This window comes from Nomascus leucogenys, chromosome 1a, assembly GCF_006542625.1.
Source record: "Nomascus leucogenys isolate Asia chromosome 1a, Asia_NLE_v1, whole genome shotgun sequence".
NCBI classification, from domain to species: domain Eukaryota; kingdom Metazoa; phylum Chordata; class Mammalia; order Primates; family Hylobatidae; genus Nomascus; species Nomascus leucogenys.
In genome coordinates this window covers 75236049-75524406 of record NC_044381.1, presented here as the reverse complement: position 1 = coordinate 75524406, position 288358 = coordinate 75236049, and the positions used below count along the sequence as shown (strand labels likewise).

At 40.0% G+C, this 288358-nt stretch overlaps 4 protein-coding genes and 3 pseudogenes across 13 annotated transcripts; 1 reads left to right on the top strand and 6 right to left on the bottom strand.

Moving 5' to 3' along the window:
• Positions 1-14483: 14483 nt before the first annotated feature.
• DACT1 (dishevelled binding antagonist of beta catenin 1) lies at positions 14484-25925 on the bottom strand. Of its 2 annotated transcripts, none has more exons than XM_003267748.4 (4): positions 25245-25925; positions 22935-23067; positions 22044-22199; positions 14484-17551 (listed from the first exon to the last, which is right to left on the bottom strand). In XM_003267748.4, the coding sequence occupies exons 1-4, from the start codon at positions 25587-25589 to the stop codon at positions 15672-15674; spliced, it is 2514 nt and encodes an 837-aa protein (XP_003267796.2). In that variant the 5' UTR covers positions 25590-25925; the 3' UTR covers positions 14484-15671. The 2 variants fall into 2 exon arrangements, with proteins under 2 accessions (XP_003267796.2, XP_003267795.2); XM_003267747.4 differs by having other exon boundaries at positions 14484-17440.
• Positions 25926-94931: 69006 nt separating this feature from the next.
• On the bottom strand, positions 94932-99698 carry LOC100585264 (annotated as a pseudogene).
• Positions 99699-111902: 12204 nt separating this feature from the next.
• KIAA0586 (KIAA0586 ortholog) lies at positions 111903-234096 on the bottom strand. Of its 7 annotated transcripts, XM_030811348.1 has the most exons (32): positions 233357-234096; positions 232388-232458; positions 231108-231177; positions 229371-229440; positions 218505-218679; positions 217201-217422; positions 212964-213117; positions 210601-210768; positions 207558-207681; positions 204607-204739; positions 203420-203640; positions 202854-202926; positions 201331-201558; positions 198905-199079; positions 194018-194212; positions 192129-192316; positions 189348-189458; positions 187785-187865; positions 185274-185464; positions 182820-182938; positions 177081-177280; positions 172620-172779; positions 171654-171876; positions 170896-171149; positions 169526-169596; positions 167488-167619; positions 160809-160986; positions 151206-151342; positions 147235-147340; positions 119867-119932; positions 116070-116154; positions 112043-112238 (listed from the first exon to the last, which is right to left on the bottom strand). In XM_030811348.1, the coding sequence occupies exons 1-32, from the start codon at positions 233553-233555 to the stop codon at positions 112043-112045; spliced, it is 4776 nt and encodes a 1591-aa protein (XP_030667208.1). In that variant the 5' UTR covers positions 233556-234096. The 7 variants fall into 7 exon arrangements, 6 of the variants coding, with proteins under 6 accessions (XP_030667171.1, XP_030667178.1, XP_030667186.1 ...); XM_030811311.1 differs by lacking the exon at positions 116070-116154 and having other exon boundaries at positions 111903-112238; XM_030811318.1 differs by lacking the exons at positions 116070-116154; positions 119867-119932 and having other exon boundaries at positions 111903-112238.
• LOC101178483 lies at positions 137436-138714 on the bottom strand (annotated as a pseudogene).
• On the bottom strand, positions 195886-196116 carry LOC100605227 (annotated as a pseudogene).
• Positions 234097-234325: 229 nt separating the features above from the next.
• On the top strand, positions 234326-254361 carry TIMM9 (translocase of inner mitochondrial membrane 9). 3 transcript variants are annotated; one of them, XM_003267745.4, is made up of 6 exons: positions 234326-234465; positions 234615-234803; positions 237843-237930; positions 249984-250048; positions 251047-251142; positions 252828-253501. In XM_003267745.4, the coding sequence occupies exons 4-6, from the start codon at positions 250010-250012 to the stop codon at positions 252960-252962; spliced, it is 270 nt and encodes an 89-aa protein (XP_003267793.1). In that variant the 5' UTR covers positions 234326-234465; positions 234615-234803; positions 237843-237930; positions 249984-250009; the 3' UTR covers positions 252963-253501. The 3 variants fall into 3 exon arrangements, with proteins under 3 accessions (XP_003267793.1, XP_004087195.1, XP_030667158.1); XM_004087147.3 differs by lacking the exons at positions 234326-234465; positions 237843-237930 and having other exon boundaries at positions 234620-234803; positions 252828-254361; XM_030811298.1 differs by lacking the exons at positions 234326-234465; positions 234615-234803; positions 237843-237930 and adding an exon at positions 240103-241019 and having other exon boundaries at positions 252828-254361.
• Positions 253414-266301, bottom strand: TOMM20L (translocase of outer mitochondrial membrane 20 like). Its single transcript, XM_003267742.4, is given in 6 exon segments — positions 253414-253467; positions 254528-254670; positions 258893-258922; positions 258925-258973; positions 265921-265964; positions 266166-266301. Coding segments are annotated over 6 exon segments (456 nt in total).
• Between the last annotated feature and the right edge of the window lie 22057 nt (positions 266302-288358).

The following is a 288358-nucleotide window of genomic DNA, read 5'->3' as shown; positions in this document are numbered from 1 at the left end:
TGAGACGTAAGTAAAAGAGTTGTGTGCAACCTCCAGGAAGTGCTGTGAAAAACAGGATGCATGCTCTTCTTCTTTTCCTTGGAAATGTTGACGTGATGGCTGGAGCTCACACAGAAAGCTGAGACCCTGAAGTAAAAATTATATGCCAAGAAATCCAGGGCAATAAGACAGGAGGAAACTGGGCCCTGGTGGTATCAGGAACCTTCCTTGGCAGTCAGGACTGCTTTTTTCTAGATTTATTTCATGTGAAAAACAAACTTACATCCAGTTTAAGCCATCGTAATTTAGGGGTTTCTGTCACCCACAGCTGAACTCACTGTAACTGGTAAAAACAGTGCATGACCATATTTTCATTCATTCTGAAATGATTCCCTGAATATTCACTGCGTGCCAAGCACTATCCTGGCTCTGGAAATGCAGCACTGAACAAAGCAGAGCCTCTCCCCTTGTAAAGCTTTGTTCTAGTGCAGTATCCACACAGCTCCTAACACAGTGCTACACAGTAGCACCGAACAGGTAGGTGCTGAAATATTGGATGAATGAGTCCACAATGAGCCCTACTGTTTATCCTTTAGTATTAAACTGATTTTGTTTATGAATCTGAAATTCGGCCGGGCGTGGTGGTTCACACCTATAATCCCAGCACTTTGGGAGACCGAGGCAAGAGGATCACAAGGTCAGGAATTTGAGACCAGCCTAGCCACATAGCGAAACCCCGTCTCTATTAAAAATACAAAAATCGGCTGGGCTCAGTGGCTCATGCCTGTAATCCCAGCACTTTGGGAGGCCAAGGTGGGAGGATCACAAGGTTAGGAGTTCGAGACCAGCCTGGCCAATATGGTGAAACCCCGTCTCTACTAAAAATACAAAAAAATTAGCCAGGCGTGGTGGCACATTCCTGTAATCCCAGCTACTCGGGAGGCTGAGGCAGGAGAATTGCTTGAACCTGGGAGGTGGAGGTTGCAGTGAGCCAAGATTACGCCACTACACTCCAGCCTGGGCAACAGAGGGAGACTCTATCTCAAAAAAAAATAAATAGATAAAATTTAAATAAATAAATAAATAAATAAAAATACAAAAATTAGCCAGGCATAGTGGCGCGCACCTGTAGTCCCTGTAGTACTTGGGAAGCTGAGGCAGGAGAATCGCTTGACCGTAGGAGGCGGAGGTTGTGGTGAGCCAAGATCGCACCACTGCACTGCTGCCTGGGCAACAGAGCGAGACTCCGTCTCAAAAAAAAAAAAAAATCTGAAAATCTTTGTATGACTAATGCTCAAAAAAAGAATCACAACTATCTTTTAAAAGAAAGAAAATTGGCTGGGTGTGGTGGCTCACGCTTGTAATCCCAGCATTTTGGGAGGCCAAGGTGGGCGGATCACGAGGTCAGGAGATCGAGACCAAGGTGAAACCCCATCTCTACTAAAAATACAAAAAATTAGCCAGGCGTGGTGGCGGGCGCCTGTAGTCCCAGCTACTCAGAGAGGCTGAGGCAGGAGAATGGCGTGAACCCGGGAGGCGGAGCTTGCAGTGAGCCGAGATTGCGCCACTGCACTCCAGCCTGGGCAACAGAGCGAGACTCCGTCTCAAAAAAAAAAAAAAAAAAAAAGAAAGAAAATTATTTAACCAAACTTCCCTGTTACCATACTCTCTGCTCCCCCAAAAATAAACACATTAACAAAGTTCTATTGATACCTTTTAAAATATAATGAAAAATGATGACAGCCCAAAAAAATGAATTGCAGTGTTACACAAACCCCCATTTTTCTTTTTCTTTTTTTTTTTTTTGAGACAGGATCCCACTCTGTCACCTAGGTTGAAGTGCAGTGACATGATCATGGCTCACTGCAGCCTTGACCTCCTGGGCCCAAGCAATCCTTCCACCTCAGCCTCCTCGGTTGCCAGGACCACAGGTTTGCACCATCACACCTGGCTAATTTTTTATTTGTTTATTTATGTCTTTTTATGTTGCCCAGACTGGTGTCTTGAACTCCTGGACTCAAGCAATCCTCCCATCTTTGCCTCCCAAAGTGCTGGGATTACACACGTTAGCTACCATGTCCAGCCCTCTATTTCCTTATCCATAATAGGAACATGTATAGGACTGTTGTGAGAATTAAATGAGATAATGTCTCAGAAAAGGTTAATAAATATTAGCTACATTCATTCAACAATAAATATTAACAGTCTTAAAAATAATCACATTCAGTAGTTCCATTTCTCGGATTCTATTCTAAGAAAATAATCCTTAATATGGGGGGGAAATCTTATCCAAAAAAGTTCATCCCAGTGTTATTTATAGGCAGAAACTAGAGATTTAGTGACCTTTTCCTTGCATCCAATGGTGAGCTAAGGCCTAGCACTCTGGCTCAAGCACAGATCTATAAACCCAGGACTAGCCGGGAAGAGGCAGACAGGATTGGAAAGAAGCAGAGAAGAAAGGAGATTTTAAGTCCAAATTCCTGGCAAGGCAGACTTACAAGAAGAAAAAGTTCAAGATGTCAAGTACATCGGGGTAGGGCCAAGCAAGAGAGCCAAAACAAAGCTTGACCCCTGAGATCAGGCCCCTCAAGGGAATGTTCCAGAATGTGGATCCTGGAGATATGCCCTGAGAATGGGTGGGGAAGAGAAGGAAGAAGCCTCCACGGAGCATCTCAGTCCCAGTCAGTGGGTGGGCCAGTAGACACTGGGTCCTAAATAGAAACGAGAAAAATTTCTATCGAGAGAGGAATGGATAAATCATTGAATACTGCAATAAAATAGGATGTAACAACTACAAAATACTGATTAGAAAGACTATAGTAATCTGAGAAAATCCTTGACTAATGCAAGCATATACGTTTATGTACATACAGTACATGTGGCATATATAAGGAATTATACGTGTGTATGTATAAGTAAGTGTACATATATGCTTACATATATGTACATACATATGGACATATGGTATGTACTTATGTGTAAGCATATATATATAAATATTTAAATCTCATATATATATATGAGATAGTAACTATGGCATATGCATAGAAAAAATACTTAGAGAAACCAGAGCAAAATGCTAATGATTGTTTGATTAGGAAAGTAAATGGTGATTTGCATTTTCTGTATATTTGTTAAATTTTATGTAATGTATAGGTTTAGATTACTTTTATATTTAAAAACTTAAGTAGGGAGGCAAAAGGAAAATTAGGTACATTTATCTGAATCTAATAGTTCTTCCAGAAATTTGTTTCTTAACAGTGAAATTTGTGTGTCTTAGGCAATGAGCCATATTTTTAGCCTCCTAAATCCTTTCCTCTAAATGTCAATTGATGAGTTACTGGAAAAAGAATCTTTCTCTCTTGAACTAGTTGTGGCTCTTTTGGAAGAACTGTAACTCTTGGCTAACATGGGATATTATTTGGAGGACAAAACTCAAAACTCATTTATGGGATCCACTCTAATGGCCAGCAATTACCTAGGCCCTTTCCAAAGGTCCTAACTTGCTCCCAAGGTGAACCCTATTCACATGTTGCATGAGGTATTCGAAAGAAAGTAAAATGCTACAAATACAAATGTTGTTACCTTCCTCTCATTATATATTTTTTCATTTCTATTAGAAACTTACGGACAGAATGGCTCCTTTCAGTCCCTGGATTCACCAGAACCCAAGCAGTTCATTTGTGATTTTGGTAACTCTATAGCCATGATCAGAATCAATCTATGTGACAGATTGACCATGTGATTATCAATACTAACTTTTAGGCCTGCCAAAGACCTCCCATGAAATAAATCCCCAAATCAAATCAAATGAATATTTAAAATAACATCCTTAGTTATCAAAGCTTGATATTTAATTTTTGGATGAATTTTTTTTAATTTAGAATTTTAAATTTGTTTCTAAAAGCTCCTCTAAACAATTGGGAGAAAATGTGATCATAGACTGGATATTAGTTAAGACAGAAATGCATTTAAATAGCAGATATTCTTAACTTTAAAAATCAAGCGGGAAAATTCGGGCACGGTGGCTCACACCTGTAATCCCAGCACTTTGGGAGGCCGAGGTGGGTGGATCATTTGAGGTCAGGAGTTCAAGACCAGCCTGGCCAACATGGTGAAACCCCGTCTCCACTAAAAATACATAAATTAGCTGGATGTGTTGTTGTACACCTGTAGTCCCAGCTACTCCGGAGGCAGAGGCAGGAGAATCGCTTGAACCCCAGGAGGTGGAGGTTGCAGTAAGCCAAGATCGCACCACTGTACTCCAGCCTGGGGGACAGAGCAAGGCTCTGTCTCCAAAAAAAAAAAAAAAAAAAAAAGCAAGTAGCAAAATAGCTAGTGAAGTGTGACCTTATTCTCAGAAAAAATACATATATGCATAATTGGAAAGGGATGGCCGGGCGCGGTGGCTCATGCTTGCAATCCCAGCACTTTGGGAGGCCGAGGCGGGCGGATCACGAGGTCAGGAGATCGAGACCACAGTGAAACCCCGTCTCTACTAAAAATACAAAAAGTTAGCCAGGCGTGGTGGCGGGCGCCTGTAGTCCCAGCTACTCGGAGAGGCTGAGGCAGGAGAATGGTGTGAACCCGGGAGGCGGAGCTTGAAGTGAGCCAAGATTGCACCACTGCACTCCAGCCTGGGCAACAAAGCGAGACTCCATCTCAAAAAAAAAAAAAAAAAGGAAAGGGATATGGGAGAACAGACAGTAAAGAGGTGGCAGGAATCATCCCTGGAAAATAAAAAGGAGTTTATATTCTTGCTTACATATATGTATGTATGTATAAGCTTACATATATATACATAGCTTATGTTATTTGTACTTTCTACAATACACATATAATGTGTTTGTAATAACAAAAGGTTATTTTCAATTGAAAAATAAAAGTTCCCCTTAGTCTTAAAAATTTAGATCTTTGCATTTCCTGGTTCTGTCTAGGTACCATGTTCAAAATAAAATGCCAGAACCTACTACAATGCCAACAATGTGGGAACAACCTCTTCTTAAGTAAAGAATATAAATTTTAAAAGAAAATCTCATGGGAAAAAGTTGCTCTTGCAAGACTCCCTGCCCAAGTTCAAAGGCATAATACATTTTGCATAAGATTTTGATAAATAAATATATTTTAGGGCTGTTTACAAAACTAAATTCATATTCTGATCATTTTGATTTTGCCCACCGTTAATCAATGTCTCCCAAAGAAACTCTGCAACTTTATATCCTAGTATCTATTTATAGTATTCCCTTTAAAATATAACAGCAAGATAAACTAGTGATAAGAAATACTTCCTACTTTGGTATCCCTGAAATATTCATCTGTTATAGTTAAATATAAAAGTAAATTATTCATTGACCACTTCAGCTGTAATGATTCCAAAGCAGCTGTTTTTACCTGGGCAACCGTCTTCAAATTAAAATAATTCTCTGAATCAACTTTGGGTTCCACGCTGCTAGTCCTTATGTTTAACAGATAGGCTATAATAGCTCCAGAATAACCACTGTGGGCCAAGAAGTAAAAAACCCTTTTCAAAAGCATAATTATATATTGTATTTATATTATAGTCAGAGATATTATGGTAAGGTAAATAACTAAAAGTGACAGTTCTGAAACCCAACAAAATGACTCACAAGGAAACAAAAGGCACTTTTACACTACCTTTCAGGCAATATACATATGTATAGAGAATGTTATTTTCTTAGCCACAAAGAAAGAATTGTATAGGAATAAATGGTTATATAGTTCTCCTCTACCCTCCAAATTAAAGGTTCGCACCTAGAAAAAAGTAAAATAAAACTTAATGTTCCAATCTTTGTCATTGATAAAGGATTTCCTTGCTTTTAATGACTTGCTTGCTATTACATCGTATTTTAAAACCAGAATACAGAAAGCCTACATATGTTTTTCAGAGTAGGGTATGGAATCTGGGTGAAGTACATGGCTGGCTCTCCTGCAGGACTCTGCTGGGTCTTTGAATTGCATCTATATGAAAAATAAATGGGTCAGTAGAGTTCTGGTTCTGCCAGGGCAGTGTGAGCCCAAAATATCCTATCCCTCCTGCTGATTACAACTAAAGACTTGGACAAAAACATGGGAGGAAAAAACTACTTGAGGACTGTAAAAGTAAATAAAAGCAGGTGTATTGGGGGAGATTGGTGAGTTTCTCCCATTTTTTTTTTCTGATGCAGCTTTATCCTGAGGGCAGGCCCCAGTGGCCTATTCATAGCTAAAATTCCAATAGAAACATGTCTTTCTGGCCAGAACTGGGAAATGTTAACCAGATGGGGCAGGTGAGTGAGAGAAATTCCAAAGGGGAAAGAACTAGACAAAGTAGTCCCCTAATTCTGTGTATGAACCCTAGGCTCAGTCTATCATCTGAGTCAAGAATGCACAGAACAGACACAAACCAGTATAGCAAAGACCTTCAAAATTTAACTGAGATATGAACCACCTGCATAAGTCTCAGACTAACCCCTGAACTATGCATGTGCAGGACAGACCCAAAGCAGCACAGCACAGACATATAATTTAATATAAAATTTAAACCAGTGCCCACAGAAGATCATCAGAACTTAGTCACAGCCTAACTGCACTGATTGCCTGCTAAAGCAAAAACGTCAACATTCTTCTAAGGATTATAAAAGGACTTAGAAACTATGCACTATAACATTGACAATGTTCAGGATGCAATCCAAAATTACTTGACAACCAAAGAAACAGGAAAATGTGACCAATTTCTTTTTTTTTTTTTTTTTTTTGAGACGGAGTCTCGCTCTGTCGCACAGGCTGGAGTGCAGTGGCACAATCTCGGCTCACTGCAAGCTCCACCTCCTGGGTTCACACCATTCTCCTGCCTCAGCCTCCCGAGTAGCTGGGACTACAGGCACCTGCCACCATGCCCGGCTAATTTTGTTTTTGTATTTTTAGTAGAGACGGGGTTTCACCATGTTAGCCAGGCTGTTCTCCATCTCCTGACCTCATGATCCACCCATCTTGGCCTCCCAAAGTGCTGGGATTACAGGTGTGAGCCACCACACCCAGCCAAATGTGACCAATTCTTAAGGTAGAAATAATCAACACATGCCAACCCCAAAATAACCTCAATGTTGAAACTGTCAAAGACCTTAAAGGAGCTATTATAACTATGTTCCATGAGATAAAGGAAAATACATTTGAAATGAATAAAAAGACAAAAATTCTTGGTACAGAAATAGAAACTATTAAAAAAAAGGAACCGTTTGGAAACTTTAGAATGAAAAAATTCAATATCTGAAATTAAAAAAAAAAAACTCATTGGAGGCACTCAATAGCAGAATGGAGATAACAAAGGAAAGATTAAATGAAGGTGAAGATAGATCAATAGAAACTATTCAAATTATAAGACCAGGCATGGTGGCTCACACCCGTAATCCTAGCACTTTGGGAGGCCAAGGCTGGCAGATCACTTGAGCTCAGGAGTTCAAGACCAGCCTGGGGAACATGGAGAAAACTTGTCTCTACAAAGAAATGAAAAAATTAGCTGGGTGTGGTGCCACAAGCCTGTACCAGCTACTTGGGAGGCTGAGGTGGGAGGACCACTTGAGCCCAGGAGGTTAAGTCTGCAGTGAACCATGATCATGTCACTGCACTCAGCCTGAGTGGGACACTGTCTCAAAAAAAAAAAAAGATGATCAAGACCTCCACATTAAAAACTACAAAACATTGCTGAAGAAAACTAAAGACCAGCCAGGCATGTTGGCTCATACCTGTAAAGCCAGCACTTTGGGAGGCCAAATCAGGAGGATCACTTGAGCCCAGGAGTTCAAGACCAGCCTGAGCAACATAGTCAGACCTCATCTCTACTAAAAATCAAAAATAGTAGCCAGGCGTGGTGGCATGCCTGTAGTCCCACCTACTTGGAAGGCTGAGGCAGGAGGATCACTTGAGCCCAGGAGATCCAGAAAAAGAACCAAATAAATGGAAAGGTATCACATACTTAAAATGAAAGACTCATTGTTAAGGTAGCCCTTTTTTTTTTTTTTTTTTTTTTGAGACAAGTTCTCACTCTGTCACCCAGGCTGGAATGCAGTGGCACAATCACAGTTCACTGCAACCTTGGACTCCTGGGATCAAGTGATCCTCCTACCTCAGCCTCCAAAGTAGCTGGGACTACAGGTGCACACCACCACACCCAGCTAATTTTTCTTTTTCTTTATAATAGAGTCGAGGTCTACGTTGCCCAGGCTGGCAATATCCTCATAGTAATGCATACTCTATGTGATACCAATAAAAAGTTTAGCAGGCCTTTATTTTTTGTAGAAATTGACAACCTAATTCTAAAATGTATATGATAATGCAAAGGATCTAGAGTAATCAGAGGAATTAAGAAAAAGGAGGAGTAGGAGGAAAAGGAGAATGAGAAAGGCAAAATCAGAGGACTTACCCTAACTGATTTCAAGACTTACTACTATAAAGCTACAGAAATCAAGACAATTTGGTATTGGTGATACATAAACCAAAAATCACAGAACTTCTGAAAGAAAGCATAGCAGAAGAATCTTTGCTAACTTTGATTAGGCAAAGGTTTCCTAGATAGGACACCAAACTAATAAACCATGTAAAAAGAAATAGAAAATAGGACTTGATCAAAATTTAAAACTTTTGTTCTTCATGAGGCACCATTAAGAAAGTAAAATGCAAGCCACAGACTGGGAGAAAATATTTGCAACATATATGCAAGGACTTTTTCCAGAGAACTTATAAAGGACTCTTATAGCTCAATAATAAGAAACCAAACAATCTAATTTTTAAAATGGACAAAATATTAAACGGATGCTTCAGCAAAGAAGATATACAGATGGCCAATAAGACTGTGAAAAGATGCTCATCATTAGGCATCAGGGAATGCAAGTGAAAGCCACAATTATATACCACTAATCATCCATTAGATTAGCTACAAGTAAAAAGAATGAGCATGCCAAGTGCTGACAGGGATATAGAGCAACTGAAACTCTCACAAACTGCTAGTAGAAATATAAAATGATAGAACCAGTTTGGAAGGTATTTTGTAGTTTCTCAAAAAGTTAGACACACACCTATGATAACATCCAAGCATTCCACTCTGAAGTATTTATGCAAGAGAAACAAAGATGCCCGACCACACAAAGACCTTGCATGAATGTTCATCACAGCTTTATTTGTAACAATCCCAAACTGGAAATAATCCAAACATCCAACAAGAAGTAAATGGATAATCAAATTTTTGTATATCCATAGAAAAGAACATAACTCAGCAATTAAAAGGAATGAACCACCGATATGTGAAACAACACGAATAGATCTAAAATATTATGCTGAATGACAATTCAGGAAAAATGTATACACTGTTTATTTCAATTTATATAGAATTCTAGAAAAGACAAAGTAATCTATAATGATAGAAAGCACAGCAGTGGTTGCCTAGGGAATGGAGTAAAAGAAGAGATGGATTACAAAGTTCTCAAGGAAACTATTGAGAATGATGGAAATGCTTGCTATGTTGATTGTGATAGTTACATAGGTGTGTACGTGTGAAAAGTGATCAAATTGTACACTTCCAAAATGTGCATTTTATTGTACTTCAATTTTACATCAATAAAGTTGTACCAAAAAAGTGGAGGGAGGCCAGGCATGGTGGCTCGTGCCTGTAATCCCAGCATTTTGGGAGGCCAAGGCAGGCGGATCACGAGGTCAAGAGGTGGAGACCATCCTGGCCAACACGGTGAAACCCTGTCTCTACTAAAAATACAAAAATTAGCTGGGCGTGGTGGCGGGTGCCTGTAGTCCCAGCTACTCGGGAGGCTGAGGCAGGAGAATAGCTTGAATCCAGGAGGCAGAGGTTGCAGTGAGCCAAGATTGCGACACTGCAGTCCAGCCTGTGCGACAGAGTGAGACTCTGTCAAAAAAAAAAAAAAAAGAAGAAGAGAGAGAAAGAGAGAAAGAAAGAGAAACGGAAGGAAGGAAGGGAGGGAGGGAGGGAGGGAGGGAGGAAGGAAGGAAGGAAGGAAGGAAGGAAGGAAGGAAGGAAGGAAGGAGAGAGACAGAGAGAGAGAGAAAGAAAGAAAGAGTGAGTGAGTGGAGGGAGGAGGACCCAATTTATTGACAAAAGCAATGGGTAGCTCTATGGTTTCTGTTTCCAGCCACACCGTGGACTAGAAAACCTGGTATTTTCACTGCTAAACATTTAGAAATGATTAATAAACTATTACAAACACCTCTTAAGTGTATATTTTGGGCTTCCCTTGAAGAGTTGGGAGAGAGGTTGCTGGTCCCTTAAGCAAGGAGCCTTGGTTTTGATAGCACTCAGGGACAAAAACTTGGCCCTTACAGGGTAGGATTCAGGAATGAGACTGCCCTATATTCCTGAGATCACTGAAGGGCTACACCCTTAGTGAAAGACTGGACTAGAAAAAAAAATCACTCGCTGGTCGAGGATGAAAATAACGAAGCTAGGCTGAGCACGGTGGCTCACGCCTGTAATCCCAGCACTTTGGAAGGCCGAGGTGGGTGATCACTTGAGACCAGGAGTTCGAGTCCAGCCTGAGCAACATAGCGAAACCCTGTCCCCACTAAAAAGACAAAAAATTAGTCGAGCGTGGTGGCATGTGCCTGTAGTCCCAGCTACTGGGGAGGCTGAGGTGGGAGGATTGCTTGATCTCAGGAGGCGAAGGTTGCAGTGAGCCGAGATCTCGCCACTGCAACTCCAGGCTGGGCAACAGAGTGAGACTCTGTCTCAAAAAAATAAAAAAGAAAAGAAGGAAGATTATGGGCCTTGTTTGCCTCTGAGAACATGTAACCACAACCTATCCCTCATATGCACTTAGGATTTGAATTTATACTACCTCTGTAGTCAGAGAAACCCACCACGGATAAATTAACTTACAAAGTAGTCCAGCTTGGAAATATCCATGAGGCACCTGGCAGAAAAAACACAAAATTTCTCCATATGGCAAAATCTTTAACCACGCCTCACCAGATTCCTTCAATAATACCTCACTAAAAGCAAGTTCACAATACAAAATAACCAAATATATAAGAAAACCAGAAAGGCAATAATGTGTATCTAACAAATGTATAACATTTGGGTAGCACTTTGTTGCTAAATACTAGAATGTTTCTAAGCAGGGCAATTTCAAGTAACCTACAAAATCTGGTATCTTTTCCTCAGTGAGGAAATATTTGGAACCCCATTAAAAAGAATTGGGAATGATATTCTGCCATACAGGTCCAAGAAATGGAGAATGCAAGTTATAAAATAATAAACATAGCTTGAAACTTCATTTTGAAGAAAAACTACAGAGGTTATGTATTCGTATGTACATATAACAGAGTATACAAATGTATACATTAAACTTACCAAAAAGTAGGATTTGGGGAGGATTGAGGGAGAAGAGTTTTTAAAATTGACATACTGTTCAGATATAGTTTTTCTTTTGACAATGAGCATTTTTAATTTTTTTTAAATAAAGGAAAATATTTTTGGGAGCTCTTTTGCTTGTAACAACAATAGCAACTATTTTGTCATTGAAAATAACGGACAAAACCCAGTTTTCTGAGTGCAGTACAACTGCGAGCTACAGGAAAGTCAAGCAATGGACTAGGAGGACAAACCCAAGATTCTTTGAAAATCCTGTTTTTCACACTTCTCTTAATTTGGCATTCTGTCACCTACAATGTAATTACTCAGGTGATTCTTAGAAAGTGTCCCCTTCTGAGAATAATGCTTATTGAGAACAACTTGGAAATGATCAAGAACTGACTGCAGGTCACAATTGCCTTACACAATAAACTTTATAGCTGTGCCCCCAAAGAGATCAGATCACAGCATTAGAAAAGATGGTGAGATCATCCCTTCACTTGGGGTTGGCCTAGATCTAGTCAAGTAATCAAAGAAATTCTGAATACTAAAAGACGAGTAACTCTACATTTTGAAGAATTGAGATGCCTTAAAACAAACAAAAAAAAGATGTCTTGCTAAAAGATGTGACCAAAAGCCTTGCTAGAGGTAAGAAATATATAAAGTATAGAAAAAAAGGAACATTTCCAAGACAAAATTTAAAAAATGAATAGTAAGGGATTTTTGTTGCATTAAAACTTAGCATCTGAAATTCAGCATTTGAAGAGTTCATTTTAATTGGATATATTTCATAATAAGCATCTGAATTATGAGAGACTGAGCTGATTCTGTAATTTCCTTTTAACAAAATTTATCCTCTCATTGGCCAAATTTGGGACATGCTGAACGTCAAAAAGAACAGAGACTGTAAAATGATTGTAAAACATCAGATAAATAAAACTCCATGTGTCCGTAATAATATTCAAAAAGAAAAAATAAGGAAGGCTCTTTTTTAAGAATGTCAACTAATAAAAGTAGAAGGAAGGATATTTAGAAAACTATCACTTTGCATCCCCAAAGCAATCACTGATTCAAGCAAAGATCAGCCATGGCCAGGCGCGGTGGCTCACGCCTGTAATCCTAGCACTTTGGGAGGCCAAGACAGGCGGATCACCTGAGGTCAGGAGTTCAAGACCAGCCCGGCCAACATGGTGAAACCCTGTCTCTACTAAAATACAAAAATTAGCTGGGCATGATGGCGGGTGCCTGTAATCCCAGCTACTCAGGAGGCTGAGGCAGCAGAATCACATGAACCCAGGAGATGGTGGTTGCAGTGAGCTGAGATCGCGCCACTACAACTCCAGCCTGGGTGGCTGAGCGAGACTCTGTCTCCAAAAAAAAAAAAAAAAAAAAAAAAAAAAAAAAAAAAAAAAAGAATCAGCCATGTAAGCTAAAGCCATTAAGTGGAATTTGTTGAGGGATAGGATAGCCACAGTACTAAAGAATCCATCCTCAAATATTATTTGCATAAGAAGACTTTCATCATGAAGAAATTTATGTTCACCAATTTAATCAAGGTATCAAATAGTGGGACAGCCTGCTGTTGTTTCTTGATGTGAAAGAGTTAAGAGTATACAACATCATTAGTGAAATATTCTTGCCAAGAATGTTTAACCTGAATTCAATCAAGTCTCACCCAGTTTATAGGAAATAAAGGGCCTGGATTCTAAGACAACATAAGGAAACAACCAAATCCAACATGTTGGCCTTTCTACAAGAAAACTGTCCTTACTCTTTAAAAAGCCAATTATCTGGCCAGGCGTGGTGGCTCACGCCTGTAATCCCAGCACTTTGGGAGATGGAGGCAGGTGGATCACTTGAGGCCAGGAGTTCAAGACCAGCCTGACCAACATAGTGAAAACTCATCTCTACTAAAAATACAAACTAGCCGGTCACACTGGCGCAGGCCTGTATTCCCAGCTACTCGTGAGGCTGAGGTGGAAGGATCGCTTGAACCTGTGAGGCGGACATTGCAGTGAGCCAATATCATGCCATTGCACTTCAGCCTGACGGACAGAGCCAGACTCCACCTCAAAAATAAATATATAGGTCAGGCGCGGTGTCTCACACCTGTAATCCCAGCACTTTGGGAGGCCGAGGCGGGTGGATCACAAGGTCAGGAGTTCAAGACCAGCCTGACCAACATGGTGAAACCCTGTCTCTACTAAATATACAAAAAAATTAGCCAGGCATGGCGACGCACACCTGTAATCCCAGCTACTCAGGAGGCTGAGGCAGGAGAATTGCTTGAACCTGGGAGGTGGAGGTTGCAGTGAGCCAAGATCAAGCCACTGCATTCCAGCCTGGGCAACAGAGTGAGACTCTGTCTCAATAAATAAATAAATAAAAACCTAGCATCTTTTGTTTAATGTGGGAACGTTCTAGACTAAAAAGAAACCTACAACCTACAATCAAATGAAATGCATGACGTTGACTGAATCCTGCTTTGTAGGGGAGGTAGGAGGGCAAAAATCTGCTATTAAGAAGTTCTTGAAACACATTGGGAAATTTTCTATATAAATATTTGATATTATGAACTACTACTGATTTTCCTTAAGTGTGATCATGATATTGTGGGTATACAGGGGAATCTCCTTGTTCTTGGGTAATGTACGCTTTTTAAAGACAGAATATGATACCTGAAATTTACTTTAAAATATTTTATCAGTGTGGGGTAGGGAGAGGGGAGGATTGCTATTATAATCTGTTTTTGACCTGAAAAGTCAGTAATATAGTTAAACCGAATACATATATACAGTTACAGCAAGCATGGCAAAATGTTGGCAACTGTTGAATCTAGGTGGCATATAGTTGTTTATTATATTATCCTTTCAACTTTTCCATGTTTGAGATTTTTTGTAATATAAAGTTAGGAGAGGGTATTCTTTTCAGAAATATTTTCCTTAGATGACACCTATAAAATTTACCCTAAATTTTAAAGTACCTTAACTAGAAGTTGTCTGCTTTCCTTCATTTGCTTGCTCATCGTCCATTCTAATACTAAAACCTATCTATATTGCAAATGATATTCTTATGCTAGAATAGGTCTAACATAAATCTCACAAATAACACCAACAACCAGCACAAGATTTATAGGTGTAATCATCTGGTTTTATACCCAAATAACAAACTTAACAGCAGTAAAACAAACCGTTTATTACTGCATATGTGTTATATTAAATTTACACAATGATATATAAAAACACATACTGTTTATATTATATAGTAATTTAACATCAACAGGAATATCAACACAAGCACTACTCATGCACAAAACATGCATATATTGGTATACAAAGAGCAATTTTACACAATACTGTTTACCAAAAATTTTTTCTTAAAAAAACAGCCCTTCCACATAGGATCAGCGGTCCAATCTGGACTGGATTGCACTAATATGTTCAGGTCAATGCTTCGGTGGCATAGCACTCAGTGAGCAATTCTGGGATTGGAGTCATGCCCAAGGGTTACTTCATTAATAGCGAATGTCTCTGTGCCCAAGGACCAAAATTTTATCCCAAAACTAAATCCTCCAAGCAATGAAAGGTTGGACTGGCTACAAATTAGGGAGGGAAAAGAAGGCATCAAAATATTGGATAAACGGCCCTAGAAGGGGTTATTAGGAACAGGGCCTAGGCACCAAGTGTGGCAAAAGTTTTTGTGAATCCTTTTAAGGTCCCTATCCAGGCTGCTATCTCTGGATTTAAGGTCTGGCCTCCAAGTCATGAGTCTAGTAAAAAGAACAGTTCTGAGAATAAAACCGAATGGGGATACATCTGAGAAATGTAGACTACATAAAAAACTATAGAATACAATGACTGCCCCTCATACCTACTTCACACTATTGTATGTGGTGCCCCTCAACAGGAAAACCCTCATGGAGACACTGCCCTGAAGACTCAAGGAGCAAATATAAATCCAAAAATTCCATCCACCTGACCTTGGGATCAAAAGATCTTATCCCAATAAAACTTGAACATCAAAACCTGTACCTTGCCGGATGCTCAGAAAGTTTAAAATAAAAAACAGCTGGTACCACAAAACTCACTATCACCACCATTAAAACCTCAATATTTACTTCTAACTAGCAAAACATTCTTTACCTTCCATTAAAGGCACTAGCGTCCATACGTGAAGATGAAACAATAATTTACCTTGGTTTTATATTTTTAAAAAAAGCATTCCATTAAAATATTATACAAAAATGAAAGCACCACCTTTTTTATTTTGGCAACTAGGGAGAAGAAAAAAAAAAAAACGCTTTCTACACCAATGATGTCACTCAAACCGTCGTCATCAGTTTCAAAGAGCCAGACCGAAAGCGGAGGATCTTCTTCTTGAGGTTATGCGAGGCCTTAATTTTGACAAAGGTTTTTGAGGGGTGGTTGTGAAGGTCTGGGGCCGTTACCGTTTGAATGGGCAGAGTCTGGACAAACTGGGACCAAATCAAGCCCCCGCTTTCTTCAGAGTCGCTGGTGGTTGTACTCTCCCCCACGAACTCGCCCTCGCTCACACTCGACTCGCTGTCCCCGAAGCAGTTGGTGGTGTAATTGCTCTGCTCGTCCTCACTGGTGTCCACCACGGTGGAGTGGAACAGGGACTCGCACTCGGCCGAGTACTCGGAGTCGCTAGCCACGTAGGCGTAGGGGCTGGCGTAGGGCAGCGGCACGGGGCCGGGGTACAGCCCCACATTCTCCCGGCGACCCCGCCGGGCCCTCCTCAGTGCTTCTTCGTAGGAAATCTCGGCCGAGGACTTCCACCGCCGGTAGTCAGTTCGCTTGTGCTTAGGTTTGGCCACCACCGCCTCCCGTCCGTGGCCATGCGCCCTGCTCCCCGCCCTGTGGCCCCCACCCGCGGGCCTGCCGGGAAGACCAGCCTCGGGCCCGCCCCCGCTCTTCCTCCCCTTGGAGGAGGCTTTCTTGGGTTTCTTATTTGTATCCAAGTCATCCGGGAAGCGACACTTCTTGCTCCCGGCCCGCGTTTTCTCCCTGACGGTGGGCAAGCCGTTCTCCAGCCCCTGGAGGGCTGGGCCGCGGTGCTTCAGGCTGGAGCTCTTCGCGACGCCCACGTTCCTGTGGCCCCGGTGGAGCCTGACACTGGGCTGCTGCCCCGGGATGAACTGGGCCTTGACCAGGTGCGCTTCCTCCAGGCTTTGGGAAGAAGAGCCCTCGCTCTTGAAATCCAAGGCAGGCCTCTCTTCCACGGGGAAAGCTGGAGACAGCAGGGGAGGGGCGGCCACGGGGACGCCCTGCAGGCTGTTTTTCTGTAACGTCTTTTTCAGGGGCTGGACAACTTTGTTCTCCTGCGGCGGGGCAGGGCCTCTGCCAGGACTCTCTTTTGGAGAGGCCCCTGAGAGCTGAGCGCTTTCTTTAGGGGACTCCCCTGTCCCAATGGCGGAACACCGAGCATGTTCTTGCAAGGCTGGCTTGGCCGTTTTCGGCAGGTGCTTACTCTGAAGGTCGGAGGCAGCGCCTGAGGGGCAGCCCTCTGGCAGGGGCAACCTCTTGCTTTCGGCTTGTTCGGCCTTTGGTTCTTTTGACCACTGCTTCGGTGGGGAGAATGTCCCATTGTCCAGAGAAGGTATCCCGCCAGAGGGCAGACACGCCTGTTTCGAATTCTTAAGGTTCACACTGTTGCCCTGTGAGACACCGGCCGGGGCTCTGACACAAACGCTCCCGTTCCTCAGAAGCCCTTTCGTGGGGTCAGCGTTCACGCTGGTTCTTGGTTTGTTGGTCCTTACAGGGTGTGTTTTTTTCTGGACCAGGCTCAGAATGTAGCCATCCATTTTCTTGCTGGATGAAGGATGGGAAGCAGACCACAGACTGCTTGGGGACGGTAAGGAACTGTCTGTTTTGACGGCATCTAGCTCAGATCCACCGCAAATGTCACTGGCATGGTTTCCAAGCCTGTCCTCTTCCCTCAGAGGGTTGCCCGTCAGACAAAGGAGAAACATTGGGCTCTGCACAGCCACAGCATGAAGTGGACTGGGATAGCGATATACATCATTCCCGTTTTTAGACACCAGATCACACTGGTACTTGGGATTCACATCTGCAATGACATCAAGGGAATTAAATTGTGGTGTGGAGAGGGAACGGCAAACTGCCCCTGAGGCCTGGTCTTCACAGTGGCCTTCTTTATATTCCAACAATCCTATGAGATCTGAAAAACATTTAAAGGTACACTCTGAAGAAATGAATTGGTCAGCACCAGCTTGACTCTTTGGCCAATTTTTATGAAAAATCCATGGGTAGAAAGAGATTGCCAAAGGTTAAAAAATGCTGCCCTACCATTTCACATGTAGTTACTGCTACTGGATGAGGGGGAAATATTTAACAAAAATTTTTGACAGCATATGATATATCCTCTGAAGGAAAAATATTCAGCCATTAAGAATGTTTTCAAACTACTGCATAATAGAGGGAAAACACTTTAAAGTTTAGTGAAAATCATGATATAATACTAGAATATGATTATAATCTTATTAGGATCACATGTATGCAAAGAAAAAACATCTGAGATGAAACACACCAAGATTCTAGTAGTAGTATTTCAGTATGATCAGAAGTAAGTGATATTTAGTTTCTTCTTTATTTTCTGTTTTCTGAATTTTCAATCATAACTGTCTGTACTGCGTTTACAACTGGGAAAAATAAAATTTTTTGAATCACTGTTTCTCTAGGCTGCTCTCCCCTCTGTTCTATTCCTGGCTTTCTTTAGGATAAACTGTATGTTCAGTAGGCTTTCTCCTCATTTTGTGTTTTTTTAAACCTAATTCTTAATGACATCCATTCAAATATAACTGTCAATTGAAAGGTGATGGAAACTGATCAAACTTCAGCAAAAACTGATCAGATTTAAATAATAATCACCTTATATTTTCAATAGTGATGCTAAAAAAATAAAACGGGCCAGGTATGATGACTCACGCCTGCAATCCTAACACCAAAAAGCTGAGGCCAGAGGATCGCTTAGGCCCAGGAGTTCGAGACCAGCCTGAGTAACATAGTGAGTGAGACCCCATCTCTCTAAAACAAAATTTTTAATTTAAAAAAACTTTTTTAATATGATAAAGAATTCTTTTTTTTTTTTTTTTTTGTTTTTTTTTTTTTTTTTGAGACGGAGTCTCGCTCTGTCACCCAGGCTGGAGTGCAGTGGTGCGATCTTGGCTCACTGCAAGCTCTGCCTCCCGGGTTCACGCCATTCTCCTGCCTCAGCCTCTCCGAGTAGCTGGGACTACAGGCGCCCGCCACCACGCCCAGCTAATTTTTTTTTTTTTGTATTTTTAGTAGAGACGGGGTTTCACCGTGGTCTCGATCTCCTGACCTCGTGATCCGCCCGCCTCGGCCCCCCAAAGTGCTGGGATTACAAGCGTGAGCCACCGCGCCCGGCCGATAAAGAATTATTGATAAGATTTTAAAAGATTGGCCGGGCGCCGTGGCTCACGCTTGTAATCCCAGCACTTTGGGAGGCCGAGGCGGGCGGATCACGAGGTCAGGAGATAGAGATGGTGAAACCCCGTCCCTACTAAAAATACAAAAAATTAGCCGGGCGTGGTGGCGGGCGCCTGTAGTCCCAGCTACTCGGAGAGGCTGAGGCAGGAGAATGGCGTGAACCCGGGAGGCGGAGCTTGCAGTGAGCCAAGATCGCGCCACTGCACTCCAGCCTGGGCCACAGAGCAAGACTCCATCTCAAAAAAAAAAAAAAAAAAAAGAGATTTTAAAAGATTGAGTGGTAGTATTAATGGATAAATTTCCCACTTGTCAAAAATGGTTTTTTTAATAGGATAAAGAATTCTTGGTAAGATTTTAAAAGATCATGTGGTAATATTAATGGATAAATTTCCCATATCTTGAAAATGTAGATGCCAAAGTACAACAAAATCAAGCTTGCTGTCTTAAAGGATTTTGATCTCTTAAGTTGGTGATTATAAATAACAAATCCATTTAATGACCTATTATCAGAGAAAATTAAAGTTGAGTTTATCAGTAATAATTTGTCCTCCATTGTATTTATTCATTCAAATACTGAGAACCTATATGTGCCTGATTCTATGTTGAGAAAGCGCCATGAACTTCAATGATAATTAGCAGTCTCAGGGAAAAAATAGTCTAGACCCAGAAATGATATGTAAAGAAAATATAATAAAACAAAAGTGCCATGTCCCCACCCACATGACCCCCCCCCCACCATAAAGAGCTTGTTCTAGGCCGGGCGCAGTGGCTCATGCCTGTAATCCCAGCACTTTGGGAGGCCGAGACGGGCGGATCATGAGGTCAGGAGATCGAGACCATCTTGGCTAACTCAATGAAATCCCGTTTCTACTAAAAATACAAAAAATTAGCGGGGCGTGTTGGCGGGCGCCTGTAGTCCCATCTACTCGGGAGGCTGAGGCAGGAGAATGGCGTGAACCCGGGAGGCGGAGCTTGCAGTGAGCTAAGACCGCACCACTGCACTCCAACCTGGGGGACACAGCGAGACTCCGTCTTTAAAAAAAAAGAGCTTGTTCTAAAAGCAAACCTCTCTAGCTAACATCCTTCCCCATCCTTCCTCTCTCAGCAACCTAAGCCCTATCTTTGCCTTACTTAAAGCCACACTGACAAACACTTCACTATTCATCCCTTTTCCCTCTTTAGAGTTGAACAAAACAGATATCCTAGCCCCCAAGGCCTGGTGCAACTGTCTCAATTATGTGAGGAAGTGGCATTTGGAAGAGCACGGGTCTGTCTTGAAGGAAAACCTAAACCAAAGTGCCTTTAATGGGTTTATAAAGTTTCCCTCTGAAACCAGATCTGTGGAATGAAGGGGAGCAATTACCAATGAACTTGAGGCCCAGACCCTCTAGATAACACAGTTCTGTGCTTCCCCAAATGATTGCTGCTGACAACACACAGATATGAAGACACCAGCCAATTAGCTCCCTCGGCTGCTCAGTGTTGTTTGCCTTGCCTGGACTCAAAAATTCAGGCTTATACCCAAGTGGAGAACACAGACAAACCAGGATTGTGATGACTTGTGCCAGCACCCAGAGCAATTCTAATTTTCATATTTTCTCTACTCTTACAAGAATTCACAATATAAGAGGACTAAGGAAGGAGTCTTGAGTTCCAGCAGCAACCCTGCCATTCAGCAGATGGAGAACCTCTGACAAATGGCTTATAAGCCAAGATTCCTCTTCTGTTAGATGAGAAGGTTGAAAACAACAATTTCTGAATTCCCTTGGGATGATGAAAAACATGGACCTGGCAGTTAGGCCTAAGCTTAACTTCTGCCTCTGCCACTCACTATCTATAGAGCCTTAAATAACATATCTAACCTTACTAGGCCTCATTTTTTTAATACATAAAATGGAGCTAATAAGACCTGTACTGTGCAGAACTATTGGGAGGATTCATTGGAGATAAATGTATACAGAGCATCCAGTACAGTGTGTGACACATACTGGAAATGCAGAAACTCTTCTAGTACAATAGCATGATTCCTTCTGGGGGTCATTGCAAAGATATCCCAAAATAAGGAATAATGGCACGTGGGCACCCACTTAATAAAAGAAAAAACAAGCTGCCATCATGCAGAACATTCTGGAGAACATGAAAGGGCCACTGCTCTCTGAAGTGCCAACCAGTTCTTGGCCAGGCTGACGGACATGTTTAACTTAATGTGAGTGTTAGATTGATTGATTGAGATGGAGCCTCACTCTGTTGCCCAGGCTGGAGTGCAGTGGCACAGTCTCGGCTCACTGCAACCTCTGCCTCTGGCGTTCAAGCGATTCTATTGCCTCAGCCTCTTAAGTAGCTGGGATTACAGGCACATGCTGCCACACCCAGCTGATTTTTGTATTTTTAGTAGAGCCAGGGTTTCACCATGTTGCCCAGGCTGGTCTTTTTTTTTTTTTGTTGTTGTTGTTGGTTTTTCCTGAGACGGAGTCTCTCTGCTGCCCAGGCTGGAGTGCAGTGGTGCGATCTCGGCACACTACAACCTCTGCCTCCTGGGTTCAAGCAATTCTCCTCCCTCAGCCTCCCAAGTAGCTGCGACTATAGGTGTGTGCCACCATGCCCGGCTAATTTTTGTATTTTTAGTAGAGATGGGGTTTCACCATGTTGGCCAGGCAGGTCTTGAACTCCTAACCTCAAGTGATCCACCCACCTTGGCCTCCCAAAGTGCTAGGATTATAGGCGTGAGTCACTGCACCAGGCCAACCCAGGCTGGTCTTGAACTCCTGACCTCAGGTGATCCAGCTGCCTTAGCCTCCCAAAGTGCTGAGATTATAGGTGTGAGCCACTGCACCCGTCTGAGTTTTAGCTTTACATAATTCAAAGAAGAAAACAGTTCCAGAATGAAAGAAAATACAGACAACCTAATAGCAAAGGCTCAGAAACAGAGCTTAAAACCTACAATATTGGGACAGGATTTCTAGAGATAAACTGTCTTGCTGCTATCAGAATATATAACCAAGTAGCACCCAAAGGGTACTGGAATAGTTCTAGATACTCACCTAGATGAAACTGAGTTCTAGATGTTAAGTATGGCACTAAATGCCGCAAAGTGATGAACCTTCGTTTTTCCACCAGTGAAAGGTGCTGGAGCCAAATAACCTTTTAAGGGCCCTTGATGCCTTCCAATTAAAATTTCTATCAGTGCTAAAAATTCTTACCTGCAGATTTGGGGCAACCATCTGAGAGAGTCAAGGTCGCCTCCAAGGGGCTGCAAAAGCAGGTGCTGGAATGACAACTGGATAAACACTCACTGAACACCGAGTTAGAGGAATTGGAAAGGGATCCTGAAGCCCCATCACTCAGCTCATAAAACCCTACAAATAAAAACACCATTGGAATTAAGATCATATCAAGAAATAATGCATATTCATGCTTAACAGGAAAATGAATAATCATTTACGAAAAGGAGATTTTTCGTTTGTTTGTTTTTTGGCCAATTTTGGTTCATTGGACTTTGGTGTCCTAATCTTGTGGTCTTATTTCAAACAATCCTTAGGAAAAGGCAAAGAGCCCATAACTAGGGGTACATTTCAGAGTTACCCTCACCCTCAAACTGACCTTACTCCTTGACCCCGCCTTTGAACATGTCCAAGGAAAGAAACTTAGATCTGTCAAGCCTCATCTTTATCATGGTTGTTTCAGAAAAATAAGAGAAAAATCTATTTAAGGAGCCAAATGGTTTAAAAGAAAAAAAAAATAAAAAAACTTTTGAAGTGGTCTCAGGAAGTTGAAGTGTGACTAATTTTCTAGCCCAGTTCTGACTTACTCAAGTTTCAAAGGAAGGCAGCTCTTGCAAAAATTTGAATAGCTTTTATTTTTAAACTTGGGGGACTCCAGTCACATTGATCTCATTATTAAAAATTTTGTTGTCTGAGTTTATTTGCCTCTTATTCCGATGAAACTGAATGGCAGACTTCTTTTTTGTTTATCCTCTCTCTCTGCACTGGAAACAAACTCCATTGCCATTTGCAGGTCTGGGAATGTTAACCACAAGGGGCTGAGATATAACTCAAGAGTGCAGAATTCTGTCCTTGTGCTCAGTCACTCACCTGAGCTAGGCCGACTGTCTGTCTCCAGGTGCTCTTCAGATGTCTTTTCTACATCCAGTCTCAAGTCACTTATCTGCTTGTCAAGCTCTTGCAACTGATTCAACAAACCAGCATCTCTTCGCCTCAAACAATTCTGATTAGGAAGAAACAAAAGAAACATGAACATACAGGGGTGACAAAAGAACCAGAAAGTCTACTCTAAGGATTCAAATTACCCATCTGAAGAGTTCACTAAAACTTAGAAAACCAAAATTTTACTGGGTGACCTGAAGTAAACAAAAACTTCGAGAATTCAAGCATATGTCCTATGTTTAATTCCACTTTCTCACATTTTATGGTGATATAAAGTTTCTTCATAAAAATAAGACTTGTTTTTAGTTTCAACTAATATATACAAACTGACTTTTCACAGATAGGGACAAGAAAAATGGACTGAGACTTTAAATCATCTGGTGTATAACCAGTCTTTTAAAAAACAATACTTCACAGTAGACCCTTTAATTTGAAGTGAGAATAAGAGATTTCCTATAATATGCTATAATCTTAGGTGAGATTTTCTGGCCAAACGTCTTGGCCTGCAGAGTTTTGTTTTCTATTAGTTGCTTTGTGGGGTTTAATCAGTCTTAGGGCCTTTGAAAGTGAGAAACTAATACTAATAGCCAGTGCCAAGTATAATGTGAGCTGGCAGAATCCAAAACCCTCATGGGAAGGCCCATCGAGATTTGAACGCGTCTGGGTTTCCAAAGGTGACAGCTGGATTGTGCTAACTCACACTGCCACCTAGTGCTTCCTAATGCTGGAAAAACGGGAGAACTCAAAAAGCATCTGGTTCAAATCATGAATGCCAAGTCTACAAATGAAAATAGTACCATAAATACTGACTGGACTGGAATTCTCTTGACATACTGCTTTGCTCCCCTCAAGCGAACAATAGGAATGCGCCACTTACAATCTTGAGATTCATGCAGACTTTAAAAAGGTGCAATTGCACAAAACAATAAAATGTAAAAGTCACCAGCCATAACCTGTGAGAACTGGCTCAAATCAATGTTACATAGGAATCTGGTCTGTGACCAAAGAAGCACAGTAAAATGCCAAAACAGAGATATTACACAAACCACAGTGTACATCCTTACAAAACACATGCATATGAATATCTACGCCTCTTGTCTTTTGACTTAAAAAGCTTGGAGACACAAACCATATGTTTGTTTGCTACAATTAATTTCTTCAGGAAAAATGAACCTATCAAGTAAAAGCACTTTGGTGCTTTAAAACACACACACACAGAAAAGGAATGATCTGAAAAGAGATAATAGAAGAAAACATATGACAACCGCACAGCATCACCACTTTATTGTGGGAGGGCCACTACCTGGCATGTGACTAGTTTAGATAGTATCACTTGGTCAGGTGAGGACGTTTGCTGTTTCCAAAACTACATTTTAAGGTCACTGAAAACAAAGCTGTCGCCATTATTCTGAGGCGGGGTCAAAAGCTGTCCAATACATTAAGCTACAAAGTTCTTTTTCTTCGCCATTAATGAAGACTGCATAGAATGACTGAGACACTGAGAAATCCAGTAAGATAAATGCTTCCCGAGAGCAGGTTCTCTTTTCTCCCACCTCCACCACCAATCACAGCTGGCAGAACGTATAAAATATGAGAGGAGGGGACACAGTCTGCAGCCAAATTTCCATCATTTCCATCTAGTTTGAGCTGCCTTATACAAAGGGCTTCTATTTGAAATTAAGCACCAGTCTGGGTGAAAGCTGGCATGCTGGGGAGAGCTCTTGGAGAGGCACGGCTCCCTAAAGGCGCTCCAGTGTAATCGTAAAACTCGGCCTTGGACAGTTAAGCACGCCACAAACCCCCTCCTTGGCTTTTGGCCTCTCTCGGCGGGAGGAGATGAAGCCAAGAAAACCTCCAAATAAAATGGTATTTTAAGTGGGAGTTTGCAAACCTCTGGGGAGGGGGCATATACTCATCTAAGGAGACCGAACGTTAGAACTAGGCGACTCCAAGAATCCCGAAGGCAGAGGAGGAGGGAAGAGGGGCCACCCCCTTCCCGCAATCCGCGCGGGGTCGCCAGACACAAAGCGGGCACACGCCAGAAACGCGTGGGCGTCAGCAGCCCATACGCCGCGGGCACTCAGGAAGGGGATCAGGGAGGTATGGGGCGGACGGAGGCGTCCCATAACAGCGAGCATCTCCCCAGCCAGTTAACCTCGCGCCCGCCCCAGGCCACCTGCCCGAGACCTCCAGCCCCTGGGCAGGGACAGCCGTACTCCACCTTTGGGCACGACCTACCAATTGCTTTCTTAGCAGCAAGATGTTCTCCTCCAAGAACTTCTCCTCCAAGCGACTGCGCTGCGCCGCCTCCCCCAGGAGCTCCCCGGCGCGGGGCGCAGCGGCTCCCGCACCCCCGGCGCCGCGCAGGGCGCCCCGGACCAGCAGCTCCTGGCGCTGGCGCAGGTACTCCAGCTCCGCCAGCCCGGCCAGCGTGGCCTCCTGCCGCTCCCGGGTGCGCTGCCGCTCGGTGTCTGCCTCGCCCTTCTCCCTCCAGCGCCCCTCGGGCTCCGCCGTGCGCTGCTCGCCTCGGGCCGGCGCCGGAGGCTCCAGCTCCTTCGCCGTCCCGACCGGACTCGGCTTCATGTCCCCAGTCGGGCAGCGAGCGCCGTCACCGCAGCCTGGCCGCCCAGGCGGAGGAGCAGGGCGCTAGGGCTGCGGCCGCGGGTGGGCTCATGCCGCCCTGTGGCGGGGCGCGGCGCTGGCGGGGGCGGTGGCCAGAAGCCCTCGGGTCCTGCGCGCGGCCGCCGGCTGCTGCTGTCCCGGCCCGGGCGGCGCCGTCCGCTGTCGCCGCGCGTCCCGCGCCGCGGCCCGGCAGCTGATAACGCCCTGCCCGGCGCTACGTCACGCGCGGCGGCCCTGCAAACCCCCGCCTGGCGCCCGCCTCCCCGCGCCGGCCCCTCGGCTGCGACGCTTGCGCCCCCAGGCTTCCCCTCTTCTGTCAGGCGCGCCGCCCGGCCCTCAGAGCCGCCTCCTCCTCGCTCGGCCCTCCCCTCGCCTCCCCTCCCCGCCTCCTCCCCCACTCTCCTCGCGGGCCTCCTCGTCCCCTTTTCGGGTTTACTGCACCCGATTTTGCCCTCGCTCCTCACTGGCTCTTTCCCGTCGCCTAAAGCTCGGGGCGAGCGCCTGGAGCCCCAGCATCCTGTTACAGTCGGGCGCGCAGGCAGGGGCCGCGACGGGACGCGGCAGTTGGGCTCTGCGGAGAACTTTCTGAAACTCGACCAAGTTGCAGTACAGTCTTAACCCTTTCCCCACACGGCCACTCCTCATTTCCACTCACACCGACTTAGGTTTCTTTCACTTCCCAAGCAAGGTATTCCAAGTGTATTCACAGACACTGTGGGGTTGGTTCCTTAACTCCACTTTGTAAAGGCAAGCAATACAGAGCACAATGCAGTGTTGTTCTAAAACTGTTAAGGTTTGTCGTCGTTTTAATTTTTTAACGTCGGTCTTACGATGGACAGCATTTAAAATTAGGCAGGAGGATGTCGCTGTATAGCGAGAGGCTGCATCAATTCTTTTACAAGCCTACGATTTGAGTGCGCGCGCGTGCGCGCTTTGGTTTTTGTTTGAGCTTTTATTATTACTTAGTCTGCGTTCACAATAAGAGCTCTGACTCAGAAATCAGACTGTCTGGATTTGTATCCCAGTTTCACCCCTAAATAGCTGTGCGGGCAACTTATTCCCTTCTCTGTGTACGTTCCCCCCACTGTAAAAGGGAGCAGCTGCTATGGGAACCTGCTGTTGAAGAATTATAATAGTATGCAGCATATGATATATATTGTGGGGGCTGTGCACTTACAACGTGGCTAGCACATAGATAGTAAAGGTGATGTGAGCTGTAGCTTTTCTCCAGAGGGATTTATAAATCTTCCCTCTTGAAGTATCGTGTATTGGTCATCTCTGCTTGGAACACACTACTCCAGACCCCTATCCCACTGAAATTTCCGGTGGGATAGGGGTCTGGAAATTCCGCTAGCTGGCTTATCTGTGGAAAAGTACCACATATATCTTTAAAAGCAGTACATCCAAGAACCTCGGAAATTCAATCCAGCAAGTCACAATTGCTGAAGTTCAGGCAAAGTGTTGTGTGAAGGAGTGCATCCTATATCACTATTTCAGACACTTGCACTTTTGCCCATCTGCTTACCCGTGCTAGGAATTCCTCCTTTCCTCCCTTCTCTGTGTGGTCTAACCACCCTTCCAATCTTTGAGCTCCAGTTAACTATATAAATATCTGATTCTGATCCCATGCTACCTGTATGGTTATTTATGTGGGTGTGCACACGCATGTCTATCTACGTAGGTGTTCATGTGTATCTCTTCTCTCTATCTACATTATGAAAGCTTCCTGAAGGCAGGGACTGTTTTAATACCCTCTTAGTATTGCTGATTTCAGCACATTACCTTGCAAGCATTCACCTGACAATTGCTAGAGAGAGACTCGAGAATATAGATTGGTTGTAAATTGTTTTTCATTAACATACTTTTAAACTTAATAGTACCCATTTAGTCTCTACTACAAATAGAATTAAGTTGACATTTACCAAAAAACAAAAACAAAAGAACTCCCTTGCCACCTTTCACTTTCCTCCCCATTGCTGCCTCCCACAGACATGAAAGAACTACAAACTTAATTCATAATTAACAAGGTTGTATATTAGCTCTAAAAATGGAATTATGGTCAGGTGTTCACAAGCATACAAAATCGATTCTCTTCAGGTTATCTATTCTTTATGCCTGCTGTTGCCAAACACTACTTTATAATATAGGAACTAATTTTCCTCCCTAATTTTAGTAAGGCACGAAAGAATAGTGACTTATCCTGCTTGCCAAATGCCACTCACCCATGTCCTCTGTCATTGTTTCATTCTGCTCATTTCTAAACAAGCTTCTTGCTTTCTAGCTCTGAATTAGGTTCCTCTGGCTGGGTGGAGTCTATTATTGGTGGCCTGTGTTATGTCACGCTTCGACAACTATATTTGTATAGTTGAGGGAGAGAAAAAAGCTGAAACACATTTTTAAACACTACTAATAAATCTTAAGGCAGGCAGACAAGTCGCTATGTCTCCAAACCTCCCCACCCTCCCAACCCCCCTCCTCACCAAATGCCACTTTGAGCTGGCTCATTAGTCCAAAGCAAGCCATTTGCCATAACAGCTTGTATATCTCCATGAAAAAGTGTTCTTAGCAAGTTTAAATATTAAAACTAATATATTCAGATGGTTCCGCCAATAAAATGGTCACGAATAGGAAAAAAGGTTATGCTTTCCAAAGTATCCATTACACATTAATAAATAATGCTGTTCATTCACATGCCAATTAAAACAAACTTGGGCTGTCAAATGAAGTTAGAAGCAAGGAGCTCAATGCTGTAATTGTTTTTCCAGGAAAACACCCAATGTTATCAGATTAAGTGAGACAGCCTGGGTTGCCCCTATTCTCTTTTTAAGCAAGCAGCCAAATTTTCTCCCCTCCAGTCTAGTTCTCTGGATGTTCTTTCCTCTTTGATTCTTTGTTTTTGTTGCAGGTATTCCGGAAGCAGTTGAAACTGATCGCCTACTGCTCCCTTCTGTTGCCAACAGAATCTCACTTCCCCCTACTGTTTTGATTTTTCTTTCCCTTTCTTTTTAAAGCAGGTGCTGGTACTTCTTCCTCCACTAGTGGTATTTCATTATCTCCTTTCTAATGTTGTTCAGCCCTAGTTAGTTCTTTTGCTTTCCCTGGACACGCCTGTCTTCTCAGAAAGACTGTTAATTGACACTCAGAAAGTGTACCACTAACGATGGGGTGGACCTGCTGCCTGGATGATCTGGAGAGTAAGATAAAGTTGCCAGCATGAAAAAGAGTCTTGGCTGAATATATTACAGTGGCGTTAACTTACGCTTGAAGATCTTTCCTGGGCAGAGCCAGAGCATGTCCCTCATATCACACAGTCTGATGCTTTGTCCTTAGGCAGAACAGCTCCTAACAGCACCCCCACCAAAGTCTGAGCATCTTTCTACAAATGCCTTGTCCAGAGGTGAACATTCTATTGCAGCCAAGCAAAGTAAGGAGCATCAGTTGCACATTTTGCCATCAAGCAAAGCAACAAAATGATGCCTTGCAGCTTTTATGGCCAAACAAACACAAATGATGTAATTGGGAAAAGCTGTCTCCGAATAGGAGGAAAAGAGTAAAGGGCAATCCTTTGAGCTAGAGTGATGACCACCATTCGAGGGTCTGGGATCAAAGCCCCAGCCAGACATCAAAGCCCATTTGAGTCTAATGCCAAAAAAGCCACAGTGAATTAAACTTCATATATAAACTAATTATAGCTTGACCCCACAACCAGGCTTCAGTGAGCACACAGGGGAAAGAAAGCAGACATTGAAACAAAAGATCAAGAAAAAAGAAACTTGGTACCAAAGCGGGGCAACATCATGGCCCTGAAAATTTTAAACATCTTTTGAGGGCAGAAGGGAATAGGGGAATAGCAGAAGAAACAGCAAATGTTTGACAATGCTGGTCTTGTTTGAAACGCTATGAAACAACTCCTTCCATCCTCTCTGGTGCACAACCAAACACTACCAAATAAACCATCCTACATGAAAAGGTTACCTTTTAGCTGTGTTTTAGTGCTGTTAAAGAGGTTTTTGTTGAAGAAGGCCAGGGTGATTCCATGAAGCGTGGTGGTAAGTTCTTCAGGAGGCTCCTGCTTCCTCGTGCAGAGCACTGTGGATTCCAAAGATTCTAGAATGTCAGGAAGTGAGTTGCATTCCCCACCGTCATAATCACTGATTAAGGTGATTAAGTCTTCACCAGCCTCAGACTTTTGTTCCTTAGCTCTGCCATTTCTACCGGTCATCTTTACAGATGGAAGGTGCAGAGTTCCACGTGTGCAAATACCTAGAGCCACATACTGTGGTACTAATACAATGAAAGGATTTCATTTCAAAGCAAAATTTAAAAGTGTTTCAGAGACAAGTGGCTTTTTTTGTGAGACACGGTTTTACTGTGTCACGCAGGCTGGAGTGCAGTGGCACGATCTCAGATCACTGCAGCCATGACTTCCCGGGTTCAAGTGATCCTCCTTCCTCAGCCTCTCAAGTTGCTAGGACTACAGGCTAATTTTTATGTTTTTTGTAGAGATGAGTTTTGCCATGTTGGCCAGGCTGGTCTTGAACTCCTGAGCTCAGGCAGTCCACCCACCTTGGCTTCCCAAAGTACTAGGATTACAAAAGTGGCTTCTTTAACCAATTATATTAGGTGGATTTTGCTCTTACTCTGCTTTATTGGGACCATTTCTCCAATTATTTAAAATTTTAATTTCAGGCCAGGCGTGGTGGCTCATGCCTGTAATCCCAGCACTTTGGGATGCTGAGATGGGCAGATTACTTGAGTCCGGAAGTTCGAGACCAGGCTGGCCAACGTGGCAAAACCCCGTCTCTACTAAAAAATACAAAAATTTCCCGGGCGTGGTGGTACGCACCTGTAATCCCAACTACTGAGGAGGCTGAGGCAGGAGAATCGCTTGAACCCAGGAGGTGGAGGTTGCAGTGAGCCGAGATCGCGCCACTGCACTCCAGCCTGGGCGACAAAGTGAGACTGTCTCAAAAAAATAAATAAATAAGATTTAATTTCACAACCTGGCAAACAGTTGCATATATGATTTCATAATTCATAGAATCTTTTCAATCACATTTTTGTATATAGACATTAGTGCTTTCTTAAAACAACATCTAAATTTATAACCTGAATACTTAATAACTGAAATATTAATTTTCTTAAAAAAGGTATTTTCCTGGGATAAAAACAAATATGTACCATCATAATTACATTGCACCTCTTTGAATATTCACTCACAGATATTTATTGAGTACCTAATATCAGGCACTGGGGATACAGTGGTGAACAAGTCAGATATAGTCCCTACGTTCATGGAGCTTATGGTCTAGAAGGTAAACTGGCACTAATTATGTAACCACATACATAAGTGTGTATGTGTGCATTTACAAATTGTGAAACTATTACAATTTGCAAAATAATATATATATATATATTTTTTTTGAGACGGAGTCTCGCTCTCTTGCCCAGGCTGGAGTGCAGTGGCGCAATCTCGGCTCACTGCAAGCTCCGCCTCCTGGGCTCACGCCATTCTCCTGCCTCAGCCTCTCCGGGTAGCTGGGACTACAGGCGCCCGCCACCACGCCCGGCTAATTTTTTGTATTTTTTGGTAGAGACGGGGTTTCACCATGGTCTCAATCTCCTGACCTCGTGATCCGCCCACCTCGGCCTCCCAAAGTGCTGGGATTACAAGCGTGAGCCACCGCGCCCGGCCAAAAATAATATTTTAAAAGCAGATATATTCTATGATTGTATCCAAAAAGTCATACTCAAATGAAATCACAAAAATATATTACTGACCTTTATAATCCTTAAGTTTTTTCTGGGGAAGGAGATCTTATATTTTACTTTGTATTATCTTTTTTAAAAAAAAAAATTTATCCTCCTTAAAGCCACATTTGAAATTTCTTTAGGAAGATACTTGCTGTATAGCAAAACAGTTCAATATTTCATCTGAATATCTTCCACTGAAAGGGAGTAACTAGTACATGTAAATAAGTTTTAAGATAACTTACTACCGCACTGATCTAGTACTACCTTTTCCTCAGCATAATCCCAGAAAGCCGAAAGAGAAAGCATCACTCCAACCCATGGTACTATGAGCAATTTCCAGTATGGTTTTCTGGCCGTTTCTACATAGCATACAGAAATGATCAATGAAGTGACATTTTGTGGGAGATCCCTACATTATTAACATGAAAGTGGAGGCTTTTGATTTAGGATATAGACATTTGGTCCAACTTTTCCATCTCCTTTGCTCCTGTGAACCCAGCCTCTCTGAGGCCAGGCGAGAACTCTCAACAAGCTCCCGTACTGATTTCCTGGCCAGTGTTTGCCTCCAAGACCCGCACAGCCTCTTTAATTAAGACCTCTCAGGGGCTTAGGGATCCCTGTGGAAAAGCCTAGAATGCCATTATCACCCCGGGAGAGGCTGAAAGCGCACACTTCTGGCCCGGCTCGGGTCGCCTTGCCCCACGGGGCGCCGCCTCCTCTAATCCCGTGGCACCTCCGCAGGGCGCAGTGTGAAGAGTAGCACATCCACTTCAAACAGAAGTCGGGCCCAGAGTGTATGTTTGGGCTAAGGGAAAGGATGGGGGTCGTGAAGAGCCTCAGATTCAAAGAGAAGTTGGCTGGGATGACAGTCAGTGGCTGCGTGCGGCTCAGAGACCTGAAGGGACCGATAGGAAGCCTAGGGGCTCCATTTCCATCTCCCTCTGGCCGCCCCCGCCCAGGGACTTCTCCCTCCTGAGCCGAGATGCTTTGAAGTCCGGGAGGGTGGTTTTTGACAACAGATGGGACAATTCGCTTCTGTTCAGTTTGGTCCTATAGAGGAATTTGGTTTACCCACTCTTGGCTTTAATAGAAGCTGTCTTCTTAGAAGAAAGAATCCGATTCTAACATGGCACTTACTGAGGTGGTGGAAAGACAGAGATTTTGGAATCCCGCCAGTTTGGATTAACTCCTAATGCACCACATTCTGCCACTCCATTATGTTCACCATACACTGGTTTTGCCAACTTTGCCCTCTCTCAGCCTTGTTTTTCTCATCAATAAAATGGTGCCTAAATCACCACCAACCTAAGAGGGAGGTGGCCCCCAAAGTTCCAAATGTTATACACACATGTGCACAAACACACTCACACATAGAATATACAATCAAGGACATTCTTATGAGATAAAAATTATCATTAGCCACCATAATTGCCTTGACAGTTTTCATAAGGCATATACATTACATTTAAAAAAATAAAAAACAACCTTTATTTTGAGCTATAAGTACATCCACTCACTCAAGGACAGAAATCTGGGTACTGCAGTGCTGCCAAGATAAAACACAGGAGTCCTGTTCTTTAAACCGTATGGCCCAGTAGAACAGCAGCAGGGTATATGGGGAAGAATATAAATTTTGGCCAGGGTTCAACTCTTTCAACAAGTAATTTAACCTGAACCTCAGCTGCCTCATTTGTAAAATGGGCTTGCTCTTAATTCACAGACAGCTAATGTGAAGGGTTTGGTACACAGTAGATCCTGGAATATGGTTTATGAAGCTTAGCCTCTTCCTTTTTTGCCTAGCCTCTTATTAGGGAAAATTTCAAAGCACCAAAGTAGGGAAAATGGTATAATTAATCACCATGATCCCATCACCCAAATTAACAATTGCAGATTATAAACAGGCCCCATTTAGAAATGAATATTTTGACAATTTTGGGACTACCAGATATAAGATAGTTACAGATTAGAGATGTATTTTCATCATTAGTTTAGTGCCAGACATATAATAAGCACTCAATGAATGCTAGATGGTATTATTGTCATCATTATCTTTTTTTCTATAATTTATCCAAAACCTTTTTATGGACCTAATATAACACACTTTCATCCAAAGAGCACAAGAAGATTTCCCACAATCTTTGCAATGTATCATGGTGTGGGAAGACAAAGATACCCTAAAGTATAACGCAGTGAAGTTATTCTGTCAGCCACTCAGGACAAGACTCCAGTTACTGCCCCTCGGAGGGCTTTTCATTGTTCTGTAGACAGTGAGCTCTTGAGAGCTGGATCCACTGCTAATGCAGCTTTACTCTCCAAGGTGAGTGGCAAGACTGGGTGAATGCTTTATGTCTAAAGCCATAGAGTCTGGGCCGGGCGCAGTGACTCATGTCTGTAATCCCAGCACTTTGGGAGGCCGAGGTGGGCAGATTGCTTGAGGCCAGGAGTTCGAGACCAGCCTGGCGAACATGGTGAAACCTCATCTCTAGTAAAAATACAAAAATTAGCTGTGCGTGATAGCCCACGCCTGTAATCCCAGCTACTTGGGAGGCTGAGGCAGAAGAATCACTTGAACCCGGGAGGTGGATGTTTCAGTGAGCTACTGAGATTGCACCACTGCACTCCAGCCTAGGTGACAGGGAGAAACTCTGTAAACAAAGTACTCGGCAAAGAACTCATTAAGCCAAATTAGCTTGCCTGTTAGTTAAAGCATCCCTAATGTCTAGATTCTGTTTCCTTTATTTGGGTGTTTCAGAGCCATTTTTCATGAACAACTAAATTTACTATTGTTAAAAGAAAAACTTTGGACAAATTAAATTTAACAGAGTTTTTCTGGGGGGGAACGGGGGTGGAGTCTTGCTCAGCCTCTGGGTAGCTGGGACTACAGGCATGCGCCACCACGCCCAGCTAATTTTTGTATTTTTAGTGGAGACTGGGTTTCACCATGTTGGCCAGGCTGGTCTCAAACTCCTGACCTCAGGTGATCCACCCACTTGGGCCTCCCAAAGTGCTAGGATTACAGGCATGAGTGACTGAGCCCAGCCTAACAGAGTTTTATTGAGCAAAGAACAATCTTGAATCAGGCAGCGCCCCGCCCCACTTGATCAACACTGCCCTAACAAGAATAGGTTTAGAGGGACTCCTGGGGCTACCACATGGTCAGATAACATTTATGGACAGAAAAAGGAAAGTGCCATACAGATAAGAGAAACAGAGGTACAGAGGTACAGAAACAGGGGGATTGGTTACAGCTTTGCTTTTGCCTTTTTGAACAGGATTTAAACAGTTGGCTGCCTGTGGTTGACTAAAACTGATCTGCTGTGATTTACAAGTCTGCTTGGACATCCAGTTAGGTTAAGATTCACTATATATGGAGAAACCTTTAGGCTGAACTTAAAATACGTAAGGAGGTTAAAACTGTGGTGCTGTTCAGAAGTGAGATTGTACCTGTGAGTAGCCACTACACTGCAGCCTAGGCAACATAGTGAGACTCCATCTCTATTTATTTAAAAATGCAAGGAGGCAGCTTTAGGCTAAAGTTAATGTAACACTATGTTACATAAATTAAAATTACGGCCATTATACATAGAAACACTGAAGCCAAGAATGTGACTTCAAAAACTCAGAAGTGAATTCTTAGCTTAATTAATGTGGCCTCTCTTGTTCAATTAAACTCCCCAAGGGCAGGGATAAATTCTGTATCATCTCTAACTCTCTCAGAATGAAGCCCAATACAAAGCAGATACTCAACAAAAACTTATTTAATGTAATCACCTTCAAAGTAGATTGAGATCGAATCCCCTGTCTGTGACACACCAGAAGGACTGACCTTGGAAAATTCTAGAAATAGACGTTTAGAAACAAACCAAAATGGGTGCTTTTCCTGTCTGCTCCACTTTCAGACATGTCTCTTGTGAGTTTGTGCCTCATAGGAAAATGTGAGGAAGCAGGAAAGAGAGAAACACTTCCATTTCTGAAAAGATAAGAATAAAGTCTGATAAAGACAAAAGGCATTTGGGCTCAGTGGAGTTAAAACAAACTCAGACCGCTCAGCCCGTTTGAAGTTGAGGAGAAACGGAGAACGACCCATCAGTCCATTGTGGAGCACAAAGCAGCTTAATCAGCATTTCATCATGGGTCGCCCAGGCAAGGCCTACGGGCACTGTGCAAAATCCCTGCCTAGTTTTACCTAGAGGGCTTTTCTACCTGAACACGTGTGTGTGTTGCGTGTGTGTGTGAGGATGAGGAGTGACTTTCTTACTGCTCCCAGTAATGGAATTAATTCCTAAGAAGATTCTTGAACAATTGGTTCACTTTGGTTTGTAGTTAATTCAAGTTTACCTCTTTGTTATAATTCCAAGCACCTCACAGAGTCCTAAGCACCTCCAAGAAGTTTAATAAATGTTTGTTGAATTGGAGGAAGGGGTAGAAATCACTAGCATTAAAATATGAAACAAATACCATGTCCACTAGGGTGAGGGCTTTTCTAACTGTGCAAGCCCACCTGTCTGAGCACAGAAATATTTACGTTAAAAAGTGTTCAAACTCCAAGCCCTTCTGTCCTGCTGAACATGTACCCAGCAGACCCAAATATATTCTGACTGATACTGGGCTCTTCCCAGGAAGGCTGGATCATACCTTCCCAACTGCCAGCAGCTTCTTCGGTCAGAACAGAGGGAGGAAAACTTGGTTCTGCTGCACCAAGGGGGGTGTCCCTGTATGCATCACGCTGCACCGTGCACCTGGGGGATGTCACTGGCTTAGAAAAACCAACACAGAAAAAGAGCCCCGAGCTTCCATGCACACCTTTTCCTTCCCTTTTTAGCTCATTTCTACATGAAGGAATTCAGTTTCTGTTTTTGGATTTTTTCTTTTTTGAGAAGGAGTCTCACTTTGTCACCCAGGCTGGAGTGCAATGGCTCAATTTCGGCTCACTGCAACCTCCGCCTCCTGGGTTTAAGCGATTCTCCTGCCTCAGGCTCCCCAGTAGCTGGGATTACAGGCACATGCCACCATGCCTGGCTAATTTTTTCTATTTTAGTAGAGATGGAGTTTCACCATGTTGGCTGGAATGGTCTCGATCTCCTGACCTCGTGATCCGCCCGCCTCGGCCTCCCAAAGGTGTGGGCCACCGCACCGAGCCTCAGTTTCTGTTTTTAATAGAGCTGAGCCCAATTTAGAATTACAGCACATACCACTCTTGTATCTATACCAGTTGTGTCTTCTGACATCCAAATGACGTCACCCAACCCGTTCCACCCTCCTTCCCTTTGGAATATCCCCACTCCTTTGAAGACCCCCAATAAGCATCTTGGCTATGGAAGGCAATAGAAATGAAAGAGGATCCTTGGCACACTAGCTCCTGTAGAAGAAACACAGAAAACCGAGAGCAGTTTAGCATGTGACCCACGCAAGGACTTATTTGTTAATAACTCAAGCAGGGAAGAATACAGATACATACAGTGTTTGTTCCTGTATATCACCAGGTAATCGCCCAAGGTTTTGGTCTTTACCAAAAGTCGTCATCCTGTCCAATTTATCTTCCAAAAGAACATAAAATAAGCTTTTTTTTTTTTTTGAGACAGTTTTGGTCTTGTTGCCCAGGCTTGAGTACAATGGCGCCATCTCGGCTCGCTGCAACCTCCGCCTCCTGGGTTCAAGTGATTCTCCTGCCTCAGCCTCCCAAGTTGCTGGGACTACAAGCACCTGCCATCACGCCCGGCTAATTTTGGTATTTTTAGTAGAGACAGGGTTTCACCATGTTGGTCAGGCTGGTCTTGAACTCCTGACCTCAGGTGATCCACCCACCCCGGCCTCCCAAAGTGCTGGAATTACAGGCGTTGAGTCCCGGCGCCCAGCCTCTAAAAATAGCTCTTTTACCTTTCCCCCAGGTCATCAGAAAGAACAAAAGTCCAAAGCCATGTGACGATGTTTCAGTCTTTTATGCATCCCTTCTACTCTGCGTTCAGACTGGAATCCTGTTAGAAGAATGTGAGTAATGAGGCTACATTTCCTATTGACCCAGCTGTTTATAAACAAAGCTCTTCCTTCTAGGAAAGGCAGTGACATTTAAATTGCTGCAAATTATCAGCCTCGACTCATCTGAATTTCTCTCATCTGAATTTCATCTGAGCACTGTGCTACTCATTCAGGAAATGGGAACCACAAGAAGTTTCCTTTTTTTTCAAATTGCCTCCAGATGTGGCATACAGAGGAATCTTTATTAAAATATCACACAGTAGCCAGGGCTCCATAATTTCTTCTGTCACCTTGGTCAGAAGATAAATAACAAACCAGTGATTGTAGAAAAAAGCTCTGGGTGTTGTCTGCAAAGGCCTCACCCAGCTTCCATAGGCTCCGGCCACCTTACCTCAACTTGTCTTTTTTCCATAGTGCCTTATTACACCATATCATTTATTTATTATATTCGTTGTTAATTGCCTGTCTCATCTGCTAGAATGCAAACTCCCCAAAGGCAGGGATCTTGTTTTGTTCACTAATATACCTCAAGGGCCTAGAACAGTGCCTCGCACACTGCACTTGCTCAAATAAGTGTTTATTGAGTGAATGGATTAAAAAGCCAGTCTCATTAGAGCAAGATCTCTAGCCCTGACCTCAAAATTGACACGAATGCCTCATGTCCTATTCTATATAGGCTCCTAAAGTGTCATAGGATAGTCCCAATACTATTTCCAAATACCCTTCACTTTCTCTCACCCCCTATCCTGCTTCTCTTCCCAAAGCACCTATTTTTATCAATGATAACACAATCTGTTAGTCCTTACACTAAAATTCTTGTTCTTCCTGTTCCTTTTACCTCTTTTTTAATCCCCCAGGTCACTAATTTATCAAATTCCTGAAGATGCTTCCTTTCAAATATCTCCAATTTGTCCCTTCCTCTCTATTCTCATTGCCCTTGTCTACACAATTATCACCTCAAATAGACTCTTAATTGGCCTCCTAGCTCCTAGTCTCTCCCTCCTACAGGTTCTTTTGCATATCATAAGCATTGTTTTGATCACAGCTGTTCTCTTCCAAAGCCGTCTGTGATCCGGCCCACCTAGCAAACCCTACCTCCCTGAGTGGTCAAATGGTCAGGAGTTAAGTCTTGAAAAAATAGAAAGTGTTGCTTAGGCAAATGAGTTCCTGTGTGTAGGGTGAAGAAAAGGGGCCAGAGACAAGACCATAACTGCCAGGCAAAAGCATTATTTGAACTCCGTCCTGGGAGACATGAAGGACAAACTGTTGGAAGAGGTCTAGATCAAGGGAACAACGGACGGAAAGGGTGATTTACGGAGCATAATCCGGTGAATGGGTTAGAGGTGCCATTTGAGGGAAGACTGACTGGAGGCAGAATTCATAGACAAATAATCAAAAATCAAAGATATTTGATTATTAATTCAACAGTTACCTACTGAGTGCCCATGATATCGCAGGCAGTGTTCAAGGTCCTGGGGATGCAGCAGGGAACAGTAATTTCTTGGGAGTCCAGGAAGAGATAGCGAGACAGCGCTGAAGAAGCCACCCACAGCCCTCTCTCCTTGTGATCGCCTGGCTACTTTTCCTGGCCCCAGACAATCTCTCAGATTTAAAATAAGCTGCTAGCCAGGCTAGTCATCACTACATCAATTCTCTTGCTCAAAGATGTTGCTCTTGAAGAACTGGACCACAGGTTAGCTAGGAAAAATGAAGGAAATGTTTCCTCTCAGTCAAGAGTCAACAAACTTTTACTGTAAATGGCCAAATAGTAAATATTTTAGGCTTGCGTACCCTACAGTCTTGGTCACAACTACTCAACTCTGTCATTGTAGCACAAAAGTAGCTACAGACAAGTAACAAGAGAACATGGGTATGTTCCAATAAAAGTTTATTTATAAAAAGAGGTAGAAGGGGCCAAGCGCGGTGGCTCACACCTGTAATCCTAGCACTTTGGGAGGCCAAGGCGGGCAGATCATGAGGTCAGGAGTTCGAGACCAGCCTGACCAACATGGTGATACCCTGTCTCTACTAAAAATACAAAAATTAGCCAGGCGTGGTGGCGTGCACCTATAATCCCAGCTACTCAGGAGTCTGAGGCAGGGGAATCACTTGATCACGGGAGGCAGAGGTTTCAGTGAGCCGAGATCACACCACTGCCCTCCAGCCTGGGCAACAGAGTGAGACTCCATCTCAAAAAATAAAAAAATTAAAAAAAATAAGTAGACGGCAATTCACTGACTTCTGCCCTAAGATACCATGATATTTTTAAATTGAATGCTCAGTTATAATTAAAAGAGGCAGCACTAGGAAGGATATAAAAAGAATCAGTTTGGGAGTGCAGAAAGCTGGAATAGAATCCTAACTTTACAACACACTATGAGGCATTAGGAAACTAAACCTGTATCTTAATGCCTAAAATGAGAAATAGCACAGCAAAGTGGCCTACACAGTCAGAGAGCTTGGGTTCAAATTCCGGCTCTGCCACTTTCTACCTTTGTAATACTGGGGTTCAGAAAACAATGCCCCAAAATGAAGGCCTCAGCAGCAGCTTCAGAAGCAAAGGGTTTTTTTCTGACCACCTTCTCCCGTTCTCCTGTCTCTTAGTCCCATTCTCCCCCAGGCCAGCCATAGAAACCAGAATCTTTTTTCCCCAAGGTGGGTCATACAAAACAAAACAGCTTTTCCCCAAAACTAGTCATAAAACCTAAAAAGATTTTATGTAAAAACTAGCCATAAAGAAATTATCTGACCAACTTTGTTGGATTGTAGGTCATAAGACCCCTATTCCGGCCGGGCGCGGTGGCTCACGCCTGTAATCCCAGCACTTTGGGAGACAGAGGCGGGCGGATCACGAGGTCAGGAGATCGAGACCATCCTGGCTAACACAGTGAAACCCCGTCTCTACTAAAAATACAAAAAATTAGCCGGGCGTGGTGGTGGGCACCTGTAGTCCCAGCTACTCAGGAGGCTGAGGCAGGAGAATGGCGTGAACCCGGGAGGCGGAGCTTGCAGTGAGCTGAGATCACGCCACTGCACTCCAGCCTGGGGGACAGAGCGAGACTCCATCTCAAAAAAAAAAAAAAAAAAAGACCCCCCATTCCAGGGAGGGCCCTACCCACACCCAGAAAGAAGGAATACTTGCTCAGAGGGGCCAAGATGAATCTCAACAGAGAAGCCTTGCTGGGTTTCCCTATGCATTTTATTAGCATTAGATCATACACTTTATTTTTTTATTTATTTGTTTATTTATTTTTTGAGATAGGGTCTCACTCTGTGGCCCCGGCTGGAGTGCAGGGGTGTAATTTCAGCTCACTGCAGCCTCGACCTCCTGGGCTCAGGTGATCCTCCCCCATGCACCTCCCAAGTAGGTGAGACTACAGGCATGCACCACTGTTCCCAGCTAAATTTTTTTGTATTTGTAGAGATGGGGTTTCTCCATGTTACCCAGGCTGGTCTCAAACTCCTGAGCTCAAGTGATCCACCTGCCTCAGCCTCCCAAAGTGTTGGGATTTACAGATGTGTGCCATCATGTCCAGCTTGTCCGATCATATTAGATATTTCTACACAGCTATCCATACTTTGTTAAACCTAAGCACAAAAATGGACAATTGCTTTTGTATCTTGGGGTCTTCAGTCTTTCTGTTTGTTTTTGTCTGTTTTTAAGACAGGGTCTTGCTCTGTTGCCCGGGCTGGAGTGCTGTGGTGGTCATAGCCTACTACAGCCTCAAACTCCTGAGTTCAAATGATCCCCCCCTCTTCAGTCCCACATGTAGCTGGGGTCACAGGTGCACACCACCATGCCAGGCTAATTTTTCTTCTTTTTTTTTTTTGAGACGGAGTCTTGCTCTGTCCCCCAGGCTGGAGTGCAGTGGCGCGATCTCGGCTCACTGCAAGCTCCGCCTCCCGGGTTCACGCCATTCTCCTGCCTCAGCCTCCTGAGTAACTGGGACTACAGGCACCCACCAACACGCCCGGCTAATTTTTTTTTGTATTTTTAGTAGAGACGGGGTTTCACCGTGTTAGCCAGGATGGTCTCGATCTCCTGACCTCGTGATCCGCCCACCTCGGCCTCCCAAAGTGCTGGGATTACAGGCTTGAGCCACCGCGCCCGGCTAATTTTTCTTCTTTTTAGTAAAGACAAGGTCTTACCATGTTGCCCAGACTGGTCTCGAACTCCTTGGCCTCAAATGATCCTCCCACCTCAGCCTCCCAAAGTGCTAGAATTGCAGGCGTGAGCCACAGCACCTGGCTAGATCTTCATCCTGAAGGCTCCCATGTAAACACATTAAATAAATTTGTATGTCTTTTCTCCAATTAATCAATCTGCCTCATGTCAGTGATTTTTCAGTGAACCCTTAAGGGGCTAAAGGCCATGTCCCCCTCTGTGGTCTTGGGCAGGCTTCTTAGTCTCTCTGAGCTCTTCTATTGTTCTTCATGGGCATAAAAAATATCACCTTCCTCGCTGAGAGGATTAAATGAGATCGTGTATATCAAGTGCCTGGCACAAGGTAAGCACTCGATCATTGTTATGTATCATCATTATTATATTACCATGAAATTTCCCAAGGAGTGGTTATTGAGACAGTATGTGAAAGTATTCATTTTGTTATTTCAGAGATTAGAAACAGAGAGGACTTGCTCTGTTTTTACACTCCTATACTTCCTAAATATTTTTCACACAACCACAGGAAGCTGAAAAGTCACCTTGTAAGCCAGCCACTGCTTTTTCAGATGATTGCCTTTAAGTGGCTTTCAAATTCTGAAGATTATCATGCATAATGTATTATGCTTATGTCAGGATTAAATTTTTTCCATTGATTTTCTTCCTGCTTCCATCAAGGATTTTGTTGGACGGAACTTCATCTCAGGAGGAGGCTGCTTTTGCTTCTCCACATTGTGAGTACAAAGAGTTTATTTTAGGGTTAGTGTCCTTAAATCAATTAATGTGATTTTTTGGTCTCCAATTACAGACAAGTTAAAATTCTCCAGTACACCCTAGACTTCCCCAGCATCACAATCAGTCCAACAGCTCTAGGAGGAAACTGAGGACTGGGTTATAGGTAGTTCCTTTTAGCATACCCTGTCCTCCCAGGGAATTGGTGCCAGGTCTTAAGAAAGCAAGCAGGTTCATGACCCTTAGGAAATTCTTCCCATCTAAGGCACTGTGGCGCGTTTAATTTGAATGCATACATAACTTTTCAAAGTATAAATATATGCATATATGTTGTTGTTGTTGTCTTGCACATATCAAGAATAATACTGCTCCCTCCAAAGTACCCTAAAGCAAAGGTGGTCTTCTTGGAGTGAGAATCTCTAGGACTGTCTTTGTTGTCTGTTGTACTTTATTCAAATGTGTGGCAGAAATCTTCATGGTTATTCACGTAGTGATCTTTTGAGCTGTGGGCATAGACTGTTTCCTCTGGTCAGGTAATCAGTAGTCAGCACAGCGGCCTTCTCATTGCCAGCTCAGAGAGTAGCAGGCTGCATTACAGGTTGTCTCCTTCTACCAGACAATCGGAGCCCCTGTATAAGTTGTACTCTTTGATAGTTATGCTCTTAATCAGCCGCAGGGGCAAAGGCAGTAAACAGTAATTAATATGCAAATTTGCAAGTAACCTGCCTCTCTGTGCTGAGGCTTCTTTGTTTGTTTGTACAGTCTTGGACAAACTGGGGTTTGTCTTATTCGTAATTAGCAGGATAAATATAAAATTATGACATTAATTGTTAGCTAGCTTTTTAAAAATGGTAGTATACCCCTGCTGTGCCTGAGATGCTGCAGCTCAGTAGGGGGTTCCTTCAGAAATGAATTTTAAAATGCCGAAATACCCATTTTAATTAAAAGGCAAACACTGAAATGAGTTTGGCACTTCAGAAATCATAGTTACCGGGCAACAAATCATCGATGCATATATTAACAATTAGTATTTCTACATTAGTTGACCTTATCCCAGTGCAAAAAGAGATGATCACTCTTTCTAATAATAGTAACGAAGAGTAATATTTATTAAGTGCTCTGCACCAGTTACTGTGCTAAGCACTTTTCTTGCATTATTTCAGTGAATCTTCACAACAGCTAAGCTAGGTGGTGCTATTAATATCCACATACAGATGTGGAAGTTGAAGTTTTAGATAGGTTTTCTAAAGATAAGCTTTTCTGGTTCTATTCTCTAATTGTGGTATCCTCATGACTACCTACAGCTCCCATTTCTTTTCTAGTTCTCCTTTCTCTGAGAAGTTTACCATTTAGCTACTTTCAACTAATTCTTCATCAGCAAGCTGATGACAACCCAAACCATATCTCTAGCTCTGACCTGTCTGTTAAATTCTAGTCCACAAAAGATGGTCACTTCTGCTACCGACTAAAGCCCAGATTTCGTAGCCTGACATTGAAGACTCTCCACGGTCTGGCCCAGCTACTTTCTAACTTTTATTTCCCATTTTACCCTTTCATTATTCAATTCAGCTCCCAAGGCACTATATTTGTCCCTGTGGGTGAGGTGGGGTAGCAAAAAGGGGAAAGTGAAATTTTAAAAAGCACTGATTGTCAAGGAGTTTCGTGGTGGGGGGTTAGGGGAGAGAATTTGAAGGAAGCGAAGATCAAATTCCAAACTACAGATTTTTGATTGCCCTGTAGGTAGAAAAGTAGAAATAGGAAACCAGGGCCTCTCTCTTTGTAACACGGCCCAGTGCCTTAAATATCGCATAATGCCCACAAAACGCTTGATAAGGGTTTTCTTCCAACCCGATCTATATATCCCTAGAAGCAATTTCTTTCCTTCCAAGTCCTAGCTCGACGTTGCCTCACCCAGAAAGCCTTCCCCTGCTTCTCCAGAGCAGACTCAGGCATCCTTCTGCTCCACTAGTACCCTACAGCCATCCTTTGCCAATTACAGGACGATATCACACCTTGGTGTAACAATGTGTTTGTCGAGACTGCCTCCCTACTAGACAACAGTGAGCACTCTGAGGTTAGAAAGAGGGTCATTTGCCTTTGTGTCTCATGCCTAGCACAGGGCTTGGCACCCAGTTGGCACTCAGGAACTGCTGCTCTTTGCAAGCAGCCAGTGTCAGACCTGCTAACAAAGTTAAAATGCACCTTCAGAGAGGAAATTAACAATGCAAAGCAGAGGACAGTGAAAAGAGACCTGGGGGAGTAGCTGAGTAAAATCGGCCCCTAGACTGGCCTTGAGCAAGTGATCTCTAAAACACTAGCTGACTGGTGAGGGCTAGGAATTAGAGGGGTTGCAAGATGAAGTGAAATGACTTCAGGAACCGCTCCACTCCAGGACTCTGAAACAAAACACTCTGGGCACTGATCTGGAGGCCTAGCCTTTGAATCTGGCCACTTTGGACAGGTTTTTGGGGGAGAGGAGGAGGTGTATAATTTACTCTGGTCTTTTAGGAGACAGTGAAATAATGGCTGCACTAGAAAGCAATTTCCCCACTGCTGCCTTAGTAGTCATTAGAAATCTGTGGGACCTTAACTTCATTGGATGCTCAAATGGATGGATACATACCATCAGCCTGAGAGCTGTGAGGTTTCTCTCTGGTATTGTCTGTGGCTCCAAATAGTGTGGTCAAGGCAGGAGGCAGGAGGAAGAAGTATGGGGAGATGCAAAGCATCTCCATGTTTTCTTTCTTTCTTTTTTTTTTTTTTTAAGACGGAGTCTCACTCTGTCCCAGGCTGGAGTGCGGTGGCACAGTCTCAGCTCACTGCAACCTCCGCCTCCCAGGCTCAAGCTATTCTCCTGCCTCAGCATCCCAAGTAACTGGGATTACAAGTGCGCGCCACCACGCCCAGCTTTTTTATTTTTAGTAGAGATGGGGTTTCACCACACTGGCCAGGCTGGTCTTGAATTCCTGACCTCGTGATCCACCCGCCTCGGCCTCCCAAAGTGCTGGGATTACAGGCATGAGCCACTGCGCCCAGCCTTTTGTTTCTCTGTTTGTTTGTTTTTGTTTTTGTTTGTTGTTGTTGTTGTTGTTGTTGTTTTAAGACAGAGTCTCTCTCTGTCGCCCAGGCTGCAGTGCAATGGCGCGATCTCGGCTCACTGCAACCTCCTCCACCTCCAGGGTTCAAGAGATTCTCATTCCTCAGCCTCCCGAGTAGCTGGGACTACAGGTGCGTGCCACCACACCCAGCTAATTTTTGTATTATTAGTAGAGCTGATCTCGAACTCCTGACCTCAGGTGATCCGCCTGCCTCAGCCTCCCAAAGTGCTGGGATTATAGGCGTGAGCCACCACACCCAGCCGCATCTCCATGTTTTCAATATGCCTTCAACCTCCCCCTCCTCCCTCCATAAGACTCTCCCCGATTAGCCACAGAAGATTGCCACAGCATCAGTTATCAGTTATCAAAGGGTAGGAGATTGTCCCAAAACACACACTTTGGGGCTATAGCTTGAAAGAGTCCTGGGCCATTCTCCTAGGACTCAGCCCTCCTCCCTAGTGCTGACCTAGCCACTTTGTTCTCTAGTTTTCCAGGCTTCTACCCCAGCTCTTTCTAGAGCCTTTGCACAGAGTGCAAGGCACAATGCAGTGGGAACTGAGGAGAAGAAGCCAGAGGGTGTTTGGGAGCAAGGATCTATTGATTCAACTTCTGCCACCTACAGCAGCGACAGTCTGAATTCTCATTCTTCTGCCCTGTCCCCATAATCTTCATCCAGAACAGGTCCGCTTTTATTATTTTTATTTTTCGGTGTTCCACATAAAAGTTTATTTTTAAAAAGGAGAGTTCTTCTGTTTAAAAAGAGAGAGAGCAGAAAACAAAAACAAAAACAAACAAAAAAAAAACCTATGACTCTAACATCACTCATGAATCAGGCAATCAGGCCGGGTGCCGTGGCTCACACCTATAATCCCAGCACTTTGGGAGGCCAAGGTGGATGGATCACTTGAGGTCAGGAGTTCGAGACCAGCATGGGCAACACAGTGAAACCCCATCTCTACAAATACAAAAATTTGCTGGGTGTGGTGGTGTATGCCTGCAGTCTCAGCTACTCGGGAGGTTGAGGCACGAGAATTGCTTGAACCCAAAAGGTGGAGGTTGCAGTGAGCTGAGATCACATCAGTGCACTCAAGCCTGGGCAACAGAGCAGGACTCTGTCTCTAAATAAATAAATATAAAAAATAACAAAATTAAAATATATATAAAAAATCAGACAATCACGTGTAGTAGATAAGAGGAGGGATTGAAGGCCAAATAGCCAGCCAGGGCTAGATCCTGGCTTTGTCATTTACTTGCTGTATAACTTTGTGCAAGTTACTTCATTTTTAGTCCCTGTTCCTTATTTTATTTTATTTTATTTATTTATTTATTTTGAGACGGAATCTCACTCTGTCACCCAGGCTGGAGTGCAGTGGCGCAATCTGGGCTCACTGCAAGCTCCGCCTCCTGGGTTCACGCCATTCTCCTGCCTCAGCCTCTCCGAGTAGCTGGGACTACAGGCGCCCGCCACCACGCCCGGCTAATTTTTTTGTATTTTTAGTAGAGACGGGGTTTCACCGTGGTCTCGATCTCCTGACCTCGTGATCCGCCTGCCTCGGCCTCCCAAAGTGCTGGGATTACAAGCGTGAGCCACCGCACCCGGCCTATTTTTCACTTTTTTAGATGAAGTCTCACTCTGTTGCCCACGCTGGAGTGCAGTGAGACGATCTCAGCTCACTGCAACCTCCACTTCCCAGGTTCAAGTGATTCTCCTGCCTCAGCCTCCCAAGTAGCTGGGATTACAGGCGTGTGCCACCAGGCCCAGCTAATTTTTGTATTTTTAGTAGAGACGGGGTTTTGCCATGTTGGCCAGGCTGGTCTTGAACTCCTGGCCTCAAGTGATCCACCCACCTCGGCCTCCCAAAGTGCTGGGATTACAGGCATGACCCCCCGTGCCCAGCTTGAAATATTTACTTTAAATAGAGACAAAAATATGGCACTTGTGAAAATATTTGTGGTGAAGTATTCAATTTGAAAATTAAATATTTCATTTGTGAAAATTCAAATAAAACATTAAATTGAAAATGCGTATTTTTTTAGCAGAATTTGTTCTGAGTTTACCAAGTGCTTCAGCACCTGTACAGAGTTATTTTCTCAGACAAGAATCAACTAAAGGTGATAACAATTTCAAAATGTATTATAACCCTAAAATGCAATCTTTAAAATGAGTTGAGCAATTATATGTAAAAAATTAATTTATAGCCTGGGCAACACAGCAAAACCTTGTCTCTACAAAAAAGGCAAAAAGTTAGCCCGGTGTGGGGTCATGCATCTGTAGTCCCAGCTACTTAGGAGGCTGAAGTGGGAGGATCACTGAGCCTGGGAGGTCAAGGCTTCAGTGCGTCAAGATCATGCCACTGTACTCCAGCTTGGAAACCCTGTCTCAAAAAAAAATTTAATTTAATAAGACCATATTGAAAAAATTTATTTATCAGAAAAATACCAGTAAGGCCAGGCACTTGGCTCACACCTATAATCCCAGCTCTTTGGGGGGCTGGGGTGGGCCAATTGCTTGAGCCCAGGTGATATGGTTCGGCTGTGTACCCATCCAAATCTCATCTTGAATTACAGCTCCCATAATTCCCATGTGTTGCGTAAGGGGCCTGGTGGGAGATAATTGAATCATGGGGGCGGCTCCCCCCGTATTGTTCTCGTGGTAGTGAATAAGTCTCTTAAGAGCTGATCGTTTTATAAGGGGAAACCCCTTTTGCTTGATTCTTATTCTCTCTTTGATGGCTGCCATGTAAGATGTTTCTTTGCTCTTCCTTTGTGTTCTGCCATGACTGTGAGGCCTCCCCAGCCTTGTGGAACTGTGAGTAAATTAAACCTCTTTCCTTTATAAATTGCCCAGTTTCAGGTACGTCTTTATCAGCAGTGTGAAATGGACTAATACACCAGAAGTTCAAGACCAGCTTGGGCAACACAGTAAAACCCTGTCTGTATAAAGAAAAAGAAAAAGAAAAATATCAGTGGCATAATATTAGACAGAATACTAGAAAACTGATTAAGGCACATTAATATAGCCAGAATAATTATTCTGATTATATCATTTTGAAAGACCAGATAACCAGTATAACTGATTTTTATCGCAAGTAGCTTGGACTGCAAGCATGTACTACCACACTTGGCTAATTTTTAAAAATTATTTGTAGAGATGCCCGGGTGCAGTGGCTCACACCTGTAATCCCAGCACTTTGGGAGGCCGAGGTGGGCAGATCACAAGGTCAAAAGATTGAGACCATCCTGGCCAACATGGTGAAACCCCATCTCTACTAAAAATACAAAAATTAGCTGGGTGTGGCAGCATGCACCTATAGTCCCAGATACTCGGGAGGCTGGGGCAGGAGAATCGCTTGAACCTGGGAGGTGGAGGTTGCAGTGAGCCAAGATCGCGTCACTGCATTCCAGCCTGGCAACAGAGTGAGACTTCATCTCAAAAAAAAAAAAAGAAAAATTATTTGTAGAGGTCTTACTATATTGCCCAAGCTGGTCTCAAAATCCTGGACTCAAACACTCTGCCTGCCTCAGCCTCCCAAAGTGCTGGGATTGTAGATGTGAGCCATCATGCCTGACCATTCTACTCTCTACCTCCATGAGATTCACTTTTTAGCTCCCACGTGAGTGAGAACAGGTGATAGTTGTCTTTCTGTGCCTGGATTACTTCACTTAACATAATAGCCTCCAGTTTCATCCATGTTGCTGCAAATGACAGGATTTCATACTTTTTTATGGCTGAGTAATATTTCATTGTCTATATATACCACACTTTCTTTATCCATTCAACCATGGAGGACACTTAGGTTGATTCCATATCTTGGCTATTGTGAATAGTGCTACAATAAACATGGGAGTGCAGATATCCCTTCTAACTAGTAGAATACAGCAAAGGTGATGGGGCATCACTCTCATGAGTATGTTATATTATATTGCAATGAAGGGATTTTCCCAATGTAATTAAGGTCCTTAGTCAGTTGAGTTTAAATTAATCTAAGAGAGATTATTTTGGGTGGACCTGACCCAATCTGACAAGCCCTTTAAAAGGAGTCTAAAGTTCAGAGACACTGGATTTGCAGTAGCAAACTGCCATGAATTCTATAGCTGCCAAAAAATGAATCCTGCCAACCGCTACATGAAATTGAAGAGGATCTTGAGCCTCAGGTGATACTCTGGCCCCAGCTGACTCTGTGATTTCAACCTTGTGAGACTCTGAGCAGAGAGGCCAGCTAAGCAGTGCCCAGATTTCTGACCCATGGAACTGTAAGATCATAAGTGTATGCTATCTTAAGGCACTGTGTTCCTGGTAATTTGCTACAAGCAATAGAAGACTTAATAAAAGGGCTTGAAAATTAGGGGTGAAGGCCAAATAGGGAACCTACCAACCTACCAAAGACATGATGAGCTTGATGATAATTAAAGCTAACTGGAAATGCACAGCTGCTAAGAGCCCCAGCATGGCACTGCCACTTGATGGGGAGACAGAAGTGAGAAAAGCAGTAACAGATTCCTTTTCAGTTCTGAAATAAAAACTATCACTCATTCGATTATTATCTGAAGCACATCCCTAATCATAGCTGGTTTGCTATTTAATTCAGACTTCTTGGCCGGGCACAGTGGCTCATGCCTGTAATCCCAGCACTTTGGGAGGCTGAAGTGGGTGGATCACGAGGTCAGGAGATCGAGACCATCCTGGCTAACACGATGAAACCCCATCTCTACTAAAAATACAAAAAATTGGGCGTGGTGGTGGGCGCCTGTAGTCCCAGCTACTCGGGAGGCTGAGGCAGGAGAATGGTGTGAACCCAGGAGGCAGAGCTTGCAGTGAGCTGAGATCGCGCCACTGCACTCCAGCCTGAGCGACAGAGCGAGACTCTGTCTCAAAAAAAAAAAAAAAAAAATTCAGACTTCTTTTTGCAAAACAAAGAGAAAAAACTTAATCTTAAGGTTACTGATTATCTTCCAAAGTGTCTACATGCATTAGTCAGCAATGCTGCCTCCTTTGCAATGTCTTTGAAAGATAATAGTATTTACACCCTCTGTACTGCTCCCACCCAACTCTCCAACCAGCTAGAAAATGTAAAGATCTTTCAAATAGTTAAAGAAAGCAGTGTGTTAGCCCTGGGGTCACTGAAAAGCATTACTCGATTGCTGATTTTTCTATCATTCTGATACTCCATTTTGAAATGGAATGAAAGGGAAGGGGAAAGAATTGGGCTCCACTGATGTGTGGAAGCCTTGAAAAATCTCTAGTAATTTTTAGTATTGGAGATCCTAGGTCATAGGAAATATATGAATATATTTAAACATTTACTTAAAGCAGGCTGTTTATGTTATGCTTTAGCTCTTAAAAGCTGTGAATAAATTTTGTCATCAATTGAACGTCACTCTAAATGCATCAGGGAGCTCGGCATTTGAAGAAACTCTGCAGTAAATCAAAGTAACGCAAATTAGCTTTTTGTAGTGTGTATAATTAGGCAACCTAAAGCTTCTGTTGTACCAATATGGATTTTTTAATATCAGGATTTCTTAAACTGGAGAACTGGTAACAAAAAACTACTTTGGATTCATTTTCACGAAGTGCAGTTGTCCATAGAAACCTCAGCTGATGTGGGTTAGTCCCAGATGATCTTTGCTGGAAGATAGCAGTATGAACACAGATTGATCTGGGACACCGAAAAAGGGAGGCTGAGGGTCCTCTAGAAAGCTATGTCCACCAGGAGGGCTATAGACCCCAGAGGCTTCTGAATACGATACAGGCCTACCTTCGAGCCAGGATGTTAAGGAAAGAGAGCTCAAGGTCTTATGAGACAGTATCTTACATTTTGCAATCAGACTTTAATGGGTTGAAGTTCTGGAACCTTGGCATACTACCTGTGTTCACCAGGGAGAGCTCTTAACCACTCTGTGCCCACCTCTTATCTGTAAAATTGGAATAATAAAATCCCAGTTTTGTAGGGTTAGTGTGAAGATTAAATGCAAGACTTTGATAAAGTATGCCCATACTTAGCTTGTTTTTAATCATTGCTAGCTATTACCATCTAGCACAAGAGAGTTGTAGAGGCTCCAATTAGTCATGTACCGCATTATGATGCTTTCCTTGATGACAGATTGTGCATATACAACAATGTTCCCATAAGATAGTACCATATTTTTACTGTACCTTTTTCTATGTTTAGACACACAAATACTTACCATTGTGTCACAGTTGCCTACAGTATTCAATACAGTAACACGCTGTACAGGTTTGTAGCCTAGGAGCAAAGGCTATACCATATAGTCTAGGTATTTAGTAGGCTGTATCATTTAGGTCTGTGTAAGTACACTCTCTGATGTTTGCATAAAGATGAAATTTCCTAACAACACATCTCTCAGAATGCATCCCCATCATTAAGGAATACATGACTGTATTAAAAAGATTGACTCAACCTCGGAGGAAAAAAAAAAAGGATTTAAGGAAATAAGCATGTCATAGGGAAAGTGCTAGTTACTCCAGCAGCAAATGCCTTGGGCATTTTTAGTTCAATGACTGTGTACCATTTCTAATCATTATCTCATTTAGAATTATAATGAAGAATGTTGGGAATAATTAACCCTGTGCTATAGTCCCAGGAGCCTGTCACTGCAGTAGGAAGGATTAGGTACCAGCTCTGTGTGTCCTCTACTGAGCAGACGCACAGGATTTCTGTCAGTCTTGGGCACACAGGCACATTCCCCCAGTGATACGATGTCAGCCAGACTCTCTTTTCAGGCAGTTGTAATAAATTCCCCACCCAATGCATAGCAGCAAAGATAATATCTTGCATTCATCTCATGCCTTGACAACATTTTTACTGGCGTAGAACAGCACCAGCTCCTAAAAACACCTAGCCCTTTAAAAAGCCTGGAAACTACAACGGCAATGAGTTGAGTGTCCCTTTAGAGCCCGATGTGGTAAATCCTCTCTCTGCTGAGCTACCAGCTTAGAAGCCCACTCCCTCCTTTGTTAGGAATTCTAGTCACAAAAACCTACAATAAAATGCTGCAGGCACATCAATAAAGGATATAATGAAATCAAATGAGTCTTGTTCCTCACATTTACATGCAAAGTATATCAAAGGAGCATCCAGTGTGTTCCTGAGATCCACACAATGGATTCTTTTGTGTGAGGGGAGAGAAGATATATGAAGCTGAATTAGGAAGCAATTCCAATTAAAAGGGCTGTGTTTAAGGCTGCAAAGACAATGCAGCCTTTGCTAGACAGTTAGCTATTAGCAGCGTCTGGCTGCTGAGGTGGTTTTATGGTAATTGTCCTAAAGCTGTGTGGAAGGGGACGCAGCAGCATGACCCCCAGTCCCAGGCTCCGGGGTCACACTGCCTTACTCCCGTGTGACCTTGTGGATGCTAACAGTACCTGCTAATAGGGTTGTTATGGGAATGATAAGAACTAAAGTAGATAAATGACTTTGGACAGTGCCAGGCACATGTTAAGCGCTCTAGCTAGCTATTATATTTGTGACCTTCTTGACTGGCCCCCACACCAGTGCTGGCACCTTGCATACGTGCATGGGCCAGAATCACCCAGACAACAAGGAAATGGGTTCCTGGAAGCGTTTCTGGGAGGCCACCTGTTATGTGGTGAAGGGAAACTTGTCCTTGGGCACAAAGGCCCAATTTAAACAAACAGAAGTTCCAAGATGAAGGGGCCCTGCCCTGAACTTCCCAGCAGCCGCTCAACACTGAGTTCACTTTTTGTTTCTTGTGATGTCAGTGACATAGTGAAAGTTGAGTCCAGCTTTCTGTCCTACAGAAATGGAGTTCCTTTTGCCAATTTTGGATGCCTGGGACATGTATCACTTGAATGAGCTCTTCTGTTTCCTCCACGCTTCTCACATTGTGTTGCTTGCGAATCAGAGTTGGTAAACTGCACCTCAGAGATAAGTTCTTCCCTGTGGCAGGTGGTTTGCAATTCATTCATTTTTTTTTTTTTTTTTTTGAGACAGAGCCTTGTGCTCTTGCTTTGTCGCCCAGGCTGGAGTGCAGTGGTGCGATCTTGGCTCACTGCAACCTCCGCCTCCTGGGTTCAAGCGATTCTCCTGCCTCAGCCCCCCGAGTAGCTGGGATTACAGGCGTGCACCACCACACCCAGCTATTTTTTGTATTTTTAGTAGAGACAGGGTTTCACCATGTTGGCCAGTCTGGTCTCAAACTCCTGACCTCAGGTGATCCACCTGCCTTGGCCTCCCAAAGTACTATGATTACAGACGTAAGCCACCACGCCCGGCCGTCTTCATTCATCTTAAATGAGATTCGCCTTCTTGAAACTGACCGTGAGGGCTGCCTGGTGTCAGCCCAGATCTGTAGCTGAGACACGGCAGAGGGTCTGTCTATGTGGAGAATCACACTTCTCAGGGAGTAAGGAGATGGGGCATTTGACTGTTTCTCCCTCACCCAGATCACCAAAGGGCCTCTGGAGTTTCCTCTAGCACAGGCATATTGAAAATTCTTGGCTTTGTAACTTTTGTGTCACTCTTCATTTACCTTACTAGAAGTGTAATAATTTGCAATGGGGAACACGAGTCGGGGGAAGTTTGAAGCGTAAATGGAACATGGATGAAATTACGGAATACATGAGAAATTGAGAACCACGGAAACCATAAAGGCTCTGACAGACATGAGGTGCCTGAAGACACTGGAAACAAAAAGAAGAGCACAGTCCCACGACAATTAGTCCATCTGTAGGAAGTTGCAGTTGTCACTCTGCAAAGCATAGGCTATGTACCTGGATGCTCATTTCAAAAGTGGCTTTTATGATCGTGGAGATGTAAATGGGCCTAAATCATAGTGCCTCAGATGTGAGAAAGCCCTGAGGAATAATGACATGAAGCCGTCACTCTTGTGGTGACATCTTAAAACCAGTCATGAGGAAGGGAGAGGAATAGGAAAGGGGAGGCTACAAAAGGGGCTTTATTTCCATCTGTAATATTGGGTTTCCTTAAGAAGGACCTAAAGCCTTTATGGCCAAATGTAAATATTTGTTAAACCTGGGTGGTAAGTCGTAGGTGTTGGTTATGTTGCTCTCTGCACTTGGCTAAAGGCTTGAAAGTATTTAAAAATTTTTTTTAACAATTATGTAGATTTTGAAGGAAAAGCAACATAGTTTTTGGCAACATAAAAGGGAGAAGTCTTGGCTAAGAACAGCACAATTAAGAGCAAATACAATCAGCATGCAAAGCTCCCTTCAAGGTAAGTTTCAGAATGACCTGGAAGCTGCCATTCAACAGTTCATGTCAAAACCCTTCTCTCTGATGCAGAAAGATCTGTTTTATTTATTTATTTTTTATTTTTATTTTTCAACAAAAGCAAGTTTGGTTTATTTGAATGATTTCATTAAATAAGTCTACAAAGGTAACAAACTGAAGCACAAAGCACGATCTTACAAGAAACGCAACACCCAGAGTTAGTGCAAAATGTACAATTACAATTAATGGCTGCTGAGAAACCCCTGAAGTTTGAATTTTTATATTTTTTAAACAGTGTACATTGTTAAATAATGTAAGGAAAACACTTATAATTCAGAAAGTTTGTAACGTGGAAAAAGATATTCAAAGTGCACTATTAACACAAAAATAATTTAAATAAACAGTTCAGTAGCACTAGTTCATTCCTCTAGGCTTCAGTTATTTCATCCACAGGAGGATGTCTTTTAAGTCTATGGTCAGGGAATAAGCTCAGCACGGGCAAAGTGTGCAGCAGAAAAAGGCACCAGATGCTTTTTACCCTTAGGCTTCGTGGTTATGCCACCAAGAAACTCTGCAGATGAGCCTGATGACTGGAGGGTTTGCCTCCCTTTTAATCTGTGGGCCACCAACTAACTGCTAAAGTTGCCAGGGCTCACCCTAGAGCCAGATGTTCTTCACAGATGTGCAAAGGAAGCAGTTTCCTTATTACATCTCTTTAAGTTGTTTGATGCTATAAGATGCCTTTTTTAGTCTAATGGCGGGGGTAGGGGGCAGGGTTCGGACACCCCTGGCAAAGCAACTGTGGCCATTTCCTCCATTTCAGTGCACATAAAATAACCAGCCATGATCTCCAACCCCTTTTCTTCTTAACTAATTGGGTGGCCTTCCGCAGATGGGCTATGAAAACCAAAGGGAAGTTTCAAATTGAATATGTACATATATATTTTGTTATTGTTAAGTAATGTAAGTTCTGAAATGTATTCCCCCTACCCTGCTGCATTTCACTATTCCTGTCATTAATGTAAGACTTACTTATTTGGCATAAGAAAGCAAGTAGGAGAATAACTCACCATCTGTAATTGCAAGTACATTATATTAACCTCTTTATACGTATTAATCAGGCATCAACTCTCCCTGAACTTTATACCTGAAGGATTTCAGGAAAAGTAGAGTACAGTTGCCGTTTAGCTACACAATATCACCAAATACCACATATTCAGTCTACCCCTTCCTCTCCTTTCCTCTGATCTGGTCTGTCTGCAGTTGTGCTGTCTGTGAAATGAGTTGTCACCACATCAAACCAAGGAGAAGTGGGAGGAAGCTGCACACCCACAAAATAAGTGTTCCTGGTGAAAATAGGATTTCTTTCCTCCACAGAGAGAGAGCTATCTAACTGCACATAAACAAGCTCCTTTTGTTATTCAACTTAAACATAACATTTCCCCATGTGTTAGAGATGTATTTAGCTACAGTGCCCACTAACATCTGCTAAAATGAGAAAGTTCTCTCACCCATTCCCATTTCTCCTCCCACCCTCACCCCCAACCTCCAAAATTACAATGTGCAGTCAAGGTTACAAAGACCTAAGCCTGAAATCAGGTATGTTTAGGAGAAGAAATACTTATGAAAGCACATGGAACTACAGTCAAATATTTCTAAGGAACTAGAGCTTTTCCACATAGCATTTGTCGGGGACCCAGCCTGTTCCAAGCACTGTGCTGAGGCAGTTCTACGGGACAGAGTTGACTCAATCCACAACACAACTCTACGGTGTGCCCGTGTGCAGGCCTTAGGGGCCATAAGAAATAAAACATGGAACTAACTAGGTTTTGTGACCCTGACACAAGAACTAGTTTCCAGGAAACAATGTAGCCCCTGAGTGCCATGCATCCCCACACTCTCCCTCTACACCTCCAGCCTTAGAAGATGCAAAAGGCAACAACCCAGGGCTCTGGGCTCTTCTGACCTGGTGAGTTCCTCCTCCGTATAAGCTGGTGAACCCACTGAACTCATCTCCACTGAATCCATTAGAAACAAACAGCCACCAGGCAGCCAGATCTGCTTGCATCTGTAACCATGTGTGATGGTTAATTTTATGTCAGCTTGGCTAGGCCGTGGTACCCAGTCAAACACCAGTCTGGATGTTATTGTGAAGCCATTTTTATTTTTTATTTTATTTTTACTTTTTATTTATTTATTTTTTTGAGACAGAATCTCGCTCTGTCACCCAGGCTCGAGTGCAGTGGCACCATCTCGGCTCACTGCAAGCTCCGCCTCCCAGGTTCATGCCATTCTCCTGCCTCAGCCTCCCGAGTAGCTGGGACTACAGGCACCCACCACCTTGCCTGGCTAATTTTTTTGTATTTTTAGTAGAGTCGGGGTTTTACCATGTTAGATGGTCTCGATCTCCTGACCTCGTGATCCGCCCACCTCGGCCTCCCAAAGTGCTGGGATTACAGGCGTGAGCCACCACACCTGGCCTGTGAAGCCATTTTTAAATATGATTAGCATGTAAATCTGTAGACTGAGTTAAGCAGATTACCCTCCATAATGTGGGCCTCATCCAATCTGTTGAATGCTTTAAGAGAAAAGACTGAGGTCCTCCAAGGAAGAAGGATTCTGTCCCCTGACTAACTTCAGATTTGAGCTGCAAACATCAGTTCTTCCCTGGGTCTCCAGCCTGCCAGCCTGTGCTGCAGATTTTGGACTTGTTAGCCAATCACATGAGCCAATTCCTTAAAATCTCTCTCTCTCTCTCGATATAGACATAGATATAAATATATAGATATATAGATCTCTCTCTATATATGTGTATATATAAAAAGAGAGACGTACATAGCAAAGATGTATGTATGTAGATAGATAGATAGATAGATGGAAAGAGAGAGAGACATCTTTGCTATGTTGTGCGTCTATATACAAGATAGATAGGTAGATAGATAGATACAACATAGCAAAGATGTCTATAAACTTGGTACTGCTTATTTGCTGATTCAGTCATGTGGTGGGGACTGCAGTTTGCCTGCTCAATATCCACTCCTTTCTTCCTTCTTGGCATCAGAATCCTAACCTTATCTGGGATGGTAATGTTCTAGCTAAAAGACTGTATTTCCCAGCCTGCCTTATAGCCAAGAATGGCCATGTGGCTCAGCTCTGTCCAGTGACTCGTGAGTGTACATTGTTACATGGGATTGTTACTCACATAACAGATGGATTCAATAGCTTCACAGGTGACAGTCCAATGACCATAACCAAGGAGAATTAAACGAGGGGATTTTATTACTTAGAACAAGTAAGGAGGATACCGGGGATAGTCCTACAAAACAGCGCCTTCCCAAACACTGGTGAAAATAGGGCTTTTCTTGGACTGGTTAGCTGAGTTTTTGTATGTAGAGGTAGAGTAAAGACAACACAGTCACCGATCATGCTTCTACGCTCATCATTCATATAGAAAATGGTGATAAGCTCCTCCCTGGGCAGGGTTTTTGGTATGGTAATGAGGAGACTTCACTAAAGTTCATCTCCAACTCAGGCATCTCTAGATCCAACCAGTTTTTGTTTTTCTGGGGCTGAGCTTCTTCCGGGAACTTCTTGAAACAACAAGAACTCAAGATGCAACAGTTACAAGCAGGTACTTTTTCACAGTACATACCCAAAAAACTGAGGACCTTGGGTTACAAGATTTGTAAGAAAGCCACTTGAACGGAAGACAGGATCTAGCATGCACTCTTTCTGTCCTTTCTCCTTCAGTTTCCTGTCAAGAACGCTGAAGTGGTGGCTCAGTAGCCGTCCTGGGCCACAGAAACCAGGGCCTAAAACCGGTGGAGCAGAAAAATACCATCTCTGGACAGCCTACTTCCCTTTCCCTAGAAAAAAAAAAATATATCCTAGAGCTGCACACTGGTGTGCATGCACCTGTAGTCCCAGCTACTCCAGAGGCTAAAGCAGGAGGGTCGCTGGAGCCCAGGAGTTCAAGAGCAGCCTGGACAAAAAGGACAAAAAATGAGACTGCATCTCTAAAAACTAAACCAAAACAAACAAAAAACCCCTAAACCTCTATCTTTTATTAGTCATTGTATTTTTCAGTTTCTGTAAATTACAACTGACCACGTTCCTGATTCAGACAATACACAAAAGCTATTTTCTTTCTTTTTTTTCTTTTTAGAGATGTGTTCTCACTATATTGCCCAAGCTGGTCTAGAACTCCTGACCTCAAGTGATTCTTCTGTCTCAGCCTCCTAAATAGCTGGAACTACAGGCTCAGGCCACCGCTCCCCCAGAGAAAGCTAAAGTAACTCAAGCCAAATCCAAGTCTTCATTCTCACCAATCCTCAAACCCAGACCAGCACGTGTGGTCTGGTCTCGCTTGCCCTACATATTATTATTCTTCCCATTTTATAGAAGATGAAACTGAGGTAAAAAGAAGTTAGTTAAGTAATTTGTCCAAGATCACAGTAAGTAAGCGAGCTGAGATTTCAACTCAGATCTACTCCACTGCAGAGCCTGCATCTGAGCCACAGTCTCTCAAACGTAAAGCTAAGAATAATGGGTGGAAGTTTCAGGATGCAAATTTCAGTTCAACATAGGGAAGACCATTCTAAAGATAGTGGCTGTCTAATAATGGCATCACCTGCATTATGATGTAGTGAATATCCTGTCATTGGAAGTGTTTAATTAAAAACTAGACAGCCATCTATGAGGGATACTTGTTTATGGTCTATTTACTGTCTATTTCAATCAATCCAAGTCTATAGATATACTTTGACTGAACTAATTCTCCACACTAGAAATTTTAAAAAAAGAAAGAAAAAGGGTAAATGTCCTACTATTGGTAATTTTTTATTTATTTTTATTTTTATTTTATTTATTTATTTATTTATTTATTTATTTATTTATGTATTTTTGAGACGGAGTTTTGCTTTTGTTGCCCAGGCTGGAGTGCAATGGCTCGATCTTGGCTCAACCTCCGCCTCCCAGGTTCAAGCGATTCCCCTGCCTCAGCCTCCTGAGTAGCTGGGATTACAGGCATGCACCACTATGCCCAGCTAATTTTGCATTTTTAGTAGATATGGGGTTTCTCCATGTTGGTCAGGCTGGTGTCGAACTCCCGACCTCAGGTGATCTGCTCACCTCGGCCTCCCAAAGTGCTGGGATTATAGGCATGAGCTACCACGCCCGGCCTTGCTACTGATAATTTTCTAGGTCTTAGTTTGGGTCATAGGATGGCAGGTGTCTGTTTTGTCACTGTACTACCTCACTTACATATATGTTCCACATGTCTTTTAGTATATAGTAAATATTACACAATAACTTTTTTTTTTTTTGAGACTGAGTTTCACTCTATCGCCCAGGTTAGAATGCAGTGGCATGATCTAAGCTCAATGCAACCTCCTCCTCCCGGGTTCAAGCGATTCTCGTGCCTCAGCCTCCCAAGTAGCTGGGATTACAGGCACCCACCACCACACCTGGATAATTTTTGTATTTTTAGTAGAGACGGGGTGTCACAACGTTGGCCAGGTGGGCCTCAAACTTCTGACCTCAGGTGACCTGCCTGTCTTGGCCTGCCAAAGTGGACTACAGGCATAAGCCACCATGCCTGACCACAATAACTTTCTTTTGAGCAAAGTTAAGGAGGTAAATTTGTTTGGATGTTGTAAACAGAGGAAGCTGTAGCTGGTGCTCATTCCCACACTTCTGGACCAAGGGTAGAGACTTTGCGGTCTGGGTGGATATGATGACAGCATATCAGTTTTGACTCCTGGACCACAAGGAACTGAACTGTCCACCTGCGACTCATCTGTTTCTTGTAGAGGTGGGTCTCATGCATATGATGGGGTCAGAGGCAGTGTAGCCCTATCCAGAGTGCATATCTTTCACAGCAACCCTCCCGTCCCCAACCTTTTTGGCACCAAGGACCGGTTTCATGGTAGACAATTTTTCTACAGCTGGGGTTGGGGAAATGGTTTGGGGATGAAACTGTTCCACCTCAGATCATCAGGCATTGGTTAGATTCTCATAAGGAGCTTGCAACCTAGATCCCTCACATGTGCAGTTCATAATAGGGTCTGCAGTCCTATGAGAATCTAATGCTGCACAGATCTGACAGGAGGCAGAGCTCAGGCAGTAATGCTCACTCATCTGCAGCTCACCTCCTGCTGGGTGGCCCAGTTCCTAACAGGCCACAGACCAGTATGGTTTTGTGGCCCAGGGGCTGGAAACCACTGTTTTATAGCACTCCCTATCTTCTCTTCACTCCTGCCATGGCATCCTCTTCTGTCCTATTAAACCTCACTTTTTGTTGTTGTTGTTATTATTATTATTATACTTTAAGTTCTAGGGTACATGTGCACAACATGCAGGTTTGTTACATGTGTATACACGTGCCATGTTGGTGTGCTGCACCCATTAACTCATCATTTACATTAGGTATATCTGCTAATGCTATCCCTCCCCCTTCCCCCCACCCCACAACAGACCCCGGTGTGTGATGTTCCCTTTCCTGTGTCCAAGTGTTCTCATTGTTCAATTCCCACCTATGAGTGAGAACATGAGGTATTTGGTTTTTTTGTCCTTGCGATAGTTTGCTGAGAATGATGGTTTCCAGCTTCATCCATGTCACTACAAAGGACATGAACTCATCCTTTTTTATGGCTGCATAGTATTCCATGCTGTGTATGTGCCACATTTTCTTAATCCAGTCTATCATTGATGGACATTTGGGTTGGTTCTGTGAATAATGCTGCAATAAACATATGTGGGCATGTGTCTTTATAGCAGCATGATTTATAATCCTTTGGGTATATACCCAGTAATGGGATGGCTGGGTCAAATGGTATTTCTAGTTCTAGATCCCTGAGGAATCACCACACTGACTTCCACAATGGTTGAACTAGTTTACAGTCCCACCAACAGTGTAAAAGTGTTCCTATTTCTCCACATCCTCTCCAGCACCTGTTGTTTCCTGACTTTTTAACGATCGCCATTCTAACTGGTGTGAGATGGTGTCTCATTGTGGTTTTGATTTGCATTTCTCTGATGGCCAGTGATGATGAGCATTTTTTCATGTGTCTTTTGGCTGCATAAATGTCTTCTTTTGAGAAGTGTCTGTTTATATCCTTTGCCAATTTTTGATGGGGTTGTTTGTTTTTTTCTTGTAAATTTGTTTGAGTTCATTATAGATTCTGGGTATTAGCCCTTTGTCAGATGAGTAGATTGCAAAAATTTTCTCCCATTCTGTAGGTTGCCTGTTCACTCTGATGATAGTTTTTTTTTTTTTTTTTTTTTTTTTGAGACGGAGTCTTGCTCCGTCACCCAGGCTGGAGTGCAGTGGCGCAATTTTGGCTCACTGCAAGCTCCGCCTCCCGGGTTCACGCATTCTCCTGCCTCAGCCACTACGAGTAGCTGGACTACAGGTGCCCGCCACCACGCCCAGCTAATTTTTTGTATTTTAAGTAGAGACAGGGTTTCACCGTGGTCTCAATCTCCTGACCTCGTGATCCGCCCGCCTTGGCCTCCCAAAGTGCTGGGATTACAAGCGTGAGCCACCGCACCTGGCCAATGATAGTTTCTTTTGCTGTGCAGAAGCTCTTTAGCTTAATTAGATCCCATTTGTCAATTTTGGCTTTTGTTGCCATTGCTTTTGGTGTTTTAGACATGAAGTCCTTGCCCATGCCTATGTCCTGAATGGTATTGCCTAGGTTTTCTTCTAGGGTTTTTATGGTTTAGGTCTAACATTTAAGTTTTTAATCCATCTTGAATTAATTTTTGTATGAGGCATAAGGAAGGGATCCAGTTTCAGCTTTCTACATATGGCTAGCCAGTTTCCCCAGCACCATTTATTAAATAGGGAATCCTTTCCCCATTTCTTGTTTTTGTCAGGTTTGTCAAAGATCAGATGGTTGTAGATATGCTGCATTATTTCTGAGGGCTCTGTTCTGTTCCATTGGTCTACATCTCTGTTTTGGTACCAGTACCATGTTGTTTTGGCTACTGTAGGCTTGTAGTATAGTTTGAAGTCAGGTAGCATGATGCCTCCAGCTTTGTTCTTTTGGCTTAGGATTGTCTTGGCAATGCGGGCTCTTTTTTGGTTCCATGTGAACTTTAAAGTAGTTTTTTCCAATTCTGTGAAGAAAGTCATTGGTAGCTTGATGGGAATGGCATTGAATCTATAAATTACCTTGGGCAGTATGGCCATTTTCACAATATTGATTCTTCCTACCCATGAGCATGGAATGTTCTTCCATTTGTTTGTGTCCTCTTGTATTTCATTGAGCAGTGGTTTGTAGTTCTCCTTGAAGAGGTCCTTCACATCCCTTGTAAGTTCGATTCCTAGGTATTTTATTCTCTTTGAAGCAATTATAAATGGGAGTTCACTCATGATTTGGCTCTCTGTTTGTCTGTGATTGGTGTATAAGAATGCTTGTGATTTTTGCACATTGATTTTGTATCTGAGACTTTGCTGAAGTTGCTTATCAGCTTAAGGAGATTTTGGGCTGAGATGATGGGGTTTTCTAGATATACATTTTTTTTTTTTTTTTTTTTTTTTTTTTTTTTTTTTTTTTTTTTTTTTTTTTTTTTTTTTTTTTTTTTTTCTAGATATCAATCATGTCATCTGAAAACAAGGACAATTTGACTTCCTCTTTTCCTAATTGAATACCCTTTATTTCAGGGATGAAGCCCACTTGATCATAGTGGATAAGCTTTTTGATGTACTGCTGGATTCGGTTTGCCAGTATTTTATTGAGGATATTTGCATCGATGTTCATCAGGGATATTGGTCTAAAATTCTCTTTTTTGGTTGTGTCTCTGCCAGGCTTTGGTATCAGGATGATGCCGGCCTCATAAAATGAGTTACAGAGGATTCCCTCTTTTTCTATTGATTGGAATAGTTCCAGAAGGAATGGTACCAGCTCCTTCTTGTACCTCTGGTAGAATTCAGCTGTGAATCCATTACCTGAACTTTTTTTGGTTGGTAAGCTATTAGTTATTGCCTCAATTTCAGAGCCTGTTATTGGTCTATTCAGAGATTCCACTTCTTCCTGGTTTAGTCTTGGGAGGGTGTACACACATAACAATATTAATCTTAAATGTAAATGGGCTAAATTCTTCAATTAAAAAGACACAGACTGGCAAATTGGATAAAGAGTCAAGACCCATCAGTGTGCTGTATTCAGGAGACCCGTCTCACGTGCAGAGACACACATAGGCTCAAAATAAAGGGATAGAGGAAGATCTACCAAGCAAATGGAAAACAAAAAAAAGCAGGGGGTACATTCCTAGTCTCTGATAAAACAGACTTTAAACCAACAAAGATCAAAAGAGACAAAGAAGGCTATTACATAATGGTAAAGGGATCAATTCAACAAGAAGAGCTAACTATCCTAAATATATATGCACCCAATACAGGAGTACTCAGATTCATAAAGCAAGTCCTTAGAGACCTACAAAGAGACTTAGACTCCCACACAATAATAATGGGAGACTTTAACACCCCACTGTCAACATTAGACAGATCAACGAGACAGAAAGTTAACAAGGATACCCAGGAATTGAACTCAGCTCTGCACCAAGCAGACCTAATAGACATCTACAGAACTCTCCACCCCAAATCAACAGAATATACATTCTTCTCAGCACCACATCGCACTTATTCCAAAATTGACCACATAGTTGGAAGTAAAGCCCTCCTCAGCAAACGTGAAAGAACAGAAATTATAACAAACTGTCTCTCAGACCACAGTGCAATCAAACTAGAACTCAGGATTAAGAAACTCACTCAAAACAGATCAACTACATGGAAACTGAACAACCTGCTCCTGAATGACTACTGGGTGCATAACAAAATGAAGGCAGAAATAAAGATGTTCTTTGAAACCGATGAGAACAAAGACACAACATACCAGAATCTCTGGGACACATTCAAAGCAGTGTGTAGAGGGAAATTTATAGCACTAAATGCCCACAAGAGAAAGCAGGAAAGATCTAAAATTGATACCCTAACATCACAATTAAAAGAACTAGAGAAGCAAGAGCAAACACATTCAAAAGCTAGCAGAAGGCAAGATATAACCAAGATCAGAGCAGAACTGAAGGAGATAGAGACACAAAAAACCCTTCAAAAAAATCAATGAATCCAGGAGCTGGTTTTTTGAAAAGATCAACAAAATTGAAAGACCGCTAGCAAGACTAAACCTGACTTTTTAATCATTTCTTTTTCTCTGGAATCAGGAGGCTTATCTCTCATTGACTATTTTTTTTTTGGGGGGGGGGATGGAGTTTCGCTCTTGTCACCCAGGCAGGAGTGCAATGGCGCAATCTTGGGTCACTGCAACCTCTACCTCCCAGGTTCAAGCATTCTCCTGTCTCAGCCTCCCGAGTAGCTGGGATTACCAGCATGCACCACCACACCCAGCTAATTGTATTTCTAGTAGAGACGGGGTTTCACCATGTTGGCCAAGCTGGTCTCGAACTCCTGACCTCAAGTGATCTGCCCACTTCAGCCTTCCAAAGTGCTGGGATTACAGGTGTGAGCCACTGCACCCAGCCTTACTGACTTCTTTATATGATTCAGTCAGAGTTTGAGGGGCCCGTTACTGATCTTCAGCTGCTGCATCTTATTCTGGAAACATAAACAGAAATTAATAAGTAAGGCACTTAAATCAAGCCAGATAGTTTTGACCAAAATAAGAGGTTTTAAAACACATTATTAGCCAAAAATATACTTTCTACTTGAATAATAAAGATATCAGAATAACTTCTGTTTTTCTTTTCCAAAGTGCAAAAAATCAACAGTATTAAATAGACAAAATTCCTGTACACCAGCTGACACCTATGCATGCTTCTTCATTCTGGTTCTTTGGTTAGATAACACAAAAAGAACATTAAGAAAGGTCTTATAAAAAGACAAATTCCTAGCTGGGAAGGAAGTCGCGCATGTGACCTTCTCTTGCTAATATTCCAGAAGGTTTTTTGTTAAATGAGTGAGGGTTCTTAGTTGCAAACTGCAGAAAGTGATTCCAGAATAAGAACTTGTTGGAAAACTACCAGGTGACTCAAAGAATAATCTGGAGGGCTGGAGAACCAGGCTGGGAAAATGGCCAGAAGTCAAGGATAGATATCAGGAACCACAGCCAAAGACATATCATCTCTGGAGCAGATAGTGAAGACATCCTGCTGCTCTGCAGCCTCAGTCTCCAAATGCCACCACCATGAACAAATCCTAAACAGTCTTAGATGTTTACATCACCAGCTCAGGATTCAAAGCCTTGAGAAAGCATATCTGATTGCTAAGCCTTGACTATGTGTCTGCACCCTAGCCTCTAGAGGACTGGAAGGGGAAAATACGACCTTTTTTCAGCTTCCATACCGGCAAGCAAGACTCAATACAATGGGATGATTTGTCAAACAGTAAGGAGTTTTACATGCTGGACGACCAAAAGAATGACAATTATGCATTCCTATATTGCTGCTTTGCACGAAGGCACTGAAATGAGAAAAAAAAAAAAACTTTTTGAAAGAGTCATGCCCAATTCTAGGTTGCTCCCCATCAAATTCTGTTGTACCTTTTAAAAATATTTCCAGTTTATCTTACCTGCGATCTTCCTACCCTTACTCTGTCTTTATTCTGCTCCCCTCCATGACCATACCCAAACATATACACTTCTGCAACATGTTTAGATTTGACTGTGGCAGGGGAGTTTGGAGGGTGGGAGGTGTCCAGGCTATAACATCTTCAGCATGGCTTCTAGATTTCATTCAGATCTGGTCAGATTTAAAATTATTACACATGGCCGGGCGCAGTGGCTCATGCCTGTAATCCCAGCACTTTGGGAGGCCGAGGCGGGTGGATCACAAGGTCAGGAGATCAAGACCATCCTGGCTAACACGGTGAAACCCCGTCTCTACTAAAAACACAAAAAATTAGCCAGGTATGGTGGCGGGTGCCTGTAGTCCCAGCTACTTGGGAGGCTGAGGCAGGAGAATGGCGTGAACCCGGGAGGCAGAGCTTGCAGTGAGCCGAGATCACACCACTGCACTCCAGCCTGGGCGACAGAGCAAGACTCCGTCTCAAAAAAAAAAAAGAAATTACACACACAGTACTCATCATTTTGCCACATACACCCCCCCATTCTCAAGAACCTTACCCACCTGTGACCACAGCTAAATCTCCAGGCGTTGTTCAGCCTTGTCAGGCTCCTTCCAACATCCTGATGTTCACATCCCCCTTGTCTCCATGCTGACCTGTTCTGAACCTCTGGGCTTGGATTCCTGCTCCTGTCCACTATGCATACATCACAGACTCTTCATAAGGGAGGAATAGTTACATTCCAGTATGAGGTGAAGGGAGCCTGCAGGCAGAGCCACGCATGTGGTTGCTGAGGGAATGGGCACATAAAAAGAAGCCCCTCTTCAACAATCTTCTTCAAATAGTTCACAGTCTCACCACTGGCAATCCAAAAGCACATTTAGCATTGGCGTCTTCAACTTTCTTTCTATCATGCCCTTAACAAGCATACTGTTGGCCAGGCAGGGTCGTTCATGCCTGTGATTCCAGCACTTTGGGAGACCAAGGTGGGCAGGTTGCTTGAGCTCAGGAGTTCGAGACCACCCTGGGCAACATGGAGAAACCCCGTCTCCACAAAAAAAATACAAAAAAGTTAGTCAGGTGTGGTGGACGTGTCTTTAGTCCCAGCTACTTGGGAGGCTGAAGCATAAGAATCGCTTGAACCCAGGAGGCAGAGGTTGCAGTGAGCTGAGATCATGCCACTGCACTCCAGGCTGCATGACAGAGCGAGACCCTGTCTCCAAAAAAAAAAAAGAAAAAAAAACAAAACCACAGAAAATAAACAAGTGTACTGTCAACTCACTGTTAAAAATCTGTAAAAAGGCCACACGAAAAAAAGTTTCAGAAAATATGTTTCATCCACCCCTTTGCACATCTACCAAATTCTATTCTTTTTCTGAATTCCTTCCTTCCTGTTTCCCTAGCCTTTTTATTTCTTATTCTTTTCAAGTCTTTCTAACCTACTGCCCTGGGTGCCATTCCTGAGACCTCTGCCCAGATTTCATCTCCCTTGACCTACTTTTTTCTTACAACTTTATTAATACATAGTTGAAGTATAATAATCTGCACATATTTGAAGTATGTAATTTGATCTGTTTTGATATATGTGTTATATTGATTTTCCATTGCCTTATAACAATTTACCACAAACATTGTGGCGTAAATTATCTTACTTCAAAGTTTTGTGGTCAGGAATCCAGGCATGGCCTGACTGGAGCTTCTGTTCAGAATCTCACGAGGCAGCAATCAAGATGTTTGCTGGGCTGCACTCTCATCTGGTGGCTGGGTGAAGAAGAATATGCTTCCAAACTCATTGAAGTTGGCAGAAAGCATTTCCTTGTGGATGTATGATTGAAGGCCCTGACTTCTTTTTTTTTTTTTTTTTGAGATGGAGTCTCGCTCTGTCACCTAGGCTGGAGTGCTGTGGCATGACCTCGGCTCACTGCAGGCTCCCCCTCCCTGGTTCACGCCATTCTCCTGCATCAGCCTCTCGAGTAGCTGGGACTACAGGCGCCTGCCAACATACCCAGCTAATTTTTGTATTTTTAGTAAAGACAGGGTTTCACCATGTTAGCCAGGATGGCCTCGATCTCCTGACCTCATGATCCACCCGCCTTGGCCTCCCAAAGTGCTGGGATTACAGGCGTGAGCCACTGCGCCCGGCCTTGAAGTCCATGACTTCTTGCCAGCTGTTGGCTGGAGGTCACTCTTAGGTTTTAGAGGCCACCCACAGTTCTTAGAGGGCATCCTCCTTACTTTCCGGGTTTTCCAACATGGTCACTTCATCAGACACACAAGGAAAGTCTCTAAATGCAGTCCACTAAGATGGAGTTTTAAATACTGTAATATAATTACAATAGTAACAGTTGATCACTTTTGCTATATGCTATATCGTATTGGTTAGAAGCCAATCACAGTTCCCATACACAAAGAGAGGGGATTATCCAAAGGGATGAACACCAGGAGGCAGAGATCATTGTGTCATTATAGGTTTTGTCTGCCACATATATACACCATGAAACCATCGCTACAATAAAGATAAAAATTTAAATTACCTCCAAAAGTTTTCTTGTGCCCTTTGGCAATCCACCCTTCCTCCACCCTGTCCCTAGGCAACCACTGACCTATTTTTCTATCACCATAGATTATTTTTCATTCTCTAGAATTGTATACAAATAGAGTTATACAGTATGTACTCTTTTTGTCTGGCTTCTTTCACTCAGCATAATTATTCTGAGATTCAACCATGTTGTTGTGTGTATCCATAGTTCATTCCTTTCTGTTGCTGAGCAGCATTCCATTGTATGAATATATCACAGTTGTTTATCCATTCATCTGCTGTTGGACATTGGAGTTGTTTCAACTTTGGGGTATCACAAGTCAAGCTGCTATGAATATTTATGTGCAAGTTTTCACATGAACGTATGTTTTCATTTCTTTTGAATAAATACCTAGGAGTAAAGTGGCTGGTTCCTCTGGTAGGTGTATATTTAATTTTTAAGTAAACTGCCAGAGTCTCGTATCATTTTACATTCCCATCAGTAGGGTATGGGAGTTCTGTGTTTTTGCCAGCATTGGTATGATCAGCCTTTATAATTTTAACTCATGAAATAAGTATAAAGTGGTATGTCTTTGTGGTTTTAATTTGCATTTCTGTTATGACTAATGATGCTGAGCATTTTTTCATGTATTTATTGCCCATTAATATATCTTTTCTGAACTGTCTGTTCAATGCTTTTGTCATTTTAAATTGGATTTTGTCTTATTAATATTGAGCTGTAAGAATTCCTTACACATATTGGGTATAAGTCCTTTGTCTGAAATGTGATACAATATCAAAGATGGCTCTTCACAAGTCATATGTGCTAAAACTGGACCATCCAAGGTTGCTTCATTTACAGGTCTGGAATCCAACCTGAGTGGGTTGTAGGAGCTAAGCCTGGACAGGCATCTTTCTCTTCACAGCTTCTGAATTGCAGCTAGCATAGACTTTCTCACTGCATGGTGATCTAAGAGTACTTGGTCTTTTCACACAGTTGTTGAATTCACCTTGAGCAAGTTTTCAAGAGACCAAGACAGAAGCTCTAGGCTTTTTATGATCTAGCTTTGAGAGTCCCAGACATCACCACTGTTTCATTCTATTGGTTAAAAGTCAAGGTGAGTGCTGCTGGCAAGATGGCCGAATAGGAGCAGCTCTGGTCTGCAGCTCCCAGCGAGATCAACACAGAAGGCAGGTGATTTCTGCATTTCCAACTGAGGTACTCATCTCATCTCATTGGGACTGGTTAGGAAGTGGGTGTAGCCTACAGAGGGCGAGCTGAAGCAGCATAGGGTGTTGCCTCATCTGGGAAGCGCAAGGGGTCTGGGAACTCCCTCTCTTAGCCAAGGGAAGCCCTGAGGGACTGTGCCTTGAGGAATAGTGCATTTTGGCCCAGATATTACACTTTTCCTAATAGACCTATTAGCGGACCAAATAGACATCTACAGAACTCTCCACCCCAAATCAAGAGAATATACATTGTTCTCAGCACCACACCACACTTATTCTAAAATTGACCACATAATTGGAAGTAAAACACTCCTCAGCAAATGCAAAATAACAGAAATCATAATGAACGGTTTCTCAGACCACAGTGCAATCAAATTAGAACTCAGAATTAAGAAACTCACTGAAAACCTCACAACTGCATGGAAACTGTACAATCTGCTCCTGAATGACTACTGAGTAAATAATGAAATCAAGGCAGAAATAATTAAGTTCTTTGAAACCAATGAGAAAAAAGACACAATGTACTAGAATCTCTGGGACACAGCTAAAGCAGTGTTTAGAGGGAAATTTTAGCATTAAATGCCCACAGGAAAAAGCAGGAAAGATCAAAATTGATACCCTAACTTCACAATGAAAAGAACTAGAGAAGCAAGAGCAAACAAATTCAAAAGCTAGCAGAAGACAAGAAATAACTAAGATCAGAGCAGAACTGAAAGAGATGGAGACATGAAAAACCCTTCAAAAAAACCAGGAAGAAGTCAAATCCCTGAATAGACCAATAACAAGTTCTGAAATTGAGGCTGTAATTAATAGCCTACCAACCAAAAAAAGCCCAGGAACAGATGGATTCACAGCCGAATTCTACCAGAGGTATAAAGGTACCAGAGGTACCAAGAGGAGCTGGTACCACTCCTTCTGAAACTATTCCAAACAATGGAAAAAGAGGGACTCTTTCCTAACTCATTTTATGAGGCCAGCATCATCCTAATACCAAAAATTGGCAGAGAAACAACAAAAAAAGGAAATTTCAGGCCAATATCCGTGATGAACATTGATGTGAAAATCCTCAATAAAATACTGGCAAACAGAATCCAGCAGCACATCAAAAAGCTTATCCACCAGGATCAAGTCAGCTTCATCCCTGGCATGCAAGGCTGGTTCAACATACACAAGTCGATAAACGTAATCCATCACATAAACAGAACCAATGACAAAAAAAAACACATGATCATCTCAATAGATGCAGAAGAAGCCTTTGATAAAATTCAACACCCTTCATGCTAAAAACTCTCAATAAACTAGGTATTGATGGAACGTACCTGAAAATAATAAGAGCTATTTATGACAAACCCACAGCCAATATCATAGTGAATAGGCAAAAGCTGGAAGCATTCCCTTTGAAAACTGGCACAAGACAAGGATGCCCTCTCTCACCACTCCTATTCAACATACTATGGGAAGTTCTGGCCAAGGCAATCAGGCTAGAGAAAGAAATAAAGGGTATTCCGATAGGAAGAGAGAAAGTCAAATTATCTCTGTTTGCAGATGACATGATTGTATATTTAGAAAACTCCATCATCTCAGCCCAACATCTCCTTAAGCTGATAAGCAACTTCAGCAAAGTCTCAGGATACAAAATCAATATGAAAAATCGCAAGCATTCCTACACACCAATAATAGACAAACAGAAAGCCAAATCATGAGTGAACTCCCATTCACAATTGCTTCAAAGAGAATAAAATACCTAGGAATACAACTTATAAGGGATGTGAGGGACCCCTTCAAGGAGAACTATGAACCACTGCTCAAGGAAATAAGAGAGGACACAAACAAATGGCAAAATATTCCATGTTCATGGATAGGAAGAATCAATATCATGAAAATGGCCTTACTGCCCAAAGTAATTTATAGATTCAATGCTATCCCCATCAAGCTGTCATTGACTTTCTTCACAGAATTAGAAAAAAACTACTTTAAATTTCATATGGAACCAAAAAAGAGCCTGCATAGCCAAGACATTCCTAATCAAAAAGAACAAAGCTGGAGGCATCATGCTGTGTGACTTCAAAATATACTACAGGGATACAGTAACCAAAACAGCATGGTACTGGTACTAAAACAGATATATAGACCAATGGAACAGAACGGAGGCTTCAGAAATAACACCACACATCTACAACCATCTGATCTTTGACAAACCTGACAAAAACAAGCAATGGGGAAAGGATTCCCTATTTAAAAAACGGTGTTAGGAAAACTGGCTAGCCATATGCAGAAAACTGAAACTAGGTCCCTTCCTTACACCTTATACAAAAATTAACTCAAGGTGAATTAAAGACTTAAACATAAGACCTAAAACCATAAAAACCCTAGAAGAAAACCTAGGCAATACCATTCAGGACACAGGCATGGGCAAAGACTTAATGACTAAAACACCAAAAGCAATGGCAACAAAAGCCAAAATTGACAAATGGGATCTAATTAAACTAAAGAGCTTCTGCACAGGAAAAGAAACTATCATCAGAATGAACAGGCAACCTACAGAATGGGAGAAAATTTTTGCAATCTATCCATCTGACAAAGGCTAATATCCAAAATCTACAAAGAACTCAAACAAATTTACAAGAAAAAAACAACCCCATCAAAAAGTGGGCAAAGGATATGAACAGACACTTCTCAAAAGAAGACATTTATGCGGCCACCAAACATATGAAAAAAGGCTCATTATCACTGGTCATTACAGAAGTGATCAAATCAAAACCACAATGAGATACCACTCACGCCAGTTAGAATGGCAATCATTAAAAAGTCAGGAAACAACAGATGCTGGAGAGGATGTGGAGAAATATGAATTCTTTTACATTGTTGGTGGGAGCGTAAATTAGTTCAACCATCGTGGAAGACAGTGTGGGGATACGCCAAGGATCTAGAACCAGAAATACCATTTGACCTAGCAATCCCATTACTGGGTGTATACCCAAAGGATTATAAATCATTCTACTATAAATACAATGCACATGTATGTTTATTGTGGCACTATTCACAATAGCAAATACTTGGAATCAACCCAAATGCCCATCAATGATAGACTGGATAAAGAAAATGTGGCACATATAGTGCTATGGAATACTATGCAGCCATAAAAAAGGATGAGTTCATGTCCTTTGCAGGGACCTGGAAGAAGCTGGAAACCATCATTCTCAGCAAACTAACACAAGAACAGAAAACCAAACACCTCATGTTCTCACTCATAAATGGGAGCTGAAAAATGAGAACACTTGGACATAGGGAAGGGAACATCACACACCGGGTCCTGTCAGTGGATGGGGGGCTGGGGAGATATAGCATTAAGAGAAATACCTAATGTAGATGGCGGGTTGATGGGTGCAGCAAACCACCATGGCACGCATATGTAACAAACCTGCATGCACATGTATCTCAGAACATTAAAGTATTACAAAAAAAAAGTCAAGGTGAAAGGAATTATACATCATCCATCATCTCTCAATCGGAAGTATAACAAAGAACTTAATGGCCATTAAATCTCCTACATCTAGTATAATCAGAGACCTCTACATTAGTGCAAGCTGCCAACTTATTCCGAATTCCTCAATCAAACTCATTGACATATTTAAATGACACTTATTTGCAGAACTGATAGTTTTCAAAGTATCGTATGTAACTCTCAAAATAATGTTTGATTTAGGCAGGCAGATATTAATATCCCCACCTTAAAGAAGTTGCTGAGGCCCAGTGACACTGGTCATTTGTCCAAGAAAAAGACTCTAGAACTCAAGATCTTTTGCATCTAGTGCAGTACTTTCTCCACGATGTCATGCTGTTTTCACTTTAGCACACAAATCCTTCTAATTAAATAAGCACTTCCTTTCTGAGAAGTATACTAGAATCAAAAGTTCTGTGGTTGGAAGGAATGAAAATGAATGAATGAACTTCAAATTTCGCCTCTGTTCAATGGCATTATTATTTAGTTGATTAAAATTTTATTTATGGACACAAAAATGACAGTCCACTCTTAATAAGAAAATCTTTACAGAACCGTAAGTATGTGAATACACACACATACACAAACGTATATATTTTTCATACATACAATTGTTAGTGTATGCATAAAAAGATCATCTGGAGGCTATATTACTGTTAAGTGTTATATCTTAAAGATTCTGGGCCGGGCGCGGTGGCTCATGCCTATAATCCTAGCACTTTGGGAGGCTGAGGCAGGTGGATCATTTGAGGTGAGGAGTTCAACACCAGCCTCGCCAACATGGTGAAACCCCATCTCACAAAAATTAGCCAGGCGGTAGTGGTTGTGCCTGTAATCCCAGCTACTAGGGAGGCTGAGGCAGGAGAATCGCTTGAGCCCAGGAGTCGGAAGTTGCAGTGAGCCGAGATCATGCCACTGCACTCCAGCCTGGGTGACAGAGTAAGACCCTGTCTCAAACAGATTCTGTATTGTTTCAATTTGAGTATATATTATTCTTGAAATAATAATAAAAAAGATTTAAAAACTCTTCAGTCCTTTCAGAAATACATGATAATAATCAGACTTGAAGCATTGTCACAATTTTTTAGTTCTGAGTAGAGTATAAGTACCATTGTCCCTTGGTAATGCAGGAGACTCGTTCCAAGACCCCCAGGGATACCCACACCCATGCATACTCAAGTCCTGCAGTCCACCATTTGGAACTCACAGACACAAAAAGTCGATCCTCTGCATAAGTGGGTTTCACATCCCATGAATATTGTATTGTTGATGTGTTTGATTGAAAAAAATCCATATATAAGTGAACCTGTGCAGATCAAAACTGTATTGTTCAAGGGTCAACTGTATAAACAAATGAACAAACAGAACTTCAGATAGTATCACAATAAGGACTCGGGTGGAGCCAAGATGGCCGAATAGGAACAGCTCCGGTCTCCAGCTCCCAGCCCCAGCGACACAGAAGACTGGTGATTTCTGCATTTCTGCTTGAGGTACCGGTTTCATCTCACTAGGGAGTGCCTAACAGTGGGTGCAGGACAGTCGGTGAAGCGCACTGTGCGCGAGCCAAAGCAGGGCAAGGCATTGCCTCACTCGGGAAGCGCAAGGGGTCAGGGAAGTTCCCTTTCCTAGTCAAAGAAAGGGGTAACAGACGGCACCTGGATAATCGGGTCAGTCCCACCCTCATACTGCGCTTTCCCAACGGGCCTGGAAAACGGCACACTAGGAGATTGTGTCCCGCACCTGGCTCGGAGGGTCCTATGCCCATGGAGTCTCGCTGATTGCTAGCACAGCAGTCTGAGATCAAGCTGCGAGGCGGCAGCGAGGCTGGGGGAGGGGCGCCCGCCATTGCCCAGGCTTGCTTAGGTAAACAAAGCAGCCAGGAAGCTCGAACTGGGTGGAGCCCACCACAGCTCAAGGAGGCCTGCCTGCCTCTGTAGGCTCCACCTCTGGGGGCAGGGCACAGACAAACAAAAACTCAGCAAGAACCTCCACAGACTTAAATGTCCCTGTCTGACTGACAGCTTTGAAGAGAGTAGTGGTTCTCCCAGCACACAGCTGGAGATCTGAGAACGGACAGACTGCCTCCTAAAGTGGGTCCCTCACCCCTGAGCAGCCTAACTGGGAGGCACCCCCCCAGTAGGGACAGACTGACACCTCATTCATCCGGGTACTCCTCTGAGACAAAACTTTCAGGGGAACTATCAGACAGCTGAATTTGTGGTCTCACGAAAATCCGCTGTTCTGCAGCCACTGCTGCTGACACCCAGCCAAACAGGGTCTGGAGTGGACCTCTAGTAAACTCCAACAGACCTGCAGCTGAGGGTCCTGTCTGGTAGAAGGAAAACTAACAAACAGAAAGGACATCCACACCAAAAACCCATCTGTACATCACCATCATCAAAAACAAAAAGTAGATAAAACCACAAAGATGGGGAAAAAACAGAGCACAAAAACTGGAAACTCTAAAAAACAGAGCACCTCTCCTCCTCCAAAGGAACGCAGTTCCTCACCAGCAACGGAACAAAGCTGGATGGAGGATGACTTTGATGAGTTGAGAGAAGAAGGCTTCAGACGATCAAACTACTCTGAGCTACGAGAGGAAATTCAAAACAATAGCAAAGAAGTTAAAAACTTTGAAAAAAAAATTAGAAGAATGGATAACTAGAATAACCAATGGAGAGAAGGGCTTAAAGGAGCTGATGGAGCTGAAAGCCAAGTTTCGAGAACTACGCGAAGATTGCAGAAGCCTCAGTAGCAGATGCGATCAACTGGAAGAAAGGGTATCGCTGATGGAAGATGAAATGAATGAAATGAAGAGAGAAGGGAAGTTTAGAGAAAAAAGAATAAAAAGAAATGAACAAAGCCTCCAAGAAATTTGGGACTATGTGAAAAGACCAAACCTACGTCTGATTGGTGTACCTGAAAATGATGGGGAGAATGGAACCAAGTTGGAAAACACTCTGCAAGATATTATCCAGGAGAACTTCCCCAATCTAGCAAGGCAGGCCAGCATTCAGATTCAGGAAATACGGAGAATGCCACAAAGATACTCCTCGAGAAGGGCAACTCCAAGACACATAATTGTCAGATTCACCAAAGTTTAAATGAAGGAAAAAATGTTAAGGGCAGCCAGAGAGAAAGGTCGGGTTACCCACAAAGGGAAGCCCATCAGACTAACAGCTGATCTCTCAGCAGAAACTCTACAAGCCAGAAGAGAGTGGGGGCCAATATTCACCATTCTTAAAGAAAAGAATTTTCAACCAAGAATTTCCTATCCCGCCAAACTAAGCTTCATAAGTGAAGGAGAAATAAAATACTTTACAGATAAGCAAACGCTGAGTGATTTTGTCACCACCAGGCCTGCCCTAAAAAAGCTCCTGAAGGAAGCACTGAACATGGAAAGGAACGACCGGCACCACCCACCGCAAAAACATGCCAAACTGTAAAGACCATCGAGGCTAGGAAGAAACTATAGCAACTAACGAGCAAAATAACCAACTAACATCACAATGACAGGATCAGATTCACACATAACAATATTAACGTTAAATGTAAATGGGCTAAATGCTCCAACCAAAAGACACAGACTGGCAAACTGGATAAGGAGTCAGGACCCATCAGTGTGCTGTATTCAGGAAACCCATCTCACGTGCAGAGACACACATAGACTCAAAATAAAGGGATGGAGGAAGATCTATCAAGCAACTGGAAATCAAAAAAAGGCAGGGGTTGCAATCCTAGTCTCTGATAACATAGACTTTAAACCAACAAAGATCAAAAGAGACAAAGAAGGCCATTACATAATGGTAAAGGGATCAATTCAACAAGAAGAGCTAACTATCCTAAATATATATGCACCCAACACAGGAGCACCCAGATTCATAAAGCAAGTCCTCAGTGACCTACAAAGGGACTTAAACTCCCACACAATAATAATGGGAGATTTTAACACCCCACTGTCAGCATTAGACAGATCAACGAGACAGAAAGTTAGCAAGGATATTCAGGAATTGAACTCAGCTCTACATAAAGTGGACCTAATAGACATCTACAGAACTCTCCACCCCAAGTCAACAGAATATACATTTTTTTCAGCACCACACCACACCTATTCCAAAATTGACCACATAGTTGGAAGTAAAGCTCTCCTCAGCAAATGTAAAAGAACAGAAATTATAACAAACTGTCTCTCAGACCACAGTGCAATCAAACTAGAACTCAGGATTAAGAAACTCACTCAAAACCGCTCAACTACATGGAAACTGAACAACCTGCTCCTGAATGACTATTGGGTACATAATGAAATGAAGGCAGAAATAAAGATGTTCTTTGAAACCAACAAGAACAAAGACACAACATACCAGAATCTCTGGGACACATTCAAAGCAGTGTGTAGAGGGAAATTTATAGCACTAAATGCCCACAAGAGAAAGCAGGAAAGATCCAAAATTGACACCCTAACATCACAATTAAAAGAACTAGAAAAGCAAGAGCAAACACATTCAAAAGCTAGCAGAAGGCTAGAAATAACTAAAATCAGAGCAGAACTGAAGGAAATAGAGACACAAAAAACCCTTCAAAAAATTAATGAATCCAGGAGCTGGTTATTTGAAAAGATCAACAAAATTGATGGACCGCTAGCAAGACTAATAAAGAAGAAAAGAGAGAAGAATCAAATAGATGCAATAAAAAACGAAAAAGGGGATATCACCACCGATCCCACAGAAATACAATCTACCATCAGAGAATACTACAAACACCTCTATGCAAATAAACTAGAAAATCTAGAAGAAATGGATAAATTCCTCGACAAATACACCCTCCCAAGACTAAACCAGGAAGAAGTTGAATCTCTGAATAGACCAATAACAGGTTCTGAAATTGTGGCAATAATCAATAGCTTACCAACCAAAAAGAGTCCAGGACCTGATGGATTCACAGCTGAATTCTACCAGAGGTACAAGGAGGAACTGGTACCATTCCTTCTGAAACTATTCCAATCGATAGAAAAAGAGGGAATCCTCCCTAACACATTTTACGAAGCCAGCATCGTCCTGATACCAAAACCTGGCAGAGACTTAAACAAAAAAGAGAATTTCAAACCAATATCCTTGATGAACATTGATGCAAAAATCCTCAATAAAATACTGGCAAACCGAATCCAGCAGCACATCAAAAAGCTTATCCACCATGACCAAGTGGGCTTCATCCCTGGGATGCAAGGCTGGTTCAACATACGCAAATCAATAAATGTAATCCAGCATATAAACAGAACCAAAGACAAAAACCACATGATTATCTCAATAGATGCAGAAAAGGCCTTTGACAAAATTCAACAACCCTTCATGCTAAAAACTCTCAATAAATTAGGTATTGATGGGACGTATCTCAAAATAATAAGAGCTATCTATGACAAACCCACAGCCAATATCATACTGAATGGGCAAAAACTGGAAGCATTCCCTCTGAAAACTGGCACAAGACAGGGATGCCCTCTCTCACCGCTCCTATTCAACATAGTGCTGGAAGTTCTGGCCAGAGCAATCAGGCAGGAGAAGGAAATAAAGGGTATTCAATTAGGAAAAGAGGAAGTCAAATTGTCCCTGTTTGCAGATGACATGATTGTATATCTAGAAAACCCCATTGTCTCAGCCCAAAATCTCCTTAAGCTGATTAGCAACTTCAGCAAAGTCTCAGGATACAAAATTAATGTACAAAAATCACAAGCATTCTTGTACACCAATCACAGACAAACAGAGAGCCAAATCATGAGTGAACTCCCATTCACAATTGCTTCAAAGAGAATAAAATACCTAGGAATCCAACTTACAAGGGATGTGAAGGACCTCTTCAAGGAGAACTACAAACCACTGCTCAATGAAATAAAAGAGGATACAAACAAATGGAAGAACATTCCATGCTCATGGGTTGGAAGAATCAATATCGTGAAAATGGCCATACTGCCCAAGGTAATTTATAGATTCAATGCCATCCCCATCAAGCTACCAATGACTTTCTTCACAGAATTGGAAAAAACTACTTCAAAGTTCATATGGAACCAAAAAAGAGCCCGCATCGCCAAGTCAATCCTAAGCCAAAAGAACAAAGCTGGAGGTATCATGCTACCTGACTTTAAACTATACTACAAGGCTACAGTAACCAAAACAGCATGGTACTGGTACCACAACAGAGACATAGATCAATGGAACAGAACAGAGCCCTCAGAAATGATGCCGCATAGCTACAACTATCTGATCTTTGACAAACCTGACAAAAACAAGAAATGGGGAAAGGATTCCCTATTTAATAAATGGTGCTGGGAAAACTGGCTAGCCATATGTAGAAAGCTGAAACTGGATCCCTTCCTTACACCTTATACAAAAATTAATTCAAGATGGATTAAAGACTTAAATGTTAGACCTAAAAACATTAAAATCCTACAAGAAAACCTAGGCAATACCATTCAGGACATAGGCGTGGGCAAGGACTTCATGTCTAAAACACCAAAAGCAATGGCAACAAAAGCCAAAATCGACAAATGGGATCTCATTAAACTAAAGAGCTTCTGCACAGCAAAAGAAACTATCATCAGAGTGAACAGGCAACCTACAGAATGGGAGAAAATTTTTGCAACCTACTCATCTGACAAAGGGCTAATATCCAGAATCTACAATGAACTCAAACAAATTTACAAGAAAAAAACAAACAACCCCATCAAAAAGTGGGCAGAGGACATGAACAGACACTTCTCAAAAGAAGACATTTATGCAGCCAGAAAACACATGAAGAAATGCTCATCATCACTGGCCATCAGAGAAATGCAAATCAAAACCACAGTGAGATACCATCTCACACCAGTTAGAATGGCCATCATTAAAAAATCAGGAAACAACAGGTGCTGGAGAGGATGTGGAGAAATAGGAACACTTTTACACTGTTGGTGGGACTGTAAACTAGTTCAACCATTGTGGAAGTCAGTGTGGTGATTCCTCAGGGATCTCGAACTAGAAATACCATTTGACCCAGCCATCCCATTACTGGGTATATACCCAAAGGACTATAAATCATGCTGCTATAAAGACACATGCACACGTATGTTTATTGCGGCACTATTCACAATAGCAAAGAGTTGGAACCAACCCAAATGTCCAACAACGATAGACTGGATTAAGAAAATGTGGCACATATAAACCATGGAATACTATGCAGCCATAAAAAATGATGAGTTCGTGTCCTTTGTAGGGACATGGATGAAACTGGAAAACATCATTCTCAGTAAACTATCGCAAGGACAAAAAACCAAACACCGCATGTTCTCACTCATAGGTGGGAATTGAACAATGAGAACTCATGGACACAGGAAGGGGATCATCACACTCCGGGGACTGTTGTGGGGTGGGGGGAGGGGGGAGGGACAGCATTAGGAGATACACCTAATGCTAAATGACGAGTTAATGGGTGCAGGAAATCAACATGGCACATGGATACATATGTAACAAACCTGCACATTGTGCACATGTACCCTAAAACCCTAAAGTATAATAAAAAAAAAAAAAAAAAGAAAAAAAAAAAAAAGAAAAGGCACACTCAAGTAGATGCAATAGTATCATATTAGTTATGTTCAAATTCTTAAACAGTCTGGGGATAGGCTCATGGTTTTTCATTTCATCGTAGTATTTCATAATTTATATTCATGTTACTTTTTTGTATGCATGCATGAACTATCACATTATAAAAATAAAAGTGTGAGAGAGCTTAACAACAACAACAAAAAAAAGTATCACAATAACGACAGAAACTCTACATTGGATTTGTTCCCCAAAGAGAGGCTACTGTGAAACTACGTTTTCAGTAATCAGCATTGAGAAATTTATTTATTTATTTATTTTTTCAAGGCAGCAATATTTGTAATAGTGAGAAACTTAAAACAACTTTCTAGCCAGCAGGCAATAAATAACTATTATCCCATGATTTATAAGACTAATTAGATCTATATTAACCATCACAGATAAATCTTTAAAACATGCTAAATGAATAAAGCAAGTTCAAAAAGTATAAAACAGAATACTATAACAAATACATTTTTACATAATCTAAAACTAAAATACATATTATAATAAGTCATACATGTAAGTATTAAAAGTAAAGTAGAAAAACATTCACAAAAATGACAAATATCAACTTCAGGATAATGTTAATGGGATTAAGAGATGGGGAAAGCATAGAATATAAAGCTTTATTTTATTTCTTTAAAAAAAAGTTCAAGATCTCAAATAAATACAGCAAGATGTTAACATCTATTATCTCCATGGTGTATATAGAACTATCTTTTACTTTGTGTTTGAAATGTTTCATAGTTTTAATGTTTAAATTTTTTAAAAAGTTGATCCTGCCAATTTGTCTTCCATGAATAGACATTTTTAAACATGAAAGAAGACAGAATACGCAGCACCCGTGTGTCCTTGAAAAAGCAACTACCCCATGATGAAAACAAGACAACTAAAAACTCAGTCAGAACAAAAACCACAGAAATAGAAAAGCCATGGAAAAGATATGACGGTAAGCACTGAATCCATTTAAATATAGAACTAAGGCTAAACACAGAGCTAGACTAACTTCTGCTAAACAGAAAGCAAGTATTATATGCCCTGAAAAAGCAAAAATACAAACAACATGAAATTCAGAACTGAAGAAAGAGATGACAGAACATATGAATAGCACTCAACTTCATCTTTCACAGTAGGGATTTCATATCTAATATCTAAATTTTAAACAAGCAGTTTTAAAAAATACTCTGATTTCTTACTGTTTTTTATATTTTCCTAATTTTAGTGAAATCTTACAGAATCTAAGAGTTCTGTGGCAAAGAACCCTTTACCTAGAGTTCAGCATTTACCTGGAGTTTAAGATATTTTTCCCTTGTTATTAAATTCAAACAAAATCATAATTTAAATTTTTTTTAAAAAATAGCATACTCCCATAATTATGAAATTATTCCTGTCTTGTCTATATACAAGCATGAATAAGATGATGTTGACCAAATGTTAACATAGGTGATTACTGGTTGGTAGATAAATTTATTTTTAAATAAAACAATAGGCCAGGCGCGGTGGCTCACGCCTGTAATGCCAGCACTTTGGAAGGCCGAGGCGCGTGGATCACTTAAGGTCAGGAGTTTGAGACCAGTCTGGCCAACATGGCGAAATCCCACCTCTACTCAAAAATACAAAAATCAGCCGGGCATGGTAGCACATGTCTGTAATCCAGCTACCAGAGAGGCTGAGGCAGGAGAATTGCTGGAACCCGGGGGGCGGAGGTTGCAGTGAGCCAAGATCGTGTCTCTATACTCCAGCCTGGGCGACAGCGGGACATCATCTCAAAAAATAATAATAAAATAAAATAATAAATAAGTAAACAAAACAATACAAAATATTCTTTGAGTTAAACATAAATGACTTTCAGAAGCTTACTTGTTTGGAACTCAAAAGAGATAGGCAATTCTTTCCAAAACAAGAAGTGACAGTTTCTCACAGATCTCAAAAGGCCAATAAACAGTCAAGAAAAAAGTGAACCAACTTGAATGAATATTACATGCACACATATAAATATCACTTAAAAGGAAAGCATTCCAGATTGCAATTAAGTTACTTAAAAATTCTAAACCAAAAAGGTGGCCTCACTAGGTCCTAAACTAGTCACAGGAGGATCTGGGGGACTGGCAAAGCTATGAGGTTGAACCAGTGTGAAAAATGCTTTTCAGTATGTGTTCATTTTGAGAATAGAATAAAGACCAAAGAGCAAAATGCTAGGGTCTGAATAAGAATGCCATTTGTAGGACAGGTGCTCCAGATAGGAGCATCTTGGATCCAGCCAGGAGCAGTGTTACCCAAATGTCAATATTTGAAATGTCAATGGCCAGGACTGAGAACTAGTCATTGTGGGGAGGCACCAAAGACAAACTGGAAAGAAGGGCAGAAGACCAAAAATAATGACAACAGCTGCCATTTGTCAAGTGCTAGCCATGCTGGACCCTTTTCATGCAATATCTCACTCACAGCCCATAGTCTACTTGCAAACAGGATATAATATATTTTTCAGATGACAACACAGACTCAGAAGGTTTACATGGCATGCCCAAAGCCACAATGCTAGGAAGTAACAGAACTACAATTCAAGTCCAGATCCTTCTCGCCACAAAGTCTATGCTCTTTGCAGCATGCCAAGCTGTAAAATCCAAAGGAGTAAACAGAAATATATAAGAATACTAAAGTCAGGGGCCAGGAGACTCAAGAGATGTGAGCCAAGGTGTCAGGTCAGTCATCTCTACGTGTTGTGGACTTCTACCAACAGAGGCTCTCTCCTGGTGTGTCCCTTTAGTGTGCTATCTGGCGAGTGCTGCAAGGTGGCAGCTTCTTCACAGAGTCAGGGGGCAGATCAAATAAAATTAAAATGAACATAATAACTGTTTTAAAGGCAGTCAGGTCAGCTTTGCCAAGTGTCGTGTTTGATGTAAGCAGCAGAGGGAAATGGAAGAGAGAGGGTGACAGAGTCAATGATGAGTAATCAAACATTAGCCCAGGCTCTGTCTGCATGCTCCTGAGAGCCTCTTTCCCAAGAGGCGGATCACTCAGAAAGACATGATGAGAACCCATGGATGTAGCACCCACCACCGAGCAGGAAGCAAAGTAAGAAATGCCTTTCAAGAAGGATGTCATCAGTGGTGTCAAGTGTGAAAAAAAGAATCAGCTAGAGGAAGACTGAGATAAGGCCTGGATGTGGCCTTGAGGAGGACACAGTTGGCTTTTGAGAGGGTAGATCTGGGGCCTTAGAGGAGTGTGAATCAAATGACAGTGTCCTGAGGCAAGAGTGGAAAGTGCTGAAATAGAAGCAGCATGCGGTTTGACTTTGTCAAGAAGCATGGTGGCCAGAAGTAGATGGTGAGCAAGTCAGAGACAGGTGGTCAGTTTAGAGAAATTGCAAGGGGAATCACAGGTTAGGGAGGAAGTGCTAGTCACAGATTAGAGAGGGGTGATTCTAGGATACAAGAGGGAGAAGTTGATTTGTGGAGTAAGGACCCAGATGGGTGAAGAGGGACAGGATTCTGCCCATTGACGGAATCTTTTCTTAAAAGGGAAAGAGGAGAAAAGGAAGACTGATGATAATACAGACATTAGAAGGGAGTTTTAGGCATTTCTTCTTGGTGGTTTGCAGATTTAGTTTTTTACTATTCCACATGGCATGAAGGATAGACTTACTTCAGCAAGAAAAAGCATGCAATAGCAGGTATAAGTTCAAGTTCCTAGATTTGCCTCTTACTAACTCTGTGGCCTTGGACAAAATTTCTGAGCTTCACTTTCCTTGCCTTCAAATCAGGATGATTATACCTGTCCTGCCTCCAAGGGTGTGCTGGAGTCTGCTCGCACCAGCTCCCCTGAGCCAATTGTTAAATATCTAGAAATTCAGAGTTGTTAAAGCATTGGTAGTATGAAACTGGCACAAACCAGGGATTCCCTCTCCATTTTGAGTGCTTACCTCATCACTGCCTGCTTCCCTTACAAGGCACTGTCAGGCTGAAACGAGAGGCTGGTTGTGAAAACACTTTGCAAAGAATCAAGCCCCGGATAAAGGTAAGGGATTTTTATTATTAATATTAACAAGTGTGACGGCATGGTTTCCTATGTATTAACTTGAGTTTTATTTTCTATTCCCCACTGCCCACCTTTCCCAACAGGTAACTTTAGTATTTCCTTGTCTCAGCAGCTTTTGCAGGGCAGAAGGCAAAGAAACTTGAAGGCGATGGCTCCTCTAGTCTTATTGAAGGACTATACTCACCATACAGATCGTGTTAAGAGCAGGAGGGAAAATGGGATTATCAAAAAGGCTTCAAGAAGACATTCAGAGGAAGAGATTCCCTATACACCAGGAAGGGGAGAGATTTGTGGGTTCTACAAGAAAGAAAATGGGTCCATGTCCGGCTCCTGACAAGCCTCTGGAAGGGACATTTCTTAGGAAATGGCTGCAGAGTGGATTTGCAAAACCCATTGAGGGGCTTCTTAGACTCAACTACATATTCAGATGTACAAGACTACAGTCAACCACACTTGGTATCAGGATATAAGCCAGGATATTCTATTTACTAGCAGTGAAGCATCAGCGCTTGTTTTCCTCGGAAGTAATCTATGCAGCAATCCATACCGCAAGAGATGGCCTCCTTGGCTTCCCAGGGTTCTAGTACAAGAAAATGAGACCACAAGAAGCACAGGTAGAATCCTCCCTAGCTCCGGAGCCTCATGCCCCACAGGAGCCAATATGTCTTGTAACAACTCCACAACAGCTGTCAGCATCACCTCAAGGGACATACCCTGTGTCAAGAGTCACTGCTGTCAGGCAAGCCCAAAGCTATGGCTTCCTCTTAGGCATTTAGTTCTCCCAGTCCAGGTGCAATTTACCAGTAAGGAGTCATTTTTGACATCAGTTACTATACCTAATAACACAGTTGACATGCTACCTTTGTCATGTTTCTGGGGGAAACAGAGAAAGAAATTATTCGAAGGTAAAATTCTCAGGTAGAAGGGGAAAGGGTTTTGTGACAGCCTTTACCCCCCGTGGACTCAGTAGCCAGGACTCCCTACTCTCAGCGCCCCCACACAGGGACTCCCCAGCTTCACCGAAGATATGCATGCCCCACACATGACCTAGAAGTGGAGTTCTTGAACTCAAAGCATAAAGGACATCATGCTGATGATGGAACAGAATTTCTTGTCTTCCAGTCCCTCCCTATTTTACCAACTGCTAAATCAACCCACACAGAACTCACAGTGAAAAAACCCCCTTGGCCAGGCACAGTGGCTCATGCCTGTAATCCCAGCACTTTGGGAGGCTGAGGCAGGAGAATTGCTTGAACCCGGGAGGTAGAGTTTGCAGTGAGCTGAGATCACACCACTGTACTTCAGCCTGGGCGACAGAGCGAGACTCTGTCTCAAAAAACAAAAAAAAAAAGGAAAAGAAAAGAAAAAAAAAGCACCCTTAACCTCTGTATATTCCTCAGGTTCCAACTGCAGCAAAGAACTTCTTCATACCGCTTGAGGGTGAACCAGTAAACATTTGTAGAGCAGGCAAAGATGACAGATATATTAATAACAGTACCAGGCACGCACCAGGGGCTGCTTGGTCTCTGGGCACTTAGCAGTCACAAATCATTCCACCACTGTTTGTGAAGTATTATGGGTCCATTCGCAGTGCAAACAACCTCTGGAGAAGGGAATTCCAATCCCAAACTATCTTGTCATTTGAAACATTTATTTTCAAGACATGACATTATGTTTAGTTGTTCTTTTAAAAAGAGTAATGAGATTCCCATAATTGGAAATAATTGAACTCAAGAACCACTTTTAATACATATTATGGAAAGGATTTTTTTCTTTCTAGAAACATTCAACAAATATTGATGTTGTAGAAGTAACACATTAGTACAGATTCATTATGAAGAGCAATTTGAACAATACACTTAAAGTAAAGGTCTTCCTGGCCCCCTTCTCACCCAGCCTCCCTCATTGGAAGTGATGAGGATGTTGATTTGCGGTGCTTCTTTCCTGCCCTCTTGCTCTATATTTACAATTAATGTATTTCCTTTGGCTTCCAGTAAAATCATTATATATATTCTATATTTCCTTAGAAATCATTAGATACATAGAGAGTCTTTCGGAAACCTTAACACCAGGAAATGTTAATCATTTCAAAATTAGCTACCCACAGGTTAGAGGAACAAAGATGTTGTCACTTTTCCCTTAAGTCACAGGATATGTCTCCAGTATCTGAAAGGAACGTGATCCAGACCCAGTGGCTTCACTCTATAAACATCTTGGAATCCCTGAGCAATTCCAGCAACCCAGGTATCCCCCTGTGACTCATCTAAAGAGAGATGGCATTTCAAAGTAGTGCAGTTCAAGCTCCAGAATATACAGAGTAAGACATTCAGCTAAGTAGGCTCTGTAGGCCGCGAGGCATGCCACCACCCTCTCTACCCCGAGGTTTCCATTACCCACAGGCTTTGATCTGGTAAACAAATCTGCCTCCAATCATGTGGCAAAGGTTGCCGTTCTCTCACTCTCCTCCCTGTGCTAGGGAAAACTGAACAATTAACAACTAGAAAGTGTTCTGTGTCAGTTCATTATTTTGTGCCTGATTTGGAAAGACTGAAAAACAGCCTTTTCAAGCAGTATCTTTTGCCAATTTCCTCTCTTCCCTTCCCCCAGAACCTAAACCCTGGGGTTCTCCCTAGGAATTTTATAGAAACCAGCCCATCTGGAATGAAAGTCAGGAATTGATGCCAGCCGGAGAAAACACAACTTCTGCCACCTCTGTAATTCCAGAAAAGCCTTGCCTTCCCTGCAGCATTCACCATAGCCAGGCCTTGCCTCATTTGGCTTTGTAGCCTCAGCACCTAAGTATCTGGAACACAGTGCCCAATACATGCTTGTCAAATTGAATTAATTGTAATAAAGTCAGTTGATCTCTCTTAATCTCATTTAGAGATGGGAATTGCCACACATCCCACCAAGGGGGAGGGAAAGGTACAAGGATAAGTGAGCATTTTCTCTTGGACCAGAAGTGGGCAATGTGGGAGAGAGCCCTGCCAGAGACATTTAAAATTGGCCCAGTGGCCGGTTGCAGTGGCTCACGCTTATAATTCCTAGCACTTTGGGAGGCCGAGGTTGGAGGATCGCCTGAGGTCAGGAGTTCCAGACCAGCCTGGGCAACATAGGGAGACCCCTGTCTCTACAAAAAAGTTTTAAAGCATTATCTAGGTATGGTAGCACATACCTGTGGTCCCAGTTACTCGGGAGGGTGAGGTGGGAGGATTGCGTGAGTCCGGGGTGGGGGTTGAGGCTGCAGTGAGCTGTGATTACACCACTGCACTCTAGCCTAAGCAACAGAGTGAGATTCTGTCTAAAAAAGAAAATAAAGAAAGAAAAAGAAAATGGCAATAACTACATCTAATTCACAGTGCGATTATAAAGATGGAATTTGATCTTTCTAAAAAAAAAAAAACCCAAAGAAAAAATTATATGGGTTCCTATGTCCTAAAGGATAAATAAAGTGAAATTTCTTGCAGTTAAGTGTCAGAGAGGCTTTGGAGCTTATTACTTGGGCTGTTGAGTGGGTTATTTCATCTGAGTTTCACTTTCTTCATTTGTAAAATTAGGAAAATAATATCTACTTTGGAGGGTTGTGGTGAATACAAAATGAAAAGACATGTAAAGTTCTCGGCATAAGCATTGTATGTAACAAGTATTCCATAAATGCTAGCTATTAGTGTTATGAACATAGCCTGTACATTGCAGGCACATGACTAAAACTAAATAACTGTTTGGTGAGTAAATAAATGAATGAATGAGCATAGCTGTGTCAGTTGGGAGTGTATGTGGCTACATGTAATAGAAACCCTACTACGGTGACCAAACCAAAAGCTGGTTTTGTTTGTCATGTAATAAGAAGTCCAGGTTTGGGCAACCCAGGGCTGGCACACTCCTCAAGGAAGTCATCGGGTACCCAAGCTCCTTCTTACATGTGGTCCTCATCCTCAGGTCTGCAAGTCGTTCTGCTTCTTGTGCTCCATTTAGGAGCTTCGGTTACCTCATCTGTAAAATGGGAATAGGCTGAAACCCTTTTCAGTGAACCATTCTATGATTCTCCAATAAACTCAGTACCAAATAAGCACTGCTCATTTGGGATCATGCCTTTTGGAGATAGCTTATTTTATATCCAATAAATAAGCCACCAAGTCTCAATCCCACTCACGCCCATCATTCAAAAAAATTATAAAAATATTTGGCAACATGAAGAAATACTTATAAAAATATTAAATGAAGGCTGGGTGCAGTGGCTCACGTCTGCAATCCCAGCATTTTGGGAGGCCGAGGCGGGAGGATCATGAGGTCATGAGATCGAGACCATCTTGGCTAACATGGTGAAACCCCGTCTCTACTAAAAATACAAAAAATTGGCCGGGCGTGGTGGCGGGTGCCTGTAGTCCTAGCTACTTGGGAAGCTGAGGCAGGAGAATGGCGTGAACCCGGGAGGTGGAGCTTGCGGTGAGTGGAGATCGCGCCACTGCATTCCAGCCTGGGCAACAGAGCCAGACTCTATCTCAAAAAAAAAAAAAAAAATTAAATGATAAAAAGCAGACTATAACATTTGGTCTAGGTACTGACAAGGAATGTTCTAAGACATGTTAAGTGAATAAAAGGAAGTCACAGACAACACTTACAGGTGATTTCACTTTTGAAAAAAACAAAATGATAACAAAACTAAAACCGATTTGGATGAAGTAATGAAGACTTTCACTTTTAGCTCTATAGATTTCTATTGTTTTGAATTTTTACAGGACATATATATTCATGCATTGCTTATCTAATAAAATCAATCTAAATGTTATACCTATGTAATAATGTAATTATATAAAACCGTGCACAGCATAAATCTTGGGGAGGATTATAGGCCAATGAAACTGTGTGTGTCAGGCTGCTGAAATTACAGAAAAATTCCTTATTTGTGCTATTGTTATATTATATGTGTAAGAAATATAATTTTTCCCCACAAGTTGTTCACATGAGGCACAGGTAGATTTCTAAAACAATACGAGTGGGACAATTTTTAAAAGGTAACCATGGGTTTTGCTGATTGAGAGATCAGACCAGTAGAGGCTCAGTTGGGACCAACGTTTGGCAGAGATGATCTGGGATGCTTGAAGCCAGATTATTTCAGCTAAGCTTGGTGGAAAGGGCTATCTCTCCAGTTTCATGTTTTTCTTTCACCTCCAGCACTGAGGGCCAAAATCATGGGGCAAGAACCAAAATGATCAGTTTTTTCTCTTTCTCTGCAATCCCATCCACATGGCTCCACAGAGTATTCTATGCTCAAATCACATCACTAAGCTGGTCATTACTGACAGGCAAGGAGCTGGCTCAAGTAGGACAGGGCCTGATGGGCCAGCTACTTAGCACTGCCCTGCAGCTCTGCTTTATGATTTCCAATTAGGAGGACATTATCTGGATCATCAACCATGACTCCTATATAAACCTAGTTACTCAAAGCAGCTCAAAGTAATTATTTTGGGAAGATTCCAAGTTGGGTGTAGAAATGTTGGTCAGGAGTTCCCTGTTGGAACATTTGTAACTAGCTACCATTTATTGGCTCATTAGGGAACAAGGACTAAGTAGTCTACTTTATATGTTCAATTCCAGGTCATCCTTTACAGAAAATTGTAGATATCACATACACAAATACTTCCCACTTCACCAAAAGTCTAAATGACTGACTTGCTTAAGACCACATAACCCATCAGGCAAGAGAGCTGGCATTCAAACCCAGGTGTCACTCCAAAACCCATGCTTTTAACCTGTGTTCAACATTTTTCACATGCATTTGCACTTATGGAGAGTTTTGGTCCTTTGGAACAAAAGAATCATGCAAATTTGAGAAGTATTTCACTGGTGTTGGGGGGAAAAAAAAAAACAAAAGTTCTCTGACCACTCTCAAAGTTGCAAACAGATTCCATGGAAAAGTAGCCAGGCTTAATTCTACCCAAGTGCACACAGTATGGCCTTTGGGTAGTTGGGTATGTTTTTCCCCCAAGTAATATATCACCTGAGCCACAGTAGCCTGTAATGAATGTCTTTGATATACTACTACGGGGAAGTGTTCTGATGATTTACTGGGGTACACATCATTGGCATTATGAGGCAGCATTAATCAAAGCTGTGGGATTGGCTTCTGAAAACCATTAGGTAAATCTGAAGCTCTACTAATGTATTCACCTTGGACCACAGTCCGGAAGGAATGAAAAGATTTCATTGCCTTTGCTTTAAAGCTGCCTTTCCACTAGTGTGTGTGTGTGTGTGTGTGTCTGTACACGCAAGTTACTTGAAATTTTTAAAGTGCGTGTTAGAGAACTTTTTTGTTAACAAGTTTTCTTAATCAAGTGTCTCTCTGAAGGAAGAAAGGCCCTAGTTATACGTTCCAAGGAGGAGAGCTGTCCTGGCTTTCTAGTTTAGTTGCCAATCATAAGAACCAATGCATAAAACCAGAAGCCATTCACTTTTCAAGAATAGCTTGAAATCACTTGTTGGAGAGAGAATTGATGAGTACAAATTTGCTGAAAACAAATAGAGGACAGAGGAAGCTATAAAATGGGAATCCACAGACAACTGGATTAAGAAACAGGATCTTGGACTAGGTTCTCTGCTTCTTTAGGAATTCTGTCTCCTTATTGCCTGCTCCCTCCTTAAAAGGAAAAACATAGTCTGCTTACTCTTTTTTTGTTTTTTGAAACAGGGTCTTGCTCTGTCACCCAAGCTAGAGTGCAGCGGTTCAGTCACAGCTCACTGCAGCCTCTGCCTCCTGGGCTCAAGTGATTCTCCCACCTCAGTCTCCTAAGTAGCTGGGACTATAGGCATGCACCTCCATGCCCAGCTAATTTTACTTTATTTTGTAGAGGCGGGGTCTCACTGTGTTGCCCAGGCTGTTCTCAAACTCCTGGCCTCAAGTGATCCTCCCGCCTCAGCCTCCCAAAGTGCTGGAACTACAGGTGTGAGCCACCACTCCTGGCCTTGTTTACTCTTTTTCGAACAGAAGGAAGCCTGGCAGAGTTGTCAGTGCTAACAAAAAGGAGAAGAGCCTCCAGAATAAAGACCAAATGCTGGTGCTCATTTCTGCATTTGATTTTTTCAAATATACCTATCAGCCCTTGTACAATGCAAGTGCTATATTTGAACGTCCCCTCCAAAACTCACGTTGCAAGTCAATTCTCAAATGTGGCAGTATTAAGATCTGAGTGCTCAAGAGGTGATTGGATTAATCCATTTATAGATTAATGGATTAATGGGTTAATGGATTAACGGGTTATTTTAGGAGGGGAACTGGTGGCTTTATAAGCAGAGGAAGAGAAACCTGAGCTAGCACTTTTGCACACTCAGTCCCCTGGCAATGTGCTACCATGTGCCACCTTGGGCCTCTGTAGAGAGTCCCCACCAACCAGAAGGCTCTCACCAGATGTGTCCCCTCCATCTCGGATTTTCCAACCTCCAAAACTGTAGAAATTCTGTTTCTTTTTTTGAGATGGGGTTTTACTCTTGTTGCCCAGGCTGGAGTGCAATGACACCATCTTGGCTCAATGCAACCTCTGCCTCCCAGGTTCGAGCGATTCTCCTGCCTCAGCCTCCTGAGCAGCTGGGATTACAGGCATGAGTCACCACACCTGGCTAATTTTGTATTTTTAGTAGAGACGGGCTTTTGTCATGTTGGTCAGGCTGGTCTTGAACTCCTGACCTCAGGTGATCTGCCCACCTCGGCCTCCCAAAGCACTGGGATTACAGGCGTGAGCCACTGTGCCCGGCCTCCGTTTCTTATAAATTATCCAATTTCGTGTATTCTCTTATAAGCAACAGAAAACAGACTAAGTAAGAATGTTTACATTTGTTTTTAATCTCAAGTATGCTTTTACCAGTAAACATTTATCAACCAAAATTAAAGAGCTATTCACTGAAGTCCAGTTACCACTTCTGGATTTGCTCAGAGAAGCTAGGCTTTTCCCTCGGCTTGAGGAGACACAGGACCTCCAAGGCTCAAAAGGACCAGTATTTCCTGACCTCGCTCATCCTGCAGCATGCCTGTATATGCCTAAGCAAGCCTCACTCCCTATGTCCTGAGATAGAAGCTGGCAATGTGGGGAGTCTGGGTGGCCAAATGGGAGAAGTTGTTGATGACAGGGAGAAACAGAGAGACAACAGGCAATATTATTTTCAAGGAAATACGTTTGATAATGAAGGGAAAAGAAAGAAAAGAAATCAAAGGATTGTAGACTTGGGCAGCGTTTAAAACCTAATAGACAGTGGGTCCTTGCTCTCATGAAGCTGAGTAGATGAGCAGGCATTAATTAAATAAAAACACAAATAAAAATGTTAATTATCAGACACCCTGCAGCTTTTGTGCTAACCACCATTTCCTTAAGGGGACTCCCTAAACTTCAGAGAAATGATGCTTTTCAAGAGCTTCGCAGAGGTTTGTTAACTCCTTCCCCCTCCTGCATGAACAACTTTATCTTTACTTACAATTTATTTTACTAGTTTACATTCTTCAAGAACAGATGGTCCACCTGACCTGAGATAGCTCCACTCGCCAGCAGAGTGTCGCTGTTCTGAACTGATTACCTTGTCATGTTCTAAGGAAAACTACTTCAGAAACAGGTTACTAACGGGATGTTTTAGAACTTAACACATCATTAAAAAAAAAAAAAAAAAACTACAAGCGATCTCATAAAGTGTTGGGAAATGTTTGAAATGAGACTTTATTAAAGTAGCAGTATGCCTGCCATCAAGAGCTCTACATATAATGTCTCTTCTACTGCATAAAAATAGTAATATTAATTTTTACTTCTAGATTCCTGCCCACTGGTAGGATGATTGCTAAGAAACATAACTCCATCCTGGGCAAAGCAACATTTAACATATAGTCTGTGAATCTTAAATAGGCTGCATTGTTTCCCTTCATTTTTGTGTGTGCTACATTCTCTAATTACATTCTCAGCTGTTCCAGAAATCATTTATTCGATCATTTATTTACCCAAATTCACTTCAGGAGCAGCAAACAGGTATGTCAGGTGTGGGAAGAGAGACGTCCAATGTCTTTTACAAAATAATTTCTTAAGTCTCCCTGGTACATTGACTGAGCAGAATTGACTCAAGGACTGCTACAATCAGAAAAAAACTTTATTCCTGTCCAACCCACTGCCCATCCAAGCCCACTGTCTGAGGCTAATTTTCCCTTGACCCCTGGATGAAATCTAAAGCTGATAGCTTATTCACTCCTCTTAGGTAGTAGGTAATATCATAATGACATTACTAATTATTCGATTAATTCTTAGATGATAGGCAAAATCATAAGCACTGTAGGAAGACCCCACAGGAATCCACTGATTCCTAGTTAACAAAAAGCCCTCTGATCACTTACAATCACACAAAAAACAAATCACAAAAACAGAAATGTCCACTTTTACCTAATAGTGAGAATCCGAGCTGCATTTAAGAGAACTTTCTCCTCGTGGAGAGATCAGGGTTCTGCAGCAGGAAGACCTGCAGTGGAGAAAATCCTTCTCCATTTCTCTGTCTTCTTCTCCTGCTTCTGCTCTCCCCGACTCACTAGTCTGGCTCTGGCTCCCAAAAGGTTGTAAGCTAAGAGAAGTGAAAGAAAAAGGCCATGGAAGATCTTCCTTGACTATCATCAATTTCATCTGGGGTTGATTTCCTCAGGCTGGATAGGTACTTTAAGCTGATCCTCCCTAAACTAGGTGAATGGTTAAAGGTGACCACTTTTCTTAGGGTGCATCTTTGGGCTCTTCAGAGATCATGGTAGGAAGATCAGACTATAATTCTCTTTTATTTTTCCAATAAAGGTCTTTTACTGCATCATTAAAATATCACAAATAGGTTTTAGGAATCATCTGGCATCTAGTTTCTGCAGGTAGACAACTCTTGGGTCTTATTCATCAGCCTGCTGAACTGTTTGTTTTTCAGAAATACAGATACAATCCAAAAATGTTCTGAAATCTTTGTTTTTAACTGTTGTGGCTTGCCGAATCAAAGCAGCTGAATTTGAGACAAGCTCAATGTTATTTCCTTCAAGGATTAACTCACCTTTCTGGGCCTGAGATACTGAACAAGCAACACCTGGCCTCATCCAAACCTGTTGGATGTATTTTTCACCCAAGAAATTTTGGATGTCAATAAGAGACCCATTCTCCTGATAACAACGTTGTTGGGGAAGTGAGCATACACAGAGCTGGCTTTGTAACGGAAACCCAGTGTAACACCCTTGATCATGTTCTGTGCGTGACTACAAAGAGTGTGAATGACAGCCAGTTCCTATTTTCCTGCCATTTGTCAACCCAGAGCCTCTTCTTTTTCTTTCCAAGAAGACTGAGTTCTACAGTCAGATTGTGATTGAAGTCCCTCTGCAGGGTTCCTCTGGAGCTCTTCACAATAACTGTTCATCCCTTTCAGAGTGATGTCAACATTCATTACTGAGAATGGCCTTCATTCTTGCTATAGACGTGGCAAAAAAAAAAAAAATCATACCATGATTCTCTTAACATGAGTAATGCATTTCCCTCTGGCTGTTTTATTTCTTTCTTCAGCCCCAGGGAATTTAGCGGTCCAACCCCCGGTTGGGTTCACGTCACCCCTCTAGGCAGTCCTCTTGGGCTGATTTTATTTGTTTATTTAGACCAGATCTTGATCCGTTACCCAAGCTGGAGGGCAGTGGCATGATCACAGCTCACTGCAGCCTCGACCTCCCAGGCTCAGGCAATCCTCCTGCCTCAGCATCCAGAGTAGCGGGGACCACAGGCACACACTGCCAAACCCAGTTAATTTTTAAATCATTTTGTAGAGACGGGGTGGGGGTTGGAGGGGGAGGGTCTCCCTATGTTGCCTAAGCTGGTCTCGAACTCCTGGCCTCAAACGATCCCCCTACCTTGGCCTCCTAAAGTGCTGAGATTACAGGCGTGAGCCACTGTGCCAGGCCAGATTTTAAATGTCTCTAGCAGGGCTGCCTCTCACATTACCCACTTTTGGTCCAAGAAAAACACTCGCACTTATTCTTGCATCTTCCTCTCCCCCTCGGTGGGATATGTGGCAAATTCCTAAGCTGCAAAGATGCTGTCACTCTCTCTACCCTGCTGCTTCAGGGGAATAGCCATAGCATCTCATCTTTAGATTCCTGAGACAACAGTCCAGTGGGTCCTCAAACTCCTGGGCGCAAGCTCTCCAAGTGGTCTTCTTGCTGCTCCTTCCACTGGACTCCACCAAACTGGCCACCACAAGCCAACCCTCCTCCAAGAAATTCTCTCTACTATCCAGCAGCAGCCTTTTCTGTGTTTGAGGTGGGTGTCGGGCTTCTGGTCATCATCATGCCCTTTGTAGGCCCCTATTAGTTTTCTAGCAACTCACTTTGGAATGGAGGCATACCTACCATCTATTGCCTGGGATTTGGACTGGAAAAGAGTTCATCTTATTTACTGGTGACGGAAAGATTCATTTATTCCACAGTAAGCACCTGGGCCCTCCTAGCCATTATCAGTGCAGCTGCCATACCCAACCTGAGTCCCAGAATGCCTTGCTGCACTGCCTGCACCCTGTGGGCTGAATGTTGGGAATTCACTTGGACCAAAGTAAACAAGAAAAAAATCACAGCGAAATTAATTTTCTTTGGGAACGAAGTTCACTTTCTTGGCCTTTCTCAAACAGACTCCAAGAGATACCTGAGTTGCCTTAAGAGGCTCACAAACCCAACATTCACACAAGCCGACCCTTATCTCATCCCTGAAATAGACACATAAAAGGGCTCCCCCAGCTGCTCCTCTCTGAGGCGTCCACCACTTGTTTTAATGACTTTTATTTTGAACTAGTCTGTACCAATTGAAAGTCACAGCCAATAACTCGGGCCAATCTTGGCCACTGAGTGCCAGCCATTATGGTTTAACTTTTATGGAAAGAAGACCTCTGAGTCCAGGTGAGCTTTAATTACACCTCTTTTGTTAGTTCAGAGTTTCATGTTATGCCAAGAAAGCATTAGCCTCATACCTTGTTTATACTAGAGAGGAATAAGGGGGCAAAATTGCTCCTTTTCCTTTATTTCCAAATCACTCTTTTTTTAATAGGTTAAAGTTAACTTCTTATAAAACCTTCACAATAAAACATCATGCTTAAAAAAAGAGAGTCTCAGGTTCTTGGCACCGAGCACTGCCAGTACTTCACGGTTAGATTTTTCCTCTTAGCTAGCTGTTCTTTTCCTTTCAGCAGGAATGCTTTCTGGTTTTTATAGCTAAATGGGATGAGAGAAGCAAAACAGCAAGAGGTATTCATGTAGTCATGTTACATTAAATTTCTCTAACATAGAGTTCCATTAGAGTTTCTTTCTTACTTACAGAATACCATTGTGTATACATTAGGATTTCAGTCCCCCAAAGCAGGCCTGCTTACAAGAAATAGGAGATTAAAGAACTGATGTCTCTATAGAAAAAGAAATAACATGTCAATTGTGTTTATTTGTTGGGTTACATGATTTATGCTTTCTCATGTGAAGATGGAACAGAGAAAAGGAGACATGTGACTTTGTTTAGATAATTCCCAAGGAAAGTTGGAGTCCCTCCTTCATGAAAAGTGTTGCCTTTCATTTAAAATATAAATGGTACTGACAGCTTATGGGGAAGAAAAAGATTTCTTGTGTAAGAAATGAATTCAAGATGCATCTAATTTAGTCTCCAGAGGAGGAGAATATTTAGCATTCTAAGTGAAAAGAAAAAAAAAGTGAAATGAAGGAAGACTCCCATGAAACAGGAAATTTAAGGGCCCTTTCATGAAACTTTATGTTCATATAGATGTGAAAAGGAACAATGCAATTTGAGTTTAAAGTATCCATTTAAAATTCTTTGGTTACCCAGGACACATTTCAGCCTCACTCCACTTCTCTATATCTTAATTAATTCTCATCCTAGGTGGATAATTAAATAAAATAATAATACTGGGCAAAAGCTTTAGAAAACTCTAACATGAAAAAAGAAAATATGTTAATAAAGTTTCCAAATAGATGTTCTCTTATCTTGCTTTTCTATTGGAAAAATAGGTGGCAAAGAAGCGCCAATTCTAACTCTACTTATATAATTTGTGATTTCACAAGGCTACAAATTAGTGCATGCAATTAGAATTAATGAGTATCCAAAAAAACCCTTCTGTGTATTAACAGACTATGGTCTTGCACTAGACGTTCATTTTTTCTTTAAAATCTTCATCGCTGCTTCAGAGGAACTTATATTTTAAAAGAGAAAATCCAGATGTAAATGTGTAGCAAGAAAAAGAAAAACCAACTAAAACCAAAACTATGTTTATTGACTGCTTCAGAAGAGAAAAATCTCAACACACACACACACGCTTTCTCTGTGGATAAATGTGACTGCAATAATCATGCAGTGAAAGTGACAATATAATGATGTACTTTCTAAAAATCTATTGGGGATAACTTGTCATCTTTAGCACTTGGAAAATGGGAACCACATTCCATCACCCCTATATAAGCCCTTCTGTGGACAGTCTCCCTGCCCTAACCCACAGGCCTTTAATTCAGCCACAGAATGAGGCTATTAATTCATTGGGAACTATATGCCCCTTTTCTTATTGGGAAGTTTAAAGTCCCTGAAACTTGTCGTACATTCATCTTACAAGCAAGAGCTTTGTTTACAACATATAATGATAAAAGAATCTTAGTTTAATGCCAAGAACCAGATTATTGCCTCAAAAAATTACCTCCCAAAGGAGGAAGATTCTTATTAAAAGGGGAGGATTTCAGAGTCACTTTAGAATGGTACCTCTGGGTGTTATTTTTCAGGTATCATAAAGCATTTGAATTCAGCTGCTTTTTGATCCAAGTAAAACACTTCTAAAGATAAGTGAGGTTTGTTTCCTGAGTTAAGGACATCTTTAAGTGACAGATGCAAGACAATAAAAGGCCTTTTTCAGGCTCTTTTATATAACTGGAACAACGACAAACAAATTTCAAGACTGCTGAGAGATTGAGAAACCTCACAGGACACCTCGCATTTAACACATTCTCAATGGACTTCGGACTTCCTGGCTGTTCCTGAACTATTTCCTGTAAAGTAAGACATCATATATCAGTGTCAAAATGCACTTCAGCTGATACTTTCCACAGCTCTCAGACAAGTCCTCAACAATCCGGCATACATGAGAACCAGCCTGTGAAAGAGGAGGCAATTTTACCATGTGAATGATCTCACCATTGCTCAGTTGTGTATATGCATTCATTCATTTGTTCCCTCAAGAAACATGTGAGGCTTCCTGTCCTCTAGTAATGGTTCCCAATCCCAGCTAACCATCAGAATCACCTAGGCCCTCCCACCAGCTGTTGGTTTGGTGGGTATGGAGTGGGGCCTGTGCATCTTTTTTTTTTTTTGAGATGGAGTCTTGCTGTGTTGCCCAGGCTGGAGTACAGTGGCACAATCTCAGCTCACTGCAAACTCGTTCAAGCGTTTCTCCTGCCTCAGCCTCCCAAGTAGCTGGGATTACGTGCCATCATGCTCAGCTAATTTTTGTATTTTTAGTAGAGATGGGGTTTCACCATGTTGGTCAGGCTGGTGTCAAACTCCTGACCTCATGATCTGCCCGCCCCAGCCTCCCAAAGTGCTGGAATTACAGGCATGAGCCACGGCGCCTGGCTGCAGCCCGTGCATCTTAGTTTTTAAATGGTCCACAGCCAGATTTGGAACCACTCCTTTTGTATTTCATGATCTCATTGATGAGAGGTTTACACGCAGCGGGAAACCATCTTTATTCTCTAAATTCTTGAGCTGCCTCTTCATCCTGACATCCTATTCTGCTCCTCTCTTGTTACTGAGTTCCCAAGGCTTCTCAGGCTGGGGCCAGTGGTGGAAAGATTGGTGATGGACAGACGAAAGAGAAAGAAGGAGAATTTAAAAATGAAAATGTGATTCTCTTTCCCTTACCATTTTACTGCTGCTTCTATTCCAGCTGCCAGGAATGGTGAAATTCCTTTTGCCAGACTATCCCTCCTGCCAGTAACAATTATAAGCTCTGGACAAAATATAAAAACCAGTTGTTTGAAGGCACTGGAGAATGACCAAAAGCAAGCAGAAACTGAGAATATTTATACTTTGAAAGGAGGAACACAGTTGGTGAGATCCACATTTATCCATGGCACTTCCCATTGCCCGTGTGCATGGAGGACACACTTATGCAGTAGTGACAGTGTTGCTGGGCTTGGAGGTCAGAACAAGTATCCAGAGCTCCCAGAAAGGCTGAAAATTGAGCAGGAAAATCGCATAAAGAAGAGAGCTACAGATGGGGGGATCCCCAATATCTGCATACAGACTCTCTCAAATTCTTAGCTAATAGGTGAACTGCACATGTGCTGGGTGAAAATCCAAGGAACCCAGTGGAAAGCAACACCTGGAAGCCTGAAAGAGATGTCAACAGTTGCCTGATACTGGAAGGACAGAGTTTAGGATTCATGGCCTTCCAATCTAGAGGGGCTTGGTAAACAACTTGAATATTCCACTGAAACCTTGGGACTATAGCTTAAGAATAAGGACCACATCCAAAGGCTAAGAACTGTGCTTATTTATGCTGACCTACTAAGATTCAGATTGATCCTTATAAACTCCTGTCTAAATTACCTAAGACTTACTCAAACCTGAAGAGATATCAGGGGCCAGTCCATTCTGTTGGTGGTGTTGTTGCTGTTAAGAACAAGGACTGCTTCTACTTGTACCAGTCCTTGCAATGCTCAGATTTCTGATTAATAAACCTAACGGGAAAGACTATAGATTTGTTTAAAAACTCAGAGCAATCAATAGAATTATGATTCTTAGATTTCCAGTGTTTCCTACCCAAATACTATCTTGTCTTCCATTCCCTCCATGAGTCAATGTTTTATGGCAGTGCACAAACATGCAGCTTTATTTTAGTAACCAGTAGTTAAAGAGATTCAGTGCTTGCTTGTTTCATATGCAAAAATCATCAGACTTGAGGACCTATGAAATCACCTTCATATTTTTCTCAATGTCTAAGTAAATGATCTTAAGGATCTAAGTATTCCATGAAGATCCACCCTTATACAACAATTTATTGTTGTGTTCTCCTGCTATAAGACTTCAATTATTTCTTAATGAAATTGGCAGAAAAGGGACATAAAATGTCAACTGAAAAGTTACAACTCTATCTGAAAATTTCTAACTACATCATTTCAAAAGATTACAGAATTTGAAATGACATGATTTTGGTTATGATCGGTCTGTAGGCAGATACTCTCTGTTATCCTCCAGAATGAAAACTATTTCATTTTACCTAAGCTCCCAAAATCAAAGGCAATTAAGATTTTCAGGGCCTGGCGCCGTGGCTTGCCACTGTAATCTCAGCACTTTGGGAGGCCAAGGCAGGCGGGTCACTTGAGGCCACGAATTTGAGACCAGCCTGGCCAACATGGTGAAACCCTGTCTCTACTAAAAATACAAAAAATTAGCTGGGCATCGTGGCATGCACCTGTAGTCCCAGCTCCTCAGGAGGCTGAGGTGGGAGAATTGCTTGAACCCGATAGGTGGAGGTTTTAGTGAGCCGAGATCACACCACTGCACTCCAGCCTGGGCAACAGAGCAAACCCTGTCTCAAAAAAAAAAAAAAAAAAAAAAAAAGATTTCTCAGGATTGCCCTTATAAGAGCTTCCTAAGACATGATTACAGACCCCCGATGAAAAGGCAGAAAAAGTCTTCCCCTCTCTGAAGGTCTCCCCCAGCAACTCTATACTTGTATATCCCTAACTGTGCCAAACAGAGGAAAGACAAAGCTACCTAATAGGAGCATTAATTCGGCTGAGAGAAGCTTCACACCAGTAGTGTATTGGCTCTCTGAACAAATCTCTCGGTCTGGTGGCTACAGTGTACTCTCCCTGCCTACATGGGTGGGGGGCAGCAGCTCAGTGGTCAGAGCTCCTGCAGCAGGCTGACTAGCGCTTACTGCTGCACCAGCCTCTTGCATTCCACATGCTTGTGCAGTCTCTGTTACTTCTAGGCAGCACTCGGCATTTCTCTGTCAGCTGCCTCACTGATGATGAAATCCTTCTACTGTCCACCTCACAACTGCACATCATTAAGATTTTAATCCCACCATTGACTCCCTCTTCTATGTAAGGAGGAATCCATGACTGTTTGTGGTACCTGGGGGATTAAGAATGCCCAGCTCCTACTAAACACATGCCTACCCTATTACCCAGAAATGCATCCAAGACAAATCAGTCTATCTGTCTACTAAAATAAATGCACAACAATATTCACAGCAGCTTTATTCATAACAGAAAGTGGTAACACCCCAAATGTCCATCAACAGTAGAATGAATTAATGAATTGTGGTATAGTCACACAATGGAATACCACACAGCCATAAAAAACAATGAACTGGCTGAGTGTGGTGGCTCATGCCTGTAATCCCAGAACTTTGGGAGGCCAAGGTGGGCGGATCACCTGAGGTCAGGAGTTTGAGACCAGCTTGACCAACATGGAGAAATCCTGTCTCTACTAAAAATACAAAATTAGCCGGGTGTGGTGGCACATGCCTGTAATCCCAGCTACTCAGGAGGCTGAGGCAGGAGAATCGCCTGAACCCAGGAGGTGGAGGTTGCAGTGAGCCAAGATCGAGCCATTGCACTCCAGCCTGGACAACAAGAGCCAAACTCCGTCTCAAAAACCAACAAACAAACAAAAACTACAAAAATATATATGAATATCACAGATATTATACTTATAAAAGAAACTAGAAGAAAGAGTACATACTCTGTAATTCTACCTACATGAAATTCAAAAATAAACAAAACTGATGGTGATAGAGGTCAGAATGGTGGTTACTTCTGGGGGAAGAGGGGTGTGTATTGACTAGGAAAGGGGCGCAAGGGAACCTTCTGGGCTGCTAGGAAGTGTTCTAGTTCTACTTGGGAGATATTACACAGGTATGTACAGACAAAAGTAGAAATTCATTGAGCTCTCCACTTGATTAGTACTTTACTATATAAATTATATTTTCAGTAGAAAGTAAAAACTAAACACACAAGAATGCCCAGATCAAATCTTAGTCAATTCTGACTTAATACTGTTTGTAGATGACTTACCTTAAAATAACAAAGGCATTTTCTGTACAGAATACTCTGTCGCCACCTAACATGCAGCTATCAAAGCTGCTTCATGGGCTAATGTTCAGCCTGCCCAAGTGGATGAATGAATTCCTCTGACTTGGTCTTGCACTTTGGCAAAGAAGAAATTGTAAACACTAAACAGATAGTAGATATGCATTTGGAATTGCTCATAACTGTGGCATGCTAAAGAAACAAAGTGGATATTTTTACTTTTGAAGTTACTCTGATCGAAAATGGTAAAGACACTAAAACTGGCAAAAATGGTAAAGACATTGAAAATTCATTATAAGCTATTCAATATGAAAAATATGTGTCAGTTAAGTTAGAAACTCACAAACTACTACACTGAAAACCAGTGACAATGCCTTTGCTAGCTCAAATGCTAAACAAGTAGCTTTTATTACCCCAACTACAAAGAGTTCCATCAAATTGACATCTATCCCTACTTGGAAGGAAAATTGGCTCAATTTAGACAAGCTATAATTGGCTCATAACAATCAATCCAGCCTTCTGAGAAACAATATTGGCAATTACAGAGACATTTTCTTCATAAAGCTGGGTGCTGGCAGTCTCTGACAGTGGCCTGGGAGTGCCATGATCCATCAAATGGATGCTAACTTGACCCATGATTTTTTGCATCATGAAAAAATCAAATTAAGCTCCATGGTAAATAAATAATGAAAAAAATCAAAATTCGATCAGGAAGTGGTAGAATAATGTCTCATCTATAACTAACATAACCCAGTTATAACCGAAAAGGTAAAACAAAATACAGAAACTCCTCAAAGCCTTTTCAGAATTTGCAAATGGGTTTTATACAACTATCCAGGTCATTAAGCTATAAATATGTATTAGTAGTAGTCTGTTATCAGTATGGATAGAACCTGTTCCTTGATGAAAAGCTACAGATGGGCCAGGTGCAGTGGCTCACACCTGTAATCCCAGCACTTTGGGAGGCTGAGGCAGGTAGATCACTTGAGGTCAGGAGTTTGAGACTAGCCTGACCAACATGGTGAAACCCTGTCTCTACTGAAAATACAAAAATTAGCCAGGTGTGGTGGTGGGCGCCTGTAATTCCAGTTACTTGGGAGGCTGAGGCAGGAGAATTGCTTGAGACTGGGAGGTGGAGGTTGAAGTGAGCCGAGATTGTGCCACTGCACTCTGGCCTGGGTGACAGAGCAAGACTCTGTCTCAAAAAAAAAAAAAAAGAAAGAAAAAAAATCTACAGATGTTTCAGAAAGAAAACATTGCTAGACTTTGTGTTCCCAATACAGGGAATTCCTACTTCTATTCAGTGACTGTGGAACTCATTTCACCATAACAGTCCTATAGGATTCTGCAGAATTTCTCTCCTAACACAAAAACTACTCTCCATTCAGGAAAGGTAAAAAAGAACAAATGGAGGCACTGAAACAAAAGCTGTCCCAATCGGGGCTGGCACACTACAGCCCATGGGCCAAATCTGGCCTGAAGTCTTTTCATACGGTCCATGAGCTAAAAAATTTTTCTTGCCGGGCGCGGTGGCTCACGCTTGTAATCCCAGCACTTTGGGAGGCCGAGGCGGGCGGATCACGAGGTCAGGAGATCAAGACCACGGTGAAACCCCATCTCTACTAAAAATACAAAAAATTAGCTGGGCGTGGTGGCGGGCGCCTGTAGTCCCAGCTACTCGGAGAGGCTGAGGCAGGAGAATGGCGTGAACCCGGGAGGCGGAGCTTGCAGTGAGCCGAGATTGCGCCACTGCACTCCAGCCTGGGCGACAGAGCAGGACTCCGTCTCAAAAAAAAAAAAAAAAAATTTTTTCTTACATATTTTAAAATTTTATAGAAAAAACAAAGAGGGATATGGACTATGTGACAGAGACCACATGAGGCCTTCAAAGCCAAGAATATTTACTATCTGGCCTTTTACTGAGAAAATGTGCTAACTCCAGGTCTAAAGTATCAAAAATCCCTAATCTGCCTTAGCCTAATGTTTTGCCACCAGTGTTAATGGCCACAAGACTGCCTCCTCAGAGCTCATACAGATTTTCTCTCTAGGACATCATTTATAGCATGCCCTATGTGGTTAGGAATAACTCTACCAAGAACTATTTTTTGTCACATGCAGATTTAGCTAAATACTGTCAGAAGCTCATTAGTATATGGTTTTGTGCCCAGTAGGTATAAGCCGCCTTCCCAAAGGAGACATCACTCAAATCTTTATATGAATTCTAGTTCAGTGACCAGTTCCATTAGAAGAGAAATCAATGTTTGCTAAGTTTCAAAAGTGGCCACAAATTCTTCCCATTCCATATGCATGCTCCCTAGTATGTGACTTTACAAATCTGCCCACCAAGAAATAGAGTCTAATTATCTACTCTTTGATTCTGGGCTTGGACATATGACTTAGTTTGGGCAACGAGGCATTAGCAATATGACACAAGCAGAGGCTTGAACGCTGCTTGCATACTGAAGCTCGCCCTCTCTTACTGCTCATAGGCACTCTCAGATCAACATCACATCAATGCACTTAGGCTAGCCTCTTGGATAATGAGAGACACATGACCCAGTTACTTCCATTTCCCTGCCAACAGCCAGCAACCACCAGATATGTGAGGCCATCAACTATCAGTTGAGTATAAATTCATGTGTGAGGGTCAGACAACATCATGTGGAGCAAAGCAAAGTTGTCCTAGTTGAGCCCAGCCCAAATTGCTCATCCCCAAAATCATGAGTAAATAAATGATTGTTTTAAGCTACTTAGTTTGGGGTGGTTTGTCCTACAGAAAATGCTAATTGACACAGACACAAAAAGGCATTAGAATGTTATTGGAAGGAGCCACTTCAGGTCCTCTTGACAACAGCTACAACAGACCCACAGTTACATCATGTGTCATAATGAAAATGTTCTTTTTTTTTTTGAGACGGAGTCTTGCTCTGTCCCCCAGGCTGGAGTGCAATGGCGCAATCTCAGCTCACTGCAAGCTCCGCCTCCCGGGTTCACGCCATTCTCCTGCCTCAGCCTCTCCGAGTAGCTGGAACTACAGATGCCTGCCAACACGTCCGGCTAATTTTTTGTATTTTTAGTAGAGACAGGGTTTCACCATGTTAGCCAGGATGGTCTCGATCTCCTGACCTCGTGATCCGCCCGCCTCGGCCTCCCAAAGTGCTGGGATTACAGGCTTGAGCCACCGCGCCCGGCCTGAAAATGAACTTTCAACTAAAACCAACAGACTTCTACATCCATGAGTGACTACAAGTTGAGGCTAACCAACAAGCCTCCAGAAGCTGGTTTCAAGGCACAAACAGCTTACCTGAGATCTTCAGGTCAAGCAGACAACTTTGTAAGTGCAAATTCCACCCAAGACAATGAAAAAAAAAAAAAACCCAGATCTTTTTGTTATGCCCAATCAAATGAACTGACTCCCGTGTAAAATTGCTGTGTAACTAAAAGCTATTGCTTTCCTTTTCTATGACTCTACTTTTCTTCATTTTTTTTGCCCTCCCTTTTTTGAAGCAAAATACGTTTCCACTACCTTGTTTTTAAGAATGAGAGACCATAGCCTCATCTGCTAACCTGTCTCTTGCTGGACCTGTTACCCATTTCTAGCTCCAGGCAACACTCAAATCATAGGAATACCTCTGCTTAATGCTAGCAAACAAATCCACCAAGTTTAAGATCTGAACATCTTCTATATACTTTAGAGCATACCACAAATATCTCTAGACTCAGCTACTCAGGCTGTTGTTGTAATTACATAGAACTACACACAGTCAATATTTTATCTGGAGAGAAAAGTCAACCCAATCACATTTTAAATTATCTCGAGTGTCCATGGTACTTTTATAACCCGTCCGACTATTGGGGAATGTGACCAAAGGAAATAAAAATACTTACCAAGCTTGAAAAGCAATCCTATACAGCTGTCCTGATGACAGAAATACCTCTTAAATTACAATTTACATATTTACTTATAATGTAGCACCTTGTAAAAAATAGAAAAATGTTCACGTTCAGGAAAAGTAGGATACAAGATGCCAACTCAAATAGTTTATCATCATAATTCTGGGAAAAAGACATACACTTTCAACTCTTTACATATATATTAATTATGGGGCCAGTGGGCCTGTTCTTTATCTGTGACCTCTATGTATACTGAGAACTACTCCTGGGGTGCACGTATTCCTAGTACATAGACTCCTTACCAGCTCCTTTGAAGATTTTAAGTCCTGTTCAGTCTCATCATTTGGGTCTCTTCAGAAGTCTCGTAGCAGTGACCTCTCAGGAGATGGTAGGAATGTACTGAACTGCTTGAGGGTTTTAACTTTGGTTAGGGGTCCCTGAATTCCAGAGATGTATCAATAACTTATTCCTCACTATGGCTGAAATTATAAATGTCACCATTCATACTATAAAGACCCAGAAAAAGGGCTCTGATTTGCTTGCTGTCTTGGTAATTAGAGGACCATCAAATAGCTTTACAATATTTACAGGCCTCGTAAGGGGGCATCTGTACTCTGGCTAATATTTCCTATTGTTTCTAGGTAAACATTTCAGGACAAGAAGAAAAAATTATTTTAAAAAGAATACAGACACAGGCTGATGATTCTCAAAGGTTTGACAGTCTGACACTTGAAATCTACCCCTCATTCTCCTACCTAGGTCAAATAAAAACACTGCCTTCATGAAATTCCCTAAACTATAATGATCAGATTTCTCATTAGAAAATTTGCTTTTCTCTAGTGCATTTCTAATAGAATCTTCAAAAACTACTGTGCAACTGATGTTTAATGATCAAATGATGATTCCATATTAGGGAGAGACAGAATTTCTTGTGGTTAATCTCTGTCCTCCAAGAGAGGCATATGACCAAAAGCAGGAATGACAAATCCTGAGGTGACTGCCCAGCCTCCCCCTGAGGATCCACGCCACATTGTACACCCATGTCCTTCATACTTCATGTTTGTTAAACAGATGCACATACAGATGTATGATAGAAAAGAATGCTTCAGTGAGTCTTCTCTTAGTAACATCACAGAAATATTAAGGACTGTATTCTCCATTATTGTTCAAGTTACTCATATATAAGGAAATACCACAGCATCAGGACATCTTTTAAAAGATATTTCAATTATATAATAATAATTCTTTTTTTTTTTTTTTTTTTTTTGAGACAGAGTCTCACTCTGTCACCCTGGCTGGAGTGCAGTGGCACAATCTCAGCTCACTGCAACCTCCGCCTCCTGGGTTCAAGCAATTCTCCTGTCTCAGCCTCCCAAGTAGCTGGGACTACAGGCACACGCCACCACACCTGGCTAATTTTTGTATTTTTGGTAGAGACGGGGTTTCACCATGTTGGCCAGGCTGGTCTGGAACTCCTGACTTCAGGTGACCCACCCGCCTCGGCCTCCCCCAAAGTGCTGGGATTACAGGCATGAACCACTGCGCCCAGTCAGTTATAGAATTATTTTTTGATTGGGGGTGGTAATACACTATAAACTTAAAAATGCTACTTTACTTGTTTTTAAAATGTTTTGAGTTAATAGAAAAACAACAAAAGATCTAAAGATATATGTTTAGCATTTTAAAGAGTTATTAAGGAACCAGAAATCTGTAAGTAATAAGAAACATATTGAAATAATCTTCTAAGAATAAAAATATTTATTCAAGATTCTATTAAAGTATACAAAGAATGAATTTAGGATTTAAAACAAAGGAACATTTGATTTATTTATTTATTTTTTGAGACAGAGTCTTACTCTGTTGCCCAGGCTGGAGTTAAGTGGTGCAGTCTCGGCTCATTGCCACCTCTGCCTCCTGGGTTGAAGCGATTCTCCTGCCTCAGCCTCCCAAGTAGCTGGGATTATAGGCACGCACCACCGTGCCTGGCTAATTTTTGTATTTTTAGTAGAGACGGGGGTTTCACCATGTTGGCCAGACTGGTCTCTAACTCCTGATCTTGGGTGATCTGCCTGCCTCAGCCTCCCAAAGTGCTGGGATTACAGGTGTGAGCCACCCGCACCCAGCAGAAAGGAACATTTTAAACATGTTACTTAGTGTTAAGGCATGTTAGCTCAGCAATCTTTTTTTTTTTTTTGAGACACGGTCTCATTCTGTCACCCAGGCTGGAGTGCAGTGGCACAACCACGGCTCACTGCAGTCTTGACATCCTGGGCTCAAGCGATCCTCTCACCTCACCCTCTTGAGTAGCTGGGGCTACAGGTCTGTGCAACCATGCCCAGCTAATTCTTTGTACTGGTCTCAAACTCCTGAGCTCAAGTGATCCGCCCTCGGCCTCCCAAAGTCTTGGGATTACAGGCATGAGCCACCATGCCCAGTCACAGCCCAGCAATAGTAACAGCCTTGATCTTGATAGTCTACCTCTTAATAACATGTCTCATAAATAGTTTATTCCAGAAGTTGGAAATTGTAAAATTTAATATAAAATAAAAATTTTAAAGCTTATAAAATCAAAAATTCCATTTAGTTTGTTTTTACATACATAGTCTTATTCCAAAAGGATTTGAAGTAGTTGGCAGAGGAATGCGTACAGGAGTAAACGTGAACAGAAATAATCCTATAAAACAAAATACTGATGAATGCCGGGCGTGGTGGCTGACGCCTATAATCCCAGCACTTTGGGAGGCTGAGGCAGGCAGATCACCTGAGGTTGGGAGTTCAAGACTAGCCTGACCAACACGGAGAAACCCCATCTCTACTAAAAATACAAAATTTGCTGGGCGCGGTGGTGCACGCCTGTAATCCCAGCTACTCAGGAGGCTGAGGCAGGACAATCGCTTGAAACCAGGAGGCAGAGGTTGCGGTGAGCCGAGATTGCGCCATTGCGCTCCAGCCTGGGCAACAAGAGCAAAATTCCATCTCAAAAAAAAAAAAACCATCGAATGGACACTAATTTTTTTTAAAAGAAAAGCTCACATGCACAGTAGAATAAATCCAAGATTACACTTCTACCCTAAAGTTAGAAAAGGCAGGCTTTCTATGGTTAGGGGGAAAAAATCTACCAATACCTTTAAATAAAAAATGCTTTAACTAAAACAAGATTTTGCTAAAATCCTTCCAAGGCAGAAAAAACTATGAAAACCAGAAACCAAAGTTGGGGGGTGGGGTGTCATGTTTAAAATGAAGCAGCACTAAGCAACATTTCTCCAGCTTTCACCTTGCCCAGAGTCTTGTGGATGAATATCAAAAACAAATTAAAATCCACAGAGCAGCATTTTTCTTCCACTTGTTTAAAGGAAACTGTTATAAGCAGAACTGTCCAAAGGGCCATATCAAAGAAAATGGGTTCTAAAGTGAAACCTAAAACATTCCAGTAACCAAATACCTGAGAGAAGCTGTGAGGAAGTGCATGTGGAAGGCTGACACATTTCTGAGTTTCCATAGATTCTTGCAGCTTCTATGTTCAGTGAGAAAAAAATCCCCAGGCAATGGCCCCTACTAGAATTTTAAGGAATTCTAAATTGCTCTTCAGTAATTCTCAGCCTTGAGTGCCCATTAAAATTACCTGAAAAGGTCTTTTTTTTTTTTTAATACCAATGCCTGGACCCCATCCAAGATCAATTAAATTGAAATGCCTTGGTACAAGGCCCAGGCATTAGTATTTTTTAAAGCTCCCAGAGGTTCTAATGTGCTGCCAGTGCTGAGATCCACTTAGCAACCTACAAAAATGCTGAAAAAGTCAAGGATGACTTTAATTACTGTGTGTTTGAAATTCAGTTGTGACATAAAATGATTTTTCTGGGAGGTAAATTTTTTTCACTAGTGCTAGGCTGCCTTTCTTTTCATGTGCTTATACCCTCTACTATACAGTACTGAAATCCTTCAAGATAATAAGACCACCACCATTTATTGAGCACTTACATGGTATCAAGCACTATGCTGGGCACTACCCACCCCCATTCTCCACACACAATCACTAATGCCCATTATTCTGCAAAAATAAGTATTAAACCCATTAATCTGAAACAGCTGATAAGAAGGGGTTTCATTGGCCCCTATCACAGAGCAAGAAGTTATAGAAATTGGGATTAGAACCTACATGTATCTGATTACAAAGCAATGCTTTTTATTTTCCTTTAATTTTATGTATTTATGTTGCAAAAGGTAATAGAGTTACATGTTTCACAGGTTTATAAAGGTTTATATGGTATACATAAGGCATATAAAAATCTCACTGATAATTTTTTTCTATCACAACTGAAGTTCAAATACATAGTAACCACGATTATCCTTGATTCCTATCACTTAGCCTCTCCTATCACCCAGCCAATAATTCTCCCTGGAGACAAACTTAGCAGTTTCTTGTTTATATAATATATTTACAAGCAAATACATGTAAGAATATGTGACGTACCATACATTTGAATTCCTCCCCACCCCATTTTAAATAATTTCAACAACTGCATAGTTCACACACTATTTTGCACATGGCTTTTTTCACTTTAACAGTGCATCTCAGAGATTATTCCATATCAATAAACTTTTTAAATTCTTTTTTTGTAATACATAGTATTCCATTGTACTGATGTACCATCACTTTAAAACCAGTCTATTATTGATAGACATTTGATTTTTTCTATTTGCTGTTATAAAAATGTTAGAATAACCTTGAGTTACATAATTTTATAAATACATACAGATAATTACACCTATGGATTAAATGCCCAGATGTCAAAAGCCATGCCCTTTCACTACTCTATGCTATCTCAGGATTCTAAGAAACAACTCACAATCAGACTTATGATGACTTATTTTATTTAAAAACTTTAAATACCCAAATTATGCTTTTCATGTAAAAAATTGGAAATTTTTTTTCAGAATATGCTCAAAAACCGAACAGTCTGAGAGAGGGTTTTAAGCCAAGGTAAAATGACTTTAAAACCAGTGGCATAAACACTGTGCTGGCTGTCTCTTCCTGTTCAGAAGGTATCTGCCCCCGAAGACTCCATGTCCTCCTGCATTGTGCTGAGACTCACAGACTGAGAGCAATCCTCGAGGTTCACTGAGGGCAGCGTCACCAACATCTTGGCAGGGGGCATCTGTGAAGCGGAGAGTGGCACTGCTTTCCCACCTGCACAAAAGAGAAGCTCATTCAGCTCAACATGCATATCCTGAGTATTTACATGCTGTATACTTTGCGAAATAATATGAGGTGGGGGGGCGGGAGCGTGGATTCCAAATAAGGATTGCATATGAGGGAATCTCTTGTCCCAAGGTGCTCAGAACTTGTCAGAGAGGTAAAATACACCATCCTCCTTTCTACCCTCGCTCCTAATCAGTCAGAGACAACATTAGTACACAAGCTAAAAGTTGTGATACAGATGATAAATGCAAAGTAAGATCAAATGGGGTTAAGGGCCTAGTCTCTGAAATCCAGACTTCTTGCTGGCTGTGTGACTGTCAGCAAGTTACTTTACCACTCAAAAGTTCAGTTTCCCGTATGTTAAATGGGATAATAGTACCTACTTTGCACAATATAGTGAGGATAAAATATTGTCAGTGAAGAGCTCAACAACAGAGCTTAGCACTCAGTAAGTGGTCAAAAACTAAGCGCTCCCATTACCATTAAAAGATAGCCATTATTACTACTGTTACCATTACGTAAATAGCTAGCAGAGCAATAAAACACTATAATAGCCAGAAATTAAAGGTTTGTGGTTAGAGCAAGACCTTTTTTTTTTTTTTTAAGAGGTAAGATATAAGCCATGTAAAAGGCATTTGAAGTCAAAGGTTGCCAAGGCACTTTGCTCTTCCTCCTATTCCTAAAAAATGGACTCTTAAACTCAAGAGCATGTCATTAATAATGATTTACTGAGTGCCTAAGGGTGCTATGCTATTAGTCAACAGAAGTGATATAAAGTTAGCAATGTCAGAGGAAAAACATACTGCAGTGGTCATCCAAGTATTACTGACACTAACTTTGGAAAGCATTTTTCTCTGTAAAATAGACTTTTCTCTCTACTGTAAAGTAGACATTATCTCTACATTTAATGAAATATGAAAAAATATTCCCACTTCATGGATTGAGAGCAATATTATAATGTCTAATATGAAAGCTGGCTGGTGGCAGAGGGCAGGCAGTTTGGGATAAATAATTCATTAATATGTAAAAAATTCAAAGTTGACTACGTAAGTGTATGTATCTGCCTATACCCGAATTCACCCCTGTAAGTTTAAAGCACAATGCCTAAGAATATAAAGACTGTCAACCTGGTATTATTTAAAACAAACAAACAAAAATCCTCATTTAAAATTTCATGGAATTACCATAGACATAAGAATAATAAATATGTTAAAAATAAATTACCTTAAACAATCTTAAAGACATATTTCAGACAAGAGTCACAGTAATTTTTCTAAAATCCCTTTATGTTTTTCAAGTAGTTTCTACAGTAATAACATAGAATTTTTCATTAAATTTTTATAGGGGCCACAGTACAATTAAGACAGTTCTGGAGATTTTAATGACTCAATCACAGCTGTCCAAGAACAGAATACTTGTAAAAGGAAAATTCCTTTCATATAAGGAAATTTAACAAAGACTATTTTAAATACTGTATCACTCCTTTTTGTTACTATTTCTTTTTTTATAAAAAGAGAGAGGAAGATAAGATTTGGTATCATTACAGCAATATCACAAACTATAATACCATAGTATTTAAAAAGAAAACAAGTTTTATGTGAATTTAAATAGAATAAATATTTCAAATAGGAAAAGATTTTAGTCTTTTCAGTTTGTCAGGATGTAATAAAAATGCAATGAATAGATACTAAAAACTATATTTTTTAATCTTTTTTTTGAGACAGGGTCTTGCTCTGTCACCTAGGCTGGAGTGCAGTGGCACGATCATGGCTCACTGCAGCCTCAACCTCACAGGCTCAAGCGATCCTTCCACCTCAGCCTCCCAAGTAGTGAAGACCACAGGTATGTACCACCATGCCTGGCTAATTTTTAAAAATTTTTTGTAGAGGGAGGGTCTCCCTATGATGCTTGGGCTGGTCTCAAACTCCTTTGTCTCAGACTCCTTGGTCTCAAGTGATCCTCCTTCTTCAGCCTCCCAAAGTGCTGACGTTACAGATGTGAGCCACCATGCCTGGCCTTAAAAATGTGTATAGGACATAAGCATTAATAATATATAATATTTAAATATTCTTATATTTTACAAAGCCATGATGCAGAATACACAAAATAACTGAGGGAAGCAGCCAATATCAGAGCTCGCCTCATCAATAAAGTAAAAACTAACACTGCATATAACTTAAGTCCTAGAGCAAATTAATTTTCCACTCATATAAACAACTTAATGTTACCTTCTAATTATTCTTCAGAAAAACTCCATTCCTTGAGTTACACATCTGCCAAAAACAACAGTGATACCAAATACTCTTCTTTTCTCTGTTATTTAATTTCACAAAACCACTTTGTATATACCTTCGTTTTCTACTTTGTGCATAAAATTGCAGATTAAATTGCTCAATGTTGTAACAAGAGCTATAACATTTTAGGGTGGGGGGATCTCCTAGAAGTTTCCAAGTCTCAAGGAACATACTGAATTCAATCACTATAAGCATTTCTTGCAGTTATTGCCTTATATTTGTATAACAATTCAAATTTTGTAAATACATTTTCACCATCATATTATCTGATCCTAACAGTAATTCTCGGAAACAGACAAGGCAACTGAGGCCCAGAGACATTAAAGTAGGCTTCTCCAAAAGCATATATGCACTAACTAAACATCTATATGAATCTTCTGCATGTATGGAGCTAAGAGCATACGCAGATGAAGAAGACAGAGTCCTCATCCTCAAGAAGTTCATCACATGTATCAGGAGATAAACATGTATAGGAATACTTAAATGAGGTGGAAGGTAGCCATTGAGTTGGGACTGAAAAGATGGTGGGAAGGCAATGAAGGAAAAGGGAATAACAAAATAAAGTCAAGATAAAGTTAATGTGTTAAGGGAACTCTGAGTATTCTGATATCAAATATTGTTTGGATAGGAGGAATGGTGAGATAAGGCTATAAAGCAAGGCCAGGGCCAAGTCCTGTAAAAGCAGTAAGGAGTCACAAAAAATTTTGACCACAGGAACAATTTGAGCAAATGTATGGTCTAATATCCGGCATCTATAAGGAACTTAAAACAAATTTATACGAGAAAAACAACCCCAAAGGACATGAACACTTTTCAAAAGAAGACATACATGAGGCCAGCAAGTATATGAATAAAAGCTCAATATCACTGCTCATTAGAGAAATGCAAATCAAAACCACAATGAGATACCATCTCACACCAGTCAGAATGGCTATTATTACAAGGTCAAAAAATAACAGATGCTGGTGAGGTTGCAGAGAAAAGGGAACACTTATTCACTTGGTAGGAGGGTAAATTAGTTCAACCATTATGGAAAGTAATATGATGACTCCTCAAAGAGCTAAAAGCAGAACTACCATTCGACCCAGCAATTCCATTACTGGGTTTATACCCAGAGGAATATAAATCAGTCTACCATAAAGACACATATACACAAATGTTCACTGCAGCACTATTCACAACAAGAAAGGTATGGAATCAACCTAAATGCCCATGAATGACAAATTGGATAAAGAAACTGTGGTACATGTATACCACGGAATACCATGACCATGCAGCCATAAAAAAGAACAAGATCAAGGTCTTTTGCAGGAACATGGATGAAACTGGAAGCTATCATCCTTAGCAAACTAATGCAGGAACAGAAAACCAAATACTCCATGTTCTCACTTATAAGTGGGAGCTAAATGATGAGAACTCATGAACACAAAGAAGGAAACAACAAACACTGGGATCTACTTGAGGTTGGAGGGTGAGAAGAAGAAGAGGAGCAGAAAAAATAACTATTGGGTACTATGCTTAATACCTGGGTGATGAAATAATCTGTATGACAAACCCCCATGGCCCGAGTTTACCTATACAGGAAACCTTCTTCACATGTACCCCCAAACCTAAAATAAAAGTTAAAAAAAAAAGGTAAAAATCATCCTAATAGCTGTGTGGAAAATAGAGAGAGAGGAGAGGGATCTATAAATATAGTCCATGGAAGAACTAATGATCCTTGGCAGTGGAAATAGGGTCAAGATATTTTGGATGGGGACTTAGTACTTATAAAGAACCAAGTTTCACTCTGAAATGACAGATTTGGTTGACTGACTAGGCAGTAATAAGAACACCAACAAACTTGGGAGCGGTGATGAAGTTTTAAGCACAAGTCTCTTCATGATAGGTCGAGTAGGGTCCAAATCAGGTCACTTAGGAATGGCCCCACCCAGACTGCTGGTGTGAGGATTCTGTATGAGGAGTAAAAGGCAGAGGGGATAAGAGAATGGATTCTGGAACAGGGCGGAGCTGAGCTCATCCATCCATCCAACAGATATCAACTGTGCACCTACTATGTGCCTGGCACTGTTCTGGACTGGAGAATACAGCAGTGAAGAAAACAAAGGGTCCAACCTCACTGGCCGCACATTCTGTTGGGTTTAGGGGATGAATGACAGGTAAGGAAATAAACTTCTAATATAACAGGAAGTGCTAAGTACTATAAAGAAAAATACGTAAAAGGTAAGAGGGATAGAAAATAATCAGAGACTGAAAAAGTTACGTAACTTCTCTGAACCCCAGTTTTCTCAACTATAAAAAAAATATGAGTACCGGCTTCAGAGGTGTTTTTTTTTTTTGAGATGGAGTTTCGCTTTGTCACCCAGGCTGGAGTGCAGTGGCACGATCTTGGCTCACAGCAAGCTCCGCCTCCTGGGTTCACGCCATTCTCCTGCATTCACGCCATTCTCCTGCCTCAGCCTCCCAAGTAGCTGGGAGGGACTAAAGGCGCCCGCCACCACTCCCGGCTAATTTTTGTATTTTTAGTAGAGACGGGGTTTCACCATGGTCTCAATCTCCTGATTTTGTGATCCGCCGGCCTTGGCCTCCCAAAGTGCTAGGATTACAGGTGTGAGCCACCACGCCCAGCTGACTTCAGAGGTTTTTATGAGGATTCAGCGAGATAATACATACAAAGTGTTTTGTATAGTGCTGGAACATAGAAGGCACACAAACATATCAGCTCTTACTTTTATGTAATTGGAAAGCCACTATCAAAGAGGCAATGAGGCTCAGGGTGGGCTGCAAAAGGTACTCTGCTTTAGAAGGAGGAATAAGAATGTTTCACTGAAATACGATTAAAAAAAGAGGGAGTGGGGAAAGAGAGTACACTCTGGAAGGCCTCCAAATAGTTATGCTAGTTTAAACTCTAGTTAACTGTGTTTTAATCAAGAAGTTATAGCAATAAAATGTACCATCTTATCTAAAGGTATTTGTTAATGTACATTTTTGGAATTTTTTTTTTTTTTTTTTTTTTGAGATGGAGTATCACTCTGTCACCCAGGCTGGAGTGCAATGGCATGATCTTGGCTCAATGCAACCTCCGCCTCCCGGGATCAAGCGATTCTCCTGCCTCAGCCTCCTGAGTAGCTTGGATTACTGGCGTGCGCCACCGTACCTGGCTAATTATTGTATTTTTAGTAGAGACGGGGTTTCACCATGTTGGTCAGGCTGATGTCAAACTCCTGACCCCGTGATCCGCCCACCTCGGCCTCTCAAAGTGCTGGGATTACAGGTGTGAGCCACTGCGCCCGGCTGAAAACTTTTTATTTATTCATTTACACGAGCTAAATCACGGTTTTAGAACTTTGTAAGAGAGCTCTTTAGACTGGGAACATTAAAAAAAGCATCACTTAGATTACTGTGAACAGGCGAAGCATTCATAAAAAAATTAATTTTTTTAAAGAAAAGACATAACATTTTAATAAATCACCATGAAAGCAAATATAAATCTTCTACCTCTATTAAATATAGTTTGATGCTTTTAAAGTTTGACTTCTTAAATTTGCACAGTCAAGTCATTACTCTATGATGTAATTGTTTCAACAGCTGTTTTCAGGTCTATAAAAAAGACTATTCCTTGATTCATGGGTTTGCAGTGTGTCATTTAACCTGGCATGCATTTAAGCGGGGCATGCCATGGAGTCAGAATTAGAAGCTTCCTGAGACATAATTTAATACACGTTTTTGACATTTGAAATTCCAATTTTTTTGCTTTAAAAATATTTAAAATTCATCAAGAAATTTTATGTTTTCTGTTTTTGGATGTCAGATTTATAAAACTAAGAAAAATTATAATTTATTCTGAGTAATAAGTTATGTAATGAATGGTAGGATTCAATTCTCTGGTTTTTCCAGTGATAGTGGTGAAATATTAGTTCCTCTCCTGTTAATTGTGGCTGTCTTATTCTGATTGCAGCACTTACCAGACTGTACTGTAATTATTTATGTATCTGTCATTTCTACCAGACAATGCATTCCTTAAGAGAATGGACAGTCTTTGGAACTGACAGTCTTTGTGTTCTGAGTGACTAGTATAGCAGGTACACAGTAAGTATGTGTGAACTTATCACCTTGTATTATTGTTACTAACTTGTAAGTCTGTTGTTTCCATTAAAGATGTGCTCCACTAGGACAGTGACTGTGTCTTATTTACCTCTGCATTCTACAAAGCCTCAGCATGATGCTGGCCAAACAGTGGACCTTGAAATGACTGCTGAACCAAATTGATTTGTTTCTACCTAAAGAGTCTGTGGTTTCTCTTTGCTAACAGCTTGCTTAGATTCACGCTGACCAGATCTTGTCTTTAAAATCAGCCCTGAGTTCCAGCAATGCAGTTGCTTCCCAGCTGTCTGTGAAAATGTTACAGTATTTAAGCTGTGTTTTACTGAGTTCTTGAAGCATTTTTCCTGTCCACCCTGGGCTCATCCACTTTTGCTCCAATTCTTGTGTAAGCAGCTGCTAAACTATCCTGCTGCATTCAATTCTCCTCACATACTTAACCCAGTCCTACAGATTTGCAACATCATAGCCACAGTGTTTGAGAATAAATGAAAGTCTTGATGAAGAAGGTGCCTCATCATTTGATGTTAAGTATATTATGCAATATTTTATTTACTTTTGCTTTCCAAAATTAGTCACTATTAAACATTTCTTTCCTTACTCATGTTTTAGAAAGGGTAACTTAAAATGTTACAATGATCTTATCCCAAAATATCTTTTAGGCATATGAATCCTATTACTTTTTTTATTTTTCAAATGAGTTGACAAATGCTTATTTTAAAATTTATAATTTAAGGTAAAAACAAAGCAGTTCTTATAGGAAGAATAAATGTTCCGACACCTGTAAAAACAACTCCAATTCTTTTTCCTCTAAAAAGCAATCGTTAATGTGAAAGATCTGTTTCTTCTTATGCCAGGTTCCAGCTGCTTCACTTTGTTTAAAATGACTTCAAAGTTTAAACACCGTCCTGTCCCAACAAATAACCTCCCCCAGATGGAATTATCTCGAGTCCTATCCTTAGTGCTCTGAATACCACACCTGCAGCCTTTTAATTCATCATTTTATAAACTTTCCAAAGCAAAACGATAGGTTTTCTTTCCTGTTCCCTAACTTACGCCTTTTGGAGAGCTGAGTTTATAACCTGGGGTGAATTTACAGATATTACAGAAGAATTAAAAATTGCTATTAGTATTTCTACTGTGTTGATTATTATGAATCATAAGGAAATGAAAAAATCTGAACAACTCCAAGTTCAAGAACTTTTAAAGTAAAAATCTTACCTGAAAATACACATGTGAGGTACGGATTAAGCTCAATTTGTGTCCAATCCATATCACCTGGTGAAACTACATAAAAATTTATTTTTTCAGAAGAAAATCAGTTAAGCATAGAAATAATCAAGATTCATTCCTATTCACTAAAAGAACACAAACCAAATGCACTCCCACCATTACTCTCATAAAACCAGGTAAACAGAAGTTTGATCTAGTGGCCTTAATGTAAAGAAGGAAGTTGAACAGCTGAATTTTAATGACTATCAATAGAAAATACTTTAACGGATTATTATCTTTATGCATCACAGATGAGAGGGGGGGAAGCAAAGGGTCATGAGAAAATCTGAAGTTTGTATTGATGGGCCATTTCTTCCAAGGTAAAAAGTTTTCACAGATTCTCTTACCTAAGAATTTAATAATTACAAAAAGAGGTTTAGAATCTCCCTTCTTCCTAGGCCAGCCTGGAGCATATTACTCAATACAATCCGTAAGAAACAACCTGTAAAGCTGGCAGGGAGCACAGAAGAGCAATACACTATTATAGCAAAGCAAATTTTTAGTACTGAAATAAAATAGGCTGAGGAAAAATCTTTTTTTATGGCCAGAGAATCGGAAAGTTAACTGAGAGAAACCTATAGCACATATAGGTCTCAGGCCAACAAGATACCCTGGATACTAAGGGCATGGCTCCGTTATGATGCTGTTAATCTGTGCTGTGAAGTACAGTCAATTAACAACCTTCTATAACTTATTTCAAACAAATTCTTGGGGTAGGGTGATATGAAAAAAATTATAATGTTGTATAATCAGTATTTCTTTTCTAATTTTCTTTAAGATAAAAATTAGTTATCTCTTAAGCTTCATTTATTTCACAAAAATTTCAGGTAGTACATGTACACAATGGAGTGTTATTCAGCCATAAAAAAGGATGCGATCCTGTCTTATGCAACAATATGGATAGAACTGGAGGTCATTATGTTAAGTGAAATAAGCCAGACACAGAAAGACAAACTTTGAAAGTTCTCATTTATTTGTGGAACTAAAAAATAAAAACAGGCCGGGTGAGGTGGCTCATGCCTGTAATCCAAGCACTTTGGGAGTTTGAGACAGGTGGATCACTTGAGCTTAGGAGTTCAAGACCAGCCTGGGCAACATGGCTAGACCTAGTCTCTACAAAAAATACAAAAAGTAGCCAGGTGGGGTGGCTCACGCCTGTAGACCCAGCTACTTGGGAGGCTCAGGTGGGAGGACGGCTTGAGTCCAGGAGGCAGAGGTTGCATGAGCCAAGATGGTGCTACTGCACACCAGCCTGGATGACAGAGCCAGGCTGGAAAAAGAAAAAACAACTGAACTCATGGAGATAGGCAGTAGAAGGATGGTTACCACAGGATGGGAATGGTAGTGAGAGTGGAAGGGAAGTGGGAATGGTTAATGGGTTAAAACAAAAAATAGAAAGAATGAATTAGGCCCAGTAATTTGCTAGCACAACAGGGTGGCTATAGTAAAAAATAATTTAATTGCACATTTTAAAATAACTGAGTATAACTGGATTGTTTGTAACACAAAGGAGATGCATACTCCATTTACCCTGATGTGATTATTACACACTGCATGCCTGTATCAAAATATCTCATGTAACCCATAAATACATATACCTACTGTGTACTCACAAAAATTAAAAATTAAAAAAAATTTACACAAAATTAAAAAAATTTTTGGGTGGATTTTTAGAAGAAGATATTTAAATGAGCAAGTTTATAAGCATTCCATATTTCATTATGCTGGGCAATACATTCTCACTGGAGATAAACATTCATGTTAAACTATTATTGTTATACTGTAGAAAATTTAATGTTTTATCAGGACAAGAGTGTGGACAAATACAAGTTACATATATTTGATATCCACAAATAGACCAAAATTGAACATACAACTGTGATATAGGTTTTGTTTGTTTTTTAAAGAAACGGGGTCTCATTCTGTCACCCAGGCTGGAGTGCAGTGGTACAATCATAGCTCACTGCAGCCTCGACCTTCTGGGCTTAAGGGATCCTGCCATCCTGCCACCTCAGCCTTCCTAGTAGCTAGAACTACAGGTGTCTGTCACCAAGCCCAGCTCAACTGTGATACAATTTTTAAAAATCTTTAAATGTATTAAAAGTGCTTACTATGGGCCGGGCACGGTGGCTCATGCCTGTAATTCCAGCACTTTGGGAGGCCAAGGTGGGTGGATCAGGAGGTCAGGAGATCAAGACCATCCTGGCTAATACGGTGAAACCCCGTCTCTCTAAATATACAAAAAATTAGCCGGGCGTGGTGGCAGGCACCTGTAGTCCCAGCTACTCGGGAGGCTGAGGCAGGAGAATGGCGTGAACCCGGGAGGCTGAGCTTGCAGTGAGCCAAGATCGCGCCACTGCACTCCAGCGTGGGCGATAGAGTGAGACTCCGTCTCAAAAAAAAAAAAGTGCTTACTATGATGTTAACGTTTAAATGCTATCTGTGTTCACTTCTCGCTCTGTTTCTAAATTTCCAAGAGTTAGAGAGGGACAGAAATTATTACTGCTTGGTCCCTCCAGTTTAATAGAGCTCCCTTTCAAATTCTACAAAGAACATAGAGTATAAACATGAAAACAAAGGTATCAATACCACCTCAGAGATCCCTTCCATTGAAGAACCACTTATTTATAGCAAGTAATGAGAATATTACCTCCCTAATTAAGTTGATCAAGGATCTTAGCAGAGTATGCCACATAAAGGAAGGGTACATAAATGGTAACTATGACATATTGTTGTTGCTGTTATTGTAAACATAAAACTCTCCTCAGTCAAAATTGGGGGAGGATCTTGACTTCTGCAGTGATACCTCTTAACAGTTAAAAAAAACAAGCCACTATCACAATATCAGAGTTGACCACTTTTATTCTTATAACAAGTAGTGGCTTCATAATTCTCACTTGTTGATTTATGGGGTTTACTGGAAGGGTGAGCATTGTGCTCTGCAGTTGATGATTAGAACAGCAAACATGGCCTACAACTAGGTCAACGCAACTTGAAAACTGCTTCTCAAGTTTGTTGGTTCTTACAATTCTTTATCCTGCTGATCAAAACTGAAAAAAAACCATAATACTGGTATTGAAGTCAAAAGATGAGAAGGAAAATTTTGGAATTATTTGATCTATAAATTTCTATTAACATTTCTATGGAAATTTTGAATGAGCAATGTTGACTAGAAATTGAGTTATATATTAACTATAAATATAATTTATATTTTTATCTTTACTACAAAAAGCTGACTTGTTAGCTTTTACTTAAATGTTTGAAGATACTACAAAATAAAGAAAAAGTGAGCTTAGATTTGGAAATAGAATTCCAGCCTGGAAAAGCAAGGATACTGGCTGAAAAAGCTTTAATTGAAGGCACACAGGGAGTACTGGGATTGCACTACTTGTACACACTGTGCCTTTTCCAAATATCCCCCTTATTTCAATATTTTAGCTTTTCATTTCAAATAATCATTCAAAATATTGTTGCTATCTCTGGTGCCAATTGAAAGTAAACCATGTTATAGTTAGTGTACACGCTTTTCAAAAATTGGTATTTTCAAGGAATACTACACAGCCATGAAAAAGAATGAAATCATGTCCTTTCCAGCAACATAGATGGAGCTCGTAGGCCACTAACCTAAGTGAACTAACTCAGAAGCAGAAAATTCATTACCACATATTCTCACTTGTAAGTGGGAGCTAAACAATGAAAACACACGGACATACAGATGGAAATAATAGACGATGAAAACTCTAAAAGCCGGGGAAGCGGGGACAGGGTTGAAAAATAACCTATCAAGTACAATGTTAACTATTTGGGTAATGGGTACATTAGAAGCCCAATTCCCACAATTAAGCAATATACCAATATATCCATGCAATAAACATGCACATGTACCTCCGAATCTAAAATAAAATGACATTTATAAAAATTGGTATTTTTAAAAAATTGAAATTTGGGCTTTATAATAGTTATACTCTTATATTTAAAAAAATTTATTTTGGGCTTGAAAGCTTACCTTCTGATTCTTCAATGCTATTTTCAGTAAGAGTCACTGGTATAGCAATATTTACATCTGTAAATCTTTATAGTAGTATTTTAAATAAATTCTTTATGGATTATCTAAGAAAACAGCATAAAACTATAAGACTGTTAACTGCGAAATAAGGATATAAAGATGAAGCCCCCCAAAATGTGAATTTTTTAACCCACAAAACAACATAAATTTTTAAAGGAATGATGTACAGAATTTAAAACAAAACTCAATAAGGAGACATCTAAAATTAGTAACAGGATAGCTACATTTTTATACTAATTTGAGTTCACTAAAAAAAAAATCCAATAAATTATTAGGGTACTTAAAAATATATAAAAAGAAGTTAGTACTTGTTAAATAACCTGGCCAGATCCTCCATATTAAGTTACTCATTGGCTCTAATAGGTATACCAACTCTCTTAAATAATAGCATTTTCAGAAACAGGATCCTGGCGGCATAAAAGTATATATCCCACTGCCAAGAAGTTGATAGTTAATTCAGAAAATAGATGACCCACCTATCCTGAATGCAAATCACAATTAACTTGAGTAATGTACATTCAATTATTAAAGCTTATTAAAAAGCATTTAAGTACTTGACTGTATTCCTGTTGGTGTTATGACAGAGAGAGTGCCTGCCTTTTAGGGGCAAGAATGTCTAGACGGACATTCCAGCATTAAAATTTGGTTGAGAACTGAGAGACTCTATGTTTTAATAGACAACTTTATCTACAACTCACTTCCTGTTAGTTGAACAGCCTGTGAAACAGCTACTAAAACAAATTCCTCTCAGATCATTCTTTATAAAAGCATGCCATAATAGTTTAAAAACTAAAAGAATCTTAAAAACTACAATAGGTTTGCCTGGTGGAAGAAGCCATACATACCGTATGATTTCATTTATGTGAAGTGCAAACAAGGAAACTAATCTAGGTTGTTAGAAGTCAGAACAGTGGCTTTATGCTTGTGGGAGTAGAGACTGTGGCTGAAAGGGAGCATGAGGGCCTTTGGGGGTCTGGCAGTGTTCAATTTCTTGAGCTGGATACTGCTAGCACAAATGTACTGTATTTGTGAAAATTCTTTGAGCTGTATACTTACGATATGTGTACTTTTCTGAATATATATTATTCTTCCATCAAAAAGTTAAAATGGAAAAAACCAATAGGGTAGTTTCAGCAATTAAAAGATGATACCTTTGTAGTTTTAAACTTTTTTCCAATGATAAAATTAAGCCAAATTACTGACATTACCAGGTAACATTTAATATCAAATAAATAGTTACACTAAGTCATAGGCCGTACTGCTGACTACAAAGGTGAATTCCTTTCTATTTTTTTTCCTGAAACCTTGGAATACCAGTGCACTGAAATTATTCAGAAGCAGAAGGTGAGATTTTGTTGTTGCTGTAGTTTAACTCTCACAGGGCTTATTATCTAGGATACTTCATGCTTTACGACAATCAGCCACTTGATTTAATTGAAAAGCACAAACTATAATCCAGTTTTAACTAATCTTCAGCATTTAAAAAATCTTAATACATTGTAAATTCACATTTAATTCCTTTCTCTGGTACAAAAGAAGTTTGCTGTTTCAGTTTATGCCTATTAAGCAATAATATCATAACTACACTTAAACTCAACCATATCTTTGTCAATAATAACACCCATAATTCTAATACACCTATATTATACCAGGCCACAGACTGTTAGAGAAGGTCACTATTATAACATTCTTATAAATGACATTTGTTAATTACCAAAGCGGATGGCAAAGTAACTCCCTAATATTTACTAAGCAGTTTGAAGCTAAGTGCCTCTATATCTATACACAGAAAATCTATTTTCTGAGATGGAAACCCTTCCTAAATATGAAGACTTCTCTCAAATTATGGCTTGTGGTTATCACTAAAAATATACTGTATTATCTGTGTAGCCTTGACAGTGGGTTTTGACATCTCTAGCCATTCCTAACTAAATATGGAAACAAAAATTAAATGTGACATAGTGACCAGTTCACTTCCCTAAGGCCAGACCTGGTAACTTTTGAAAGAGTGAAAGAATGAAAAATGAGCTTTCAAATACAGGAAGCCACTAGAAAATAAGAACACCACCATTCCACATCCTAAAATAAGAGCTTTAAAGATTTTCTGTTGAATAGCAAGTTTCGGGGCAACGGGGAGAGAGGGAGAGGGTGGGTTTCTGCTCACTGTACACACGACACCAGTGGGAATAAGGGCCAGTCCAAGTTCTATGTTACCATTACTCTGGGTAATAGTTCCAAGCTGTGAGACACAGCTGTATAGGCCCTGCCAGCAAGGCCATCGCAGCAGTGCTTTGATAGCGTGGGGCCCCGAAGTGTCAGGATATAGAGAAGGCAGCAGTTGTTGGCTGTGAAAACAGTCTGATATAAACCAGATGGGAACTTACTAGATGGGCAACACAAAGGAAAACAATTGGCTCATTCAACAAAGTCAGGCCCCTGCTCCAGAGAATTCACAGAAGACAATAACAGTCACCCAGAGTTGATGCAAACAAGAAACAGCCATGTGGTTACAGTTTAAAGAACTGTTTTTCCTTAGACTAAACAAAGTTTTGATTTCTAATTCTTGTACTCATTAATTGAAGTCTGGTGTACAGGTCTTTTTGCCAAAGATAAATATTTCATTTCTTTTGTGACACCAATAGAAACTAATTTTGTGCTGCTTCCTCTAAAGTGCTATGAACATAAGCTAAGCTATTTCAGGAAACTGGCAAATTTAGAAAATGATTGATCATGCTGACACAGTAATTAGAAAATATCCAACATATTATTTCCAGGACTTCCTAAGTCCTACTTTGTGTAATGTAGGCAGAATGACACAAAAGGCAATAATCGCAAGGCTCTCAGAACTATATTTCTACATAAATTGTTTTTTCTGACTTCATTAGGTGGTACAGTATTACTGCAATTATATTCCCAAGAAAAAAGTGCTCCTGTTTTCCATAGCCTCTGTGAGGCTTATCACAAAAAAAGGTTCCCGACCATTCTGAGCTGACAAGTGTAACAAAGACTAACAATTAGATTTTAAGATACATTTTAGCAATAACATTTTACTGAAAGATTTTTGTGGGTATATATTCCATAACGAGTAATTTGTTTTACCATTTTAACAGAGAGCAAATAGCATTCGAGCTTAAAATAATTCACAAGTAATTGCATTTCTTCTTACTAGAAACCCAAGAGTAATTTTGACTTCTGTATTTACTCCAATTAAAAAATATACCCAAGAAAGTCTTCAATTTGGAATCACCATTTTTAGGTCAAGGATAAGGAGCCCATCAGGGACACTCTGAAAATAATGAGGTGTATTACACAGCATTTGTCATGCACATATTTAAAAATATTTTGTAATTATATAAAAGAGTGATCCTGTTTTATTTTGCTTTTATAATAATAATAAAAAAATAGATTTCTTAAAAGACATCTTTTCTGAAAATGATGGAGTTGGTTTCATTTCATTTTCATCTGTGGAACTATAAAAATTACTATGGTATATGAGATACAAGACTTGGGTTTCCCAGTCTGCACGTGCAGGATTGCCCAGATTATACCCATTGGCTACTCCCGTCCTAAAAGCTGAGGCTGAACACAAATACCCTTTCCTGTTCCATTAAATCTTTCATCCTATGCAAGGTAATTCTGAAGTAATCCAGAGAAACAGAAGTGAAGTAACAATTTGGTATGTAGTTTGATGCCGTCTTATCAGCCATAGGTATTTACCTCCTCTTGTCTGCTGCATACACATACATGTTCAGGCATACTTTTTTTTTTTTAATTACACATTAAGTTCTGGGATACATATGCAGAACGTGCAGGTTTGTTACATAGGTATACATATGCCATGGTGGTTTGCTGCACCCATCAACCCGTCATCTACATTAGGTATTTCTCCTAATGCTATCCCTCCCCTATCCCCCACCCCAACAGGCCCCGGTGTGTGATGTTCCCCTCCCTGTGGCCAAGTGTTCTCATTGTTCAACTCCCACTTAAGAGTGAGAACATGAGGTGTTTGATTTCCTGTTGCTGTGTTAGTTTGCGGAGAATGATGGTTTCTAGCTTCATCCATGTCCCTGCAAAGGACATGAACTAGTCATAACACGCATGGCTGCATATTATTCCATGGTGTGTATGTACCACATTTTCTTTATCCAGTCAATCACTGATGGGCATTTGGGTTGGTTCCAAGTCTTTACTATTGTGAATAGTGCTGCAATAAACATATGTGTGCATGTGCCTTTATAGCAGAATGATTTATAATCCTTTGGGTATACACCCAGTAATGGGATTGCTGGTTCAAATGGTATTTCTGGTTCTAGATACTTGAGGAATCACCACAATGTCTTCTACAATGGTTGATTTACATTCCCACCAACAGTGTAAAAGCATTCCTATATCTCTACATCCTCTTCAGCATCTGTTGTTTCCTGACTTTTTAATGGTCGCCATTCTAACTGGCATGAGATGGTATCTCATTGTGGTTTTGATTTGTATTTCTCTAATGAGCAGTGATGATGAGCCTTTTTTCAGATCTTTGTTGGCCACATAAATGTCTTCTTTTGAGAAGTGTCTGTTGCCCATTTTTATTTTATTTTATTTTATTTTGAGACGGAGTCTCGGTCTGTCCCCCAGGCTGGAGTGCAGTGGCGCAATCTCGGCTCATTGCAAGCCCCGCCTTCTGGGTTCAGGCCATTCTCCTGCCTCAGCCTCCCAAGTAGCTGGGACTACAGGCGACCACCACCATGCCTGGCTAATTTATTATTTTTTTTATATATTTTAGTAGAGACGTGGTTTCACCGTGTTAGCCAGGACGCTCTCCATCTCCTGACCTTGTGATCCACCTGCCTCGGCCTCCCAAAGTGCTGGTATTACAGGGGTGAGCCACTGCATCTGGCCCCTTTGCCTACTTTTTGATGGGGTTATTTTTTTTCCTGTAAATTTGTTTAAGTTCCTCACAGATTCTAGATATTAGCCCTTTGTCAGATGGATAGATTGCAAAAATTTTCTCCCGTTCTGTAGGTTGCCTGTTCACCCTGATGATAGTTTCTTTTGCTATGCAGAAGCTCTTTAATTAGATCCCATTTGTCTATTTTGGCTTTTGTTGCCATTGCTTTTGGTGTTTTAGTCATGAAGTCTTTGCCCATGCCTATGTCCTGAATGGTATTGCCTAGGTTTTCTTCTAGGGTTTTTATGGTTTTAGGTCTTATGTTTAAGTCTTTAATCCATCTTGAATTAATTTTTGCATAAGGTGTTAAGGAAGGGGTCCAGTTTCAGTTTTCTGCATATGGCTAGCCAGTTTTCCCAACACCATTTATTAAATAGGGAATCCTTTCCCCATTGCTTGTTTTTGTCAGGTTTGTCAAAGATCAGATGGTTGTAGATGTGTGGTGTTATTTATGAGGCCTCTGTTCTGTTCCATTGGTCTATATACCTGTTTTGGTACCAGTACCATGCTGTTTTGGTTACTGTAGCCTTGTAATATAGTTTGAAGTCAGGTAGCGTGATGCCTCCAGCTTTGTTCTTTTTGCTTAGGACTGTCTTGGCTATACGGGCTCTTTTTAGGTTCCATACGAAATTTAAAGCAGTTTTTTCTAATTCTGTGAAGAAAGTCATTGGTAGCTTGATGGGGATAGCATTTTACTTTGGGTAGTATGGTCTTTTTCACAATATTGATTCTTCCTATCCATGAGCACGGAATGTTTTGCCATTTGTTTGTGTCCTCTCATTTCCTTGAGCAGTGGTTTGTAGTTCTCTTTGAAAAGGTCCTTCGAATCCCTTGTAAGTTGTATTCCTCAGTATCTTTTTCTCTTTATAGCAATTGTGAATGTGAGTTCACTCATGATTTGGCTATTATTGGCATATAGGAATGCTTGTGATTTTTGCACATTGATTTTGTATCCTGAGACTTTGCTGAAGTTGCTTATCAGCTTAAGGAGATTTTGGGCTGAGATGATGGAGTTTTCTAAATATACAATCATGTCATCTGCAAACAGAGACAATTTGACTTCCTCCCTTCCTATTTGAATACCCTTTATTTCTCTCTCTTGCCTGATTGCCCTGGCCAGAACTTCCAGTAGTTGAATCGGAGTGGTGAAAGATGGCATCCTTGTCTTGTGCTGGTTTACAAAGGGAATGCTTCCAGCTTTTGCCCATACAGTATGATATTGGCTGTGGGTTTGGGGTTTGTCATAAATAGCCCTTACTATTTTGAGATATGTTTCATCAATAGCTAGTTTATTGAGAGTTTTTAGCATGAAGGGGTGTTGAATTTTACTGAAGGCCTTTTCTGCATCTATTGAGATAACCACATGGTTTTTGTTATTGGTTCTGTTTATGTGATGGATTATGTTTACTGATTTGCATATGTTGAACCAGCCTTGCACCCCAGGGATGAAGCTGACTTGATTGTGGTAGATGAGCTTTTTGATGTGCTGCTGGATTTGGTTTGCCAGTATTTTATTGAGGATTTTTACACTGATGTTCATCAGAGATACTGGCATGAAATTTTCTTTTTTTTGTTGCGTCTCTGCCAGGTTTTCATATCAGGATGATGCTGGCTTCATAAAATGAGTTAGGGAGCAGTCTCTCTTTTTCTATTCTTTGGAATAGTTTCAGAAGGAATAGCAGCAGCTCCTCTTTGTACTTCTGGTAGAATTCGCCTGTGAATCTGTCTGGTCCCGGGCTTTTTTTGGTTGGTAGGCTATTAATTACTGCCTCAATTTCAGAACTTGTTATTGATCTATTCAGGGATTCGACCTCTTCCTGGTTTAGTCTTGGGAGGGTGTATGTGTTCAGGAATTTATCCATTTCTTCTAGATTTTGTAGTTAATTTGTGTAGAGGTGTTTATAGTATTCTCTGATGGTGGTTTGTATTTTTGTGAAATCAGTGGTGATATCCCCTTTAACATTTTTTATTATGTCTATTTGATTCTTCTCTCTTTTCTTCTTTATTAGTCTAGCTAGTGGTCTACCCATTTTGTTGATCTTTTCAGAAAACCAGCTCCTGCATTCATTGATTTTTTTAAGGGTTTTGTCTGTCTCTATCTCCTTCAGTTCTGCTCTGATCTTAGTTATTTCTTGTCTTCTGCTAGCTTTTGAATCTGTTTACTCTTGCTTCTCTAGTTCTTTTAACTGAGATGTTAGGAAGTCAATTTTAGATCTTTCCTGTTTTCTCCTGTGGGCATTTAGTGTTAGAAATTTCCCTCTACACACTGCTTTAGATGTGTCCCAGAGATTCTGGTATGTTGTGTCTTTGTTCTCACTGGTTTCAAAGCACTTACTTATGTCTGCCTTAATTTCATTATTTACCCAGTAGTCACTCAGGAGCAGGTTGTTCAGTTTCCATGTAGTCGTGCTGTTTTGAGTGAGTTTGTTAATCCTGAGTTCTAGTTTGATTGCACTGTGGTCTGAGAGACTGTTTGTTATGATTTCTGTTCTTTTGCATTTGCTGAGGAGTGTTTTACTTCCAATTATGTGGTCAATTTTAGAATAAGTGTGATGTGGTGCTAAGAAGAATGTATATTCTGTTGATTTGGTGTGGAGAGTTCTGTAGATGTGTATTAGGCCTGCTTGGTCCACAGCTGAGTTCAAGTCCTGATTATCCTTGTTAATTTTCTGTCTTGTTGTTCTAATATTGGTGGGGAGTTAAAGTCTCCCACTATTATTGTGTGGGAGTCTAAGTCTCTTTGTAGGTCTCTAAGGACTTGCTTTATGAATCTGGGCACTCCTGTATTGGGTGCATATATATTTCTGATAGTTAGCTCTTCTTGTTGCATTGATCCCTTTACCATCATGTAATGACCTTCTTTGTCTTTTTTTTATCTTTGTTGGTTTAGTCTGTTTTATCAGAGACTAGGATTGCATCCCCTGCTTTTTTTGCTTTCCATTTGCATGGTAAACATTCCTCCATCCCTTTATTTTGAGCCTATGTGTGTCTTTGCATGTGAGATGGGTCTCCTGAATACAGCACACTGATGGGTCTTGACTCATTATCCTATTTGCCAGTCTGTGTCTTTTAATTGGGGCATTTAACCCATGTACATTTAAGGTTAATATTGTTATGTGTGAATTTGATCCTGTCATTAGGATGCTAGCTGGTTATTTTGCCCATTAGTTGATGCAGTTTCTTCAGTGTCAATGGTCTTTACAATTTGGTATGTTTTTGCAGTGGCCGGTACCGGTTTTTCCTTTCCATGTTTAGTGCTTCCTTCAGGAGTTCTTGTAAGGCAGGCCTGGTGGTGACAAAATCTTTTAGCATTGGCTTGTCCCTAAAGGATTTTATTTTTCCTTCATGTATGAAGCTTAGTTTGGCTGTATATAAAATTCTGGGTTGAAAATTCTTTTCTTTAAGACTGCTGAATATTGGCCCCCCATTCTCTTCTGGCTTGTAGGGTTTCCGCAGAGTGAGCCACTGTTAGTCTTATGGGCTTTCTTTTGTGGGTAACCCAACCTTTCTCTCTGGCTGCCCTTAACATTTTTTCCTTCATTTCAACCTTGTTGAATCTGATGATTATGTGTCTTGAGGTTGCTCTTCTCAAGGAATATCTTGGTGGTATGCTCTATATTTCCTGAATTTGAATGTTGGCCTGTCTTGCTAGGTTGGGGAAGTTCTCCTGGATAATATCCTGAAGAGTGTTTTCCAACTTGGTTCCATTCTCCCCATCACTTTCAGGTACACCAATCAAACGTAGGTTTGGTCTTTTCACATAGCCCCATATTTCTTGGAGGCACTGTTCATTCCTTTTCATTCTTTTTTCTCTATTCTTGTCTTCACACTATTTCATTAAGTTGATCTTCAATCTCTGATATCCTTCCTTCCGCTTGATCAGTCTGGCTACTGATACTTGTGCATGCTTCACAAAGTTCTCGAGCTGTGTTTTTCAGCTCCATCAGGTCATTTATGTTCTTCTCTAAACTGGTGATTCCAGTTAGCAATTCGTCTAACCTTTTTTCAACGTTCTTAGCTTCCTTTATTATGGGGGAAGGAATTAAAGAGGAGAAAACGTGATTTTGATTAAGGCAATATACTCAGACTATTTAGGTTTAGATGAACTGAGTAAGCAAAGGGAAATTACAGCCCAGCTTTCTGTAGTCCTTTCCAGAGCTAATTTGAAGAAACAGAAAGGGTTAGAACATGCTCCTTTAGCTCGGAGGAGTTTGTTATTACCCATCTTCTGAAGCCTACTTCTGTCAATTCATCAAATTCATTCTCCATCCAGTTTTGTTCCCTTGCTGGCGAGGAGTTGTGATCCTTTGAAGAAGAGGCGTTCTGGTTTTGGGAATTTTCAGCCATTTTGCACTGGTTTTTCCTCATCTTTGTGGATTTATCTACCTTTGGTCTTTGATGTTGGTGACCTTCAGATGGGGTTTCTGCGTGGATGTCCTTTTATGTTGATGTTGATGCTATTCCTTTCTGTTAATTTTCCTTCTACCATTCACGTGCCTCTGCTGCAGGTCTGCTGGGGTTTGCTGGAGGTCCACTCCAGACCCTGTTTGCTTGGATATTACCAGCAGAGTCTGCCAAACAGCAAAGATTGCTGCCTGTTCCTTCCTCTGGAAGCTTTGCCCCAGAGGGGCACCCGCCAGATGCCAGTCAGAGATCTCCTGTATGAGGTGTCTGTCAACCCCTGCTGGGAGGTGTCTCCCAGTCAGGAGGCACGGGGGTCAGGGACCCCCTTGAAGAGGCAGTCTGTCCCTTAGCAAAGCTCGAGCACTATGCTGGGAGATTTGCTGCTCTTCAGAGCTGGCAGGCAGGAACATTTGTCTGCTGAAGCTGCACCCACAGCCGCCCCTTCCCACAGGTGCTCTGTCCCAGGGAGATGGGAGTTTTATCTATAAGCTCCTGACTGGGGCTGCTGCCTTTCTTTCAGAGATGCCCTGCCCAGAGAAGAGGAATCTAGAGATGCAGCCTGGCTACAGCTGCTTTGCTGAGATATGGTGGGTTCCACCCAGTTCCAACTTCCTGGCATCTTTGTTTACACTGAGGGAAAAACCGCCTACTCAAGCTTCAGTAATGGCGGACGCCCCTCCCCCGACCAAGCTTGAGAATCCCAGGTCGACTTCAGACTGCTGTGCTGGCAGCGAGAATCTGAAGCCAGTGGATCTTTACCTTGCTGGGTTCCATGGCAGTGGAATCTGCTGAGGTAGACCACTTGGCTCCCTGGCTTCAGCCCCATTTTGAGGGGAGTGAATGGTTCTGTCTTGCTGGCGTTCCAGGCGCCACGAAGTATGAAAAAAAACTCCTGCAGCTAGCTTGGTGTCTGCCCAAATGGCCGCCCAGTTTTGTGCTTGAAACCCAGGGTCCTCGTGGTGTAGGCACCTGAGGGAATCTCCTGGTCTGCAGGTTGCGAAGACCATGGCAAAAGCATAGTATCTGGGCTGGAAAGCACCGTTTCTCACGGCACAGTCCCTCATGGATTCAACTGGCTACAGGAGGGAGTTCCCTGACCCCTTGTGCTTCGTGGGTGAGGCAACGCCCCACCCTGCTTCTGCTTGCTCTCCGTGGGCTGCACCCACTGTCTAACCAGTCCCAGTGAGATGAGCTGGGTACCTCAGTTGGAAATGCAGAAATCACCCACCTTCTGCATTGATCTCGCTGGGAGCTGCACACTGGAATTGTTCCTATTCAGCCATCTTGTTCAGGTCCCTAAGATATATCTTATACATATAATCTTAAATATATTCACTGAAGAGAAACAATTTTGTTGAAAGTTAATTTATCTCCCTAACACTATACTGAACATGTACCATCTTTAGCATTTCCTCACCAGCATCCTTTAAAGCTTAGGACAAATATAGGTTCATTTCCTATCTGTTAAAGGAGAGCTGATTATAACATGAGTATTCAAAAAGGAGAGATTTCCTAGAAACAGTCATGCTAATAAAAGCTAACACTTTCAGGGCTGGGCATGGTGGCTCATGCCTATAATCCTAGCACGTTGGGAGGCCAAGGCAGGCAGATCACAAGGTCAAGAGATCGAGACCATCCTGGCCAACAGGGTGAAAACCCGTCTCTACTAAAAATACAAAAATTAGCTGGGTGTGGTGGCACGCACCTGCAGTCCCAGCTACTTGGGAGGCTGAGGCAAGAGAATCACTTGAACCCGGGAGGCAGAGGTTGCAATGAGCAAAGCTAACACTTTAATAGCTCTTAATATATGTCAGGTTCTAGTAAAAGTGTATTTTATGTCTTTAATTACCATGAAATATCTATACTATATTACAGATAAGAAAAGCACAGAGAGGTTAAGTATTTTGCCCAGGGTCACCAGCTAGTAAATAGAGGAGCTAGGATTTGAACTCATGCAATTTGTCTCCAAAGTGCCTCTAATTCTAAATAGAACAGAATCATCAAAAACAACTGGAGTCCTTAATCAGTGTTTCTCAAAGGGTGGTCCTCCCTCTTCTACATCCGAATAACCAGGAGTACTAGTTTAATGTTTACATTTCCAGGCCCCATCTCAGGCAAACAATCACTTTAGGATCTACATTTTATTAATAAATACTCCTGGAGAATTCTATGTCTGTTAAAGTTTGAGTAATACTGTATTAGAGACTAACAATCTACTAGTGGTTCATCCTATATGTATAATAAGACTATATCACTTCTCTGTTCAAATTTATTAATTTATTTTAGTTTTCAGTCAAGCTTTTAGTAAAAAGATCATAAAATAACAGTTTCTCACAGCCATACATTAAGACTGCACACTTCTGAATGGAGAGATCACTCACCGGTGAATTGCTTTTTTATGACACTGGACAGCTGCGTAGCTGCATCTCTGGCCTGAATTTATTTGAGGGTAATGTATCCTGAACTGAAATAATCAAGCTTCTCTTTTTATTTTCATTATATGAACAAAAAGGGTAGAACTGGTTTAGTGGAATAATCCACTATTATCTGGTTGAAATAGTCTGCCTAATTTATATAAAATTAAAATCACTAAAAAATTTTTAGTAAATGATTACTAGGTTGATTAGAAGAATAGCATTTGTAATACATCAACTTGCAGTTAATTTGGAGGGCATTGTGGTATAATAAAAGTAATACCGAGGCCAGGAGTGGTGGCTCATGCCTGTAATCCCAGCACTTTGGGAGGCCAAGGTGGGAGGATCACTTGAGCCCAAGAGCTCAAGACCAGCTTAGGGAATATAGCAAGACCCCATCTCAATAATAATATTCAACTAGAAGTAAGATCAGATGTTACTCCTAATCGTAATCACAACCTTTGGTTCTGTTGAACTGGAGATGGTTTCTCTGCTCCCAAGTCTTAAGTATTTACCTCATTAATATCAAAATGTAAAGATTTTTATCAAATCTGTATTTACCTCTGTGATTATAAGGTTAAATTATTTGTAATAGCTGTTGAATAAAAAGGCTACTAATTGATCTAATAGCTTAAATTATATTTTATATCAATTTGATATCTATTTAAAAAATCGTAATAAAAACTTTAAAGTCAAGTTTCAGGAAATCTGGTTAAGAACAATGAAGGGGTTGAAGAGGTTTTTTGAATGTTGGCAAGTCTTCAAAACAATCCTCGTGTGTGGTTTTGGTGCGATGTGTTTAATGTCAAAAAGATGAGAAAAACCCAAGCTCTCCATACACCGTGTATAATTAATTCCACAAAAAGGAAATTAAATAATTTCCACAATTAAAATGCTTCTATATTGAAAAGGAAATTACTTTTAGTACCAACAAGTAAAAATGTTATAGAAATCCTTGCATAATATTCAATGTCTTATTTAACAGATTTTCCATGTCAATCCTTTATGCATTTTGCTCATTCTGAGGGATCACCCTTAGTTACGCACATTTGTCTGTTAGATTATATATATATGACATAGATATAGATATGCATATATATATTCTATCTCTTAAATAAAAAGTATAAATCCTTTCACATTGGAACAGTTAAAATAATCACCTATGTTTAAAAATCCATTATTGTGCCAGAGAAATATTTTTTCTCATATGGATTATGCCTCTCTCATCCAAACATCCTCACATAAAATGTAAGAAATGTATATACATAAAAACAATCTGCAAGTTGACCTAACACACTTGTTGCCACGCTTATTTTTCAGCACTATAAGAAAACAGTGACAAGTTGACAGTTTAATTATAGAAAGATGTTTGCCTTTTCATATTTAATAGTATTCTAACAAATTATTTCTGAGATGCAGTGTTTTAAAGAAATTATTCTTCTCAACTACCCCTTTCTTCTTTTTTTGTTTTTTTTTCCTGGTTTAATAAGGACTTGTTTATTTTGAGGAAAAAAGGTCCCAAACATCAGGCTGTTCACAAAAATAACCCACAGTATCAACTTTAGAAGCAAATCTTAAGACTACAACACTAATTATTTTTCTAGAGGACGCATTTGACATGCCAGCTCTCATTCACAAAACTATGTTGTTGCATTTGTGTTGAACTGCCTCACACAGCACACTAATGTGGGGGTGTAATACACATACTTCTAACTCAAAGTTGCTTTCAGGAGCTACTCAACTAAAGGAGATTGCCTTTGCAGTTAGGGAAGCAACTACTGAACTTACGTATGAAGGAAAAGAACTGTACTCCCTGCATAACAAGAGATTATTTTGGAGACAGTTGATAAAAACCACATATCCTTTTTATTAAGTCATAAAGAAGTATCAAAATTAAAAGCAAAAATTACAGGGTAAGACTTAACAAAACTACTAGGGCATCAAAGGAGGTGAAAATGGAACTAGGTGCAGGGCAATATGAATTAATGAACATGGGAAGGACAAGGATTGGGAGAACAGTGAGCATGTGCTGAAGATACCGTGGGAGAGGATCTGGTGAAAAATTTGATCTTAGACAAGCACCTATGTAAAAAAATAATGGGATAAGATTTCTAAACCCCACTATGTGCTTAAGAGTCATCTTCGCCATTGGCGCTGTCTCTGTCATCCTCTCCTTCTTCAGCCTCTTTTTCATTATCCTTGATCAACTCCAGCTGGTCATCCCCCATCTTCATTGTCATCATCATCCAGTAGGTCCTCCTCAGCAAAGTCATCTGCACCCCCCTCAGACTCCACCTTCACATTAGTCTCATCTTTCTTCACGGAACTGCTGCTCTGCTCCTCTTCCGACTTATCATCCTTCATCTCTACTGCTTGTTTCCCCTGTTCCTTTTCAATTTTCTTCTAGGTTTTCTAAGAGAGAATCCACTTTTTGTTCTATCTGGGTCAATTCCTTCTTAATGGCCTGAAGGTCATCTCCTTTCAACTTTCCAGACTTGGAAGATCCCCGCTGTCCCCTCTTAGAATTGAAGCCACTTTATCCCTTTCATGAGGTGTTTCCTGACACATGCTGACATTTCGAGGGCACTACAGCCCGAGCAATAGGAGGAAGAGGAACATGTGCTGGGTAACTGTACATCCTATCATAATAATCCCATTGAAAGTCATGGTCCAAGTCAAAAGAGGAGCTGTACATCTCCACCTACAGCGGCCCGGGCATTTCTCTTATTAACATATTAAACAAAGGCAAAGCCCTTATGAACAGAGCAACCCACAATTTTGCCATACTTTGAAAAGATTGCCTCCACATCAGATTTCTTGAGCACAAGAGTGTTGAGATTCCCAGTGAACACATGGGAGTTCATGGAGTGAGGATCTGTCTTGTCGGTAACGTTGCTGGCCACTGTGCTGGATGACGAAGCTTCTCACAAAGCCGAAAATGTAGCTGAAGATCAAAAAAATCTCACAGAAGTGGGGAGGCAGAAGAGATTAGATTCTGAGACTCCTACTCCCTGGTACTATGTGGAGAAGCCAACTGCTGCTCAAGGTCGGCAAGGCAGGCACAACTGCTCAGTCTTCATCTCTTCACAAAATGGCCTTTCTTCTTTTTATCCCCGGAGAGCAGATGCTTTGTTTTATCCACCTCTCTAGGGCCACAGCACTTTCTATGGGACTTTATGTAAAGGGATGCTAAAAAAGATTAACCTAAGAATGAATGCACAATGGAATATTATTCAGCTATAAAAAAGAATAAGGTAATGATACCTGCTACAACATGAATGAACCTTGAAAACATTATGTTGCCAGGTGTGGTGGCTCACACTTGTAATCCCTGCACTTTGGGAGGCTGAGGTGGGCAGATTGCTTGAACCCAGGAGTTCAAGACCAGCTTGGACAACAGAGTGAGACCTTGTCTCTACAAAAAATGAAAACGAAATTAGCCAGGCATGATGGCACACGCCTGCCATCCCAGCTACTCAGGAGGCTGAGGTGGGAAAATTTCTTGAGCCCAGGAGGTCAAAGGCTGCAGTGAGCCATGATCACGCCACTGCACTCCAGCCTGGGTGACAGAGCAAAATTCTGTCTCAACAACAACAACAACAACAAAAAGACCCGAAAACTAAAAGAAAACATTATGTTAAATGAAAGAAGCCAAAAAGAAAACCACATCTTGTATGATTCCACTTATATGAAATGTCCAGAATAGGGAAATCCAGAGAGACAGAAAGTAGATTAGTGGTTGGCAGGGATAGGGTTGGGGAGGGTAGAATGGAAAATAATTACTAATAGATATGGAGTTTCTTTTTAGGGTGAAGAAAATGTTCTGGAATTAGAAAGGGATGGTAATTCAGCAACTTTTTGCATATACTAAAAACCACTGAGAATTTAACAGGGAGAATTTTATGGTATGTGAATTATATCTCAATTTAAAAAGAGTGAATGAATGTCCACACGATTTTTCTTTCTCATCTAAAGTTCAAAAAGATTGCCCATGAACTAATATCTAAGCTGATTTAATTTTCCCCACCCTTGGGCATATTCTCGGCTGCCCCTACCCTCTGTTCAACTATTTTGTCCTCAAAGAATAAAAATCTATGTTAATACTATAAAATAAATCAATCTTTTGGAAAAGCAAATAAAAATCACCTTAGATTAGTCAGTCCACTGTGGCTGTTTGCATGACTGTCTACATTAAAAAGAGACAGTAATGGAAAAATGATTGTAATGAAATATTCTCATTTTTCTCTTCCCTTCCTTCTTCCGTCTTATTACTAAATAACAGAATTAAATGTTGTTTGGGGTTAATAGCAAATGATGTAATCATCAAACTCAATTCCATGAACATTTACTGATCACCACAGTGCTACAGTGGGAAACAAGCTCTCTTAAATAAGAAACTGATAACATATCTTAAAAACAAATCACAACACTATCCCATATATCACTTTCTTTGGAATATTAAATAATCAGTCCAGGGAATACAGAGATAATAAAAGCAGCTCTTGTCAACAAGCTGTTAAGTCACACGATAAATATTTATTAAATGCTTATTCAATAAATAGTATTACACAAGGAAAGGAGCATCAGCTTTGCAATCAAGTTGATCTGGGCTGGAATTCCAGATCTTCATTTTCTAAATTGTGTGCTTTGGGAAAATTAGTTAACCTTCATGAATCTTATCATTCTCTCTTGTAAAACAGGAATAAAACTACCTGAGTCAGGCATGATGGCACACACCTGTAGTCCTAGCTACTTGGAAGCTGAGGCAGGAAGACTGCCTGAGCCCAGGAGGTTGAGGATGCAATGAACTATCACACCCCTGCTCTCCAGCCTGGGTGACAGTGAGACTCTATGTCTATAAAACAAACAAACAAAACTACCTGCATGGCATGGTATTGTGATGAATAAATGAAATTAACATAGAACACACCTAGCAAACCTCTGGTAAATGTATTCCCATTTTTTGTTTTGTTTTGGTTTTGAGATAGAGTCTCACTCTGTCGCCCAAGCTGGAGTGTAGTGGTGTGATCTCAGCTCACTGCAACCTCCGCCTCCTAGGCTTAAGCAATTCTCATGTCTCAGCCTCCCAAGTAGCTGGGACTACAGGCATGTGCTACCACGTCCGGCTAATTTTTGTATTTTTAGTAGAGATGGGGTTTCGCCATGTTGGCCAGGCTGGTCTCGAACTCCTGACCTCAAGTGATCCACCCGCCTGGGCCTCTCAAAGTGTTGGGATTATAGGTGTGGGCCACTGTGCCCAGCAAAAAACTGTTGTTAAGATGATCATTATGTTCAAGGCAGAAAAGAGCTAGGGGAAGAGAGTGGGTTAAAATGAATACGACGTTTTCAATCGGAGGTTCAGTAAGAACTCAGAAAGATGGAGCTGAATGTTGAAGATTAAGTAATTTGTAGGCATATAAAAGTGGGGAGAGAAGGAAACTCTGGGTGGAAAGAAGATAATGCAGAAAGGCATTGAAGCTTAGTAGTACAGAGTGTGGAGGGCCCTCAATTAATGTTTACTGAGTTAAACTGTGTTGATTACACATTATATTGGATGTGCCAGTAAAAAACACAAGTTTTTGAGCTGACAGTTCTTCCCTTTCTGAAATCTAAAAAACAAAATTTTAAACAAGAGTATTTCCACTGTAGATTTATTAGCATGTACAATTTTTCTTTGTTTCCAGTTAGTCACTATTAATTATAAAACATAAATGTTTCAGATTTCTAGTCTAAATGGAATGTATTTTTAAATGAACACCTAAAAATCCAATTTACATTGTATTGAAAATATACTGTATTATAAATATGTCAAACTATCTCCTCCTAAAGTGTTAATATAAGAAAAAGATGTAAGAGTAAATAAATGTAATACAGTATCACATTTACACACCTTTTAACAACAAAACCTTTTATACCTTCCCAAGTGATAAGCTTTTAGTACAAGCTAATTAAGAAAATTCATAATAAGCAAAAGAAGTGCCATAAACTCAGTAATATATACATGATTTTATTGAAGTATAATTTATAACCAGTAAAACTAACCATTGAAAAATACTTAGTTATATAGACACTACCCCAATCAAGATATATAATATTTCCATCCAAATGGAAAAAAGTTCCCTCCTGCCATTTGTTGTCAAACTCTTCTTCGAGGCAACCACTGACCTGTTCTCTGTATCTATAGTTTTGCCTTTTCCAATAAATTTTGCCTTTTCCATATAAATGGAATCATACAGTATGTAGCCTTTTAACTGCTTGCACTACATTTAATGCAACTGAGATTCATCTGTGCTGTTGTGTGTGTATCAGTAGTTCACGTCTTTTCATTGCTGAGTACTATTCCATTGTATGGATGTACCACACAGATTGTTTATCCATTTACTTGTTGAAGGACATTTTGGTTGATTCCAGTTTTGGGTAATTATAAAAGAAACTGCTAAAAAAGTTTTGAGTACAGGTTTTGTGTGAAAATAAGTCTTCATTTATCTTGAATGAATACATAGGAAATGGACTGCTGAGTCATATGGTAAATTTACGTTTAATTTTATAAGAAACTGTCAAACAGTTTTCCAAGGTGCAAGTTGCATTCTGCATTCCCACCAGCAATGTATAAGAATTAGAATTGATCTATATCCTCACCAACACATGGTAGTATCAGTTTCCTTGATTTTAGTCAACCTAATGGGTATTCAGTGGTATTTAATTTTTAATTTGCATCTTCCCAATTACTAATGATGTTGAACAATTTTCCATGTGCTTATTTGCCATCCAAATATCTTTTTTGGTGAAGTATCTGTTCAAGTCTTTTATCCATTTTAAAAATTGTGTTGTTTGTTTTCCTAGTGCTGAGTTTTGTAAGGTTTAAAAATATATTCTGGACATAACTGCTTCATCAGAAAGCAAATTTGCAAATATTTTCTTCCAGTCTGTGATTTGTCCTTTTTCATTCTCTTAACACTGTCTTTTGAAGAATAGAAATTTTTATTTTGATTAAGTCCAATTATCAATAGTTTCTGCAATATCTTAGAAATCTTTGCCCAACCAAAGGTCACAAAGAAACATTTTCTCCTATATTTTCTTCTAGAAGTTTTGTAGTTTTAGGCTTTACATTTAGATCTATGATCCATTTTTTAGCTCATTTTTGTGTGTTTGTGAAATATAGATTGAGGTTCATTTTTTTTGTATATAGATGAGCTCTGTCCAAACACCATTTGTTGAAAAGATTATCCTTTCTCCATTGAATTGTCTTTCCCGTTTGTAAAAATCAATTGATCAACTGATCATAAATGTGTGGACTTTTTTTCTTAATTCTCTATTCTATCCCATTGATATTTATGCCAATATCCCACTGTCTTGATTACTGTAGCTTTATAATAAGTCTTAGAGTTATATAGTATAATCTTCCAACTTTATTTTTCTTTTTAAAAGTCATTTTGGCTATTCTAGGTCCTCTGCATTTTCTTATGAGTTTTAGATTCAGCTTGTCAACTTCTACCCAGAAATCCCTGCTGGAATGTTTTTGAGATTGCACTGAATCTATAGATCAATTTGGAGGGAACTGACATTTTAAATTCTGCCCTGTCCCTTTGGCAAATTTTGTGCAGGACAGTTTCCAACCACTCTCCCAACAATAAGAAACTTCTAATCGTGCTAATAAAAGAATGTGGGACCAAGACTATTTCCTTCTTCTCCACCAGGAGTGGATTCTTTTTTTTCTTTACCCTTCCCCCAGCCACAATAGGTTTTCACCTATACCCTGGAAATAACAGATGTGTTGCCCCTTCCTCAGTGGCTTAGGGCTTTTGTTCTTAAAGGAGAAGGGTCAAAGTGGGGCATCCTGTCTTTCTGGCAGTAACAGCCACTCCCCTCATTCAGGCCTGCACCAGTGAGAGAGACTCTCTGCCTTTCCCCACAATCTTTCTCTAGAGGTCTGTGCAGAAGATGCCTACAAGTGGGTGTGAACTCCACTTGTATCTCTGACTACCAATGGTTCTACACTTGGCCTTTAGAAATCCACTTAAAAAGTTTAACTAAATACTTCTTATCTGCTTGATTGGTGCCTGGTGTCTCTTCCTGTAACCATGCTCTGTCACAAGTGAGACAGTGCTTGTGTCTCATCTCTTTTTGGAGGAGTCTGTCTTTCCTTGGACTTTAGGCTACGTAGTTGCTCTGCATCAGAAGCTCTCTGATGGGTTCAAGAAATGTTAATGATTTTGTAGTTTATCTGACATTTTATAACAGTTAGGGTGAAAGTGACAAGTTTTCCAATTTCCTCATCCTAGGTGGAAACAAAACTCCCAAATTCAGCAACATTTCAAAGTGAATTTATTTTTTGTTAATCAATAATAGCGTGGATTTGTGGACATTTATTCAGACAATGCTTGTTACACATTTGGATTCACAGATTTTTGGCACACTTATTAGTCTGTGCCCCAACCCCTCCCTATCAGAAATCCACACACATAGTTCTGAAATCCCTATCATATCTTAAGATTATTAAAAATCAACTTAAGACCCTTTTAACTATGGTTTTGAAATTACTAAGGTCAATTGTAGTTCTGATAGCTATTGTAATTTAGCTAAATTTCAAATACAAAGGCAAAAAATGCACCATTCTACTAAAAAAGAAAAATAATTTGCGCACGTGGTCAAAATTAGCTTCTAGGAATATATAAGCTTTGAATTTCCTAATGCTCACATATTTAAAGTCATCATCACAGCTATATGAGTATAAAAGGTGCTAAATTTTCTAGAATTTAACTCAGGACATAATGCCAGAAAGAAATATTAGTGATTCTGTATTTCCCACAAAAATGTAAACTGATTTTGACAAATAACAGCAATTACACCTATTACTTCTAGCACTTTGATACTTATTTTCTGAGTAACATGTGTAATCTACAAATAAGAAAAACTGAAAACTGCTGATTTTTTTCAAGCAAATTTGACAATCCAATCTATCATAGCATTTTACCATAAAACATATGACTTATTTTTTCCCTATTGACTGATAGTAGTACATAGTATGTTTGACTTTGTAATGATAATTTATTATGGTGGTCTTAAAATGTAAAGAGAAAAACAGAAGGAAAATAATTTTTAAAGTGTCCCGTTTTAATACATTACTTTATAGAATTTAATTGTTCCTGGGCTCATAACAAATAAATTGACTTAAAACTAGCCTCTCATTTGTACTGATGAAAGTTAACTTGTATAGCAAAAGATGAGTAAAAATTAACTTGCACAGCAAAGGGGGAAAAATAGAAATGACCATTCAAATACCTTTTTAAAAAGTACTTTCACTATAAAACTGTTAGATACATTAATCAGTACATAGAATCAGATAAGTGGTATCACATGGTCAAAGATAGACCCAATAAATTCAATACCAAATAAAAAGGTTTTACTCTTAAAGGCTCCAAAGATACCATTTGACAGAACAATGAATTCCTCTCTTTTATATTAAAATCTGAAAGTAATAATCAAGGGGGAAAAAAACTAAGTACTAAGTTCCTAGCAATACAGTGCTGGAATCTGTGTCCTACCATTCTTCAGTTAATTTTTAATGGATGATCATTAAAACAGCTGTTACTGCTTCTTTCTTTATAGCCATATATTAAACTACTACACATTTCAAGTGAAATACATGATACTTCCCCCTGAAATAGCCAAAATTTGGGGTTCTAGTATTCTTGGAAGCATTTATCTGCTAGAAAAGATGTGGTTTTAATTCCTTTGTGATAAGGTGAATTTCCTTCATTATCTTCAAGGTTTCTATGTACGAGAGGATTGAATTCCTTCAAGGTCACCCAAAGTCCTGAGAGCTCCAGAGAATTATTTTGGCACTCTGACTTCTATTTTCTGGAACATTTGGAAATGTCTCAGAGTTTCATCAGAGAAAAATAATAATAAAACCCACAAAATCTATGGGGAAAAAAGTCATAACTGACTATATTTGCCAAGGCAATCATATTCATTCAAGAAATTTTCTAGTATAAAGATATGTACCAATTATAGAGTGAAAGACTTCACCTGTATTTAAAATGTTCTCTTTATAGCCCACTGGTATTTATTTGTCTTAGTCAAGGCTGGTATAGGTCTGCTCTCCTACCTTTTGTATTAGATGTAAAATTAAATGTAAAACATTTCAAATGTATTAAATCCAACTGTTGTAAACCCTTTCCACATAAAACTTCCTTCTACCAGCTAACATCTTACCAGACATATTTTCCTATCAGCTGAGAAAAATAATTATTTCATTACATACAACATCCCCAAGAAAATGAAATTCATTTATAATGTCAAAAATGATTGATTTTTAAAAACATTAAAGAAACTATCATTGACTGTGAAGGACAGTTCACAAATGAGAACTCAGTAGAAGAACATGAAGTAAATTGTGACATTATCTTAGAAACATTTATCTGCCCATATCGATATACTATCATGATTAATTCTTAAATCACCAGAAGAAGAGTTTTATAGGCATTTTCCATAGTACATTAATATTAACGTACTATGGTGAGGTTAAAGAAAAAGAAGGGTCAGGAGGACAAAGTTCTGAAAACTTGGAGCAAGAGGGGAACAGACAACAAATGGAAGAGTGAAAACCTAAACCTTAAGTGGCATAATCTTACTATCTTGAGTACTTCCTCATTTAGGTCCTTCCCAAAACACCAAATGCATAGTTACATTTGCAATTATACCGGCATTCAATAATATGCATTTGCTCAATTAAATATTATTTGAAAATTAAATAAAAATCACAGTTACAAAAGCAAAAAGAAAAATTCCACTTCTCAAAATATTTCTAATACTTCTTCCAGGATTGTGGGCAGAAAGTTTTTAAACAGAAGAGATCTTAACTTCTACTGCCAAATTTCAGATTTTAGGTTATATAAAATGTAAATGACTAAGAAGCAAGATGGCAAACAAAGCACAAGGCCAACAGCCTTGTAGAAACATAGAGACAACATCAAAATGCTTGAATGCTGACTGTGGAATTAAAGGTAACCACACAAGTTTGATAAAGAACTATGATATGGTCATCCATAGCATAGTATGTAATATGACAGGCAATTGCTTTTAAGTTATACTTGGCCAACATCACCATGCACTAAATAATGTGCTTTACAAAGCATATTACCAGCCATAATTCCTGCCTTTAACATATTATAACTTCAAACAGACCTATATACAGATAAAAAGACCTTGGTATTCAATTGAACAAGAACTAAAAGGCAAGGGTAAAGGAAAGACACCAGCTAAGAGTTTTAAAAATCCACTAGAAATAGTGTTTACTGGTAAAAAGAACAAACTAACATAGTCAAATACAATACCGATTCTTCATGTAAATGGACTAAATGAGTCCATTTAGTGGAAAACAAAAACCTAGAGAGCAGTGGGATGTATACAAAAGTAAAGAATTCTTATATTTGTTCAATATTCAGACAAGTATCAAACTATTGTATTATTACATAAAAACAAGTCTTACCTTGTTGCTGTGAAGATGCAATATCAGATTTATTTCTAACACGTAGGTAACTTGGTGATGATTTGTGTTCAACTTGCTTAACATCCTGATTTTGCTTTTGTTGGTACTAAATAATTTAAGATATGAAGTCATAATATTATTTTTTAGTTACTTAAAAAAATCTGAGAAGTCAAATTATTCAAGTGTTTATAAAATTTTAATAATATGCTTGCTTTCTAGTTGCTTTTTATTGCCTTTTATTTATTAGCACTTCTACCAATAAATAGGTGATGAGGTACATATTACAAAAGAAAAGACGCTGCAAAAAAAAAACCTTTAAAAAGATTTGGATCATATATACAGATTTCAAATATTCAAGTCATTTCTGTCTATTTTTATTAGAGAATTCAGAGCTACTTATGAATCAAACTACTTTATATACATATAATGGATTTAAGACAGGATAAGAACTTAATTTGGCAGCAAACTCTTCCATATAACCACTTTTTGCATAAAATGAAAATCTGCATAATGCACTGTAATTTTCGAAGAGCTTTTATATATAGTAACATCATTTAATTCTCAGAAGTGTGAGTAGGTATTGTTATCTTCCATTTGCCATTCAAGAAACATACGCTCCATCATAAGCACTATCATCTCTCTCCCTTACCTATAACATAACCAAATTTGAAATTTACAGTAGTCACAAATCTCTTCATAATCACACATCACAAATTGTTGATTTTCTTCCTTCTCTTTCCTATTTTATGTGCTTAATTATAAATGAGCCCCTGAAAACAACTATTACAGGAGCCCCTGAAAACAGCTCTAACAGGAACTTAAAAAGAAATCCCTGGACCCTTATCAATAAACACAACCATAGAAGAATCTGAAACATCTGTCCACATGGACACAATGTAATCACTGCACCTTTGACAGGCATCCTCTTTATCTAGGGGTAAAAATTAGTAGCTCTAAGCTGCAGTAATAATAACTAGCCTTAACTCTGGTCTTCCAAGTTTAGAGCCGTTAGTCATGTATGTTTCTGCCTTGAAGGAAGTATTATCTTGGTGTGTATTTCTAAGATGGGTACTAGGACTACCTCTGGCTCTGGCTGCTGAGACTTTGAACGTTTCTGTTGGTTTCCTTACTTACTCACAGCGAATAAGAGCTGTGACCACAGGAGCTAAACTGCCCGTGTTCAAATCTCGGTAAGGCATTTTCTAGCTTTGACCTTGGGCAAGTTATTTAACTGCTCAATACCTCAATTTCCTCATTCATGAAATGGGGATAATAGTAACAACTACCTCATTAGGCTGTTATAAGGATTAAATAAGTTAAAATACGTAAACAACTTAGAACAACATCTAGCACTATAAATGTGTGCTATTATTACTAACCATACGTCCCTGCTAGCTAAAGAAATCTAACAACGGAATTTTTTGAGGCCCATTTCTTCTGGTAACACATTCTAGTTTTATTCTAAAACAAGCCATCAATTAAAAGGAAGTAATCTTTCTTTTATTTTTAAAGTTTAATTGAGATATATGTAACAGACAATAAACTGCATATATTTAAAGTTTTCAATTTGCTGTTTTGACCTACCTATAAACCATGAAACCATCACCACAATCACGATAATACCATAAACATATCCATCAATCTCAAAAGTTTTCTCACACCCTTTTATCTTCTCCTTCTTGCCCTTTCCACCTCTACCTCCTACTGTCCTCAAAAAAGAACTGAAACGCTATTACTATAAATTAGTTTACATTTTCTAAAATTTTATATAAATAAAATCAGTATTTTTTTTTTTTTTGGTATGGCTTCTTTACTCAACATAACTTTTGTAAGAACCATCCATGTTATTGTTTGTATTCATAGTTCATGCCTTTTGGTTGCTAAGTATTCCACTGTACAGGATACACCACAATTTGTCCATTTACCAGTTGATGGACATTTGTGTTGTTTTCAGTTTTTGATTACTACAAATATAAGGTTGTATGAACATTCATGTACATGTCTTTGTGTAAATATATGTTTTAGTTTCTCTTGAGAAACTAGGAGTGAAATGCATGGTTCATATGGTGGGTGTATATTTTTAAATGGCAAAGCTCTTTTCCATAGGGGTTGGATCGTTTTACATTCCCAATCAACAAAGTATGAGAGTTCAGTTGCTCCACATCCTTGCCGACACTTGGCATGACAGTCTTTTAGATTTTAGATATTCTAACGGATGCGTGGTGGTAGCTCATTGTGATTTTATTTTGCATTTTCCTAATGACTAACTCTGCTGAGAATCTTTTTTTTTTTTTTTTTTTTTTTTTTTTTTTGAGAAGGAGTTTTGCTCTGTCACCAGGGTGGAATGCAGTGGCACGATCTCGGCTCACTGCAACCTCCACCTTCCGGGTTCAAGTGATTCTCCTGCCTCAGCCTCCTGAGTAGCTGGGACTACAGGTGCACACCACCACACCCAGCTAATTTTTGTATTTTTAGTAGAGACGGGGTTTCACCACGTTGGCCAAGATGGTCTCGATCTCTTGACCTTGTGATCCACCTGCCTCAGCCTCCCAAAGTGCTGGGATTACAGGCGTGAGCCACCACGCCCAGCTGAGAATCTTTTTATGTGCTTATTTGCCATTTAAATATCTTCTCTGGGTAAAGGACTGGTCCAAATCCATTGTTCATTTTTAAACTGGATTGTTGTTTTCTTAATATTGAGTTATGTGAGCTCCTTATATATTCTGAACACAAGTCTTTGATCAGATAAGTGATTTGTAAATATTTTCTCCCAGTCAGTGGCTTGCCTTTTAATTCTCCTAACTGTGTTTTGAAGAACAGAAGTTCTTATTTTTGATAATAAGAACTTAAAAAATTATTATTCATAGATAGTACCTTTGGTATCATATCCAAGAAATGTTTGTCTAATCATGGTCACAAAAATTTTTTTTATACAGAAGTTATTAACAGATACTTTATCATTATTAACTAGTTTTTCCTGATCATTGCTTGGTCACAGGTTGGTAATACTGAACCCCACATAATCATGTGTTCCATAAACAATCTTTATCTTACATATTTTTTGGTTTCATCCTTAACACATGTCCTGCTGCACAATACCATGAATACTTATTCATAAATTAGTTCAAAATGGGTAATTTTGAACGAATTGCCAATACACAAATAAAAAACTACTTAATATTGAATTTTTTTAGATTAACATCTTGGTGAGTAATTAACCTATTTTTTCGGCACACAAGATTGCATGGGCCATTGGCTTACCTCAGTATTAAATTTCTTATGCAATACATTTCTTATGAAACACTTTTTACAAATTTCAATGTAATAAACACTTATCAAGCACCTACTATATGCAAATTACTGAGCTAGGTATTGCATGCAGATACAGAGATGTAAATGAAATAGCTACCTTACTTTTATATATATTATTTTTATGTTTTATTTACTTATTCATTTTTTTTGAGACAAAAGTCTCACTCTGTCACCAGCTGGAGTGCAGTGGTGTAATCTGGGCTCACTGCAACATCTGCCTCCCGGGCACAAGCAATCTGCCGCCCATGTCGGCCTCCCAAGTAGCTGGAACTACAGGAGCCCAGCTAATTTTTGTATTTTTTGTAGAGATGGTGTTTTGCCACATTGCCCAGGCTGGTCTCAAACTCCTGGACTCAAGCGATCCGCTGTCTCAACCTCCCAGAGTGCTGGGATTACAGGTGTGAGCCATTGCACCTGGCCATTACTTTTATTCTTTAATTTAAAGAGAGGGAATTAAGGCTTAAAAAAGGCTAAGTAATGTGTTCTAGGGCACAGCTTGGGTGAACTAGATTTATATTCAGGCTTGAGTCAGGAAATAAAGGAGGCAGGATTTGAAGCTATCTGACTCCAGAGGCTTGGCTCTTGACGGGGTACCATGCTAAGGCAACATTGTTTCAATTCTCATTTTAAGTAAAATACAAGTGCTATTAATTTGGTACCTGGGAAAAATCTTCAGCGGCTACTGGTAAATTAACATCATTTTCTTGTGCTGTCAGAAGTGTTGTGGGAAGAACCAGGTTAGAATTTGACTCCAACTCCAATTCTCCCCTAGCACATGAATCTTCATAAATATTATCTGTTATCAAAAATGTAAACAAAAAGTTAAAATAAATTGTTAAACTTATCTTCAAAAATGAACAAGTAGTTGACTAAAACCACCAATATTTCTCACCTGCTGAATTAGAACTAGCAGTGTACTTCAAACAAACACCTGGACCAAGCCTTTACTGCAATTAAAACCAAAACTCAGAGAGAATGCAAAAAGTACCTATGTTCAAATAAATCCATGGAATATTCTATGTAAAGTTCCAATCAACAAGTTGCCCATACAGTTCATCTGCAGCCTCCTTCCCACATATGAACTCTTAATACTCCTGCTCACCTTTCCTATCTCTAAGAGTCAATAGAATACTTTCTATCTGAAACGTAATCTTAAAGCAAAGGGCAATTTCCTGCCTGGAAAATGTTGGTATTGGCTAGCTCTATTCTGTGGATTTTTTTCTTCAAGTGATCAAGCTCTTATTTTCTTATCTAACTGGCACCTCTGGCTGAGTGCAGTAGCTCATGTCTGTAATCCAGCACTTTGGGAAGCTGAGGCGGGTGGATCGCCTGAGGTCAGGAGTTTGAGACCAGCCTGGCCAACATGGTGAAACCTGTCGCTACTAAAAATACAAAAATTAGCTGGGTGTGGTGGCATGGCACCTGTAATCCCAGCTACTCAGGAAGCTGAGGCAGGAGAATCGCTTGAACCCGGGAGGTGGAGGTTGCACTGAGCTGAGATCGCGCCACTGCACTCCAGTCTGGGTAACAAAGTGAGACCTCGTCTCTAAATAAATAAATAAATAAATGGCACCTCAGTCAAATCAGTAAAAGGAGGAGCAGAGATATCTATGTATCTAACCACTGTACCTTTGTATTGCACTATATACTCCAAGCACTTTCATATATGAGTACATTATCTTATTACATTTGAACTTTACAATCATTCTGTAAGACAGGTTAGATAGCATTGTAACTGTCTCTCACTGACATTACTAAGGTTCAGAGAAGTTAACTAACTGTCCAAAATCAAAGAGCTAGTAAGAAGTACAGAGGAATTAAGTCACTGCTCTCTGTTTCACAGTCTTGCTAGACAACCTTTTAAAATATAATCTATAGAAATAGACCTGAAGTTATATGCAAATTAAGTTTTAAATATATATATTTTAAATTTATATATATATTCTATATATAATTTATATGTATACATATAAATTATCTATATATACATATAAATTATCTATATATACACATATAAATTATCTATCTATCTATCTATCTATATATATATATACATACAAACTTTTTTTTTTTTAAAGACAGAGTCTCACTCCTGTTGCCCAGGCTGGAGTGCAATGGCATGATCATGGCTCCCTGCATCCTTGACTTCCCAGGCTCAGGTGATTCTTTCACCTCAGTGTCCTGAGTAGCTGGGACTACAGGTGTGTGCTACCACACTTGGATAATTTTTTGTATTTTTAGTAGAGACAGGGTTTTGCCACGTTGCCAAGGCTGGTCTGAAACCCCTGGGCTAAAGTGATCTTCCTGCCTCAGCCTCCCAAAGTGCTGGGATTACAGGCATGAGCCACTGCACTGCACCCAGCCTGAAAAAATATTTTAAAGACGCCATAGATATTTTCCATTTAAAGGCATTCTGTTGACAATTTCCTAGATATAGCAAATAATCACTCTGATTGATCTTTTATGTTAATCTAGGTTTTCAATGGGCTTTTACATAAAGCGAAATACATCTATTGAGTTTTAATTTTTTTTTTTTTTTTTTCAGATGGACACTCACTCACCCAGGCTGGAGTGCAGTGGTGCAAGCTCGGCTCACTGCAACCTCCACCTCCCGGGTTCAAGCGATTCTCCTGCCTCTGCCTCCCTAGGAGCTGAGACTACAGGCATGCGCCACCATACTGACTAATTTTTGTATTTTTAGTAGAGGCAGGGTTTCACCATATTGGCCAGGCTGGTCTTGAACTCCTGACCTCAAGGTCTCAAGTGATCTGCTCGCCTCGTTCTCCCAAAGTGCTGGGATTACAGGCATGAGCCACCATGCCCAGCTGCATTGAGTTTTGATTTTTACTATTATGGTATTAAATCTGTATAAAACAATTTATCAAAATTATTACCTGATTCTCACTTAATTATCTAACAGAAGATTAATTTAAATAATGGTAATAATACCTATAATTTAGAGTCACTAATGTTTCAGGCTTTATTTGCCTCTTTCTATTCTGATATGCCTTTTTCTATTCCTATGTGACTTGTTCAACATTTTTCTAAGAGTGGCAAATGAATTAAGAGAAAAGAATTATATATAATGTTAAAAAAGAAGATACTGAAAACTCTTTTGCAGATGTATGGTATATGCCTAGAAAACCCAAGAGACTTTAATGAAAACAAAAGAACTCTATTAGAACTATAAGAGAATTGGTAGTGTGACTGGATATCAGATAAATAGATAAAAATGATTAGCTTTTTTCTACAGTATAGCAACATAATCAAGCCATGAAAGCACAGAAAGCATAAAAGATAGAAATATCTACATATAAATTTTTAAATTATATGGCAAAAAAAGATCATCAACAATGTCAATGAGCAAAATATAAATTTGGATAAAGATATTTGCAATACAAATAGCAGAAAACATCTAAACTATAGAAACAGCTTTAAAACTAACAAGAAAAACTGAGAACCTCCCAGATGGGAAAAGAACTTTATAGGAGCACATACAAATGGCCAACAAACATATGAATAAAAAGACATATAAACTCACCAGGAGTCAGAAACGTATCTTCATATTTCTACTGAGGCATGTAAAAAAACTAATCAACACAATTTCAGGAGCAAATGTAAGGAAAGGGCACTAATAAATTGCTGATAAAAATAAACTGGTTTAAACTTTCAAGAAAGCAACTTGGCATTATCTATTTCTAAACTAAAGATACATTTGCTCGTGTATAGAAGAGCTTCCCAGGAGTACATACACTGGAGTAAGGAGGAGTATGTACAACACAACAATCTGGTAGGATATGTGTGTGGATACTTACTCTAGCATTGTTTATAGTGCAGGGACATGTTAATAAACATCCATCAATAGAGAAACAACTAAATAAATTATTGGAAATCAACACTATGAAGTTTTACGTAATCATTAAAATGAATAAATTTAAGTAATACCAGTTGACCTGGAATAATCTAAGGGTTTACTGGGTAAAACACAAAATGCAGGCACGTGTGCAAGATATGATCTCAAGTTGTAAAATAATGGCAATCACACACACCATATATATAGTACATGCATGTGTGCATATAATTATATGTGTGAGGTAAAAAACAGGAGGGTTATATGCCAGAATCTTAACATGGGTTACTTGGGATAAGGCATACATGGGACAGGAAAAAAGCGGTGGTGGGGAGCACTCAAAAAGTGCATAATAGCTTTCACATAATACATCATCCTATAATTTAACAGATATTTACTATGTTCTGTATACTACATAACCTGCTAGGTGACAGCGATATGACAGTAAACAAGATAAAGTCCGTACCCTCACATGAGATTACAAATCAGTGTGATAAGAGAAACATTAGGCAGGTGACATTAGAGAATTATACAGAGTACATATGACAGGTATTTAACCCAGTGATAAGGGTCAGGAAAGGATTCCATGACAGCAATCATAACAGTGCTGAATTTGCTGTGTCTTCTAACAAGCAGGCTCACTGACTGTGGGTGTCTTACCTGTATAATGCAAGTTAGACCTTTAAAAGAGGGATATTTAAAATATTATTTCATTCAAGTCAAATTTAATTTATCATAACTAAAAATCCCTAATTTTACTTTCCTAGAATTTTGTTACAGTGGAAAGCAACCATGGCAGACTTTTAGAGAAGACTAAGTTTGCCTAAAATTACCAGTCCAGCAAGAGTTTTTGGTCTGGCATATCTAATGGATTTTTTTCATTTGTATGAAAGTCAAAGGCATCACAAATTCAGTATGTATAAACCCCACTCAATCTCTTTCCTCCTAATTCTGTCCTTCCTCCATATTCGCTCTCTCTCAGTGACTGACATGACCATCTATCCAATAATTCTAGACAGAAACCTAGGGATTTCTTCGACTTTCTGCTTCTTTTGTACTGCTCACATTCAAATGAATTCCTGTCCATCTCCTTAATTCTCTCTCAAATCTCCCTTTTTATATATCCTCACTACTGAATAATGTCTCATCAGGTCAACTTTAATGGTCGTAATCAGGCTCCTTGCCTCCAGTCTTAACTCTTCCAATCTATCCATCACATTGCACCTCAGATGATCTTGCTAAATAAAAGGTAAATACGATCATATCACTCATTTACTTATAATCTTTAACAGACTGATGAATATCACACAACATTCAGAATTGACAGAAACAAGGCTGAATTGTTCATGGGAATAAGTATAAAGTAAGACTGTTATTATTTCCCATTTTGTATACAAAGCGATCCTTACTGTACTCCTTAATAGATCATCCAGGGCTTTTCATGACCTGGTTTCTGCTCCCTGCTGCAATTTCACTACATCTTAAGCTCTAATTCTTTGACGAAAACACTGCATTTCCGTGATTAACCCTTGCTTTTTTTTTTTTTTTTTTTTTTTTGCCTTTGTCCCCTGTCTCATTTCATATTCTGCCTGAAAGGTCCCTCCTCACTCACCACATGGCAAGCATTTATTCATCTTTGAGGAGTCACTTCAAGCAAGACTTCCCTCATCTATGAAGTCTTTCCTGAATCCCTTCAACTACAATTGACCTGTACCTCCATCCTATACGGGCTTCTTCACAATAACTACCGTAATTTATTGCATGTTTTTGCTTTCTTATCTACTATGTCTACTAGAGAAAAAAAATCATTGTGAACAGGGCCTTACCAAGTTTCATATTTCTAGCACCTAGCACATGCTCAGCACATAGCAGGCACTCAAAAATGTCTTCTGAATAAGTAAATGAACAAATTGGAATATTCTTATCATAATTTACCATCTGGCTAATTCCCTTAAGATTCAATTTCACGTTGGATCTTGCAGAAAACCTTTTCTAAGCCCTCACAAATGAGTTAAGTTCCTCCTCTGCACTCCCACAGCCGTCTGTGTTGTACTAGTCACACAATATTATAATTGTTATTTATTTCTCCCACACTAGTTAGTAAACATCTTGAGAGCAGATATCTATCATCTTTGAATCTTGAGTGCTTAATGTAGTACTTACACAGTTCTAGGTATACAGTGGGTATTTAATACAGGTTTTCTGAGTAAATAAAAAGCTGTAGTTGGTAGTATATCCCAGGGTCCACAAATAATTCACTCCAATTATAGGTTACATTTTAGGTTTCCCAAGACAACTCCTCAAAGCCAATTTTGCAACTTTCAAGTTACTCAACCCAACCTGAGAGCCTCAGGAATGGAGACAGTGATAGAGGACTACAGAAAATAGGACACTTCCTGAAAATTAGCAGGGGTGGGGAGGCGCAAAGTAAGAATAGATGACCCTCTGTAAGCAAAGTTATTAAAAATCAAGATGAAAAGCAATACCAATCACTAGCATATATAGTTGATTCTCATCTATGGACCACAGTTACAGTCTGTGGTGACCAGGAGAAAATCTTGAAACAAGAGGAACAAATTAGTTTTCTATAGGCAAAGTCCTTTTAGTCAACTGTTGATAGTTTCTGATTCTATTAAGTACATATTAGATAGTACTTTTCATACTCCAAGCATTATTAAAGAGAACACCACCATGTGCCAAGCACTGTGCTTACTACTTTACATGCATTGTCAAATACATGTACCTAAGAACCGTAATGAGATACACATTATTACCTCCAAGACAGCCCCCAGTGATCCCTGCCCTCCTGGTATCTACACCTTTTAAAAGTCACCTCTTAAGTTGTTCCATGATTGGCCTGTGTTATCAATGGAATATGACAGAAGTGATGGCATGTCACTTTGGAGATTAGGTTATAAAAGACATTATCAGTTGGGCGCAGTGGCTCACACGTGTAATCCCAGCACTTTGGGAGGCTGTGGCGGGTGGATCACTTGAGGTCAGAAGTTTGAGACCTGCCTGGCCAACATGGCAAAACCCTGTCTCTACAAAAACATACAAAAATCAGCCAGGCATGGTGGTGTGCATCTGTAGTCCCAGCTGCTCAGGAGGCCGAGGTAGGAGAATCACTTGAACCCAGGAGGCAGAGCCACTGCACTCCAGCCTGGGCAACAGAGCGAGACTCTGTCTCAAAAGAAAAGAAAAAAAAAGACATTATGGTTTCCATCTTGATTGCTTACTTTCTCTTGGGAGATGTCTGCTACCACACATCATTCACGGCCCTATGGACTGGTTAACATGGTGAGGAAGTGAAGCCTCTTGCTAAATCCATGTGAGTGAGCTTGGAAAGTGGATCCTTCAACCCTAGTCAAGCCTTCAGATGACCTCAGTCCAAGCCATCATCTTGACTGCCACATCAGGAGAGATCCTGAAAACCACCCAGGTAAGCCACTACCGGATTTGTGACTTTCAGAGTTCTGTGAAATAATAAATGTTTGCTGCCTTCAGCTGTTAAATGTGGGGTAATTTTGTACACAGCAATATTATCCCCACTTGACACATAAAGAAATTTGGGTTCAGGAACATTAAGTTACTTGACCAAAGATACACAGAGCTGGAATTCAAACCCATTTCTGAAACTCTCAAAGCCTAAACTCTTAGCCATTCTGCTATACGGCCTTACATATGTGCTCAATCTTATGTTATACCATATTACTTATTTTTCCCAATTAAACAAATACCTACATTGTACCTAAGATTAAAAATGCACTGTACTATAGGTAATCTGCTAGGGTTACCAGAGATTTAAAAAGGACTGGAGAGGCTATCTCCTCAGGGAGTTTATTCCGTAACATTTCAACTAAGTACCTAGTTGCTCTCAGGTACCTAGTAGCTCTTAAGTACCTAGCAGTTCAAGTGATCTGCGAGAGCCACCTAGTGTTAACTCTGTTTAATTGCATTCTGCACATTTAGCTGGACATAAATGTAAGTCACATTTCATGCCATTTGAATCCTACAAATTTTAAAGAATGTAAAACATTTAATACTCTCATTATGTGTACAAAATGAGAAATAAGGCCAATCTTTACATTTATTCACATGGGAAATTCAGTCTCGAACTTCTCCCAATTCTGAATGATACAAGGTGTTCACTCAATATGAAACTAAATACTCTAACTTCAGGCTTTTCCTTTTCTGATTTCTGGCAAATCTGCGTGCCTCCGGAAGTTTCTTTTCACTTAAGAGAAAGAAACAATGGGCATTTAAAAATCAATAATAAGAATACAGCAGATCCTCATTTAGTTGTAAATTACATATTTGCAAATTTATCTACTCACTAAAATGTATTTATAACCCCCAAATCAATACTTGCAGCACCTTTGTGGTCATTTCTGGACATGTACAGAGTGGTGAAAAACTTAAATTACCTAACATGCATTTTTCCAGTTGATGCTGAACAATGATACATTCCACTTTATTCCAGCTCTCATACTATAAACAAGTGACCTTTACACAGTATAGGTAAAGCTGTGTTTTTCACATTTCATCCTTTTTTTTTTTTTTTTTTTTTGGTGATTTCACTGTTTAAAATGGCCCCTTAGTGCTGAAGTACTGTCTAGTGTTTCTTTTCTTTTCTTTATCTTTTTTTTTTTTTTGAGACACAGACTCGCTCTTGTTGCCCAGGCTGGAGTGCAGTGGCGCGATTTCGGCTCACTGCAACCTCTGCCCTCTGCCCTCTGAGCCTCCCGGGTTCAAGCAATTCTCCTGCCTCAGCTTCCCAAGTAGCTGAGATTACAGGCATCTGCCACTGTGCCCGGCTAATTTTTGCATTTTCAGTAGAGATGAGGCTTCACCGTGTTGGCCAGGCTGGTCTTAAACTCCTGACCTCCGATGATCTGCTCACCTTGGCCTCCCAAAGTGCTGGATTACAGGCGTGAGCCACCGCACCTGGCCTGTCTAGTGTTTCTAAGCACAAAAAGCCTCCGTTGTGTCTTATGGAGAAAATATATGTGTTAGATAGGCTTCCTTTAGGCACAAGTTATACTGCTGGATAGTTCAATGGCTGTGAGTTCAATATTAATGAATCCAAAATATATATTAAATAAGATTTCTTTAAACAGAAACATAAATAAAACCAGGTTATGTATTGATCAGTTGATAAAAATGTTATGACCAGAGGCTCACAGAAACCTAATCCTGTATTTCCCCTAGGAGCAATGGTTCAATATTTGTTAATATGTTTGTGGTGACCACAGAATATAACAATGGTCCATAGATGAGAGTCAACTATATATGCTAGTGATTGGTATTCTCTATTCTATCCTTATTTCCAATGTGTCACAGCAGAAAGTTTATTTAAATTCTAAAATAGTCCTGAATGCACTGAATGCTACTGAAATTCATATAGTATAAAGAATAAATGTCTATAGTATTATCTAATTTAACCTTGTCCTAAAGATGTTATGTCAATTTTCATGGATTCGTTATATTTTTCCAGTACATATTACAATAAATGCATCGGCTGGGCATGGTGGCTCACGCCTGTAATCCCAGCACTTTGGGAGGCCAAGGTGGGCAGATCACCTGAGCTTAGGAGTTCGAGACCAGCCTGGCCAACATAGTGAAACCCTGTCTCTAATAAAAATACAAAAATTAGCTGGGCATGGTGGCGCATGCCTGTAATCCCAGCTACTCGGGAGGCTGAGGCAGGAGAATAGCTTGAACCCAGGAGGCAGGGGTTGCAGTGAGCCGAGATCGTGCCACTGCATTCCACCCTGGGTGACAGAGCAAGACTCCGTCCCCCAAAAAATAAAATAAAATAGGCCGGGTGTGGTGGCTCACGCCTGTAATCACAGCACTTTGGGAGGCCATGGCGGGCGGATCACGAGGTCAGGAGATCGAGACCATCCTGGGTAACACAATGAAACCCCATCTCTACTAAAAATACAAAAAATTAGCCAGGCATGGTGGTGGGCTCCTGTAGTCCCAGCTACTTAGAAGGCTGAGGCAGGAGAATGGCGTGAACTCGAGAGGCGGAGCTTGCAGTGAGCCAAGATTGTGCCGCTGCACTCCAGCCTGGGTGACAGAGCGAGACTCCGTCTCTAAATAAATACATAGAATGAAATAAAATAAAAGTATCACAGTTAAAAAGTTTTAAGTGTATGTATGTGTATCACCAAAATCAATTCACATACCACCCAATGGTTCATGTACCAACATTGATATATGAATCACATTTGGGGAAACACTGCTATATATACTATAAAAAAAGTTATCACCAAACTTTTCAATTATTAAAATCCCTTTTAATAAAGAAATTTTGCAAGCCCCTATCTGAAAATAGGTATGCTTTTCTTAACTCAGATTAGGGATACTACTATGACACATCAAGAAAAAATATTTTGGTGTCTACCTGAAACTGTGTCAAATTGCCGAGATAATGGTTTAGGATCACATTGTTGATCCAAAGACTGTGCATTAGTGACAGGTGGCTGCATATAGAGAGAATGTCCCATTAAGATGTTCTCTGCTGCCGCTGTTAGCTGGGGTCTTTGTCCTTCACTAAGTTCACCCACACTGTTTTCCAAGTCCTTTAAAAAGTAGAAACAATTGTTAAAACCATTATATTAAAATCAAGTCAAAACAGGAAATGTTTGCCAAATATCATGAACAATACCCTTTGACTCCTTGGAAGGTATTTTACAAACTGCCTTCTATGCCACATATACATTACATGCAAGAAAAGTTCAAGAAGTTAGTCTAATAAGCCTCGTGATAGGCTTTGTTTTCAATACAATAATTTCATATATTTTATGAAATTAACCACTGTTTTTCAAGCGCCAATAGCAATAAAACATATAAGAAAAATTATATTACAATTTAAAACACTCAATGGGGCCAGCATGGTGGCTCATGCCTATAATCCTAGCACTTTAGGAGGCCGAGGCGGGTGGATCACTTGAGATCAGGAATTCAAGACCAGCCTAGGCAACATGGCGAAACCCCGTCTCGACAAAATATACAAAAATTAGCTGGGCATCATAGCACACACCTGTAGTCCCAGTTACTTGGGGGGCTGAGGCAGGAGGCTAGCTTGAACCCAGGAGGCAGAGGCTGCAGTGAGCGAGATTGCACCACTGTACTCCAGCGTGGGTGACAGTGAGACCCTGTGTCAAAAAAAAACAAAAAATCAGCTGGGCACGGTGGCTCACACCTGTAATCCCAGCACTTTGGGAGGCCGAGGCGGCGGATCACAAGGTCAGGAGATCAAGACCATCCTGGCTAACACGGTGAAACCCCGTCTCTACTAAAAATACAAAAAATTAGCTGGGCGTGGTGGCGGGCGCCTGTAGTCCCAGATACTCGGGAGGCTGAGGCAGGAGAATGGTGTGAACCCGGGAGGTGGAGCTTGCAGTGAGCTGAGATTGCGCCACTGCACTCCAGCCTGGGTGACGGAGCAAGACTCCGTCTCAAAAAAAAAAAAAAAAAAAAAAAAATCAAAACCACTAAATGCTGGTATGCATTACACATCGTTCATACAGCTTAAAATGGGAGTAACAGAAGATTTCTCTCATTCTTCATGAATAAAAATTGCCTAAAGTTTGTTAGTGTAAACTTTACAATAAACAATTGATGAGGAGAATAATATACTTTAAACAGCATAAAGGTTACCCCGTATATCAATAATAAGATTTTTATAAAAGTATAGAGGCCCTGGCATGGTGGCTCACACCACCCAGCACTTTGGGAGGCCGAGGCGGGCAGATCACAAGGTCAGGAGTTTGAGACCAGCCTGGCCAATATGGTGAAACCCCGTCTCTACTAAAAAAAAAGTATAAAAATTAGCCGGGCATGGTGGCAGCTGCCTGTAGTCCCAGCCACCCGGGAGGCTGAGGCAAGAAAATCACTTGAGCCCAGGAGGCAGAGGCTGCAGTGAGCCGACACTGAGCAACTGAACTCCAGCCTGGGCGACAGAGTGATACTCTGTCTCAAAAAAAAAAAAAAAGTATACAGATTATAGAAGAATACTTTAGTCATATTTAATAATGTTATTTTCTCTGGGAAAAATAAAAAATACAAAAAGCACAAAAATTGTTGGCTGGGCATGGTGGGTCAGGCCTGTAATCTCAGCACTTTGGGAGGCCGAGGTGGGTGGATCACCTGAAGTCAGGAGTTCCAGACAATCCTGATCAACATGGCAAAAACCCGTCTCTAATAAAAATACAAAATTAGCAGGCACAGTAGTGCATGCCTGTAACCCCAGCTACTCAGGAGGCTGAAGCAGAAGAATCACTTGAACCCAGGAGGTGGAGGTTGCAGTGAGCCGAGATCCCGCCACTGCACTCCAGCCTGGGCAACAAGAGTGAAACTCCATTTCAAAAAAAAAAAAAAAAATTGTTTTAAATGAAATCTATGAAATAAATGAACAAATGAAAAAATATAAGACTCTTATTTTCTTTCTATATTAAAAAATTATATATCCTAATCACTAGTACATTTTATGACTTGAGATATTCTAATTAATGAATTTACTAATTAAGAACTGAAGAAAAATTCCAATTATCTGAAAGCTCCCATGTTTCTCATTTAAAAGGGGTTTAATTTCAACCAACAAATTTTTTTTTTAACTAGACTATATGAAGAAATCACTGCTGAAACGCCTTTGATGATTCCATTGACTATAAAATAAAATCTAAACTTAGCTCAACATTCAAGATTCTCTTCAATTTGCCTTCATTCTCCTATGTACATCTCTACCTCTCCTTATTCCCTTAGCCTGACTCTTCTTTAGGAATACTGATTGCCTCAACATCCTTTAAATTAAAAAATACTGTTTCATAATTAATATGAAATCCCCTGGAGACTCTTGGGCAGTGTTTAGAATGATGGCAATTATGTTTCCCCCAGAAATTAATGAGAAATATTTCACAATGCCTATATTACTCTGACAGTCTACAGTAACTTCTCTGTTGTGAATCTGTTTTCTAGGATATTTGCAACTGCTGAACTATTTAACACCTTAAGAATACTCTATGACCCTACTGAAGACTTATCTTGCCTATTTACAAAATGGTCTCACTCATAAGTATCTCTGAGTTTTGGATTATACTCAGTGCTTAAACTCATGCCAATTTAAGTCAGGTTGCCTATAATACAGAGTAATACACCTAGCCCATCTACATATATGTACAAATTACAGTTTTGCCATCACTGACCAAAGCCCCTCTAAGCAAGAAGTTTCAAGCACAAAGAAAAGCCACAACTTAGAAAAGCAATATTTTAACTTATAATGTATCAATATTACTAGTTCTTATTACATAGCCCTTTAGACAGGAAAATATGCAAAATGTTAATAGCCCTTTAGACAAGAAAGTATGCAAAATGTCACTGTTAATCAGACTGGCAAAAATTTAAGATTAAAAGCACTTTGTGTGACATGGGAAAGGGATCTCATACAGCTAGGGGCAATTTTTCAGTGCCTACTTAAATTATGAATGCTTATATCTTTGAGCCAGCAATTCCATGCCTTAGTATCTAAATCTAGAAAAATAATTTCTCATGAGTACAAAAAAAGGATTTTATACCTAGTATAGTTTGATTAGAGAATAATTGGAACCAATCTAAAAATCCTTCAACAGGAGAATAATTAAACTATGGTATACTACATGGTAGATAAAAAGAATATAGTAGATCTTCAGGATTTATGTTAAATTTTAAAAAGCCTTGCAACTTGCTTTTTAAAATTTAAAATTGCACAACAATGTATACACACACGTCAAAATTATATACTAAGCCAGAAATGGTGGCTCATGCCTATAATCCCAGGACTTTGGAAGGCTGAGGCAGGAGGATCACTTGCGGTCAGAAGTTGGAGATCAGCCTAGCCAACATAGTGAGACCCCGTCTCTGCAAAAAATAAAAAATTAGCTAGGTATGGTGCACGCCTATAGTCCCAGCTACTCTGGGGGCTGAGATGGGAGGATTGCCTGAGTCCAAGAGTTCGAGGCTGCAGTGAGCTGACTGAGCCACTGCACTCCAGCCTGAACAATAGACTGAAACTCTGTCTCAAAAAGATTCATATATATATACACAAACACACATATACATATACACAAATATATTTTTATACATATATAAATGCTTAATGCTTAGAAAAAGATCTGGAGAAGATAGAATTCTAACTTCTGCATTGCTGGTCTAGCCAGGACAGCATAGTAACAAAGGCTGCCAGCTCTCAAAATCAACACTGGAGTTAACTACAGAGGTGAAAAAGAACCCATAGATTCTGAGAACTAAAGTAAAAGTTGTGAAAAGCCCCTGGAAAGACGGACAGTTAACTCAAACTGGAACGTGTGGAAAGAAAGGGGCTGCATCCTAGGGAGGAGGCTGTGTGGAGGGGCTTCGTGAGAGGAATGAATGGAGAAAAGTCATTGTTTCTTCCTCCATTAATTTGAGATTACTGCTTGCCCCTCAACCATGAAAGTCTTCTTGTTAACAACCCCAGCTGCAAATGCTGGCGCCCCAGAGTAATATCAGGGAACATGAAGGCATAGCTATGGTAACAACTATAGATGAAATCTGTCCAGAAGCCCATCCATGGGCATCATTCCTTCACCTTCTTCCCCTCCAAGCCCCAGGACTAGTGGATTATAAACCCTCCCAAAGCAACATCTTCCTAAGGGCTTAAAGACACAATAATCACCAGGAGAGCTATACAGTGGAGTAACAGCAAACAGCAGGGACAGTGACCAAGGGTGGTTCTGTGCTGCCTGAGGCTCTCCTCCCTAGGGCTCTCTCCTCCCCTCTTCTTTAACTCTCTGAAACAGACCATGGTTTTACCCTTACCCAAATTCTCAGACATAATAGTTGATCCCATCAGTGAAATAAGAACTCATAGGTCAAAAGAACCAGATACCTGAGGAGTCGATAAGTTTAAAAAAGAAAAAAAAAAAACAGACAACAAAGTGAACGATATTAATCAGACAGACAGACACAGAGTAGGCGATAAGAAAAGATATTAAAATGCAAAGCAAAAAAAAAAAAAACAAGAATGTCAAGTATGAAAAACACAATAAACGAGACAAACAGTATAGTGGAGAACAAATAGTTAGCAGATCAGATTGGGGAGCTCTCCCAGAATGGAGAAGAAAAGAAAGAAAATTTAAGGGATAAGAAAAACAGAAATAGAAGTGTCAATATCTGGAAATAAGAGTTCTAGAGGGAGGAAAAATGAAAGGAAGAAAAGAAAAAGAGAAAGAATGAAGATAAATTTCCCAGCATCTAAAAGATAAAAAGGTCTGATACAATTGAACGAATAAATACACTGATATTAGTGATTTCCAAAAAGAAAGAAAACTAGGATTAGTCAGTGGAATTTATAAATTATGCAGACACTTCTGCTATTTGCCACCTCTTTTTGTACAATTTGTTTGTCTCATTCTCTCTCTCTCCTTCCCTCTCCCTCTTTCTCTCTCCTTTCCACGCACACATGCGCTTTCTCTCTCTCCCTTCCCTCCTTTCTCTCTCTCAGCTTACTGGTTTCGATACTAATCATCTTAGTTTCTGCAGCTATGAGAGTATGTTTTTGAATTTAGCAACACAGATATCACAACTAATATTTTTCCAGTGAAATGGTCTATTGCTAAAGTTGCAGAAAATTTAATTATTTTAAATTCAGAGGGAATATGTTAAGAAGGAATATGTTAAGCCTTCATTTTTTCCCATTACTAAATTTTATATCTTCTCCTACCTTTCCTAATCATTTAAAGTTTTAAGAATAAAAACAGAAAATAAAACCAACCATCTCCTCGGGCCCTATATAGTCTTCAGATCTCCAGCTCATCTAAAGCCAGTTGACATTTGTTCATGCGAAGACAACCAGATATGATAGAAACAGCACTATAGATCAAGAATCCTAGTCCCAGCTCCATCATTAACCAGTGTGAATGACAATGTTGTACATTTCTACCTGGAATTTCCTTCAGCACCTTAAATATAATGTGTATATCAAACTCATTACTTTCCCCACAAAATCTGGCACTCTTCTGTCTGCACTTCTAAGCCAACAACTCTATAATCACCCATCCAAGCTCCTAAGGTAGGAACCTCAAGATTATCCTTAAAAAAAAGCTTCTTTACCTCTCTCAACCAATGACCAATTACTGTCAATCCTATGCCCTTAAATTTAAATCTCTCTCCTCTCTATTTCTGCTGTAACTGTCTTTGTTCATGTTCTCATTCTCTCTTGCTGGGACTACTCCAGTGGTGTTCTGACAGATCCCCCATGTCTCCCTCATTTGTTTATGGCTTCATACTCCTTCCTAAGGAAACTCCCTTGTCCAAAAACCTTCATGGGCTCCACAGTGCCCAAGCCTTACCATGGCCTAAATAAAATGTTCTTTATGATCATCTGGTTCAATCTCCTTCTCCAGATGTATCTGATTCTTCATCTAAAGTTCTAGCCACACAGAGATTTTCAATATTTTCCAAATATGCTTTAATATTTCTTGTCTGTCATCCCTTAACAAACGGTATTTCTGCTTCTGAAATGTCCTTCCCTTTCGCTGCTGCCTGCAAAGTCCTACTCCATCTTTAAAGACTGACATCAATGTAATATTGTGTATGAAGTGTCATCTAACTTCAAGCAGTCTTTTCTCCTGTGTGTTCATATAGTACTTGTAAATACAGCTATTTGATCAGTTATTGCACTGTTGAATAATTACTTGTGTAAGCCCTTATCTTCCTGCATGACTGTAAGCTGCTTAAAGGTAGGGGTCATGTCTTATTTATCTTTGTATCTTTTCCAAGGTTATGTCTGGCATATAATGGATACTTAATAAATAACTGCAAAATGAATAATCCTCACAAAGCTTCAGCTTTTTTATCAGTAGAACAAGGTGGTTGGAACAGATGGTCTAAATTCCTTTCAGTTATAAAACTCTACAGTTCCATGATTCCAAGTTAAAGTTGCTATAACACTGACCCTTGGAAAAAAAAAAATACTAGCATGCTTTAACTAGTAGTAAGAATATTTTAATTTTTTCCTGTATTTAGATCTAACCAAAAAAAAAGTCATTAAAGTTAAAAAGTACCTCTGAATGACAGACTGCTTGCTGGGAAACTGCTGACTCCTGGTTTTGTTTAGCCAAAGAAAGAATTGCATCTGCATGAAATTTTTTATGGGACATCCTAATCATTTGCCCTTCACTAGGAGGATCATCCTCCTAAAAGAAACATAAAGACAATTAATAAAAATAAATTATTTCGAACAATTGCATTTTTCTCAATTTAAGATTAATAAAAACTTATCAGTCATGAACTGATGATATTAGCATTTTTGGAAAGGAGATGAACTCTTTATTTTCATCTAGTTCTCATTTTCATTTGTTCATAATAAAAGCCCTTTATCTTTGCCTCAAATATAAACCACAGTATAATTTGGTACAACGTAAACTGGAGATTATAAAAACATAAAAATCAAACCGTCTGTCCCACGCAGTTGAGCTACCATGAATCATAAATGTTTTATATGATATCATTGTTTTTGGGTCACAGCCTCCTCTTCATATTTCTGCAGTAAAGTAATGCCACAGTGTGGCAATGGGGGCAAAGCATTGTAATGCTGCAACCTGGACCACAAGCAAAAATGAAAAACTGCAGAAGTATGGTATGGCAGCTATAGACCTCAATGTCCCTTTGCCTTTGGGCTGACATCTGGCTTACTTGGCGAGGGTGCTGGTATTGAAGACCCTCACTGGAGCACCCTGTATAGGCTTCTTCATGCCTCAAAATAGGCCCATCCCAACAATGAGGAACAGTGTGGGCCTCAGAGTCCAACAAAGTAGATTATCTTGTAAATACAGATATTAACATGATTTTAAATTCATTGAAAGTATTTGTATTTATTTTTCATGAAATAAAGTTTATTAACTCTAGATTATAAGTCCCTATCCCCTGGCTATGTATAGATAAATGCCCACTGGTACATGATTTCAAGTTATTTGGAGTTTTTCCAGATTGTACTTTTGTATTTGACTTTATTATGAATTTGTAGCATATGTGATTTAGGCATAGTAAAAATATCAAAATTAGAATTTAGTTTCAAATGCAGAAAAAGAGAAGTTATAATTTAGTCTTGGTTCGGTTTAGCTATTTACTTTAAATAAATTTAAACATGCTTTGCCACTTGAAAAAGTTCAAAGAAAGGAGAAAAATGCTATAATGGTACATTAATAGGCCAAATGTTAGTAATGCTTCTCTGAAAATAAAGATATCTCATTTATGCCTTCTTCGCATATTATTTCATAAAAGTGATTGCTATGCTGTCTTCACAATTATCTCAACCAATTACTTGCAATAAATAATTACTGTTTAAAAACAGTTTCATTAAAATCTTATCAAAAAACTTCTTAATGAAGTATTTTCATAGGCCTATGTGAAATAACTTAAAAAAATAGCAACAATGCTTTAAAAAGATGTGAATAAACATAGATGATAGTTGAGTACAATTACCTTTCCTTGCTTAGGTTGTTTAAAAATATATAAAAAGTAAAGATTTCTATTCCTTAACAGTTTTTTCAAAAGAAAATTCTTACTATCACTTCTATATATTTATATATAATGTGATATTTTTAAAAACCAACTTTTGCTTCTACAGAGCTAGAGAGAAACTAGAAAGGGTTAACATCCCTGGACCTCATTTTTCTTTTTAAGCCATTAAGTTTAAATATTTATTAGCACAAAGAATTATAATCATGGTTAGGGAAAAATAACAAATGTATTATAAGAGAGTTGGTTTAAATAGGTAGGATCCTGCTTAAATATTGTAACATTTGCAGGTAACATACACAGGTAACAATTTGCAGTCAGCTAGATTTCATTACCTAATTACATTAAATGTATTTTTTTTTTACTACTAGAGCCACGAGGGTTAATGATAACTTTTTTTCATTCTCACAATTATAAGATTATATAATGAAATGTGCAAGAAACCCTAAATTATTTCATGGTTATTGTACTAAATTTTGTGTCTATAACTCAAAAAATTGAGAAAAAACCTGATCAATGGCAACCAATTCATAAAGATATTCTTCCTGTCAGAATTCAGTGTTGGAGTCAATCGTTACTTACCATTTCAACGGCATCATGCAGAGTGCTGGATAAGCTATCATTAAGGTTTGTCAGGTACAGTCCTACATCTTCTAAAACCAGAAATTAAAATATAAAAATTTAGAAAAAAAAAAGAAACCCAAATTTAGTAAATAATCTGACCATAAAGCCACAGCATATTAGATTCAAAATTATACTGCAATGGAAATACTGGCAAAGTTTATAAACAAGTAATTCACAAACTACTCAATCTTACCAGTTTTTTTAAAGTACAATTTATAACAAAGATGAGAATTTTGTTTAACCTACCAGTTTGTTAGAAATTAAAAACTATAAATATCAATTGTAGTTATGAAATTGAGAAACGGGTATTCTCATATACTGTTGATACAATTAAAACTGATTAAGAGCTAAAAATCCTTTCTAGAACTTAGAGCAAAGAAAAAAAAAATCCTTTCTAGAAAGCATGTTGGTAATGCATCTTTAAAGCAGACTCGGCAATTTCACTTTTAGGCATGTATTCTAAGGAAGAGACCAGATAAGTGCACCAAGACATATATACATGAAAGGATGGTAATTAGAGAGTTGCGTATAGACTGAAAGCATTGAAAACAATCTAAATACCCTCTATTAAGGGATTAAACAGACTACACAGCCATAAAAGAAAAATAAGAAAAATATGGAGTTACATTAAAAGATATCCACAATATATTATTAGGTAAAAAAAAATTCAGGTTTCAGGCTGGGTGAGGTGGTTCAGGCCTATAATCCCAGCCCTTTGGGAGGCCAAGGCGGGTGGATCACTTGAGCTCAGAAGTCTGAGACCAACCTGGGCAAAATGGTGAAACCTCATCTCTACAAAAAAATATAAAAGTTAGCCGGGCATGGTGGCACATGCCTGTAGTCCCAGTTACTCAGAAGGCTGAGGTGGGAGCATCACTTGAGCCCAGGAATTTGAGGCTACAGTGAACCATGATCACACCACCTCACTCTAGCTTGGATAACAGAGTGAGAACCTGTCTCAAAAAAAAAAAAAAAAAAATTCAGGTTTCAAAACAATATGCATAATAAGATCCTATTTTTAAAGGTAAACATACATCCACATATATATGTATTTATGTGTCTGTATATGCATAGACAAAAAAGACTGGAAAGGCCTACCCCAAACCATTAATAGTGATACTATTTCTGGAGGGTGGGAATATGAGGAAGATTTTACTTTCTGAAGTTAAGACCCAGAAAAGTTAACTAAACTGCATTGAGCCCCCTATTCTTTCTACTATACCATGTTAAATCTTGAAAGTTAAGTAAAAACACTTTAAATAGAAAAGTATTACTTAGGGAATTACCATAATCTAACAAGTAAAATCAACTAATACAAAATAACTTACTCTTGGGGGCCAATTTTTGACCACAGCTAAATAAAATCTCTCCTTCAGAGATGGGTTTATCTAAAGTTTCAGTTTCAGTGACAGTAACACTCAATGTGCTTTCCAGTGTTGATGAATCAGAACCTGGCATCTGTGAGTGGGAAGGGGCCTTGGTGCCGGCAGGAAATGGCATAAAGGGAACTGGCTCTGGAGGTGGAGGCTGAGCAGGGAAATCCATACTCTCTGGTTCTTCATCCTTAGCCACAGACATTACACTAAGAAAATAAAGACATATTTGGAGCTTGTTAGGTCACTAAAGGCCTGTATTCATTTTGATATAAAAAACAGACTCGAAGACTATGTCTCCTTTACCAAAATATTTTTTTAAATCTGCACTACTATAATTAACAAGATTTTTAAAAATTGTTTTCATGCTTTAATCATAGGCCATCTTGAAAGCTCTTCCATACACAGAGATATAAAATAATATAAAAGTTAACTGATGATAGTAAATAATGATCCACAATAGGGAGAAATTGTTTTCTATTTTATTAACAATATAATAGATACCTTTATTTCTAGCTGTTTCAAACCTTTTAAGAAAAAAGTATAATTTGATAATTTTTCAAAACTCAACATTTATGAAAGTTCTTTCTTTCAAAGTATAAGGTAGTCTGTGGTTTATAAAGCTTTGTATAATATTTCTATGTTTTCAATGGATCACCTAAGTCAAACGTAAGTTGAAATGTACAGTTATTAGTGAGTATGTTCTCATTTACATAGCTCTTGGATGAAGTTCTTCTTGAGGTGAGTTAGGGTTCTCTTCTTCCAGTGGCAGGTCTCCATCACCCCATGGCTTGGGAAGCTCTGGGCTTGATACCTTCAATTTATCAACGGAAATATCTGACAAAGTTGGGGTAAAAACTGCCGCCGCTGGAGGAGGTGTAGTAGTAGGGGTAACTGTTGGAGTATTAACAAGCACGATGGCAGGCATATCATCTCCTAAAGATTTTTTTTTTAAAAGGACAGAAAAAGATAGTAGTCAGTAAAGAACTCCATAGGATGGCATCATACATTGCTTCAGATATCCCTTACCATTTTAGCACACAAATAATGGCAATTATAATTAATAATAATAATGACAATGGTGGTAGCCATTAATGTGATAATTCCTAAATTTAGTAAAGCATTAAAAAATACCTTGAGAAGATATCATTGTTAATACACCATATACTTAAAGTAGTCTAGGCATCTATTCAATTGTATACTTTTTTTTTTCTTTTTGAGACGGAGTCTCACTCTCTTGCCCAGGATGGAGTGCAATGGTGCGATCTCGGCTCACTGCAACCTCTGCCTCCTGGGTTCAAGCAATTCTTCTACCTCAGCCTCCTGAGTAGCTGGGATTATAGGCGCATGCCACAACACCTGGCTAATTTTTGTACTTTTAGTATGGAGGGGTTTCACCATGTTGGTCAGGCTGGTCTCAAATTCCTGACCTCGTGATTCACCTGCCTCAGCCTCCCAAAGTGCTGGGATTACAGGCGTGAGCCACCATCCTGGCCTCAATTACAGATTTTAAGAAGTCGCAATCAATTCCTAAATTTCCTTGTGAGAAAAAATGATTTACTAAAACCTAGTAAGCAACAAGTACATATACAATAATCTTATAAAGCATCTTATAAGACAAATCATGAAATTTAATAGTTGCTAAAATTAAAATTGAGTTAAAGAAATAAAGTTTCTACCTTCTTCAGCACGTATTTCTTTCACAGGAAAAGCCATATCATGATCCGAATCACAGGGAGAAGAATCTGGAGTCTTTACCAAAACACACTCCTTAGTAGGTGATGAAGGTGAGCGAGGAGGCGTAGGCTGTGGGGTAGCCAGTGGGGTGCACACTCTTGCCTAAAATAAATTAATAAAACAAGATAAACTGTGTTTATAATCACCCAAATAAGAGTAATTTGAAAATAATATGAACTCATTCATAGACTATATATAATTTAAATTGATGGCGGGGTTAAGTACCCTACCTCTTGAACCTCTACCTGTTAGTCTACGATTGGCCTACAGCAAGTCTCAGGCAATTGAAATAACTCTGCCTCTGAAGTGGTCCCCACAGAAATCTAAGGTACCCTCTTTTAAAATAGAGAAGAAGTAATCTGCATTCCTACCAACAGTGTATAAGCATTCCGTTTTCTCTGCAGCCTCACTAGCATCTGTGGGTTTGTATTTTGTTGTTTGTTTTTAAAATTTTTATTTTTAATTTTTGTGGGTACATAGCAAGTGTATATATTTATGGCAATCTGGGTTTTTGACTTTTTAATAATAGCCATTCTGACTGAAATGGTATCTCACTGTGGTTTTAATTTGCATTTTTCTGATGATTAGTGATGATGAGCATTTTTTCATATGTTTGTTGACTGCTTGTATGTCTTCTTTTGAGACCATTAATGGGTATATACCCCAAGGATCATTATACCAAAAAGACACATACACTCATATGTTCATTGCCATACTATTCACAACAGCAAAGACATGGAGTCAACCTAGGTGCCCATAATTGGTGGACTGAATAAAGAAAATGTGGTACACATAAACCATGGAATACTACACAGCCATAAAAAAGAACAAAAATCATGTCATTTGCAGCAACATGGATGGAGCTGGAGGCCATAATTCTGAACAAACAAACAGAGGAAGAAAAAAACAAATACCACATGTTCTCACTTATAAGTGAGAGCTAAACATTGAGCACACATAGACATAAACATGAGAACAACAGACACTGTGGACTATGATGGCAGGGGGCAGGAGGGAAGAAGGGGGAATGGGTTGAAAAACTACTTTTGGGTACTACACTCACTACCTGGGTCCAATATGTCCATATAACAATCCTACACATGTACCCCCATACCTAAATAAAAGCTGAAATTTTAAAAATAAAGAAGACGAAAAGATTAAATAGATAAAGCTGATGATCAAACCCAATTACAGACATGAAGGAAAGGCATAAAACAGAAAGGAAGCATTTTAACTGATTGACAACATACCAAAAAATCAGCCTTTTTGCACACACACACACACAAAAACTGCGTATATAAAAAGTAATGGAAGGATAGGAAAAAGTGGGAGTTAGGGAGAGATGAAGACAGCAGGGAGATGGAAAGTACTGGAGAAGGAAAAATGTAACAATTTAATATTAATTTGTTGAATAGGTAATCATTCAAATGGTTCAAAATTCAAAAGGTACAAAAGGATAGTGAAAATTAAGTTTCTCTCCTACTCTTGTCCTTTCTACCTAGAGCCCTTCCTCAGAGTTATCAAATAATCTTGACTTCAGTCACTTCGTATGTATGATATATGGATATATCTATGGAATAAGTTCCCAGAAGTGGGACTGCTCTATTAAAGGACTAATTATGTTTTTACTTTGAATAGATATTGTCAGATTTCCTGCTACAGGATTTTACTATATTATACTACCACCAGAAGGTAGGAAAATGACAATTTCCCCCAGATTTATCAAACTTTTAGAGTTTTGCCGATCTGATCAGTAAAAATGCAATTTCAATAACTTTTTTCTTATTATCTATGAGGTTGATCATCTTCATCTTTTTATATGTACATGGGTGATTTGTATTTCTTCTATGTGTATGAACTGTCTGTCCTCTGACCATTTTAAAAATATATTATTTGGGCCAGGCACGGTGGCTCATGCCTGTAATTCCAGCACTTTGGGAGGCTGAGATGGGCAGATCAGGAGGTCAGGAGTTCGAGACCAGCCTGGCCAACATGGTGAAACCCCGTTTCTACTAACAATGCAAAAATTAACTGGGCGTGGTGGCGGGCGCCTGTAATCCCAGCTACTTAGGAGGCTGAGGCAGGAGAATCATTTGAACCTGGGAGGCAGAGGTTGCAGTGAGCTGAGATCACGCCACTGCACTCCAGCCTGGGTGACATGAGCAAGACTCCGTCTCAAAAAAAAAAAAAAAAAAAAAAAAAAAAAAATATATATATATATATATATATATATATAATTTGACTTTTTCTTCATTCTAAAAAGTCTCTATGTAAGGTGATTACCCTTTATTCTGTATTAAGGGTTGCAAATTAAGATGCAATTTAAAACCATGAAGCATATTAGAATTTCTATAGCATTGCTTAATAATTAATGTACTCTTAGCCTTCATTTTAAAATGAAAGAAGTACACCATGTCTTTTTTTCTTCTTGACTGCATAAACATATAGCATAGAAGTGTTGTTTTCAAATATAACACTATATTTAATATATATCACTCATATATAACTCATCATGATGAAAGGATCTGAAGGTATTCTTCTAGTATTGGTAAGGGATGATAAAAATGATAAACTATTAGTAACTGAGTGTTTATTTACCAAGTTCTAGGCATTAGATTAAGCTCTGTCCATATATCATCTCACTTAATCTTCCACAAAACTTTGGCAAAGAAAACACAGTACCATAAAGATGTCAATCCTTCTTAAATGAAACCAGTCAAAATTGGTTTAATTCCCACTAAAATCTCAACAATATTTTTTATGGAACTTAAGAACTAACTTTAAAATATATGTGAGAGATTAAAAGGCCAAGAAAAGCCATGACAATTCTGAAGATAAAGAATGATAAGTTGCAGGCTGGGAGTAGTGCTTGCCCTACTAGATATTCAGGAAGCAGATTTCAGCAAAGCCATGGTCATTTAAACTAAGTATTCTATCTTTATTATAGAAATAAAACTAAAGTAGTGGAGCTTGGAATTCAAATTCAACTTTTACCAACCCCAAAATCCAAGCTCTTTACACTGGTTTTCCCACATTTTCTCATCCAATCACCCTCATGAAAATATATGCAATATATAGGCCGAAAGCACACCAAAGTAATTGGCATAGAAAAAACCATAACCCTGACCACATCTGTACTGCATATATTGCCAATGAGCTAATAAAGCACAGATCAAATCTTTGGCACACTAATCACATTATACCACAACAATCTCTACAGAAGTAAAATACAGTATATAACTTTATATTTATACATCGAATGATGTTTAAATGTTTCATGTATATAAAATGATGTCCTTGTGATCTGTAGGATCAGAAGTAACTATAGTTTTAAACAGCTGGTAATACATAGTAAATTTTGGCTTTGTATAATTTCATATTGCTACAATAGATTATAAATTCTTTTTAACACAAGTAAGGTTGATTAAACAAGCAATAAAAATTCCTGAAATGTATTTTCTTTTAAAGATTAAGAATATCAGTTTATATAATAACGCAAAGGAATGTATGATCCTTGGCTATATCTTGATTTAAAAAAAAACTATAAAGGATACTTTTGAAACAATTAGGGAAATCTAAATATGGTCTCTATATTCTATATTATTAACACATCAATGTTAAATTTGGGGCGGTGTGATAATGGTATTTTGGTTATGTAAGAAAGCAACTTGTTCTGTGGAGATACTGCTGATGCTTCTGAGGTAAAGTGTCATGATGTCTGTAACTTTCAAATGGTTTTTAAAGGATATATAATATATAGCAGATATAAAGACAGATTTTTATAAGTGTGCCAAAATATTATCAATCAGTAAATATGAATGACCCTTGAATAAATAACTAAATAAAAACATAGGTTTGAACTGCAAGAGGCCAATCATATAAATTTGGTTTTTTTAAACCAAATGTAGATCAAAAACAGTATTCATGAGATAAGAAATGCATATATATAGAGGGCTGACTTTTCACATTCTTTGATTTTACAGGGCCAACTGTGAGACTCGAGTATGCAAGCATTGGCCAATTCTCCATGTATACCAATGGACAACTGTATAGGTAAAGGGTGTACAGATGTTTATTGTATCATATTTTCAACTATTCTATAGATTTAAAAGTTTTTAAAATAAAATGGTGGGGGAAATGTTACTTTAGTCATAGCAACAAGGAATAAAATTCTACCACAAGCTGGGCATGGTGGCTGGTGCCTGTAATCCTAGCTACTCAGGAGGCTGAGGCAGGAGGATCACTGAAGCCCAGAAGTTCAAGACCAGCCAGGGCAATAAATAAAGACCATGTCTCTAAAAATGATAATAATACTTCTACCACAAACCATGATCTTATGGTATGCAGCTTAAAATTCATCTATTTTACTATTCTTCAACAAATGTATCAAAAATTCCCCATACCGGCAAACATGTTTCATTTGTTGAAGCATCCCCAGAAACACCTGTAGCAACAGGACCTTGCTTCTTTGCTTCTCTGTCACCCAGCATAACAGCAATGGTCTCAGCAAGAGCTTCGTTCACAAAATGGTTAATCACGTCTGAGTTCACAGGAATACCAGCATCAACAAAAAGCTGGAGGGCGCCACTGCTTGTTCCTTCCACTAGAAGTAAAAAAAAAATTCAGAATAAGTGGGCAAGAAACATGCTTGCAATTCAAACTTTCATTATTATTATTTTTTTTTTCTTGAGACGTAGTGTCACTGTCACCCAGGCTGAAGTGCAATGATGTGATCTTGGCTCACTGCAACTGCCACCTCCCAGGTTCAAGCGATTCTCCTGCCTCAGCCTCCTGAATAGCTGGGACTACAGGCACGCGTCACCATGCCTGGCTAATTTTTGTGTTTTTAGTAGAGATGGAGTTTCACCATGTTGGCCAGGCTGGTCTTGAACTCCTGACATCAGGTGATACACCTGCCTCAGCCTCCCAAAGTGCTGGGATTATGAGCGACAGCCACCGAGCCTGGACCAAACTTTCATTCTTAAAAGTTCAGAGATGCTGGCCGGGCACGGTGGCTCACGCTTGTAATCCCAGAACTTTGGGAGGCCAAGGCGGGTGGATCATGAGGTCAGGAGATTGAGACCATCCTGGCTAACATGGTGAAACTCCGTCTCTACTAAAAATACAAAAATTAGTCAGGTGTGGTGACGGGCGCCTGTAGTCCCAGCTACTCGGGAGGCTGAGGCAGGAGGATGGCGTGAACCCGGGAGGTGGAGCTTGCAGTGAGCCAAGATAGCACCACTGCACTCCAGCCTGGGCGACAGAGTGAGACTCCGTCAAAAAAAAAAAAAAAAGTTTAGAGATGCCAATATACGTGTATGGGGGTGGGTTGGGGAGGGTGGAAAGAGGAATAAAAATGAAAATACAAACATACCTACTTATTAAGAAAAAGACTAAGAGGACAACTTACATAACAAATACTCTCTGTAAATAAAAAAAAGGGAGATGAAAATGTACTCAGATGGCCTCTTCTCTACTACTACAGAATTTAGTGATAAAAATGAGCACAATAAATCCCCTCATCTGAATACAACTCACATTTCCAAGAGTATAACAACAGGAAACTCTGTGATAGATCTCCACTAAAACAAAAGAATGCACTAAATATGAAGGCAAACTTCCCTTCCTTCTAGTTTCAGATACATCAGTTATTAACATCTACTGCAGTTGAGGTGCTTGTTATCACACATCCTATAGGTATATTAATATCTGAATGGGTTGCACTTTTCACTTACATGAATGTACATCAAATTAAGTAAAACCTCCTGAAGAGACTTTATTTGACACAAAGTAGTGATATTTATAAAGCTCCATGTGGAAAATAAGTGGGTACTAATCTGTACAACCTGATGGAGATGTGACCCCACCAAAGAGTACTGCTTAAGTAACACAACTATAGTAAAAATATCCAGAATTCCCTAAAAAGTGGGTAGAAGTGTAGTGGGATCCCTTGTTGATGGGGTAAGTAACAGCAATTTGCTCTTGAGTTACCATAGCAGAGACGATCACAATCCCAAATTCATATTCGACAATATATGTTGATACATCTCCTTTTTAGTTTCCATAATTCATTCTTTGAGCATGGCCCAAAATCAGAACATCGTTTTTATAAGGTCCCAAATCCCTACCCAGACACTGGCAAAACAAAAGCAAACACAAATCTTTTACAGGGAAGAAAACAGGATCTAAATACCCAATTTGTAAATTGTCCGATTTTCACCAGGAAAACAATTTTCTCATAAATTTGTTGTTCATTTTTGTCCTTCCTTCAAAGATGAGATAATGAGAGAAAACCAGGATAGTAACAATAGAAGGAGGCATTTGAGCTATGCTAAATAGGACAAATTAGTCAAATGCAACAATAAACTCTATGAAGCTGGGATATAGGGTATGGCTGAGGGGGGAATGAGGAAGAGCAAAGCAAAGAAAATAGAACAAATAATAACTCCAAGGCTTTAGAGATTATGGATGCTGGGAGAACTGTGATCTCAAAAATGAGAAGCATTTTAGACATACTAAGGACGAGATGCCAGGGGAGCATCAAGCACATTATTCATCAACCAGCAGAACTGCAAGTTGTCGGCCCAAATACATGGCTTAGGGTTCATCAACTGACACAGGATAACTAATGTCAGGAGGAAACTGGAAAAAAACAGAAAAGAGGGCAAAGCACGGGAACTAGGGAAACAATTTTATTCAAGTAGCAGAAAATAAAATGAGAAAATGAAGGTCTTAAAGAAGTTTGTTTTTTTTTTTCTAAAAGAGGAAGAATAACAGAATGAAGTCTAAGAAGCCAACACCAGGAGAAGAGTTTAAGAATCAGAGATGGTCAATAGTGCCTATGCTTGAGCCATACAGTAAAACAAGGATTTGAAAAAGGGAAGCATTTTTGACAAGCAAATGCTGTGAGAAAGGAGTTTCTTGAGGGGGAGGGCAAAAGAAGGCCAACCCATAAGGACCAAAGAGGAAGTGGGTAATGAGAAATTAAAGCAGTGAATATAGACTCTGAAGTCTAGGATTCGGGCTGTTAAAGGATAGTCCATGAGGGAGAAAGAATAGCTTATCCTGAAGCTGGAAAGAAGAAAAAAAGTAGAGATAATGATAAACAGGAATAAAAAAAAAAAAAAAGAACAAAGTTAGAAAAACTTTCACTATCCAATTTCAAGTCTTACTATTAAATTACAGTAATCAATAAGTATGTTATTAGTATACCTTACAGGTGAACGGGATAGGATACAAAGTCCAAAAACAAGATGCACACATATATAACCAACTGATTTTCAACCAAGGTGTTAAGGTAGTTCAATGGAATAATGATAATCTTTCCAACAAACGGTATTAGAACAGCTGGATATCCATATGCCAAAAAATCCCAAACAAAAAATAACTTGATCCTTACTTCACACCATAAAACTTAACTCAAAATATACTATAAACCTAAATGTGTAATCTAAAACCATACATCTTCTAGAAGAAAACATAGGAAACTATCTTAATGATCTTGGGTTAGCAAAGATTTTTTTAAAAGCAGCATGCAAAAATCCCTACAAACTACCAGAAAAAACCTGATAAATTAGACTTCTTCAAAATCAATCTTTTTGTCTTAAAAAAATAATGCTGAGAAAACAAAAAGGCAAAACACAAAGTAGAAGAAAACATTTACAAAACATATATCCAATAAAGGACTTGTATCCAGAACAGATAAAAAGCTTCATACTCAGTAATATGAAGACACGACTCGAACTTAAAAATGGTCAAATGATTTAAAAAGATTTCACCAAAGTAAATATACAGATGGCAAATAAACACATTAAAAAGTTGTACATCATTAGTAATTATACCACTCAGATATTAGTATAGTTAGGGAAATACCTCCACATATGTTCAGAAATGGCTAGAATTATAAACACTGACAACACCAAGTGTTGGGGAGGATGTGGAGCAACTAAAGTCACATACACTGCTGGGTGGAATGCAAAATAGTACACCCACTTTTGGAAATGTTTAGCAGTTTCTTATAAAGTTAAACATTTACTTATGACCAAGCAAAATTAAAAGGTTTCTACACAAAGATTTGCTTACAAATGTTCATAGCAGCTTTATTCATAATACCCAAAAACTGAAAGACTATGAATGTCCATCAAGTGGTAAATGGATTGACAAATTATGGTATATCTATACATTATACTATTACTACATGCAATAGCATGATTGTCAAAATATTATGCTAATAAAAGAAGCCAGCCAACAAGGGGCTACATATTGCATGATTACATATGTATGAAATTCTAGAAAAGGTAAAAATACAGTAATAGAAAGCAGATCAGTGTTGTTAGGGGCCAGTGGGCATGAGTGAGGTTTAGGAATTGACTGCAAAATGGCATAAGGAAGCTTTTGGAGACGACAGAAATGTTTTTCTATCTCATGATTATGTGGCTAATATATAGCTGTGTGAACTTGTCAAAGCGTGTCAAACTGGGCCAGGTGCGGTCACTCACTCCTGTAATCCCAGTGCTTTGGGAGGCTGAGGGAGGAGGATCACTTGAGGCCAGGAGTTTGAGATTAGCCTGGGCAATATAGCAAGACCCCGTCTCTGCAAAATTGATTGATTGATTGATTGATTGAGACAGAGTCTCGCTCTATTGCCCAGGCTGGAGTGCAGTGACGTGATCTTGGCTCACTGCAACCTCCGCCTCCTGGGTTCAAGCAATTCTCCTGTCTCAGCCTTTGGAGTAGCTGGAATTACAGGTATGTGTCACCATACCCAGCTAATTTTTATATTTTTCATAGAGATGGGGTTTCACTGTGTTGGCCAGGCTGATCTCAAACTCCTCACCCCAGGTGATCTGCCCTCCTTGGCCTCCCAAAGTGCTGGGATTACAGGCATGAACCACTGTGTCTGGACCCAAAATTATTTTTAGCTGGGCATGGTGGCGCACACCTATGGTCCTAACTACTTGGGAGGCTGAGACAGGAGAGTTGCTTGAGCCCAGGAGTTAGAGGTTACAGTGAGTTATGATCATGTCACTGCAGTCCAGCCTCTAGCCTAGATGACAGAGGGAGACTCTGGCTCTAATTAAAACAAACAAACAAACAAAAAACTTGTCAAACTGTACACTCAGAAGTGGTGACTTTTATGGCAAGTAAACTCACCTCAAAAAAACAAGGAGGAGGTGGAAAGGAAGAAAAACAGGAGGAAGAGGAAGAGAAGGAAAAAATGGGGATAAGAATGGGGAAGAGAACGGCGAGAAGAAGAGGGAAAGGGGGAAAGAGAAAAAGAAGAGGAAGAAAAGAAAAAATGGGGAAGAGAAGGGGGAGAAGAAAAGGAAAAAGGGGAAGGAGAAAAAGAAGAGGAAGAAAAGAAAAAAATGGAGAAGAGAAGGAGAAGAAAAGAATGGCATAGGCTCCATAAAGAGGCTCATTTTAACCATTCAATGAATACTTAAACTCTTGTTGGGTATTGGGCAAGGACTAGGCACAAAAGGAGAAACATCCTTAAATCCTGAGTAATTTATAGTATAAAGAGTGAGACAGGCCGGGCGCGGTGGCTCACGCTTGTAATCCCAGCACTTTGGGAGGCCGAGGTGGGTGGATCACGAGGTCAGGAGATCGAGACCACGGTGAAACCCCGTCTCTACTAAAAATACAAAAAATTAGCCGGGCGTGGTGGCGGGCGCCTGTAGTCCCAGCTACTTGGAGAGGCTGAGGCAGGAGAATGGCGTGAACCTGGGAGGCGGAGCTTGCAGTGAGCCGAGATTGCGCCACTGCACTCCAGCCTGGGCGACAGAGCGAGACTCCGTCTCTAAAAAAAAAAAAAAAAAAAAAGAGTGAAACAGATATGGAAACCAACCTTAATATAATCTAATAATTACTATAACAAAAATATGTACAAAGTACTATGGGGATAACAGAGAGACTTGGGGTGGGAAGTATGAAGAGTGGTTTAATAATCTAAAAGCTGCAATATGAAATAAGAGGGTGAGAGAGAACTAACCATCACCAAAGAAGTACTAGGAAGTAAGGTTAGAAGAGCTTACCTTTTGTTACTGGAGGATTTACTCGACCTCTGGAATATATAAATCCACGATGAACTAAAGCTTTTGTCTTTTAATAAAAACAAAAATAAATTCCATTTCACTTACCAATGTCAGAAGTCAGTGGTTCACTTGTCTCACTGACTGAAACACTGATATTAGGTGCAATCTGTTGTTGGACTGGAAAGAGCCCAGAGATAATTCTTGACATTATTTCTTGCTCTACCCTGAGGGGATGGTGGTGCAGATAAAAGTTAAGATTCCTCAATTTGATTGAAATGTAAAAAATGTTAGCCATACCACCCTTAAAAATAACCTTTACCAATGCCACAAACATGTTGGTGTGAAAGCAGTCATTGTGAAAGTTAAATCTAGAAGAAAAAAAATAAAATGGGCTGGGCATCATGGTGCACACCTGTAATCTCAACACTTTGGGAGGCCACGTTGGGCAGATTGCTTGAGCTCAGGAGTTCAAGACCATTCTGGGAAACAGGGCAAAACACTGTCTCTACAAAAAATACAAAAATTAGGTGGTACATGCCTGTAGTCCTAGCTACTCAAGAGGCTGAGGTGGGAGGATGGCTTGAGCCCAGGAGGTTGAGACTGCAGTGAGCCATGATCACACCACTGCACTACAGCCTGGGCAACAGAGTGAGACCCTGTCTCAAAAAAAAAAAAAAAAAAGTACCTCTGAAGAAGATAAACCACACTAAACAGAATCTCCTCGTGGGAGATAGTTTATGAAATCAAATTAAAATCTTTCAGATTAGTCTAATGAAAAGCTTAAAAGAACTCCCAAACTCAAAATAAGACTTGGGCCAATGACTATCTGGCATATAATGTACCTAAACTGTTTGATTTCCACTCTGAGTGCACACATAAAAACCATATAAGATCAGAGCTAGAAAAGATGTCCAGCTGCCCTCTCTTCAAGGTAATACACATATAGGCTGTATTATAGGTAGTTTTCCTCTTAAAATGTAAAGAAAAAATTTATTTCCAAGGTCATCTTCAGGAAGGGAAAGGGGAATAGGAGACTTCTAGAACATTTCTTTACTGCAGTTAACAGACTTCTTAAAAATTATTATATAAATAACAGGTGTTCATTGTAGAAAATTTAGAAAAAATCTAAGAGTTTAAAAAATTGATAAAGCTCACCTATAATCCTAGGTTCAGGGATAAACACAGTTAATTTGCTATATATGCTTTTTCAAACTTTTGTTTTATGCACAGTTTTTTGTTTTGTTTTGTTTTGAGACAGAGTCTCACTCTTTCGCCCAGTCTGGAGTGCAGTGGCGCAGTCTCAGCTCACTGCAACCTCTGCCTCCCAGGTTCAAGCGATTCTCCTGTCTCAGTCTCCCGCGTAGCTAGGACCACAGGTGTGCACCATCGCACCTAATTTTTGTTTTTGTTTTTTTTTTCAGTAGTGACGGGGTTTCATCATGTTGGTCAGGCTGGTCTCCAACTCCTGACCTCAGGTGATCCACTCACCTTGGCCTCTCAAAGTGCTGGGATTACAGGCGTGAGCCACTGTGCTAGCTGCCTACTTACTTTTGAGTAAGATCTTGTAAACTGGGGTTACATTGTTAGTATCCTGCTTCGTTTATATGCCAGTACATTATGAATATCTTTTTATATCATTAAATTTCTTCTAAACCTAATTTTCATGACTATATTAATATTCAGCCATTTCACTTATTCCATAACTTCCTTAAGGTTTCTTACAAGTAAAAATACAAATAATAGCATTCATTTCATATTCATATGTAACAAGTTACAATTGTTATTGTAATATGTAACAATAATAACATATTACAGCTTGTTGTTATCAGTATGTAACAAACCTAGAACAGTGCCCTCTTTGTAGTACTAGGTATTATATGGCCTAGTATAGCAGTCCTAACCTTTTTGGCATCAGGGATTGGTTTTGTGGAAGACAATTTTTCCACAGACCAGGGCAGGGGTGGTGGGGTAGCGGGTGGGGGGATAGATTCGGGATGAAAACTGTTTCACCTCAGATCATCAGGCATTAGATTCTCATAGGGAGCATGCAACCTAGATCCCTCACATGCACAGTTCACAATAGGGTTTGTGCTTCTATGAAATCTAATGCCACGGCTGATGTGACAGGAGGTGGAGCTCAGGCAGTAATGCTCACTCACCCACTACTCACCTCCTGCTGTGCAGCTTAGTTCCCTGGTTCCTAACAGGCCACAGACCGGTACTGGTTCGTGGCCCTGGCCTAGTAGCAAACCATAATTACTTCCTTAGGATAAGTTTCTGGAAATGAATCACTGGATTAAAGAACATGTACATTTTTAAGGCTTCCTAATAGTCTACTTTGCCAGAGTAGACAGACTGAGTACAAATATTCAAGGACAAAAACAATAACCTCCAACAATAGTTAAGCCCTCAGCATTATATCAAACACTTTCCAGTGACTAAAGCAAAGAAAGTTTAATATACAAAAGAAGACAAAGAATATTTTCAGCCACAATTTAATACTTTCCATTTATATTTGCTACTATGGTTCTATTGATACCAAAAACATTATAAACTTACCATTGAATTAAGCTATTTTCCAGTGTTTCTTTTCTCTCAATTACTTTATCCAGAATATCGGCAGTGGGCTGTAAAGTAGAAGCAACTGGTGGAAATGGAGGACCATTATATTTTGTAGAATCAGCTTTAACACTTCTGTTAAACTCCAGAATTGGTTCAGAGTCTGGAATTTCATCACATTTTTCCTCTTCCTGGTAGTGACAAAAACAAAACTATTATATTCATGTATTTGTTCAACATTTACTGAATACCAACTATAAGCAAGGAACTAGGTGAATTAAGAAACCCTTCTAAATTAACCAACAGCATTTCTAATTAGGTGATATCACATTAATTATAATATACACATTAGTCATACATATTGAGGAACCCTTAATTACACAATCAGTTTCTCTTTAGAACCCAATATTCATTTTATGCAATCACAAAATAAACTAGAAAACATAATTATTCCTACATAAAACACTATTATTTCTCTCTGGAAATGTATGAACTTAATAATTATCATTAAAAAATTGATGCTTCCTGATATGGTTTGGATATTTGTCCCCTCCAAATCTCATGTTGAAGTGTGATCCCCAGTGTTGGAGATGGGGCCTGGTGGGCGGTGCTTGGGTCATGGGGGCGGATCCCTCATGAATGGCTTGGTGCCCTCCCCATGGTAATAAGTTAGTTCATGTGAGAGCTGGTTGTTTAAAGGAGACTGGCACATCCTCCTCTCTCTCTTGCTCCCTCCCTTGCTTTGTGACACACCTGGACCCTCACAGCCTTCTATCTGAGTAAAACTTCCTGAGGTCCTGACCAGAAGTAGTTGCTGGCACCATGCTTCTTGTACAGCCTGCAGAGCCATGAGCCAATTAAATCTCTACTTTTTTTTTTTTTTTTTTTAAGACAGAGTTTCACTCTTGTCACCCAGGCTGGAGTCCAATGGTGCAATCTCAGCTCACTGCAACCTCCACCTCCTGGGTTCAAGCAATTCTCCTGTCTCAGCCTCCCGAGATGCTGGGATTACAGGCGCCCACCACTATGCCCGGCTAACTTTTGTATTTTTTGGTAGAGATGGGGTTTCACCGTCTTGGCCAGGCTGGTCCTGAACTCCTGACCTCAGGTAATCCACCCACCTCAGCCTCCCAAAGTGCTGGGATTACAGGCATGAGCCACTGCGCCTGGCCTTAAATCTCTTTTCTTTATAAATTACCCAGTAATTCCTTTATAACAATGCAAAATAGACTAATACACTTCCAAAATCACTTTTTGCTTTTATACAACTTATAATTTACATTTAAATATGCAATAAGGTCAGTCAGTCATCTTACAAATTATTTGCATTACCACATCATAACCAATAGAGTTATTTCTGGAATTGTTAAAATTTTTATTACAAAAAATATCATGTGTTTAAAAGTAAACAAATAGTGTCCATGTACTGTATCTGTTACATAAATAACATGAATTGCATTTATCTGCTCCCCAGCTTTAACAATTATCAACTTATGGTCAATCTTGCCTCATCTAGCCACTTTCCCCTTCACATATCATTTTGAAGCAAATCACAGACATCATTTTATCTATAAATAATTCAATTAAAAATACTTTGGGTCTCTCTAAATACTACAACTCAGTAATATTATTCCATTGAAAAATGAAGTCCACAGCTTATAAATGGCAGAGCTACTACAGGAACACTTGTCTTTGAATGCTAAATCCTCTGCTACTTCTCTAACCATTTCTTTCACTTGTATATTGCATAAACAATTACCAAGTACCTTTGCTAGGCATTAGGAATATAAAAATAAATAAGGTCCCTGCCTTCAAAATTCTCATGTGGCACTCACATGAGAAAAGACATATCTGTGAGCGAATAACATTAATATACTTCACACCTCTGCATATTCTAAAATTGGATTTCACTTTATGATTAACAAAGCTGATCTTAGCTCTAAAAGTCAAAGAAACATGATCAAATGTGTTCTTTAAAGTCTACTGACATTAATAGTCAAGTAGTTTCAATGTTCTATGATCTTTTCTCCCATCCTTTATAATTTACTTCTGCCTATTTTTCCCTCTATTTCATTATTTCTATCATTCTATAACCCTTCCATATGGGATATTCCTTCGGATTATAGATTTCTCACAACTTTTTTCTCAATATCAATTAACTAGTCACCTCACCACAAATCCAAAAACCAAAATTAATAGAATGAAAAAAAGACAAATTGGAGGAAAAGAAGCCAAAGGCAGTAGAAAGAAAGAAGAAAGCAGGAAACAGACAAAATCTAGGTGGGAAACGGTAGATAATCACGAAGCTTCATGAAGGCAGATAGGTGATAAAGATTAAAGACATTCTAGAATAACAACTTTACAAGTTTTAAAATAAAAGTATATTTAACTCAAAAGTAAAAGAAAGTATCTCAAAGCACTGTAACATAATATTGATAGTCCAAAGATAGTCAACAACCTGGAAAAATACCAGTAGAAAAATAATTTATCATGGTTTCTAAGCTTTGTTACCTGTATGACATCGATTATTTCATCAAAGTTAGTTCCTGGAAACTTCACCTCTTCTTCATCTACCTTCATAATTTCTGGAGTCTAAGAAAGCATTTTCAGAAAGTTTTTGTTGTGCTTAACACTTTTAAAATTTATAAGTAATTTATCATATTTCCACCTATAGTATAAGCTTATAATTACATGGCCCTTTTTAATCATTTTAATACCCTATTCAGAATTGATTTAATTAGTAAAGGAAATCCAAGCTAGTCCCCAAGCCATTAGGTCAACATTTCAATTGCTTTAAAAAATTAATCAGCTGTTTTTCTGTAAAGGACTCCATCAGCAATATCACTTAATTCATCAACAGGTTGATATAATTGAGACTTCTCTTCTAGAATTAAGATAAAGGAAAGTGTTTGCATGTGTAGATATCTAAGTATAAACATATATGAACTCACACAAAGATGGATACAGAATCGAATAATTCAGAAAAAAAACAAAATAGTCATTTTACAAATCTAATCATTAGGCCTCATTATATAAAATGTAGTCATGCAATAGCCTCTTACTGACAGCAGAATGATAAACAGTCCAAAAATTTATTGCTTGTTATCACAGAAGTTTCAATAAACAGAAGGTTAAAAAAATTACTGATGAAAAAATTCAATTAAGCACAAATGTCACTGAGGGTCAGTTCTATTTCATTACTTGCGATCATGGAAGATTGCTAGTGTTCTCTCTCCTTTTAAAACTGTACCCTCGGCCAAATTTGCTTACAATAAACAAAACCTGGGGTAAGTTACAGTGCTATTTTGCTTTGTAGTAAAGCCATAACTTCATTATTCAAAAGCAAATAAATGCCAGGAAGAAATGCATATTTTTGTATCATGTCAACAGTAGGATAATAAGGTAACATTCCAAAATATAAACTCCCAACTGTCACTATAAAATTCACTTAGGATATCTATAATTCCCATGTAAATCAAAGATTCATCACCAAAGTGACAGAAATTCTTTCTTCACATGAGAGTTTCACAACTTAAATTACCAAAAAGTTACACTAAAGATTATTACTTTCCAAATAGTTACAAATGTAAGGATCTGAAACAAACTTTCAAGTTCATAAACAATTCAAAATTTGTTTTGGGCTGGCGTGGTGGCTCACGCCTGCAATCCCCGAACTTGGGAGGCCGAGGTAGAGGGATCACTAGGAGTCAGGAGTTCAAGATCAGCCTGGCCAACATGGTGAAACCCCATCTCTACTAAAAATACAAAAATTAGCTGGGCGTGGTGGCTGGCACCTGTAATCTCAGCTACTCAGGAGGCTGAGGCAGAAGAATTGGTCGAACCCGGGAGGCGGAGGTTGCAGTGAGCTGAGGTCACACCACTGCACTCTAGCCTGGGCGACAGAGCAAGACTCTGACTTTAAAAAAAAAAAAAAATTGTTTTCAATCTTTTCTTCAAAATCTAAATTATTATAATAAGTTATCACTATGATAAAAGGCTTTAAATGGAGTAACATTAGTTAAAATCTACAGTCAGACATTACTCGAAATAATATGATAAAATTCTGAAATATACCTTTATCCAAGTTTGCACAGGAGGAAGAGAGGCTTCTTTGGGACTAGACAGAGGTGAAAGGCCATCAGCGCTACCATTTGAAATGCTGTCAATATCTACACTGGGTAATACCTAAAACAGAAAACAACATTCAGCTGTTTATCATTTTTACTCAAATATTTTTATGAGTATGTGTATATACATGTATATGCGTGTGTGTGTGTGTATACATATATACATAAAAACTAAGCATGCTCTTTAAGTTTTTATTGTGAAGCCAATGGATAACAAAATTTTTTAATTATGAAAGCGTATTTTATAAAATATGAAAAATAAAAAGGAAAACACACAAAATTCTATCCTAAGATAACTTCATTTTCACTATTCCCTTTGTCTTTTACTATCTACTTATACATAACTAAAATTTAAAATAGTTTTCATTCTTGATTTTTCATTGTGATTACAAGAACCATAAACACTTATCATGCTTTTGTATAGACTTCATAATTATATTTTTAAATGACTATATAACATTTCAACAAACATGTCTTAATTATTTAATTATGTTTCAATTGGAAAAATTTAGGAAATTTCCAATTTTTCCACTATTATATATATATCACTACAAAAAAAACTTACACACACAGTTTTCTTCCTAAACTCTAAATTAATTCACTATACTAGATAGCCAGATATTGGATTAAATTTCTGGGCCACAGGACACAAATACTTAAGATTCTTGGAAGTACTGGTGAGACGTAATCCTAACAACCTCTATCTACATCATCAAAAACATATTTAAGTCTAAGTTTTACCCAACCCTCACCAAAATTAGATAATATGATTGTTTTGGCAATAATAGTTTTTAAATGGATGCATCTTATTGTTATTTTAATTTGCATTATCTTGGTTACTGGCAAAATTTATTTAGTTTGCTTGCTGATAAACTGTACTTCCTCTTTTGTAGAGTCTTATTCATGTCCTTTGAACATTTCTAGACTTGGATCTGTGTTTTCTTATTAATTTATAGAGATCTTTATATTTAAAAATTAATGCTTTACTAGCATCTTCATTTCATATGTTCTTACTGTGTGTCGTTTGCCTTTTAATTTAGGATTCTTTCCCCCCGATCTAGATCCTCTAATTTCCTCCATGAACTGACTGTGCTAGTGATGCTCATTCATTCAATACACATTGACCGGGTTTGTACGTGGCTCAGGGAGCTGTCCAGGCTAAAGTGTCCCCAGGTCTCCCGAAGCCTCCATAGCTGCTGCACCACTGGGTTAGTGGGCCTACACTGTCAGAAGGATGCCCAAAGACTGCTGTAAGAGAGGAACACATTTGGGTTCACGTTGGGAGTTCCCTGCCCTGCAACAATGACTGGAAGTTAAAAGGTTCTGCGGCCAGGGCTTTATTGTGCATTTGCTCCTATCAAGCACAGGGCCGGGAATCTTCCTGAGATCCATTGACTGCCTCAGCCCTAACAACTTGGCTGTGAAAACACACTGTTAATTTTAGCTGTAGGGCAGAAGTCAATCTATGAGAACGAAGTGTTTGTGGAGCTACATGGTGATTTCTAAGTCCCTGGGAATCTCTCAGGCTGGGGGGTTGAGGCTGTTCTGCATAAATTTGTGCAGAAGAAATGGATGGTTCGTTTGTTCAGGGAGGAGTGTCCAGTCAAAAATCAGTACTAACAGCCTGCTGACTGTTCATGTGGTGGCATCTGACAGCTCCAGGATTATCTTCTCCTCAGTGATAAGGATCCAAGAATGAGGCAAGTCTTCTCTCTTCCCAGAGGGCATACTAAGTTGCCCAAGAAAACTCATTTGTCCTGGCTCAATCAAAAGAGGAACCCTGGAGCAGTCTAAGGACTGGAGTGTTCTAATTATTTGTAAGTAAGCAAGGATGATAAGATGAACACAGGAGTTGGAGTAAATCAGCCAAAAAGTTTACCACAGTTCATGAACGCTTTCCTACAATTGCCTCCTGACTGGTCAATAGAAAGTCACATGTAAATACTCATGTTCATTTTTGTCCAGACCTAGTGAAGACCTCAGCTTCTACAGCTGGATCCCAGGCCAAAGGGTAGATGTTTGTGAAATGTCAAAGGGTTTCTTCCCACATGAGCCTGTTGAAGTCTTGTATTCATTCAAGTCTTCTAACATATGTTAGTGTAAAGTTTGAAATACCAATTATATACGTCGCATACATTAACTTTTTAAAATTAATTATAATACACAGTTCAGTTGTTCCCTTTGGAATATCACCAAGCCACTTGTATATAAGTCATTGGCCTAGAAGAGCGGCTTAAATCATGCAAAACAGGATAGAAACATTCATATTAATATCACAGTTTTGAAAATAACAGAGCCAGCTGGGCACAGTGGCTCATGCCTGTAATCCCAGCACTTTGGGAGGCCAACATAGGTGGATCGCCTGAGGTCAGGAGTTTGAGACAAGCCTGGCCAACACGTGAAAACCTGTCTCTACTAAAAAAAAATACAAAAAATTAGCTGGGCGTGGTGGCGGGCGCCTGTAATCCCAGCTACTTGGGAGGCTGAGGCAGGAGAATCGCTTGAACCCAGGAGGCAGAGGTTGCAGTGGGCCAAGATTGTGCCATTGCCCTCCAGACTGGGCGACAAGAGCAAAATTCTGTCTAAAAAATAAAAATAAATTTAAAAAAAAAAAGAGCCATGATCAAAAGCAATATTTTCATGAAGCAATATAATGGATTTCCGTACTAACGTTAAGCAAAAAAATTTTTTCTTCCTTAAAATTTTCTACTCACGCACCCTGGCATACCTGTACAGTAAGCTGAGGAGGATCCTTTTTTTCTGACTTCATTTCTACAATGGCTATGTTAGGTTTCTTTACTCCAGTTTCTACTTTTCGAGATGATGGAGGAATAGAAGTAGTCACAATTACAGGGTGTGGCTTGCTGACAATCACTCCAGCAGGTGGCATGGTATCATTATTACTTTGGGTTTGTCCTAAGAAGTTTAGGGGAAAAAATAAGTCAACTAGTTCAGAAAAAAAGGGAAAAGTCTAATATACCATCTGGATCTTAATGGCTATATTCTCATATTTAAAAAAGCCCTATCTGACAATCACCTTTCCCTCCATCATCAGCATTGTCGACATACTCACCATACCCAGTGACTTTTATTAGGCACTTATATGTACTCAACACTTCACATCACTATCTAATTTAAACCTCAAAATAAAGGCTAACAGAAAGCTATTAATATCCACATTTTAAAATGTCAAAAACTTTCACTTCCAAAGTCCCACTTGTTTTCTACATATCAAAGTAAAGAAAGCTAGTACAGTGTACTTGTTGAAAACAGACTATAAAGCCAGACTGCCTCTGCCTGGGTTTGAACCCTGGCACCACTCTAGCTGTGTGGCCTTTGATAAATTATGTAACCCTTTTGTGCTTCAGTTTTCTTAGCTATACAATTTGTATATTACCATGTGCTTTATAGGGTGGATTAAATGAGAGAATATATGTAAAGTGCTCAGCACTGTACCGGGCACACAGTAAGGACTTTAAAAGTGTGAGCTATTTTATTACTAGAAGATATGTTTAAACAGAGAGCTATTATGTTGACATGAAATTAACCCATAATATCAAAAATAAAAATGTCTCTTATATTAAAAAAATTCATACTTAAATTGTTAATCAAAACAAAAGAACAGCAATGACACTAAAGAGAAAAAAGAGCTAATTAGATTTGAAGAGTGGATGTGAGGACAAAAATGATCTGTTCAATTTTTAATATGAAGACTCAGAGAGAAGGCAAATAAGTAAATAAACAACTATTGGCTTAGATTACACACCCACACAGCTTTCACTTATGATAGCTTAGTTCAAAAGTACAAAACAAAGTACCTTAATAATTCCCCAAAGACATAATGATATTAACAAGATAATCAAACTTATTGAATTATTATGAATGTCCATGACATATTTAAACTTTTTTTTTTTAAGAGACAGGGTATTGCTCTGTTGCCCAGGCTGCAGTATGGTGGCGTAATCATTGCTCACTGCAGCCTCAAACTCCTGGACTGAAGGGATTCTCCTGCTTCAGCCTCCAGAGTAGCTAGGACTACAGGTGTTAGCCATCAAGCCCAGCTAATTTTTTTTTTTTTTGAGACAAGGTCTTGCTATGCTGCCCAGGCTGGTCTCAAACTCTTGGTCTCAAGCAATCCTCCCATCTCGGCTTCCCAAAGTACTGTGATTAAAGGCATGAGCCACTGTGCCCAGCCAAAACATTGTTTAAAATTTCATTTCATCTATAATAATATACTATAACATACCAAAAGAATTTTTCCTATTGGTGAAACTACAGCAGGAACCCATCATTTCAGAGACTGCTATTACACAGCATAAAATATATTGTGAGGCCTTCCCCACAAAAACAAATAACATTTACAGGAAAAGGTAGATGACTATCATGTTAGTACCATTTTGTAAGTTCTGCTACTGCTAAGAATTTAAAACTCAATGGCTGGGCATGGTGGCTCACGCCTGTAATCCCAGCACTTTGAGAGGGTGGGGTGGGAGGACTGCTTGAGTCCAGGAGTTCCAGACCAGCCTGAGCCACATAGTGAAATCCCATCTCTAATAAACAAACAAACAAACAAATAAATAAATAAAAATCCATCCCACATATTTTGTTGATTCTTACCTAAAAGAACTGCCATAGGAATCAGATGACCTTCCAGTGTACCTGAAAAAGTAGGCATTTCTCTACTTGGGCTGAACAAATACTGCTGATCGCCATGAGGTAACACAGGAATGGAATGTTTCATTTTAGAATCCATCTTCATAGGTTTTGTTGCATAGAAGTCAGTCTGTGTTCTTATTGACTTTACCTTAGTGCCTATAATAATCATCAATGGCAGATATTTTAAAATACTGTTAGAATATCTACTATCCAGACATCTAGAAATACAACAGCTCTTCACAGAAAAATCTTAATTCTATATAAAGTTACAAGGCCCCAAAACAGAAGTAATATATAGACCAGAGGTGGCCAACTTCTTAAATGGCCAGACAGTAAATATTTGTCTGGCAGGCCACATTATCTCAGCTGTAATGACTCAGTTCTGCTGTTGTATCATGAAAGAAGCCATGGACAATATATACATGAATGAACACAGTTAGAGGCAAATGAAACTTTATAAAAACAGGCAGCTCACGTGTAGGCCACAGTTGCCAGCCCCTGAATAGACATGCAACTTGCACAGCTACTATGATAAAATAGATACAATAACTAGAAAAAAAAGTTAAATAAAGATTCTGAAGAATATTCCGACAATGTTTGAATTCTTTAAATTTTTTTCCATAGGTACGAAAAAGTTAATGATCATTTTTGGAATTGATGGTTTTCATTTTCTCATTACACCTTTACACACAACATAATTCTGAATAACCAGCTTTATCTTTTTAAATTATGTACAGATAATCAAATTCTATACTTACTTAAACCTTACTAATTAATATCATTATATAGTAGTCTCTCGTTATCTGTGGTTTCTTTTTCCCTGTCTCAATTACCCAGGATCAACCTTGGCTGGAAAATATTAAATGGAAAATTTGAGAAATAAACAATTCATAAGTTTTTAAAAATTATTTATTATTTTTTTTAGATGGAGTCTCACTCTACCCAGGCTGGAGTGCAGTGGTGCGATCTCAGCTCAATGTAACCTCTGCCTCCCAGGCTCAAGTGATCCTCCCACCCTAGCCTCCTGAGTAGCCAAGACCACAGACGCATGCCACCACACCCGGCTGTCATAAGTTTTACAATGTACGCTGTTCTGAGTAGCGCAATAAAATCTCATGCCATCCTGCTCCATCCTGCCCAGGACATGAATCATCCCTTTGTCCAGGGTCTCTACACTGTAGACACTACCTGCCCATTAATAACTTAGTTGCCATCTCAGTTATCAGATTAAAAGAACATAGTACATGTTAGGGCTTGGTACTATCCACAGTTTCAGGCATCCATTGAGGGTATTGGGACACATCCCCCATGAATAAGGGGGGACTACTGTACATTTTTTTCTGTTTCTATGATGTATACATACACGTATAGCCATTATATCCTAAATCTTAAAAAATTAAAAATTTGATTTTATGTCTCTTTGGAGAAGTGGATAAATGTCTGTGGAACACACACACAAAAAAGTAAAGAAAAGAATAAAGTAAACAGGCAAAGGAAAAGAGGCTAAAATATTTTCTAAATAATTTCCTGACATTACATTTTTACTTTTAACATGTGGGTGCTTTTTTTTTAAATGCAGGAACTGCCAAAGTTTTAGTGTTTAATAATTAATAGCACAACTGACCAAGGTCCAAGATGTGAAGATACCACATTCAAGAAACTGGGGGTAAACTGCTTTATAAACTAACTATATAGTATGTGATAAGAATGCACACTTTATAATATAAAACCTGTCTACACACAGTAGTTAGCTGAAAAAAGCCATTCAATCTTCTCTTGGCTCAGAAAAATGATGTTCCAGATTCCATTATATAAATTATTAACAACCCTCAACTCTTTTGTGTGGCAGGTATCTTGTTTTCACCTTCCAGTTCTTCCAGCCCAACCTGTGTCATGGTGTCTGTGATGTTCTTCTCCAGATCATCAATATGACTACTCATATCATCAATTCTCCCAATTATCTGGTCAGACATAGTCTGAAATTTATCTTGCATCTGCTGCAGGGGTGTCTACACCACCGAGGTGAGGTCCTGCAAGGTCTTGGGGTGAGTCTTGGCCATCTCCCCAGTGCCCAGGTTGGTGGTGATGTCTCAGACTGTCACCTACACTTCCACTTCACGTGTAGGTGTTTTTATGTATCTAATTTTTTAATGTATCTAATTTTTTTTTTTTAGAGATAGGTTCTTGCTCTGTTACCCAGGCTGGCGTGCAGTGGCACTATCATAGCTCACTGCAACCTTGAACTCCTAAACTCAAGTGCTGAAGTGATCCTTCACCTCAGGCTCCCAAGTAGCTGGGACTACAGGCATGCCCTGCTAATTTTTTTAATTTATTGTAGAGACAGGATCTAGCTATGTTGCTGAGGCTGGTCTCAAGCAATCCTCCTGCCTCAGCCTCCCAAAGTGCTGAGATTACAGGCATGAGCCACTGTGCCCAACCTACACATCCAGACTTTTAAATATAGTTTCCTTTTGTTTATGATCCCAGGAAGAAAAATTGTAATACCATGTCTGTATTCTTTCATCTTGTTCTCTGATAGTCATTCATTCTATTGAATGAATATTTTTCTTGAATGTTTATTTAAAATGTTTGTTCGGCATTTCATATGTGTTAAACATTGTTTCACGCACAAGGAATACAGAGGTGACTAAACCAACTGTACTCATGGAGCTTACAGTCTAGTAGTGACAAATAAAATAAATAATAAATAAAAATATAACACAGGAAATGCGAAGTGCTATGAAGAACAATATGGCAGAGTGAGGAGATATAGAAGAACAGGAGATAATTCTTTGAATAGAATGGTCAGGGTAGAGCTCTCTAAGGAGCTATCATCTAAGAGCGGAGACAGAAGAATTGAGAGAGTGAACCATGTAAGTGTCTGAATGAAGAGCTCTCCAGACAGAGGAAATGGCAGGTACTGAGGCCCTAGGATAAGCATAAGTCCTTAGGTTCTGATATGGCTTGGCTCTGTGTCCCTACCCAAATCTCATCTCAGATTGATTCCCATGCATCATGGGAGAGACCTGGTGGGAGATGACTGGATCATGGGGGCAGTTTCCCCTAATTTGTTCTTGTGATAGTGAATGAATTCTCATGAGATATGATGGTTTTAAAGGGCATGGTTTTCTCTGCTCCATCTCTCCTGCTGCCATATGAGACATGCCTTGCTTCCCTTCCCCATGACTGTAAGTTTTCTGAGGCCTCCCCAGAGATGTGGAACTGTGAGTCAATTCCACCTTCTTGTCTTTATAAATTTCCCAGTCTCAGGTAGTTCTTTATAGCAGTGTGAAAATGAACTAATACAGGCTCTTAATCACTTCTGATCATTAAAAGGGTTATTGAATAAAGTTATTTTTGGATTTGAAAGCATTTTAAAACCTCAAATTATTTTTTGCAAAGACTTTCAAAACCCCACATATAAATTAATAGCAAAGCCACACTAGGCCAGGCACAGTGGCTCACGCCTGTAATCCCAGCACTCTGGGAGGCTGAGGCAGGTGGATCACCTGAGGTCAGGAGTTGGAGACCAGCCTGGCCAACGTGGCGAAACCCTGTCTCTACTAAAAATACAAAAAATTTAGCTGGGCATCGTGGTGCATGCCTGTAATCCCAGCTACTCGGGAGGCTGAGGCAGGAGAATTGTTTGAAGCCGGGAGGTGGAGGTTGCAGTGAGCCAAGATCGTGCCACTGCACTCCAGCCCAGACGACAGAGCAAGACTCTGTCTCAAAAAAAAAAAAAAAAAAAAAAAAAAAAAAATAGCAAAACTACACTAAATAAGAGAAAACTTTATGGTAAATATCATCCATTAGGATAAATATCACCCATAAGCTATATGCTTTCTATTTTAAATTAGTAAAATTTCTATATAACCTGACACTCTATATGATTGCATAACCTTTAGAAAGCAAAGGGAACCAAAGTAACCACCATAGCTCCAACTTCTAGAAAGGATAAGAGAGGAAAATGGGTTTGTATCTACTAGTTATCACATATTGTTAGCTGTAGCTTACTGATTGCTAAGTAGAAGCTGAGAAACTATAATACATAACCAAAGTCAACAGACTCAGTATATAACCAAAAGTTGTATTTAAATACACAGTATCAGTGAAACAGTAGATATGACTCAAAACACACAGTGATAAATGAAGATGTTTTCAGTTGTGCACAAAAGCAACAAAAAAGTTTTCACCTTTCTACGTAAGTCTCTTTGAAAACAAAACTGCAAAAGTGCTCATCAACACTTTTATAATAAACAGAATATGGCTGATCTTTCTGTTCACAATGGACCTAGGTCTTCAGGGAAATGTCTACTTTCCTAGATTATAATTTAGATGCTCAAGATTCATCATCACCCAGTGTGGGCAATGTGGTGAAACCCTGTGTCTACAAAACATACAAAAAAATTAGCCAGGCGTGGTAGTGTGCGCCTGTCATCCCAGCTACTTGGGAGGCTGAGAGGGGAGGATCGCTTGAGCCCAGTAGGTCGAGGCTGCAGTGAACCATGATTGTGCCACTGCACTCCAGCCTGGGGGATCAGTGAGACCTTGTCTAAAAAAAAAAATTTTTTTTTAAATCATTTTCTCCTAAATAAAAATTTTATGATGCTTTATCTGAAGATGCCATTTAATCCTACAATTCTTCCCAATTATTCCTATCTTGTGTCTTTTTTAACATGTTGGTCTGTTTCTTCCTACCTCTCCTAAGAGGAATTATTTTTCCATCCCCAAGCATTATATAATTTGAATGGCAGGTATAAGCAATAAATAAAAAGCAAAAAGAAACTTTACATATTAAACTGATACTATTAAGAAATGAGATTAAACATAAAAAATGAGATTCCTTACCTTTAACTCGTTCTATTACTTTTGGTCTCTGTGGTCTGGACTTAGGAGATGGAGAATTAAATCTGAGATATGGTCCTTTTTTAAGAGTGCTTCGATGGCCCTGATAAACTGGCTTTCCATAGACTTGTAACATATAATCTTCATCTTGTATTACTGTGGTTGCTTTCAAAAGCCCCTATGTGTACAAAGTTATTCAACTCACCATGAAAACAGTCATCACTTATCTCATTTTTCTAAAGCCTCCTTTTGCTAGCTTAAGTATTATAATAAGAATGATTAAGTAAAAAATAACCTCTATTTTCAACAGCCTTTAAATTCTAGATACAGGTTTCAAGCATTAGTTTGAAAAGCTTTAAATATAAAAATCATCCACCTAAGAAACATGAAAATTTTTACATTACTAAGTATATTTTCAGCACCAACAAGAAACATTTAAACACATTTTACATATTTATTATACTCCAGTACAATAAAAATACAATAACCTTAACCTTTAAATAATTTCATACACTTCTGAACCCACCTTCAACCGAAATCTAAATGTCACAGAAAGGTAGCATTTACTGAGCATCTACTAAGTACAAGCATTGAATTAGATGCTTTACTGATCTGCTCAACAATCCATGTTTGGCACTTAGAAACTTATAGCCTAGTTACAGCAGTCAAAAAAAATTTCCTCCATACCATCTAGTACTGAGAGGTGACAGCATGCTGGCCGTCCTCACAGCCCTCGCTCACTCTCGGCGCCTCCTCTGCCTGGGCTCCCACTTTGGCTGGCACTTGAGGGGCCCTTCAGCCCACCGCTGCACTGTGGGAGCCCCTTTCTGGGCTGGCCAAGGCCAGAGCCGGCTCCCTCAGCTTGCAGGGAGGTGTGGAGAGAGAGGCATGAGTGGGAACCGGGGCTGGGCAGTGCTTGCGGGCCAGCTGGAGCTCTGGGTGGGCGTGGGCTTGGCGGGCCCCCTACTCGGAGCAGCCGGCCGGGTCGGCCGGCCCTGCCGGCCCCGGGCAATGAAGGGCTTAGCACCCGGGCCAGTGGCTGCGGAGGGTGTACTGGGTCCCCCAGCAGTGCCAGCCCACCGGGGCTGCGCTGGATTTCTCACTGGGCCTTAGCTGCCTTCCTGCAGGGCAGGGCTCGGGACCTGCAGCCCGCCATGCCTGAGCCTCCCACCCCCTCCATGGGCTCCTGTGCTGCCCCAGCCTCCCCGAAGAGCGCCACCCCCTGCTGCACTGCGCCCAGTCCCATCACCACCCAAGGGCTGAGGAGTGCGGGTGCACGGTGCGGGACTGGCAGGCAGCTCTACCTGCAGCCCCGGTGTGGGATCCACTGGGTGAAGCCAGCTGGGCTCCTGAGTCTGGTGGGGATGTGGAGAACCTTTATGTCTAGCTCAGGGATTGTAAATACACCAATCGGCACTCTGTATCTAGCTCAAAGTTTGTAAACACACCAATCAGCACCCTGTGTCTAGCTCAGGGTTTGTGAATGCACCAATCGACACTGTATCTACCTACTCTGGTGGGGCCTTGGAGAACCTTTATGTCTCGCTCAGGGATTGTAAATACACCAATTGACACTCTGTATCTAGCTACTCTGGTGGGGACGTGCAGAATCTTTATGTCTAGCTCAGGGATTATAAACGCACCAATCAGGGCCCTGTCAAAACAGACCACTCGCCTCTACCAATCAGCAGGATGTGGGTGGGGCCAGATAAGAGAATAAAAGCAGGCTGCCCAAGCCAGCAGTGGCAACCTGTTCCGGTCCCCTTCCACACTGTGGAAGCTATGTTCTTCCGCTCTTTGCAATAAATCTTGCTACTGCTCACTCTTTGGGTCCACACTGCCTTTATGAGCTGTAACACTCACCGCAAAGGTCTGCAGCTTCACTCCTGAAGCCAGCAAGACCACGAGCCCACTGGGAGGAACGAACAACTCCAGATGCGCCGCCTTAAGAGCTGTAACGCTCACCGCGAAGGTCCGCGGCTTCATTCTTGAAGTCAGTGAGACCAAGAACCCACCAATTCCAGACACAGTACCATGCCTTGCCTATACTAGGCACTAAACATGCATTTGTTAAACTGAAAAATAAACTATACACACACACGCAAATGAAACACAATTTTGAGGACCATAAACCAGAGAATCTAGTTTTTGGACTAGATGATCCCTAGATATACCTTTATACCTGCTATAACTACAAAATGATGATGCCAGGGTGTGAGATCTCATAAGAAAGGAACTATCTATTTTGTTCAGTGCTTTTCACATTATAAATCCAAAGCCCTAAATACCAATAGTGTAAAGATAGCTTACATTTGTATAGCCCTTCATATTTTTAAAACACCTTCACATTCGCTTCATTATTTATCTCTTGAAGGAAATGATCAATTATAACACAACAATTATGTTAAAAGAATAGATTAGGATCTTACTTCCTTTCTCTCTTTCTGTAAACCTGAAGCAGGCATGCCCCTCATAGGTAGACTTCTAAAATGCTCTTCCATTCGCTTTTCAGAATGTTTTCTTGGGATTACAGATTTGTTTCCAGTTTTATCTTGTGTGTTGGTTCTAATATCTTTAGTCATATTCTGACCTTTCTTGGTTCTCTGATTGTTCTGATCAAATCTTTTTTGTTCATCATCTGTTCTTGACAGTTCATCCTTAACATAACCAAAGTTAAAATTACTTAAAATATCTACAAATAGTAATGCTTTCACATCAGAAAGTATTAGAATTTATTTTTTGCTGTTATATAAATACAGTTTAGCAGTTTTAAATGCGTTAAAAATAAAGGATATTGGCTTTATTGGTTATATAAAAATCAAAATTCTCTGGAAAAATAAACAAAACCCTAAAAAGACTAGTATCTTTTGGAGTGGGGAATGGGAAATAATAGAAGGGTTGCAGGGGTAGCAGGACAACTTTGCATTACAAACCTTCTTACACTTTTTGATGTTTGAACCATATGAATTTTGCTAACAGTTTAAAAAATTAAAAATACGTTTCAAAAAAGCAAACAATTTTGTAACAAAACTCTGAGATAAATATAAATTAAAATTATGTGAAAGTTTAAACAAATATATTTTACATGGGATTCATTGCAAAAGAGTAAGATACATTGCCAGTTAGCTGTAGAGCAAAAACTAGACTCCAAATCTTGTGACTCTTAGTTCAACTTTTTTTTGTGTGTGTACCATATAGTACCTAAAATAAATTTTTCATAACTTCATTAGAAATATATATTCTTCAACAACAAAGTTTTAAAATATATTTCTGTGTTTATTGCTGAGGAAACAGTACTGATGCTTCACCTTGCTACCCTTGTAAGTAGCATATAAGCACATCTACAGTCAAAAAAACACATCTTGCACCCCAGGACAAAATAACAGCTTAGCCTGCCTAGTTCCCGCTCACTCAAATGTATAAAATTTTTAAATTTCCTTTAAATTATGGACCCTCTAAGAAAGATAACTCCCAGACTTTTTCAATGCTGGATGTTTGAAGATGTACCATGCCCGTTGTGGATGTGAGAAAGAGGCTGTTTTTCCCTCTGGAACTGCCTTCTGTAAACTTAGTAAATCTAGTTGGTTTTTTTCTCTTTGCATTACTCTGGTATTTTTACTTTGGCGGGCCAATGCTCCTAAATCCACTGTCTTCAAATATCTTTGCAAGTATAATTCTTTTTCCAAACACTTTTGCTAAAGTTTCTTTCAGATTATTCATCTTTTAGTTTTTGTCCAACAATTTGCCAAATAAGAGCCAGAATATAATTGGAGATAATATACTTGTTAAACAAAGCTAAACTTATTACTAAGTAAATATAAAGAGTGACAGTTAAATTAAAAATAAGTGGATTTTTATATAAGAAATATTTTGAGAACAAATGTAATGCCTATAAATTGGAATCAATATTATCTTCTGAGAATTCACTTTTCAGTTTTTTTCCAAGACATACCTGAATTTCTGCAGAAATGGTTTTAATCCATTCATCCACTGTCTTTCTGATCCTAATTTTCTCTGATATCTCTCTATAAAAGAGAAAAAGGAATTTTCTTAAATTAGCACTTACTGTCCTGAGCAGGACTTGGATCAGATCTAACTCTTATCTAGTTGTGAACCTGCTATCCTAATATCCTTCATCTGAAAAGGAAAGGATATTAAGATAGTAGAATGGGGGCCTAATATCCTTCATCTGAAAAGGAAAAACCTTTGGTATTTGTTTTCACGGTATTAGTTTTCATCAAATATTTGAAGGATAAATGTTTGAAAAGCACATGTGGATCCAAGAAGGTATGTACAAAGAAAGAAAAAATTAAAAGAAAAATTTCCACCAGAAAAAAGTAGTACCACCATATATATATCCAAATTCCAACTTTATAATAAGTTCCACATCTTCAAAGTCAATAAAGAACCTTTTAAAAATATTAAAACTAATAGGAAAATACAGTGCTTAGAAAAAAACTATGAAGAAAGTGGAACTGGCAGACTCATAAATAACCTTGGGTGCCAACATCCTCTTACCTGTTGGTAGATAAAGCATTGATAAGCGAATACATGGCAGCTCCATCTTTTGCACGAATAATAGCTTCCAGGTTTTCTTCAAGTACTTTTTTATTGTTTTGTACTCCTCTCAAAACCTTCTCAGCATCTTTCAATACAGATCTTGTTGTATTGGTTGTTTGAAGCTTAGCAAAATTCTGTGGAAGATCTGGAAGCTTCAACATACTCAGAGATTCTTTTGGCTTGAAAGAAAAAAAGACCAGAAAGTTACTAAACTCACATTGATTCCTTTAATCAAAATAACAGCTATCACTATTGTTGAGGCCATACATTATACCAATATATTCTAAGGACTCAATTTGTCAAACTGAAGACTTACAAAAGAATACTTGGCAATCAAAGTGTTTTTCCTCCATTTAGAAATACTAATGTGGGCCAGGCATGGTGCCTCACGCCTGTAATCCCAACACTTCGGGAGGCCGAGGCAGGTGGATCATTTGAGGTCAGGAGTTCAAGACCAGCCTGGCCGACATGGTGAAACCCTGTCTCTACTAAAAATACAAAAATTAGCCAGGTGTGGTGGCACACCCTTGTAATCCCAGCTGCTCGGGAGGCTGAGGCAGAAGAATTGCTTGAACCGGGAGGTGGAGCTTGCAGTGAGCCAAGATTGTGCCCTTGCACTCTAGCCTGGGCGACAGAGCAAGACTGTCTCAAAAAAATAAAAAAAAAGAAAAAAAAGAAAAAAGAAAAGAAAAGAAAAGAAAAAAAACTAATGTGAGTGTTAAATAAAATAGAGGTGGGAAATCCACAGCAGTGCTAAGCAGTCCAGTGACCAATAATAGCTCTCTCTCTGCTGAAGAATGCTAAAATAAAATAAAATATAAGCAAGTTGGCTCTTTATGTATGGAAGATATGGCAGACATGGTGGATTGGATAAATGAAGTCCATTCATTCACAGGTCTCTTTTCCCCTTCCTCCCTTTCCAACAGAAGCTGGGAAGCCAGAGGTGGCTACATGGCTGTCCTGGTCAAGAAGCGATAAGTAGAAATCACTTGGTGAAGGCCTCTGGAAATATTTTATAAATGGAACAGATGTGGCTGACATGTCTTTTTCTTCATCCTTCCTCCTAATTTCTATCTTTATAACTTTTATTCCTTTTTAATTTTTATCTTAATTAATCATTAATTTTAAGACCATTCCCACTTTACCTGGACCATGCTATTTGTTTCTTTCTCCTTTTGGCCAAGGTCATGAAGAACATCATCAGACTTCTGCATAGTCACTTTAGTTGTTCCTAGCTCTTCACAGGAAGGAAATCTTTGAGAAGGCAGAGTTTCAACACTACAGAAGATGTTTTAAAAAGTTTCCTAAATTGTTGTAAATTCAGTAAACATTTCACTACACAAATCTTTGATACAGTCTTAGCTATATTACTAAATGGTATCCTATTAAAACTGAACTATGGAATTAATCAGTTATGTGATTAAACAAATGAAACACAGAAAATCACAAGAGACAAAATTATCTAACCAGAAAAGTTTAGATGTAGCAGAAAAGGAGCAGGAAAAGGTTATGCTTTCAAGAAGCTAACATCCAAAAGCACTTCCAGATTGGTGGAGTAAGAACTTCTGAAAATCTGCTTTTCTGTAAGCACAATGAGAACCCTAGCAAAAATCATCAAAATCAAGTTTTTCTAACCTCTGGAAATTAGAGACTTTGCAAGAACCCCAGGAGCATTTATTCAAGAAAAATGGCTGACTCTAAGTAAGACGAGCAAGCTTTATAGAATTTTTTTAACTTGCCTCATTCTCGGGACCCTATTCCCAACTCTGTGGCGGCCTGGAAAACCAACAGCCTCACAACCACTAAAGACAGTAGAATGGTTTCAGGCTCTCCTAAAAGTCTCATTCATAGTGTTTGTCTTTATTTGACCTGACTCACTGCTAGCTCAGTGAGAAAGTATCCCCAGGGCATTTTTCAAAAACAGTGGCAATTGTTTAACATCTCAGCAGCCTGAGGTAGTGACACTAGTTGGGGCAAACAAGACTGTGGTCAACAAATGTTAAAAATCTAGGTAATAAGATGTCCAAAGTGGAGTTTTGAAAAGCTCCAACATATTCCTAGGAATCTAGAAGGTCATGCCTTCTAGTCCACATACAGGGATATGTACATGCCCAAGAGAGACCTGGGAAGGTCCTAATCACTCACTTCCGACCTTGAGGCTCTGTGCAAGTAGGAAGTGAAAGGCTAAAACAGACTCATAATCTGCCAGACATTGGGGGCATGCTCTAACACATGCGTGTGCATGCACGCACACACACACACACAATCCATGGCAAAGAGAGGGAGACTTATCAGTTCAAGGCAGTTAAGGAAATCTCTTTCCAATCATTAGCAGACTAAGGTAAGTCTTGCCAAATATAGAATGATCAATAAAGAGATAGAAAACATTTTTTTAAAAGGCAAACAGAAATTCTGCAGTTGAAAAATATAATAACTGAAATGTTTAATTCACTAGAGGGGCTCAGCACCATATTTGAGTTGGCAGAAGAAAGAATCAACAAACTTTAAGACAGCCTAATTGAGATTATGAAGAAAGGATTATGAGGATAATTGGGGAAAGAAAAATTAAGTCTTAGAGACCTGTGGGACACCATCAAGCACACCAACATACAACTCCTCATCAGAAACCACAGAGTCCAAAAGGCAGTCAGGTGACATATTCAAAATGCTGAAAGAAAAAGAACATCTACCAAAAATTCTATATGTAGCAAAACTATTCTTCAAAAGTGAAGGAGGGGACACCAGGGGTGTGTGTGCAGAGAGGGATGACCACGTGAAGAGACAGCAAGAGGGAGGCCACCTGCAAGTCAAGAAGAAAGGCCTCAAAAGAAACCAACCCGGCCAGCACCTTGATCTTGAACTTCCAGCTTCCACAACTATGAGAAACCAAATGTCTGTTTAAATGACAACAAAAAAGTGAGAAAGAAATTAAGACAGTACCAGATAAACAAAAACTGAGAAAATTCACTGCTAACAGACCTACCCTGTAAGAAATACTATCAGGAGTCCTTCAGGGTGGAATAAAACGACACTGGGCTAACTTGAATCCATATGAAGAAACAGAGTACTGTTAAAGATGAACTATATAGGTGAATATAAAAGCCAGTATATGTATTTTTGTTCATATCTCTTTTCTTTTCCTATCTGATTTAAAAGAGCTGCATCAAGTAATAATTATCAGACTACACAGATGAGCTTATAATGTATTAAGATGTAATTTGTATGATAATAATAGAAGAAAAGGGGAGGGAACAAGGCTTTACTGGAGCAAAGTTTCTGAATAATATTGAAATTAAATCACTATTAATCCAAATTAGATTACTTTAAATTAATATGTTAATTGTAATTCCTAGAGTGACCACTAAGAAAATAACTCAATAATAGTAGAGAAAATGACAAAAGAATTAAAATGGTACAACTAGAAAATGTCTAATACAAAAGAAGGCACTAAGGGAGGAACAGTGAACTAAAAGACCTAAGGCATATAGAAAGCAACATGGTAGACATAAATCCTACCTTATCAGTAATTACATTAAATGTAAATAGACTATAATTTACAATATCTCCACATAAAATTACTCAACATATGGCTCCTCTAGTTCTTATTACTGTAGTTTTCAAGATGTTGAAGATAAATATAATTATCATGGCCCAGACTTGATTTTTTAAAAACTTTTTATTATGTAAAATTTCAAACATACACAAAAATAGAGAAAATACTAAAATGAACCTCATACACCCAATATTTAACTACAACAATCATTAACTTTTGGCTAGCCTCATTTTATCTATACTCTCAACCTACTTGCCCCTACCCTATCTTGGATTATTTTTGAAACAAATCCTAGATATCATTTAATCAGAAATGAATAATCCATACATTAGAAATTAATAATCTGCATTTTGAAAAAATGAGATATTCATTTCATAGCTATATTACAGAAAGGGGGAAGATATATTAGCATCAAAAATAGTAACTACATCTAAGATAAATTTAAGAAGCAATGCTATAATTGATTAAAAGTCCCAAAGAAATTTGAAAAATCTGAACAAAGCTCTTTTCAATCTAGTTTTCATTCCAACCTCTTGTTTTTACCTGTTTGTTTTCTCAGGAGTCCATCCTATTTTTGACCTAGTTAGTGAAGTGGTGTTTGATGATTCACTTTTTCTTGTCAAAGAATCATTATTATTCAAAATTTGTTCCAATAGTCTTACATTTCCTGAAATAGAAGAGATATAGTATCATTTTCCAAATACCAATTCATTTCTCTTGTATATAATATCTCATATATTTGTATTCTGGCCTAAGTTAGCTTCTTATGATGATTATCTACTCAATTTATAGCCTACAAGCCGGGCGCAGTGGTTCACGCCTGTAATCCCAGCACACTGGGCGGCTGAGGTGGTGGGTGGATCATCTGAGGTTGGGAGTTCGAGACCAGCCTGACCAACATGGAGAAACCCCGTCTCTACTAAAAATAGAAAAAATTAGCTGGGTATGGTGGTGCATGCCTGTAATCTGAGCTACTTGGGAGGCGAGGCAGGAGAATTGCTTGAACCTGGGACACGGAAGTCGCAATGACCCTAGATCCCGCCATCGCACTCCAGCCTGGGCGACAAGAGCAAAACTCCATTTCAAAAAAAAAAAAAAAAAAAATTTATAGCCCACAATGTAGCCTACAATTTAGGCCATAAATACACTCATCAAATAAAACTAAATATTTATACCTCATAAAAACTATACCACAACCAGACGCAATGGCTCATGCCTGCAATCCCAGCACTCTGGGAGGCCAAGGCAGCAGGACTGCTTGAGGCCAGGAGTTTGAGACCAGCCTGGGCAACAAAGCAAGACCCTTACGTCTACAAAAAAATACATAAACAATTAAGTAAAAGTTTGAATTCATAGAAAAACCCCTAAATTTATTTCCACCACAGAAAAAAGGAATTTGACAAGTGTCATCATCACGAAGTCCAGTAAAATAGATGACTTTTATAATTTAGTAAAGAAGAGATTTATCTATTTCTTCAAAGTACCAATAAGTGGATCTATCCTTTAGCCTTGTTTGTATGTAGTAAGACTACATAATAATTTTTGGTGTGAGGTTGCCTTCTTTATTAAAGATTTTATTATCTTGTGACTTTCTTAAAATTCTTTAAATGTGTCTAAGATGGCCGGGTACGGTGGCGCACGCTTGTAATCCCAGCACTCTGGGAGGCCGAGGCGGGCGGATCACGAGGTCAGGAGATCGAGACCACGGTGAAACCCCGTCTCTACTAAAAATACAAAAAAATTAGCCAGGAGTGGTGGCGGGCGCCTGTAGTCCCAGCTACTCGGAGAGGCTGAGGCAGGAGAATAGCGTGAACCCGGGAGGCGGAGCTTGCAGTGAACCGAGATTGCGCCACTGCACTCCAGCCTGGGCGACAGAGCAAGACTCTGTCTCAAAAAAAAAAAAAAAAAAAAAAAGTGTCTAAGATAAGACTTGCATGCATTTAAATGATTCCAAGAATAAAAGTGTTTCGTTTAATATTTTACTTTTGTTAGAAGGGGTACATTTTAAGACTCTGTAATATACTATTTTTCTTTTAATTTTTTTTAATTTCCATAGATTTTTGGGGAACAGGTGGTATTTGGTTACATGAGCAAGTTTTTTACTGGTGATTTGTGCGATTTTGGTGCACCCATCATCCGAGCAGTATACACTGAACCCAATTTGTAGTCTTTTATCCCTCACCCCCTTCCCACCCTTTCCCCACAAGTCCCCAAAGTCCATTATGTCATCCTTATGGCTTTGCATTATCATAGCTTAGCTCCCATTTATGAGTGAGAACATATGATATTTGGTTAATACATATCCCTTATAAAAGTTCTTGTCCTGTGTTAAAAAAGTTCATATAAGGCCGGGCGCAGTAGCTCACGCCTGTAATCACAGCACTTTGGGAGGCCAAGGCGAGTGGATCATGAGGTCAGGAGATCGAGACCATCCTGGCTAACACAGTGAAACCCCATCTGTACTAAAAATACAAAAAATTAGCCAGGCATGATGGTGGGTGCCTGTAGTCCCAGCTACTCAGGAGGCTGAGGCAGGAGAATCGCTTGAACCTAGGAGGAGGAGTTTGCAGTGAGCTGATATGGCGCCACTGCACTCCAGCCTGGGTGACAGAGCAAGACTTCGTCTCAAAAAAAGTTCATATATTAGCACTTTTTCCAAGTGAACATGGTGATGAATGTGAAGTTTCTCTACGTTTTATTATTGAAATTCACACCTAAAAACAATATGAGGAAGCATGCTCTAAAAATGATCAGCCTTACCTTCAGCAAAGCATTGTTTTTTATTTATTAATAACAAAACTTGGCCAGGCACAGTGGCTCACATCTGTAATCCCAGCACTTTAGGAGGCTGAGGCAGGCAGATTGCTCGAGCCCAGCAGTTTGTGACCAGCCTGAGAAACATAGCGAAACCCCATCTATATGAAAAATACAAAAATTAGCCTGGTGTGGTGGCATGCACCTGTAGCCCCAGCTACTCAGGAGGCTGAAGTGGGCAGATCTACTGAGCCTGGGGAGGTAGAGGCTGTAGTGAGCCATGATCACGCCATTGTACTCCAGTCTGGGTGACAGAGTGAGACTTTGTCTCACAAAAAATAAATAAAAATTAACAAAACTTATCGAGACCATCCTGGCTAACACGGTGAAACCCTGTCTCTACTAAAAATACAAAAAATTTAGCCAGGTATGGTGGTGGGTGCCCATAGTCCCAGCTAATTGGGAGGCTGAGGCAGGAGAATGGAGTGAACCCGGGAGGCGGAGCTTGCAGTGAGCCGAGATCACGCCACTGCACTCCAGCCTGGGCAACAGAGCAAGACTCCGTCTCAAAAAAAAAAAAAAAAAAAAAAAAAAAGTTAACAAAACTTGTTCATTAAAGGTTTAAGTAATAATAACCTGTAAGAGATAAAATAATTATAAATGTATACCTCCAACCCCTTTTACGAAGAATTTAAAGAAGCTTGATTTTCCCAGCAAGTGTCATTTAAAGTAAAATATTACAAATAGAGATCCCACTTCAGTTACTACTAGGCACAGAAAATCTCATGACAATTTCCTAATTTGGGATAGGTCTAGTAAAAGTCTCTATTACCTCTGTGACATGACACTTCCATATTTTCTTTTTCTTCCAAAAGATTTTCCCTCTTTGATAGTTCATCATCCCTTGAAACAGGTACAGGAGCAAATCTGCGAGGTGCTGGTGTCTCCAAAGGAGATTTCTGTTTATCAAAACTCGTATCTTCAACTTCTTTTAAAGGTGCTTTAACAGAAAATTTTTTTTTAAATTAGCTTGCTTTTAAAAAGCTTTAAAAACTATAGCATATTACTCTTCCCTATACTTTAAAAATAAATTCAAAATTATAAATGATAAATTATTATGTGTAGAGAAATAACTTCACCCCATTAAAAATCAAAAGAAATGAAGACTACAAACATTTTACACTTACATCTAGTAAATACGAATCTATATGATAATATTCAGAACTATTGAAGCTGTGGTGAAACTGGCAGGGCCAGATACTTTTCATGGCAGTGAAAACTGATAAACCATCTGGCAATAAGTATACGAAGAATTAAAGTTTTATATACGTTAACCTAGTAATCTTACTCTTATGAAATTATTCTAAAGAAATAACATAAAAGAAAGAAAATGCGCTTTAAATATGATGTTTATTACAGTATTATTTATGAAGATGAAAACCTAAAAACTGCCTGAGTATCCGAAACAGGATAATGGTCAAGTAGATTGTAAAATAGTTATTCAATAGGCCACCATTTAGTCATTACAAGTTAAAATTATGAAGACAACTATATAAAATATGGCAAATCTTTTTATGTGCTAGTAAAAAAGCTGTATAAAATGCTACAATTACAAATATGTAAACATGATATTTGCCCAAGAAAAAGCACAGAAAAGGGTGCAGCAAATCAACATGGCACGTGGATACATATGTAACAAACCTGCACATTGTGCACATGTACCCTAAAACCTAAAGTATAATAATAAAAAATAAAAAAGAAAAAAAAGAAAAAGCATAGAAAAATTAAAAGTTTAATTTACTGAATTTTTAATTTACTCATTTTTTTCTTTTGTTACTGTAACTTATATATACAAAGAAACAAATTCAATTTACAATCAATAAAATGGACACCTTTTTCATGAAAACTCAAGTTTAAGAAAAACAAAATTATAAGCAAGAAATTCTCTGGAATTGAGTTATGAAAAAAGCGTCCCCTGCTATAGAAGGCACTCAGCTGGGTCATACTGAAACCTGAGTTCTGGCCCTAGCTCTGACATCCTCCCTCCCAAGTCAGGTAACCTTGAGCAGGCAAGTCACACCGTTCTGTGCTTCACTGTCCTCTCTTCATAACTTAAAAATGGACTCATATTACTTCACAACAGTTCTTGGTTGTTGTTGTTGTTTGTTTTTTTGTTTTTGAAACAGGGTCTTGCTCTGTCACCCAGGCTTGAGTACAGTTGCATGATCACAGCTCACTGAAGCCTCTACCTCCTGGGCTCAGGCAATCCTCCAACCTCAGCCTCCAAAGTAACTGAGACTACAGGCATGTGCCACCACACCTGGCTAATTTTTTTATTTTTATTTTTAGAGACAGGATCTCACTATATGTCCCAGGTTGGTCTCGAATTCCTGGACTCAAGTGATCCTCTCACCTTGGCGTCTCAAAGTGCTGGGCACAACAGTTTTGTAAGGACCACTCATTTGTTGCAAAATGTAAAGCACCTTATAAGCATGAGCAATCTTTAATGACTGTAATACAACACTGGTCTAACAAATCAAGTGTTGAAAATATTGTACTACATAGATCTGTACATCATTAAAGGGATAGTCGCTCGATTTTCTTTAGTTCATTATTCAAATATCAATAACTTAGAAAAACATTTATTCATTTATTTCAAATACTCAAGTTTTAACAAGTAAGCCATGTATTCCTTTGTTATTATAGAGTTTTAAAATTCAATCAAGATAAGCAGACTTGCATTACTAATTCTGAAAATATTTAGAAATGGTTTAAAAATGTACTCAGGTAGTTGCTCTGACAGAATCAAGAAAGAGCAAATATGCAGTTTGTCAGAGAACAGGAGAATTGATTTATTTACAAGCATTTTTGTAGTAAATAAGTAAATTTTTTCTAAATTTATAAGTGCTTCTGATAATTTATGAGGATTATTAATTAAAACCACAGATAAGAACATAATCCATAATTTTAAAAAATTTCAAAATAACCTAAAAATTACTTGACGTAAAAAAAAGAACTCATTTTATCTAAGACAAGGTAGCCTGAGAAAGAAAATTTTAGAAAAAGAACATTTAAAAAAAAATTGTTTTATAAAACAAAAACTCCTACTGCTCAGGAAATATGTTTTCAGCTTATGTAGCACAAAGAAAATTCATAGCTGACATTTTTAATTCATAGAGAACTACATATTTTTACCTTGTTTGGAAGCAAATGTGTTATATAAAGATGGATTACAGCTACCAAGATTAGGGTGTTCTGGTTTTACAGAATACTTTTCCACTGCTCTGGAGGAGGGCATACTAACAGGCTGAAAACTACTAGTCTTGAGTGCAGCACTAATAAAATGAGTCTAGAAGAAATAAGATTATTTTATTATTTTCAAATATCATTTGAAAGAGTTAGATGATAAAACACATTGAAATATTAGAGGAGTAAACATAATTTACTGCATTTAACAGTGAAAAATATATATTACATTGCAACTATCCACTGTGGTAGCAGCAGTAATGCCATTGGAAAGATGTAGAAGCACAAAGATCTGACTAAGTCTGACTCTGCTGTGTGACCTTAATTATTTTCCTTAACCATTCTAAACCTCAGTGCCGTCCTTTCTACCACAGACATGGCTCAGGGGCCATTGCAGCCGGCTAAGAGAAGACCAGGAAGGAGAGGCCCTCGCCCTAAACCTCTACTTGAATCAGAGAATTTTAAACCAAAACATCCCATCTTTTATATCCTAAATGGTAGGATTTTGTTTGAGGTCAAGGTTTGAAAATCATTGATAGTGAGTACTCAAATAAATATCCATGCTTAGCAGCAGCAATAATATATGCATTTGTATATAAATGGAAACTAAAGTGACAACATAGTTTTCAGCACTATTTATTAAAATACCTGAAATGGGGCCAGGTGCAGTGGCTCACGCCTGTAATCCCAGCACTTTGGGAGGCCAAGGCAAGGGGATCACCTGAGGTCAGGAGTTCGAGGCCAGTCTGGCCAACATGGTGAAACCCCGTCTCTCCTAAAAATACAAAAATTAGCTGGGTGTGGTGGTGGGAGCCTGTAATCCCAGCTACTCAGGAGGCTGAGGCAGGAGAATCAATTGAACCTGGGACATGGAGGTGGCAGTGAGCCGAAATGGTGCCACTACACTCCAGCCTGGGTGACAGAGCGGGACTCTATCTCAAAAATAAAATAAAATAAAATAAAATAAAATATCTGAAATGAGCAAGTATCTTAACTAGTAAAACTGGTTTCAAAAAAGAGGGTTTTATTGTTTTAATTTTTGTGGGTACATAGTAGGTGTATATATTTATGGAGCACATGAAATACTTTGATACAGGCATGATACAGTAATAATCAAAATAGAGTTTTATGCCAGGCCAAGAAAAACCTAAAAAAATTTATAGTTTTACAGAATTTCTAAAAGTGTGTTGAGATCCCTCTACATAAAACAGATGAAACAGACTCAACTAATTTCATTTCATTAAGCATTTACTGAACAACTAATATACCTAGTATGTAACCAAAACTTCAACTCTCTCTGTAATTATAAGCTTTATAAGTAAGACATCTAAATTAGCACAGATTCCATTCTTCCAAAATTAGAAAGTCATTAAGTTACAGATTTAGTTATGGAAGGATGGATGATGGCAGGTAAGTACTTAGGACTAAATAGGAGCCTCTCCTTAAGGAATCAATGTGCTTTTCAAATGTGTCATCTCATTTTATCCTGAACAACAGAAAATATTTTCTAGGTAAAGAAATTGAGGCTTAAAGAAGTAAAGTTATCTACAAACTAATAGTTTATAGACTCATTCCTGGTCTCTCACTAGATAATTTGCTGCATACTCAATTTTAGTCATGCAGGGAGTACTTACTAAACTTTACTTGGTATGCATATAATCATTCCAATAAAATATTATCTTCGACCACATGAAAAGCTCAAGATAAACCCTGTTAAGTCTTGAAAATTATAGCAAATTAATGTCTACTTTATGATGATATATTAAGTATAAAAACTTATTTTAGTACATTCTTCTGAATTTTTGTCTTAACAAAAAAATATAATTTAGAAAGTCATTAAGTTATAGATATATATATATATATATTTGTTGTTGTTGTTGTTGTCAAGATAGAGTCTTGCTCTGTCACCCAGGCTGGAGTACAGTGGCCCAATCTCAGCTCACTGCAACCTCCGCCTTCCAGATTCAAGTGACTTCCCTGCCTCAGCCTCCTGAGTAGCTGGGACTACAGGCATGTGCCATCATGCCCAGCTAATTTTTTGTATTTTTGGTAGAGACGAGGTTTCACCATGTTGGCCAGGCTGGTCTTGAACTCCTGACCTCAAGTGATCCACCCACCTCGGCCTCCCAAAGTGCTGGGATTATAGGGATGAGCCACCGTGCCCGGCCTGAATGTTATATTTTAATTTTTTTAAGTTTTTAAATGCACAGTAGGCCAGGCGCGGTGACTCACACCTGTAATCCCAGCACTTTGGGAGGCCAAGGCAGGCGGATCACCTGAAGTCAGGAGTTTGAGACCAACCTGGCCAACATGGTGAAACCCCATCTCTACTAAAAATATAAAAAGTTAGCTGGGCATGGTGGCGGGCGTCTGTAATCCCAGCTACTCGGGAGGCTGAGGCAGGAGAATCGCTTGAACCTGGGAGGCGGAGGCTGCAGTGAACTGAGATCGTGCCACTGCACTCCAGCTTGGGCGATAAGAGCGAAACTCCATCTCAAAAAAATAAATAAATTTCATATTAATTAGAAAAAAAGGAAATTAAAACCAACACATTTACAATGCTGATCATTCCCTCACTCACTCAAAAAAAAAAAAAAAAAAAAAAAGTTTACTGAGTGCTAAGTAGTGTTCTAGGAGTTAGAAATTCCAAAATAGGCCAAGCACGGTGGCTCATGTCTGTAATTCCAGCACTTTGGGAGGCCAAGATGGGTGGATCACCTGAGGCCATGAGTTCGAGACTGGTCTGGCCAACATGGTAGAAACCTGTCTCTACTGAAAATACAAAAATTAGCTGGGCGTGGTGGCGCAGGCCGGCAATCCCAGCTACTCAGGTAGCTGAAGCATAAAAATCACTTGAACCTGGGAGGTGGAGGTTGCAGTGAGCCAAAAACACACCACTGCACTCCAGCCTGGGCAACAGAGTTAGACTCCGTCTCAAAAAAAAAAAAAGAAAAAGAAAGAAAAAGAAATTCCAAAATAAATAAGAAAGTATGCTATCAGCTCCTTGTGGGGATCACGCTTTTTATAATAGCCCAGTGCCTTATTCTCAAAAGGCACTAAAAATGTTCATTAATTAATTAAATGCAAAAGCAAACATGTACACCAGGTAGTTCTTATCCAAGGGTGTGCATCAGAATCATTATGAAGCTTTCAATGATTGCCAGGCACTACCTCAGAATCGCTGGCTCAAAATCTCTGAAAGGCCTAAGCATGTGTGTTTGTGTATGTGTATATGTGTGTGTGTGTGTGTGTATGTGTGTGTGTATATATAATTTTTTTTTTTGAGATAGGGTCTCACTCGGTCATCTAGGATGAAGTGCAGTTGTATTATCATAGTTCACTGTAATCTCAAACTCCTGGACTCAAGGTCTCCTGCAGTCTCAGCCTCTCAAGTGTCTGGGACTATAGGCACATGCCACCATGCCAGGCTAATTTTTTTTTTTTTTTTTTCTAAGAGATGAGGTCGTGCTACATCAACCAGGCTGATCTTGAACTCTCGGCCTCTAGCAATCCTCTTAGCTTGGCCTGCCAAGCACAAATATTTTTATAAAGCTGTTCAAGTAATTCTAGTACACATTCCCAGACTGAAAACTGCTGATGCAAACCAATAGTTACAATGTGATATAAGCACTTAAAAATGTGGCTAGGCATGGCAGCTCACACATGTACCTCTAGCACTTTAGGAGGCCGAGGAAGGCAATCACTTGAGGTCAGGAGTTAGAGACCAGCCTGACCAACATGGTGAATCCCCACCTCTACTAAAAATACAAAAATTAGCTGAGCGTGGTGGTGTGCACCTGTAATCCAACTACATGGGAGGCTGAGACAGGAAAATCTCTTGAACCCAGGAGCTGGAGGTTGTAGTGAGTGGAGATTCCACTACTGTACTTCAGCCTGGGCAACCATAGCAAGACTCCATCTCAAAAAATAAATAATAAAAATGATATGAACAAAAACAGTGTAAAAGGAGGAAAAGCCAACTAGAGGGAGAGGTCTCACACAACTAGTGACATTTGAGGTATAACATTCAGTTACCCACATTACAGGAGAAGAAAGATAAGCAAATCATGATTTCAGAACTAAAACTGTTACAATCTGATGAGCTACTGCAATTATCAATGAATATTAGCTGAGAGATCCAAGTGATAAAAGATTACGGAATCTGTACTGGCTTTATTACACATACCTGCATATCTATTTGTTGTTGTTGTAATTTTTCAAGATGCCTTATGTGCTGCTCCATAAACACATTCATTTGCTTTTCGTGATCATGACAATGTAGTTTCTCTTGTTTCCTCTGAATGCTTGTTTGCTGCTCTGTAACACGTTGTAGGTGTTTATCAGTCTCCTGTAATTTACTAAGTAATTCTGTAACAGAATTGACTTTTGCTTCCAAATCACTCTGCACCTAAAACAATAAAAATATTTTTAAAAATTCACATTATAGGATACCAAAAATATGTCTAATTACTAGAAATGTTATTTAAATCAATTGGCATTGATAAGTGATCAAATTTGAGCCTTTACCCACTAAATGTCTAATGATCTAATGCCTTTATTTTTAGAGTCACAGAAATGAAAGGCAGAAGATAGCTATCCTTAGGTAAATGTTTCCTCTCAAACAAAAGAAAAAAAAATTGGCCAGGCGCGGTGGCTCACACCTGTAATCCCAGCACTTTGGGAGGCCAAGGCAGGCAGATAACGAGGTCAGGAAATCAAGACCATCCTGACCAACATGGTGAAACACCCATCTCTACTAAAATACAAAAAATTAGCCAGGCATAGTGGCACGTGGCCTGTAGTCCCAGCTACTCGGGAGGCTGAGGCAGAGGAATCACTTGAACCTGGGAGGTGGAGGTTGCAGTGAGCTGAGATCACGCCACTGCACTTCAGCCTGGGCGACAGAGTGAGACTCCGTCTAAAACAAATCTGCCACAAATAATTTTATGATACCTAAAACAAGGTACTTAAATGGAAATTAAAAAGAAAAAAATAGCAAAGCAAAGTAGCTTTTGATATTTTACTAACATAAGGCTGAGTTAGGTCAGCAGCCTTGAGTTCTAGTTTTGGCTCTGTCACTTACTCGTTCCAGACTCATAGGCCTACTCTGACCTGCTTCTCTGCTTCCCCATTTACAAAGTGACAGCTAAGGCATAGATTATCTCTAAGGTTCCTAAGGTTCCTCTAGCACTCAAATAAGAATAACTGATTATCCAGGTTGCCAGGATCAAGGTGTTTCCCAGGATGTAGGACTCTCAGTGCTAAAACTGGGAAAGTTCTAAATTCGCCAGGGCCATCACAGTATTAGAGGGTAATTTTCACAATTCCTGAGAAGTAACACACAACCACAAATGGGAAAATTCTTTCAAATTGAGAGCAACTACAATTTTCCTAGTCTATAACTGGACACAACCATTTATAGAATCAGTTCTTAATAAGTACTTCTATATTTCACAAAGTAGTTATGAATATCTGGGAAGAAAAATATACCTTTATCAATGGAGCTGCGGTTGCAATGGCAGCAGCAGTTGCTGCAGCCACGGTTGTAGCTGAATTAATTCCACTGGGTGAAATTCTAGTCTCCTGAGTAACAGCATCCTTCTCTATGCCTGCATCTTCTAACAGATGTACCTTTACTTCCTTAAAAACAGGCATGCTTTGAGCTCTATAAATAAAAAAGCAATAAAAATGTATTCAGTAAACTACATTGAACCATTTCAAGAAATACTTAACAAATGGTAATCTGCTGAAGGTGGTTTTGATTTTTTTTAATTAAATCACCTATCAAACAAGGTCATCTGGTTAACAAAATTTATCAAGGTACAGGTCAGTAAGGGCTAAAGAAATAAGAAGATAATTCCTTAAAGGTAGCAATATTATTTTGGAAAATAAGAATTAAACATATGAAAAAGGTATAGCACAATTATAAAGATACATTTTCAAGAAGTACAAATTTAAAACACTCACAAGGTGGCACGGTGTGATTACGCCTGTAATTACATGCGTAATCCCACTTTGGAAGGCCGAGGCGGGTGGATCACCAGGTCAGGAGTTAGAGGCCAGCCTGGCTAACATGGTGAAACCCCATCTCTACTAAAAATACAAAAATTACCCAGGCGTGGCGGCATGTGCCTGTAGTCCTAGCCACTCAGGAGACTGAGGCAGGAGAACTGCTTGAACCGGGGAGCTGAAGGTTGCAGTGAGCCAGTATTGCACCACTGCGCTCCAGCCTGAGTGACACAGCGAGACTCCATCTCCAAAAAAAAACTACTCAGAAAAAGCTCCAAGAATTAAAGTACCAAGCTTTACTCCTAAAGGCAGACAACCCAAGAAACACTATTGTTTTCTTTTTTCTTTTATTATTTTTTTAAAGACTAGTCAAGTACAGTAGTGAGAAGGGGAGAAAAAGTGGAGTAAATTTGGTCTGGGCCGGGTGTGGTGGCCTACAATTTTAGCACTTTGGGAGGCCAAGGCAGGTGGATCGCCGGAGCTCAGGAGTTTGAGACTAGCCTAGACAACATGGTGAAACCCCATCTCTACTATAATACAAAAAATTCGCTGGGCATGGTGGTCCATGCCTGTAATCCCAGCTACTCAGGAGGCTGAGGCAGCAGAATCACTTGAATCCGGCAGCGGAGGTTGCAGTGAGCCTAGATGGCACCGCTGCACTCTAGCATGGGTGACACAGCAAGACTCCGTCTCCAGAAAAATAAAACAAAAAAAAAAAGTTTGGTCTGTAACTGACTGTGAATAATCAATTGAGATAACTTATTACCTTCAGACAAGCTGCTGTGGTCTTTAAATTATTGATAATTTTATCCTCCAAATATTTATATAAGAATTATAACATTATTGGCAAGGTGCAGTGGCTCGCACCTGTTATCGCAGCACTTTGGGAGGCCAAGGTGGGCAGATAGCTTAAGGCCAGGAGTTCGAGACCAGCCTGGGCAACATGGCAAAATCCTGACTCTACAAAAATACAAAAATTAGCCAGGAGTGGTGGCACACACCTGTAGTCCCAGTTACTCGGGAGGCTGAGGTGGGAGGATCTCATGAGCCCGAGGAGATAGAGACTGCAGTGAGTCGTGATCACCCCACTGCACTCCAGCCTGTGAGACAAAGTAAGACACTGTCTCAGACAAAAAAAAAATTATAAGAATTATAGTGCTATTGATGTACACTTTGTTACTATTTTTTATTCCACCTTATTGAGGTATAATTGAAAAAAATTGTATATATTTACAATGTGATAGTTTGATATATGTATACATTGTAAAATGATTATAGTCAAGCTATTAGCATACCCATCACCTCATATAATTATCTTTTTATGTGATGAGAACATTTAAGATCTACTGTCTTAGCAGTTTTCAAGCATACAATTCATTATTATTAATCACAGTTACATGCTGTACAATAGATCTCTAGAATGTATTAATCCTGTCTAAGAGAAATTATACCTTTTGACCTCTATCTCCCACTTCCTCCTCACCCCCAGTCCCTGGCAACCACCATTCTACTTTCTGCTTCTATAAGTCTGACTTTTTCAGATTCCACATGTAAATGAGAATACATGATATTCATCTTTCTGTGCCTGACCTATTTCACTTAGCATAATGTCCCCAAGAGGGATTGTTAATACCACTGAAAAGAATTTTCTGAATTCTAGCTCATTTAGATTTACTTAATAAATGTCACTCAGGTAGGCCAGGCACAGTGGCTCACGCCTGTAATCCCAGCTCTTTGGGAGGCCAAGGCAGGTGGATCACCTGAGGTCAGGAGTTTGAGACCAGCCTAACCAACATGGTGAACCCTGTCTCTACTAAAAATACAAAAAATTAGCCAGGCGTGATGGCAGGTGCCTGTAATACCAGCTACTCGGGAGGCTGAGGCAGGAGAATCGCTTGAACCCAGGAGACAGAGGTTGCAGTGAGCAGAGATCGCACCACTGCATTCCAGCCTGGACAACAAGAGCGGAACTCAGTCTAAAGAAAGGACAGGACAGGACAGGAAAGAGGGAGGGAGGGAGGGAGGAAGAGAGAGAGAGAAAGAAGAAAAGAGAAAAGCAGAGCAGAGCAAAGCAAGATAGAAAGAAAGGAAGGTTACTCAGTTTATTAAAATGTTCACAAAATACACTATTAAGAAGCCTGAATTAGGTGGGTGTAGTGCTACATGCCTGTAATCCTAGCACTGTGGGAGGCTGAGGTGGGAGGACTGCTTGAGCCCAGGAGTTCAAGACCAGCTGGGCAACATGGCAAACCCTGTCTCTAGGAAAAAAAAAATTAAAAATTAAAAATAGACCCTGAAATAAAAACAAGTCCAGCAAATAGATACATATTTGCAATAAGGCATTTAATTAAATACTAAAAGAAAAAAGAAGGCTAGCCAATTTGCTCGATATTTGGCCTCAAAGAAAACAATGAAAGGAACCACTTACAAAACTGAAGAGTCTCTAAGAAAGTCTAGGTAAAATTGGCAGGAATACGTTCCATTTCCAGCTGCTGGACTTCCCCCTTGACTTTTAAAGGCATCACAGAACTCTTAAACTTACTCCTCTTTGATATTTCCCCATTTCTACTAAGAATAACATTTTTCTCTCAGTCTCAAAATGTTGAAGTCATCTTGACTTCCCTACTTGCTTACCTTCTCATACCCAATTGAATCACAAAGAGTTGTCAATTATTTCATCACAATTGCATGAAGAGTGTCATAGAATTATCGAGCTGAGAGAAACTTATAGGACATCCATCCTAATTTCCTAATTTTATAGATGAAGAAATTGCAGTCCACAGAGGTCACAGGATATCCTAATTTCCTAATTTTACAGATGAAGAAATGGCAGTCTGGCCAGGCACGGTGGCTCACGTCTGTAATCCCAGCACTTTGGGAGGCCGAGGCAGGCGGATCACAAGGTCAGGAGATCGAGACCATCCTGGCTAACACGGTGAAACCCCATCTCTACTAAAAATACAACAAATTAGCTGGGCGTGGTGGTGGGTGCCTGTAGTCCCAGCTACTCGGGAGGCTAAGGCAGGAGAATGGCGTGAAACCAGGAGGCGGAGCTTGCAGTGAGCTGAGATTGTGCCACTGCACTCCAGCGTGGGCAATAGAGCAAGACTCCGTCTCAAAAAAAACAAAGAAAAAAAAGAAATGGCAGTCCACAGAGGTAACAGGATTTACTTGATCACTGTCATTGAACTATTTATTAAGTGGTAGAGTTAGGGCCCAATTCCCAGAGGTCTTACCATGACACCAGAGCTTTTTCTCTGTTTGGCACATTTCCCTTCTCATTTCTCTCTCTCAACCGTAAAGTTTCATCATCTATTACTAACTATTCCATTCTTCCAGTTTCCACTTGCTTAGAAGCTTCCTACACATGTCACCATTCAAAAATCTAAAATTATTCCTTATAAACAACTGAATTGGCTAATTTCCTGTTTGACTTTCCATACACAAGGCACTCCTCACTAACTACACATACCATGCCATGTCCACAAGTGACTCCACACTTTGCCTCACTCTGCTTTCTCACCCTTCTTCCACCCAACTTATTACATCCTTCTCCTTTAAGGTGCAATGCAAGTACTACCTTCTTCAAGAAGCCTGTTCTTCTAACACTTCCTGTTCATCTCTCCCTTCATTAACTCCTTTTGCATTTACTACCTATCAATGGAGGCTTGCTACTCAGCCATCCCAGGGTTTAAATATCTGTATGGGACAATTTAATGATATATTGAATGTAATTAATCACTAATTCTTCCATATATATACATATTATCTCCCCAATTAAGCTGTAAGGAACCTGGGGTTGGGAATGGTAGCAGGACTTCTTTCATACCAAACAGCAAGTAACAAAGGGTTAGGTATGTAGTAAGTGCTCAGTATATATATTTAACCAATTGAGGGGTAGAGTATGAAAATATAATTCAGGAATTCCTTATTTCTAAGGTTTCTGCCTGAAGTCTGAAAGTGACTTACCTTTGCCCAACAAGAGAAACAACATTATAAGGCTAGACATAAATTTCTTTATAGGCTTTTAAATTTTATTTTTTCCAATTATTACATTAATAAATGCTCAATGTGGCAAATGTAAAGAGCTATGACATATAAATGTCAAAAAAATGCACATAACCCTCCCATTAAGAAGCAATTATTTCATTCTAGTCTTCTTTTTTAGCCAGTTTTTCTTTACCCTTAAACCCACCGAATATCCCAATGCTATGCTGCAACTATTCTCACCAAAGCCACTAAGAATCCTCCTTGCTCAATTCAGTGTACATGTTTCAGTCCTTAGCTTCCATTACCTCGGAGCAGCATATCACACTTGGAGCCTAATTCCCCTTGGTTTTGTTAACACCATACCCCCTACATCTCTGGCCAAACTTTCTGAGCAGCATTTAGAAGCTAGCTTGCTTTCTCCATATACTCCTTAAATGTTTGGTTTTCTCAGAGTGCATCCAGCCCTAGCCATCTTTCTTTCACTATCATAACCTCATTGCATCACTTCACCTATTCCCAGAGCTTAGACTTAGACTACCACTTACATAATGATGACTTCTGCATCTTAATTTCCAGCTTGGATCCCTTTTGTGAACTTGGCCTTTTTTTTTGAGACGGGATCTCACTGTCACCCACGCTGGAGTGTAGTAGCACAACCATGGCTCACTGCAGCCTCAACCTCTTGGGCTCAAGCGATCCTCCTACCTCAGCCTCCCAAGTATGAGGAGTACAAGCACATGCCACCCTGCCTGGCTAATTTATTGTTTTTAGAGATGGGGTCTTGCTATGTTGCCCAGGCTGATCTCAAACTCCTAGGCTCAAGCCATCCTCCCAGCTTGACCTCCCAAAGTGCTGAGATTATAGGCATGAGCCACTGTCTAGCAACTTGATCTTTATATTCCATTTTCTCCTGAACACTTCTTGCCCACATTTCTCATAGGAACCTCAAACCCTTGCCCATACCCAGAATAAGTTATCCCCCACAAGGATTTCCTTTCTCAATGAGTAATACTACTTACCATGTATTTTTGAAAGCCAAAAATCTGGGATTCAACCTTAGTGCCTTCCTTACCCTCATAACTAATTAATGATTCCTGTCAATTCAATCTCCTAAACATCTTCCAAATTTGTCTCTTCCTCTCCAACTGAGCATGATTCCCATTACCAAACCACCACTGCCCAGTGTATTCAGGACCAATCTAATTCACTCCTCCCTGAAAACTCCAGAGCCAATTCATTTGCTGGACTACAGTCTAGCCCTCTTCCAATCCATTTTTTCATATGGCTACCAGAGTGAGTATTTTAAGAAATATATCTAATTCTTTTTTTTTTTTGAAAAGCAACCATTTATTAGAACCAATACAAGAGTATGAAAAGGGGGAAAAGAGGAGGGTAGGAGAGGGAGAGAGAAAAATATATCTAATTCTTTAAAACTTTTCAATGATTTGCCATTTATCTTAAAGACCAAATTCCTTTAGAGGAGTTCATAACCTAGTCCCTTGCTTATCTCTCCAGTCACACATAAGGGAGTTCTCCCCTTGTTCTAGACACTCTGGCCAGATTCTTCATTACTCTAAGGCTTTAGAGTACATTATAATATCAATTAAGGCAAGTTCTCCATCATCACATTTTTGTTTTTGCTTTTCCAAATTTATCTTAGCTATTCCAAACTGAATGTATTCTATGTGGATGTACCTTAATTCTGTGTGTATGTATATACACACATCTATAGTATAAATATATACATACAGTATACACGCAGGCACATACAATTTTTTTTCTCAACAGTATGTTCTTCTAGGTAAGTGTTAGAATTACATTTCCAATTTACATCTATCACTTATTCTCAAAATAACAAAAAATTTTAAGACTGACCACAGCCAAACATACGCTAATTTTGTAATAACTTATATTTTTACAGCGCTTAGTCTTCCCATCCAAGAATATGTTGAGTCTCTTAATTTATCTTAGCCTTTAGCTATTTCCCTTGACAAAATTTCATACTTCTTCAGATAGATTCTGTCGACTTCTGGTTATGAGTATTCCCAACTTTTTTTTTTTGGGTGGAGACATTGCTATGGTAATTGTTATTTCATTTTATCATTGAATAATATGCTGAGTATCTGGTCACCTTCCTGAACTTTCATTAGTGTAAAAAAAATTTCTGAGTTAGTGGTCTCTTGGATATTCTGAATACACAATATTTTCTTTTCTTTTTTTTTTTTTGAGACAGAGTCTCGCTGTCGCCCAGGCTGGAGTGCAATGGCGTGATCTCGGCTCACTGCAGGCTCCGCCCCCTGGGGTTCACGCCATTCTCCTGCCTCAGTCTCCCGAGTAGCTGAGACTACAGGCGCCCGCCACCTCGCCCAGCTAATTTTTTGTATTTTTAGTAGAGACGGGGTTTCGCTGTGTTAGCCAGGATGGTCTCGATCTCCCGACCTCGTGATCCGCCTGCCTCGGCCTCCCAAAGTGCTGGGATTACAGGCGTGAGCCACCGCATCCGGCCATATATTTTCTACAAATTATAACTTCGCCTCCTCTTTTTCAATATCCATACCTGATTTCATTTTCTTATCTAACTGCTACAACTAAGGCTTCCAAATTAAGTTTAAAAAATAATGGACATCTTGCCTTGTTGCCAATTTTACTGTTAAACAGGGTATTGACTATAGGTTTCCAATAAACATTGTCCTTCATGTTAAGAATGTATCATTCTGGCTGGGCATGATGGGTCAAGCCTGTAATCCCAGCACTTTAGAAGGCCAAGGTGGGCAGATCGCCTAAGGTCAGGAGTTTGACACCAGCCTGGCCAACATGGCAAAACGCCATTTCTACTAAAAATACAAAAAAATCAGCCAGGCGTGGTGGCACATGCCTGTAATCCCAGTTAGGAGACTGAGGCGGGAGAATCACTTGAACTCGGAAGGCAGAGGTTGCAGTGAGCCAAGATCACACCACTGCATTCCAGCATGGGTGACAAGGGTGAAACTCCATCTTAAAAAAACAAAAAAAGAATGTATCATTCTATTCTTAAAGAAGTTTGTGGGTATTATGTGTATGTGTGGTGATTGAGTATAAAATGGGTATGGAAGGGAGGCATAGGGAGAGATTTGTTAAAGGATACAAAATTACAGCTACATAGGAGGAATAAGTCAGGAATACGTTACAGCTAGATAGGAGGAATGACTATAGTAGGATGAGTATAGTTAACAGTAATGTGTTACATGGTTTCAAATAGCTAAAAGGAGGATATTGAAGGTTCCTAACATAAAGAAATGATAAATGTTTCAGATGATGGATATGCTAATTACCATGATCTGATCACTATACATTATAAGTACAACACTATGTACCCTACAAATATGTACAATTATTTGTCAATTTAAAAAATAAAAAAATTAAGAAGATATGGGCATAAAATGTCATTAAATGTGACTGTAGTGCTTGTCACATATATTTTCTTATTTGATCAGATGATATAAATATATTAATAGATCATGAATTATTATAGTGGCACAATGGTTAAGAGCACTGTCTCTGGAGAGAGACTGCCTGGGTGACTTAAACCCTTCTATTCCTTATTTGTAAGCTTGAAACATTATTAGACATGCTAGGCTTTTGTAAAGATCGAGTAGTATGTAAGAAGTGCAGCTAGGTATGTTGGCTCATGCCTGCAATTCAAGCACTTTCAAAGGCAGAGGCGGGAGGACTTCTTGTGCCCAGGAGTTTGAGACCAACCTGGGCAATATAGTGAGACCCTATATCTACAAAAAGTAAAAAAGTTAGCTGGATGTGGTGGCACATGCCTGTAGTCCCAGCTACTCTGGGGTGGGGTTAGGGGGACCTCAGGTCGCAGGATTACTTGAGTCTGGGAGGTCAAGGCTGCAGTGAGCCGTGAACCTACCCATGAACTCCAGCCTGGGTGACAGAGCGAGATCCTGTCTCAAAAAAATAAAAAACAAAAAGTAAAACAAAAATATAGAAGTGCAGAGGACAGTGGCTGGTGCATAAGTGTTACATCAGAATTTGCTATTACCGTTTTTAAAACATTGCTGCATTCCAATCATTGTGTATTAATCTTTTAACATATGATAAGATATAATTTACTTGTAACTTATTTATAATAATAATATATCAATACAATTGTATCTTTTTCTGTAACTATTAGAATAGTATTAGATTTAATTATTTTATTTCAAGAACTATGTTTGTTTAAATTACAATAGCATGAAGAAAATATCTCTGATGAAATTAATTGTTAAGTGTTGATGCTTGGGTTAGGTTAGCATCATAAAATGACATGAGAGGCATTCTTTGCTTTTCATTACTCTGGAGCAGAATATATAGCATGATCATAATCTGTTTCTTAAAATTTTTCAAGAACTCAAACAAAATCATGACTGCTTTTGGAGATTGCTCTTTGAAGGTTTTTTTCAATTTATTTCCCAGTAACTGGCCTATTAAAATCTTCTTAGCTATATGGTTATTTTTGGTGAGTTACTTCTTTCATCTAGATTTCTTTTGTAGCATTCAAGTACACAGTATTCTTAATACCTTCTATCATGTCCTCTTTTTACTTCTAACATGCATTCTCTCACCAGTTTTCTGACTTACACTTGTCCAAGATTTGCTTATTACACTGACATACTTCTAGAACTAGTTGAAAACGTTCTACTGTGTTTATGTTTTCTTTTATCTGGTATACTTGATTTCTTCTGCTTTCCCTGCTTTTTTTCCTATCATTCAGCATCTGTCTGTCTCCCTATTGTTCTGATGAGACGGGGTCTCATTCTGTCACCCAGGCTGGAGTGCAGTGGCATGAACATGGCTCATGGCAGCCTCAAACTCCTAGGCCCAAGTGATCCTTCCACCTCAGCCTCCCAAGTACCTGGGACTACAGGCACACACCACCATATCCGGCTAATTTTTAAAAATTCGCTATATTGCCAAGACTGGTCTCAAACTCCTGGGCTCAAGTGATCCTCCTGTCTTGGACTCCCAAAGTGCTAGGACTACAGGCATGAGCCACCATGTCCAACTTCCTGCAGCTTTTATAAGAAATCATTTTCCTGCTAAATTTCTAAAATTGACTGTTTAGACTCTTTGTCCTCAAATTTCCATATGCTGTAATTTGATACAAAAAGGTGGTGTATTAACAGATCAATCCTAATTTCACAATAAGCGATATAATCAGATATCTATGTATCTCGATGTATTACACAGGAAGTATATAATATCACCTATCAAGCATTCTTGCCACTTGACAGAAATTCAAGGTTGAAAGAAACACGTTAAAGACAACAAAAGGATACATTCAGCAAAGTCCAGAAGGTAGAAAATTTCTTAAGACAAACAAATTATAAGAAAAATGAAATAAGGGTAAATCTGTAGATTAAAACAAACTGAAGGCTGAGCACAGTGGCTCACACCTGTAATCCCAGCACTTTGGGAGACCGAGGTGGGTGGATCACCTGAGGTCAGGAGTTTGAGACCAGCCTAACCAACATGGTGAAACCTCATCTCTGCTAAAAATACAAATAATAGCCAGGCATGGTAGTGCATGCCTGTAATCCCAGCTACTCAGGAGGCTGAGGCAGGAGAATTGTTTGAACCCAGGAGGTGGAGGTAGCAGTGAGCCAAGATCGCGCCACTGCACTCCAGCCTAGGCAACAGAGCGAGACCTTGTCTTAAAAAAAACAAAAACAAAAACAAACTTAAGAGACGTATCATTCAAATGTAAAGTGTGGCTCTTCCTTAGATTCTAACGCAAAATTAAATTAACCACAGGGCGCGATGGCTCACGCCTGTAACCCCAGCACTTTGCAGGGCCAAAGCAAGTAGATCACCTGAGGCCAGGAGTTCAAGACCAGCCTGGCCAACATAGTGAAACCCCGTCTCTACAAATATACAAAAATTAGCTGGGCATGATGGCAAGTGCCTGTAATCCCAGCTACTTGGGAGACTGAGGCAGGAGACTGCTTGAACCTGGGAGGCAGAGGTTGCAATGAGCCGAGATCGTGCCACTGCACTCCAGCCTGGGTGACGCGACACTCCATCTCTAAATAAATAAATAAATAAATAAAATAAAATGGGGATTCTATAAAATTGGGATAGTAATGAAATCTATTTTATAGGTGTGTTAAATGAGTTAATACGATAGCATTTCCATAATAATAACTGCTAACTGCTACTGAGTATTTTATATGTGTCTAGCACCATGAGAAATGCTTTATACATATCATCACACAATATATATTTCACATAGTGAAAAGAAGGTTTTTCATATGTCCAAAGTACAAATGAAGCTGATTTTAAACATAAGAAATGGTCCAATTATTTTCTGTAAATGAAACTTACTTTTGCTTTAAAACTGTTCTTAGAGCATCTTTCTGTCCCATTGTATACTGAGAAATGAAGACGTCATTTGCTGCAAAATCAAGACACAAAAATATATATTAAATTCCTGAATATTTATTAAACTTTAATAAGCTACTAAAAAAATCTTTTTTAACTAAAAGAATGTTTAGGAACTCAGCCACAGCATTCCACGATCGAAAAGGACAAGGAACAAATTAAGTGATTAAGTAATAATATAATCCTCATAATCCCAAACCCACAGCCAACATCATACTGAACGGGCAAAAGTTGAACACATCCCCCTAAGAACTAGAACAAGACAAGGATGCCCACTCTCACCACTCTTTTCAACACAGTAGCGGAAGTCCCAGCCAGAGCAATCAGACAGTGAAAGAAAGAAAAGGCATCCAAAAAGTAAAAGAGGAAGTCCAATTATCTCTGTTCACTGATGACATGGTCCTATACCTAGAAAACCCTAAAGATTCCTCCAAAATGCCCCTAGATCTGATAAATGACTTAAGTAAAGTTTCAGGATACAAAATCAATGTACAAAAATCAGTAGCGTTTCTATACACTAATAACGTTCAAGCTGAGAATGAAATCAAGAACTCAATGCCATTTACAATAGCAGCACACAAAAAATAAAATTCCTAGGAATACGTTTAATCAAGGAGGTGAAAAATCTCTACAAGGAGAACTACAAAACACTGATGAAAAAAATCACAGATGACACAAATAAGTGGAAAACATTCCATGCTCATGAATTAGAAAAATCAATATCGTTAAAATGACCATACTGCCCAAAGCCATCTACAGATTCAATGCAATTCCTATTGAATTACCAACATCATTTTTCACAGAATTAGAAAAAACTATTTTAAAATTCATATGGGGCCAGACACGGTGGCTCACGCCTGTAATCCCAGCACTTTAGGAGGCTGAGGTAGGCAGATCACTTGAGGTCAGGAGTTTGAGACCAGTCTGGTCAAGATGGTGAAACCCTGTCCCTACAAAAAAAAAATAGAAAAATTAGCTGGGTGTGGTGGTGTGCACCTGTAATCCCAGCTACTCAGGAGGCTGAGGCAAGAGAATTGCTTGAACCCAGGAGCCGGAGGTTGCAGTGAGCCGAGATCACACCATCACACCCCAGCCTGGACAACAGAGGGAGACTCTGTCTCAAAAAAAAAATTTATAAACATATCTAATACTAAACCTCTGCAATAGGTTGGTAATAACAAGATAACCTTCACCATTGCAAACCTTATTCTGGATTTTATAGATTCTAGTAATAGCTTAATTTGGGAAGAAAAACTAATTTAAAATGAAAATAATAAAAACTGTAAGACTATGTAATAAATGTTTAAAAATAAATTCTACCCTTAAGAAGAAAATTCTGACACATACTACAACATGAATGAACCTTTAAAACATTATGCTAAGTGAAATAAGCCAGTCACAAAAGGTCAAATACTATATGATTCTACTTATATAACGTACCTAAGGTAGTCAAATTCAGAGACAAAAAGTAGGATGCCCAGGGCTGAGGGGACGAAAAATGAGCAGTTAGTGTTTAATGGGTAGAGTCGGGAGAGATGACAAAGCTCTGGATATGAAAGGTGATGATGATTGTACAACAATGTGAATGTACTTACTGTCACAGAACTGTACATTTTAAAGTGGTAAACTTTAGGTTATGTATATGTTGTCACAATAAAAAAAACAATATTATTCTTTTACCTTTTTGTTTGTTGTTCTCTTCTATTTTATCCAAAGGCAACACTTGCACTGCAACGTCTTTAGAAAAATCCTTTGGGATATGAAAGGAAGAAATAGGCTAAATAAACTTCATGATTTATTATTTATCAAGAACCATTTACTAGCTATGTGACTACTGTGTTCTGGGAGGGCAGGACTGTGTATTTCATATTCTTCATTTCCATCACCACGCAATGCTGATGTACCTTAAAGCTACTCAAAGATTTGTTGAATGGGTGAGTAATACACTATAAGACAAGTGAATGAATGAGTAGATGAACCAGCAAGCAAATGCAGCACTGAGATTCAGACTCAAACCTGTTTGCCACTTGTAGCAAAGCAAGTCATTTAACATCTCAGTTGCTTCAGTGAAATGTGAAAATCTGACTCACTGTGAGTCAAATGGAGTAGATAAGGACGGCACAACATCACGAAGATCACCCATTTATTCTCAATTATACAATAACAGTGCATCCATACATTTGAGAAGTTTAGATATCATTAAATAAGGCCTGCTTAAAAAAAAAAAGACAAAACAACAACAAAAAAAAAACACTCCAAAGTCTAGGCATTTACTTAGGGATCAAGTACAGCACATAATTATACATTTTATTGTGAGCTTTTGACAAAATTGTCACATAGTCTCAATTATTAGTTTGCCAGCTTCAATTTTCAAAATAGCATATTGTGAAACTCTCATTATACAGACTTATTAAACTGACAATACATAGGTCAACACTATGATTAGCTGTCAAAGTCTGATTAGATCTCATAACCAAAACATTGTATTTATCAAATACTTTCAGTATTATAAAGTTAAGATGATAATTTCATGTTATTCTTAAAGAACCTCCCTTCTAAGAAAACCAAAAGGCCTCACAAGTGTTAGAATGACATGCAAGCACACCTCACATTAAAGAAAAATTGTACTGTTAGTTGTTTCTTTTCTTTTACCTAAGAATATGTTAAGTCTCTGGGCAAGAACACCTTTTGCCTGTAGTAAGAGAGTTTCTTTTCAGTTACCATATCTCTTTCAGCGGCCATTATCTTACTAATGGGTATTTTTGATTCTAGGGAAGGCCTTTTGTTTAATGTCTCAAACACCATTCAAAGTCACAATTGTAGTATATAAAACGTTTGTTTTGGTAAGTGATATTGAAATAAAAACAAGGCATGCTGCTAATCAAACATAATTTAAGAATGCATTATTTGACAATACTGAAAATTTTAACGTGAGCATAATTAAGAATCCTTTTGCTTACACTTTCTGACACCATGGGATTTTCTAATAGAGGCTGGTGACAATTCCTAGCAGAAGTTAAGTCTGATGAACCTAACAAAACAAAGGAATAGATTTTAGTGATTTTAAAATCAGATCCTTAGCTTTAGAAACTGTACGGGCATGATTCAAGATCTATAAACTCCATATAATGCACAAGTTGGAAAGGCAATTTGCATGCAAAAAAAGTTAAGAAAATGTATTTAAACATATCTGAATGAAGGCTTTTACAGTTGATATCTGGGAAAATAAGGTTCGGTACTGACAATAAAGTGAGATAAGCATGAAACATTTTAAAATATAACCATATACTATTGAATGTGGACAAACTATGGGTAGAAATATGTATACGACGTAAAGGTCTAATTTAACAGCAGGACTATTTGAGTGTCACCGCTGTATCCCCCAAAGAGCAGCATTATAAAAGCATTTTGCTGTTTTTGCTCACATATTCATTAATTTAATCCTCACAATTAACAGCGAAGTGGGTAAAGCATATGTTATCCTTATTTTCACTGAGCTCTAGACAGATTGTGAATTGGAATATAGAAGCCATCAACTGGCAGAAGTCCTGCTTTTCCCACTATGAACAGAAAGTAGTGCATTAGGTAAAAAGCACTACTTTGGGGGAAAACTATAAAAAACACTACGCGGGGGAAAATAAAGCACATTATACAAGTTAAGTGTATCCACCATAGATATAAACAAAAACAATATGCAAAAGTCAATGCCAAAAAAAAAAAAAAAAAGCACAACAGGAGACGTTAAAGTTTCATTCATTCCATCTATTCAAACATTTTATAGGCTTCCTGGCCATTTTGCCGGGAAACAGGGTCAGTTTTCAAACATCTGTACAAACTAGACTTATATCTTACGTTTGGGAATTTAAACAAATAAGGACTAAAGATTTACTGAACTGAAACTGGTTGAAAAACTACATGGAATCACATACCAGGTGATGTTCCATTCAAGCTAGTCCCCGTTCCAACAGGAAGACGTTTATTTGCAGACAATGCCGGAGGAACACAGGGCAACTCATCTTTCAGCAAAACCAAATGATCTCCATGATTTTGAGAAACTACCTCACGAAGTCTCTTCGCTGGCATCTTAATCCTTTTTTTCTTCTCCAAGCTGACCTCAGAGCCTTTCATATTGTTGGTCACAAAACAAGTCCCACACTTATGGGCGGAAAAACTTTCTCTGTGTCCTTAAGACTTCAGAACAAAATTTTCACCACTTTGCAATGAACTGTTTTTAAAATGTCGAACATCCACAAAGCTGAAAATCTAAATTCTGATATTGAATCCAGGATTAGAGCTGACTATAAAGTCATATTTACCCATTAATCCCACTCAGTCTATTAATACACCAGGCCAAAATGTGAAAGTGGGGATGACAAGAGAATGGCCACAGGAGCAACAATAACCATAACAGTGCACTCCCCAACCCCAGAGCTGGTAGGGCAAAACCAAACACACGTAGAGGCGGGCTTAAAATTTGTAGAGAAGAGGCAGTTAAGCAGATAAAACCGAAATGCTATTTTTTAAATAATGACCCACATAAGAAGCGTAATAGCTTTCTTCAGCCACAGAGTCTTACACATCCCTCCAGATGCAATCGTCGGAAACATAAATTCACCCCTACGTGTCTCCAGAACGCCCGAGACCCGCGCCGTCACGGGTGTAATCTGACAACAGCGTCAGTTGCCCGCGGGTCAACACCCACTTCCCTTCAAACCCGCCCTTGAGACACAACACGCATGAGCGCCAAGAAACTCACCCAAAACATCCAACCAGAAAGCTAAGCGCTCTCTGGTGCTCTTCCATTCCTCTCCGGGTGGAAACCAACTCCGGACATTACGGGGATGTATGTATGTATGTATGTATGTATGTATGTATGTATTTATTTATTTATTTATTTTAAGGTAGCACATTGCCGCACAAGACCGCTCTACAGTCTCATCCAAGACTTGAAGAGCTCCCGACTTGTAATACTACTTGTGTTTACCAGGGACTGTTTACACTGCTTCGCTTCCGAAGACCGTTAGGGACGTGGGATTAGGTAAATTAGGCTTCCAAAAGGTTTCGACAGATTCGGGTCATTATTGGAGAGGAAGTCGGGAATAGAAAGCGTTGTCTAAGCAGACAATAACAGAGGTTAATCCTTAGGAGATTTTAGAATTCACTGATGGTACCTGTTTTTTCTTCTAGATTTCCTCGCATTATAACGAATCGGCGTCTAAGGGTTTAAGTGTCACTTGACATCACTGCTCCCACGTGTTCTTTCCCATCTGGCGGCCGCGGCTCCTGTCCTGACCGTGACCCTCCCTCCCGAGGCTCAGCCGTACCCCAACACCCCCCAGCCTTGTACTGATGTCGGATGCGAGAGCCTGTGCTTAAGTATGGTGTCTGTTCTCTGCCGTGAGAATCCGGGGTTCCCGGACGGGGGGTGGCAGGCTACGCCCCAGGAAAGTGGCGGGGTCTCCCGAGGAGGCCGCCGCACGTACTTGGGGCAGTGGGGGGGTCCGAAGCGGGACAGCGCTTCGCCCGGTCGGGTGCAGACCTTCCTGGGGATGGTGTCACCTGGGCGAGGGGTAGGAACTTTAGGCCCTGACCCACCCCCAACCTGGATCTGGGGAGTCGGGGGTCTTGTTTGGGGACACTGAATTAGACTATAAGGTATTTACGCTGTGACCTTGAGCTGCCCGGGGGAAGATCCTCCTTTAAATGAAAATCGTCTCTAGACATAATACCAGGTCTAACACCCCTTCCCTGATCTGCTCATTTCCCAGGATGCGCTACTTAGAGCTATCCCTTTACGCCTTGCTGGAGGCTTTAGAATAATCAAAGCAGAAAATGTAATCCGATCTAAAAGCTAAATAACTAATTTTATTTCTTTTACATCTCGGCAGTCTACTTTCATAGAAGTCTAGGCTTAAAATGGACTTTAAAGTCCGAGCGCGGTGGCTCACGCCTGTAATCCCAGCACTTTGGGAGGCCAAGGCGGGCCGATCAGGGGTTCGAGACCAGCCTGGCCAGCAAGGTGAAACCCCGTCTCTACTGAAAATACAAAAAATTAACTGGGCATGGTGGCGCGCGCCTGTAGTCCCAGCTACTCAGGAGGCTGAGGCAAGAGAATTGCTTGAACCCGGCAGGTGGAGGTTGCAGTGAGCCGAGATCGCGCCATTGCGCCCCAGCCTGAATGACAGAGCAAGACTCTAAAAAAAAAAAAAAAAAAGACTTTAAGGGCTCGGCGTTAAAGACTCTTTTAATTATTATTTTTTTTTTGTAACTTGCTGAGTTTCTCTAATGAGTTTTGTGGGTTTTCTTTTTGAGACAAAGTCTCGTTCTGTTGCACAAGCTGGAGTGCAGTGGTGCGATCTTGGCTCACTGCAACCTCCGCCTCCCAGGTTCAAGCGATTCTTCTGCCTCAGGCCTCCTGAGTAGCTGGGATTACAGGCGCCCGCCACCACGCCCAGTTAATTTTTTTTGCATTTTTATTAGAGACGGGGTTTCACCATGTTGGCCAGGTTGGTCTCGAAATCCTGACTTGATCCACCCGCCTCGGCCTCCCAAAGTGCTAGTATTACAGGCGTGAGCCACTGCGCATGGCCATTATTTTTTATTTTAGTTACATTTTCTCTTAGTAATTGGGCTCATAGGTGGTACCTCTTTGTTCACAATATTGTATATTGTGAGTGTACTGAAAGAACTACAATGTCAGAGTTGTCAGAGACCTTGGAGATAGTTTAACTCTTACTTTCTAGGTGAAACTTATGTGAAAGAAACAGTGACCTAAGATCTGAGTGTAGGCACTCCGAATTATTAAAATGACAACTTAATTTGGATCTTACAGCTCTTTGTCATTACTCTTTAGTTCCTTTCTCTTTTTCTTTTCTTTTTTTTTTTTTCCAGAGACAGGACCTTGCTCTGTCATGATCACAGCTCCCTGCAGCCTTCAACTCCCGAGCTCAGGCAATCCTCCTGTCTCAGCCTCCTGAGTAGCTAGGACTACAAGCACTTGCCACCATGCTGGCTAATTTTTTACTTTTTTGTAGAAACTAGGTCTCGCCTTATTGCCCAGGCTTATTTTCTTTTTTCTTTCTTTCTTTCTTTTTTTTTTTAAGATGGATCTTTGCTCTGTCGCAAAGGCTAGAGTACAGTGGCACCATCTCAGCTCACTGCAACCTCTGCCTCCCGGGTTCAAGTGATTCTCCTGCCTCAGCCTCCCAAATAGCTGGAATTACAGGCACCTGCCACTCTGCCCAGCTAATTTTTGTGTTTTTAGTAAAGATGGGATTTCACCATGTTGGCCAGGCTGGTCTGGAACTCCTGACCACACGTGATCTGCCCACCTCGGCCTCCCGAAGTGCTGGGATTACAGGCGTGAACCATCGCGCCTGGCCTTATTTTCTTACGCTAAATCAGCCCTCTCAGCTCCTTTTCTTTATGACTGACACTTTTGAAAAGACCAGCCAGGTTGTCTTACAAATTGTTCCATGTTGTAGATTTTCCTAATTATTCCCTCATGATTAGAGCCATATCAAACTTTGGCCAGAATACCACATAGGTGATGCTGTCTTACTGCATCTCACCAAGAAACACCTAATGTTGGCACCCACGTTTGTGATGCTAGGTTTTATGACTTAGCTTTTATGTTTTTTCTTTGAGACAGGATCTCTTTCTGTCACCCAGGCAAGAGAGCAGTGGCGTGATCATGGCTCATTGCAGCCTCAAGCTCCTGGGCTCAAGTGATCCTCCTGCCTCAGTCTCCTGAGTAGCTGGGACTACAGGCACACACCACCATGCCGGCTCATTTTTGTATTTTTTGTAGAGATGGAGTTTTGCCATGTTGCCCAGGCTGCTGTAGAACTTTTGGGCTCAAGCTATCCACCCACCTCAGCCTCCCAAAATGCTGGGATTGAGCCACTGCACCTGGTCAGTCACTTAGCTTATAACATATATTTGGCTATTTGGAAAATATTTTTAGATAGATGATATATGTCATAATTGTTTATAAGACATTTTATAGGTCTTAAATAGGTCATTTTATAGGTGCAATGGGGAAAATACTGGATTTTGAAGTCCAAAGACCTTAGTTAGGCTCTAGCTGTCCAGTTATTATCTGTATAAGTGGCCTCATGTAAGTTTCTTAAGATTTCTGAACCATCCCTCCCAGAATTAGTAGGAAAATCATAAGGGAAGTGTAATGTATACTTATACCTGGATAAATAAGGATAGCATGACATTAAGTATTTTTTTTAATAGTAGCACATATGCCAAAAAATTGTAACGTCAGAATAGAGGAAACTAATTTCACTTACTAAAAAGGAAGAAACTTTAAAAAAATAAATGATTAGCCAATTGAAGTTTACATTTCATTGAAAAGACTATTAGAACTTGAAGGGGACTTAGTAATCATATTACCTCATTTTTCAGGTAAGAATCAGGCCTTACTGGAGACATTCAAGCAAAGGTTGGACAACTACTTTTCCAGAACAGAAAGGAAACTCATGCATCAGAAAAGGTTAGAGCTTGATGACCGATAAGATCTCCCTTTATTCTTAAGTTCCCTGGTTCTATGATATATTTTGTTTGCCACAAGAATAACAGCATCATTGTAATCATTCCCAAGATCTAAGCCAGTGATTCTTGAATTCGCTTATTTCTTCTCTCCCTCTCCAGGTTTCAGGGATATAATCAGAAGGTAACCCCTGATGGGTCTTTGCCGCAGTAACATAAATTTGCTGTAATATCTGGAAACTAGGATCAAATAAAAGAACAACCACATTACTGCTACCTGTTCTCACCATCAGGTGGTTTATGTGGCTGGTGGAATTTGTCAGTTTAAGCTTACTATTAAATAACTGCAAAGTGAATAGTGAAAGATTTAGAAGACCTCAAATGAGCAAGTAACTCTGAAAATCATTTATTTACTCAGTCATCTCCAGTATTTTCTCTGAACCAGTTGCCTACAATTATGTATACCATAATCTTTTTTGTTTTGTTTTGTTTTGTTTTTTGAGACAAAGTCTCACTCTGTCACCCAGGCTGGAATGCAGTGGCGCAATCTCAGCTCACTGAAGCCTCTGCCTGCCAGGTTGAAGCAATTCTGCCTCAGCCTCCCGAGTAGCTGCGATTATAGGCATGTGCCACCATGCCCGGCTAATTTTTGTATTTTTAGTAGAGATGGGGGTTTCAACATGTTGGCCAGGCTGGTCTCGAACTCCTGACCTCAAATGATCCACCCGCCTTGGCCTCCCAATGTGCTGGGATTACAGGTGTGAGCCGCTGTGCCTGGCCTATACCGTAATCTTGATAAATACTGGTGACTACTGAGGATAGCTTTAGAGATTTAAGCAGACTTAAGAAAACTTCTGATTGTTAGCTCTTGAGTTCAACTGTAGGTCTGGAAAAAAAAAACAAAAAAAAAACGAAATTGGTCTGGGCGCCGTAGCTCACGCCTGTAATCCCAGCACTTTGGGAGGCTGAGGCGGGCAGATTACCTGAGGTCGGGAGTTCAAGACCAACCTGGCCAACATGGTGAAACCCTGTCTATACTAAACAAAAATTAGCCAGGTGTGTTAGTGCATGCCTGTAATCCCAGCTACTTAGGAGGCTGAGGCACAAAATCACTTGAACCCAGGAGGCAGAAGATGTAGTGAGCTGAGATTGCACCACTGTACTCCAGCCTGGGTCTCAGAGTGAGACTGTCTCAAAAATAAATAAATAAATAAATCTCAAAAATAAGTAAATACATAAAATACACAATTGAGTGATTCTAAAGAAAATAAATCGTAATGTTAACATAGTGGTCTGTGAACGGTAGAACTATTTATCTTTTGTTTTTCAAATTCTCAATAAATATATTACTTTTATAGTATGATAAACTTTATTTCATTGAAAAGAGGAAACATACACTGTTTAAGTAATGTATATTAATACATTAATGAATAAAGAAGATTCATACCAACAGCACTTGGGGCATTCCTCATATATGTCTTTAAAGATTTTCCAGTAACAACCATCATTTGTCACCATGAGGTATATAATAAGGACAAGATGTGTGTAGAGGCAGCACAGGGTACCAGTATGAAACTTAGAGAACATTTAAAGATTTCATACTTTCGACTGGGCACAGTGGCTCATGCCTGTAATCCCAGCACTTTGGGAGGCCGAGGCAGGAGGATCACCTGAGATCGGGAGTTCGAGACCAGCCTCACCAACATGGAGAAACCCCTCTCTCTACTAAAAATACAAAATTAGCCAGGCGTGGTGGCGCATGCCTGTAATCCCAACTGCTTGGGAGGCTGAGGCAAGAGAATCGCTTGAACCTGGAAGGTGGAGATTGCGGTGAGCTGAGATTGTGCCATTGCACTCCAGCCTGGGCAACAAGAGCGAAAACTCCGTCTCAAAAGAAAAAGAGATTTCATACTTTCTGTCTCTCTGACCTCTGGTTGATAAGTCAATAAATAAGAATTTTAACCCAAAGAAATACAAGGATGGAATTTAAAAAAAAAAAAAAACAGAAAAAAAACAGATTTTGGCATTATAGGAAGGAAATCAGATCTGTGTTCTTTTTTGATGTGAACTATAGAAAGTCCAGTTTGCTGGGTGTCCTCCTGAGGTGCAGTGAGTGTATTGTCCTAATTCGACAATTCAAAAGGCTCAGGTCTAGTAGCTGACCTTTTGAACTTTCAGCTAGGAGCCTATTGGTAAACCCAAGTTCCTTAATGCATATTTTATTACCCTTGTATTTTTTTTCAAGTTCTCACAAAACAGTGATTTCATTTAATACTTCTTTAGAAGTTGTTTTACCAGTTCTTAGATCTTTTCAGACTGTTTTCTGAGTGGGAGTCCAGAAGAACTCTAGCTTGGAAGGCTTGCTAACAGTATCTACCACACTGCATGTTGTTCTTTGGCAGGTACCAGAAAGTTATACAATAACATTTTTTTTCTTTATTATTAAGCTTTTTATTTTGAGGTTAGTGTAGATTGAAATACACTTCCAACAATTAATACAAAGGTCCCCTGTGTCCTTTACCCAGTTTTCCACAGTGGTAACATATTACAAAACTGGAGTACAATGTCACATCCAGGATACTAATTGATACGATCAAGACACAGAATATTTCTATTACAAAGGTCTTGTGTTGCCTTCTTATAGCAACACCTACTTTCTTCCTACTCCTTCCCTCATCCATTCCTTAACCCTTGGCAACCATATGTTCTTCATTTCTGCAATTCTGTTATTTCAAGAATGTTGTATAAGTGGAATTATACAGATGTAATTTTTTAGGATTGGCTTTTTTCCTCTGCAGAATTCTCCAGGCTTTTGCAAGTCGCAGTACTCATCCTTTTTATTGCTGAATAGTATTACAGGTATAGATGTACCAATTTGTTTAACCATTCACCCACTGAAGAACATTTGGGTTTTCAGTTTTTGATTATTAAGAATAGAGTTTCCACAAACATTCACATACAGGATTTCCTGTGAACACAAGTTTTCATTTCTCTAGGACAGATGCCCAGGAATGCAATTGCAGGGTTATATGGGAGATGAATGTATAACTTCTTTAGAAACTGCCAAACTGTTTACATTCCCAACAGGAATATGTAAGTGATTCAGTTTTTCCATGTCCTCACTAGCATGTGGTATTGCCACTGTTTTTGTTTTTTTGTTTTGTTTTGTTTTTATGTTAGCCATTCTGATAGGTATGTAGCTTGTTTTTTTTTTTATTTTTATTTTTTGTTTTTTTTTTTTTGAGATGGATTTTCGCTCTTGTCACCCAGGTTGGAGTGCAGTGGCGTGATCCCAGCTCACTGCAACCTCCACCTCCTGGGTTCAAGCAATTCTCTTGCCTCAGCCTTCTGAGTCGCTGGGACCACAGGCGTGCACCACCATGCTCGGCTAACTTTTGTATTTTAGTAGAGATGGGGTTTCACCACATTGGCCAGGCTGGTCTCGAACTCCTGACCTCAGGTGATCCGCCCACCTCTGCCTCCGAGAGTGCTGGGATTACAGGCATGAGCCACTGTGCCCAGCAGCTTGTTTTGGTTTTAATTTGCATTTCCCTAATGGCTAGGGATGTTGAACATCTTTTCATGTACTTATTAGCCATATGTATTTCCTTTTTGCTGAAATACCTTCTTATGGCTCTTGCTTGTTTTCTAATTGGATTGTTTGTGTTTTTACTGCTGGGGTTTGAGAGTTCTTTATATCTTCTGCTTATTCTTTGTCAGTTATGTAGTTTGCAAATATTTCCTCCTGGTCTGTAGCTTTTTATCCTCTCAGTGTTCTTTCATAAAGCAAAAGTTTTTAATTTTTTAATTTCATTTTTAATTTTCATGAAGTCTAATTTCTTAATTTTTCCTCTTATAGATTGTGTTTTTGATGTCAAATATAAGAACTCTTTGCCTAGCCCTAAAGCCAGATTTTCTAATATTTTTTAAAAGTTTTAGTAGTTGGCCAATCATGGTGGCTTATGCCTGTAATCCCAGCCCTGTGGGAGGTGGAGGTGGGAGGGCTGCTTAAGCCCAGGAGTTGAGACCAGCCTGGGCAACATGGTGAGACCCTGTGTTTATTAAAAATAAATAAAAGTTTTAGTGGTTTTATATTTTACATTAAATTCCTGATCCTTTTTTTAGAGAGAGGGTTTGTTACCCAGGCTGGAGTGCAGTGGCACAATCTCGGCTCACTGCAGCCTCCGCCTCCTGGGCTCAATCCATCCTCCTATCTCAGCCTCTCGAGTAGCTGGGACTAAAGGTATGTGCCACCATGCCCAGCTAAAATTTTTTTGTGTGTGTGTATTTTTGGTAAAGACGGGGTTTGTCATGTTACCCAGGCTGGTCTCAAATTCCTGGCCTCAAGCCATCCGCCAACCTTGGCTTCCCAAAGTGCTAGAATTACAGGCACGAGCCACCATGCCTGGCCCCCCGATCCATTTTGAGTTAATTTTTGTATTAGGTGAGAAACTTAGTTCTCACATCTTTTTTTCCCAAAAACCAGTTGGGCAGGGGTGTGTGTGTGTGTGTGTGTGTGTGTGTGTGTGTGTATGTGTATGTTTGAGACGGGGTCTCACTCTGTTTTCCAGACTGGAGCGCAGTGGCGCAACTATGGCTTACTGCAGCCTCTACCTCCCAGGCTCATATGATTCTCCTGCCTCAGACTCCCTGGTAACTGGGACTACAGGCATGTGACACCATGCCCAGCTAATTTTCTTAATTATTTGTACAGACAAGGTCTTGCTGTGTTGCCCAGGTTGTTCTTGAACTCCTGGGCTCAAGCAATTCTCCCTTCTTGGCCTCCCAGAGTGCTGGGATTACAGGTGTGAGCCACCTCACCTGGCCAGTTGGGTTTTTTGGTGTGAATCTGTTATTTGATTCTTTGTTATGTTCCACTGACCATGTGTCTGTCCTTCCACCAGTGGCACACAGCATTGATTACTGTAGGCTGTTTATGTCTTGAAATCAGGTAGACCAATTCCTCTCACTTTATTCTTCATTTTTCAAATTTGTTTTAGCTATTCTGGTCCCTTTGCTTTTTATATAAATTTTATATAAATTTCCATATAAATGTTTTCCATATAAATTTGTGTATATTTATAAGAAATCTTGTTAGGACCTTGATAGAAATTGCAATAAGTCTGTATATCAGCCTTAAGAAAATTGGCATTCTTACTATATTGAGTCTTCTGATCTCTGAACACACAGTATGTCTCTCTGTGTGTTTAGGTCTTTGACTTCTTTCGTCAGTATTTGGTAGTTTTCCACAAAGAAGTCAGTACATGTTTTGTTAGATTTGCCCCTAAATCTTTTTTTTTCTTTGAGTAATTGTAAATGATATTGTATTTTTACTTTCAGTATACATGTGTTCATTGATGGTATATAGAAATACAATTGATTTTTAAAATATGCTTATTGTGTATACTGGACACTGCTGAACTTACGAATTCTAGGAGTTTATTTGTAGATTCTTTCAATTTTGCACGTTCATAATTATGTTACATGCAAACAGGAACAGTTTTATTTTCTTGTTTTACAATCTTTATGTCTGTTTCCTTTTCTTAACTGCACTAGGTAGAACTTTCAGCAGTATGTTAGATAAGAGTGGTGAGAGTGGACATCTGTCCTTGCTCACAATCTTATGGGAAAGTATTATCTTTCGCCATTAAGTATAGTGTAGGCTGTAGGTTTTTTTGTACATGCTGTTTATCAAATTGATCTTCCTTTTTTTCTGAGATATTTTGCTATGAATGGATATTGCATTTTTTCAAATACTTTTTCTGCATCAATTTTTATGATCATTTGATTTTTCTTCTTCAGTCTATGAATATGTGGACTTAAACGGACTAATTTTCAAATATTAAACCAGTCTTGCATCCCTGGAATAAACCCTACTTGGTCAAGTTGTATAATTCTTTTTATATATTGCTGAATTATATTTGCTAATATTAATAGTAATAGACTTTTATATCTTTCATGAGGGATATTTTTATGGTTTTCTTTTTTGTACTGTCTTTGGTTTTAATATCAGGATAATACTAACTTCATAAAGAAGTTGTCAGTTTTATGTATGTAGAGTTGTTTGTAATATTCCTGTATCCTTTTGGTGTCTGCAAAACCTGTAGTAATGTACACCCTGCTTCATTCCTGATAGTATAATTTGTGTCTTCTCTCTTGCTCGTAGGTTTGTGTTTTATTAATCTTTTCAAAGAACCAGCTCTTTCTTTTTTTCTCTTTTCATTTAAATTGATATCTGCTCTTTATTTCCTTCATTGGGTTCATTTTGCTCTTCTTTTTTAGGTGCTTGAGGTAGGAGGAGCTTGGATTACTGATTTAAGACCTTCCTTCTTTCCTTCCTTCCTTCCTCCCTCCCTCCCTTCCTTCCCTCCTTCCCTCCTTCCTCCCTCCCTCCCTTCCTTCCCTCCTTCCCTAAGTCCCTCCCTCCCCCCCACGCTCCTTTCCCTCTCTCCCTCCCCTTTCTTCCTTCCTTACCTCCACTTCCTTTTTTTTTTTTTTTTTTAACAGGGTCTTGCTGTTTTACCTGGGCTGGAATGCAATGGCATGATCATAGCTCACTGCACCCTCAAACTCCTTGGCTCAGGCAATCCTGCCCCAACCTCCAAGTAGCTGGGGGTATAGGACATGCCACCATGCCCAGCTACTTTTCTTTCTTTTCTCTTTTCTTTTCTGTCTGTCTCTCTCTTTCTTTTTTTTTTTTTTTCTTTTTTTGGAGAGAGAAGGTATCACTATGTTGCCCAGTGTATTAGTCCGTTTTCACACTGCTGGTAAAGACATACCCTAGACTGGGCAATTTACAAAAGAAAGAGGTTTAATGGACTTACAGTTCCACATGGCTGGGGAGGCCTCACAATCATGGCTGAAGGCAAGGAGGAGCAAGTCACATCTTACATGGATGGCAGAAGGCAAAGAGAGAGAACTTGTGTAGGGGATCTCCTTTTGATAAAACCATCAGATCTTGGGAGACTTATTCACTATCATGAGAACAGCATGGGAAAGACTTGCCCCCATGATTCAGTTACCTCCCACCAGGTCCCTCCCACAACACGTGGGAATTCAAGATGAGATTTGGGTGGGGACATAGCCAAACCATATCACCCAGGCTGGTCTTGAACTCCAGAGCTCAAGGAATTCTCCCACCTCAGCCTCCCAAAGTGCTGAGATTACAGGCATGAGCCACCACACCTGGCATTTTTCCTTTTCTAATGTATGCATTTAGTACTAAAACTTTTCCTCATGGCACTGATTTAGTTTATCACCGTATAATTATGTCAGCATATTACCAGTTCAAGTGAAGTATAGAAACCTTAATTGTCTGCATACATTTAGAACCACAATAGATGGTTTTATAATTTTTGCTTCAACCGACAAACATTAATTTAGGAAACTCAAGAGAAGTGTATTGTACTTATTACTGTGTTTTCCTCCTTGATGTTCCAGGACTACTACTTTTATCATTTTCTTTCTATTTAGAAACTTGAGCCATTATTTTAGGTAGCTATGCTGGTAACACATTTTCTTAGTTTTCCTACATTTGAGAATGTCTTGATTTCACCTTTATTCCTCAAGGTTGTTTTCACTAGATACAGGGTTCTGCATTGACAGTTCTTTTCTTTTAGCACTTGAAACATTTTGTGCCACTTCCTTCTGGCCTCCATAGTTTCTAAAGAAAAATCTGCTGTCATCCTAATAGTTTTACCCCTACAGACAAGATATAGTTTTTCGCTTGCTGCTTTCAATGGTTTTTTGTCTTTATTTTTATTTTATTTATTTATTTTTATTTATTTATTTATTTATTTATTTGCTACAGAGAGTCTCACTCTGTCGCCCAGGCTGGAATGCACTGACATGATCTTGGCTCACTGCAACCTCTGCCTCCTGGGTTCAAGCAATTCTCATGCCTCAGCCACCTGAGTAGCTGGGATTACAGGTGTGTGCCACCATGGCTGGCTGCTTTTTGTATTTTTTTTTTTTAGTAGGGACGGGGTTTCACCATGTTGACCAGGCTGGTCGTGAACTCCTGACCTCAATTGACCCACCCGCCTTGGCCTCCCAAAGTGCTAGGATTACAGACGTGAGGCACTGTGCTCAGCCTTGTCTTTAGTTTTCAGATGTTTGACTATTATGTCGATGTAGGTTTCATCGCGTTTATGCTGTTTGAGGTTTGTTCAGCTTTTTGAATCTGTAGGTTTATGTCTTCTGCCAAACTTGGGGAGTTTTCAGCCATTATTTCTTCCAGTACTTTTACTACCCTACCCTTTTCTTCCTCTCCTTCTTTGACTCTAATGAGACAAAATATTTGCTCTTTTATACTTCTACAAGTCCTTTGTACTCTGTTAATGTTTTTTGTTCTGTTTTTCTCTGTAATTCAGATTGAAGAATTCTATTTTCTGGCTTCCAATTCACTGATTCCTCTGTCCCCTCCATTCTCCTATTGATTTTATTCATTGAGTTTATTTTGGTTATTGTATTTTTCACTTCTTAAACTTTCCATTTGGGTCTTGATATCTTCTATTTCTTTGCTGAGACCTTCTGTTTTTTCATTTGTTTCAAGTGTGTTCATAATTGCTCACTGAAGTATTTACAAGGTGCTGTTTAAAAATCTTTGTCAGATAATCCTAACACATATTACTCAATATTAAGCATCTGTTGATTGTCTTTTTTTAATTCAGTTTGAGATCTTCCTAGTTCTTGGTGTGATGAGTGATTTTTTAATATATTGTAGCCTGGACATCTTGCATATCATGTTATGAGGCTCTAGATTTTATTTAATCATTTTATCTGGCTCCTTTTGACAATGCTCCATGAGGGGAAGTGGTGGGAGGTACCACTTCATTACTGCCAGGTGGAAGTAGAAATTCATGTTCCTCACTCTGACACTTGAAGGGAGGGGCAGGGAGTTTCTTGTTACTGCTAGGTGGAGTAGGCATTCTGGCTCCTCGCCAGGCTTCCACTGATAACTCCCTGGCTGGGAAGGACTACAGTGCTTTGTTACTCTCCCCATGTGGCCTCCACTGACATTACAGGAGGGTATATGGCCTAATTGTCATGAGGCAGTAATGCAAGTCCTGAATGTCAAGTAGGCCTCCTTAGATACCACCCCAGAGTGGATGGAGATGGGTACCTCATTACTGCCAATTGGGGTGGAAGCCAGGTCCCCTATGTGGTTTCCACGGACACTCGCTGGGGAGTGGGGAGGCTTTTCTGTGCATATGAAGGAAATGACATTTTTTTAAATGTCAGTAATTATTGTGTTTTTTTTTTTTTTTTTTTTTTTTTGAGACAGAGTCTCACTATGTGGCGCAGGCTGGAGTGCAGTGCTGCAATCTCGGCTCACTGCAACCTCCGCCCAAGGGTTCAAGCAGTTCTCCTGCCTCAGCCTCCTGAGTAGCTGGGATTACAGGCATGAGCCACCATGCCCAGCTAATTTTTGTATTTTTAGTAGAGACAGGGTTTCACTATGCTGTCCGGGCTTGTCTCCAACTCTTGACCTCAGGTGATCCACCTGCCTCAGCCTCCCAAAGTGCTGGAATTACAAGTGTGAGCCCCCGTGCCCAGCCTAGTTATTGTGATTTTATAGGATAAGAAAAAAGGAGGAGGGAAGAATAAATGGAAAAAGGAGGAAAGTATAGGTATGGCTGAAACTGGTGGAATGGAATTACTATTGATTGTATGTGTTAATCAAAAGCAGAATGTTAATTTTTTTGTGTGATGGTGGCATACACTTTGTCCTAAACTTGAATTTACTACTAGTTTCAACAAAGCTTCATAAAAATTAGTTTCAACAAAGCTTCATAAAAAATTTGTTTTTCAGAGATACTTTAATAATTGATAAGCTGGTAAAGATTTGCACATCCAGTTTATCATTTTTGTCTTGGTTATCAGAAAACTCTTAACTAAATAAAATGTATAGCATTTATGTTAGTCTACAGTGTATATGATTCATGTTTTCCTTTTACATGCTGTTTAATTTCTGTTTTAAACAGCTTTATTTTATACAAATCTTTTTTTTTTTTTTTTTTTTTTTGAGATGGAGTCTCACTCTGTCACCCAGGCTGGAGTGCAGTGGCGCGATCTTGGCTCACTGCAAGCTCCATCTCCTGTGTTCACGCCATTTTTCTGCCTCAGCCTCCCTAAGTAGCTAGTACTACAGGCGCCCACCACCACACCCAGCTAATTTTTTTGTATTTTTAGTAGAGACGGGGTTTCACTGTGTTAGCCAGGATGGTCTCGATCTCCTGACCTCGTAATCTGCCTGCCTCAGCCTCCCAAAGTGCTGGGATTACAGGCGTGAGCCACCACGCCCGGCCTATACAAATCTTTTATATGAAATGCTCAATCTTTTTAGAACTAGCCAGGATATAGTAAATAAATAATGTGATATACATTCTTATATCTAGATTAACTGAACCTAAGTCCTACATTTAGGATATGTGAAAATCTCAGGAATTCAGAAAGGCTTTTTTATTTACTTGTCTTCCCTTCCCTGTTGCTGCCACGTTAGATTATAATTAGAAGCCTCTAATTAGTCTCTGTGATTGCCCTTTTTGAACTATAGAATGTGTAGTAGAATGTATAATTCCTGTAACTTTCTTTTAAAACTCTGAATATCCTTCATGAGGGTTGTCAATTTCTAAGCAAATGGTGTTTGTTAACTGGTGTTTGTTAACTATTAATAGAACCTTTGTATTTACATTGTAAAAGGATCATTAGTAGTAAGGGTCAGAGTTAAATTAGCAACTAATTTTAAGTGTATTTGGAGTGGCTCAGATATGTGAATCTACTTTTTCAATAATAGATTTTATTAAATCTAAATGTAGGCCAAGTATTTCTGATGAAGATTTAGCATTCAAATTGAGATGTGGTATAAGTGTAAAATGCTCACCAAAATCAAAGACTTACTACCAGAAAAGGAACGTAAAATGTCTTATTAATACTTTTTATGTTGATTGCATGTTGAAATGTTAAAATTTTTGATATTTTTGATGTATTCGATTAAGTATAATAGTAAAAAATTTAAAATAAGCAAATTGGTGACTAGTGGAATAGTTAAGTAATTTTAGGAAAACAATAACAATCTCTTGATTTCCTTTATTTTTCTTTTTATTATTATTATTATTATTATTTGAGATGGAGTCTCACTTTGTCACCCAGGCTCGGGTGCAGTGGCGTGATCTTGGCTCACTGTAACCTCAACGTTCCGAGTTCATGCGATTCTCCTGCCTCAGTTTCCCAAGTAGCTGGGACCACAGGCACATGACACCACGTCTAGCCAATTTTTGTATTTTTTGTAGAGATAGGGTTTCACTATGTTGGCCAGGCTGGTTTTGAACTCCTGACCTCAAGTGATCCACATGCCTCAGCCTCCCAAAGTGCTGCGATTACAGGCATGCGCCACCACACCCAGCTTTTTTTAATTATTTTTTTAAGCCCAAACCTCACCATCTTGGTTTCCTTTATAATCCTCCTAGGAATGGGGCTTTAAACAAGTAGCTTAGTTAGGTAGCAGAGCAAACTATCTTAAAACTGGAGATTTCGATAGACAGGGCCTTTGAGTCCCAAACTAGCATTAGAAAATCTAATTCTCTGGCTGGGCGCGGTGGCTAACACCTGTAATCCCAGCACTTTGGGAAGCCGAGGCAGGCGGATCACGAGGTTAAGAAATCGAGACCATCCTGGCCAACATGGTGAAACTCCATCTCTACTAAAAATACAAAAATTAGCTGGGCATGGTGGTGTGCACCTGTAGTCCCAGCTACTCGGGAGGCTGAGGCAGGAGAATTGCTTGAACCTGGAGGCAGAGGTTGCAGGAGCCGAGATTGCGCCACTGCGCTCCAGCCTGGTGACAGAGTGAGACTCCATCTCAAAAAAAAAAAAAGAAAATCCAATTCTCAACTGTAAGGTTCTATGGTCATTAATGATCTGAGAAATTGGGGGTGGTGGCATACAATTACATACACAGATTTATAAAATATGAGCAGTGATTCCCTAACTCTTCAGTTAGACTAAAAACATTTGTTTATAGATTGACAAACTTTTTTTGAATTTTTAAATTAGGTGACTAATAAAGGTACCAGAAGAATATGGCTGCACAAATACCAGAATCTGATCAGATAAAACAGGTAAAGTATTCTAAGTAAGGGGAAAAGATTTTGCAAAAAAATATAAGGTGCTACTAATGCCACCATGTCAGGCTGGGTGCAGTGGCTCACATCTGTAATCCCAGCACGTTGGGAGGCCCAGGTGGGTGGATCACTTGAAGTCGGGAGTTCAAGACCAGCCTGGCCAACATGGTGAAACTCCGTCTCCTAAAAATACAAAAATTACCTGGGCATGCTGGCGCACACCTCTAGTCCCAGCTACGTGGGAGGCTGAGGCACGGGAATTGCTTGACCCACGAGGCAGAGGCTGCAGTGAGCCGAGATCGTGCCATTGCACTCCAGCCTGGGTGACAGAGCAAGACTCCATCTCAAAAAAAAAAAAAAAAAACTATGTCAGTGGTTTCACAAAACAATTGTTTCTATTTCATTTCCAAAATGGATATTAAATGTTATAAAGTGTATGTATGTATGTATTTTTCTTGTTCTTTTTTTTTTTTTTTTTTTTTTTTTTTTGAGACAGTCTTGCTTTGTCCGCCAGGCTGGAGTGCAGTGGCACGATCTTGGTTCATTGCAACCTCCGTCTCCCAGGCCCAAGCAATTCTCCTGCCTCAGCCTCCTGAGTAGCTGGGATTACAGGCATATGCCACCATGCCTGGCTAATTTTTGTATTTTTATTAGAGACAGGGTTTCACCATGTTGGCCAGGCTAGTCTCGAACTCCTGACCTCAGGTAATCTGCCCGCCTCTGCCTCCCAAAGTGCTGGGATTACAGGCATGAGCTACCGCGCCCAACCAAGCATATGTATTTTTCATCTGACTGATAATCAGGAAAAATTAAATATTCAACTAGAAAATAAAACTATTCTGTAGATCATAGTGTACCCATTTAAGTTAGCATAATAACTATGATTTCAAGTGTTATAGTATATTTTGTCTAAATATAAAATACCAGTAATTTAAGTTTCAAAGCATCTTTGTTTTAAAAACCAAATACTAAAGAACATTCTGGTTTGTTTGTAGTTTAAGGAATTTCTGGGGACCTACAATAAACTTACAGAGACCTGCTTTTTGGACTGTGTTAAAGACTTCACAACAAGAGAAGTAAAACCTGAAGAGGTATGAAAAGTGTTACTCACTAAAATTCTCCAAGCCTGTCATAAACATTATAAGTAGGATCCCCTTAAGCATTTCACTTGTTCCTACTTATTACAGGAATTTAGACTACCTTTTATGTTCCATTGCTTGGAAGAACTGAAGCAGCCACTGAACCACGGCATTGAGTTTAACAGTGCCAAATTTAATATGACAGTTACATTGTACCAAGTCAGACCATTTTAGAGAAGATGCCTGCAGCTGCTGAGTTACTGTTTCACAACAAAGATTCTTACTAATTAGCTTTCAGCCAAGATGGCCTACCTAGAGAAACTTGGCACAGCCTTTCTGTATGGCCCTGGGAATTCTGGTTGGCTTTGGAAAAAGCAAAGCTTGACTTTGGTGGCTCATATTGAAAACCTCATCCTATTAGAAGTCTTAACTTTTTTTTTTAAGCCAGGGTCTCGCTCTGTTACCCAGGCTGGAGTGCAATGGCATAATCATAGCTCACTGTAACTTTGAACTCCCAGCACGTTGGGAGGCCAAGGCAGGTGGATCACTTGAGCCCAGGAGTTCGAAACCAGCCTCAGCAACATGGTGAAACCCTGTCTTTACAAAAAATGCAAAAAAAAAATTAGCTGGACATGTTGGTACATGCCTGTGGTCCCAGCTACTCGGGAGCTGAGGTGAGAGGGTCACCTGAGCGCGGGAGGCAGAGGCTGCAGTGAGCTGTGATTGCACCACTGCACTCTAGCCTGGGTGACAGAGCAAGACCCTGTCAAGAACAACAACAAAAAAGCACCAGTCCTCATCTCTACTAAAAAATAAAATGAAAAATTAGCCAGGCATGGTGGTGTGTGCTGTAGTCTCAGCTACTCCAGGGGCTGAGGTAGGAGGATCACTTAAGCCCAGGAGGTTGAGGCCACAGTGAGCCACTGCACTCCACCCTGGGCAACAGAGAGAGAACCTGTCTCAAAAAAATAAATAAATAGGCCAGGTGCGGTGGCTCATGCCTGGAACTTCAGCACATTGGGAGGCTAAGGCAGGCGGATCACGAGGTCAGGAGTTCAAGACCATCCTGGCTAACACAGCGAAACCCCGTCCCTACTAAAAATACAAAAAATTAGCCAGGCATGGTGGCAGGCACCTGTAGTCCCAGCTACTTGGGATGCTGAGGCAGGAGAATGGCGTGAACCCAGGAGGCGGAGCTTGCAGTGAGCCGAGATCACGCCACTGCACTCCAGCCTGGGTGACAGAGCGAGACTCCCTCTCAAAAAATAAATAAATAATAAATAAATAAAATTAAAATAAATAAAAAGTAAAAGTTTGAGAATTAAGAATGTTGTTTCTCATTAAAAAGGAACAAACTTACTACTGGGTTTACATTTTAACAATTGAAACAAGAAGACAGGAATGTGGGCTTTCACTTAATATACTTGCAGAAAATCTAGTCCAGAAGCTTCTTGAAAACAGACTTATCATTGCTCTTAGTGACTACAAACTGGCAGGCATTCAATATATATTAATGCTTGTCAGTGGATGAAAGTATCAGTTAAAAGCTATGGTCAGTTGCTGCCAATCAGTACTATTTAATTCTCAGATATATTCAAAGAAAAGCAAACTACCCCACTGAGTCTTTTAGAATACATGCATTTTAAAAAAATTCATATTTTTGTGTTGCCTCTTGGATCTTCCCTTTTCATTCCTAGACCACCTGTTCAGAACATTGCTTACAGAAATATTTAAAAATGACACAAAGAATATCCATGAGATTTCAGGAATATCACATTCAGCAGAATGAAGCCCTGGCAGCCAAAGCAGGACTCCTTGGCCAACCACGATAGAGAAGTCCTGATGGATGAACTTTTGATGAAAGATTGCCAACAGCTGCTTTATTGGAAATGAGGACTCATCTGATAGAATCCCCTGAAAGCAGTAACCACCATGTTAAACCATCTGTCATGACTGTTTGGCAAATGGAAACCACTGGAGAAACAAAATTGCTATTTACCAGGAATAATCACAATAGAAGGTCTTATTGTTCAATGAAATAATAAGATGCAACATTTGTTGAGGCCTTATGATTCAGCAGCTTGGTCACTTGATTAGAAAAATAAACCATTGTTTCTTCAATTGTGACTGTTAATTTTAAAGCAACTTATGTGTTCAATCATGTATGAGATAGAAAAATTTTTATTACTAAAAGTAAAATAAATGGAAATATCACTGAGCAGTTGTTTATACTGTATGGTACCATAGTATTCTCACTGGACTGTGGATACGTTGAAATGTTTTTCAATCAGGATCATCCTCTAAGCATTCCTGTTCATTCATGTCTGCCTCAAATTGCTGGTGAATACATAAAATAGTTACTTGCTAATCATTTCAATGCACGATCCTTTTCTTGCTTCCCTTGTGTCAGAGTGGGCATTACATATACTTTTTTTTTTTGAGACGGAGTTTTGCTTTTGTCACCCAGGATGGAGTGCAATGTCACGATCTCAGCTCACTGCAACCTCTGCCTCCCCGGTTCAAGCAATTCTCCTGCCGCAGCCTCCCAAGTAGCTGGAATTACAGGTGTGTGCCACCATGCCCGGCTAACTTTTGTATTTTTAGTAGAAATGGGGTTTCACCACGTTGGCCAGGCTGGTTTCGAACTCCTGACCTCAGGTGATCCGCCTGCCTCAGCCTCCCAAAGTGCTAGGATTACAGGCGTGAGCCACCGCGCCTGGCCACATATTCTTATCTTACCTACATTTTCATGTATCTTCAGGAAACAATCCCATCTGCCCTAGTTTGGGAATGTTTAAGAGTTGACTGTTACACTGTAATGGAGTTCATGTTTGTGTTTTGTTCAAAAGCTGACAGTCAAATATGATAGATTCCAAGGCTTGCCAATGATAAAAAGTGAACCAAAGTTAATGTCTTATGGCTAATGAATCCTGAAATTAATCCAAGCATTTGCAGGAAATTCTAGTTGATGCATACATATACCAAGCAGTTTAGTAAAATGAAAAGTGGACTAAAACTTACTAATCAACTGGCTTATGAATGGATTTCATTTGATACCATTTTAAACCTATAATTAAGAGAATGCTAATTAGCCTGTATGTTTAAATTTACCAAAGTGATTTCTATGTTTTGTATGTTAATGGAAGTAGAAGTATTGTTCTGCTTTAAAATTGAACTATTGAAATACGGATATTACTCAAGAAAATATACAATTTATTATAGTCAAAGGAACATGAATAATAGGCTTGCTTCATGTTAAAGCAGCCAAAAATTCAGAGATTTCACTTATTTAAGATTTTGGGCAATTCACACACATACTTTGATATTTCTGTGTAGTCAAGCATAACATAGCTATTTACTGTGTACATTTCACAAAGATAATTAAATATGTGCTCACCTGGCAAATAAGGGGAATTTTGTGCAACAGCATCTCAGATACCTTGGGAGGGAGTGTGTGTTTGAAAACTTTCAGAAGTTCCCGTGGTTGCTCGCACACTAAAAGGGCATTGCCGAGGTGTTGAACCCCCATTCTGTGCTCTCCTGAAACAGAATGACAAGTTTTGAGCAAAATTTTAAAGTTCTTTAAAACAGACATTCTAAAAATCCAAGAAAGCAACAAGCATTAAAAATTAAAAGCATATCAAACTAAAGACTACTTAGACAAGTCTTGTGAAGAGTAGAGTACAAATATGAGGGAAAATGTTGAGCTTCACAGTGGTGAAGCGGCAATATTAATAATTTTGAGCCAAATTACAGCAAGTATACTCTTACTGTCTAGAAGTGCACTCTTGCATTGGAAATGCTCGTGTTCTATAATTTGGGTATGGAGGGAAGAGGATACTGAGGTTTTTTGTAAGCAGTTGTCTGCTTTTATTAATATCTGATGGGTTATCTTTACATGTGTGATTGATAAAATATTATAGATGAAACATCTGATGTTCCAGCTAAATGGAACTTAAAAAAAATAGATTTCACTATCAAAGAGTTGAAACAAGATTTAGTGTAACATGAATTACATACCCCGAGGAAAAAAATAAGAGATTTATGAGCTCTGATTTCTAAGCACAGTTTTAAAATGAGTTTTAGGATGATTAGCTTTGAAGTAACAACAAATGAAAATATGTGAAGAGTGAAAATCATAGCATTTCTGTTTAACTTAGAACATGGAATGACTTTAATCTCACTCCCTTGTTTTACTTTTAAGGAAACTAAGGCAAAGATCAGTGAAATGATATATAGTTTCAATGCTGATTAATGCTAGCATTAGGAATATAATCTAATTTTCTGACCCTTGAGACTAGAGTACTGCCTCTCTTCAGGTATTCGGTAATCACAGGAGTTGAATTATTGACATACTTCATATAACTAGGTAGAAAATAAAATATGGCCCTACAGGTAAGTATAATAATAGAGTTTTATTAGCTGAAACTAGTTTTCCATTTATCAGTTGAAATACATGGTCATAGGAAGAGAAGAGTGCGTGACAGAAAAAAATGCTTTCCAAAGATTAGTATTAAGCTTAAACAATAGGGATATGTCCTGACTTAAATATATTAATTTTACATTTTCAACATAAGATGTAATAGCGCCTGTTCTCAAGATTGGTGGTGCTAACAATACAAAACAATCAATTTGGTCAAATAATTCAATCAACCAATAAATTCAATCATACCAGCTACTCAGAAATTTCAATCAAAATTATTGGCCCTATGGTCTCATATAGACATAGCCACCATTGAAATGGCTACAGAACTATATTTTACCTGACAGAAAATGATGAAAATTGTGGGTGATAGCAAAGGGGAGTGGAGAAAGTTAAGAAGACTGCAGAAAACTGGGTGAAAAATTGCCACATTGGATAGAATACTGTACTGGTTGGTTCTCAATGTTTTAGTAACCTAGGGAGATTTTTAAAAAAATATTGACGCCTGGGATCCAGCCCCATAGATTCTGATTTAATTGGTTTGGGGTTTGATGAAGAATTAAAGAATAAGCAGCCAAGACCGAGAACTGCAATATAAGTAAAATATGGAAGTATAAAACTTCTGTAAAGAACTATTAGGTGGCTGGGCGTGGTGGCTCATGCCTGTAATCCCAACACTTTGGGAGGCTGAGGAGACTGGATCACTTGAGGTCAGTTTGAGACCAGCCTGGCCAACATGGCAAAAGCCAGTCTCTACTGAAAATGGAAAAATTAGCCAGGCATGGTGGCACGCACCTATATAATCCCAGCTACTTGGGAGGCTGAGACACGAGAATTGCTTGAACCCGGAAGGCTGAGCCAAGATCATGCCACTGCACTCCAGCCTGGGTGACAGAGTGAGACACTGTCCCCAAAAAATAAAAAAGCTATTAAATAATTTCACAGTTAAAAATTTAAAAACCCAAGTTTGCAACGTGTGTTCAGATCACCTCTAAATCTAATTAAACTATTACATCATAGCTTTTAAGCATAAAGTGAATAGGAATAAAATGTGATAAAATACGTTATATTTTTTCTTTTGACATATAATTCAGAACTTTCCCACAATTTCAGGGCCCTTGTTTACAAAAAAGAATATAAAATTATGAGTACAAAATTACTAGGGGTGGCTGGGCTCGGTGGCTCATGCCTGTAATCCCAGCACTTTGGGAGGCCAAGGCGGGTGGATCACTTAAGGCCAGGAGTTTGAGACCAGCCTGACCAACATGGTGAAACCCTCTGTCTACTAAGAATACAAAATTAGCTGGGCGTGGTGGTGCACGCCTGTAATCCCAGCTACTTGGGAAGCTGAGGCAGGAGAATCGCTTGAACCTGGAAGGCAGAGGTTGCAATGGGCTGAGATGGCGCCATTGCACTCCAGCCTGGGCAACAAGAGTGAAACTCCATTTCAAAAAAAAAAAAAAGCAAATTGCTAGGGGGCCTTAGAGGCCCATGCAAATAAAGGTCTTTAGACATAAGTTTCACTGGTTTATGTAAAGTCACTTCTGTTTATATCATTTAAGACAGTTCTAACTGTACATTTTGGCATCAATATTTAGCAGGTATTTTTAGTCCATTTCAAAAATTACTCCATCTAAAAGCAAAAATTGTTAATATTTAGCAGGTATTTTTAGTCCATTTCAAAAATTACTCCATCTGAAAGCAAAGATCAATACTAAATAAAATGCTAAAATACAAATTACAGTGATTAATGTGCAATGATTTTGAATGCCTGCAACTTTTTAATTTCTCAAAACCTTTATAATGGTTTTAAGCCACTGAATAAAAATCTCGGCCATTGCTGTGAGTTGTCTAGGATTTTGACTTCCTCTTTGTTTTTATAAATCCTGGACGATGCTGTTACAGATTGAAAAACAAAACTTTTTGAAAAAAAAAAAAAAACAGAAAGAGGCAAAAACAGGTACAGGCACAGTGATATGCAAGGGAGTTTGCAACACTTAAAAAATATATATACATTGTACTGATGGATGTAATGCTGATTTATCCAGCAACATCAGTTACTTCTTAAATTAAGAAGCCTCAAGACAAATTTTCCTTTCCAGGGTTTAACACCAGAATAAGGACATTATGATTATAATATTTATACAATAATAATATTATCTACCATCATTTTGCCTGACAATATTATGAAGTTTTCTCAAATCCATCTGGAATTAGGTAGGAATAATTTATTTATTTATTTATTTATTTATTTTTTGAGCCGGAGTCTCGCTCTGTCACCCAGGCTGGAGTGCAGTGGCGCCATCTCGGCTCACTGCAAGCGCCACCTCCCAGGTTCACACCATTCTCCTGCCTCAGCCTCCCAAGTAGCTGGGACTACAGGCACCCGCCACCATGCTCGGCTAATTTTTTGTATTTTTAGTAGAGATGGGGTTTCACCATCTTAGCCAGGATGGTCTCGATCTCCTGACCTTGTGATCCGCCCGCCTCGGCCTCCCAAAGTGCTGGGATTATAGGCGTGAGCCACCGTGCCTAGCCAATAGGAATAAATTATAACTCAAAATATGACCATTAAGTGTAAGATAGCCCCGACAGGCATCACTCCACTAAACACAGTAAAAGAATGGACATTCATAGGGAATTAACTTATCAACAAAGTAGATAAGTATTAAGAATATTCTAAGAAAACAGGAACATTTTTATAAAGCAGTTAGAATTTTTTAAAGTTGTTTTGTTTGTTTTCTTGAGACAGAGTCTCTGTCTCCCAGGCTGGAGTATAGTGGCAAGATGATGGCTCACTGCACCCTCAAACTCCTGGGCTCAAGTGATCCTCTCACCTCAGCCTTCCGAGTAGCTGGGACTACAGGCACATGCCATGGTACCCAACTAATTTTTAAAGTTTTTTGTAGAGACAGGGTCTTGCTTTGTTGCCCAGGCTGTTCTCAAACTGTTGGCCTCAAGTAATCCTCTTGCCTTGGCCTCCCAAAGTGTTGGGATTACAGGTATGAGCCACCACACCTGGCAAAGTGTTTATTCTTAACATTTAGTCACTTGGAAAACTCACTGACTTAGAATTTTATATAACAATAAATGAGGTATTTTTGTATTTGGCTTTGCTACTCCGTTTGCCCACTTCCAAGTCTACGACTTGAACACTAAATGCTAACATAATGCAAGAGTTCAGTGTGATGAAGTGAGCATGCTGGGATAGTTTTTCTTTAATGAGGGAAGTTGGCTAACACATCCAGCTAGTTATTCAACATACAAATACTAATCAATAAATATTTCTCAAGTATAAGCTGTCGTAAGTAACTCACAAAACAACATTTACATTCTTACCTCTAGATAACCAAAGTTCTCCCATCCGTCCTCTTGCAAGAAAAGTTCTTGCAATTTTTTATTCTTCGCTGGATCCCACAACTAAAATATTCATAAAATATTCAACAATGAGTAATGAATGTAAGGTATATGGTTACTGATCAAATTATTTTTTATTTAAAAAGGACATCTTGGGCCGGATGCGGTGGCTCACGCCTGTAATCCCAACACTTTGGGAGGCCGAGGCAGGCAGATCACCTGAGGTCGGGAGTTCGAGATCAGCCTGACCAACATGGAGAAACCCTGTCTCTACTAAAAATACAAAATTAGCCAGGCGTGGTGGTGCATGCCTGTAATCCCAGCTACTCGGGAGGGTGAAGCAGGAGAATAGCTTGAACCTGGGAGGCAGAGGTCGCAATGGGCCGAGATCACACCATTGCACTCTAGCCTGGACAACAAGAGCGAAACTCTGTCACAAAAAAGAAAGAAAAAAGACATCTTGAACCTAGTCTCTAAATCCAAAGTATGACAAATGTAGTTGTTCTTTATAATATTTAAACCACTCTTCTAAAATGGGATTATTTTAAGTGATTAAAAAAACATGACGTATTTGTTACGTTGAGATGCTTATAATAAATAACTCTCATCCCATATTTTACCCAGCCACATATAGCAGAAATCCTACTGTAATTAATATAACAAAGGGAGTTTTGTATGTTGCAAAATTATTTTCTTGCCCAGGATATTAACAGTGCCTGTTGATTTGGTTGCATGATTTCTCTGGCTTACAAGGTCATTTTGGTCTTTTAGTTGTGAGACCTGTTTATGCAGCAGTAACTTTCTAATCAGGGAAACAAAAAACCATGCTAAGCCTTCTGTACTAACACCCTCAAAAGGAAACGGACAAAGGACCTGGTGGGGGGTTGGCAGGGGAGTGACTGTTCAGAAGGATGCTTTGGTTTACTGCGGTTGGTTCATGAAGGCGACCATGGCCACAAGATGGCATCATCATGGGTACAAGAACTAGGGCTGGTCTTTCAAGGTACACTGTGCAAACCCTAGCCCAAAATATCAACTCCACTGGCAGTTACTTCAGCTTCAATGTTTCAAATCTGTAAGGTTTTCGTTTTTGTTTTCCCCTAATAATTTTCTTTTTAAAATGCAATGAGCCTGGAAAGGGGTCACCTTTTTTTTTTGTTTTTTGAGACAGAGTCCTGCTTGTCGCCCAGGCTGGAGTGCAGTGGCACAATCTCAGCTCACTGCAAGCTCCGCCTCCCGGGTTCACGCCATTCTCCTGCCTCAGCATCTCCGAGTAGTTGGGACTACAGGCGCCCGCCACCACGCCCGGCTAATTTTTGTATTGTTAGTAGAGATGGGGTTTCACCTTGTTAGCTAGGATGGTCTCGATCTCCTGACCTCGTGATCCGCCCACCTCGGCCTCCCAAAGTGCTAGGATTTCAGGCATGAGCCACCACACCCAGCCAGGGGTCACCTTTTAAGCTTCTATCATCAAATATACTAATAATCAGTAACATCAGAGGTTTTACTCAATAGATGTCTAGTGAGCACTGGCAAGAGCAGGACGCTCAAGGAAAAGCTGGAAGGAATTGGAGACCAAGACTTCTGTGCCCATCCCCAAGGAGCCACAGTCTAATAAAGTGAAAGTGATCATGTAGGTACAACAAGAAGTCCAATGTCCTCTGGGGCTGAAAGTACAGAGACATTACATCTAGTTGGAGAATTCTCAAAGGCTTCTCAGAAAAGATAGTGTTTGAGATGTGGAGAGGTTCAGTGAAAGTTTGATGAGGAAAGTATAAGCAACGCAAAATTGCAGGGAACATAGCAAGTGAACTTAATTAGCTGGATTATGATAGGGTAAATGTTCGTTTGTTTGTTTTTTGAGGCAGAGTCTTGCTCTGTCGCCCAAGCTGGAGTGCAGTGGTGCAATCTCGGCTCACTGCAACCTCTGCCTCCCGGGTTCAAGTGATTCTCCTGCCTCAGCCTCCTGAGTAGCTGGGATTACAGGCACACGCCACTACGCCCAGCCAATTTTTGTATTTTTAGTAGAGACGGGGTTTCACCATGTTGGTCAGGCTGGTCTCAAACTCCTGACCTCGTGATCCACCCACCTCGGCCTCCCAAAGTGCTGGGATTACAGGCCTGAGCCACCGCGTGGGCCATAATAGGGTAAATGTAGCAACAATATTACCATTATTGAAGGCCAGCTATAAACTAGGAACTTTACATTTATTATTTCCAATCTCTAGGAAAATAAGGCAGTCAATCGGAATAGGCACCCATCAAAGGCATAGCACCAAGCTGAGGCTGGTTTTTTTTTGGAGACAGAGTCTCACTCTGTTGCCCAGGCTGGAGTGCAGTGGTGTGATCTTGGCTCACTGCAACTTTCAGCTCACTGCAACCTCCGCCTCCCAGGTTCAAGCGATTCTCTTGCCTCAGCCTCCCAGGTAGCTGGGACTATAGGCGTGTGCCACCATGCCTGGCTAATTTTGCATTTTTAGTAGAGATGGGGTTTCACCATGTTGGCCAGACTGGTCTTGAACTCCTGACCTCAGGTGATCCAACCATCTCGGCCTCCCAAAGTGCCGGGATTACAGGTGTGAGCCACTGCGCCCAGCAAAGCTGGTCTTCAATCTGCAGAGTAGGGAGCTACTGCAAGGAATTACATATTCAGAGCTGCCATTTAGAAGAAATTAACAGCATAAGAATAGAGGCAGGGTGACAAGTTAGGAAACTATTACAATAACCTGGGTAAAAGGTAATAAAAGCCTTTAGTCGCAGGGAAGTAATAGAAATAGACAAGCGGGATTATATATATATATATATATATATATATATATATATATATGCAATAGAGCATTTGAAAATAAGAATTGGTCATTGTTTGGCTGGGCGCGGTGGCTCACGCTTGTAATCCCAGCACTTTGGGAGGCCGAGGCGGGCGGATCACGAGGTCAGGAGATCGAGACCACGGTGAAACCCCGTTTCTACTAAAAATACAAAAAAATTAGCTGGGCGTGGTGGCGGGCGCCTGTAGTCCCAGCTACTTGGAGAGGCTGAGGCAGGAGAATGGCGTGAACCCGGGAGGCGCAGCTTGCAGTGAGCCGAGATTGCACCACTGCACTCCAGCCTGGGCGACAGAGCGAGATTCCGTCTCAAAAAAAAAAAAAAAAAAAAAAGAATTGGTCATTGTTTATGATGGATGAAGTTGATATTTAAACGAGTCAGGGTCATAGCAGGGAGGCTAGTGACACCAGGAGCATCATAAAGAAACAGGAGTAGGCACAGTGGCAAGGGGGGGAGATGATGAATTTACTTCGGGACACACTAAGGTGAGGTGCCAACAGAATGTCCAGATGACAGAGTCTGGTAGGCAGATGAAACTTGGGACACCAGGTCTAGAGTAGTACATTTGAAATCACTTTTGGAGAAGGGAAGGATCTTCTAGGGAGAGGGGGAAGAATACAGAACCCAAGGCCCATGTTTCACAAAGCATCACCTGAAGGAGCTGTTAAAACTGCAGTTTTGGCCAGGCGCGGTGGCTCACGCCTGTAATCCCAGCACTTTGGGAGGCCCAGGCGGGCGGATCACGAGGTCAGGAGATCAAGACCATCCTGGCTAATACGGTGAAACCCCGTCTCTACTAAAAGCACACAAAAAAATTAGCCGGGCGCGGTAGAGGGCGCCCGTAGTCCCAGCTACTCGGGAGGCTGAGACAGGAGAATGGCGTGAACCCGGGGGGCGGAGCTTGCAGTGAGCCAAGATAGCGCCACTACAGTCCGGCCTGGGCGACAGAGCAAGACTCTGTCTCAGAAAAAAAAAAAAAACAAAAAAAACAAAAAAAAAAAACACTGCAGTTTCTTGGGCTCCACCCAGACCTACTGAATCAATCTGTGGGAGTAGGGCTCAGGAATTTGCATTTTTAAACAAACTCTTCAGGTGATTCTTATGGATCCTAAAGTCTGACAGTCACTGTGCCAGTAAGAATTCCCCGGGCTACTGGATCAGAATTGCTGGGATCAGGGTCAAATAATCCATATTTTAACAAATGCTCCAGGTAAATCTAATGCAACAATGGACCATACTTTGGGAAAGTCCTGGGAAGAAGAGGAAGAAAGACCCTAGAAATGGTGAGAAGAGACTCTTTCTCTGCTTTGGATTATTCATCTGTAAAATGAGAATAGAGGCCAGGCACAGTGGCTTCCTCCTGTAATCCCAACACTTCAGGAGGCCAAGGCCAGCAGACTGCTTGAGCTCAGGAGTTCAAGACCAGCCTGGGCAATGTTGCGAAACCCATCTCTGTAAAAGTACAAAAACTAGCCAGGCATGGTGGTATGCACCTGTAGTCCCAGCTATGTAGGAGACTGAGGTGGGAGAATCACCTAGCCCCAAAAGGGTTGAGGTTGCAGTGGGCTGTGATCATTGCCACTGTACTCCAGCCTGGGCAACAGAGTGAGACCCTGTGTCAAAAAAAAAAAATCAGAATAGAGTTGTGACAATTATATGAAAGAAGATTTGAAAAATCCTGCTTGTGCTGCTTCCTCACTTGAAATAATTTATTATTTCATATATGGGAAATTATTAACAATTTATTAATAATTATTAATTTATATCAATAAATTATAGTATGACTTACTTATGGCTTAATAGGAATATAATTAAATTATATTATAATTAAATATGATTAATTTATATTAATATAAATCATTTATTATTTCCCATATGAACTGCCATTGACTCGTTTTCCTGTCTTCAACTTCCTTTCTCCACACTGGAACCAGAATTGTCTTATTTTAAAAATAAAACCAAAATAATTGTGTCTGTTCTCTGCAATAAAGTCACCATCATTAGTTATCTACCACAACAGAAAAATGTCCTGACTTTTCAGTTTGGCATTCAAAGTCCTCCACAATAAGACACTAAACTGACCCTCAGCTATCTCTCTGGCCATAATACTCCTTGAATATTACAATTTCATGTTCTGTGCCTCTGCACAAGGTGTTTCCCCCTGCTTACAATGAACAACAATATTCAACAAACATTTGCTGGGCACCTACCGCACTAGACTCTGTTCTAGGCACTGGAAACAATGGAGAGTAAAAAACAAAGTCTGCCCTCACAGAGCTTAGTGTAATAAACGGAAAGCATTAATCAAATAATTACACAAATGTGCAAGTGAAACCATGGACAGTGACGAGGGACATGGAGCTGTATCAGGCTCTGTCCCAGTCAAGTCAGGGAAGGTATCTCCACTCCCATGTCCAGCTCTTTGGACACTCCCTACCCAGCTAACTATGTCAAATGAGCTTTTATTCTCTACTGTGATTCCATTTTGAAACCTCAGAAGTGTCTTTGACTCCGCCTCTCCATTACCCTTTACTCAGTCGGCATGAACTGTATTCTTCCCAGTTACCACTACCACCACCATAGTTCAGGATTTTTATTACCTCTCAACTAAATTGCTGCAATAGCTTGTTTTCTCTCCCAATCCATTAAGTACACTCCTGCCTGATCAACCTAAGAATATTTCTCTTCTGCCTTTCTTTCCTTCTTTTTAAAAAATTCCTGCTTAGAAATCTTCAGTAATTCCTCCATTGAATCTCAATTCCTTAACCTGGCCTTCAAAGCAAGCCTTCCCTAATTCAATCCCTACTTTTCGCTCTCCAACCTTACCACCCAGTACTGCTCAGTATGACTCCTTTGCCAAACTGGTTTACTGAATGTGCTTGGCAGATGCCCCACTTTGCATCTTTATGCACATGCTGTTCCCTCCATCCTGTATCCTCTCCCCTGAAACCAAGCCACAAATTCATCATCCTTCCAGGCTCAGTTCAATGCCACTTCCGCTACAAAGTCTTCTCCGGAAAAACTGCATGTTTCAAAAATGGCTACCGCAATATTCCCCGTCACACAAGTGCTTTCAAAACCTTGCCATCCCTGTTGAGAGGTAGAATCTATTTCCTCTCCCTTTAAATTGAGTAGGCTTCAATGTTGCCAGAAGTGGTACCATCTGCTCTTCCACATGGGCACATGTTCTAGTTCACATGCATGTGCGTGCTCTATACACATACACACACACACACACACATATATATATACACACACACGCACATACATATATGTGTTTGCTTGCCCCTTGGGACACAGCCCATCACACAAATGAAGAATCTCAGATCACACAGACATGTGTAGGTGCCCTGGCTAACAATCTCAGCTAAGTAAACATCCAGCATCAACTGCGGATTGCTTGTGGCCAGGAGCTCGAGTTCAGCCTGGGCAACAAAGGAACACCCTTGTCTCTTTCTTTTTTTATAGACAGTGTCTTGCTTTGTTGCCCAGGCTGCAACTGCCACCTCCCGGACTCAAGCAATTCTCCTGCCTCAGTCTCCCGAGTACCTGAGACTACAGGCACACGCCACCACTCCCGGCTAATTTTTGTATTTTTAGTAGAGACAGGCTTTCACCATGTTGGCCAGGCTAGTCTCAAACTCCTGACCTCACGTGATCTGCCCGCCTTGCCTCCCAAAGTGCTGGGATTACAGGCGTGAGCCACCAAGCCCGGCCCGCCTCTTAAAAACGACAAAAAAGGGACTAATCAAATTTTGCCGCAGAGATTTAGAAAACACGAAGATGCCCTCTGCTTCTGAGCTACAAGAAAGGCCCTGCGGGAGAACAATCTAGAAGTTACTGCCATGTGACCGTGGCCAGCCTGGGTTTCTAAGTGTCCTGTGCGGCTCTGACAGGGCAAAAGGCTCCTCTTCCTTCTTCCAGTTAAAAGAAGTGCCTGTTGTACAGTGTTTTGCTTTACAGCTGCCTTTTTATAACTCCAACTTCTTCCTCCTTCCTTCCCTCCCTTTTGTGAGAGGAGAGTGACTGGGCCTGAGGCGGTGCGTAGCGCGCGAGGGCAGGCCTCTTCCGGAGCGCGGGCTGCTGAGGGAACTACCTGCTGCCGAGCCCGCCAGGAGCCAAGCAACCCAGCGAGCCCGGACCTGCGTCTACTGAGCTACCTGTGCGGATCGAAAGCACTGCACCTGCCTGCCCCGCTCCTCAGCCTTTTGAGGCTCGGCTCTTCTTTCTGCGAACACAACACGGCACGTGCTGGCTGGGAGGCCCGTCCCGAGGCAGGCGTGGGTCCAGTGGTCCTGCCTGCCCGGCCGCCGCGGGCTCGGCAGAGGCTGCGGCACTCACGGCCCGGCCTCTCAGTGGGGGGCCGTCCCGGCCGGCAGCCCGCCCGCGCTGCCCGGCCCGGCCGCGCCTCCGCCTCGGTCCCACTCACTGTCCCGCAGGCGGCGCTTGAACGCGGGGTCCCCGCGCCGCTTCCGGTCGAGGTAAATACAATAGCCCAGGAAGGCGAAGGCGCCACAGGCCGCCGCGGCGGCCAAGAGGCCGAGGAGGGAGCGAACGGAGGGCATCCGGCCACGGGCGTCCCACAAGCCGAGCGTTGGGCGCGGGCCGGCCGGCAGGGGGGCGTCGGCGCGGCGGCCCATCCGGCCTTGGGGCCTCCTGCGCACCCAGCGGCGCGTTGACGCCTCGCACCCAGGCATGCGGACCGGTGAGGAAGCCGAGCGTTCGGGAGGATGTGTGCGGGAGCCCTTACAGCCACCGAGTAGCAGAGCTCTGTTCGAACCTACGTCTGTCGCACTCCAAATTCTGAGCCCTTTCTCCAAACACTCCTCTGCCCGTGTCTACAACACCCATTCAGGCATAGCACAGTATGCTGCGAATCTGCTTTACTGGGAGCCGGTGGTCGTTTAGGTCTCTGTTCCCTCACCTGCAAAATTAAGTTGACTCTAAGGTCAACTTGGGTCACCTCCTAGTTCACATTGTCTAACACTAGCCCATACGCCCCAACCTGGTATCCTTTGTCGCCTGAAAGGACCCAGCAGTCCAAGGTCCAAGGGAGGAATTCAGAAGCAACACTGTTTAATCTAGAAAAATACGTTAAATTGCTGGGCTGAGCCTGACAGTCAAAGGTCCCAAAGCAAAAACAACTGAGAGTCCCATGATACTGGCCTAGCTGCTTTTCTAATATTTGCCTTACTCAGTGGGCACAGCAGAAAGAAAGAAGGTAAGACTTTGTCTTAAATACCAGAGTTCTGACGTTTCTACTAAGGCAAAGAGAAGGCATAAGCTAGGGACCTAAAGAACTAGATACTTCACTTTTATTTAGGTTATACAATTGCTATTTACTGATTTACAATTTACTGTTATTACTAGTGTGTGCATAGCAAGGTGCTCCTCACCGCTCTGAATACCAGTGGGTCTGGCTAGGTGCCGTGGCTCACAACTGAAATCCCAACACTTTAGGAGGCTGAGGTGGGAGGATCACTTGAGCTCAGGACTTGGAGACCAGCCTGGGCAACACTGCAAGAACCCATCTCTAAAAAAACAAAACAAGGGCCAGGCACGGTGGCTCATGCCTGTAATCCCAGCACTTTGGGAGGCCGAGGCAGGCAGATCACAAGGTCAAGAGTTCAAGACCAGCCTGGCCAACATGGTGAAACACTGTTTCTACTAAGAATACAAAAATTAGCTGGGTGTGGTGGCACGTGCCTGTAATCCCTGCTACTTGGGAGGCTGAGGCAGGAGAATTGCTTGAACCCGGGAGGCAGAGGTTGCAGTGAGCTGAGATTGTGCCACTGTACTCCAGTGTGGGCAACAGAGCAAGACTCCGTCTCGATAAAACAAAAACAAAACAAAAAAATACTGGTCGTGGTGTGCATCTGTAGCCCTAGCTACTCTGGAAGGATCACTTGAGCCTAGAGTTGGAGGGTGCAGTGAGCTATGATCACTGCCACTGCACTGCTGCCTGGGTGACAGAATGAGACCCTGTCTATAAAAATACATAGGTAGCCGGGCGTGGTGGCTCAAGCCTGTAATTCCAGCACTTTGGGAGACCGAGGTGGGTGGATCATCTGAGGTCAGGAGTTTGAGACCAGCCTGGCCAACATGGTGAATTTAAAACACAAAAATTAGACGGGCTTGATGGCACGTGCCTGTAATCCCAGCTACTTGGGAGGCTGAGGCATGAGAATTGCTTGAACCCAGGAGGTGGGGAGGTTGCAGTGAACTAAGATCAATCACACCACTGCACTCCAGCCTGGGCGACAGAGTGCGACTGCGTCTCAAAAAAAAAAAAAAATACAGATAGGTAAATGATAAATTGATAGATAGATTAAAAAACCAATGGGTCCGAGTAGTACCTTCAGCCCTCAAAATTTAAGAGTTAGCAGGGGTAAGTTACATATCATGCTTTCTTGAGTACTGTATGTTTTTTCTCATGATAATTGTCTTCTAGAAGGGAACTTGGTTATTCTGAAAACCTGATTGTAAACGCAGAGGAGAGGATAGTGTCAGCATCTTGTAAGTATTACTGGTGATCAGGGACTGATTCAGAATATTGGCAATGGGTTTAGCCCAGCTTCAATTGATCTTTCTTTAGGTTGACGGCAACTTGTCTTCTAAGACCACCAGTCTTGTGGCCTTCTTCCGATCTTTCACCTTCACTTTCACATAGTTAATGCCTGTGGTAAATGGAGAGGGATGGAGCCAGAGAAACTGTTGAGATTAGCTGAGTATTCAGGAGCAAAGTAAACAGTGACACATAAAAGTAGGAGAATTATTACAGCAATTAGGAATAAACAGATTTCTAAAGTTGAAATTGCCACAGAGAAAGGCCATGAGGAAACATAATTGAAAAATTAGGCAAGTTTCTATGGGACAGGTAGATATTTTCTTCTCAGATATAGGCACCACTCTTGCTAATTTGGTGATCAGAATTCCTATAAAGCTTTGATCATTTTCATATTGAGATAGCACTAATAATAGTCATCTTCAAAACATGGTTCTATGCTGGATGATAGCTCTCTTTCATTTATTTATTATTGTTTTTTGAGATGGAGTTTCACTTGTTGCCTAGGCTAGAGTGCAATGGCACGATCTCCAGGTTCAAGCAATTCTCCTGCCTCAGCCTCCCGAGTAGCTGGGATTACAGTCTTGTGCCACTACGCCCAGCTAATTTTGTATTTTTAATAGAGATGGGGTTTCACCATGTTGGCCAGGCTAGTCTCGAACTCCTGACCTCGGGTGATCTGCCCACCTCGGCCTCCCACAGTGCCTGGCCACTCTTTTTCTTTTAAATCACTTTATCAAGGTAAAATTGATATGCAATAAATTGCAGATATTTAAGGTGTACAGTTTTATAAATTTTGACATATGTATGCATCCAGGAAACTATCATCAAAATCAAGATAGTAACCATATATCTATCTACCATTAAAGGTACTTCTTTAATACCTTTCTCTATCCTTCCTTTCTCTTGCCACAAACGTGCCCTACTTTCTGTCACTGTAGATTAGTTTACATTTTCTAGAGTATTATATAAATGGAATCATACCTGGCTTCCTTCACTCAGTATAATTATTTTGAGATTAATCCATGTTATAGTATCAATAGTTCATTTTTATTGGTAAATAGTAGTCCATTTTATGAACATCAAAATTTGTTTAACCATTCATCTGTCGAACTTTGGATTGTTTCCAATTTTTGACTATTACAACAAGTAAAGTTGCCGTAAACATTTATATAGAGGTCTTTATATGAATATGCCTTTCCTATTCTCTTGAGTAAATACCTAAGGTAAAATAGCTGAATCCTATGGTAGGGATATGTTTTTTTGTTTGTTTGTTTTTGTGTCTTTTGTTTTTGTTTTTGTTTTTTTAAGAAAATGCCAGCCAGGCGCAGTGGCTCACGCCTGTAATCCCAGCGCTTTGGGAGGCTGAGGTGGGTGGATCATGAGGTCAGGAGATGGAGACCATCCTGGCTAACACGGTGAAAACCCGTCTCTACTAAAAATACAAAAAATTAGCCGGGCATGGTGGTGGGCGCCTGTAGTTCCAGCTATTCAGGAGGCTGAGGCAGGGGAGTGGCGTGAACCCGAGAAGCAGAGCTTGCAGTGAGCCAAGATCGCGCCACTGCACTGCAGCCGGGGCGACAGTGCGAGACTGTGTCTCAAAACAAACAAACAAACAAACAAAAAACCAGAAAATGCCAAACACTTTTCCAAAATGGTTATACCATTTTGCAACATCAATGTATAAGTGTTCTAGTTCTGCTGGGCGCGGTGGCTCACACCTGTAATCCCAGCACTTTGGGAGGCTGAGGTAGGTGTTCAAAGTCGAGAGTTTGAGACCAGCCTGGCCAACATGGAGAAACCCCATCTCTACTAAAAATACAAAATTAGCCGGGTGTGGTGGCACATGTCTGTAATCCCAGCTACTCAGGAGGCAGAGGCAGGAGAATCACTTGAACCTGGGAGGCGGAGGTTGAGGTGAGCCAAGATTGTGCCACTGCACTTGAACCTGGGCATCAAGAGCAAAACACTGTCTTAAAAAAAAAAAAAAAAAGAGTTCTAGTTCCTCAATATTTTCACTAATACTTGTCTTTGTCAAATTTATAAATTTTAGCCATTCTAATAAGGCTATAGTAGATTCTCACCATAAGTTTCATCTTGCATTTCCTTAATGCCTAATGATGTTGAGCAACTTTTTAAATAGACGTTAATTTTTAGAACAGTTTTAGGTTCACAGCAAAATTGAGTATGAAGTACAGAGTTCCTGTATCCCCCCCACCCCCACCCCCACACATGCATAGTCTCCACTACTATCAGCATCCTTCACCTGAGTGATAGATTTGTTACAATTAATGGACCGGCACTGACACATTATTACCATCCAGAGTCCATAGAGTTTACATTAGGGCTCATTCTTGGTTTTGTACAAATATATAATGGTTTGGAAAAATATATAGTGACATGTATCCACAATTCTAGTATCATAGAAAATAGTTTCACTGCCCTAAAAATCCCCTGTGCTCCACCTATACATCCCTTCTTGTCCTCTAAATGCTGGCAACCACTTATCTTTTTACTATCTCCATAGTTTTGCCTTTTCCAGAATGTCATATATTTGGAATCATACAGTATATAGCCTTTTCAGAGTATGCTTTTAAATTTTCTCCATGTCTTTTCATGGCTTGGTAGCTCATCTTTTTTAGTGCTGAATAATATCATATTCTGGATATACCACAGTTTTTCCATTCACTTACTTGAAGGATGTCTCAGTTGCTTCCAGGTTTTGACAATTATAAATAAAGCTGCTATAAACAAGCATGTGCAGGTTTTGTTTGTTTTGTTTTTTTAGACAAGGTCTTCCTTTGTTGCCCAGGCTGGAATGCAGTGGCACGATGATCAAAGCTCACTGCAGCCTCAGCCTCCCAGGCTCAAGCAATCCTCCAATCTCAGACTCCCATGTAGCTGGGACCACAGGCATGCACCACCATGCCTGGATAATTTTTTTACTTTTTTTGTAGAGATAGTGTCTCCCTATGTTGCCCATGCTGGATGTGTGCAGGTTTTTTTGTGGCCGTAAATTTGCAACTCATTTCAGTATATATTAAGGAGTGTGACTGCTAGATCATGTGGTATAATTATGTTTAGGTTTTTGTTTGTTTGTTTTTTGACACAGAGTCTCACTCTGTCACCCAGGCTGGAGTGCAGTGGCACGATCTCGGCTCACTGCAACCTCTGCCTCCCGAGTTCAAGCGATTCTCCTGCCTCGGCCTCCCAAATAGCTGGGATTACAGGCGCCCGCCACCACGCCCTGCTAATTTTTTTATTTTTAGTATAGACGGGGTTTCACCACCTTGGCCGGGCTGGTCTCCAACTCATGATCTCGTGATCTGCCCATCTCAGCCTCCCAAAGTGCTGGGATTATAGGCGTGAGCCACCGCGCCTGACCTATGTTTAGTTTTATAAGAAACTGAAAGCCGGGCACGGTGGCTCACACCTGTAATCCCAGCACTCTGGGAGGCTGAGGCGGGTGGATCAGGAGGTCAGGAGATCGAGACCATCCTGGCTAACGTGGTGAAACCCCATCTCTACTAAAAACACAAAAATTTAGCCAGGTGTGGTGGCACGCACCTGCAGTCCCAGCTACACGGGAGGCTGAGGCAGGAGAATAGCGTGAACTCGGGAGGCAGAGCTTGCAGTAAGCCAAGATCCCGCCACTGCACTCCAGACTGGGTGACACAGTGAGACGCCTTCTTAAAAAAATAAAAGAAAGAAAGAAACTGAAGACAGCCAAACTGTCTTCCAAAGTGGCTGTAGCATTTTTGCATTCCTACCAGCAATGAGAGTTCCTGTTGCTCCACATCTTCCCCAGCATTTGGTATTGTCAGTGTTTTAAATTTTTGCATTCTAATAGGTGTGTAGTAGTATCTCAGTGTTTTCATTTGCAGTTCTCAAATGACATATACATATGATATTGAACATTGTTTCCTATGCTTATTTCCCATTTGTATATCTTCTTTGGTGAGATGTCTGTTGAAATCTTTTGCCAATTTTTAAATCAGGTTGTTTGTTTTCTTAGTGTTGTGTTTTAAGCTTTGTATATTTTGGATAACAATCCTTTATCAGGTCTGTCTTTTGCAAATATTTTTTTCCAGTCTGTGGTTTGTCTTCTCATTCTCTTGAAGAACATCTTTTTTTAATGTGCATAATTGCCATCCATATATCTTCTTAGTTGAAGTATATGTTCACAGCCTTAGTCTATTTTTTAGAAATTGCATTTTTTACTGTTTTGATAGTTCTTTCTATATTTTGAAGTCCTTTATGTGATGTGTACTATGCAAATACTTTCTCCCAGTCTGTTTCTTGTGTTTTTATTCTTTTAACAGTGTCTTTTAAAGTACCAAAGTTTTAAATTTAGGTAAAGTCTAATTTATCAATTTGTTACTTTATGCTTTTGATGTTGTATCCAGTAATCTTTGCCTAACCCAGTTAGGCAAAAGGTCACAGATATTTTCTCCTATTTTCTTTTAGATGTTTTATAGTTTTAGGTTTTCTGATCCATGTTGTGATCTATTTAAGGTTGTGATCCACTTTGTTTTCATCTATCTTGCAAGATATGGATCCAAATTAATTTTTCTGCATATGGATGTCCAACTGTTTCCCTTCCTCCCTCCCTCCTTCCTTCCTTTCCTTCTTTCCTTCCTTCCCTCCTTCCTTTCTTCCTTCCCTCATTCTTTCTCTGTCTTTTTCTTTTTGAGGCAGAGTCTCGCTCTGCTGTACATGCTGGAGTGCAATGGCCTGATCTCGGCTCACTGCAACCTCAGCCTCCTGGGTTCAAGCGATTCTCCTACCTCAGCCTCCTGAGTAGCTGGGATAACAGGTGCCCGCTACCTTTTTAGTAGTGATGGGTTTCACCATGTCGGCCAGGCTGGTTTTGAACTCCTGACCTCAAGTAATCCGCCTGCTTTGGGCTCCCAAAGTGTTAGGATTACAGGCATGAGCCACTGTGTCTGCCCTCCACCATTTCCTTAAAAGGCTGTCTTATCTTCACCATGTTGCCTTGGCACCTTTGTCAAAAATCACTTATCCATATATATGAGAGCGTATTTTTGGCTATTCAGTTCTATTGATCTATTTGTCCATCTTATTCCAGTACCACCCTGTTTTTGATTACTACAGCTTCATAATAATTATTGAAATTAGCTAATGCTAGGCCTTCAACTTAGTTCTTGTTCAAAGTTCTTTTCGGCTTCTCTAGATCCTTTGTATTTCCAGATGAATTTTATAATTAGCTTGTCAATTTCTACAAGATGCCTGCTGGTATTTTTATTGGTATTGCACTGAATTTGAGGAGCAAAGAGTCTCAACAATACTAAGTTTTATGACCCATGAAAAAGGTATAGTCCCTCATAAAGACTGTCTTTGTCACTGCAATACCTTGCAGTTTTCAATATAGAGGTCTTTCCCATCCTGTCAGATTTATCCCAATATATTTCATATTTTTATGCTACTGGAAACGGTATTTTAAAATTTCCAATTATGCACTCTTTATTGCTAGTGCATAGAAATCCAAATGATTTCTGTGTATTAAACTTGCATCTCATAATCTTGCTAAACTTGCCAGTCTAGATACCTATATGATTTCTTTTTCTTACCTAAATGCTCTGGCTAGAACTCCTAGTACAATGTTGAATAGAAGTGGCAAGAGGCTGGCCAGGCGCAGTGGCTCATGCCTGTAATCCCAGCACTTTGGGAGGCTGAGGCGGGCGGATCACGAGGTCAGGAGATTGAGACCATCCTGGCTAACACGGTGAAACCCCGTCTCTACTAAAAATACAAAAAATTAGCCAGGCGTAGTGGTGGGGGCCTGTAGTCCCAGCTACTTGGGAGGCTGAAGCAGGAGAATGGCGTGAACCCGGGAGGTGGAGCTTGCAGTGAGCCGAGATTGCACCACTGCACTCCAGCCTGGGCGACAGAGCGAGACTCCGTCTCAAAAAAGACAAACAAAAAAAACAAAAACAACAACAACAACAAAAAGTGGTGAGAGGCCAAGCGTGGTGGCTCATGCCTGTAATCTCAGCACTTTGGGAGGCCAAGATGGGAGGATTACTTGAGCACAGGAGTTCAAGCCCAGCCTGGGCAACATAGTGGGACCCTGTAACTATAAAAACTACAAAAATTAGCCAGGCACAGTGGCGCGAGCCTGTACTCACAGGTACTTGGGAGGCTGAGGTGGGTAGATGGCATCAGCCCAGGAGATGGAGGCTGCAGTGAGCTGTAATCCACCTGGGTAACAGAGTCAGACCCTGTCTCAGGGAAAGAAAAAAAGAAAAAAAAAAAAAAGGCAGCACCAGGTAAGTAGATACCTGTCTCATTCCTAATCTTGAGGAAGGCCAGGCATGGTGGCTCATGCTTGTAATCCCAACTCTTTGGGAGGCCAAGGTGGGCAGATCACTTGAGGTTAGGAGTTCGGGACCAGTCTGACCAACATGGTGAAACACTATCTCTTCTAAAAAAAAAATACAAAAATTAGCCGGGCGTAGTGGCAGGTACCTGTAATCCCAGCTACTTGGGAGGCCAAGGCAGGAGAATCACTTGAACCAGGGAGGCAGAGGTTGCAGCGAGCTGAGATCGTACCACTGCCCTCCAGCCTGGGCAACAGAGTGAGACCCCATCTCAATCAATCAATCAATAACTTGAGGAAAAACATTCAGTCATTCATCATTAAATATGATGTTAACTATAGGTTTTTCATAGGTGTCCTTTATCAGTTGAAAAAGTTCCCTTCTATGCTTACTTTGTTGAGAATTTTTATTGAGAACAGATGGATTTTGTCAAATGCTTTTTCTGCCTCATAAAGTTTTTCTTTTTTAACTTGTTAATATGGTAAATTACATTGATTTTTATTTTGTTTTTGAGACAGGGTCTCACTCTGTTGCCCAGGCTGGAATGCAGTGGCATGACCACAGCTCACTGCAGCCTTGAACTCCTGGGCTCAAGCACTCCTCCTGCCTCAAGCTCCCAGATAGCTGGGACCACAGACATGCACCACCACACCTGGCTAATTAAAAAATTTTTTTGTAGAGACTCACTCTCGTTATGCTGCCCAGGCTGGCCTTGAACTCCTGGGCTCAAGTGATCCTCCTGCCTCAGCCTCCCAGAATGCTGGAATGACAGGCGTGAACCACTATGCCTCACTGATTTTTAAAAAATATTAAACAAATCATGTATTCCTGAAATAAATCCCACTTGGCCCATGTTGTATTATCCTTTTAATATGTTGTTGACTTTTATTTACTGAAATTTTGTTTAGAATGTTTGCATGTATTTTTGTGAAAGATACTGGTCTTTAGTTTTCTTCTCTTGAAATGCCTTTGTCTGGTTTTAGTGTCATACTAATGCTGATCTTGTAAAGTGATTTAGAAGCAATCTTCTTCAGTTTTTTGGGAGACTTGGAGTTGAATCACTATTATGCCTTCATTAAGTGTCTGGTAGACTTCACTACTGAAAGCAGCTGGATCTGGAGTTATTTTGTGGGAAGTTTTTTTTTTTTAACATCAATTCCATTTCTTTATAGATATAGGGCTATTCAGGTTATCAACTTCTGGAGTGAGCTTCAGTAATTCGTGTCTTTCAAGGAATTTTTCTATTTCAGCTAAGTTGGCAAATATATTGGCATAAAGATATTCATGATATTCCTTTTTTTTTTTTTTTTTTGAGACAGAGTCTCACTCTTGCCCAGGCTGGAGTGCAGTGGGGCGACCTCAGCTCATTGCAACCTCCACCTCCTGGGTTCAAGTGATTCTTGTGCCTCAGCCTCCCAAGTAGCTGGGACTATCACAGGCACATGCCACCATGCACAGCTGATTTTTGTATTTTTAGTAGAGATGGGGTTTCACCAGGTTGACCAGACTGGTCTCGAACTCCTGACCTCAGGTGATCCGCCTGCCTCAGCCTCCCAAAGTGGTGGGATTACAGGCGTGAGCCATCATGCCTGGCCTCCCTATCTTCATAATAGCTATAGATACTGTATGTAGTGATCACGACCCTCATTCCTGATACTGGTAGTTTATGTCTTCCTCTTTATTTCCTGATCAGCCTGGATACAGGTTTATCAATTTTATTGATCTCCTCAAAGAACTATAGTTTATTTTTGAAGTCTATTATTGTTGTCACATTGAGTCTATTGTGCTAAAATGCTACCATGCCAGGGCAGTATATGGTATATAGAAAGCACTCTATCAGTATTCTTTGAATGAGCCAGTGAATGAAAAAAAAGGAACCACGGACTTCTCCATGTAAAGTCCTTTTATTAGGACTGTTTTAGACAACAGCAGTTAGTCTTTAGACTTGAGACCAATCTGTTTTGAAATCAGCAATTTCCTTATCTCTTATTTATGTCTTTAGTACTAATAAGATAGAACTCAGTAGAACCTTCAGAGGCGAAGTGAAATGAAAGGTTTGAGGAAGTGCCCTAAAAGAAGGCTAAAAGGAGATGAAACTTGCTACTGGCAATGAGGGAGGGAGGGAACCTTGAGAAGAAAACAGATGGGGAGGCTGGAGACACACTGGATCCAAGAAAGAGTAATAAAACTATAACACAGTAATCTTAGGATATTAAAGGTATATGAAAGAGTTTAAACTCTAATAGCAACAAATGAAGGTCATACCTAAGAGTGATGACTACCTCAGTCATTACAGTAAAAATTTCAACTTAATAGCATCGGTATTTCAAACAGGTATGTGAGAAATGCTCAGATATTAAAGGAGAAGGGGTACATAAATTGACTTAGGAAAATTGTGAAAAATAGGATTTCCATTTATATTTAACACTGACAAGTAATATACTAGGCCTATCTACTTCCTGACCTATTTAAAGGGAAGATTTTAAGATTTCTAGTCAAAGAAGGAATCACAAAAGGGCCATGACATACCTAGGTGGAGAAAAGCAGAAATCTCTCATTGTATTCACCAGGCTAAAAAATCACCAACTTGATTAAACTTGAGTTCTAGTCTCAGTACCAGCCAACCACAGTGGCTTTGGGTTTGCATGCCTCCTATGCTGTTTGTATTTTGGAAGGTTTTTTTCCTCTAATGTTCAAACTGCACACATTTAGAAGTATATACTTTTTTGCCCCCTACCTTCAGGTATTTCTTTATAGAAGTACATACTTTTATTAATTTTCCTATATGTATTCACCTATAAAACCACATCCACCACCCCTAAGGTTTTCACGGGCCCCTTTGTAATCTTTCCCTTCCATTCCACCCCCTCCACATACCCCCCTCCAAGTTTCCAGGGAACCACTGATTTATTTTGTTACCATACATTAGTTTGTATTTTCTATTTTTATATACATGGAATCAGAGTGTATACTTGTGTCTGACTTCTTTCACTCAGCATAAGTATTTTGAGATTCATCTATTTTGTTGCTTATGTTATCAATTTGTTCCTTTTTGTCGGTGAGTTGCATTCCATTGTATGGCTATGCAACAAGTTACTTATCCATTCACTTGTTGATGGAAATTTGGGTTGTTTCAAATTTTTGCCATGATTTATAAAGCTGCTATATGTAGACATATGCTTTCATTTCTTGGGTAAGTACCTAGAAGTGGAATGGCTGGGTAACTTCTTTAACTTTTTAAGAAATTGTCAAAAATTTTCCAAAGCATTAACTCTTTCCTGAATTGAATCAAAAGAAAAACAAAACATAACATTTTCCAAAGTGGTTCTACAATTTTGCACTCTCACCAGCAGGCTATGAGAGTTCCACTTCCTCCACATCATCCTCAACCCTTGGTATGGGCAAAGAGAACCTTTGGAATCTGGGATTCTTCTTATTGGGATTTATAAATACATTCATTTATAACTTAACTATTTGTACATGGACAAATCACTTTACCGCTGTGTCAGTTTTTTTTATGTAAAGTGAAAGGTTTAGATTCTAAAATTGCTTTTAATTATTGTTTTCATTTCAGTGACATTTAAGAAGTTTCAAATCTATTTTTGAGTATTAATACCTTCTTTTGGTTCAAAACATAAAGGACACAAATGACTACAATGAAAATTCTTCCACCTCTGTTCCCCAGTTAATTTCCCCTTCCCAAAGGCAACCAGTGTTATCAGTTATCTTTCTGCAGATATGGTATGCGTTCTCATTCTTTTTTCAGACACATAGTAATCTATTTTTATCAGTGTGCCACAATTTAGCTATCCCTGTAGAGATGCCATTTTTGTTAATTCTAATTTTTATGACAATCAGTGCTGCCACTAATAGCCTTGAACATATATTATTATACACATGGGTGAGAATACCTATAGGATAAATTCCTGGAGGTGGAATTACTGGATCAAGATATATGTGCATTCTTAGTCAATACTGCCAAAATATCCCCCACAGAGGTACTCTAAATTTATACTCCCATCAGTACTGAAAAAGTTTCAGAAAATACCATTAGAAGTTTGCATACTTTTGCAAAGTATGGATGAAGAAGGGATGGTTCAAAGAAATACCTAAAAGTTGGTAACCTAGACCTCCAAAAAATAGGATAGTAGGAATGTACAATACCATGGAGTACAAAGTAGTCACTTAATGTGGAATAATTATTCATTAATGTGAAAAAGTGTCCATACTCCATTGCCAAGTGGAAAAAAGCTGACTTTAAAACCAGTGTACAACTCTATTCATGCTTTAAAAAGTTAGGATGTTGGCCGGGCGCGGTGGCTCATGCCTGTAATGCCAGCATTTTGGGAGGCCAAGGCGGGTGGATCACCTGAGGTCAGGAGTTCGAGACCAGCCTGGCCAACATGGTGAAACCCTGTCTCTACTAAAAATACAAAAATTAGGCTGGTGCAGTGGCTCACGCCTGTAATCACAGCACTTTGGGAGGCCAAGGCAGGCGGAACACAAGGTCAGGAGATCGAGACCATTCTGGTTAATACAGTGAAACCCCGTCTCTATGAAAAATATAAAAAATTAGCCGGGCATAGTGGCGGGCGTCTGTAGTCCCAGCTACTCAGGAGACTGAGGCAGGAGAATGGCATGAACCTGGGAGGCGGAGCTTGCAGTGAGCCAAGATCACGCCACTGCACTCCAGCCTGGGCGACAGAGCGAGACTCTGTCTCAAAAAAAAAAAAAAAAAAAATTAGCTAGGCATGGTGGCGCATGCCTGTAATCCCAGCTACTTGGGAGGCTGAGGCAGGAGAATCGCTTGAACCTGGGAGGCAGAGGCTGCAGTGAGACAAGATCACGCCATTGCACTCCAGCCTGGGCAACAAGAGCGAAACTCCATCTTCTCCCAGCCAAAAAAAAAAGTTAGGATGTTTATATATAATGTTTAATATTTTTATACACATAGCAAAAGGCATGCAAGTATATATACCAAAATGTTAACAGTAGTTATTTCTTGTTACTTAATAATTTTTAGTTTTATCTCCTTTTGATATTCTAACTTTTCTATAACTAAAACGTATTACTTGAAAGTTTCAGAAGTTATAAAAAATGCCAGACGGTCTACAATTTAAAATAAAGGATTTTGTTCAGACAAAAAGTAGTTCAGTAAGTAAAGGGGTTATCTGGAACATTATGGGGGCCAGAGGAATAAAAACCTTGTCTAAATTTGATCCTTGTCGGCCAACAGTTTTGGAGTCACCAAATTTTACCTTGTGACAGATTTCGAAAGGAGAAATAAGAAATGGAAAGTGACAAGACAGTAAAAGATAAGTTGGCATTTTCTCCTGCCCCTCAAAACTGCAACTTGCTGGTGTTCTGATTCATAAAGGTTCCTGGCTCAAGAACTGAGTATTTGGTAAGAATGCAACCAGTGCTTACAGAGAGCAGAGGCTTAAGACAGTACTGACATAATGGAACAAAAGCTGGACTTGGGAATCAGAAACGGGTTTGAGTCCTAATTTTGACACTTCCTTGACCACTCTCTTGACCATTTGGAACCTGTTTTCTCATGTGTCAAAATCACAGTGCTTCTTTCATACGGTTGAAATAGTATGAATGGAGCTTAATTCACTAATAGAGCACTCAGTTCTACCAATTATTTTCATCGTATTTTGAAACAGTTCATTGGGTATTTTTAAAAATTATTAAACACATTTTAACATAGCAAGGAATAGAGAAAATATGATAAACTCAACTTATTAAATCATAGCATTTGGTCATATTTGCTTTAGCTCTATTTAGAGGGGGGAATAAATGCCCCTGTATACCCTCCCCATGCCTTCACCCCCCGCCTTTTTTTGAGATGGAGTCTCGCCCTGTTGCCCAGGCTGGAGTGCAGTGGCACAATCTCAGCTCAGTGCAAGCTCTTCCTCCCAGGTTCACGCCATTCTCCTGCCTTGGCCTCCCAAGTAGCTGGGACTACAGGCGCCCGCCACCATGCCCGGCTAATTTTTTGTATTTTTAGTAGAGACGGGGTTTCACCGTGTCAGCCAGGATGGCCTCGATCTCCAGACCTCATGATCTACCCGCCTCAGCCTCCCAAAGTGCTGGGATTACAGGCATGAGCCACCGCGCCCGGCCGCCTTTCCCCTTTTTCCAGAGAAAACCACTATCCTGAATTTGGTGTTCTTCATTCCCACTCATGTTATTTTTTTTCTTTTTGTTTTTTTTTGTGATGGAGTCTTGCTCTTGTCGCCAGGCTGGGGTGCAATGGTGAGATCTCGGCTCACTGCAACCTCCACCTCCTGGGTTCAAGCAATTCTCCTGCCTCAGCCTCCCGAGTAGCTGGGATTACAGACATGCGACACCACACCTGGCTAATTTTTGTATTTTTAGTAGAGACAGGGTTTCACCATGTTGACCAGGCTGGTCTTGAATTCCTGACCTCATGATCCACCCCCCTCGGCCTCTCAAAGTTCTGGGATTACAGGTGCAACCCACTGCGCCCAGCTTCAAGTTCTTATATTTATGATGACATACACGAAACTAACATATTGTTTTGAATATTCCAATTTTGTATAAATGTTATAAGTATGATTTGGCAACTTGCTTTTTCTACTTGTTTTTGAGATTTGAGCCATGTTGATACATTTAGCTGCAGTCCATTCATTTTAACTGCTTTATAGTATTGCATTTTGTTAATATGCCACAATTTATTTATCCATTCTCCTGTTAATGGCCACTTAAAATGGTGTGTATTGCTAGGGGGAATTCAAGATGGTACAGTCAAACAATCCAGCAATCTTACTTCTAGGTATTTACTCAAGAGAATTGAAAACATTATGTTCACACAAAAAGCTATATATGAATATTTATGCTGGCTTTATTCACAATTATTAAATGTCTGGTCATAGATAAGTTTAGTGAGATTTAATTTATGTTTCTATTTGAGTGCAAGTCTGGATAGGGAGGAAAGAGGAGAACTCCTGAAAGCAGTTACCACTTGGTGGGAAAGGTGCCCCATCAAAAGAATACTCCCAGAAAAATCTGAGTGTATTCAGAACTATCTTGTCAAAAGTTAGCTATCATAGTACATATAGGGCCAATCCTGGAGAAAATGACTATATCAAGGAAATGGTTAATTTAAAGAAAACACTGATGGGGGAATCCAAATTGTTAAAGAGGAAGTCAGACTGTCACTGCTGATAAAATGATTGTATATTAGAAACCCTAAAAACTCTCCAAAAGCTCCTAGAATTAATAAATAAATTCAGCAAAGTTTCAGGATATAAAATTAATGTACAGACATCAGTAGCTCTGCTATACACCAGCAGCGACCAAGCTGAGAATCAAATCAAGAACTCAACCCCTTTTACAATAGCTGCAAATAAAATAAAATAAAATAAAATAAAATACTTAGGAATACACCTAACCAAGGAGGTGAAAGACCTCTATAAGGAAAACTACAAAACACTGCTGAAAGAAATTATAGACAACACAAACGGAAACACATCCCATGCTCTTAGATGGGTAGAATCAATATTGTGAAATTGACCATCCTGCCAAAGCAATCTACATATTCAATGCAATTCCCATAAAAATACCATCATTCTTTACAGAACTAGAAGAAACAATCCTAAAATTCATATGGAACCAAAAAAGAGCTGGCATAGTCAAAGCAAGACTAAGCAAAAAGAACAAATCTGGAGGCATCACATTGCCTGACTTCAAAATGTACTATAAGGCCATGATCAACAAAACAGCATGGTACTGGTTTAAAAATAGGCACACAGACCAATGGAACAAAATAGCCCAGAAATCAGGCCAAACACAGCCAACTAATCTTCGACAAAGCAAACAAAAACATGGAGTGGGGATAGGACATCCCATTCAACAAATGGTGCTAGGATAATTTGCAAGCCGCATGTAGAAGAATGAAACTGGATCCTCATCGTTCGCCTTACGCAAAACAACTCAAGGTGTATCAAAGACTTAAACCTAAGACCTGAGAGCATAAAAATTCTGGAAGATAATATCAGAAAAACCCTTCTAGACAGTGCCTTAGGCAAAGACTTCAAGTCCAAGAGCTCAAAAGCAAATGCAACAAAAACAAACAGATGGTACTTACTAATAATTAAACTAAAAAGCTTCTGCACAGGAAAAGAAACAATCAGCAGAGTAAACAGACAATCCACAGAGTGGGAGAAAACCTTCTCAATCTATGCATTCATTCAACAAAGGACTAATATCCAGAATCTACACGGAAGTCAGACAAAATCAGCTAGAAAAAAACAAGTCCATTAAAAAGTGGGCTAAGGACATGAATAGACAGTTCTCAAAAGAAGATATACAAATATCTCACAAACATGAAAAAAAAACTCAACATCACTGATTTTCAGGGAAATGCAAATCAAAACCACAATGTGATACCACCTCACTCCTGCAAGAATGGTCATAATCAAAAAATAAAAAAAAAAAATAGATGTTGGCGAGGATGCGGAGAACAGGGAACACTTTTACACGGCTGATGGGAATGTAAACTAGTACAACCTCTATGGAAAACAGTGTGGAGATTCCTTAAAGAACTCAAAGTAGAACTATCATTTGATCCAGCCATCCCAGTACTGGGTATCTATTCAGAGGAAAAGAAGTCATTATATGAAAGATACTTGCACACGCATGTTTACAGCAGCACAATGCACAATTGCAAAAATATGGAACCAGCCCAAATGTCTATCAGTCAATTAGTGGATAAACTGTGGTATATGTATACACCATGGAATACTACTCAGCCATAAAAATGAATGAAATAATGGCATTTGCAGCAACCTGGATGGAACTGGAGACTATTCTTTTTTTTTTTTTTTTTTTTTTTTTTTTTTTTTTTTGGAGACACAGTCTTGCTCTATTGCCCAGGCTTGAGTGTGGTGGTGTGATCTTGGCTCACTGGAACCTCCGCCTCCTAGGTTCAAGTGATTCTCTCCCCTGGGCCTCGTAGGTAGCTGGGATTACAGGTGTGCATCACCATGCCCAGCTAATTTTTATTTTAGTAGAGATGGGGTTTCACCATGTTGGCCAGGCTGGTCTCAAACTCCTGACCTTAGGTGATCTGCCTGCCTCGGCTTCCCCAACTGCTGGGATTACAGGTGTGCAACACCACACCAGGCCTGGAGACTTATTCTAAGTGAAGTAACTCAAGAATGGAACACCAAACATTGTACGTTCTCACTCATAAGTGGGAACTAAGCTATGAGGATGCAAAGGCATAAAATGATACATTGGACTTTGGGGACTTGGGGGAAGGGGTGGGAGGGGGATGAAGGAAAAAAGACTACACAATGGGTACAGTGTACACTGCTCAGGTGATGGGTGCACCAACATCTCAGAAATCACCACTAAAGAACTTATTCATGTAACCAAACACCACCTGTCCCACAAAAACTTATTGGAAAAAAAAAAAAATCACCGATGGCTGCCCATGCACATTCATCCCTGGAAAACAAGAGAAAGCCTGAGCAATTTGTTACCCTCCAACTGAGACCAAAAAAGTTCTTTAAGGATAATAAATATATGTTTTGTGTTATAGCAGAAGGGCAACTAGTATAGGGTTTACAGATAAAATACAGGATACGCAGTTAAATCTGAGGTTTTTGTGTTTGTTTGTTTTTGAAACGGAGTCTTGCTCTGTCGCCAGGCTGGAGTGCAGTGGCATGATCTCGGCTCACTGCAACTGCCTAGTTCAAGCGATTCTCCTGCCTCAGCCTCCCAAGTAGCTGGGATTACAGGCATGTGCCACCATGCCCAACTAATTTTTGTATTTTTAGTAGAGACGGGGTTTCACCATGTTAGCCAGGATGGTCTCAATCTCCTGACCTTGCGGTCTGCCCGCCTCGGCCTCCCAAAGTGCTGGGATTACCGGCGTGAGCTACCGCGCTGGGCCTTTTGTTTTTTTTTGAGATGGAGTCTTGCTCTATTGTCCAGGCTGGAGTGCAGTGGCACAATCTTAGCTCACTGCAACCTCCGCATCCCAGGTTCATGCAGTTCTCCTGCCTCAGCCTCCCAAGTAACTGGAATACAGGCATGCACCACCACATCCCACTAATTTTTGTATTTTCTGTAGAGATGAGGTTTCGTCATGTTGGCCAGGCTGGTCTTGAACTGCTGACCTCAGGTGATCCACCCACCTCAGCCTCCCAAAGTGCTGGGATTACAGGCATGAGCCACCACTCATGTGTGTTTTAATAAACAGCCTAAGTGTGTTTTAATAAATAACCATTTTTACATGGGACATCCTTATATGAGGAAATTATCTGTTGTCTGAAATTCAAATTTAACTGGGTATCCTGTATTTTTATTTGTTCACTCTGGCAACCCTAAAATGATGGGATTCTTGAATCAGATTGTCTTGTTTAATGTAATTTAGCCTCGAGAAGAAATCCAATTACTTGTACAGAGTAATCATTTATTATATCTATGTGGAAGTTCCTTAAGCTTTTCACAATAGAACTTTTCAACATGAATTCTGCATGACACAGATTACAAAGTGAAGACAGCTTCATAATTATGTACAGTACAAATACCAAAATTATAAGCACTGCCCTTATTCTGTTTAAAGAGATACATAATGGATCTATATGAATAAGAAGTTTTTTTTGTGCTTGTCAACATGGAAAACATTTGATTTTGTAATAAAATTTAAAACTAAAAAAATTTCTACTCTGTGAAAACGTTAAGCATGTATTTGTTACAAATTCCTCATTAGAGTGAACTCCATTCTAAGAGTCAACCAACCTTCACTAATGATGGATGTCATCACTTACTGTACTCTTCCTTTAATGTGATAAAAATCTGTGTGTAACCACATGAAAGTAATGGGAAAAGGAAGAAAAAATAAGGAGAGAAGGAAAAATAGCTCATCAATTTAGGAATATTTTCAGATTAGACTGTTAAACAAATCTACTTTAACATTTTCCAAATGATTTTTTTTAAATTACTTTGTGAAAAGAACCTTGGCTGGCACGATGGCTCACGCCTGTAATCCCAGCACTCTGGAAGCCGAGGTAGGTGGATCGCTTGAGTCCAGGAATTTGAAGACTAGCCTGGGGAACATGGTGAAACCCTGTCTGTACTAAAAATATAAAAAAATTAACCAGGCAAAGTGATGAACGCCTGTAGTTCCAGCTACTTGGGAGGCTGGGGTGGAAGAATCACCTGAGCCAGGGAAATAGAGGCTGCAGTGAGCCATGATTGCACCCCTGCACTCCAGCCTGGGTGACAGTAGTCAAACGTAAGACCCTGTCTCAAAATAATAATAATAATAATAATAATAACCCTAAAGACCTCTTTTAAATGTCTGGCTTTAGGCCAGGCGCCGTGGCTCACACCTGTAATCCCAGCACTTTGGGTGGCCAAGGCGGGTGGATCACTTGAGGTCAAGAGTTTGAAACCAGCCTGGCCAACGTGGTGAAACCCTGTCTTTACTAAAAAACAAAACAAACAAATGTCTGGCTTTAATAACTGAATCATCTAGTAGGATAGAAACACACATGCACAAGGAAACATCAGGTAAATTGTCAAGTAAAATAATACAGATTGAAAAGCTATCAGAGCATAAAAGAGAGCACTATTCTGGTTGTAGTGAAAAGTCAGCAAAAACTTCATGGAAAAGTGGCTCTTGAGACACCTCTGGACAAGCAGGGCTGAGAGTGGTAGGGAACTGCTCAAACCTTGACCACCTGTCCCTTTTGCTCCTGTTTCCCTACCACTCTCAGCCCTACTTGACTCCTATCCTGCATCAGGTCTACTCTTGCCCTGGCTCATTACCTGGACCATTTCTACCAATCTCCCCTCCCCCATGTCCTTGGAACACTATACTCTCCATATCTCTCCTTCTACTTCCCCAGCCAATTCATATCTTCACTGGAGTTCAGTTTTACTGTTGCTTTCTCTGCAAAGCCTTCCCATACCACCCCTGCCTTCAAACTAGTGGGCTCTGTATCATTACCTCATTGCACACTGTAACTTCATATGCTTATTATACCTGCACTTAAGAATTACATGAGTTTGGATAAGCAGAGACTGTAATAAAAAAATAATAATTACATGAGTTAACTGTTTACATCTACCATATTATTATACCGTGATTATACATTCCATGAAGAGAAGGACTTTATTCTGTCTTGTTCACCGTTGTGGCTCCTGGGCCTTAAGCTTATGCCTGGCACATAGAAGATACTAAATAAATCATCAATGAATGAATTCTGTTAATAGGTTTTACATATGGTTGAATAAAGCTTTGAATGCTTTCACAATCTTGATAGCTATGTTAAATTACAGGGCTTAAGGCTGGGCATGGTGGCTCATGCCTATAATCCCAGCACTTTGGGAGGCTGAGGCGGGCGGATCACGAGGTCAGGAGATTGAGAACATCCTGGCTAACACGGTGAAACCCCGTTTCTACTAAAAATACAAAAAATTAGCCGGGCGTGGTGGCGGGTGCCTGTAGTCCCAGCTACTCAGGAGGCTGAGGCAGGAAAATGGCATGAACCCGGGAGGTGGAGCTTGCAATTAGCGGAGATCGCACCACTGCATTCCAGCCTGGGCAACAGAGCAAGACTGTCTCAAAAAAAAAAAAAAAAAAAAAAAAAAAAAAAAATTACAGGGCTTGTAAGAAAGGTATATAAGCAAATTAATTGGGCAATCCACAGATTTTCATAACTTAAAGCAATTTCATAGAAGGCATAGTATGTAGTAGTCTTTTAATATGCTAAATGCAACCATCTTTCTTAGTGAAAGAGAGGAAAACTAGAAATTTAACACAAAATAACAAACAATAAAAGCACACAATGGCCAGCTGGGCACAATGACTCATGCCTATAATCCTTGCACTTTGGGAGGCCAAGGCAGAAGGATCGCTTGAGCCCAGGAGTTCAAGACCAGCCTGGGCAACATAGCAAGACCCTGCCTCTACAAAAAATTTAAAAGTTAGCCAGGTGTGGTGGCGCATGCCTGTAGTCCCAGCTACTCAGGAGGCTGAGGTGGGAGGATGGCTTGAGCCTAGGAGGTCAAGGCTGAAGTGAGCTGTGTTCACACCACTACACTCCAGCCTAGGTGACAGAGCAAGACCCTGTTTCAAAAATTGAAATAAATAAAAGTGAGCAATGCAATATTAAAACAGCACCATAATCTTTTAAATAACTTGATTTTACAGATGGCAACTTCCATTATATCAGAGTGTCTTTATATTTTTACTTTTTTTTTTTTTTTTTAGACAGAGTCTCGCTCTGTCATCAGGTTGGAGTGCAGTGGCATGATCTGGGCTCACTTCAACCTCCATCTCCCAGGTTCAAGTGATTCTCCTGCCTCAGCCTCCTGAGTAGCTGGGACTACAAGCGTGTGCCACCACACCCAGCTAGTTTTTGTATTTTTAGCAGAGATGGGGTTTCACCATATTGGTCAGGATGGTCTTGATCTCTTAACCTTGTGATCCGCCTGCCTCTGCCTCCCAAGGTGCTGGGATTACAGGTATGAGCCACTGCACCCAGCATATATTTTTACTTTCTTAGTTACATGTAAGAGGTATCTAGTCAAAGTTTACCTAAACTCAAAATATGCTCAATATTTGAAATGTCATACTTAGTCAATATTCACTTAATTTCATAATCCTTTCCAGCCTCCAAATAAAAGGATTTTAACAGTGTGTATCTATTCAATGAATACACAGTTTTG

Coding starts and splice junctions, on each gene's coding strand:
- DACT1 (XM_003267748.4), bottom strand. CDS start 25,589: ATGAAGCCGAGTCCGGTCGGGACGGCGAAGGAGCTGGAGCCTCCGGCG. Junction 23,068..25,244: donor TGCTGCTAAGAAAGCAATTG/GTAGGTCGTGCC, acceptor CTTCCTAATCAG/AATTGTTTGAGGCGAAGAGA. Junction 22,200..22,934: donor AGACAGTCGGCCTAGCTCAG/GTGAGTGACTGA, acceptor TTTTATTTGTAG/GGTTTTATGAGCTGAGTGAT.
- KIAA0586 (XM_030811348.1), bottom strand. CDS start 233,555: ATGAAAGGCTCTGAGGTCAGCTTGGAGAAGAAAAAAAGGATTAAGATG. Junction 229,441..231,107: donor AGAGAACAACAAACAAAAAG/GTAAAAGAATAA, acceptor TTGATTTTGCAG/CAAATGACGTCTTCATTTCT. Junction 213,118..217,200: donor AACAACAAATAGATATGCAG/GTATGTGTAATA, acceptor TATTTCTTCTAG/ACTCATTTTATTAGTGCTGC.
- TIMM9 (XM_004087147.3), top strand. CDS start 250,010: ATGGCTGCACAAATACCAGAATCTGATCAGATAAAACAG. Junction 250,049..251,046: donor AATCTGATCAGATAAAACAG/GTAAAGTATTCT, acceptor GTTTGTTTGTAG/TTTAAGGAATTTCTGGGGAC. Junction 251,143..252,827: donor GAGAAGTAAAACCTGAAGAG/GTATGAAAAGTG, acceptor TTTCATTCCTAG/ACCACCTGTTCAGAACATTG.